The sequence below is a fragment of the Lemur catta genome, chromosome 1 (assembly GCF_020740605.2).
Source record: "Lemur catta isolate mLemCat1 chromosome 1, mLemCat1.pri, whole genome shotgun sequence".
Classification (NCBI taxonomy): Eukaryota; Metazoa; Chordata; class Mammalia; order Primates; family Lemuridae; genus Lemur; species Lemur catta.
Window position 1 is genome coordinate 182,452,510 of NC_059128.1, and position 288,358 is coordinate 182,740,867.

At 34.4% G+C, this 288,358-nt stretch overlaps 1 protein-coding gene and 1 non-coding gene across 22 annotated transcripts; both read left to right on the forward strand.

Moving 5' to 3' along the window:
- The first annotated feature begins 34,839 nt into the window (after positions 1-34,839).
- On the forward strand, positions 34,840-227,156 carry MBNL1 (muscleblind like splicing regulator 1). 21 transcript variants are annotated; one of them, XM_045539487.1, is made up of 11 exons: positions 34,840-34,922; positions 84,734-85,712; positions 188,515-188,685; positions 198,141-198,341; positions 207,639-207,896; positions 209,064-209,117; positions 209,967-210,120; positions 217,353-217,388; positions 218,072-218,166; positions 221,083-221,157; positions 223,760-227,156. In XM_045539487.1, the coding sequence occupies exons 2-10, from the start codon at positions 85,539-85,541 to the stop codon at positions 221,137-221,139; spliced, it is 1,200 nt and encodes a 399-aa protein (XP_045395443.1). In that variant the 5' UTR covers positions 34,840-34,922; positions 84,734-85,538; the 3' UTR covers positions 221,140-221,157; positions 223,760-227,156. The 21 variants fall into 21 exon arrangements, with proteins under 21 accessions (XP_045395443.1, XP_045395462.1, XP_045395455.1 ...); XM_045539499.1 differs by lacking the exon at positions 84,734-85,712 and adding an exon at positions 118,028-118,147 and having other exon boundaries at positions 34,871-34,922; XM_045539486.1 differs by lacking the exon at positions 34,840-34,922 and adding an exon at positions 56,619-57,100.
- A 4,383-nt stretch (positions 227,157-231,539) lies between these two features.
- Positions 231,540-231,643, forward strand: LOC123630943. The gene has a single exon (XR_006732871.1). It is a non-coding gene; the product is annotated as a small nucleolar RNA U13 (small nucleolar RNA).
- Positions 231,644-288,358: the final 56,715 nt, after the last annotated feature.

Sequence of the window (288,358 nt, forward strand, 5' to 3'; positions counted from 1 at the left end):
ATTTTCCATATTTTCAACAGAAGATATAAATCTTAATTTTTATGTGAATTCTCTCAAATTGTAAATGTTTATTTAAATGAGGCCGTCTAAAGAAAATATAGCTTTCAGCCAGTTCAGCCCAATAGCTACTGTTTTACAACTTCTGTCTTGGACTTTAAATGCTATAAGGGCACTTGTTGTCTGGCTGCTTCTGCTTTCTGCCCTGCATGAAGGCACGGGGTCATCCCGGATATCTGCTAACTTTTCAGGGCCAAGGGGCTCAGTGGAGATGCTCACTTAGCCTCCACTCTAACATTCAGTGATTATCATTTATTATGGGGTATTTTGTGCTTCAGCATTTCTCTGATTCTAAAGGTTGTTCACACAAGCACGATAACAAATTAGTTATAGTGAATAGTAGTCATTACATGGGTTCCTATCAGGTGAAACTGGAAGAAGTGTTTGGTATATTGGTTATTTTTTAAAAGATTCCATGATTCCAACACTATGGGGGAATATATTAGCAAAAGGAGAGACACTGGAGCCTGGGCCCCCCAATACATAATGGGCTTCAAAAGTCCAAGAAAGAGCTAAAAAGTGAGGTTTGAATCTGAGTATGGAGGATGAGAAGAATGAAAAACAAAATTGCAAGAGATGATGTAGAGTGAAGGATAGAATTTGGTACCAAAGATACAGAGAGTGGTTGGCAGGAGGGAAGAGTAGACATAGATGTCTAAGTTTGAAGGACTCTATGGTTAAGACGATAAATTGTCCCTTAAACAAAATGTTGATTAATGAAAAGTTAGTTTCAGATGATCTATAATCTGTTCTATTTTAGACAGATCATGACACTCTGCATCTTAAAACTCTCCATCAGCTCTCTAGTACCAGTGGGACAAATTTAACTTCTACTTGGTCTAAAAAGTCCTGCAATATATGACCTCAAACTGCCTCTCTGGTCCTTATGTACTCTGAATGCTCAATTTTCTATATCTACTCAAAGACAGTAAATTTTTTCCTATTTCCAAAACATATCAGGAAAATGCAGCATGCATGTTTTCTCTGTCTGCAATGCCTGCCTTCCTCTTCTCTACCTAGCAAACATCTCCTGATCCTTCTGGCACCAGCACTGAAGATGCTGCCTTGGGAAAGCTGTTCCAAGCTCTCCCTGGCAGAGATGGTCATTTTCCTCTTCCCAATAATAGCTTGTGCTTTATGGTAGATAACTTTTGGATGCTGAAAATTTCATAAATTTTCTTTAACATATAATATAAAATTTTAATTTATGATAATTCATAGTAGTTCACTAAATTTAGTAGTTTACTAAATTTTACTGAGTATATAATGTATGCCAGGTGCCATGTTATAGTGCTGTCATGGATCCTTAGAGGATATTTCTCTTTTTAGGAATGCTGAGGTTTTAAATTATTTTTAATGTGGTGTAAATATGTAAATAATTGAACATAATCAGAAAATTGGGTGGCATTTAAAAAATAGATTCTTTTTAACTTTAACTTTATTGTTAAGAGATAATATATTTAAATGGCTCAAACATAGAAATGATATTTAAAAAGTTATAATATTATTTTAGAACATTAAAATATAGTGAAACTAGTTTATTAATTCTTACACTTGAATCTAAAGCACCTTATTTTGAATGTAAATATTTATGCTCTGAGAAGATTTGGAAAAGATGGATTTTCTTGTCACATTTATAATTATTAGTGTTTTATAAATAATAGATATTCAGAAATTAGTTCCTTTGCATAGAAGTAGAGCATACCTCTGTGTTATATGAAATTTCTGAAAGTTTTTGTGGTTTTCATATTATCCGTGAAATGTATTTTCAGTGTCTAGGATATTGTAAGTTAAAAAAAACAAAGTCATTGAATCATCAAACAAAAAACAGTTTGAAACATAATCCTTTATTGTGGTGAATATGGGAAGTAATCTTTTGCTTACCGTGTAATTTTCCTATTGGGCAAAAACGGGAAAACTATTTCATGATTAAACAATGACCAAACAGCCCATTTACTCTTTTTTTGCCTTTTTGGAAACACATAGGTAAATGGTTGCCAAATCACAAAGAGCCACAAAAAGGTGTAGGGCAGGACCAGTGCTGAAGGACAATGAAGACTGTTAAAGAAGCTGTTTTCATTATTATGCTGGTCATTGGCTCTGTTAACTGGGTCACTTTAAATTAAATCCACCATGTTTACAAATTCTATTGCATAAAGAAATATTTCCCCACATATTAAAAGAATATTTCTAAATGAAAAGTGCTAATTTTTACTTTCTATGACTATTTTACCACCAAATCTCCTTTAATTCCAGGTATTCACTATTAAATTGGCATAATGAGTCTTTTCAAGTCAGTTTGTGTCTAGAACAGCTCTCATTTTTAATTCTCGTCTATCCTTCCTCTACCCGAGACCTTAAAAAACAACTTGAGATAGTGTACAGATTTATAGTCATTCAATAGATTTTTATTTTCTTAAAAATGATGATTTAGTTCCAGGAAAATAAAAATCTCTACCATTTTTACCAGTTGAATCCTTTGAACAAGTAGCTAAACCTCTTTATTTTTTAAGATTGGGATCCTTATTGTGAACATTAAATAAGACCATGTTTGTACAGTAGATAGTCAACAAATATAAGATTCCAATTAACTGAGCAACAATTTGGCCTAAAGCAAATTGAGGCCACAAAATTACAAGGAATGGGAAAGGGAAGTGAAAGGCAGAAATTTAAAAAAAAAAGAAAGTACAGATAGTTGGAAGCCACCAACAAAGTTTCTATAGATACTATTCACTGGTAGAGTTAAATAGGCTCTTCCCAGAACATTTAAACTATTTAAAATATGTGTTAATTTATCAAGTGCTAGAAGTACATATTTACTTAATAAAATACTACTTCAATGAAAGAATTTGGACAGCTTTATGAATACATTATAATAAGACTTGATTCTCATTATCTACTGTATTGCAAATCTTTAAAATAGGTATCATCTTTGTCAAAACCATGCCTAATGCCATATTTTGACATAAAATAGACTTCTCATTCCTGACAACAGATGGAGGGCAATAAATATGATTAGGAAAAAAACTTGATATTGCTATGCTTCCCAGAAGACTTCTCAAAGGTAAACTATGAATGAGAACTATTTTTCCAGTGAACTGGATTTTGAGAGAACTGGCAGGAATAAACTTGGCTGGGAGAATGTGCCCTGTACTTCTGACACCACTGGCTGTTCTCAGCTGCCATCAGTTACAAGAGTTTAGGCAGGTCTTTCTGATGCCTATCTTGAGAAACAAAAATAATGAAAAGAAAAGAAACAAGGGAGAAAGGAAGGAAGAAGAAAGGAAGCAAAGAAGGGAGGGGGAGAGGGAAGAAAGGAGGGAGGAAGATAGGCTGTAATTTCCTTTGTCAGGGTTTTCAGCTGCAATTCCAGCCTTTTATTTGCTAACCACCTGTTTCATTCTTCTGCTGACCTGACCACTTAGTGCTAAATGCATCTTGGTTCTCACATCTCTGACTTTGAATTGGACCATAACCTGCCCTACTCTATTCTTTTTCCCCCAAGGATAGTATGTTCTTACTTTCAGCAAATGACTATCTTGTGCCCAAGGTATTCCACCACTTGCTCACTTCAACTCTGTCAAAAGAATTAGATTCACAAATCCTCCCATTTATATCTTTACCACTATGGTATAACCTCTAATTCTATTCATAAAACTGGCTACTCATAAGAAGAATATCTTTAGGAAAGATTGTTGATGGCTGTGGAAAACTCAGAGATATCCTTCTGCCTCAAAGCAGGAGTAAATTTAAATACTCCCAAACAAATCAGCAAGAAAACATCAAACAACCACATTAAAAAGTGGGCAAAAGATATGAACAGAACCTTTTCAAAAGACGGTAGACTAATGGGCAATACACATAGGAAAAAATGCTCAACATCACTAATCATCAGAGAAATGCAACTCAAAACCACAATGAGATATCACCTAACCCCAGTGAGAATGGCTTTTATCAAAAAGTCCCAAAGCTATAGATGCTGGCATGGATGTGGAGAGAAAGAAACACTTACACACTGTTGGTGGGACTGCAAACAAGTGCAACCTCTATGGAAAATAGTATGGAGATTCCTCAAAGAACTAAAAGTAGATCTACCATTTGATCCAGCAATCCTACTACTGGGTATATACCCAGAGGGAATAAAGTCATTTTATCAAAAAGACACTTGCACTAGAATGTTTATTGCAGCACAACTCACAATTGCAAAGATGTGGAATCAACCCAAGTGCCCATCAGTTCATGAGTGGATTAATAACATGTGGTATATGTACACATGGAGTACTACTCATCCATAAAAAATGAATTAATACCTTTTGCAAAAATCAATATGGAACTGGAGACCATTCTCCTAAGTGAAGTATTGCAAGAATGGAAAAACAAACACTACACGTACTCACTATTAAATTGGAACTAACCGATCACCACTTAGGTGCACAGTTGGAAGTAAAACTCAACAGATATCAAGCAGGTAGGTGGAAGTGGAGAGCTGGGGATGGATGAAATCATACCTAAGGGGTACAATGTACTTTATTTGGGTGTTGGGCACACAACTTTGACTCAAGCAGTACAAAAGTAATCCATGTAACCAAAACATTTGCACCCCTGTAATATTCTGAAATAAAAAAAATAAAAAAATAAAAATAAAAAATCATCCCAAACAGATTACATATCTTTTTTTCCCTGTCTCTCTCTCTCCTAAACCCATTTTCTATGATTGGAAAATAACGTCTAAAAATGATTTGTGATTCAGCTCTTGCTGCAAGGTAGGTATTTGCAGTCACAAGTTAGAGGGCTTAATCAATTAAGTCTTTGTGCAAAAAACCTTGGGATGAAGAGGTGCTTACACTGACAAACAAATCAAGATAAAGCTCTTCATAGAGTCTGTCAGGAGGAGGCACCTACAGTGGAGACTGTTAATGAGGGCAGCTAATTTGTTCCTGCCCTTCTCCTGTCCTTCCACTTCTCAAAAAGGTTCAGAGAAAAAAAGGCACACAGCTTCCATTGTAATTCATTCCAGTGACTCTCCTAATTTTGTGGCTGGGAAGTTTAGCTCTGTTAAAGGTCCATCTCCTTTCTTCCTATAGCCATTTAGGTCCATTTACCTTTCTGCTGAATTCATGGCAGCTGTTCCGTCCTCTAGTGTTCTATCTAATAGTCTCTAACAGTGTTTGGTTTGTCTAGTTTATATCAACCCCTTCCTTCTGAATCACTTTCTTAGGTATAGTCTCAAAATTTTCATAAGTGCTCAGTTTTCAAGATCTTCATTGTAGTTATCTATGTCCTTGTCTGTATCAATTAAGGATTTAGTTTGCATACATTAGTAGAGATTTAGAAAAGAATATATCTTTTTTCTTTGTTTCTTTTTTAGAGATGAGATCTCGCTCCACTGTCACCCAGGCTGGATTGCAGTTGTACAATCATTGCTCACTTTGGCCTCGAAATTCTGGGTTTAAGTGATTCTCCCACTTCAGTCTCCCATGTAGCTGGGACACAGGTGGCACCACAACACCCACCTAATTTTTAAATATTTTTAGAGACAGGCATCTCACTATGCTGCCCAGGCTGATCTTGAACTCCTTTTCCCAAACAATCCTCCTGCCTCAGCCTCCTGAGTAGCTGGGATTACAGGTGTGAGCTACCATGCCCAGCTACTTTTTCTCCTTCTAATGTAACAAAAAATCTAGAAATATTTACTGCTGCTGGTTTATTAGCTCAAAAATGTCAAGACTTAGATTTCCCTGATCCCCTTGACATTTGTGACCACAAGATATCTGCTCTGGCCTTAGTCATCAAGTCCAAATTCTAGGCAAGACAAAGAAGGGCAGGAAAGGGCCAAGGGGCCATATACCAGCTGAATCGGCTTGCCCCTTTAAGGAGCTTTTCCAAAACTGCACGCTGTAGTTTCTACTTACATTTCACTGGCCAAGAATAACTCTAAGGAAGACAAGAAAATCTAGTATTTTAGGTAGGCTCATTGGCCTTCACACAAAAATGTAATGTTTTGGTTGGAAGGTAGAAGGGGAGAATCAATATTTCGTAAACAATGAGCAGCCTATACTACAATGTCCTTTCTCTTCTATTAGATCATAAACCCTGATTAATAACAGAAAAAGCATAGGATTTTGGATTATGAACCCTGGATGTGATGGTTAATTTTATGTGTCAACCTGGCTAGGCCACGAGACCCAGACACTTGTTCAAACATTAGTCTAGATGTCATTGTGAAGGTACTTTTCAGATGTGATTTAAATCAGTAGACTTTGAATAAAGCAGATAATCCTCCATGATGTGGGTGTGCCTAATCCAATCAGTTGAAGGCCTTAACAGAAAAAGACTGATGTTCCCAAAGGAAGAGGAAATTCTGCCTTCAGACTCAAACTGCAACATCAGCTCTTCTTTCTATATTTATGTATATATGTATTTATATATCTCTGTGTATATATGTGTGTACATGTGTGTAAAAATAGATACAAGTATACATACAACATACGTGCACACATATGCATCCTTCTTTGAAGAACCCTAATATACTGAGATTGAGTTTTGAGTCCCAGACTTACTAATTGGGTGATTTTGTATAGGAACCTAAGACACAGAATCAGTTGGGGAAAAAAAAACAGGTATGCTAAGGTTGCACTCTAAGACCTTGAATAGGCACGTGGATGGTAGATGGGGGCTGGTGGACAAGAATCTTGAATCTTCTCATTTCATGACTGTACTCTTGTTTCAAATGCAAGTCAGTTCAGCTGGGATATGGCCCATTGGCCCTTTCCTGCCCTTCTCCGTCTTGCCTAGAATTTGGACCTGATGAATAAAGCCAGAGCAGATATCTTGTGATCGCAAATGTCAAGGGGATCAGAGAGATCTAAGTCCTAGTTGTTTTTTTTTTAATTGAGCTTCTCCATCAAATTCTATTTGAAGAAGTCAATCTGATTAAAATAATACACCAACAGATATTTGTTTCATTCCAGCTCTGACAAATAAGTGTTGCAATTATAGATTCAGCTGAAGACATGCTGGATCTCCAACTGGTGGGGCCAATTGGGACTGTGAGTGAAGGAAACTATCCAAAGTAGATGGGCTTCCCCAAATTTACCTAATGCCCCAAATGACAGTGTCCTAAGAGACGATGTAACTTAGACTCAATTAGTATAAATATATGGGGGATTTGACCTAGTGAGTTTCCAGCAGCAGGAGTTTCCAAACAGCGGTGATAGTTGAAGTCATATGGCTTGTGGTGTCATGGGTTTAAGTCATTGTTTAGTTTGGTGTAAAGTAATTCCTGACCCCTATACCTGGGGCAGGAGAGCTGCTCCTGATATACTCACTGCCGATCAGATTCCCTCAGGAGCAGACAGGTTAATCTTGACACCTAAGTTGTTATCATAGTAAGTCTGGCTAGAACAAAGATCTGACACTAAGACCACACAAGCTTTTTATTGCCTAAGTCTCTCTGCCCACAAGAGGTACTCAATAAAAATATATTAAATAAATAAATCCACTTTAACACTACAACTCAAAAATTGAGTCTAAAGGTCAGCACAGTATTGAATGTAAAAATATCATATGAATGTTCTTAAGGAGATGTTCTCAATAGATATGGGCTTGTCAAAGTTTAGCAGATTATTTCTTCTCGGAAGCAAAGCCTTATTTTTCAAACTCTAAGAACAGCTCTGGAGAAAGACATTATATTAACAGGAGAATCAGTACATGGTGTTTTAGACTATCTTAGCGCATAACTTTCTCTTTTTTATTGTGCTACATGAATATAAAAACATCCTTACAAGGAGAACAAAAGCCATCATAACTGGAGTTTATTATTGGAACTGACTCTTTTATTGACCCAAATTAGTTCTCTGTGAAATTTAACCAATCTATTCTTTGCATATCAATCAGTTTATTCTATAATACCTTTAGGAGAGCTGGTTTTCACCAAATAAGTGTCAAGATATAGCTTAAAGTTCATAATTTAGTCTGTAGCAGTATAAGTGATTAAAAGGTTTTGGGGGGTTTTTTTCTGTTTTGTTTTTGTTTTTGTTTTTATTTCTAGTAGGATCTACTTTCTGAGGAGTCTGAATACATGTACTAGCTGTGTGACCTTGAACAAATTGCTTAATTTCTGTGAGTTTCAACAACTACTAATATCACCCATTAAATAAGGGTAATAATCATAGTACCTATTCCTTGATAGATACTGATTTTGAATATTATATGAAAAAGTGCATGTAAAATGATTAGCCAAGTGCCTGACACATAATAAGAGTTTGAAAGTTCAATAAGTATTAGCTATAATTTTAGCATTTTAAAACAAATTGATAACTAGGTTTAATAGATATAAATTGCTTTTCAGTTTTAAATATAAGTGAAATCTTGTAAGTGGATAATGATTACAATCATCTCCTATGTGTGGAATTTCTTGTTCCTATATACAAAATATTATCTTGATAGTATTATAGTCTAAAATGGCGCTTCTCACTCTGCCTTAGGGGAAATGTTCTCATGAAATGAAGAAGTCATACTTCAGATCAATGAATGTAAGATCAGAGAGGCAATGAGGTCAGGAAAATCAGTATTAAGGATGAAGAGTGGGGAGGGAGGGAAGAGAAAAAAAACTACTATCTGGCTATGTAAACAATTTAGGACAATCGGCTTCTGGATAACTGGAACTGAGCTCTGTGCACTGGGGCTGATTAACAATGATAACTCTGCTTTTCTCTCCCCAGAGACCAGCCCGCTGGGCATTGTTGTTATTCAGGCTCTTCTTTTTAGACTAGTACCCTCAGAGTTGTCTCGGGGTGATATTTATTTGAGATGCTTTCAAAGTACCAGGGGGGTTAATAAATTGCAACTACTCTTATTTTACAACTTATAATTTAGGAATTCAAACTCTATAGGATCTCAGTTAAGGAGGAAATAGGGACAGTGAAAGTTACGAAAGACCCTAAGCTTACAAACCACCAAAGGGAAAATGTAGCTCAGTGGCCTAGGGATAAGTTTCGAATTGCTAAATATCATGGGATGAGGCAACTGGTTTTCAGCCAGAGTCAAAGGGCTTAAAGCTGGGACTGAAAGCAGAGAGACTGCTAATAGGCAGAAATTAGAAACAGGACTGGTTTATAGAACCGAGAATAGCTCCTTGTATTACTGCAGAAGCAGTAGTTCTCTCAAGGAAACTGGTATTGTTGGCTTTTACTCAAAGTGAAAAGCAAGCCAAGGCCTAAGCTGAAAATCTGAAACTCTCATATACTTGATCAATACCTCTTATCCATTCTGCTATGATAGGAAGTCTGTCTCTGTCTGATAATTTAGCTTTAATCACTATTCAATTAGCAATACAAGAATTGCTCACAATCTATATTTAGCTGACATTTGCTATGTATTTTTTCTTCATTCTTATTCTATTATAGTCTTATTTTACCATCAGAAGCAGCACAAGTTTTAAGTTCATATCTGTAACTAAGAACATAAAATTTCTATTTTTCAATTTTTTCCTCTTTGTTGTCACTTGTTCTGGTGGAACCTCTTCATCTCAAGAAGAATGAAAGGCTCAGTAACTGAGAAAGGCAGCTTTCAGTCCAAGTGGGTGTTTTACCTTGGGAAATCCTCAAGCAAGGATTTTGTGACATACATGAATAAGTCTTAAACTTGGCTTTTTAAATGTATTGAATAATAACATTCAGACCTTCTTCCATGAATACACATGCAATTGTTATTTCCATTCTGAGTGATACTGTGATAAACTGAAAAGAACAAAAACTCTTGGGCCACACAGACCCATGTTTGAATCCCGACTCTCCCACTTTTACTCTCATTGTAAACTTAAGCAAATAATTTGAACTCTGGAATATCAACTTTCTCTTCTATAAAAGTGAGATGCTTCCCATTTTGAAGAACTGTTAGGCTGAGGTAAAAAATATATGGAGAGATCTATTAATAGCATTGATAAACATGCAATAAATTATTGCTTCCATTATTCTTATCACTAATTATATTTTCCAAAATTGTCAAATCACTCTAAAATATTGATAATTTTACATATGTTATTATAAATCGTTATACTTTACATACTTTACTAATTAGAGAGCATCTGTCATTAGATAAAATGTAGAGCTCTTAAAGCATAGAATTTATGTAATGGTGGTGTTTATTTCCACTTTCAGGAATAATGATGCTCAATTCCTTTCTTTAAAATTCTAATAGTTAAGTAAGTGCGAAGTAAGACACATTTTGTGCCCTTAGGAAAAATAAAACTGGTATGTAATATAGAGAAAAACATAGAGAAGAAAAATCAATGGATGCTGTAAACATGAAACAAAATTAAGAGAAGGATAGATGGATGAATCAGCAAAGGCTTTGATGACTTCAAAAAGATTGAATATGGAGACATGGGGAATGAGGAGAAGAAATTTTGGGTAGTAACCAGGATGATAGTAGATACAGGAAACTGTGGCAAGTTTGGTAATAAAACTATAGGCATGTTGTGAACCAACTTTTTTCAAAATCTTTCAGTAGATCAACCTTCCCACACAAAATGTTATGCAGAACCCTAATGTAAAAGATTCAAAGTATTAATAATAATTAGTTAGAATAAAGTTAAACGTTCAAATTTAGCAAAATTACTCCTACAATGTTCTGTTCTAAAGACATCTAGACATTTGAACCCCACAGTCATAGACAGCAGTTGCAGTCTCAGCATCCATTGCACTTGAAACAAAACTTCATGGAATTCCTAATGAACTTTCATCATTAGGTTTCCAGAGAATTCCCTTGAAAAACCACTCAGGTAGAGAATTTGAAGTACAGACTGATGGGTTTGTCTTTAACTCAATTAAATATAGGAGTCTTTGAAAATTTCTAGTGTGGGAATGATATAGGATAGCATTGCTCTAGAAAGGTTAATCTTATAAAATGAGCAGGATGAACTAGAAGAAATAAAGTTAGAGACAAGGAGAATTCTTCATTAGCAGTCTATAGAAATCGTACAAAAGAGGTTGAACCAGAGCCCAAAATTAGGGTGGAGTAAGATGAGGTATTCATTAACATTCTAGTTTAAATTGGAGCATTATTTTCTAGTAAGAACTCTATTTTAATTTCATTCTCAATAGTACTGTAACTATTATTACTTCTACATTTAATACATATAATTTTGTTGGTTTTATTCAAACTTCAGTACTCTGGAAATTAACTGTTACATAAGAAATGGAACCTTTTGTAATTACTGTAAAAGGTTAACATTTAGAATTATATTTGGTTGAGAATGCTGATCTGAAAATGATTCTGTTTTTCTTTTTTTTTTTCTTTAGGGTTTTACTTCTTTAGATTTTGGTTTATTTTGTTTGTTTGTTTTTTCCATTCAAATTATAATTTGCAAATTGGCATTAAATTTCTATAAAAAGAAATTTTAATTTTAAATATTACACATGATTATATTTTTAAATATGGGTAACTCATAGAACAGCATAGAAAAAATGCAAATAGCCATTATATCACCACCTTGATAGAACCACTGCTAATATTTTGGAATAGCTTTTTACTTTTTCCTATGAAATCACGAATGTGTTTATACATGTGTATGTATGACTAATATATTTTACTTTTACATAGCCTACATTTTTACTTATTATATCAAAGCTATTTGGCGTGTAATTAAAAACTTCATGGCAATAACCTTAATGGCTACCTAACATATCATACTGTTTGTCTTTTTCTAAAACATGGAACATTAGAACACACACTTTTTGGTGGCTACCCAAATGGTCATTTCTGACCCCTTCTCCCTTGCCTGCCTCTCATTATAAACAGTGAACAAACCATTCACTCAATTTTCCAGAACTTGTAGGGTGGCCAAGGGATCAACCTTTTGTCATAAGGGTAACTACTAGGAAAATTACTTTAAAGGAATTTGTTTTTCTTAAAAAAAAGAATAGATGGGGTTTATAGTTTTCAGTAAACAGATCACTATCTTAGTTAAATTTATTCCTAAGCATTTTATTTTATTTTATTTTTTTGTTCTTCTGTCACCCAGGCTGGAGTCCAGTGGACCATTCATAGCTCACTGTAGCCTTAAACTCCTGGGCTCAAGCAATCCTTCCACCTTGGCCTCCCAAAGTGCTAGAATTATAGGTATGAGCCACCATACCCAGTCTATTTTTGATGCTATACTAAATGAGATTGTTTTCTTAATTTTTTTTCAGATAATGCCTTGTTAGTGATTTTGTATCCTGCAATTATACTGAACTTGTCTATTAATTTTGAGTTTTTTCTGTGGCCCCTTTAGGGTTTTTTTATATATAAAAATTATAGTTCTTTAGCTTTTGACCCATACTCTTAGATCACTCTTTCAAGCATGAAATATGTTAGATGTAAATCATATGCCACTCTTTAAATGTATGAAAATTTTAATAACTTGGTTTACGTTGGTTCAGACCCTTCAATTTCAATTTTTATTTTTGTTACATGAACTTAATATAAAACAAGATTGTATTTTTCCTTAAAAATCTCCCCTCAAGAATAGACTTTTTATCTGACACTGGAACAAGAGTTTGGAGAGAAGCGTTTATACTAGATTCATTGCAAGGCTGTAAAAATTTTCAGAGGCAAATATTCTGAAGACACAAATAGCTATGTCTAAAGGTTTTACAACACTTTATTTATCAATCATCACTAAGAAAGGTGATATTCCATATAAGTGAAAATTCCAGAATAGTGGATGCTTACCACTGTAGATGACTTATTTCTCTATTTCAATCATTTTGTAGGAAATCTAAAATGCATTCCACATTGCCTTATTGTTTCAAAAAACAGTGTTAACATTTGCTCAATACTCTTTTTCAAAATTCATATATTTTTTGGTTCTTACACGGCCACTTCTATTTCCAAAGCACCTGATTTCTTCAGATCTCTCATTTGCAACCACTAGTCAGCCTTCATGAAACGTCAACACAAAAACAAAGAAGAAAGGTTGTTATAATTGCATATAAACTAAAAGCCAAAAGTAATGATGGCTAGTCCCAGTGGCTCATACCTATAATCCAAGTGACTTGGGAGGCTGAGGTGGGAGGATCGTTTAAGCCCAAGTGTTGAAAGCTACAGTGAGCTATGACCACACCACGGCACTCCAGCCTGGAAAACAGAGAGAGACCCTGTCTCTTAGAAAATAAAAAATAAGATGGTCTTAAAGACCACTTTGTGACAGCCAAGTAGCAAGCAGAGGTATTTTATTGGTGTCCTTCATATTGACTCCAAATGGTTAAAGTTATTGAATAAATGATTTCTGACTAGGTGGGATATTACTGTGGCAGTTGTAATTTAAATACTTAAATTTGATTCTAGATTATTTATGTTAAAACACATGATAGCGAGGACATAGGGAAAGTATCCTACTAAATTAAATAAATTAACCATTGTTTTGAGAGCATGGTTGCATGGAAAGACATTTGCTCAGTGTTGGATATTTTATTATACTGGAAATTTATTTTCTTTTTTTCTTTTTTAAAATTCTTTTTTAATTTTTTTTATTTCAGCATATTATCGGGGTACAAATGTTTACGTTACGTATATTGTCCTTGCCCCACCCAAGTCAGAGCTTTAAGTGTGTCCATACCCCAGACAGTGTGCACCACACCCATTAGGTGTGTATATACCCATCCCGTCCTCCCCTGTCCCATCTGCCAGACACCGAATGAATGTTATTACTATATATGCACTTAAGTGTTGATCAGTTAAAACTAATTTGATGGTGAGTACATGTGGTGCTTGTTTTTCCATTCTTGGGATACTTCACTTAGTAGAATGGGTTCCAGCTGGAAGTTTATTTTCTGACCAGACATCCCTGTGCTCCCATTGTATCCTAAACTACTCATGTCATGATTCTTGGCTTGTTTTCTTACAAATATTTTGCTTAATATCTTTTTGTCCCTCTAGACTAAAAAAAAAAAACCCTAAGGGACATTCCTGTTTTATAGACACAAAGTAGGTACCCAATATACACTTATTTTCTGCTTGCAGTTGAAAAGTAAATTTAAGGTCAGTTTAAAACTAGGCAGATGAAGGAACCTAAAAGACAATGAGCAATAACTCATCCTCTCTAGTTCTATTCTTCGAGGGAATCTGCTAGATTTCTCTCTCTCTCCCTGTCTCCCTCTCTCTCACACACACACAGTTAAAACACGACTTCTGCTAAACCTTATGTTCTATCTTTACATTTCTATTCTAACTTTCCAGTCTCCTTCCCAACACTTCAGGATAGTGGTTCTCTGCTCCAGATAAGTCAACTCTTTGTTGTCCTCACACTCACGACGGAAGCTATCTTCTGTACCACCTTCTTTCAAACCTTCTGGAGTCAGTCCCTGGTCTGACCATCCAACTATCAAGTCTTGGAGCAGAGAGAAAAGGACACAGAATGTATTCATTTTGATTTTGAAACTAAAGCTTTATTAAAAGTGACAAAGAGGCAGAGGGAATCCCAATAAGAGCTCCCTTTCATCATTTCCCAGTGGGTTTCTGGTACAAAGCTAGGCCTTTTGTATGTATCATTTATTCTCCTGATAAGAAGTTACTTTTAGGCTCATTTTAAGGGCAGAAAACTGAGGTCCAGAGAGGTTAAGTAGTGCAGTTGTCCCTCGGTATCCATGGGTGATTGGTTCCAGGATCCCCCACAGATACCTAAATCCACAGAAGCTCAAGTCCGTTATATAAAATGGCATAGTATTTGCATAAAACCTATGCACATCCTCCTTTATACTTTAAATCATCTTTAGATCACTTAACTACCTAACACAATACCTACATATCACTTCATTCATTTGGATTCAATGTAGTACTCAGTGCATGGTAAATTTAAGTTTTACCGTTTGGTACTTTGTGAAATTTTTTCCCATAGATTTTTGATCCATGATTGTTTAAATTCATAATACAGAACCTGTGGATACAGAGGGTGGACTGTTTGTCCAAAGGCACAAAAGAGAACATTATAGATCCAGAATCAAATTCAGGTTTGCTCCATCTATGGTGCTGTGTCTTAGAGCAAACAGCATCCTCATGTTTCCTGATCTCATCTTTCACTGCAAGGAAGTTACCATTTTCACAAGCAACCCGGCATTTTCATGAGAGCTCCCCCTGACAAACTCTGCCCTCACTAGTTGCCAAAGCCCTTTTTCTTCCAGGTTCTGTAAGCCTAGAAGCATTTACCTAGTAAGTCACAAATAGCTACAAATGGGAACCAGATTGATACACAGCAGCATTTTAGTAATGAACTTGGGAAAACACACAAATTTTCAGGAACGTGGTGGAATTTCAGGCACTACGACAAGACTCTTGGAAGGTATTTTGGGGCAAGGATATTTACTGGAGACCCATCAAAGACAGAAAGCTGCTTTTTGAAATTTGTATAATCCAATCTTTTCTAGTCACAGAATGACAATTACAGCCAATGTTTTTGGTAGTAGAAGGATTGCTTTATTTAGCAGGAAACAGGGATATGGATGATAATGGTTGATGTCTCTGTGTTTAATGTACAGATTGAACAGAAGAGATGAGCCATCAGAAGCATAAGGCAGATAGGAGGACATGACAATTGCATGAAATGTCAGAAGAAAAATAAATGCACTAGATTTTCTTGTCACAAAGTAACATTTCCATGACAAGAGACAGAGGGATTTCATGAGTATAAATGACAAAGAAATTTCCTTCAATTTACCACATTTCTTTAGCTCAGTGCTGCCTGATAGAATCCCTGTAATAATGGATTTTTTAAAATATTTCAGCTGTCTAATAAAGTACCCACTAGCTACATATCACTACTGAGTACTTGAAATTTGGCAAGGTCCACTAAGGAACTAATTCTTTTAAATTTTGGTTAATTTAAATTTAAATAGCCCTATGTGGGTAGTGGCTACTATATTGGACAGCTGAGCAGGCAAAATAGAAATTCAAACAATTTCTCCACATTTCCTGCCAAATTTAATATGTTTTGGTAAAGTTTTAATTTTTTCTAAGTATTATCAAGGATTTGAGGTTATAATGCTAGCAGTACAACTTAGCTTATACCTGTGAAAAGTGTAAAATAAGTGATGGGGATCAGCTATCACAAATGTTGTTAAAATAAAAATAATTCCACAATTATGCATTAATAATGTCTGCCCAAAGACACAGAATGAAACTTGTTTATATAAAATAGCATACAATATGAATCAGTTAAAGCAAAATTGACGGTTCCCTTTGTGCCATGGAAGAATGTGCTATCTGGAAAAGCATCAGCTAAGGACAGGAACCTCCTTCCTTAGTGGTTGCACATTGTGAGGTAAAGAGAATGAGTAAAAAGAAAGGTGAGAATGTAATTCAGGCTTTTCAAACTCAAATGTGTGCAGGACCTGGACAAATAATGTTAATATGTGACTTGCAAATCCGTGGTAAGCATGGAGCAGAAAGTGCCCCCCACCTCGTGTACTGTACTGCTCTGGTTACACCAGGGGCCCCCTTCAGTCAGTCTCCCCTCACCGCTGCGCTGCTCCAACCCACCTGGGGCAGCCACCTGGCCTCTGGCAAGAATGTTTGAATAACACTGTACTAAATGAGTATTCTAAAGTCTCCTTCGGTTCTGTCACCCTTTGATGCTAACATTATATAGTCAGTATCTTCAGTGGGGGAAATAAAGGGTCTTGTTTGGATCAAAAAGCTAAGTCTTAGAGTTTTGATGTATAAGAATAACTTTATAATTGCCACAGGTATTTATGGGGAGATTTTGAGAGTACTATGTGTAAAAAAAAAATTTCCTAAGTACTGTTCACCAGCTAAGAGTCTCTAAATTAGGAAGCTGACATGAGCATAACCTAATTGGTAGTATGTTCATCTTGTATATTTTGCATAATACCATCATATATACCAACAAGTCTAGGAACATAATCGGTGCTCAATAAATGTTTAATGAATGAATGGTACAGAGAGTCCTATAATGGACACAATCCAACCTATTTCTGTTTGCACAGTAAAAGTTATTACCCAACATCTTCATGCTGAAAAACTTTTAAATCTTTCAATTGGACAGTGTCTCACAGCATAGCATTCATTTCATTTTGTGCTTTTGTTCACTTTTAATGTCAGGAAAAACAACTTATGGCAATAATTGAAGTCAATAAGAATGTGCACCTGCCCATTATGAACCCTCAGAGTGGCCATGGAATGCTTCAGTTATCTGGGGCTTATCTCAATCTTAGCCCTAACTCCATCTCTTTCCCTGTCTTCTTATCCATTACCATTCTCAAAACTCAGCGATTTTCAACAATTAGCTTATGTGCTGAAACAGATTTCTTTGTATTTATTCTGCTTAAGGACTGTGAGCTTTGTGCATCTGTAGGTTCATAGTTTTCAACAAATATGGGAACTTTGTCCATTATTTCTGTCCTCTGCTCTCCCTCCTTTTATTCTGGGTCTCCAATTACTGGTAAACTAGACCACTTGATATTGTCCCTCAGATCATTGAAGGTTTGTTTATGGGTTTTTTTAGTCATTATTTCCTCTGGGCTTCATTTTGGATAGCTTCTATTGTTCTGTCTTTATATTTACTGATCTTTTCTTTTAAAATAAATTAATTACTGCTGTTGATTTAATCCAGTGAATTTCTCATTTCAGATATTTAATTTTCTTCTCTAGAAGTTCCATTTGTCTCTCTTTTATAAACCTTCTATTTATGTGCTCATAATGTTCATATTTTCTTTTATATCCTTGAGGATATGGAACATATTTATAATAGATATTTTAAAGTCTTTATCACCAATTTGATCATCTCTTTCATTTCTGAGATTGATTGTTTCTATTGAGTGATTTTTCTCTGAGTTACAAATTTTTAGCCTTTGTGAATTTTAGGTTTCTGAGTGCCAGATTTTGATGTATCCATTTAAAGATTGTTAGACTTTGGCCACATTTTAGAACTTTGATCTTTTGAGGCCTAACTCATTTTAGGGAAAGTCTAGAATAAAATTTACTGTGGGCTGCTTTAGCTCCATTTCTAATATGTGAACTCTACTGAATGTTATGTGTATTCAATAAGTTGTCCCTGCTCTGGCTGATAGGAATTCAAAAAACTCCCAGTTCTATGTGAATTCTGTGACTTGTTCATCTTATAGCTCCTATATAATTTTTATTTCCCTGGAGGATATTGCCAATTTGGACTTGTGGGGCTTCACAGGCCTCATGTACATTTGGTATTCAGTCAAAGAGTCATAGGGATCCCTACTCAGATTTTGGAGGTCTTTCTCTATATAGTTCCTTTATCTTAGGTACTTTGCTCTACAAATTCTGATTACTGCAGCCTCATCAAATAGGGATGTCTATCTCCCCAGTTCAATGAGATTGCCAGGCTCATTTTGGTTTCCCCATTCCTTTGCTGCAGCTCAGAAATTACCTCCAACAAGCTCAATCCATTCACTTCTCTTCTCAGAGACCAATACATGTACTACCTATGGTCCAGTTTCTGAAAATAAATATTTTCTATATTTTACCAAGTTTTCTAGGTGTTTATGGATGAAGGTTAATTCTAGACTCTGCTACTCCCTCATGGCCAAAAGCAGAAGCCTCCTGGTTTTCAAGCATGACTTCCTATTGTGCTTGGGATTTCATTTCAGTTGCTTTTAACACACAGGGTCCTCTCTTACCCCTGTGCTTATATGTAGACAAAATAAAAACATTCCTGAATATGTGATTGTTTTTTCTTAGGTTGTTGCTTTTCTCTATGCTCAAGAGAATCTAAAATACTTTTTGATCTAGATTTTTGACTGAATATAAGAAACCCCTCTTGAGATGAGGCTCTTGTACTTGAGATGGAGAATCAGGTGGAGATAAATGGGAAGACAGAACTAGATCCTGTCCATTCACAGCTCCAATTATCAGTGAAGGTACATGAAGTTTAAAATTCATTCTCAGGCTGCCATGAGAATGAATTTTAAACATCAGTGAAAATAAAAGTATGACATTATATAGATTTTTCTTATAATTAATCAATTATAAGATAATTAAGAGAGAAAATTGTCCCTTATTGGTTGACTTTTGCTTTCTCTTCTAGGTGTTATATGCTTCAGTACATCTCAGAATGATGTGACAGAAAGTTTTTCTATAAAAACTTCTTGAAACCTGGTTTTAAATGTAACTGTGAAATTAGGCAGTTACTACTCATTCCAAATCAGGAAGAGGATGTAACTGCACATCTATTTAGGTATAAATTATCATATTTTTTACCCTAGAAAATGAGAGATCTAGAACTATTACCAAAATTGATCTTAATATAATCATCATGATGAAGCATTAGTGAACATACAACTTAATAACCTTGTTCCATCTGAGTCAGAAAATTCACAGATTTTTATGGAATGCAAATGGTACAAAAATTATATTACATCAGTGTTTTATATTGTTATTCATATCTTCATAATATAATTTAACTAAAAATGATTTTTAGGTGAAGAATTAAGATATACTACACATCCTAGAGGGTGAAGAATATCCAAATGATTTTTGCTATTGACCTAAACCTTTATTCAAGGGCATTCATAGTTTAATAATAATATTTTGTAGTATAAATCTTGCAAGTACATAAAACCACATTTAAAAAAATTACTCAGGCCAGGCACAGTGACTCATGCCTGTAATCCTAGCACTTTGGGAGTCCAAGGTGAGAGGATTGCTTGAGGCCAGGAGTTCAAGACTAGCCTGGGCAACACAGCAAGACCTTGTCTCTACAAAAAAGGAAAAAAAAAAGTTAGCAGGGCTTGGTGGCTTTGGTGGCACATGCATGTAGGAGTTTGAGGCCAGCCTAGTCAATAGTGAAACCCCATCTCTACAAAAATTTTTTTTCTAAATTAGCCAGACGTGGTGGCCCATGCCTGTAGTCCCTACTCAGGAGGCTGAGGCAGGAGGATACTTAAGTCCATGAGCTGGAGGTTGCAGTGAGCTATGATGACACCACTGCACTCTAGCTCAGGCAACAGGGTGAGATCCTGTCTCAATAATAAAATAAATATGTAAAAAAATTAAAAATTTAAAAATACTCATCTATATCTTAAATTCATCCTAAATAAAATCACTAATTTATTCAGGTAAGCAGCAAAGACCTTTTGGAACTTATTTCAGAGTGAAATACCCCATGATTTTTAACTTCAAACATTCAGCAGCATAAACAGTGGTAAGTTAGCTTAGATAATTTGGAATATTGCCTGGAAAGAGTTAGGGTGTTATAAATTATTTTGCTTCAACATCAGATCTATGAATCAGAGAGCTATAAAGCACTAGGCACATAGGTACCACCACTTTCCTATCTTCTTTATAGTCAGTTGTAGGACTTCCTTGTAACAATATCCCTTTCAAAAATAGCTATTACAATGGATGATAGTACATTGATTCAGTCACATTTCTAGTCTTTTGTAGTACAGTTAAAAATTTTATTGTTTTCTTGACCAAGCTAAAATAAAACAGATGCAAGTAAATCAGACAAAGATGTGAATTTGGCATATGAGTAAACAGAGGGTAGAATTAATATTTCTTGCTTATTGTTTGGTTAAACAATATAAAACATTCTGTTATTGTGAACAAACGGTAATGTTTTAGTAGCAAAAACTGCTAAGTTTTGCCAATTTTGAAATTTGTAATAAATTAAGCCTTAGAAAAAGAAATGGTCAGAAACATGATACTAAATTCTGGGAAATCTACTAAAAAATAGAATAGTTCATTTATTGACTCACTCATTCAACAAATATCTATTGAATGTTGTGTGTGTGTGTGTGTGTGTGTGTGTGTGTGTACTTGTAAATAATGTGCTAAATGATATGAAGAAAGTAAATTATATTAGGGCAAAATGCAGTCATTGCCATCATAATGTTCACTGTGAGATGAAAGTGAGGCTCTATTGGTACATAACAAAGCAGAATTCATTTATTTTTAACTCAATAAATTTACATTAGTGCTTTATGAGTAAAAGAATAATTTCAAAATACACCAACATGATTAAATTTACAAAGTTAATGTATCTATAAGTTTGGATGCTGTATTAGTCAGAGTTCAGAAAAAGAACCGAAGGATAAACATACACATGTACAAGGAGATTTGCTGTGGAAATTGGCTGATGTAATTATGGAGGCTGTAAAATTCCATGATATGCCATCTGCAAGCTGGAGACACAGGAAAGCCAGTGGTGCAGCTCTGATGTCCAAGAGCAGAGAAGCTGGATGTCCCAGCTTGAGAAATGAGAGAATTCACCCTTCCTCGATTTTTTATTCTTTTGGAGCGAGCCCTCAACGGATTGGATGATACCTACCCACATTGGTGAGGGAGGCTACTCTTTATTCAATTTACTAATTCAGATGCTAATCTCTTCTGGAAACAGCCTCACAGACATACCCAGAAATAATGTTTTACCAGCTATCTGGGCCCACTCAAATTGACACATAAAATTATCTATCACTGATGTTTTTAAGGGAGATAAAATTAAGTTTTAGCTGAACAAAGATAAAATAGCCAATTGGTACCTAGGTCCATGGACAGCGATGGTCTTGCTTTGAAAAAAAACCTGGATGTAGTATGAGAGCATATTGAAACATGCTTGCTTTAGTTATCAAGAATCTAAGAGAGTTTAAATAGGAAGAAAAAAATCACTTTCATTCTAAGAAGGAATTTGTTTTTTCTGTTTTTAAAAATATATTCTGGACGAATTTTTCAATGTTGATGCTATATCCAAAATTTTACCAGAATATATCATTTCCTATTATGTCAATTGTGCTTTTATTCTTAACTAGACATTACTTTCTATGTAGTAAAATGGATAGTAAAACATCTGAACTGTAGATAATTTTCATCATCTTTTTCTTTTCAATAAATTTTAAACATAAAATTATAATAGATTTGCATACATGATAATGTTTAATAAAATGCCCCAATATAAATAAACCAATAAAGGAAAAACAGGATGTCAAAATTATTTATTCATAAGATAATTGATTAATATTTATAATACAGGAAGGAAATGATTTAAGAAATATGCCTTGATTTATTTTCAGTTTACTCTCTAAGCTTCTTCCTTCTTATCTTCCCAAACAATATATTATGACACCATGGAGAAAGAATATGATTCATCAACAATTCAGTAAGTTTTATTCTGGCTATCTGTGTAAAATTTTTGGAATTTTCAATTAAAATAGCTTAAATTCATCCCCTCTCCCACTGGCTTGATTTCCACAGTGTTTTACTTCCCTCTGTGTGTGTTCTCATCAGTTAGTTCCAATTTAATAGTAAGTATATGTGGTTTGTTTTTCCATTCTTTAGATACTTCACTTAGAAAAATGGTCTCCAGTTCCGTCCAAATTGTTACAAAAAGCCTTAAGCAATCCTTCTTTGTGGCTGCATAGTATTCCATAATATACACATACCACATTTTGTTAATCCGCTCATCTATTGATAGGCACTTGAGTTGATTCTACATCTTTGCAATTGTGAATTGTGTTGCAGTAAATATTAACATGCAGATGTCTTTTTGATAAAATGATTTCTTTTCTTTTGGGTAAATATCTGTCAGTGGGATTGCTGGATCAAATGGTAGGTCTGCTTTTGGTTCTTTGCAGAATCTCCATACTGTTTTCTATAGAGGTTGTACTAATTTGCAGTCTCACCAAGAGTGTATAAGCATTCGTTTTTCTCTGCATCCATGCCTCATATACAAATAAACTTTTGGACCACAAACCAATAAAACTTGGAGTCTGTATTTCTGAAATTAATTAATTGAAGAGGTGTAATCAAATGACTGTGGAAACCAAATTACTTAGAACACGTTAAAGCATGTCGTAGTTGTTGTAGTTAACTTCCCTTCTTTGATGAGTCTCTGCAATTTTAAATAATTCCAATGAGTCATTTATTCCAAAAGTTTGTTGAGTATGTGTCATTCGCATAACATATTGCTTACTTCTCACAAAGGTACTTTTCCCTTTACACTCTCTTTTATCATATCCCCAACACTTGCCTTAACCACCCTTTGTACTTCAAGATTTGGTTATCTAAATGGTATATATAAAGAATAAAATACCAAATGAAGAGGTACTCAAGAGTTAATGATTTTTCATTCTGATAGTGAAGTACACAGATGATAGTCATATTATTTTCTGAACTTAACTCTTTAAAATTTTGTTTTTAAATTCAAAAGAAATTGTCATTTTCTAAATATTATTTCTTCTGCTTCTGACATAAATTCCTTTGTGAATTTTGATCTCTTGATCATTTTTAGTACAATGTTCACTGGTTATACTTCTCCCTGAAATCTTCATTTTCCCAGCTAACTTCCTTAAGTACTACAGCTCCTTCTTTAAAGACCTCCCCCAGATCTTATTGCTTTTTAGAAGCTTTCCCAGGTTTTGTGGAAATAATTGTTGATGCTTGTCACTCACTTTTAGCATAAGAACCACTAATACTTAATTCCTGAAGTCCCATAATTACTAATTTCCAAGACCACCTCTTAAAAGTTGTGACCTAACCTGGTTTGGAGCAAATATTTTGTGTTTTTTTGTTGATAACAACAGAAGCTATATTAGTTTAAATTGGTTTGAACATAGAGCAATCCACATAGCTACACAAGCTTGGTTTATTGTTAAAAGATTTAAATCAGTAGTTCAAATTTGCAGGTCATAGTTTTATAAAAGGTCTTCAAATCATACAGCCAAATCATTCAGTACCCTTGATATATATGTTCTGTAAGAATATATGCCACTGTTATTCAAACATATGCAAGTGATGCTGTGAATATGAATTTTTATGTTATTGAATTTATGATACCTTTGTCATTAGGTATTTTCCTAGTCTGTGAATAATAAAAATAGAAAGCAGTTATATTTTCTGCTATATAACTAGCTATATAGTTATATTTGCTATATTTTTATATAATCCTATTTTTGAAAAAATAATCTCTCTATATGTCATGTGTCACTTAAGAAATGTGTTGTTAGGCAATTTTGTCATTGTGCAAACATCACAGTGCGTACTTATACAGACCTAGGTTATATAATTTTCTACACACCTAGGCTACATTGTATAGCCTATTTCTTTTAGGGTAAAAATCTGTACAGTATGTTACTGTACTGAATACTTCAGGCAATTGTAACATAAGCTAAGTATTTGTGTATCTAAACACATGTAAACATAGAAAAGATATAGTAAAATTATGGTATTTTAATCTTATGGGCCCACTGTCATATATGTGCTCTGTCATTGACCGAAACATTGTCCTGTTTCGGACACTCACACATTAACATGAATCTGGAAGGATGTAAATAAAAATTGAATAGTAATAATCCCCAGCGGATTGTAATAAAGAATGATCTTTATTGCCCATCTTATAGTCATTTTTTGTATTTTCCAAACTTTCATGATGGCCACATAGCGCTACCAAAGAATTATATAAATATGTGTATATATATATATATATACATATATATATATACACACACATATTTTTGTATGTGTGTATTATATATTTTTATTTGTGTTTGTGTGTGTATATATCCCCAAAATAATATTTCCAGGAAGCAAAAGTTCATACCATGTTTTGTCACTCAAGAAACCTTTTAAACCACTGGTTTAGTTGACAACACAGAAGAAGGGCTTAGTTTCCCTCGTGTATGCCAAGGAATTGAGCTTTGATATTTTTGTAAATTGTCAGTTACTATGAAACATAAGTCACTTCATTTGAAGCCCTCTAAAAGCTGTGTCACTACTGATAATTGGCTATTGAAAAGAATAGAATACATTAAGGCCCAATTTATAAATGTTTTTCAATAAAATAGTACATTGTAAAGCTATTCAATATGACTACCAAGGGCTCAGTCTGTGGTGGCCAAATGAGTATGTATACTTGCCACCAACTGTCAGAATTGGTCTTCAGATGTCAAAAATAGTTAACTCTACTGACAAGCACAGTTTCTCCCAAAACCAGAGATTAAATCCCCGCAAGAAATACCACTTCTCTTTTTGATGTTTTTTAGTTCCACAAACTGTGAATTTCACACTTCCAAATATGAATCTCATCATAACTCCAAACAAACAAAGAAAAAGCAAATAAATGAAGCTAATGTATCATTTTATGAGATCTTGCAACACTAATAGCACCTTTGCTTCCTGGGACTCTTGTTATAACAGCAGCCACAGCTATCTCACAGGGACCATGACTTGCTATGGCTATCATCCATGTCCGCTGCATTGCCTTCTCTAGGCTAAATGTGACCAGTCCCCAGCAACTTCCCTCTGGGGACGTTTTTCCTGACTTGACCCCTATTTTGAAACATGTTCCTCTGTTGTAGCGGTTGTGTGCTATTGAAGGAGAATATATCCCTTCCTTGTTTCACTGTAGAAATAACAAACATAACCCTCATCCAACTGGTAGAAACAAAAAGTGTTTCATTAGTTATATAAAATGCATGCTTCTGCTCAGGAATTTGAAATGTTCTTATAGAAGATATTTCTTATAAGAAAAGGTTTTCTGTTAACATAATTCCTTTGCTAGGACATGAAGACTCTTAGAATTCATAAAACCATTCGATTAAAATTATAATGAATGTTTCTGGTAAAAAGTATTATATCTTAAAATCATTTTACATTTATGAGAAAATAGAAATAAAATGGAGTGTTGATCAGAAAAATTTAATCAAAAAGTTATTCAAATATGTTAAATATATTAAAAATTAAAACTATTTCAAAGAGTTCTATTTTATTTTATATTACTTATCTAAGGAGATTACAAAGACTATTATTTGTATTTTATAATTCACTGGTTCCATTAAACAAATATTTTTTTGAGAATCTACTATGACAAGGAGGTGGGATGGGGCAAGAACAAAACAAAGTATATTTTTCCCCATTTGAAGTTGATAGTAGACAGTATATTTTCTTTTTCTTTCTTTTTTTTTTGAGACAGAGTCTCACTCTGTTGCCTGGGCTAGAGTGCCGTGGCATCAGCCTAGCTCACAGCAACCTCAAACTCCTGGGCTCAAGCAATCCTCCTGCCTCAGCCTCCCAAGTAGCTGGGACTACAGGCATGCACTACCATGCCCGGCTAATTTTTTCCGTATATATTTTTAGTTGTTTGGCTAATTTCTTTCTATCTTTAGTAGAGACGGGCTCTCACTCTTACTCAGGCTGGTCTCGAACTCCTGTGCTCAAATGATCCTCCCGCCTTGGCCTCCCAGAGTGCTAGGATTAAAGGCATGAGCCACCACGCCTGGCCAATATATTTTCTTGACTCTAAGATTCTTTTGTTTTCCTATTTTAATATATCTCAAATTAGGATTAGTCTTTTAATGTATGCATTAGAAAAAAATGATGTTAATCATTTGCACATCTTACATTTGACTCTATCCTTCCACTCTCCCCAATGGTCTGGAAGCCAATCAGAAAGGCAGTATCACATAATGCCATGGGGATGTTCCAAATCTCATTAGGGGCAAAAGAATGCATGCGCAAGGTCTTGAGAGAAACTTACTCAACATGAGATTATTTCTCTGGCTGCCATATTCTAAATGAATAAATGTTTATGCCCCTAAAGAACCTGACATGTGTCTTTATAACTCCAGGCAAGAGGATTATGGAAAAAGGCATTGTTAATTTGACTAGGAAATCAGGAAAGCTTTAAAGATGCTGTAGCTGACAGATTATTTTTATTCATGCCTTGTTTCAATTACATCATTTCCTTGTTCAAAAATATCAAATATTTCCTCACTCTAAGGCTCTAACATTTGACTACAGTCTCAGTTTCAACTGGACTGCTGTCTACTCATCTTGTACTCTGGGGTCTACAATCTAGAGCTGTGTTGTCCAATGCTATTGGGCTCTTGAAATGTGTCTACCATATTTGAGGAGTGAATTTTTAATTGTATTTAATTTTAAATAACTAAATTTAAATATAAAAATAGAAACAGAATATGATTTTCCATATTGGAATAGTAACTTTTTTATATATTGGGTTGAATAAAATACTTTATTAAAATTCATTTCACCTGTTTCTCTTTAATGTAGTGACTAGAAATTTTTAAATGATATATATGGCTTACATTATATTTCTATTGGACAGCACTAGTCTAGGAACAATAGAAAAGCTTGCTTTTCTTGATATTCTATGTTGCAAATAAAACAGGCTCCCTCCTCCAGTTTTTTTTCCTGATCTAAAAGATTTTTGGTTGCAAGTGACAGAAGTGTAATTCAAATTGGTTTAAGGAGAAAATAAGAATGTATTGGCTCAGGAGGCTGGGAGTTCAGGAGAACATAGTGAGACCCCAGCTCTAGAAAAAATTTTAAAAATTAGCCAGGCATGCTGACATGCACCTGTAGCCCCAGCTACTGGGGAGGCTGAGGCAGTAGGATCGCTGGAGCCCAGGAGTTTGAGGCTTCATTGATTGCATCACTGCTCTCCAGCCTGGGTGACAGAGAGAGACCCTGTCTCTAAAAACAAACCAGAAGAATAAGAAGGAGGAGGAGGAGGAAGAAGAAGAAGGAAGGAAGGAAGGAAGGAAGAAATTAATTAATTATTGGGTCAGTTAATGAAAACAAGAGAGATAGCATACTTGGAGTCAGGGACTCTGATGATGTCATCAAAACTCAGTCTCTTTCTTCCTCCTCCCTTCACTCTCCCTAAGATCTGCTTTCCTCTCCGTTGGCTTCATTCTTTTGCTGGTTTTCTCCTCACAGTGGTCCCTAGTAATTTCAGTCTTGCATAATCCTTACAACTAGCCAATCCCAGTAAAAGCAGAGCTTAAAATTTCCAGAAATAAGTCTTACTGGCTGGCTTAAATCCCGTGCCCCTCTTTGAACTAATCACTATAGCAAAGGAAAAGAATTAAACTTATTTCCTAGACATTGGTCACGTGCTTACACCAATGTTGATATAGGAGGGGAATCAATGTCACTCCCCTCATGTGGGCTGCTGATACCAAGGAAGGGCCTGCTCCTCAGAGAAAAATCATGGCACTTGTTACCAGAAGAAAGAAAATCAGTAATGGGTAGGAGAAAGCACAGATACCCGTAAGTGCTGATTGCTTATACTAAAAGATTTTCTTCACAAGACATATTTCAAGACTCCATTCTTTATAACACCCTTCATCATCTCCTGATGCCTCTTTCTCTCTGGCTTCCTCTGTCATGCTCCTTCACCACCCCTTTCCCCACCCTCCCAGTTTATGCCTCCCAAATAGGAGACCACATGCAGCTGCATGAATATGATACTCTCTCTCTCTGTGATTTCCATGCCTTTTCTATGCCTTTTCCAATTGCTCACTCCTCTTCCAAATACCCATGAAGTCCCACTTACCCTTCAAGTCTCAGTTCAGTTATCACGTTTTCTAAGCCAATTCTTGATTTTCCTAGTTTAGGACATTGTCTATAACACTGCTCCTTTGTGTTTTATCTGAAACTACATACCTTCTAATATATCAGGTTCAAACTAAAATGAATAATTTGATTGTATGCAGGACTAATGCAGATCTTTTTTTTTCAATTTTTTTTTTTTTTTTCATTTTTTTAGAGACAGGGTCCCTCTGTGTTGCCTAGGCTGGTCTTAAACTCCTGGGTTCAAAGGATCCTCCCACCTCAGCCACCTGGGTAGCTAAGTCTACAGATGCATGCCACTGTGCATGGCTAGCACTAATACAGATCTTGAGTAATGTCAACTTTAGATGGTAGATCTAAAATTATCAATTTCAGGTAATTTAATGAAGGGATTATTATTTAGAGGTGTTGGCATGATTAGGAATAAATGAGGTATGCTAGAACACACAAAGGTTAGCAATAGTGAGAAGTTATTACCCCCCTAGACCTGAAAGGCAAGGATGAACCATATTACTGGAACTTAGTCATAGCTATAGCTGAGGAATAGGAAGGCAGAGATGAGCTGTGGCTATAGGCACGGAGACGCCACCCCAAAACTATGCCCTGACAGGATGAAGGGGATGTAAATACATATACCAAATTCTCTCTTCTCTATTTCGTGCTAGTCCCTCCAGTAGCCAAAGTTAGCCAGAAGAAAGAAGGCAAGGGAGCAGGGTGATCTAGTGTGTAGAGGTCAGCTTTGAGGCAAAGAAGTAGGGCAGGGAAGGATAGGACAGAGAAACAGAGAATAACCTGCAGAGTCCATTTATTCATGTTGTATTCCCAGCCTCTACCATAACTCCTTACATACAAGAGATAGAAAATATTGAATTAATGAATGACTCTCCCCAAATCTCCTATATTCCTGATTCTTTAAAATTCATTTTTCTTAATAAACACAATTGATGTAATATAAATGTGGAACTAGGTGTGATTTAATTTGTAAACCTTTACAATGTTTACAAATAAATATATTCATGAATTAGAAGACTATTTTTTTCCAACTATGTGTTCTCAAATTAGATTGAAAATTTTCAGCACCATCCTTATCAGGAAACATATTCTTCTTGGCCATGTACCTATGATATTCAATTAATTAATCCTCACTGCACCCCAGTGAAGTCGGTAGTTTCATCCCCTTTTATAGATAAGTAAACTAAGGGCCACAGATATTTGTGAATGATCAGATAAAGCTTTCCTTTTCAATTCTCTAACTGCACAAAAACAAAACTGAAAAATTATATGAATTTAAAATATTAAAGCCATTTCCTTAATAAATTAAAATTAAAATCAGTGAACCAGAAGTATTTCTCTCACCACTGAGCTATGAAAATAGCATATGAAATATTGCTACTTCAGCAACTTAAAGTGGTTATGAAAATATGCCTTGGGAAAGAAATGGTGGCTAAAACTATGAATATATTCATTTTATTTTACTTGAAATCTGTTTCCAGGGATATCTATACCAATGTTTGTTTACTTTTAAGTGATAAATGCATAATAGCAAAAGGAAAAAATGAGGAAGCTGAGAGATTGATAATGAAAACAGTAAATGTGGATGAAAATAATGGAAAATATGAAAACTGTAATATTTTTTCAATCTTCCTGATTTTTGAAACTTCTTTGGAAAGGTATTTTGAAAGTTCTAAATGCAAAATATGATAATTACTAAGTTATTGCCTTTCTTTATCAAACTATTCTTTCCTAAGAAAATAGTGCCAGTGCCCAATTTTTAATTTAAAAGTGTTTTCTTACATCAGATGTATTAATCTTAAATTATTTTAAATGCAATATATGATGTGATGTTCATATATGTTATAAAACTCCTGATAAATGTGTTTAAATATATTTTTTCTTGCAAGTATGTACTGCTTGGCAACATAGAAGAAATTAAGTTTATTGACTGAGTTTATTCCTAAAGCTAATGATAACCCAGTAGCAATGAGCACCACTAAGGTTTAGTCCCACTAAATTGAACCATGGCCCTTTAGAAAAATGGCTGATTTCAGGTCTGGGGCAAGAAATACACAAAATGAGCCTGGCTACCTTGGGCCAGAAGTCAAGGACAATATCAAAGAATATTAGAGGGCCATCACAGAAGGTTACCATACCCATCATGAAAAGCCCTAAAATGAGGGATGGGGATAATGAAGCATCATCCAAAAACAATGATTGCAATGCAAACACTACAAATCAATAAGATGCTAACAATCATATAATAAACAAATGGCTAGAGTGAAGGAACAGGCAATTCACAATACGGAGATTATAAAAAGGATACAACATTGAAAATATGTTCAATCTCCATGGTTATCAGGGAAATGCAAATTAGAAATATTAAGACTCCATTTTCTTGTCCATTGGATTAGCAAAATCTTTAAAAGTTTAATTATATCAAACACTAGCAATAATAGCATCGGAAAACAGGAAATGGAGGTTCAAACTGGTGAAACATTTTTTGACTGGGCAATTTGACAGCAACAATTAACATTTTAAACGTATATGCCCTCTGGCCCAACAACTCTTCTACTTTCCTGTATCTACCTTAGAGAAAGACTTGCACATACTTTTAAAGAGACAGTTATGATGGTGCTGACTACATCATTTTTAATTGTAAAAAAGTAAAACAGATTTAATCAATATGAGAATTAGATATATATGAATCAGTTCAAAAGAATGTCTTTGAAATATCTTCAATTTATATTAAGTTTAAAAAAGTCACAGTAAAAAACATACAGTGTGATGTTATCTAGATGTTCTTTATTTTAAAACTTCACAAAATTATCTAATTCCACATGTGTTGTATATGTATATATGTAATTACATAGGAAATAAGTCTGCAAAGATACACATCAAACTGATAGCACTGCCTATCTCTAGGGAGGAGAATCATGTTAGCGGAAATTAGAATAGACGTTTGCTTTATCTGTATTTTTGCACCATAAGCACAGTAAAGTATTTGAGTATTTGTTTTATAATCTTGCAATAACTTTCTTAGGTGTTCATTTAAGGCCCCATTTATAGGTGAGGAAATGGGGCTCAGAAATTATGGCTGACTTACCCACAGTTAAACAATAGTAGAGTTGAAAAATTAATTCAGCCTGATCTTAGGGCCTCTATGCAGACTCTTGTCTCTAAATCACAAGTAAAAATAATCTTGTAATTTGCACTAGTCTAAACTTCTCTAGGGAGAGATCTGGGTTGAGAATAGAGATTTGGGAGCAATCAGTATTTGCCAATTGAAACCATGGGGTTTGTGAGATTGTGCAGTAAGAAGAGGAGCAGCCCCAGAAAAGAATCTGAAGAAGTGACAACGTTTAATAGACAGACACATTGACTTTTGTAAGATTTGTAAGACTTTGTTGAGATTGTGGGGTAAGAAGAGCAGCAGCCCCAGGAAAGAATCTGAAGAAGTGACAACGTTTAATAGACAGACACACTGACTTTTGTAAGAAAGTCAAAAAAGTTGCTACAGAATCAGAAGGTAGTGAAGGTGAAGGCAAGAACTCAAGTACAGAGAAGAAACACTTCCAGGAGAAGGAAGTAGTCAAGAGTGGCATGTGCTAAAAAGAGGTCAAGTAAGAGGGCTTTGGATTTGGTAACAAGATCACTTGGTGACTTTGGCAAGAGAGTCATGGTGAACAGGAGGAGACAGAAAGCCAAATGCAGAAGGAAGAAGCATGAGGAAGAGAGGTAGACTTAGGGTGGTAGTTCCTCAAAAAATTAAACAAAGAATTACCCTACAATCCAATTCCACTTCTGGATATATACCCAAAATAATTGAAAGCAGAGATTCAAATATTTGTACATTCATGTTTGTAGCAGCATTAGTCACAACAGCCAAAGGTAGAAACAACCCAAGTGTTCATGAACCGATAAATGGATAAATAAGTGCAGTATATACATATCATGGAATATTATTCAGCCTTTAAAATGTAAGGAAATTCTGATGAACCTATGTGAAATAAGGCAGACACAAAAGGACAAATATCATATGATTCCACTTACATAAGGTACCTAGAGGAGTCAAATTCATACAGACAGAAAATTAGAATTGTGGTTTCCAGGGGCTGTGGGGAGGAAGGAATGGCAAGTTATTGTTTAATAGGTACAGAGTTTCAGTTTAGGAGACTGAGAAAGTTGTGGGATGGATGGTGGTGATGGTTACACAACAATATGAATGTACTTAATGCCTCTGAACTGTACACTTAAAATTGGTTAAAATGGTAACATTTGTTACATATATTCTACCATACACGCACACACAAAGATATAAGGACTCAAATAAGTCAATGTTGACAATTTTCTCAAAAAGTTCTGATGAAAGAAAAGAAAGTAATAGAGCAAGTCAATCATAGGGGAATTTTTTAACATGGAGGAACATTGAGTATATTTATCAGCCTGGAAGGTATCATTAGAGAAGCAGAGATTTACATTCATCATTCAGATAAAAGGAACACAAATATTGAGCTAGCACATTAAAATCACCATCAGATATTGAGGACTATGCTTCTGTAAGTGAGACAAAGTCTTTGGGGACTGATGAGCCTAGTGTTTTATAATGATACTGAAGTACAATGATATTTAAAATTTATCCAAACATATAGAATCTAAGCACTCTAAAACGTATCAGTAACTTTTTCTGGCTGGGTGCAGTGGCCCATCCCTGTAATCCCAGTACTTTGGGAGGCTAAAGCAGAAGGATGTCTAGAGGCGAGGAGTTCAAGACCAGCCTGGGAAACAAGCAAGACCAGATCTCTACAGAAATAAATATTAGCTGGACATGGTAGCATGCACTTGTAGTCCTAGGTACTCAGGAGGCAGAGGTGGAAGGATCACTTGAGCCCAGGAATTTGAGGTTACAGTGAGCTATGATCATGCCACTATACTCCAGGCTGTTTCTAAAAAAATAAATAAATACAATTTTTAAAAATAAATAAAATAAACACTTTTTTCTTCAAGGATTTTTCTACAGGTATCTCACTAAAGGATTCTAATAAAATTTGTTATTGATGACACTCTGGTGTTTTGTTCTTTTTGTTTGCTTTTTGGATATTTTTTATTATTTGTTTTGTGTGAAGTTTTTGCTGTTGTTGTTGTTTTTTGGTGGGGGCAGCCGTCTTGGTTTGTTTTGTTTATTTGTTTTACTTCCTCCAAATTCACATTAAGTATGAGTTTAGGTGAAATGTTTCCAATTATCTCTTAATTACTCTTTATTGCCCCTTTGGATACATAATTAAATAACAAGCAAGGAGTGTGATACCTTCAGAGCATGATAGCTACTAAAGTTCAGAAAGCGTTTCTTGCAATGTGTGGAAGTTTGCATAATTACTATGTTATTCTTGCAATCCACTCCTTCTACTTCCCCAATAAGCAAGGGAGGGTGTGAGGAACTGCCACACAGAAATTGAAACCACCCATTGGCTTCTATTATCTGGCAACTTGAACCTCTGAGAAATACATATAAACACACACACAAACACATACACATAAAAAATATATCATATATTACGCATAATAACACATACCGTATAATATATAAATATACACATTCATATATACACACATAAAGATATGTACACATATATGCATACATACATATATCCTTTTATTTGAAGTTGGCAGCAGTATTTGCTTTGATCAAATGTTTTATGTTTTTTTCAGCCATTGTTCCTACTGTCCTTTAAATATTTTTATTTACTTCTCCATCCTGTAAGAAACTTAACCAGTTAAATGTTCAGCATTGCAAGATCTGCACCTGTTTTTTATTCTTGTGGGTGAAGTTGTAAGAGACCATAGCTCAAGTATAAGTAACAGTTTCAGTTTTGCAATGCTTTATCTATATGTAACAGGCAACTATTCATGAGAAAGGAAGTTTAAGACTTGTAGGTAAAAAACCACTACCCAAATTCCAGGAAAATGTTCGTTTGCTGAAGGTTTTTTTTTTTTTTTCTTCTTCTTCTTTTTACAAGATGCTTGTAGTCCGATTAGCATTTAGGTCATACTCCAAAGACTTTAAATTAATTATACTTAACAAAAGCAAGCTTATTCCCCATATACTACCTTGATAGTTTTCTTCCTCATAGAACAGTATTTTCTACTTTTCTATGATTATCATTTAGCCACATAAGACATATTTCCTTATGTAAATGAGCACTACTTAATCAAGTGTAGGTTTCAATAACTTTTCTAAAATTTGCTTACACATATAAATATGTGTATACTTTAATTATGTATGTATATATAGCAGGCACAAATTATGGTCTCTTACAATGATTTCAAGAGTAACTTTTGTGAATAACTTTTCATTCTCCATAGAATCTATAAAGCATAATAACTCTGTTGTTTCACAACTTCCTCTTTTGGTGGTCTATCCTTTTTCAGAGGAAAAAAAATTATATAACTAGAGAACAGAGCTTTTTGAGGTGCTGGTAGTTTATCTCAACCAATGAAGCAGCTTAAAGAACAACTATAACTAAGGGATAGAGGTAAGAAAGTGTTATTTGCTATTTTTCATTTTCTTATCTGGATTGCTATTTATATACCAACAATTTACTCGCTGGCCAGATTACAAAGTAGATTAGATAAACTTGATACTTCTCTCAAGTTTTCAATATTTTAAATGAAAAAGTTTGATAAATTTACAAAGGTTCAACTTCACATACAACCTTTTAGAAACTTGGAAAAACTTAAAGTTCTCATTGATCTCCAAATTATTTTACCTGCAAAATAAAACATTCTCTTTCTTGTGTATGTATAATTTTGGACACAATTTAGTGCCAAAATAATTTATTAATAAATTTGAGAATTTTTCTTCTTCCTCTAGCTCCAGGTTACTCCCAATATTTGTAAAATCTTTCACAAATGTTCATTTTGCATATTAGTTGGGAACTTTCCAGAAAAAGAATTCTTACATTTATTTTTACCCACTTTAAAAATATGTTAAATGTGACATTTCAATATTATTTTTCATATCATCACATTATGATATTTACATTTAGATAAAGTAACTTGTAGTGTAGATAGCATGATTTAAAAATTTAAATAAGTAAATCTAATTTTTAAAACTCACTGTTTTCTTAACAAGATTAATTTATATTTATAATGCTTAAAAATGGAACAAGAGCAGAACTAAACCAAAGTCAGATTATTTGGAGTAGTAATTGGAAATAAAGTTAAACTGAAACTGGTCTTATTAGTGAAATTCTAAAATAATCTAGATCCAATAGAAACTGTTTTTCTTGTTTATCCCAATCTAGAGTAATGCCTAAACATACAATTGTATTCATAATGTAATAATTTTATACAGTTGCGTTCATAATATAGTTTTTAAAATCTTCTTTTTAAAGGCTGTTAGTCCCTTTATGCTTTGGTAAAAACATAACAGTGTTTAACACAGCTTTAAAAATAAAAATAGAGCATAAGTGATCTACTCTGGTTTTATATATATATAAATTAAAAAATATATATAAGAATAGTTTGCCTCTAAGCATTTTTATAACTTAACCATATTGAAAAAGTGACAGACATCACACATTTGCCATGTGAGATTTGGTAAAGTAAATACTCCAAGTAATATATTTGAATGTTTGCTTAATTTAGTTGTTTTTAAATTAGACTAATCTCATAGCTCCAGAAAAGAAAGTCCACATTATCCCATCAGTTAATGGATTTAATTTTTTATAAATCTTGGTAAACAGTGGTGTTCTTTCTATTACATTGCCTGGTACCTACTTGTTTCTTTTAAAACTATTTTCATGCAATATGTTATAACACTAGTTGCTGTCTTTTGATTTAGGGAGAAGGAAAGCAGATTGTTAGTGTTATAAATTCAGGAAATCAGATGTTGACTCAAGTTTGACATCCTCAACTAGATCAAAATTTTAAAATTAAGTTGATAGTTGTGAGAAATCCATTAAAATTGTGCATCTTCATCCTATGTATCGCACACTAATTAAACATAACTACTTCCATCAGAACTTGGTTATGTTATTTGAAATACCACCACTTTTAATGCCTCTCTGTCTCCTTTTATTTTCAAATGATAAGAGTATTTTTAAATGTCCAAAATTTTAAGTATGAAACATTTTGATATCATGGACTATTAAATGTCATGGGTATGTTATACACAGCGTGGTATTACACTAAATAATGGATAACAACCCTTAAAAAACATAGCCCAAGGAAATTACAATCTAAGTTGGTCACCACTGTAACTCAGAATAGCAAATGAAGGCCAAAGCAATAGAGAAAATGCTATCTTGCTGGCAAGCAGATTCACTGCTGTTTTTGAGAATTAATGAAATTTGAACGAGCAGCCTAGTTTTAGATTATGAAAAATAAGAATTTGCTCTCTCTTTGAGAATATTATCTTAACAGAAGAAAAAATGAGTGCTTATCTGGCTGAGTTTCCATGAAACACACAGATTGTTGAGGGGGGCATTCTTGTCATTATTAGGAGAACAGCAGGATGCATTGCAAATATTTTTTATTTCACATACTGTCATTTTAAAAAAGCATGTAGAGCCTCCCCTCAAATCCAAACTTTAAAAGTGAATTTAGATATAATGTAAATAACTTATTGCTAGAAAACATAAGTTTTGACTGTTGAACTACAGGTATATATTTTACTATGTTTCATTAGATTATATCCATGTGACACAACTAAGATAGAATTTTCATTGAATCTAATAAAAGCTGAAAGAAGATGACCGCTGTATATAGCGTTGTGGTCTCTGTTGTAACAAGACTAGATTGACTTTGTGACATGTGGGAGATACGTTGGGGCTCTGTCAGACTGTTGGTATCCAGGGTTCATGTCGATAATCTCACACTTATTGCATGTCTCCCTCCTTTTCTGACCTTCCCAAAGCTGCCCATCTGTAGAAGAGACTGACCTGCTTATAGAGGGCTCTATCCCACCCCAACAAATAGACAAATATGTTATTTTTCAAATAATAATTTCACTTGGGTATAACAATGCTATTTGTTTTTGACATAAGTGACTTGACTTTCAAATGAATATTGAAACATTGAAACCTTTATAATTTGGAGGAGGGTTGTTTGGTTTTCCCTTCTTTCCGCCATTTTTCCCATTTGCAAAACTAAAGAGAAGAAAATCTGTAGCCTGAAAGAAAGATTAGGGTTTGGGTGCAAACTAAGAAAGATGGCATGTTTTGAATTAAAAAACAAAAATCCTCTAAATTCAGATAATGAGGGTCTTCCAGCCTTTTAAAAGCAAATTTGTGTCTTTCTACATCTGTGGACTTTCTATTTATTTTTAATGACTGTGACTTCCAAATAAGTGCCGCAAGTAGCATACTTATTATAGTAACAAAAATATGTGCTAAATAAATGGGAAAGTGATTGTGTTGGCAAAATATGAACTATGACAGTACATGTGCTCTGTAAGACAGAACATGTATCCGTTTTATACAGGAAATAATTTGTGCAGGTATAAAGGATAAAGGCAAGGCATTTTACATTTCTGAATATTTCTATTTAAAAAGATAAATGAAATGCAACTTAATTTATACATCAACATTGCAGAAAATAAAATACTGCTTGATTTTTCTATCTTTAAAATGTAAATTATTTGCTATTTGGGAATTATTATTATATTTCCATCACTTGCCTGACATCATTAATTTTTGTCATTATTTTATATTAACTAAAATTAGGTACTTAGATTTAATGTTTTTAAAATTCTTTCCAGTTTTATTTTTCATCATTCTATACATGTACTGAAAATAGGTTTTATTTTTGTTTAGTATTTTTGTTACTTCTAATAATATTTGAGAAAAATACCATATTTGTATTTTTGAATCCAAACTTAAAATGGCATTGGAATCATTAATATTGGAACCACAGAAAGTAGATCAGGAGTGAAATTAGCCTATTGATGTTGCTTTATGAACTGGTATAAAATTTCATACCTCATTATTATTTTATTATTCTACTTTACAGATATTTCAGTGTGAGCCTTTCTTTTTTTTTTTTTTTAACATGTAATGGTTATCATATTCTCAAAATTTTTCTCACCATGGAAAAAAATAAATAGCAATATGATTTTGAAAAAAAATCATCACAGTTTGTTCTGATTCTGGGAAAAAATTAGTAGAATTTTTTTAAGTATACCTTAAGTCAATTTATTTTCACTTTGCACAAGAGAAAATTTTTAAGCAGGTTGCTTTCATTCTTGTCTTGTGTTAGGGAACAGATCTGAATTAGAGGCGCGGCAAAAACATTCTCTGTGCAATTAGGCTGCCTTCTGAGTAAAATAAAATCATATATCTGATGGCAATGGATTTTCTTAAATGCTCACGGGAAACTCTTGTTACACTTTTCCTACTTTAAAACATATTTTTATTCAGAAATAATTTGAAGCTCAAAAAATTTGTAAAAATAAAAATATTATAATGAATATACTTATAGCCTTACCTAGATTTACTTAATATTTTATTCAATTTGCTTTGTAATTTGCCCTCATTCTTTTTTCTTGATATTTTTCTCTCTATATTCATAATTTATTTTCTAAACCACTTGAGAGTAAGTTACATAGAACAAGGCCCTTTATTTCAGTGTGTGATTCCTAAGAATAATCTCTTACATAACAGTTACATATAATTACTTCATACATTTTCATTGATATACTACTTTTATCTAATGTTTGTCCATAGTCCAATTTTGCTATTTATCTAATAATACCTTTTATAATATTTTTCTCTCCAGTAAATTATCCAGTCTAGAGTCAATTATCATCCATATTTGTCCTCTCTTTTTTTAAAATGTACTATTTTTAAATGACAAAAATTGTATATATTTATTGTGCACATGTTTTGAAATATATATGTATGTGGAATGGCTATATTGAGCTAAATAATATATGCATTACCTCACATACTTATTTTTTGTGGTGAGAACACTTAAAGTTTACTTTCAGTAATTATCAAGAATACAATATATTGTTATTAACTATGGGCACCATGTTGTACAATAGATCTCTTGAATGTTATGTCTCTTTAGTCTTCTTTAATCTAGAACACTTCTATCTCATTTATTCGTCTTTTATGAAATGGAGGATTTTAAAGAATATAGTCTATAGGCCAATTCTCTCTTTTTCTTTTTCATTTTAATAGTGTGTTCCTCATTTTGTATTTGTCTGACATTTCCTCAGGATTAGATTGTGGTCATGCATTTTCTGCTAGAATACTACATAGACGTTTTGTTTTCTCTCATGCTATCACATTGAGAGGCATGTGATATTCATTTTTCCCACATTTGTGATGTTAATTTTTGTTGCCTAGTCAAGGTGTTACCTGATTTCTTTATTGTATCATGATGGCTCCTTATCAAAAATTTCCCTTTGGATTTAGCATTCATTGATGTTCTCAGCTAATGCCAATCTCTACTATAATGGTTAGAAAATGATGATTTTCCAACTTCAGCACTCCCTCCACATTTACATTAGACTTTCCCATTTTATTATAAGCAAAAGAGCTCTCTTCTCCCACAGCTATTTAATTATTATTTTATGTGTCTATCTATTTGTTACTGGTATGGACTCAAGCTCAAGAACTTCTTTTTCAATGACTTAATTATTTTAATGCTCAAATTGTCTACATTTGATCAATGGGGCCCCATCATTCTGGATTTTCCCCTCATTCCCTTCCTTTCTTCCTTCTTCCCTCTTTCTTACTTTTCCTTCAGACTGATCACAGGATCCACTAGAAATACAATTAAGTTCATTGTTTCCAGTTTTAGGGTTCCTCTCTTTTACACTCTTATGGTTTAGTTTTACTTTTGCAGTTAATTTATTGTAATTTGTTTTTAAGCTGTGGAGATCAAGTGCTACTTGCCCTAGACAGTTCTATAAAGCAAACCTGATACCTACTAATTCAAATACTATTGACACAATTCAGAAATACCTGCTTGAGTTATTGGTTGAACTTTTATCTTTGTATTTCAATTCTCTTCAATCTGCATCTAGTCTGAAGTCAAATTATCCTCTTTGGCATTCTCAAAAGTGACAATTACCAAAAAGAAAGTAGATATCTATGGCCATACTGGCACTTGATTAACCTTACGGATTTGTTATTTCAGAGGTTTTTTGTTTTTTTTTTTTTAAGTTAACTGTGTATATGTCATCACATTTACAAAAAATAATTATGTAAGGAAAAAACAAAAGAAGCAATTGTGAATTTGTGTAGGCCATAAGCACTGGAAAAAGTTGTCACCATTTTATATGTGATTCTTGAATGTTCCTGTCCCCAAAACTTCCCCATATTCTACTCCAGTACTCATAACTATAAATATACCCTAATATTTGTGGTAGGAAGAGAAAGTAGGTCAGTGTCAAAAGATTCATTTTCAAGTTCCATTCTGTCATTTACGGACTATGGATCTTGGATAAGTTACTTCTCTGTCCAAGTGAATAGCCCTGTAACTTTAAAAATCAAATTCATACCACCTTAACTTTCTGCCAGCTTCTGAACTCAAACCTCAAATTGACTACTAAAGATGTTCACTCAGCTGCTAACAGGCATCTCAAATTCAGCATGCACAAAATGAAGCTCATTTTCTACCCCTCTCTCTGCTCCATTCCCAATCTCACTTGGTGAGTAAATGGCACCACCTTATCCCCAGCTATCTAGGCCAAAAGCATCCTTAATTTCTTTCTTTCTTTTCCTCACCTACGCTCCATCTACCAGCAAGCCTGTCTGTTTTACTTCCAAATTATATCCCAAACACTAATCTGACTCCCTTCTTCCACATCTTGAGCACAGCGTTTAAGACATTATCATCTTTATTCTGGATATCTCTGTTCTTATTGTAGCCTCCTAAGAAACTCTCTTTTCCTACTCTTGCATCCCTGCCAGTATGACCTTTTAAAATAGAAATCGAAACGTTATTTTATGATCAAAATTCTTCAGTTGCTTCCTATTTTAATTAGGATAAAATCCAAATTTCTCACTAAGGCTTATATGCCTTGGTCTCTGCCTACATGTCCTTTCTCATATCCTATCTCTCATCTCTTCATTCATTGCAATCTGGCTCCACTCCTCATTTTCCTCCAGCGTATGCTGAGCTCAATTCTGAGTCAGGAACTTTGCACATGGCCTTCCCTCTCTTTTCCTGGCATGCTCTTCCCACACAACTTATTGTGACATAATCCTTTCTTTATTCAGGTCTCTGCTCAAACATTACCTCTAAGAGATGTCTCCCATGACCGGCTACATATTTAATTGTAGCATCCCTATCCCAGTAAATTTCTATTATTTTACCCCATTTTAATTTTCTTGATAGCACTTGATACTATACAAAATTTTAATTTTTATTTCATTATCCAATTGTTTATTATTTATTCCTCCCACTAGAATGTAAGTTCCCTGAGGGCAGAAACTTGGTCTGTGTTGTTCACACTACCTCTTCATTTTCTAATAGAATACATGGAGCATAGTAGGTGCTCAATAAATAAATAATCACTAAACAAAAGATCTCAACATTTATGAGCCTCATACAAATAAAATCAACATAATAAAAATAACTACCTCCCAAGTCTGTCTTGGTGAGACCATGGTTATGGTAGTGCTCTCAACTGCCATGCAATCGTCAGGTGTGAGTTCTTTTGTCCATGTTGAGTCAAAGGAAGTGAAACCAAAAAGTGGTCCCTGGAGACAACAAATAGACCGAGAAGTTCTCTTTTTTTATGTGTTTGCTGTTTTTCACTGAGCTAAAAAGAGACAAACTTACATTGGCTGCCACCAAACTTTTAGAATCCTGGGGTGGGAGGCAATAGGTCTGCACTGCTTGCCCCATTGCTTTTGCACTTGTTCTGTCCTGCCCTCAGCACCAAGAACAACATGTGCCCACTCTTCTTGACAGCTAGGGTTCATTGCTTGCCTTGAACCAGATGGAAGGGCAATCTCCTTCCAGAATCCTTTCCTGATTAACCATCTGCCTATCCTGGCCTCACATCTATGCATATTGTTCACATATTGTTTTGTAATTACTTCCTTGTTCTATTTTTGCTCTTAAAGAGGATTATAAAGCTACTCCAGGAAAACTGCTTTTCTTGTGTATTCAAAATGTCAAACTCGAGGATGTAAATATGTGACTTAGTTCTTGACATTATTAGGCTTTAAATAATGATGATGATGATGATGATAATTGTAATGTTAATAATAATAATAGCTTTACTATTACATGCTGTGCATTTCTTGTGTCATTGTATGTCAAGTGCTTCACATGATTAATACCTTCATCAATCCCGTGGAATTACTACTTTTATTCCTATTTACAGACTTAAGGACAAAAAAGTAGAAGTTCAGAGAGGTCGGTAGCTTTATAAAGGTCACAAAATTGATCCTGGCGTGTCTGTCTCTAAACTGGATCTTCATGATGTTTTTATACTGCCTGTTACTTATTTATTGAGAAGCAAAGTAGGCAAATCTGTAGTTTAAATATAGTTAAGAATTTATAGATTATACGGTCCAGCCCTGACGCAGAAATCTTACAAACTAATAGAGAAAATATTGAAATAAGTGGATTTTCAGCCACAACATTAAAAACATAAGATGTCACACGAAAGATCAAAATAATTAAGAATTGTACTACCAGGTGCAGTGATGGTGCCAGACTCCCTGAAAGAGGCAGCTTTAAAGTTGAACTATTGAAATTGTTTCATTTGGTGAAAAGAAGTTGGGATAATAATTTTTGAGAAAATTTCAGAAAAATTTTAAAGAAATAAAAAATATATTAATATTACATTAATTTAATATTGAGCCATTTTTTCCCCTATTCTGTAGTCCTACCATAGGAGCTATTTGGTGACCCTAAATGTATGTTTCTTCTCAGGAAGTGGTTACAGGAAGAGAAGATTTTAGCTCTTGTGAGAAGCCTCCGTTTTCATTTCGAAGTGAGTTAGTGAGTTTATTCATGAATTCATATATCAAGCACTATGCATTGGGCACTATGCTGGAGAAATAGTGATGGATAAGGCCAAGTTTCTACCCTCAAGGAAGCTTCAGTCGAATGGGGAGAGAATTGAGGAAACTAGCAAGCAAATTTTAAAAAGGGGCTTTCAGATGGTGATAGAGACCAGAAGAAAAGCCAGCAGAGATGGGAGGGCCTCTTTGAAAGGGTAATATTTAAGCTAAGACCTGAAAAGGTCGAGAGCACCATGCAGAGGACTCTGGGAACAGCTGTCCAGGAAGAGTGAATTAGCACGTGCAGGGGCAGGACCGAGCTTGGCATGTTTGAGAAGCAGAAAGGAGCCTAGGTCCTAGAGGGTGGTGGGAGATGAAGCTCAGGAGCTGGAGTTGAGAAAGGGCCAGGTCACATAGACTGTAGTCCAAGCAATGGATTTGTACATTGTGAGCAAACATTTGCAAGGACATGCACATGTGTGAGTTGGAGATAGGAACGCAATGAATGACCATTATCCACAGGTAACACAGGCCAGGACTAACTGTTGTTTGAAGAGAAGCAGGGATTACTACACAGGTCAAAAGCTTTCTTATAAGATAAATTATTATATTTAGTTAAATTACAGATAAGCCAAGTTTACCTTTAGAGGATAACTACATTTTCTTGCCTTTTCCTTTCCATAATAGGTACAGATTTGGTAAAAGTGAAAAGGGCTCAAATATTATTTAAATTTGTCAATTTAAGATCTTCAGCAAAATCACCACGGAATAATTGATCCTAATCATAGCCATTTGAAAATATGTACACTGACTTCTGGCAATGGCCTCATCATAATACTTAGTTTCTGCATGGATATGAAATAGAAAAGATTAAAGAAATGGCTGTTTTCCAGCCTCGAGAGACCACAATGTTCCCTTGTTTATTCTTCCCAAATCCCAGTACCAATGACTATCCAGCCCTAGGCAACATCAGCCTACTCCTCTTATAAGTAGCAGTAAGTAACTTACTCTGTCATTTTCCATAATAATTATAAATTTGGTCTGATTTACTTTTATTATTCTAAGAGATCTAAATGACCCAAATGTTGTCTCTTAAATCTCAGTTTGCTGGACAATACTTCTTTTGGAATAATAGGAGGTTGAGGGATGTGATTTGGGGAAGGAATATAGAACAGCTTATTGAAAAGGATGTATTTTTTATTAAGTAAACAACATACTCGCTCAATATTTATTAGTTAGGGACCATGAGAACAAATGCCCTTCCTTCATACTTAAAAAGTTAATAGTATCAAATACTGATTTTTCTATTTCTGGTTTGGGTTAAAAGCTGGCAATTAAAAAACTACCAGCTAGCCTTGGACTGAATGTGGACTAGAAGGATAGCAATTGTGATGTCCCCAAGGCAGGAAGATGTGATGTTGTAGCAGCCAGAAGTTCACTTTCAAGTGCTCCTGACAACCTCCAAATAGAGGACCATTGTGCTACTGGTGTTATAGGTGTGGAGGGATACAGACAATTATGTGCTATTTAAGCAATGCGTCTATCCTATCTTGTTAATATGTGGGTATGATGACCCACCATATTACCAGATTATTGCAGAGTGTGAAGCAGTGTGTGGTTTCTAAGTGTATGCCTATAAGAGAATAAACACATGATTATCTGCAATGTGCATTAGGGAGCACTCCTAAAACATAAGCCACTTCCTGATCTGGGCAGATTAACTAAGAAGCAAACTTATTAAAAGTATGAGGACACTGGGTTTGCTGCACTAAGCGTAGTAAACATTTGTTGATGTGAACACTAGATTCAGGAAGAGAATGTAGAAAGCGTACATGGACTTGGGGCCTGACTCTTTATTTAGCTACTTTAGGGCTATGACCGCCCTTCAGAAGTGGATGCTAAGGACGCCTGCTCTGGAGCCAAGAGGCCTTTCCTCCTGCCTTTATTTGGCTTTGCTCCTCTCATTGGTGACCCATCATGTTAGGAAAAAAAATCTCTTTCAAAAGTGTAAATGTTACTCTTTCTGTGGGTGATGTCACCATTCCTGTGGCCCAAGCGTTTGTTACTAAATAGAACTTAGCAACACATAATCATTATTTTCTCCTCTTTGAGTTCTGAACGTGGTTGTTCTGATGTAGTCAGGAGAGATATTTTTCAGAGAGGGAAGAGTAAGAGCCGAAAAAAAGGAAGTAATGCCTGGAACGATCTCTTGATTTGTGTTACTTAAAAGAAGCGAGAAGACAACTAAATTTTCTTTTCTGTGGCAACAGCTCTGACTAGGTAAAAAAATAATTTTGAAATACAGCTCAAAAGGAAGTGGTTTCCATGCAACTGTACACCATATTCTTTGTTTTAAAATGGTTGATGCCATTTTCTTGGCTTGGTTTGACTTGTATTTTTCATGTTTTTCCTAGGAAAGTGGTGAGGAAAGTTGAATAAAAGAAAGCTGTGCACTGGCCAAGTAATTGTGATGTTTCTCAAGTTCATGTTTATCATTTCAGGGAAGAGCTTGGGTTCCCTTTTGATTACATTCTACTTATGTAATTTAAAAACCGTAAGGGTCTCTCTGTTTAGCCATACTCTCCTGTAAGAAATAGCTGTATATTTCTTAATATTTGTAATTTAATTTGAATCCTCACATTTTGAAAAGACAAAGTTTAATAGGAGCTTGTTATTTTTTAAAAATTCTATATCAAAAATTCATAATTACTATTTTAAATAATAACAAGAGCTGTAATTTATCAAAGACCTAACCTATGTTAGAATAATTCTCATGAAGTCATTTATTATCACAGTTCCATGAGGTAGACATTTTAAGTTCACAGGAAACTAAGACTTGGAGAGATTGCTTGAATCTTTTGCCTAATAACAGACCCTAAAGCTTGTCTTTATTTCACAGGAGCCAAGGCCACGGGCAGAACAGCAGTCTTTGAAATAACATTCCGTTTTTTTTTCTGTCCTGACTCTTCTGCAAAGTGTGTTTCATACTCACACCATTGCACCAACTTAGTGGGGGGAAGGTGGGTATGCCCTGTCCCCAAGAGTAGTGGACAACAAAGGCAGAAGGGCAAGGTTGCAATAGCAGTGACTCTTGCCATTGTAAACTGGCCCATGTGCCATATTTGGCATGTGCATACCTGTTGCCAATAGTCCTAAAGTAGACAGTGTTTTCCTTTCAGTCATCTGGTAATCCACTCATAAACAAAATAGATTTACTTCAGTTAGCTGCTTCCTCCATCATGGTAAGGAAAATATCCAGCGTTATGCCACATATCATCCATGTGTACCTTCTTCCTAATAATTTTGTCTGTCTGCCTTCTATGAATTGGATATTGGTGCCAAACATGCCCTTTCCCACAAGTTCAAGACTAATCGAGCAAAGTTAACACTTTCCAGTGCCCACGTGGAGTTCTTGGTATTTAGGGACCCTGACAAACTATTTACAGCTTGTTCCACACAGACCTTCTAGAACCTTGGAAGAATAAACAAACTTCAAAGGCCTCCCAAGAGGAAAAACCATCCTCAGTAGGTCTATAATTTAAACTATCTTTAGAGAAATACAACTTCATAAAGAGAGAGGCCAAGAGTGGCCAGCCTGTTTGATATAGTTAACTTTTTCTTTACTTAATTGTAAAAACAAAATGACAAGTAGGGAGGTGCTTTTGCAGCAGTGTGGGAGTCTTGAAGCTGCAGAAGGAAGTTCCACTGTACATGGGAGTAAGTTTGCGGGTGGGAGTTAGAGACTACTGCTCTATTGCTAGTCTGGAATAGCCATGCATAAACATCTTTACTTTGGTATCTTGAAGAGAATCAATAAACCCCTATGAGAGGCACTTGATACATTATTTAAAATAAGCACACATTACCTTATATCCAGGAACAGAAAAAATAATTTTACATTCAGGAAAAAATATTTTTAAAAAGCCTTTAATTTTGACAAAACAAAAGATAATACAACTGAATTTTCATTGTATTTTCAAATATTAGTTCAAAAGCTGACATGCTGTACTCCTTGAAAGTATCAAAGCGAGATCTGGCTTTGTCTGTAGATGTCATAACCTTCAAAGATTAAGCCCAGGAAGTGAATGAAAGTAACTTCAAGAACACAGCAAGGGCATAATAGTAAAGATCAGTCACAAATTTCTTCAGACTTTGCCCTCGAGGTCTGTGTGATGGACACCCTGCCACTTAACAGAAATAAAGTCATTACTTCATGCAACTAGTAATAGAATTCTGTCCTTATAAATGAAGAGGAATTCAGGCAGCCTACGTGTGTGGTACAAGTACTGTAATGACTCTTTTATGACTATAATTTTAGACTTTTGAATTTAATAAAACAGGAGGAGATCATAAAAATAACAATTGTCTATCTGTTGAATTTAGATTCACTAGTTACACACTCTCATTCTTCTCTTTCACTCCATTTTATATATTTATATTATTTACTTAATTGATGATAAGTACTTACTATTTAATATTCATTGTCCTTGCTAGATTGTACATTTAAGAGGCTTCAGGTCTAGTTTTGCTCACCACGTAGCCTCAGAACTCCAGTAAAGGCCAGAATTATGTCAAGTGCTCAGTAACTGTTTGTGGACTGAATAGGAAAGTCTACAGCAATAAGGCTTAGAATGAATACGCAATAGTAACTGGTGAGCTGGTGACCTATGGCCAGAAAAGTTAAAAAGAAAAAAATGCTTCACATTGTCTAAAATCACATTCATTACCAAGAGCTAAACAGAACCAACCAGGCCCTGTCAGCAGTTACTCATTGCTAAGCCCATTGCAGCAATATGGGCATTCAGACTCATCCAGGTGGGGCAGGGGGCCATTGGACTGACAGCACATTCACAAAGGCCATAAATTAAGACTTCTAAATTACCTTCAAATAAGATTCAAATGAGGTATGCCCTGTTAATTTGTGTGTGTGTGTGTGTATATATATATATATATATAAAATCTTTGAAAGGAAGTTGCCAAGGACATACTTTATCTTTCAGAGACTCTGATGTCATTCTCAAGGGATGTTCATGATCACAATTTCTTAGCAAGAGACAGGGCATGGAATTTTAAGCAAACAGCAACCTAAGTATTTTAGAATAAGTGGGATTATCCTCTATGTGATCTTGACTGTTTGTCTAGTTTGTTTTTAATCCCACACGCCACTAATGCTTACCTGGTATAAAGTGCAACATATTTTGATTGCCTAAGAAGCACTTCCAACCAGGTGCATGACAAAATGTGTTCTTACACCACCAATTTAGCTCCTCTCAACTAGTCCCAAGTCCCATATTTATAGATGCATTTGGGCAACAGTTTACTCAAACCTAGCTCTATTTGAGACGGAGTTTCCTGCAGATAACTGTTTCTGTTGAGCTGAATAAACTATCCTTGCCAAAGAAAGAAACAGAGTAGGTTAATGGATTGCCACTAATTTTGGGTAATTTCCATTTTCTAAACTTTAGCTCAGCAATAAGCAACCTTGGCTGCACATTGGAATCACCTAAGAGGCGTTAAAAAATACGGATGCTTGGGTGCCACTCCCAGTAATTCTGATTTAATTGGTCTGGATTGCAGTCTGCTGATCGAAAAGGCAGTTGGAGTTAAGAATCATAGCCCTAGTTTCAGGCTCCACATTTCTAGCATGGGCTCACAATTACCACCTCATCTTTATAACTCTTGTGAGGGTTCAAAAAAAATGTGTGACGTTAGAGTCCCTAATATTTCTGAACTGACCAATTTCCATTCTTTACTCAGGAGAAGGAAATCGGAAAGGGCGGGGGTGGGAAGGTGAGAAGGAGGAATCCTTCCACAGAGCCCTCCAAGTTCTTCCAATTAGCGGTTCATTAGGGTTAACAAGTTATCCTTTGTCAAAGCAAACCCTCTTGATGGATTAAGCCTCATTCACTCCTTAGTGTGAATGACTTTAATCAGATAATCTCCTATCACCTAGTTGAGGATTTGTTACTGAAGGTCTAGGGGAGGCAGAGAGGGAGTTGCAAGCCCAGTGTGGGATTCACCCAGGCAGGGCAGGGAAGCCTGCTGTCTGGGAGCAGAAGGCTCTAGGAAAGACATTGGACATGCAGTAGGCTTTCCATAATGACAGAATGAAAAATCTGGAAAACAAACTTTCTTCTCACGTCGCTAGGTCAATGATTGTTAAAAGTGTTCAGCTGATCAAGTCTTTTGTCTGTCTAAGGGCCTTTTATGACTTTTCTCTGACTTTCTTTCTGTCATGTGCTGGGTAATTTTACCATTTGCCAGCTGCTTGGGAGTCTGTGAGGAGCAAGGCCTTGCCCAGCCCTGTGCTCCTTGCCATCTGCTTGGCACATGGTAAGCATGCAGGTTTGTTGAATTTTACTGAATTGTTTCATTTGCTACACTCTTTTCCGACTGCGTTTTCCCCCCATGTCTGTCCCCACTGCTAGACTAGACTGTGAACACCTTGAAGAAGACTTAATAATTTCTGAATCACCAGTGCCAGGCACAGCTCTTGGCACATAGTCAATGAATATTTGTTAAATGAATGAAGGAGCAGTGCACTGAATTAAGGATGCCAGTGCACTGATGCCCCAAGTTAAGATATTAAAATTAATTTATGACTCTACTCCTCAGTTCCCACACCACTGGACTAGGCAAAGAGGGAAGAGAAAAAGATGTGTATATGAAACTCTTACAATTTATTAATATGACAAAAGTTATTCTTATTCAAAAATCTCTTTACAACATCTCTTCAGACATAGTTTGAAGGCAATTTAAAGAAACTCAGAGAGATAAGAAGGAATAGGAAGAGCCAATAAAAGATCCAGAGAGAGAATTCACACAATGGAATGAAAAGAGAGGGTCTAGGATACCATAGAAGCCAAAAGAAAGGAACCTAAAGAATGAAAAGAATAGACAAATACAGCAGACATTTAGGAAAATCAACAGTGCTAATGGCATTTTCAAAAATTGGTTTGCCTTTGGAAATAAATAACATAGTGACCATATTTTTGTATGGTTTTCCCTACATGGAACAGAATTAATATGTAGAAATGTTTGGATTATAGTACATAAAACAGTTATACTGTAACATTTATACTATATAAGACCTATTAGATACTATTTTTTTAAAGGTTATAAGGTAATTCTGGGCTAACCTACAATATACAATTTTATGAAATGGTGGAAAGTGTTTCATAATATTACATGTAATTATATAAGCATAAATAGATAATATGTCCATATTGACCTTCCGGCTACTTGTTTCATATTTATTTCTGTGTTTGTTTTATTGACTGGAAGATCACTATTGCATATTTTATTTTCCTTAATGACAGTCCAGTGGAAACATCCCAGGTAAAGTGTTTAGAAATATATTATGCATTAAATAAATTAATTCAGTATCTTGGGATGCAGGCTGTGAAACAGGAGGCTTGATCTCTTATTAGCTGCAAGGCTTTGGTCAAGGGTCAACTCTCCAGCACTCATTACCTCATGAAAAATGAAGATTATAATAAATGACACAGGAGATGTCATTTGTTTGATAAAGTCGTGTTAAAACATTAAATAAAAAAGCAGAACACAAAATTACATGTGTAGCATAATATCAACTATGTTTTTAAAAATGCATTAGGAAAGCCTAGAAGGAAACACCGTAATACTAGCAGTGACTATCTCTGAGAACTGAGAAAACCACTGATTACTACAAAAATAGTCTCTTGCTATAAAAATACTGAAGTAATTTTGAGTTTTCTATATTGTGTTGACCCTAAATAAGAAACAAGTTACACATACACCAGCATACCACATATCTTACTTTTCCCAAGGCATAGATCTTGAGGATCATGGATCTCACAGATTCTCTTCAACTCTAGATTCTAACATTTGCTCTACCCCATTGCTAAGGGTCTTTAACCAAATCCCTTTCTGTTGTTGGGCCTCCAGCCATTTGCTGCTCTGTGCACTCCTGGACTGGGCCCACTCTTGGTTCACTCTCATCTCCGCAGTGGTATACTTCCTGCGTTCTGTTCTAATGACCATCAGCCTCCACACAGAAATCAAGAGTTACTTAGTTATCTTGGTGAAAAGCATCATCGCTCTATCCTCACCTCCCCCTTTTAATATAACCAAACACTTCAATGGTTCCCACTGACCAAAAATATGATTGTAGCTTTGCATTTTGAGTATGATTAATTTGATTAAGATCCATTTTTTTCTCTTTCTGGACTCTAAGCTCCTTGAGGTTAAATAGTTTTTATTTACCAGGGGCTCTCTAGCCCTACAGTGAGCTCAGGCCTCAGGGGTCTTGACCTGCAGTTCCCACTGCTTTGAAGGTTTTTTTCCCTGGACATTCCTCACGTCACAGAACTCTGCCTACATAGAACCACCTCAGTCCTTGTCCATTCTGTTTAACTTCTCCTCCCCAACCTTCCACCTGCCCTACTTTGCTTCATCTGAAATTACCTCATATGTGTATCTTTTTATTTCTGTTCATTTTGTACTTGTTTATTGCTTGTCCTCCCTCGTAGAACGTAATCCCCTCAAAGGAAGTGATTTGTCTGCGGTGTTCATTTTGTGCCACAGTACCTAAAATAGGACTTAGCCATGGTTTATGCTCAATAAACATTTGTAAAATGAATAAAGTTATTGCGTGAAAAAGTGTTTTCTGTATGGTAGGAGGAAAGGAAGGATAAAAAACAGAAAAAATGAAATAAGGCAAAAAGGAAAGAAGGAAGAAATAGAAGAAGGAGGAACCATACTCTTAGAAATCTAAAGTGGTTCCTTCTCACATTAAACTTGGGGAACTGTCAGGCCTACCCTAGAGCTTCTTTTTGTCCCCATGATCTTTAAGAAAAAAAGACAATGAAAATAAATGGCCTGAAAGAGTCAGAAGACATTGATGCCAGTTCTGCTCTGCCACGGTGCCAAGTTCCTTATACAATGCTCTCCTCTGGTCTAACCAGGGAACAGGGCCAGATGGTCTCTAACATTCCATTCACTACTAAAATTCTATGGTTCTAAACTTTTAATTATGAAATGTATTTGCTTTCTATCTCTCTATTGCCAGATCCTAAAATAATTATATGGAAGATATAGATTCAACTTTTAGGTAAAATAGCTTAATTGAGAAATGCATAATAGAGTTAATATTTTGTTTTAAGTTTTATAAACTTTTTAAGAAAAATATATTGATTTATATAATATTTTCACATTCATGTTATTTGTACAAGTGGCATATATATCATATATAATATATAATATACAAAATATTTACATGATATATAATAGAATAAATATTTATAAATAATGGGCATAATTTAAAGAACTTTGTGAATATAGAAAGGCCCTTGAAGATAAACTGCATTCATGTAATTCTTTCTATCAAGTATATTTATTCAGATATTTGAACAAGTTTGAATTCAGGCTATAGAAGAGGCTCCCTCCCCCACTCTGTTGTAAAATTTAATGTAGATACGTTTAATGCATCTACTTAAAATTGATTCTCCACACAAGACTGTTTGCATCTTTTTGTTGCCTTTTAGAAGTTTCTTCTCTTAACCATCTATGTTTAAGCATGGATTAAAAAAAAAGCAAGGGAACTGAGACTAGGTCCCAGTTTTAACACTATCTTTTAAATTGATTATTTTTATCCTGGTATGATAAAAACAGTATTCCTAGATCAGTGATTCAAGACCTTTTCATATTCCCACTTTTAAAAAGTAGAACTTCTTGGGATATTTTGATTTATATGATTTTTTCTTGTGTCAGAAAAGGCAAATTATATTTGGGAGGCAATGAGAGCTTATTGAGCTGTGAATATGTTACGTAGAACATGAAAGATAGTAACAACTCACAGACTCACACACTTACACAGGTGTCTGAAAGACTTCCATTGGACTGAAAAAGATAAATGCTACCATTACCTTTATCTTTATTATTGGTAAACAGGGAGTTGATACTATCTCTTAAAACCGTATTCCTTAACTTTATTTCTATTGGAATTCATTGGTATAATTAAAATCTGAATGGACTGAAATATTTCAGGAACCTGAAGTGAATAGTCTTTCCTTTATCTGGAAATGTAGTTTTATTTCATCTGAAATTGTTTTCTATAATTTCCATCTCCACTCACAAATGACCTTCTTTTTATACTTATGGATATACTCACACATGAACCTGTGGACTATAACTACACTTCATAAAAATAAGAGAACACATAATGTCCTCCTGTCACTGAGGGAATATTAACAATATTCTAAATGAGGAACTATTGATTTTTTAGTAATTTCTACAATTTGAAATGTAGTTAGGATGCTGTTGGTAGTTGAAAGCTGACAGCACGATTTATTAATATTATTAACATATGATCTGGTATTTGTTATAGTGCCTCAAATTTTTAAATGTCATTATTCATGTTATAATGTTATCAATAATAAAAAATTAGGCTAAAGCAGGGGCAGTGTGGTTTTATATCACAATTTATTTTGACTCAGTTTTGAATTCTAGATTAACCACTATTTTAAGTCTTCTTAGCCATTCCTTTTCTCTTTTTCTAATGTAAAATAACATTTTTTTCTTTTCCTTGTCATTTACTAGGATGGTTATTCTACTCTTTCTAATGTTAAAGGATCCTTTCTTATATTTCTTTGTATTCTGTTCAATGGAGCAGAAAATTTGTCTCAGTTTCAATTTCTCTTTTGTTCCCAGAAGTTTTCCCTCCTCCAGTGCTGAAGTAGAAAAATAATTTTCCCTTTTGCATGATAAACAGGTCAAAGTCCTGTTTTTCACCATGTTGCTCCAAATAGCAAATTTTCTAACCCACATGAAAAATGAAAACCAAAGCTCTAACTTGGAAGTTGACAAGGGTCTGAGAACAATTGAAAATAAATTTCTACCTCAGGATTAGCTCTTAGTGGTTCATTGGTCATTCTGAGGAGAGGGGCACGGAAGCCAGCTAGGGGCACCAACCTAGCAGCCGATGCAAAGGTGGCTCAGCTCAGAAGTCAGGCCTCCATTGTCATAGAGAATGGGAGGCAAACTGAAGAAATTAAAAGGCAAGTAGCAAACAATTCAGTAGGATTTGGGAGGCTCCTCCCTTCCTCATTCCCTGCATGAGTCATTTTTCCAGTCTGTCCACACCCATCACCCTTCCACTGGACACCACCTCACACTCTCATTCACCCTAAGTTGCTGCCACAGGAACTTACTGCCAGTACAAGTCCAGACTCCGTCTACCCTTGCTGTGTACACTTTTCTAGTTTATCACAGTTTTCAGAGTAAAGTTGAGACTCGTTGGATTAACACAGACCTACTTTTAGCCTCATCTCCCGCCACTCCCCTGCATTCCCCTTCCCTTACTTCTCACAGAAAGGCTGGCAGGTCTCTTGTACATGCCCTTTTCTTTTCTCCACTCCACCTGGACTCAACTCCCTTTTTTATCTTGCTAACTTCTACTCACTTTTCAAGGCACCAGTTAAATATAATTCCTCCAGGAAGCCTTCCCTGACCCTTCTCAGGGCTCTCATGGGATTGCCTCCACCATTCTGCTACTCATCCCTCAGGCCGAATTAATTGGTTTATGTGTTTTTTCCCTAGCAGATGTATTATCCTTGAGTACAGGGACTCTGTCTTACCCATTCTTGCCTTGCTGGCATAGTAGTAGGCACTAGATGTAGTTGCTGAAATGAATGCTGAATAAGAAGAAAGGAAGTCCTCACTGCTTCGGTAATTAGTAATTGGCAGATAGAAAGTACCCATCCCTTGGTCGGGGCATGGTGGCTCACACCTGCAATCTTAGCACTTTGGGAGGCCAAGAAGGGAAGATTGCTTGAGGCAGGGAGTTGGAGACTAGCCTGAGCAACATAGCGAGATTCTGTCTCTACCAAAAAAAAAAGGACTCATCCCTGTTCTCTGAGAAAGTGTCAGTGTCCTTTTAATTTGCTTCAGCTGTCTGGGTACTTGGGTACTTTTTAGTGATTAACACTGAGAAGTAGTGCCATTTAGTTAATTAATTAATTAGTTCTGGAAAGGATCAGTGAACAATATTAACTCAGTATTTTGTAGATCTAGCCAAAAGTCAAGAACTCAAGTCTGTTATTAGTGCCTCTGGAAGGTATTTTTGTAGTTTAGTACCTTTTTGATGTTTTTCCTTCTCAAGCCAGCTCCACCCTAACACAATCTAACAAATCTGCAGAAAGACCATTATACCGTCTTGTCCCAAATTAGGTCAAAAACATGGAACAAACGTTTTTTAATTAGAATCATCCTTGAACAAGTTATCAAAATTCCTTAAATGCAAAGGAAATCCTGCACCCAAACCTCCAAAACTTTATTACATCACAGAAGCTCAGGATTCTTTCCATCCAAGGTGAAGCCAAATAACATCTTATAGCACCCAGGGAATTATGATTTGGGACTGTGGCTTATTTGTTCCTGCGATCAAACGGCTTATATGCCCAGGAATATTCCAGTAGTTCAGAAAATAATATTTTATTGTAAAGAAGGAACTTTGCTCTCTATAATCACATAATGCAGAACTGGGAACACAGGGTTTTTAAAATTCCAAATATTATTTTCAAACTAGAAAGGAAGCTGGTATGTGTTTGCTTGTATGGCAATCAGTTTCATCAGGGAATTCCAAAACAGTAGACACCCTGTTACTTGAGAAATGTACACACTGTGGCAGTCTTGCAGATGGTTTTCCCGCCCGTTAGCCCTCCAGGTTCAAAAACTGTGTGGCGCATTTTAAGGCGGCAGCCGCATCAGACCCTAGGGTTTTAGTCTAATCTGATTCTAACCTTCAGTCTAACCTTGCCGGTTTCCTCGCAAAGTTCCATCCCAGGGCCTCTTTCAAAACCAACCTACTGGGGCGCCGACAGTCCGGAGGAGCAGTAGGTAGCGGGCTGCGTCCCATCTGCACTGTAGCTGCGAGGTTATAACGTTGGACGCATAAGATGGAAGATACCAACGGGAGCTCGAGGGGATACCCGGCGCCAGCGCCCGCTCTGGCTCCCGTTTGCTCTGGGCGCCGCCGGGCGAGCGGCGATGACCGGCCCTTGCAGACTCTGTTCGGCTGAGGGGCGGCCGCGCCGCCGGGGCAGGAGCGGGAGGGCGCCGGCGGCAAGTTGAGGAGCGTTTTTCCTTCGCCGCGTGCGTTCCGGAGCTCGACGGGTCCGCCCCGGGCTTCCTGGTGGGGCTGGGCGGGCGGGGGAGGGGCCGCGCAGCAGCAGCGGAAACCAGACCTCGGCGATAAGAGGCTGCACAGCGACATGCAACAGTCTTTTCACTGCAGCTGAATGAGTTGTGGCGCTCACGATGCTCCCGTGACGAGGAGCTGACAAATTCCATTTTGCATCGCGGGCCTCTTGGAATCATGACTCCCACAATGCCTTGGGCCCTCGGTCGACAGTCGGGCCGCCTCTGAAAAAAAAAATGTGAGAGGTAAGTTTGCGTTTTCACAGTTTGCTGCGGCTGCTCCGCCGCTCCTCATTGTTCGGACTCTTTCGGGGCTGCCCGTGGCTGGCGGAGGGAGCGACGGGAGGGGCTCGCCGGCCGCCGCGCCGGGCGGGGGAGGCTCCGCGCGGCCCAGGGCGGCTCTCGCTCCCCCTCGCGCTCCGGGGGGCGAGGCTGCGGCTGCGGCGCGGCTCCGGCGGCCCGTCCCCGCCTCGGGCGCTGCGGACACCGTCGGGCTCGGCCGGCGCACGGCTCGGCAGCCTGGGGAGACCGAGAAAGGAGGAGGGGGGAGAGAAGAGAAACAGGTGCGTGGAAGTGTACTCACAACTTAATGACCTTCGTCGGGGGAGGGTGCGAGCCCAGCCCGAGCGGGCGGCGCGCGGCTCCCCCGAGCGGCTCCCGCATCCCTCTCCCCGGGGCTGCTCTCCTGCCCGGGTCTCATCGGGGACGACTATGTGCACGCAAAGGTTAATGCTCTGTCTGCTACCCATAAATTACGCATGACATGTTTAGCTGGGCTGCCTTATATGGAGAGTGCTGTATTTCAGTCCAGTTTGCCTTTTGCCAAGTTTACAGGGCGGAAGACGCCCTGCAGGAGAGGGTTTCTTCTTCTTCTTCTTGGTTTTTTTTTTTTTCTTCATCGTTTTGTAGTGCGTCACTCAAAAACTGTAAGAAAAGTAAGTATAGAAGCTCTCTGGGTGGAGCCGCAGTTGGTTGATTGAATTGCTTTCATGAAAGGTTGAAAAGAATGAAAAGTAGTTTAGTGCTTGGGTTCTGGTTTTTAGACAAAAGCAGGACAAATATGTAGCTCCCCCCCTTACACGCCACTTTTTTTTTTTTTTAAACGGAGCCGGAATCTGTTATTGGTAGTAATGTGTCATGTGAGAATACTTTGATTCCAGAGCCTGTAACACGAGCAGGTATATGGTGGAGCTTATGCCTTCACCTCTCACAGCACTTTACAACTACAGGGGTGTTGCTGCAAGAGTGATTGTGTTCTTAAGTCTCTCTGGGGCCCGGAGAATATGTAGCTGCTGGGATTCTGTGGTGTACTTCCGTGCAGTCTACCTCCCCAGGATTAAAATTGAGTTAAGAAGCTGCCAGAAAGGTCATGGCCACTGTCTTTACCCTGTTTGCCCACCAGCCCAGGCACAAGCAATAGTAAATGGATGGTGAACTGCCCTACTCCGAGAAATTTCTTAAGCAAATTAATACACCAAGAGAGAGGTCATAATTAATGCTTTTAGATTTGTGGGCCCTCTGCAACATGCCTTGAAATGCTACACCAGTGGACGCTGTGTTTCTGCCTCCTGGGTTTGAACACAGCGTTTGTTTATACATACAGGGCATTTAGGAGATAACTATTCTATACCAGCGTAAGTGATCTACTCCATAGTTATCTCTCTATGTGGGCTCCTAAGAGCGTTGGTGTTTCTCCTTGTCTTGCTGTTTAGATAAAATATTATCACCCAGACGAAAAAATGAAAGTTGAACGACTGTAAAATTCATGCGAAGAATATTTAGTTCGATACTTAGAAAGTCTTCGATGTAGAATTATAGATAGAGACACTGAATAAGTTATTTTGTAGCCTGAGAAAGAACATTGCTGTCACTTGTATCTTTGCTTTCTTAAAGTTGATGACAACTACTGCTCAAAACTGTTTTTTAGGAAACCTACAGTGTTCCAGTTTTCATCTGTTTTGTGTATTTGCATGGGGGTTACATTTCTTTTTTTTTTTTTTTTTGATTACTGTGTTGTTAGGTTTTCTTTCAAAATGTAGGCGTAGTTTTTAGTTTTATTTGTTTAATAGGGGGTTTCTTCACTGAAGACTACAAAAATTGCCTTTTGTGTTTTAAAGAACAGGTTGGGTCAGCACCAGAAAACCTGTTCATCCCTCTATAATTATAGTGTCACTTAAGACATAATAATGAGGTTTTATTATTACTGAGAGACTCAGAAAAACCTCACATGTACCTAGTTTAATTTTTTCCTCATGCAGCTAAGAACAAATTTGTGTGTAGATACATATCAAGTATATTCTATGCAGTCATGCCAAAAGAGAAACCAAAGTGTTACATGATTTGAGATATTATTGCCTATGTTTACTTTTCCACATTTGAGGCAAAGTTAGACTCCAAGTTGAATTCATTAAATTTTGATCCCAACATTCTGTTCTTCCTCTGGGCACAGAATTCCTATGAAATGAAACACTGGGTTTTGTTCCAGAACAAGAACAGGCTATTCCAAAATTTCTCCTAGGGGAAAAAAAGGGTAAAATCATATTTCTCATTGAGGAAGGGTGTGTTACTTTATTATATAAAATTTTCTGTCTTCATTGTAAGTAAAAAAAAAAAGAAAGAAAGAAAGAACGAAAAAGAATGTCCTTGCATTTGTCACTGTTCCTATACATTAGGTCTGTATTTGATATTGCTATTTATGGAAACAGAGAATAAATAGCCTTGCTACACCTTCTGGCTTTCTGCTTGGCGATAGAAGATGCACAGATTAGAGAGCATCTCAGCTCTTGCTTAAAAGAAGCTGAAAAGAATAGGTGATTGGATTTTTTTTATTCTCCAAGAAAAAAGGCATCAGGGTGGGCGGTAGATATGAGGGTCACAGGAGTAAAGGATAGAAGTGAAATATGTTCACTAAATGATTGGCTTAATATAAAATCACAACAGCAATATAGATCATAGAGAATGATTCATAGGAAGATTTTAAAGTGTCTGACCTTTTAGGCCTAAAAGCTTAATGTTTTTGGAAATCTAGAATGTGCTGTCCAGTACGGTAGCTACCAGCCACATGTGGCTATTGAGCACTTAAAATGTGACTAGTCCAGATTGAGATTTGCTCCATGTGTAAAATACTATTGAATTTTGAAAACTTTATATGAGGGAAAGAATGTAAAATATCTTATTAATATTTTTTACATTGATTATATGTTTTAGTGATAATATTTTGGATAAATGGGTTTCAATAGACTATCTTGTTAGATTAACCTCACGTGTTTCTTTTTACTTTTTTACTGTGGCTATTAGAAAACTTAATATAACAAATGTGGCTAACATCATATTTGTATTGGGCATATTTATATTGTTCTAGAATAAAGCAGGAAAAGGGTATTCTAGGAGAAAGCTTAAAGAGTTTTCTGGTCAAAACAATAAAATTGACTTTTATTTATGCAAGATAAAGTTGTTATTATATATAGAAATACCTTGTCTTTCTTATCCATTGTAACCAAAATTTGAGAAAACATACCACCTAACATCTATTTTTATTTCCTCAAAACTACTATTTAGTTTAGAGATTTAATGGTGAGGTAGTAATAGCAGAGAAAAGGCTTATAATTAAAGGATGAGTCTTAACACCTCTCAAAGGCCAGAATAGAGTATGATTGTTACTTAGAAGCATTTTAGAGACACTATACTTATCATTGTCCTGAAGTTACCAAACACAAACGAGTCACTAAAATTTATTTTAAAATAGAGTTTTTAGTAAATAACAATTATCTTCAAATGCTTAATATGTGTTTTCTTTTGTGGTAACTTTCCTTCCTTAGAAAATAAGACACCAAGTAAACCCAAACAAACTCCTGACCAAATGTTAATAAAAGATTAATGAATTCATGAGAAAAAAAGATTTTTTTTTACCAGCAGAGAGTAGGCATTGTTTTGAATGTTAGGAAAGGTAAAATGCATTTCTGTGATAATGTTATGGGCTTTGAAGAATTTATATATGCAGAGACATCGTCTTTATAATTTGAACACATTCTTGAGAAAGCATCTGACTGGTAAACAAAGCACAATGGCATAGGTCCTAGAAACATTCCTTCTAGATATTTTCATAACTGAAGTACATTTTGCCGTGCACAGTGAGTGTTAAGCCGAAAAAATGTGGTTCTTTTCTAACCATATAAAGTATGGTTACTATTATTATCTTGAAAGATGCCAAAGATATAAGATGGATGAAGTGGGTTCTTTGGGGGGAGGTGGACAGATTGTATATAAAGCCTTAAGAAGAGTTGCCTCTCGGCTTGGTGCCATCTTGAATCTGTCTTCCACTGCGTGAGGCATAGCTTCCATTAGTGTCAACCTGTGTGTGGAGGGTGAGGGGAAGAGTGATCCCTATTAACTTTGTATATTGTTTCTGATGAGTCATGGAGCATATTCACTAATGGTTGGAGAATTATTGATTGCAAAGCAGAGGATTCATGAAGAACTATTGACATATTGACATATGGCATTAAATGTCTCTAGACATTTTATATTTTTAAGTTTGAGGTAGGGAAATTGGTTGTTATGTAGTGTTTTTCATGTTGTAAAAATGTACATTTATATAAGCATTGCAGATATATCCTTGAGAAAAAAACAGCAAGTTTATGTTTACAGTTTTCTACATATTATTAGTATTTTGTTTTTAATGTATCCAGTACATCTCTTTCAGATAATAGTTCATGTTCTTAGAGAGGCATCTGATTACATGTGCCTTTGACATCTGTAAAAATAAAGAATCTTTGAAAGATTTGTGTTGGAGCATTCAGCATTCTGTGTTCACTGCATTTCCCACTATTTTTGAGGTCTTACTCTAGGTTTGTATGATTATCCTTTGTTGAAACAATTCAGTATATATCAATCTCCAAATGAAATGTAGCCATATCGGACAGAGTAGAGAATTACTTTTTCCCTGAGTTCAGTTATTCCAAAAAAGTGAAGATGTTTCTGAAATAATATACTTTAAGTAGTATGTATGCTCCAACTCCTAACCCTAACCCTAAAAGAGTGTGTCATCTCTTTTGAAATTCTTTTAAGAAATTGAGAGATATATTTTTTATATATCCTAAAAGTTGAATAATAGTTGATAAAGGTACACAAAATACATGCTTCTATGAAGTGTGAAAACAGTTTGTATGCAGATACATACATGAAGATATACTTTTCCCAAGACAATGTCAATTTATTCATATCACCTGGGTGTTAAATAACATCATATTATTTAAAATAACTGTGGTAGATATGAAGTCCAAAGGCCACTGCCGATGTCCATTCTGATGGACTCTAAAGAGGGACTCTAGTTCAGTCCCTCTTTAGCTAAAGTTACAAAATGAAGAGATTTCTTTCTCTGAAGTAGTTTTTAAAAAATTTATATTTGACATTGGATTTTCTCTACATTTTCATTTTTAAAAGTTTAGAAGCTATTAACTAAAAATAACCTTATTTTAAAGAGCTAGCAAGATTCTAGGATTATGGGAACAGGTTTAATCCTGTGAAATAAACATTACATTGCTGATTTGAAATATTATTTTATCATGTAAAGTCGATTTATAAGTGAATACATATTGTGGCAAAAATACCACACTAGGCTCAGTGAACTCCACCCAATTTAATCAAGATATACCTTGTCTTCAAACAAATGACAATAAGATAGGGAAAAGAAGAGCTTTGAAAGTAACTGTAAAGTACAAAGTGATATTTCTTAAGCAATGGCTAGGTAACATGGTATGCAAGTTCAAATAAAGGAAAGGCAAGTCTTAATGTAGCTCTAACCCATATACATGTAATAAAGGGAACAGTCCTAACATGAATTATAATAGGAAGCAAAAGGTCTTCTTTATTCTTTCAACCATACCAAAATATTATTATGTTAAAGTGGCATTAATCATCTCTATTTATTAAATGGTTCCATATTTTCCATGTGTATATTTAACATTCAGATACATGATTTTTGTACATGTTCTAGTTCATTTATTTAGTTCTAGGAGAAATATATTTGTTTCCAAATGTCCTTTTACTATAACAGTAATAGATTTTTATTATTAGTTTTATTGTTGGATACCATAAAATAACAGCTTTTGCAGACACTAAATAGTTACAAATGTATTGGAAAAACAAAGTAGGTAACTGAGGTGAATACTGGTTGTAGAGAATTTGCCCGAGAGAAAGCTAGATTGAAAGCAGAGTGACAGTTATGCTAGGTTATAATTACAACTTTAGTACAACTTTAATATATGCTAAAAATGTATATATTAAAGTTAAGCAGTGGAAAAATACTAAAACATACAAAAACAGTGATTTCATTTTGGGAGAAGAGATGTATAATACATAATTAATAGCAATGAGAGAAATATATATTAGAAAGGAGATTTAATGAGAAACAGCCAGAGTATCTTATTTAATATGACTCTGAATAAAAGAAAAATGAACAAAAACCCCTAGAAGATATAGCTGATGGTTTTCGGCACTGGTAGAGGTGTTATAATTATGAATATGATTTTGTGGGTTTCAAAAAAAAATGTATACTATTTTAAGGACCTAGTCTGCAAAGTATAGTAACATCTGTCTATAATATCCATACTTAAAAATCCCTGCATGTTGACACCTGGGTCAAATGATTGTGGCTGAATAGATTCTTACAGAAAATTCTAAAAAGTATGGTAACAATACTATATGCAGTGTGCGAGAAAATATAAACAGTAAAAGACTACAGTTTAGTAGTCAATGGGTACCATAAGCTTGTACTATGTTAAATAGCAAGGATGCCAAAATAAGGCTATAAGCAGTTCATATTCATATTTAGAATATTATCAAAGATATTTTCTGAACTTGGCTCAGTATTACAGGCTACAAACCTTTCACAGCTTATTGTATCCAAAAATTTCAATCATATATCCAATAATCTATCAGCATGTTGCTGATAGAAAAATGATACAATAGCATTTTGTTTCTGTCTTGTCTAGGAGCAAGTAAAGAATTACCTTTACAATGGCGTTTTATTAATAGCACCCCATGTGGGTGGATGGAGAGGAAAAGAGGAGAGGATAGTTACGCTGGATGACAGATAAAAAGGATAGGAGGGCATAGGCCATGCTATGGGGGAAAAGTTGGTGGGAATAGCTCTGAGCCATTGGCTAGACTTGCAATTCAGTATTCCTTTACCAAAGGCCCACTTATTAATATTTCTATTTACTAAATTTTGGTTTCAAAAAGCCAAGTTATGAAAACATACAACACCAGTTCCTGAAAACATCATGTCTAAATTTGTTTTGGAAGTCTAATGTTTCTTCCAGTGCATGTAGAATAACAAAAGCAGACCTCATTGGGGGATAATATGTTTTGAAAAAGAGCAACTGCTTTGTAAATGAGATAGGTGATATTGATATTTTGATCGTTTTAAATATATTTATTGCATTTTTTGTCTTGAAAGGAATTGACAGATTTTGGGAAAAACCATTTACTCTTTTTATGCCTTATTTTTTAACTCTGTAAAATTACAAACATGTAAATAATAAGTATTAAAATAATGGAAGTTGCTACTTGTTTTACATTTTTTAAATAAAATATCTCATTTAATCTTTTCTAGAACTGTAAAATAGGCCTTATGACCTTTGTCCTAAAGGTTAAATAGCATGACTAGAACTTTTTTTGTCATTTTCAGAGCTATGAGGCTTATTTTCTTTATTCCAATGTTCATGTTTTTAACCAAGTTTTTGTCTTGCCTCCAATGATGTATAAAGAATAGTGATGAGAATAATAGCTACCAGAATGATTACTAACGTTTTTGAACAGTATGTGCTGGGCTAAGGTTTGTGAATTGATTATTGTATTTCTCAGCACAACTCTGTGAGATAGGTACTATTAATATCCCTGTTTCACAGATGGGGAAACTAAGCCACAGATAATTGTGCAAGAGTACTTAACTAGTAAGTAGCAGAACAAGGAGTTGAACCAAGGTAGTCCAGTTTTATAACCCATGCTCTTGAGTAAAAGAATAAAAACAGATTTAAAAAATATTTGTATTGAGTGCTGATAGGAGATTGAGACCATAAACATTTGTAATAATTTAGAAGAGTTGCACTTTCTACCACATTTGAGAAGACTCTAGAAGGATGGGCAGAAAGTAAATGAGGATAAAGAGAGAAAACATTGGGGGAGCTGTTAATAGGATAGGAAGAAATGAGGAATCAGTTGGGAAAGGGAGATTGGTGCTACACTTTGGAGGTCATCGAGGAGTGGGTAGTAAGTTTAATACATGGTGGGGCACATAAAAACACAGTTGGTAGTTAGGGAAGTACCTTTGTAGGAGTTGTGTTTTGGTGAGATTTTATAGGGGAAAAATAGGACACATACCGAATGAAGATGAGATTGTGGTTGTGCAAAATGGAGATGATGGACTGAATGAGGGGAATGACCCAAGAATGAAAAGGAAGACATGTATACTAGGGGAAATGTGACAAGTTTAGGGTCTGTAGGATGTAGCAACTGATTGGATGTGGACATTAAAGGCAATAGGGATAGTAATAATGATTTTAAAAATACAATATGAATTTTAAAAACTTTTGATCAGTCAAAGATTCCTTATTTAAAACTTTAATGTTGTCTCTGTTCATCATATTGCTACTTGTGAGCTATGGTGGCATAAAGTTTTGTGTTTTAAAATATCAGGAAGATAAAAACACTTAAAATTATGTCTTATGAGGACTTATAACTTGATTAAATAGAAGATACGTTCTTAAAATATTTCATTTGTGTGCCAGACTCTTTTAAAACACAGGATCGGATGACCTATAGAAGGTCACCAAATTCTTTATCCCAAATTGGTAATTCTGAAGGAAACATAACTTCACCTTTAGGAGTGTTTTGTTATTGGCTGGGAAATGTCTCAGCGTCCATCAGGCAGGTCTGGTCCCTTATTAAAGTCCATGCAGAATGCCTGTGTAACCTATCCTCAGTGGTAAACAAGGTGGCAGATAGATACATGATAAAACAAGTTTGCAATGTGCTCAATGTGGCTGACATTTATACTTCTCAGACCTTGCTATTTTAGGGAAGGTATCAGTATAACCGTGGCACTTTTCTCTGGAAATAAAAATCCTTAATAATCAGTCACTCTTATAAACAGAATGATTTACATATGAGAATAAATAAGCAGTTGAATTTGGTTAATGGTTATCTGGAGTTAAGAGGATAGTAATATTTCAAATAGAAGAGAAATCTTTATTATAGTACTTGTAGGCCTTTTTACTTAAAAGTCTTTACATGCTTTTTGCAAATAAATGGTTTAACATAGTTTAGGCAGAAAATGCCAGGGCAATGATAGATTATATTGTATCTTAATATATAGAGAGAAATTCCCATCATATCAAGATAGTTTTCAAGGAAAAGATTCTATTTGTAAATATTTACCACTTATTATTTATTTAGGTTATCTATATCCATGAAAAATAATATATAAGTTGAACTATTTATATGTTTTTAAATATAGTATGTTTATGTAAAGCTAGAGAATAATGGTGACAATATTTTATTTTACCTTTTTTTCCTGGGTGTGTTAGTATTATACAAAAGCCACACTTAGTTCAGGCCTTTTTCTATTATTAGACCTTTTTTTCTTATCTAATTTTTGCTTCTATAAAGATACAGTATGGTGAAAGTCTGTTTTGTTATATTACTAAGAAATAAGTAACTTATTTTCTTAGTTACTTAGAAAATGCTTATTTTTAAGTAATTAAGATTAAGCAATATTAAAATTAGAAATTCTTCTTTGCCTTCTCTATTATTCTATCCTTGGGCTAATTTTAACTAGACAAATTTACTCCAAATTATTTTGAGCCATTATTTGGGTTTCACTGCCGTAACATTCAGGAAAAACTGCATTGTCAACTTAATGGCATTCAAATAAGGCCACTAGGCTTTATTTGGTCTTATTTACCTCATCTAAAAGACTTTAAGAGATTTGATGAACATAGCAAAAGTGAACAACAAGGAATACAAGAAAATCTTTGGTAGAGTCTCTCTGAGGCATTGCATGACCTTTCCAAAAAAATAATTTGAAAGGTGCAGGAACAGTAATTGACACTAGAAAAATACACACCTCAAATAGAATTCTGCATAATGCCTTCTAGAGGACCACACCTGTTGAAAATTACATATGATAAATGACTGTCTCAGAGAAATACAGTTTTGAGGACAGAGATTTTTACAAGTAAATATTTTATTGGGAGAGGAAGAATAGTATTATGCTTATTTCTCAGTAATGGATTGAAGTTTACTAAGTGCTGAGGTCTTTTCCCCTCCCTAAAAGGTTACTTTACCATGTTAACAATGAGAGCATAGAGAAATTAATTCATCCCTTGTATTCTGGTAAATAATCAATTAACAAATATATTTTGAGTACCTTTTAGAGTCAAAGTATTGTAGTAAGTCAGTAGAGGAGGATCCAAAGTATAATTACATAGTTTCTATTCTTGACATACACTTGAGTCTGGGAGAAAGACATGAGAAGTTAACAATACAAGGCACTACACAATTGAGTGCCAAAGGAAGAAACTCAAAGAAGGAAGGAAATTCAAAGAAGGAAGTCTTTGTGGATCTGAATGGCCAGGGCATGCTGTATAGATTTGGTGGCACCTGACGTAGGCCTGAAGGTTAAGCATTCTTTTCAAAATATGGAGGGACATAGTAAGAACAAAGCAGAAGTAATGCAGATAGCTGCTGTATTTGAGCATCTATGTTAGGCACTGCCAGCTTACAGTCTTTTTGGACAAAGGCTGGACAAAGTAAATAACCTAGTAATGATAATAAACAATTAGTGAATGGGCCTCTGAAGCAGGAATCATCATCCTCTTGATATTGATGAGGACACTAAGACTCAGAGAGGTTAACCTGCTCTCGTAAATTCACACAGCTTGTGAGCAGCTGAACTGAATCAAAGCCAAGTCTTTTCTTGCTTCAAAACAAGCGTTCTTTTTTCCTCCTTTATGATTCTGCTGGGAACGAATGTGGCATGTTTATGATAGAGTAATTTAAAAACTGCATGCATACAACTGACAGAAGTCAAGAAAGTATAAATTTTATTTAAAAGGCTGTCAAATGTATTTTCATCTTTGTGCTTTGACGTTGGATTACAAAGGAAGTATAGTTTGAAAAATACTTATAATCTTTGTTTCTTGGATTCGTATAAACAAAAACAGAAACAAAACCAACTAGGCCTCCTGTCTTCAGCCGATATGGTAAGGGCTTGCAGTATTGTGATGTGTTATAACCTTGCATTTGGCAGTAGGTAGATCCATGTGGGGTCTCCTCAGAGGAAGCTTTGTGAAGTTTGAAGACAATGTACTTTCTTACCAGTAATATGATGTTGTAAAACTTTCACCAAGAAATGATAGGGGTAACTCCAGAGCATATCCTGAGTTTATAGATCATCCTTGTGTGGTTATTTTATGCTTTCACGTTACATCATTTTCATAGATCAGTCTGTGCTCTGTGATTATGTTTATAACATAGCCTGTGACTTTAAAAGACAAACTATTAATTGAAGACTTGTTCTATTGGGGACATGTCACTGTGCTAACAGATTCCTCTCTTCAAAGAGCTATTTAGAACATATGCCAAATAAAATTATATATTGTTTAGAGAAAAAATTATTTATATAGAAAGGAAGAGTCTTTGCTTTGCTTTTGGCTTCAAAAGAGAGTTTTCTTATTTAGCAATTATTTATTGAGTGCAGTGCCCATGTGCTAGATATTGTGTCATGCCCTTTGGAGGATGAAGAGGTGAGTGAGATGTGCCTGTTCTGAAAGTAGTTTTCAGTGTAGTGATAGAAATATTCACAAATAATGTATGGGCAAAACAAAGTGGGCACAGAGGAGCCGAGAATAGGCTGTTTGTGGGCAGAGTGTGGAATTTGCCTAAAATCATTCAGTAGACATGTTAACTCTTTAGCCACCAAAGAGTCTTTGTATATATAGTGGAGAAAAGACAAAATCAACTCATAATTTATTAAAATGATGTAACTCAATATGTAAACAATTTATTTTTCTGTTTTAAAGTATTTGATAAATAAGGATGACCCAACCATAGGATCCTCCTGGAGTACACAGAAGAGATTAATTTATGTCTGAGGTTGCCACTTTTGGAGACAGGTGGGGAGACCTACAATTCATCTGTATCGTTCTCATATTAACTTGCTGATTGGGAGCAGATTAAAACACTCAGTATTGACATTCAAGTTTCAGAGCCTACAACTTTTGTGTTAACAAAAAAAAAAATACACAAGAGAAAGGTGAGCTGTATTTAACTTTAATGACAAAGGGTTTTAGATGTGCACACGATGCTCTTTTTCCTCCAGCTTTTCTTTGTGTGCTGGAAATAAAGCTGCATTTTGTAGGCTAGCTTCCAAACTTTCACGTGGTGAAAGTGCAACTGTGCATATTCTATAAGACCCCACACAGCTGGGAAGTGTTTGTTCCTGTTTCCAGGATTTAATCTACATACTAGGTTAGAAAACTCAGAGTTTTATTTTATTTTTTCCCATTCATTTTTAGTCATAAATATTTGTTTAAAGCCCACTGCACAGTTTCACTATATGATCTTGATTAAAATTTTTAAGAAAATTGACTAGATGGTTTCTGACTGCGTGACGTTTATGGCCTGGAGAAGAAGGTCCATTCATAAGTGAAGTAATAAAAGCAAAAAAATAAAAGACTTGACCATTAGCAATTGTGATGAGTATAAAAATAGCTACTTACTTGGTAAGCACTTACTCTTTTACATGTGTAATCATAGACAGTTCTTACACAATGCTCTGAGATTTATGCATTGCCATCTCTCTGGCTTATAAGGGAGATCAAGGCTTGAGAAGATTAAGGTTAGGTAATTTGCTCAAGGGTCATACAGTAAGATACTGTGAGAGCTGAGATCTCAACCCAGGGGTTTTGCTGTTTATTTGCCTGTTTGTTTCTATCAGTATGGTATGAATTAAGTACACAAATATTCATAGCAATGTAGATTTAAGACCTACTCCAAGTTAATTCTGGAAATACTTAATGAAAGAGATAAGATGTGAAGAGGTTTTCTTGAAGCATTGTAGACATAAAACAGTAGAGACTATGGAAGAGCCTTTTAAGTTTCACTGGCTTTGAAAAGAGGGATATATCAAATGGCCTAATCTGCCTGTGTGGTTTGCTTAGTATTAGTTCTACTCACACCTAATACCCTCTGCCCCAGCACTTGCCAAGATCAGCAAAATCTACTTTTAGACTCAAAATCATTACCACCTGTGAAGTTTCTGATGTCACTTCTGAGTGACATAGCACTGTGTCAATTGCTCTGTGAGATGGCTTGCTAAGTGGCACATTTTAAGAAGTATACAGCCTAAAAAGTGTTGGAAATGCTTTTATAATCTGTTCAACTGTATTGTTGAAGGTATTAGGGTAATTAAACTTATTTTTCTCATTAAAAAATAAAAATCTATTGCTAACATTAAAATAAGAAAACATGTCATTGAAAATGGAATAGTTCTACATTCACTTGGAGATTTCTGATTGACTTTTTTCACTTCCCTCCATATCCCTACCAGAGTAATTGGAGCATGTCTGTATGTGAGTGTATGTACATACATATTTTTGTTATATACATATGTCCGTGTATATTCATTCTATAAAGGATTATGAAGTATATAAGTTATATACTGTGAGAGCTGAGATCTCAACCTAGGGGTTTTGCTGTTTATTTGCTTGTTTGTTTCTATCAGTATGGTATGAATTAAGTACACAAATGTAATAGAATAAATGTATGAAGCTAAGGGATTCATTCACCAACTAATGAGTTAGTTTATAAATTTGCTCTGAAATATTGTATTTAATATCATTTCATGGTTCTCTGCTTGATTACAAGTAGGCACTTGTTTATACATAGTATGCCACAAATCCAAAGGAGAAACAAAGATTCTGATATACATATGCAAATTTAAATATATTACCACTCTCTAATGATTGCTAAGGCTTGAGATCAGTTGATAGATTCTATTATTCAGAATCTTAATCTTTGTCTTAATATAATAAATTGACTTCAGTTTCCTTTATCTTTCACTGATGTTAAATTTTAACCTAATCACTCAGTAACAGTTTTCTGTTTGTGAATGATCTGACATTATTGGATTTGAAAAATACTTTAACAACGCTCAAATTTTAAATTAGCCAGGGCAGAAATAATGACATTTTATTAGGTCTTGTTGCCACAAAGTTAAGTAATCTTTTCAGTAATTAAAAAAAATATTTATAGGTACCAGTAAATATTTATGTTAAAGCATCTGCCAATGTTAGGTTTACTATGAATGAGGTAAGTAGTTTATTTTCATGTAAAGAAAAATACCATTCTATGCTTAGAATTAATGCTTTACAATTAAGCTAGAGAAACTGCATCACAAAATAATGCAGAAAGAGAAAACTTAATTTTGAGTGGCTGCAAAAGTGAGTTTAAAAGGTCAAGCTAGTACAGGAGGCTCTAGATTTGTCACTCAATATCATGCAGAATGCTGTGACAGCCAGGGTTGATACAGCTGAAAATATCTGCAGCCTTGGAAGCCTCGTAAGTTTCAGAAGGTCATTTCGGCGTCATAGTAGGAGCAGTGATTCCCAGAGAAGGTCACACTCGACAGCCAGGCAAGAAGATAGGTTGCCGAACCCGGTGCTTGTAGATTTTAGAGCAGTTATCAACGGCAGTAACTGGGTATTCTAATTTGATGTAGCCGTCTTTCATTGAAATATTTATAAACGAATGAGCTGTACTTGGTGGGTGAATTCTAAGAATTCTAAATTCTTTTTTCTCTTCTGAAACTTTGTATTTCATCTACAGCCTTACCTGGTAGTAAGACAAATGTTACTTTTATTTATGTGTGATGTATACCCCATCAAAAAAGGATGTGTCAGCTTACAACAGGAAAGTGCACATCAAATAGGACAGTAAAAAAGAAATATAACAAATCAATTAGAAGGCAGAGAAATGAAATAAGTACTTGAGGTGAAATTCAGCACTAAATTTCTCTTTTAGCTTTCTGATAAGTGAACAAAAGCTTTAGGAAGTAGAAAAATCCAGAGTTTATTAAGATTTTTTTCATATCCCATATACTGTTTTATTCTTAGCCATTACAGTGTTTAGTTAAATATTCTAACTCTGCCCTTGAGTGAAATCCTGGAATGGATGAATTCCAATTACTTCAGAAGTGAAGGCTGAATTCTTTAGGCTGGCCTTTAAGGCCCTTGCTGATTTGGTTTCAGCCTCATCTCCTGCCAGCCCTGTTTGCATATGGGTGCTCCATACAGATCAGTTTCACCAGTGTTCATGTCCCACATCCCTACCTTTACCGTCTTGCCATCTATATTTCTGCACTCTAGATTGCCATCTCTTTTTGTCTCTGTCTAACCAAATAAAACTCATACTTTCAGGCCAACCTTAGATGTCTTATTTATCTTGAAATCACCTCTGACTTCTCTCACCTTTAACTTACCAAGCTGTATTATTATCTCAACTGTGTACTTCTTAGTTTGTTTTTTTATATACAATTATTTGTGTTTTGGTTTTATGTCTCTAATTAAGCAAGATATTCTTCAAAGTCTGGATCCATATACTCCTGCTATATCTAGGCTACATATTGAAGGTGATCAAGAAACAGTTAATAATCAGTGTACATATATTTTACCTGTGTTTCATTGTTGATGAATATGTTTATTTAATAAGGTTGCTGTATGTGTTGAATGTATTTGGACTTCTTTAAGGGAAACCTTTCATTTTTAGGATAGTACGGAACAAAGAAAGAGAACTTTGGGGGAAAAAAAGCAGCACAATTAGAGGACCAACACCTGCAATTTTTGTCAAAGGAGATATTTGGGGGAAGTGGAACCAGAATTCTAATTTTTTTTTATTGTTTTGACTTTGGGGTTTTCATTTTATAAAACAACTTAATATTTACCAGTTTTCTATGCAGAAAAGTAACTGATATTAATAGAGAACAGGTTTAGTACACGTAAAAGAAAAAAATCGTTTATGCCATTTCAAATCCTCAGTACTTTCTCTTTGGTAAACTTTTCTATAGTTTTATCAGCTGTCAAAAAATGAGTCTGACTCTACATGGCTTCTAAGTGTTTCAGACAGTTATTCCACCTCCTTCACTGCTCTTCAAATACTGTTTTAATGGTTGATATAGATCAGCCTTACTGTGTGCATACTCACTTAGCATATATCAGTTTTATACTTTTAAAGCAGCATTCCATTTTACCTATATGGAAGTTTTCTGCTGACACATTGTTTAACTCATCTTACAAAAGCTCTGAAGAAAATGTAGCCTTCTGTTGCTTAGAGGGCAGACAAAACAAATCATGCTCAAGGACCCTGTCCTCAACTATTAATCTTTCAATCAGCTACTAAGTATTTAGAACTCTGTAATCTATTCAGAACTGATTAACAATCTTAATTGAGAAGAAACTGATAGCTGTAGGGTAGAATTTTCACATCTGTAGGTGTATATTATTAACTATTAACGTTCAGTGTCTACCCAATGGGCATACAAAAATGATAGCGTCCATCCCTCAGCTCTGTAAAGGCGGCCATCTTATCTCCCTCAGAATCAGCACTCAAGGCTTTCTCCTTCACTTACTCACATCCCACTCAGAGCAAACCACAAGTGATGCTGTAGTGGTACCTGCAATACGTTCCACTTCATTCCGTATCTCTCTCTGCTTTTTGCTTTGTGTTTTATTTATTGTTGTTGTCATGGCCACAAAGTTTGATATTAAATTGACAGCCTATGATGTGAATGAAATTTTACATTTGAAATCTGATTGGGACCTGATTTTGGGTCCTGGTTCTTCCATTTAGTTAGCTTAGGGGACTTTGGTAAGTCAGTCAACCATGAAAGGCTCAATTTATTTGTTCACAAATGAATGAGATAATATAACCATCTCTTAGAGTTGTGAGGAACAAATGACAAAAATTAGGATGAAAATAAATTGTATACCAATACATAAAATATTATTTGTTGTTGTTAAACAATAACAGAATGTATAAGCTGTGAGGAAAAACATAAATTTCTGTACTTGGCTACTCCAGTAGAAACTTTTTTATATTAAAGAACCAGTGAACACCTTGCAGATTTTATATATAAACCAAAAAGAAATCTCAGCACATGTCTAGAATGTAGCGCAGCCAACTTTTCAAAAGTTAATTTCTTCAAGGGGTGTTACTTAATAAAGGAGCATAAGTTTTTAGTTTTATCCAAAATAAAATGGTTATTATTGCAAGAAGATTAAAGCATTATTTAAGTCTTTTTCCCCCATTACCTTTAACACAGAGGTTTTACTTGACTTTAAATAAAGGACTAGGTTTTTGTTATATGTAAAGAAAATTATTTGACTAGTTCCAATGTAAACATTTTTCCTTATTCTTTAGATACACACTCACACATACATATACATACACATATACATACTAATCCTTATCTCACATTTTATCTATCATACTAACAGTTGATTCAGTCATATTTTAGTGGTTGGATAGGTATCTTGTTTTTTATTTTTTTGCAAAATAATTTTACTATTATAAATTATTATTATTATAAACAAGAAATAATGAGCCTAAATACCAGTCTCTAAAGCATTTCCTGTGTGTGTGTATGTGTGTGAGAGAGATTATATATAATAGTTAATTTGACATTAAAATGATAGGAAAATGTGGAAAGGTTTTTTTTTAATTTATTGTACCATTTTCTTTCAATTTATTTGTATGTTTGAAAATTTTATTAATAAAAATGCAGAGACTATTAAAAAAACTAATGGGACATGAAACAATAATGATCAAGATGAGTAAGGAAATTGAACTGATAGTTTTCTGATGCTGAGAAGCAAATTATAACAAAAACAAACATTACCAAAGGAAATAATTCCTTAAGTGAAAAAGATAACTTTCCCATAACAATAATGGATAGGCTCTTGGATTGTTTGATAATCTAATTAATGGGTGGAGTGCTACATAAAAATATTGGAAAATTCAAAGATATGAAAGTTGTGATTGCTACATCATTGCTCTTTTAATTGGTTCAGGGTATTCCTTTAGATGCTCTGGGGGACTTTTTACAAACTAAATAGCTTTTGCTGCTAAATTGTGAACTGTTGGGTAGGGCTAAACATAAATGATTTGAGATATGGTGAGTGGCAGTATATGGTGAGTAGTCTCTTAGAGTGATGTGGAGGGGCATGCATGATTTAAAATAATATTATTAATAATGAATATCAGGAGTTCAAGACCATCCTGACCAAGAGCAAGACCCTGTTTCTACAACAAATAGAAAAATTAGCCAGCCATAGTGGTGTGTGCCTGTAGACCCAGCTACTTGGGAGGATGAGACAGGAGGGTCACTTGAGCCCATGAGTTTGAGGTTGCAGTGAGCTATGATGGTGCCACTGCACTCTAGCTAGGGCAACAGAGTGAGATTCTGTCTCAAATAAACATACAAAATGAAAAATAACGGAACTTTTAATAACATTTTGCAAGCATGCTAGTTTTCTGAAGTAGTTGATAGAATATTATCAAAGAGCATGTCTCTGAATCTTTAAACAAGCCATCTTTTTGGAGAAGATATTCTGAGTTTTTAGGGAATTATTGAGTAAAAGCGCAGTAAAAAATCTCTGGTGGGAGTGGTATTTTAGCTTTGGTTGATTATGATTGCCAAAATTTAATGGAATTAAAAATAACTTGGGAAGTTTGGTAAAAACATAGATTCCTGGTCTCTATCCTCAGTAGGTCTAGGGTTGGTCCCTGGAATAGTATATATTTTTAACAGTCACTCTTACGTGACTGATTCATGTGGTCCAAGAATCTTTCTGGAATATCAATATCCGAGAGCAATAACTGTTGCTGTTAATAAACTATCTGTAGTTTTTTGAGATTATTAGCTAGCTCCCATTGCATTCTGATTTGCCTTAAAAAGCTGGACATTGCTATTTAGGAGCATATGATGTTCATGGAAACACATAGAGCATTAATCCCTGTCTCATTCAAAGGGTGTAATCTGTTCTTTGTGTTTCTTCATGTGTTACAGCTTTTCCAGAATGGACAGAACTGTATGTGCAATTAAAATAATTAAGAAAAGGGCGTTTTTTTCTACTTAGCAAGAAAACCCAAATCTCAAACTCTTCCCATATTATTAGTTCAGTATGTATACTCCTTTGGAAAGTATGAAATCCTAAGAATAAAGTCTTTGATCTCCTCTGAGAAGTGTGACTTTATTTATACTCTGACAATATGGTAAAATCCCATTGTGAAAATGAGAATAAAAAGCATTGGAAATGCTCACAGTCTGAAACATTCTACCAACTATTTTAAGTCTTTTAAAAATCCATTCTTAGTTACTTTATTCTGTGAACTGTTATTTAATAACTGAGAGAGTTTGAGGAGGGCAAAGTGAGGGGACAATAATTTTATTTTCTAACAAGACGTATGTGCATAGGCAAAATTATACAAGAATGTATACCTGTATTTGTTATTTTAATTGGAAGTGCATGCTGCTTCAGGAACCCTCCCTACTCTGGACTCAGAAATGACTGCAAGTGAAGCTCTAGCCTCACGGGAAATTACCACATGGGAAAATACATTTGGGCCTACAAGAGTTTTCCAGAGTTCTATTGTGCCTTAGCTAGTTTGATAACGCCTTGCATTATTTATAGCAGTTGTCAGAAACCATTTCCTTTAGTCAATTAACATCTAAAAAAGGAGGGGGGTAGCAGGATATTTTCTGACAGTTGTAGAAATAGTGTGTAAAAAAAGCATTCCCTTAATCATATGACATAGTGCTGTCAGAGATTTTCCAAATATAACATGCCCTGAAGACACTTTTAACGACACATTTTCTTTTTATTAATAAGAAAATAATGGTAAGCTATATATTGTTCATTTAGATAATCTGTCAATTAAAGCATTTTTTTTAAACTTCCAGACCCCATTTTTGGGCAAAGAATGAGAAAATGCAAATATTGTAATTGTTTTAGCAGTGAAATGCTTTGTTTTGAAGTAACAGGTGTTGAAAAACTGATTTTACAAATGTTTCTATTGATTAGCTGCCATATAAGGGTGAATGGTTGAAAGTAATTTTCAAAATGCAGAGACAGGTTTTAAGTTCTTTCCATTTATAGAAAAAAGCCATATCATACTTTTTTGTGTGTGTTCTCGCAAGAGAAATTTAAAATGTAGATTTAGGGCTAGTATCTTTTCAAGGTATAGCGAATATAGAAAAGCATGTTATTCCTTGTTGTTGGAAATACATATTGGTAAATGTTTTCTTGAAAGAAGTTTGTTATTATAGTTCAAAATTAATACATATATGAATACTCTTTATGTTTAATATTCAATAGAAATAAGCTAGTTAAATTTTCCTGATTGGAGTTACTAGACTATGTTTTAAATCAGAGATTTGAAAATTCAAGATCTATTTATTAAGATCAACCTTTGACGTTTAGATTTAGTGGATAGTATTGAGGGCAATTGCCACATTAAATTTTAAGGAATTCTGGAAAGTGTGGCAACTGTTATTGAGTGTGATCCTAATAGGGGTATGCTTTATATTTTGGGCACTTTTTAAAATTATATCAGTCCTTTCTTCACATGTTGATTTTATAGTTTATCCTAATTGAGTCAGCCAAAATAGACAATAGGTATAGGTTAATTATGGAGAAAATCTTATGACTTCTGGTTGTGAGAATGATTTCTGGCTTAGTGGGGCAAAGAAGTACAAATGCAACAAATTTCCCTGATGCATGGGGTGCTGTGGGAATATTTTCTTAGTTCTCTTGTTGATCAGCTTGATACTTTATGAGTTGTGCAATAATGTCATTAGGGAAGCATAGATGAATTTGCTACCATTCTTTAAGCAGTGAAGATCGTATTTTACAATGTTTTAGGCAGAGGGGCACAAACCTCAGTAAGAAGCTAGGTGATACTGTTCAGAAGATACAGAGGTTGAATATTAAAACTAAGATTTTGGCCCTTAGTTACTATGTCAAATAAACTAAAAGTCATTAAAGTAAGCTTTGGAATCAAAGTCCATAATCAAGGCATTGCCACAGGAATAACAATATCACAGTATATTACATTCCATTTAGCATTCAGTTTTGTCATGCTAGTTTTACATTGATAGATTCTGGTTGGGTCAGTGTACCATTTTTTCCTGAAAATTGCCAGAATGGTGAGACTTGATTTTTCTATCATTTAGCTCTTGAGCACATAACAACATTGTCAACTTTGTTGTAGTCGGTGTTCTGATTTCCTGTTTATTACTTTGAAATATTAAATGATATGGACAGATTAGATATGACTACCTGAGGCTAACAAGGTAACATCTTTGTGTAATATATGAGTAAATAAAACACTAAATAGGATTAGTGTTTTCTTCTGAAGAATGATAAAGTAGCATTTACATTTTTACCTTATTATACCTTCTTGTAGAACAGAGGAAAATGTTAAAACACTATCTGTTTGAATATCATCAGAAAAAAATGCAGTGTTCTATCTGTTGCCAAAACTGAAGACTGGTTCTGTCAGAAATTCAGATAATTATTTAAATGTTTTAAATTTGCAAAGCCACATAAAGTTGTTTTGAATTATTCTGTGGCTAAAAAAAATCTTCCCTCAGTTTCACAATCAAGGAGGTATTTAAATATGGTTTTATTTTAACTTCGTTGCCTCATGCTCTCCTTCTAATGTGCAATGTTTGTTGCTGCTTCATTCAGTTATAAAGGTGACATCTCCAATATATTAAACTGTATACCTATAACTCAGGCATTGTAAACTTGCAGAAAATACTTATATACTAGTATTCAGATATACTAAGAAAATTATTCAATCATGCCACAAATATTAATTGTTTGCTTCCTCTGGGCCAGGCACTGTTTGGTGCTGATTTAGTGGATAACTGGCTTAACAACTGCCTGCTTTCCTAGAGACAGATGATAAGGAGACAGTGAGATGAGTGTATAATATTACTCTGCTTTTTTTCTACATACTACTAGGTAGTATTAGGTCTAATATTATGTATTTTTCTCACATCGAGTCGGGTGCTGTTGGGAGGAAGAGAAGGTTGGATACTTTCAACAATGGTCTGGAAAACCTCTAAGAAGATAACTGCATTAGGGACTGGATGAAGGCCTATTTAGGTACAAAGCACGACGATTCATTGTGGTAATTACCTTCTAGTAGTCTTACCATCTTTTAAGTTTTAAATTTTGCTTGATACAGTAATCAAAAATTTACTTTTAAATCATTATCTATATAGGAGCTTTATATCTTTTTTTGTCTTAAATATAAATGCTTAAGGTATAATAATTTTCTAATTTGAATGCAGTTAGTTGCTTCTGGAATTCTAATCATGAGCAATAGTGCATCACCTAACCAACACTCCTTCATCATCCTTCCAACAATAGACCATCTGATGATTTAGGGAAGCAAACCTATGAAGGGATCACAATTTTAAAAGACTGCTTCCACAGACCTTAGATTACTTATTTGAATTAGTAAACACAACCCTCCTTTTCTTGGCAGGAGCTTGTCTGGAATGTGTCAGACCAGCAGGGTACATTGGCAGTCTTTATGCCATTTCAGAGGATGTGCGATTGAAAGTTATCTTTTTTCTTAGCAGTATTTCTAAAACTTCAGTCATTTGCATATCTCCTTCATGATTTTTGCCAATAAATTTGCTTAGTCTTACTCTTTAAATTATTTCTATTAAACTTTAGCTTCTTCCTAAGAGATGTTATCAGTGTAATCATAAACTTCATGAGCTAGTTTTAGCATTCTGATGCATCTATTAAAATTATGTTTGTGTATCACCTAAAATCGCCATGGGTACTACTCATGCTTATTCCTCATTGAGAAACACTGATCTCAGCTTTTTGCTATATGGAGTTGAATACTGCTGAAGGCTGCATTAACCCATTCCCCATACAATAAATAACAGCTTTGCTACTCCATTTAGTGCCTCCGTGAGTAGGGAAATGGCTGTACAGCCTCCAGAAATGCTTGGTTCATTATTTGTATACTAAAATCTCTGTTCATATTTGGGACAAGCCCTGGGAAAAATTGTCACGTGAGCAAACTTAGTTTGTTGAAGTACTGCGTTGCTAATTATGGACTTGTTGACATCAGTGAGCCAGGGGAAGAAGTTATGGTTTTGGGCAAGGAGCCCCTTCTTCTTACCTCCAAACTGAGAGGGTGAAGTTAACCACTCTTTCAGTTAGGTTAATACTGTCTTAGTAAATAAAAATCCTAATAAAAGACCTCAAATAATTATTAACTTCCTAAACATAACCTATCTCAACATCAAAATCATATTTTAAAAAGTCTCCAAAATTTCCAGCCAACTACTCTGGTATGTAACTGGATCAACTGCCTATATTTGGTTTAGAACTGAAATGATCAGTAAACATATGTAACTAGGAAATTTAACCTTGCTCATGGAAGCCATCCAGTTCTCCAAAACAGGATTTCATTTTCATACCTTGTAAGCGTCTATTTATCTTCTAGTGCAGTATGTATGTGACTCTTAAATATATATTTATATAAAGCCATCCAGTGTGTCAGTTCAATGCCATTCAACTAATATACGTCAATGGCCATAAGAATAATTGTTTGTAATTTCCCATGATTTCGTTTTCTTTTTTTTCTTTATCTTTCATCCTTTTCTTGGTTTTCATTATTTCTGTCATTTCACATTTTCTTCATTCTCCTCTTTTCTATTTTCCCTGTTATATCTATCTTGAAGTAGAATATATACATGATTTCTGATATCACTGAAGGAGAAATTGGTTCTTGTAGCAGAATATGCTTGTAGAAGATGTCATATAAGGCAAGAGACTATCATGTTTGGAATTTGATCAATGTGGTAAAGAGAGCTTGCTATTAAGCAAGTTTCAAAAAGTTTGATTCTTATAAATAGTATTTTTGTTGTTCATAAAAGTTCATTATAATATACTGAAATTTAAAGATATACTTCAAAAACAATTTACCTGTTAGTAAATATTGGAAAGTAGAACTATTTCTTTCAATAATTATTTACAAACAAAACTTATTTTTAGGCCAAATATGTTTGCAAGAATTCTCACAATCTGGACATTACCCACACGTGTTTAAACATTGTCTTGATCTATAGAACAAAAACCCATTACTAGTTGAAGTAATGTTATGAGAATTGTATACTGATCCAAATTCTATAAAATCTTAATTTACTAAAATAATTATAGAGATTCCCATTTATCCTTGAAATTCTTCTTTTTAAATAAAGAGAGAGAATTCAACACAATCATCTGATGTCAGCAATTTAGTCAAATTAATTTATAGGATGTGATCAGTTCATTACCCACAGTGCCCTGTATCAAGGAATGGTACACATATTACCAGGTCCAGCTAGACTAATCATGGATATAAAGGTCAGTGTCCATTCTGGTTGCTCAGGATCCATGCCTGGCTAATTGAAGATACTGTGATTATCATCCTTGTCTATATCCTTTACAATTAAATAGTATAGTCAACTTACAAATATGTTTATAACTATTTTAATAACACTTGAAGTAAATAGAATTTCTCTGCTACAGAAAATAAAAATAACCAGAACACTAATTGCAAGCATTTTAGTAATTATATTTTGTACTTGAGTGGGACTAAGCCTGTAGCATGGCAGAAAGGTAAAATTATCAATGCTAGAAATTAATCTTGTGGTTGTATTTAGACATAACCACGAAGCAATGCAGATATTTCTTATGGTATCATTCTCCTCACTCTTATTGTTTTAACCCCATAGATGATAATTAAACATTTCCTCTGAGTTGGGAACACATCCTCATATGTGTTTATTCCTATTAGTATGAATAAAGTTTATTCTTTATCAAACATTTAAAAAATGTCTGTGTCCCTAGAATTGGGGAATGCGGGACATTGGGGATATACCCTGTTGTCAGGGAATTTATAACCTTGGTGAGGGGAACAAGAAGTACTGAAAATACTGTACTGAGATACAAAGTACTGAAAACATTCTAAGATGCAGTCATGTTTAGTATAGTTGGTCCATCCATATGGAGAAGGTGATTTTTGAATAGCAACTTAAATGAGGAGAAAGGATTTGCCAAGTTGCAAGGGTGAGGAAGTATGTGTCAAACCAAACAAAGGTTAGCATGTAACAAATCCCAGGAGCTCACAACATCCTGACCTATGCCAATAACCCTCAGGAACTCCTCTCTACAAGAATTCAAGAGGTACAGCACGGGGAGAAGCAAAATGATAAAATGTCCCAGTTCATACAAGGGGAAAGGTTCAAGAAAGAGGGAGCTGTAAATCGTCTTAGAGTTCAAGTAAATACAAGGACTAAACATAGTCTTTGAATTTGGCTTTTATGACAGCATTGACGATCTTTGCTGAGCAGTGAAGTAATGGGTATGGAAATCAGACTGATAGGGATTCAGAAGTGAATGGGAGAGGAAGAAGCAGAAAAACAGCACATGTAGATAGATGACTCTTTAGTTGTTTGTCTGGGAATGATGGATTAAGAGCATTGGGGAGAGGAGGCGTAGCCAGGGCAAGGTCCCCTTCCTTTTACCATGCTACCCAGTTTGGAGTTACTTCAGCACATTGGAAAGCTAAGAGAAAGAAGTGGTGGGAAGGCAGTGTATGCATGTACAGAGGGCAAGTGAAGGGAAAGAGGGCTTGAGAAGGAATGAGGCAAGGTGGAAGCTTGTGGAAGCCTCACTGTGGGCAGGAGGAGGGAGAACTGGGAGAATGAGAAGAAAGATACAGAAAGATAGTATAAAGAAGGATGGCCAGGAAGGAAAGGAATAGTTCATGCCCAAGGGCTACTGTTCCAGCTATGAAATTTTTGTGACATACAAGATCATCTGCTGTGAGTAGTTAGAGGAACATGGAGGTGGAGGGACTTGAGAGGGATGAAATTTTAGAAAATTCATTGTGTGGAATGAGAGAGGGAGCTGTCCAAAGCTAGGGGGAGATTCTGAGTTGGTAGGAGGGCATATGTGACTGTGGAACGTAGTAATTTATACAGGCAGTGATCTGTGTGTGTTTTCGAGTGTGTGTTTGAGTGTGTTCATATTTTGTATTCATGTGGTTATATGAGTATGTTCCTGTGTGTTTATATATTTTGTACCCTAGAGGCAATCCAAGTCCTGATGTAGTAATTGATAATTTACCAATGTTTATGAAACTCCATCTATTTTTCATCACTGTACTAAGCACTGGGCTGAGATAAATAATAATTTCTATACTTGGGAACATACGTCATCTAGTGGGTCAGACATATAAGAAAATAAAACACTATGCAAGGAATAGGTGCAGAGGTAATTCAGAGAAGGTAGTATTAATATATGGGTGGGTAGAGATATAGGAAATGACATCTTTGTAGCTTTTTGGAGGATGTGACACCTTAGCTGGCTTTAAAGAAGGTAAATGGCTGCAGGTGAGGCATTTGAAGATTCTGGAGGGAAGGGCTAAAGATGTGGTCCATTCTCAAGAAATGAAGTCACAGAGAAATTCTGAATACAGAACAAATATTCAGGAAGACACACAGAGTTTAGAGTTTATGACTGGATCTGACTGTGTTTTTATGGAACCAGGCATTAGGACCTGAAAACTTTTTGAAAACAAAAATATTTCTTGAATACCGAGATACGTTTTTTAATCTCTATCAAAAGTTGTAGTCTTACTACAGTATTTTCCAAATAGTTTAAGAAAGTAGCTTAAAAAATTAGTGTTAAAATGACAGTATTAATCTTAAAATAAAAATTTAAATTTTACTAGATATTCCTGTTTTTTAATGTATACTCATATTCTATATTCTAATTTCCAAAATTATAAGTATACTGTATGCCAGTAGACCATTTTTGGCCAAGAAAGAAGTAAGTATAATCAAACACTGTTACGTAAAGCTTTGCATCCTTCACTGACAACATTCAGAAGAAAAAATGTCTGCTTTTGTTTCTGTAACTAGTAAAAATTTTTTGAAAGTTCTTCAGTCTGATTGAAAGAGAAAGTAAGTTGTTAAAAGCAAAAATGCTCTGCTCTAAGGAGTAGTCTTATAATGCCGAGTTGATAGATCATTAGGCAATAGGGAATCCCTCACCCCCAACCCTCTGGCTTCATTTGGAATTGTACTTCTGAAGTGCATCACACTGCCCAAATCAAATTGCTCACTTAATATTTAATGTTTCTGCAATGGAATCACTTTCTCCCTTGAGGTTGACTTCAGATTTACCAGACACGCTGACAACACTGCATTCCTTATTTTCTCCACATGACCTCAGCTTCTGTTTTTAAAATATTGAAATAAAGGATGCTTTTGTTCATATCTCGCCTGCCTGTGATATATTGACAAAGCGTCTGCCGGCTCAATGGAATAGTTTTACAGTATGAGTGCAGCTTGCAGTGGAGGGGCAGGACTTGGGCTTTAGAAGGAAGTGAATTGGATAGGTCAGGAGAATGTACCATTTGTAAACACCCCTTTCCTTTTTTATTCACGTGTCAGGACAGCAGGAGCAGGCTGTTCAGTGCCCGTCCCTGCGCAGAGCGGGAGGGAAAGCAGCTTAGAAGTCAGCTGCAGTTTTTAAACCTTGCCTTTTATTCCCCCGTAGTGATCTTCAAGTGCTTGGACTTGTCTTAGAAGCTGTTTTGAAACTAACATGGTTTAGCCCACTAACTGCATGTTGGGTAAATTCAAAACCCACATGCTCGTCCTCTTGCAGTGGAATAAGTCACATCTGATGGACATTTTTTGTGCTTATAGCATAGTAATGAACGTCTGACAGGCGCGACCTTTCATAAGACAGCCCACACTATTGGCTTTCTGCCCAGAATATTGCTGCAACACTATCTGTGATTGGTTATCTCTCTATCATGCATTGCTTCACAAGGGGAAACGGCCCCTTTTTTTAATAAATCTACGATGGCTGGCTGCAATATGCCTCACTGTAAGTATTTTGTGTCTGTGAGAGAGAGTGAGAGGGGGAGAGAGAGGGGCTGACTTGAATATTACTTAGTCTAGTATCACATGGCAAGGTTGTGATACTATAGGACATCAGTGAAGTGCTACTTAGTAAATCTTAACCTATCTCTTTTTTCTACAGGTTGGTACTAAGAAGTGCCTTTCCTGACGTCTCTGCTGCTTGGAACCGCTTCTAGAGCAGTCTCTGCTTTTGCCTTGCTTGCTGCCAGCTAGACTGTGACGACAGCACATCCACCCTCCACCTCTAGCCCAGACACCCCCATTTCTACTTATAATCAAGAGAAAAGCTCTAAGTATCTGGCATTGCCCTAGGCTGCTTTAGTGTTTAAAGAAAAGTTTGCTGGAAAAGTAAGATATCTTCTGCCAGGAAATCAAGGAGGAAAAAAAATCATTTTCTCGATTTTGCTCTAAACTGCTGCATCTGTCTATGCCAAACTAATCAATACCGATTGCACCACAAACTCCATTGCAAATTCAGCTGTGAGGAGATTCCCTTTCAGACAACTTTGCTGAAAGCAGCTTGGAAATTCGGTGTCAAAGGGTCTGCCACGTTTTCATGCTTGCATTTTGGGCTCCAAATTGGCACTGGGAAGGGTTTACTGAGAGCACAAGGCTGATTCCAGGCCCTACTTTTAAACGTTCATCTACTTACAATCCTACTATTTGTCTAAAAACCAAAACATCTTTGAATTAACAGTTTCATGCTGTGAATTTCTAGTGGGAGATCTTTTCCTTAATATTGACAACACAATTTTCCATGTACTATTAAAGCAGGGAGTGGGGGAAAAGTATTTTGGAGGGGACATTTTCATCATCATTTTACAGTTTTATCAGTTCAGCTTTTTTTTTTTTTGGTTACTCTTTTTTTGGGGGGGGTTGGGTTTGTTGGTTTCACTGAAAAATTTAACTACCTGTAAAATCTAAACATGGCTGTTAGTGTCACACCAATTCGGGACACAAAATGGCTAACACTGGAAGTATGTAGAGAGTTCCAAAGGGGGACTTGCTCACGGCCAGACACGGAATGTAAATTTGCACATCCTTCGAAAAGCTGCCAAGTTGAAAATGGACGAGTAATCGCCTGCTTTGATTCATTGAAAGTGAGTAAATATTATATTCTTTTAAGGATATACAATAATTGGAAAAGGGGATATGGGCATACAGTCTTCTGAGTTTGGAATTATGGATTGCTTTGTTAATAGTTTAGTTGTACAGCGTGTTCTTATTGATGATGTTGGGCTGGGGAACTTTATGAGAAGCAATAGAACCAAGTCTGGCCAAACTTTATTGTGAATAACTTTATGAGTCCTTTAACTCAATGACTTTTTGTTAGGACAGAAAGTGTTGACATACTTTTTAGTTTGTAATAGCACAGTCAGTATCTGTCTCTGGGAATGATAAATGTAGATACATGTATGTGTTTAGCATATACATTATTATATATAAGACCATGGGAATAGCTGAATGAAAATGATTTGTTTTTGTTTGTTGGTAAAAGTGCTGTACCATTGTAAAAGAACAGCAGATTTTAAATCAGTTCAACTTGGATAAACTTTTTATCGTTATTTTGAGATTTTATTTTGCGGGCATGTTTATTTAAGGCCAGAGCCATGGATTTTGTAAAAAATATAACTAGAAGTAAGGTTCTGAACTGCTGTTACAGTACCTTACCGGAGGCACAAACTTTGTTGAATGTGAGTTTTATAAATAAATAGAAACTCGTAAGTACTGTTATTCGTTGGATATTTTCAGCTTCAAAAATTCTATTGTGAATTAACTTAGCGGTTTATTTTCTGTTAGATCCTGATTATTTTTTATTTGTAAGAGTCTCAACCAGAAATGTTAAAAGTTAGCTTTTGTGGGCACAATAATACTGAAAGATTTACTTCAGTATTTCTCGACATTCAAAGATATCATTAGGTTTGTAATTCAGATATCAAGTTTGAAAACTGGTCTTTTAAAAGATAGCATAGATGTCTTTATGTTGACATGCAAGGTCAAGACTAGAAATGTGTTCCTGAATACTCTCAACCTACTTGGTTTAATCAAATTGCTTTTGAATACTAATACCCCAGGTTCGTTCTTTGAACCTTTTAGGAGGGGATCACTATCAGTTCTACATAAATAGAGAAGTAAAAGTCTCATAAATCCATGTTGTCTTTTGGAAAAAAAAAAAAAGAGTGCTATAATGTTGCTTTCCTTAATAACATCAGGGTGACTTACAAGTTAACTGTTTCAGTTAATTGCCTCTTGGTCCAGTTTGTGCTTCTCACTCTGCTAAAGTTTTTGCCAAAGATTCTAAAGATTTCATCTTTAGAGTCAGATAAAATGAAGGTATTGACAATAATAAAAATATCTTAAAATGTTAGATTATTCTTCATGTCTTAATCCTAAAAATCAATAAGCAAAAGTTATAAACTACCCCGGGCCTTTTTTCACCCTTTCGTTTGAAAGGCATTGATGAAGGGCACAGTGGTTGTACCTTTGTGAATGTGTGTTCCTAAATTCATGCTGACTGAATCCAGGTATAATTACAGACTGGGACCCATAAAATGAGGGGCAAAGAGCTAATTACCCTTGTCGGTAACCAGCTGTGTCCATAAGTAACCCTGTTTTGACCCAATTAATAGTAAATCCAATTTTTAATCCTACAGACAGTTGATGGTGCACTTGTATCTGCAAAATGAAGGACATTAAATTTGGCTGTGACATTGAGTGGTTTCACAGAAGACCTGCCTCTACAGCATTTGGAAATATTGTGAAACATTAATATTCAGTTGCTATTTTTCTATCTCAAAATATTTTTTTAGTTGCTGCTCACTTGTGGCTATAGAACAGTCCCTTTTTGAGTAAAGCAGCGACATTGCTTAATGACATGCTTTGTGGTTTACGAGATTCAACTACCACATGAAGGACTTTTTTTTAAACTAACGTAATTTAAAGGTTTTAAATTTATGTAGTGAACTCGTTATAGCAGCTAATCAATGCAAACTTTTTCCTTTTTTTTGTCTTTCTAAGAGAAATTGAATTAAGTTTATAGTGTCTAAAACTTGGCAAAATATTTTAGATTTGAGTAAGAGGAAAAAATAAATTTATTTATAGTAGATCTTCATACCTAGGAGAATAGCTCCTTAAATGTTAGTGAAACAACTATGTTAAAAATTAATTAAAACAACTTTGAATATACAATTAAGTATTCATGTTTAAAAAAACATGTTTCTTGTGTGTGTGTGCATATGTATATATATTTATAACTGACCACATTATATGATTCTTAATACAGTATTTAGAATCCTACCTTTTAGGTAGCAGTCTTCCTGTATTCAATTTTGTGGCTAAAATAGATCAAAAACATATTTCAAAACTGTTAAAGTAACTGTATGATTCATGCTTGAAGTTCTGATATTTGGGAGCATTATGAGGTTTCCATGCCAGTAACTGCTAGATCATTTGCATTGTCTCAGAAAGTAAACAGAAAACATTTAGAAAACTTGTAATATCCTGACTTCTTTAATAAAATGTGTTCTATGTTTTGCTGAAATCCATAGTCCAGCCTTTTCTAAGTTCTTGAACCATGAGATGGAGGTAGCCTGTGTAATCCACTATTTTTAGAAAGTTAGGAAAGCAAACCAAATACTCTCTGAGAGGACCCTGTGAAATGGCTGTACCCTTCAGCTGTGCTGTTTCAGACTTTGGCCAGGCTCCCAGGTGACTTACGTTTATAGCAGACTTCTGGTTAGAAGAAGGGAATTTGTTTCATTTAAAAAACAGAAGTCAAATAGTTCAAGAAAGTATTTATTTATGTAAAAGGAAGCAATGGGCATATTACTAAAGATAAAAAGAAAAGTAGATGATAGTATTTTAGTTGCAGACTGGTGATTTTAAGGTTTAAATAATTAACTTTGATTAAATATGGCCCATAAAAACGCAGAATTCTGTATTACAATGTGTTGCTAAGTAAAATAGGAATATATGATAGTAAGGAATCTATGTATAATAAGAATGATGATAAAGAATAAAAGCCGTAATAATGTGTACTAGTATATGTTATGAATTAAAAACATTTTAAGCACTTAATTTCTCTCATGTAATTTTGCTTTTACAATTGCAGTTTTAATTTGTAACACTCTTAAGAGTATATGCAATTTGAGGCTTGAATTGCTTGCAAACTATAGATTTGGGTGTCTTAGCTACTTCAGAAATCCAGAACATTTGAAAAAGTTCATTATTTTATACTAAAGAGGATTTTTTTTTTCTTGTGGCTTGTGAAAGGGATACAAAAAAAGAGAAAAATGTCAACACTGCAAGCCACCATTACAATGATATTATATTTCATAAATGATCTTCAAATAATAGCTAATAATAAGTTGCCTATTTTTTTCAGTCAGGAGCTCTGAACTAAAATTTAGAGTCAATGTAAAGAAAGATTACAGAATGTATTTTAATGTATACTAAATTATATTTCCAAAAAAACCCTTTCAATATATGATCAACAGAAATAGACTTACTGCTTGTTGAATTATTTTTCAAATATCCATTCATTTTTCAGGGAGCAGGGGAGGGGGAGTATAACCTTTATGTTTACTGTCTATTTTCAAAAATCTTAGCAAAACTCTTACCTTTGAAAACTCTAGTCACTTGTTCTGCTATCAAATTAAGCAATTTTGTTTAAGATAATTTAAACTTTCATTTCACTATATATAGGGCTGTCTATCTATCCATATATAAATAGCACCACTGATCAAATTTATCATAGACACATCCGGGATCAGATTATACTGCAAAATGGCATGGAATCAAGGGCACTGAGTGAACACTTTTAGTGTCTCCGCAGACTTAGCAGAATATATGAAATATAGAAATCAGGTATTAGAGGGCACACAAATATGTACACATACAGGTAATTGAGCAATGAAAAACTCAAAATCAGTAGGGCAGAACAAATCTCCAGATGGTCACATATGGATCAGATAGCATAACTAGACATTATAAAGTAGCCCCAAATGTGTTGACAGTTAAATTTTAGAAGATCCTCCATTGTTATTGTTAGCACAGTGTATCTTCAACCCAGAAATTGCCTGTGTTCTTGCTGTTCTTTCTGAGCCCCCAGCATAGACTTTTCATCATATTTTTTAAACCAGTTTAACTGATAATCCTGACCTAGAATGATATCTGCAAGTTTTGGACTAAACATGCAATTTTGAATTGAAATTTTGATCTAGTAGGGTCTTACATTGAAATAACTTCTACCAAGAGTTTTGTTTTTGTTTGACTTTTTCCTAATTATATCTTTCATATGATATTAAAACTCTGACAGATTTTTATAGCATATATATGTGTAATTCTTTTGGCATGTATATTTATTGTGCCTTTCAGTGACAGGTTGACACTGCACTCCCTTGTTTTCCTCTAATGACTTAGTAGATGAACTAACTGTAAGGCATACTTGTGCAGCAGGGTGTTTCATGTAAAAGTTCAGATTGTATTCCCTAAGTAGAAACTTCACAAGAATACCCTGTGAATATGCTGTGACACCATCAACTCTTACATGAACCTTTTTTAAATGAAATTCTCAACAGCTTCAACTGCTTTGGTAAAACTAATAGCTGTATGAATTTGCCTGTTTATATTCTTATAGTTAGAATTTTTTTTAGAAAACAACTGTTTAAATGAGTAAAGATAGTTTAGACTGTTGGACAAATTTCAAGCTATGTTTTGAGTCAATCTACATACAACACTAATTCTAGAACTAGTTATTTTGTGTCATATTGTAAGATTTTGGTATACTGCTTCTATTTTTATTTTTCTCCTTAAACCTTGCTTCAGTACATGTGTGAGACAAACTAAAAACAATTTAAACATAAAGCAATGTGGCATTTACAATTGAGTTCAAAGTTTACTTATAACTCAGATTTCTAATATTACTTAAAATACTGATTTCATTGATTAGCCTCAAAACAATTCCAGTAATGGGATTCCATTAACAGTAATGGGCTATTACTAACTTAAAAGAGTCAATGCAATGTGGGGTAAATTTCTGTTGAGGGATGTGTGACATATGCCTAGGTCAGGGGAAAGACGAGAAATCGACTGTTTCTCAAACCCAGCTCAGACATCTAGGGACCTAGTTTGGGAGGCTTATCATGTCATTTTCCTTGCCAAGGATAAGTAGAGGATTTCAGCTATCAACATTGCTCATCTGTTACCTTTCATGCTGAGCAATGTCTCTGCCTTCCCACAGACTTAGACAAAGCTTCTTATTTTCTTACAAAGAGATCCTATTGAGGAAATTTTGAATATTTTTTTAATTTTAGCAGAACCACATTCTGTGCTTTTAGATAGAGGAGCAGTTTTCTATGTCACCAGGCCAAAAATCATAACTGTCAATAGAAGTGAGTAATTAAATATTAGGTTATTAAATATGAAATGTCCAATGTCAAATAAAAAGTTTAGTTTATTATATCTCAAACAAGAAGCAGTATAGTCAATCAAAGTATGCACCTAAATCTTTGACACAGTTTTGCCATCTTAATGGTAGCTTGTTTATGCTAGCAGCGAAGAAGCCTGGAGAGCGAGTGGCAATGAAATCACGAAAGGCATTTTCCACAGCTTGTTGAGAATTGGATATTTTTCCTTATAAGAAGTGGCCCAAAGCCTGGAAGAAGTGGTAGTCGTTGGTGCAAGGTCTGGTGAATACAGTGGATGACAAGAGAGTTTGCAAATCCAGCTTCTGTAGGTTGAGCCGCGTTGTTTGTATGACATGTGGTTGAGCATTGTCTTGCTAGAGAATTGGCCTGTCTCTATTGACCAGTCTTGGCTGCTTAATCTCAAGCATTCTCATGGTTTCATCCAATTGGGTGCAGTAGACATCCACTTTAATCAGTTGACCAGGTTTCATGAAGCTGTGGTGGCTAATACTGGTGCTGGACCACCAAACAGACACACGTTAGCTTTTTTTGATGAATATTCAGTTTTAGACTGTGTTTTGGCACTTTATCCAACCATTGTGCTGAATGCTTGTGATTGTCAAAAAGAACCTATTTTTCATCACATATAATAATACGGTGTAGAAATGGTTCACCTTTATGTCGTGACAGCAAAGAAAGGCAAGCTTTGAGATGATTTCTCTCCTGACGCTTGTTTAATTCATGGGGAACCCATCCATCCAGCTTCTTTACCTTGCCCATTTGTTTCAAATGGTCCAATATTGTTGGACTAGTAATGTCAAACCTTGCTGTTAATTCACACATAGGTTGAGATGGATTCACTTCCACTACAGCTTTCAGCTCATCATTATCCACCTTGGTCTCAGGTTGCTCACGTGGCTCATGTTCAAGATTAAAAATCACCAGAACAGATCTTCTCAAACCATCGAGGTACTGTGCATTCATTAGCCACATCCTTCCTAAACACTTCAGTGATATTTCCACCTGTCTGCACTGCATTGGTTCCACGACAGGACTCGTATTCAAAAATAACAGGATTTTTTGACTTATCCATGGTTTCACAAAAGTTGCTCTAAAAATTTTTTTGAAAGATAATCACAAGCCAAAATATGCATTTGCAAGACTGAGGACATACCTTCACAATAAAAATAAAACAAGAAGTGTTAAAGTGAAATGTCAGAGATATCAACTGCCAAACTTAGTACTTAAGGAAATCAGACATTTCATACTTAATAACCTAATAGATGGCCTTTGATGTAGCACTAATGATAGTTACGAACATGCAGAAACTTAAGTAAAAGCATCTAGAAAGGATTGCTGGAATTACTTAGTTGTTTTAAGTATAATAGATTATTAGAATAGTAATTTCTCTGAATTTCACTATAAATCAGATTAATTCTAGTGAGGAATTCTTACTCAAACTCATTTATAATATACTATACAACTATAGAGTTTTTATTTAATACTATATTTCTTACACAAATATCAAATGCAGTTCTACTTATAGCATCATCCCTATTCTTTTGGCACATTTTTGAAAAATTTTTACTTTGAGATAAAGTTTAATTTCTTGCTAAAGATAAAACTTTCTATTTGTATTTTGAAAATTACTGATTGTTACCAAAGTATATAACCCCTTGTACATTATATAATTTGATTGACATAGCATCTTCTGGATAACTTTGGGCCTTGGGCATCTCTAATTTCTATTCTTTTTTTGTTGTTGCTGTCTCTGAGTTCTTTCTAGCTGTCTAATTGTTTAGCTTCAGAACTGTTGGATCTAATCCCTCTTTATATTTCTCTCCATTGTCACATAGAAGTGATTTAGACATTTTGTCTGTAAAGAATTAGATTCAGCATTGTGTAACCTAGACAATATTCCCCTCCCCAGAATTTGGGATAAACAAATTAGGAGTTTATATTTGAGTCACTTGTCTAGGAGTGTTTAGAACTCTGGTTTCTTCATCTTTCGTTTTGAGTATAACATGTCTTCCGACCTTAGGATTATTTCAAAATTGCAAGATGGCCTCTACCATGCCAGTCATCATATCTTTATTCTAGGAAGCAGGAAGAAGCAAGGGCAAAGGAGACATAGTCTAGCCCTGTGATGCTTCTTTTAGCAAAGATCATCTAAGCTTCACTCACTGATTTATCTTCATCTCTAATTGGCTGATTTCGGCAGTAGAGATTGCTAGGAAGTGTAGTGTTTTTTTTCTGTTGTTGTTGTTTTTGATTAACTGTTTCCCTGATTACAATTAGGCCTCTGGTAGGTAAGATAGAAGGGGAGAATTGATATTTGAGAGGGCAGTTACTGAAATAAGAGTTAGAGATTTTATTTCCCCATAAAACTTCCAGAATCAAGTAAATCTCCCTGAAAAACATATGGATGGGGTGGTAGTTGAGAGAAGACCACTTCTGAAGAGAAACTTAAGTTTTCTCTTATTGAAAAACGTGTCATCACTTCTCCTTTCTCAGCTATTTAGTCAATAAAATCTGGCATACGACAAATAGGTTTATTTTTACATATATAGTAAAATAAAATAGCTACAGTTTTTATTTTCCTATTATAGGACGTATTTTATACACAGTTACATATTTATAACGGGAATATAATACGAATGCATGTCATAAAAACAGGTCCCAAATGATTTTATATGACAAAAGAATCTGTAGTTACTCTGATTTTTATTTCCACTTCTTCCACAAATACACTTTCTTATTTCCTCTGTATGGAGTATAATAATAAAATGAGTTAATATTTATTGAAAATTACTATATTTTGGTCAGTGTTTTCAGTGCTTTTTATTTTTTCATATTCAGTCCCTATGAAAATTCTTTGAGATAGTTACTGGTATTATTACTTCCATTCACAAATGGGCACATTGAAATACAGAGAAGTTAGGTGATATGCCCAAGGCCAGTTAACCAGCAAAATGTGGACTTGAAAGCCTGGTAACCTGATTTCACAGGCTGCACTCTTGACTACTTTGCTATAAAACATTGTTGCTTAACATATCCACATTCTAAGGATTCCACAGAGAAAATATACTAATAGTAGTGGTTAAGAATAAAAATGAATATTTAAGGAAAATTTACAACGCAGAATGTAAAACAGTAAGTACTCAGAAATAATTATATTTTAAGTCAACAAATGAGTAAACTGAGTGAACATGAGAGCAGCAACAACACTGCCACCAACTTTCAAAGAGTATGTATCTGTTCTAAAATATATGGCCATATAGGAAAAAGATTATAAATTAATCAGATAAGTAGTCACTATATAAACTATATAGCTGCCACCCCAATATATAAAGTTATGTTCCAAAGTTTTAATTGTTTAGAAAGCATTTTCCCACAGAAGCAATGTGGTTAAGTCATCAGGCCCACCCTGAGAAGCCAAAGGAACCCATAGGATGCTTGAGTTATAACCCAGTGCAAATAGTACCCTGGCAACTCTGGTTATTAATTAAACCCAAGAGGCTCCACAGAAGCATTATGAGTCCTAATCTTATCATAAATCTTAAGTACTACTAGTGTCATGGACCCCGACTGCTTTTGTCAAGCTGTTTCTATGGGAAAGATGTATTTTAAGTTTCAGTTGGAGTTCCAGAAATTCATCTTGGCCTACTGCAGGGGAGGTGGCCTTTTCCAAACTCCTGGGACTCTTTCTGTGAGCCAGGGCAGACGTTTTCCCCAGCGTCAACTTCGTGCTGCCCCTGTTTCGTGCAGCTATCCTTCAGCAAGGTAGCAGCTCAGAGTAAGCAGGGACTAAAGACAGGGTGTGGTGTGAGGGGCAACAGTCCAAAGCTTCCTCTGAGTTGCAGCCCCAAGGCTGTGAAGACTTTGTTGTCAATATGTCTTCCAAGTGACCTCCCTTCTATTTTCCTAAGGCTCAATCAGCTTCGTTTTTGAATGTACTGCTTGTTGATCCTGAGCCTGGTCCACTGTGGAACTTAATATAAATGAACAGCTTTTTCCCATTCTCTTTCCTTTCTGAAATTTTCACACGTGTGGTGGTTGCTGTTATTTTCTAATTACTAGTAGCAATGGGGAAATAGGCGGACTGTGAAAATAACAAAATTTTGATTTATTTTCTGGCCATTTTATCACAGGATAGAGTCAAGAGATCCATAATAAAGACTCAGATATGAGGAAGAATGACATTTAGGATGTGACAGGGGAGGAGGATTCAATAATTTAATTGCTGTGGCAAACTTTGGGGAGGCAAATTTTAAAAACAGTTCTCAAGGAGTTCATCGCTAACAGGGAGAACAATAGGTTAGATGGTGGTAGCCAAGGAGGTTAGGAGCGGGAAGTTCCTCAGTGGCGATTGGAGGGTCAGTGGAAGAGGAACTTGAGGAAGGGAGAGAAAAGTGGCTCCGGTGGTTTATCTTTCCTTTTATCCATCCCTTTCCTCTCACACTATTAATTCTGAGACCACAGTGGGCATAAAAGAACTAGAGGGAATTCCCAATAAGAGAGTTCCCATAGTCGCAGGCCACCTTGGAAATCACCTACATTGTAACCGCAGATCACAATTTTAGGCCCAGCAGAATTCTTCTGAAGTTATCTGGGTTTATTAAACAATATTTATATTTTAATTTATATTAATATTAGGTTGAAATCCAAGACCATGTTTTCTCCAGATCCCCCATATAATTCTGATATCTTAAGTTAGAATTTTTCTCTCTGCATAAAATTCAGACTTATTGTGCAGGCTTCTACAGTTAAGTATCATTTATACTTAAGTCCAGGCTGTTCTCAAATAAGGCAAGATGAATCTGCTGCTAATAGTTGACAGTAAATTACACAAAATAAAACATGGAAAATTAAAGTTAGAAAAGCTGGGAAGCTTTTCTATCATTTTCAATTTTCTGCAAAAATACAGACATAATCAGTGTTTAGGATCTGCTTATGATGGATAAATTACATCTGTAATTCATTCTTTTCCATGTTACTGCATTCAGACGATAATTTGCTTTCAGATATCTTTGCTCATCTAATATTCTAAAATCGTTCATAGACTGAAAATAAGTCTAGTAACATCTCCCAATCTCAGGAAGCTTTTATAACTAAATAGTGTTGGCTCACCAAATGGGCTAAATTAAAAATAAAAGGTTTTAGAGAAAAATAGAGCCAAATTTGTCAAGTCTGAAATAAGATTCCTCTTTGGTAGACAGCATTGCTTTTCATAAAACAATTGTCCTTAAATAAGGGGAGGCAAATGAGAAATGAACCATGAAGAAAGAAATAACTAAATAATTCATTATTTATGTGAAGAATCCTGTTGAGAAAGATCTGTGTTCTGAATGAACTATCTTTCTTTATATTATCTCATATCTCTTCATGGCTAGGTTGAGACTAATGAAATCTTAATCTAGTCTTGAGAAAAGATTGTCATCATGATTTTGTTTATTGAATTTTTTTCATTATGAACTTTTATGGCCAGACATTGTCTTCCATGAATCATAGCAGAATAATAAATTGAAAACCCAATATACTAAAAAAAGAAACAAACCTCAAACTCTGATGAACTGGAGTCTTTATCCACATTAAAGAAGAGTCTTCTATATTGCAAGTGTTTTCATGGTGATGGGATCTGTTTACGTAACTTCTCCAAAACCTTTAAAGTATAATTAATGTGTAATAGCTTAATGTGTACCATAAAGTATGGTGAGTTGAGTATGCAGAGAAATACAAAATACAAAATGAAGTTTTTTTAAAAAGAATATTTGTTAGCCACTCTTGGCTTCTGTATTTCCCACAAGGATGAATAGTGCTAGAGGAGAGATTTTCACTAGAAATACACATTTTTCTACTATATGTTTAATAAAGAATTTAAAGAAATTACAGACCTACATATATGCCACCTCTTCATCTCAATTAATAGAAAATGATGCATTCTTCTTGCCCTTTTCACCACTTATTACCTGCTGTGTACTGGACATTTTAATAGGCAATCCTAATGTAAGGGTGACTAGCACACAGAGTCCCTGCCTTTTTGAGTGTTGATAGACTAGTGGTTATTATAAGCTTTCAAGCTTTTGAGATGTTCAGTGAAGATTAAAATGGTCAAATAATAAAATACTAGTTTTAACTCTTCTACTCTGTAATTTTAAAATGTCCCAGTTGAATATAAATTTTCCCACATAAAACACAAGTACACATTAAATGTTCACATATGTGTCTGAGAGATTGGTTATGAAATACATTGGAAGCTGTTACATATGTAGTCGGTATAGGAAAAGTAGATGAATTTCAGCTATGGTAATGTGTGCTACAAAAGAAACTACTGTGCTTGTGTTAGAATGGCTATACCACAGGTTTTTATATGGTAAGAGATTTATAGCAAGCCCATCATCAAATTCTATAATTCAGTGAGATAAAACTGAATCAGATTGATTTTTAGGTAACACATGTAGAAATGGTTAATTTTACTCCCCTGATTTGTACATAATTTATTAATTGTATAAAATGATGATGCTATACAAGGTTACATAGTCAGAAGTAGCTGAACTGGGATTCAACACAGGCAGTCTGTCTTCAGAGCCTATGCTTTCAGCCTTTATGCTAAGTTTAACTTAAGTTAGCAAGATTACGAAGCACTATACAACAATCTTGTGCATACAAAAATATAGTGTACTATTAGTGAATCTACATATTAGAGTGCTGGACATACATGGGCAAGTATCTGTTGAGTCATGGCAGTTGCCTGAACTTAAGACAACTGTACTTTAAAAACATGCTCATTCACCTTTTTTCTCAGTGTAGAAAACCATCCTTGAGTAAGGGTAAATTTACATTAAGTTTTTAAGTAGTGGTCTGACTACGTAGAGTCTACACCTCAGGTCAAGAAGAATTTTAAGTCATGCCACAGACAGGATATGAACAGTATAGAAAATCAAAATAGGCTGTTCTGGGGAAAATACACTGTGAGAGTTTCAGGATTCTAACTAAGATAAAACTTGGAAGTGAAGTAAAGGTGAGGAGGTTTTCTACTTCATAACTATTCTTATTTTTTCCTGCTTAAAATAGAACATTTTTTCTTATTGAAAGAAATAATATAGTTGATAGTTTTCTAAAGCGTAGAACCATGAGATATTGTGTAAGAAGCTGAGATTTCATTCTTGTTCTTGTCTTTTATTGGGCATTTATAATAATATTGGAAACAAAAAAATGTGCTTAAAAACTTTTGTAAGTCTTTGTTAGTTGTACTGTATGAAGTTAAAATCTAGATGAGATTATTCACATACCTCTTTGACAATGATCAGTGATTCACATTGTCTTCCTATATTATGTCATACTAGGTATTTATGTTTTATAATATTACATTTCAAAAATTATAATAAAATTTTACTAGTTAATTTTTAATTCTTTGTATATCTGTAATATTTACTTACTATGTAAATAATGCTGAAATATTTAGATTCAGTAAGTAGAAAAATTTTTCTCATGAATACATTAATTTTAATAATGTATTAATATTTAAAACTGGCTTACATCATTTTTAAGACTGTTGTATTATATGTAATTGGAATAAAATCAACTATCTAAATGTAAGAATCATTGATTGTATTTTGTTCATGATATGGCATAAAGAGCATGTTTACTCTCAAAAAAACATGGGTTTGAGATGAAATTCTTGGGCTTACTGGGTATTTAGTAAATATTAAATTGCAATCCTGGACTCTTAAGAGATATATCTCAAATATTAGTGTTTATTATGTGATTTCAAACGCTCTGTAGGAAATACATAATTATTCTCACAAAGCAATTCCTTTGCATGAATGGTAGCTTGAACAGAAAAGAACAGAAAAACTTTAACACCAATAGCTGGTATTATAAAGATCCTTTCCTAAAAGGATTAGCAACTTATTGCCTTTTGGCCATTTTCTTGAATGTATCAATTTAGTCAATCAGTCTATTAAGAGTATTCTTTACAAAATTGATTGTTATGTAGATTCAAAGTTGGTGTATAAGTCAAACTTACTTTGTGTCTAGGACCAGTTGATCACTGGGAAAATTGAGTGGTTTTCCTTGTCCTTTGATTTCATTTCTCTGAGTTTTCTTCATTAGTTTGCTTTAGCTTTAGTTTTGCTTTTCGTTGTATTGTTGGTGTTTTCCGAGTGTCTAGATAGGGCTTTATGCTCTTGTCCTTGGGATAAAATTTACAATAAATTTTTTAATAGCAAATAAATATTGCTGTCAGGAATAATGATAATGTGGCCATTAGTGGTTTTCATTTTGTCCCAAAAGCCACCTTTGGAATTTTAATTAAAGTAGGATCTTCAGAATAATTGCAAAAAGCCATAGGAGAAGATGTATGAGTAAAAAAACTTTTTTATGGCAAAGAGTCAAGACATTGTTGAAAGCCCAAATCATGGTTTTGACAGGATCTGGGTTTGATTCCATACTGAATTCCTAGTGACTTTGTTTCAGTCATGTTACCTCCCCAAGTTGGTTTCCTCTTGTATAAAGTGAGTCTGATAATACCTGCTTTGAAGGTTTGTGATTTAGTGAGATCAGTTATATTATTTACATCACTTAATCCAGTGTCTTGCTTGATATAAATACTTTATAAATGGTAGCCATTACTATTTTCTTGTCTGAATGCTACAATTCAGTCTAAGTTATTTTTCTGCTTATGAGAGGAACTTTGCCTTAGGTCAAAATAAATGCCACTTGTCATTTTGCATATTGCACTATAGGTATCTGTGTGTTATTTGATTGAAAAAATTAAAATGGCTTATCTGGAATGTGTATAAATGTACACTATCATATACAGCTTATTTACTTACCTGTCATAAAGAGAGCACCCCTTAACCTCTTAGATGTATATCATTTGACTTCAAGCTAGTTGGGATAGTATTAATAGAATAATTCAGTATTATTGTTTATGCCTGAAAATCCATTTCATAAATATAGTTATCTGAATGGGAAAGCTGTAACCATCTCGTCCAAATTTAATATCATTTAAAACTAATGCCTTTTTAGATTTATACGGTTCTACAATAAATAATTCACATTTAATATTTTAAATTCTATATTATTTATGTAAATACCTTCCTAAAAGCCTCACCTAATATTTTTTTCAAAAATAAATTGGTGTTGATTCATTGAAGTACCTGTACGGAGTAGGAGGTTAAATATTAAAAGTTTATTTTTTCATGATTTGCACTATTCGTCTTTTGTTCTTTTTATAACTATATAAACTTGGTAAAATATCTACCACTCACTTCCTCAAAAGTATAAATAAGCATCCAAATTCATCATATTCTATTTATCACAGCTTTTTCCCCCCTTTCACTATCACTCAATTGATAGAGATCCAATTCTAGCCTGTTGAAATGGTCCCTTTTGCTCCAAGATACTTAAAACATTTGCCCAATTTATAAGTTTTAGACTTTTGAGTTGGTTAGAAATGGGAGAGCATATAATTTTTTTTCAGCAAGTGGAAGGAAAAATCCCCAGCCCCCTTATTTTATTGGTTCTTCAGAAATAATATAGCCTAGTTGTTGTCTATAGCCAGTTCTGGGTTTTCCTTCACAGCTTGTGTAAATGTTTTTATACCCTAAATCTGAGTATGAGTTGTACATTTACTATTTGATTTACTGAGCCATGCCACTGCCTTCTTGTTAAGGCTATTGATTATTGCCCATTCTATTCTGCTGTGTATTGATTTAGTGTGTGACAATGAGTTAATTGTATTTCTTGGTGTTGAAGAAGGATCAAATATGTGTTCAAAGGGGAGATGCTTGTAGCCTGCTTAATTGAGTTGGCTATTTTAGGCTTTTAACATGTTGTGAAACAATTAGGAGAAAGTACAGAAGGACCTCTGAGGGCAGGGAACATAAAATATGTTTTCAGCTTTTGGCAGTTGCCAAAAATGGTACAGTAAGGCCTTCCTGGAATTAGTCAGTTGTTTTTTAGTTAGCAGATGCTTGGTAAGACCTAGGATTTCCCTCCTGTATTTCTTATAAAAATCAAGGGAGGTAGCACTTTTAGATGCTCATGTTTTATTGAGAAAAATAAACTTATCCTTAAGAATGGTTTCATATTGAAGCTACCTAATATTGAATATTAGTATAAATAACAAACAAGGTATATATATTGGTGCTCACATATTGGGGAGACTGCAGAGACAGAAAATTAAGCTAAATGATTTGAAGTAAAAAAAATGAGTTCTTTTCACTACCGTTTTATGTTTCATTGTTTAAAATTTTTTTTTCATGTAAATAATAACATTTAAGGTAAAGCTGATATTCACTTACTTTTTGGCATCAATATGTAGTTGATGAATTTTCCAAACTTTAGACAGTTCACACTTAATATAAAAAAAATTAAGCTTCAGAATGAGATCATGGTGCCATTCATCTAATGAATGTTACCTTTTGTTTTAGCAGCTCAGTTGGCTCTAATCCATGGAAAAGTTTTTATTTCCCATCAGCTCCAAGGTAGGAGCCAAAGCAAAGTTAAAGAAACATTTTCCAGCAGGCAAGTTTCTACAGATAATATCAACAGTCAAAGCATACACTTGTACTTGCTCTCTATCTGTCTCTGTCTCTCACTCTCTCCGCCTCCCTCTGTCTCACTCACTCACACACACACACATACACACACACACACTTCTTATGGAAGTATTAGATCAGGAAAATGTATTGAAATACTGATAATAAAAATAACTAGTGTTAATAAAGCACTACTTATCATTTCTTTCTAGTCACATTTTGGCCCCAAGGTTTGCTTGATTTTTCAAGATGTATTTGCTTTGGGATAAATTGAAGGAGTACCACCACTCTGTCTGTATACTAATACCTTCCAGGGCTTTTTGATCTGAAACCTTTTGCCACTTCTGGTTTATTTGGCTAGCATATGAATCTTGAAGAATTAGGGAGTGTAAACAGTTATGGCCGATTTTTTAAAAATACCTGTTAAAACCCTGCCCTCAAAATACCTGTCAGTTCTGAACTTCAACAGAACTGTGAAAGCTGAACATTGAAAGTAGTGTGTAAGAGATGGCGCAAATTGGACCACTCTGCTGTAAATACCTACTAGACCCAAACCTTTCCCTTGCCTGGTGATCAGCTATGCTAATAGCAGGATCCACTTAATTCCATGTGAGTCAGCAGCTTACATGGCATGCCTACTGCGTGTAAACAGCTTCTTAGGTACTTTTCCAGGCTTCCTGCCTGCACAAAGCAAAAGAGACTTGGAAAAGTATATTTATTCCCCCACCCTACTGCTTGCCCTACCATCTAGACTGACTTAATTGGAATCTCTAAACCAATAGAAATGGCCAGATATATTTTTTAAAAGCGATGTGCTTTTGATTAACAACCATTCCTTTAATAACTGCCAAGAGGTTCGGAGAACCTAGTATTTTGCTGTGACTTCTCAAATCTATAAAGAAGATGTGTTTATCTCCTAAGGATAAAACCATCTGGAAACTTTCACATTCTCCAGACTATCATATAGAGCTGGCTTTGCTTGCTTGCTTTTTTTCCTCCTCCTCCTCCTCCTCCTCCTCATCCTCTTCTTCCTCATTCTCCCTTTTCTTCTTTTTGCTTTGCTTTCTTATTAGTACTGTTGATGAATTTTAAAAAACATGATTAAAAATGAAATAAACTTTTCCCTTACTTTGTAATTTCTTATTCATAGTGAGAAGGTAGAATAACTGTTTCATTAAGGTCCCCCTTAAGTTTCTGACTCAAAAAAATTTTTTTTATTTCTAAATATACCATTTCCTATGACTCCTGGTCCCTAAAAAAATGCTACTTGATATACATTGATTGTAATTAGAAGGTCTTCATTTATTACAAATCTTCCATTTTGCTATATTTTCTAGCCAGTTAGTAAAATAATGTGTTAACTTTTAAAAGTTTCTTAAAACATTTATCAACAAAAGTGGAGTTACAGCTTACTTGGTGTGACTCCATAAATATTTTATTTTTATAAATAACTTCATATTTTGTATATTTTAATATTATTATCTCTAACTCCACATGGAGTTACCTCCAAATAATTCTAATATCTTCTCTTTGAATTTCTATTTGATCTTTATTCGTAGCACTGAAGTTCAAAAAGATGATAAAGGGTTTATTACTAATATAACTTAAGGATATTATTTTGTTCATTTTATCTTTTACCTTTGAATTATAATGGATTTAAATATATACAACTTTTCTTGCATAAGAAGCAGTAGTCCTCAGATATGACAAATGAATAGACTAGCCTGTGTGGATACAGCTTTATAAAATATCAGCTTGTGAAAGTAGTCCTAAAATTCCATGTGCTTTTACTTTAGAACTTCATGCATAAGTTGGGTGTGTTGTTCTAGGAAAGAGAAAATTGATGGTCAGCCTTAGCCTGTAGTATATTTTGACAGCATGAATGACTCAAGCAAGCAATTTTCCAGACTGTTTAATGGTACAAAGGAAAGGGCTGCTAAGGAAGTCATTCTTATGACTAGCTGAAAAATATTTTTCTTAGTAACTGTTCTAGAGAAAAACAGGTCACTTTTGGAAGAAAAAAGAAATCTCAAGTTACAAACATTCTGAAAGTGGTTTGGTCATTAAAATATGTTTATCTTATGAAAAAACTTTTTAAAAAGATACAAGAAGTTATGTATCACCATTACAAGTTTTAATTTGACTATCATGGTAGTTTTCAAGATTACATGTCTTGAACTGTTTTTTATTCTAGAGTACAAATAAAACTGCATTATCATAAACATAAAAGTAAAATGTTTTAGGTTTATAAAATTACTGCCAATTTATTCCACTGTGTGGTTCTAAACTGCATTTGAATTAAAATAGGACTTGATTAATGGAAAATCATTTGTTTGTGGGTTTACAGATTTTATTCTAGGTAGTTTGAGAAGATTCGTTGTCCAGCAGCAAGTATTCACCCAGAGACATAGTGTTTAGCATGAGTTTGATGGATTCAAATCACTGGGTTTATCATTACTGCATAGATCTTTGAAAGGACAGGCTGCAAATCTCATTTCTAAGGCATGCCTACCTATTATTATGTCAATTTGAAGAACAGAAATAAAATCAATCCAGATTAAAAAAAAAAAAAAAGACACTACAGTCATTTACAGACTGCATCCAGCTTTCAAATTGCAATATCCTGGCTACTTAAATTCCCCTGATTATTATGATTTTTCAATATCAGCTTAATATTTAAAACTTGAACTAGAACCTACTAACCTTATTTTTATTTGGACTGTTGAAAGTGCCTCTGGCATTTTTGAAGTATCCTGAAAGAAAATCAATATTCAGCTGTGGTTCTACTTAAGTTTTTACTAGAATATTAACTGTTACAGAGGCAAATTACCAAGTAGTTAAGATTTCATACAATTTAAGCTTTTCAAAAGTATTAAGAATGAAAACTTTAGGTGCTATATTTAGTTTCATGAGAAATCTGAGGTTTTTTTTGTCTAAATTTAAGAGTTGTTTATTCTTTACATTTTAAAAGATGATTCATGCAATGGTCAAGGGTTTTGTTTAGTATTTAGAGATTTTTTTTCTTTTATCACTTTCTACATTGAACTCTAGTGATCTGTAAAGTGTTAAAATTGTAGTTAAAAGAATCTTTATAAATGATGTCGTGCAGTCTATTAGTTTTACAGATTAGGTACCCAGGATTGGTGAGGTTAGGCTTTAGTCATATTCATAAGATCTAGAGATCACTAGGACTCTTTAAATATGACTAGTGATAAGTCACAGCAAAACTGGGAATATGCTGTCTTCATTTCATGAAAATGGCGTCACTGACACACCTGACAGATGAAAACTGCTATTAAGATTGAGTCCCGGTGAAAAACTTTCCTGATGCCTTGATTACTGGTGACATAAAAGGTTTACACTATGTTTTGTTCTTTAACAACAGACTCTCCTAAAAAATTATGCATATATGTATATATATACACACACATTATAAGCTTATTATAAAATTCACTCATAAAAGGATGTGTAGGACACAATTTAAAATTATGATAAAACATACAATGCCCAACATTTAAAATTCTATATGGCCAATTGATTCTTACAGAATGCTTTTTTGATTTTTGCCAAACTCTTGCATCTGTTGCCAACCTATGGTTGAAGTCGACAGAAGAGTTTAGTTCTCTGTGCTCTTACTCCCAAGAGTCCCTTGTACAATGGTTATCAAATGAAACATCCTTCATGAAGTGAATAGCTTTTCTTTTCTACATTTCCTTACCTTGCATGTACCATAGAATAAATCACATTATACCTGATTTTTACAGTTAATTTGAATTTGGTTCTTTTCCCCACTAGTTTTTAAGCTCCTTGAGAATGGGAAGCTTGCATTAATCACCTCTGTATGTTTGGTGTTTTGAGTGTCCCTGGCACTCATTAAGTGTTTAGCAAATTAAAAATACTGCTCCTTCCTGGCCATGACCAACAATTGTGAGCAGATTTTATGTGCTTTTCAATTCAACTTTAGAGAATTTCTTTTTATGTAATAATGGGACATTTGTTGGATAGCCACATATAACTATTCATAAAATTTTTCTCTAAGTAATCCAACATCCTTCATTTATGGTAGAACTCATCCATTTAAATTGCTCTTTCACTTTAATGGATTATTTATGTTCTGTTGATGTAAATTTCTGGAACAGGCCTTTATCTGGACTCATGCCATGTTTTGTATGTTATCTTGTTCAGGCAGCACATGGGGACCAAGTCAGGCTTCCTGATATGATGGCCTTGTGTACAGCCCATGTCTCAGAGGGGAGTAATAAATTGGCCCATGAAGTGGCATGATACATAGTTATTTTGATAACAATATTAACTCCCTGTTCATAAGAGTGCTTTTTTGGAAAAGTATTTGGCTTTCACACAGAATAATATTAACCCTTCAAAGGTTGCATAGGGAAAACTGATACTACCAGAATAGCAATATTATCAGTGTTTTGTGGTTTTTTTGATGCTACTGAGAATATTGAGAAGAGCCTTGATTAGTATTGATGTTTATTATGAGAGGAACATTCTGGGAACCAGAATTCTACTGTAATTATTACTGTTTTTATTATATTAATAGAAGTAATAAAAGTAACAAAGATATATATGGAGAGAGAGAGAGAGAAAGATTCCTGTATTTCTGTTACATTTAAATTTCTCCATACTCTAATTGTAGAAAAAAATTTAAGTTTTGTCTTCAAGTGTGAATACTTTTTAGTGTTGCAAATCTTCAACCTGGAGTAGAAAGAATTCAAGCTTACCGAAAGCATAAATCCCTAGGCCCTGCTACTTGTTAACTTGCTCGTTATTTTTTCCCTCCCACAAGTATTTTAGAAGCTGTGTGATATAAGCTATTTTTAAAAGAACTGAAAAATTCTAGAGAGTAAAATATGTTCCAGATTATGTGTTGGTGTCAGTAGTACTAGCAATTAAATATTTGATTGAAGAGGAACCTACATTTATCCACTTTGAAGAGGATCATCAGGAGGGATTAAAAATTTAGTGCTTCAAGCTCATTAAGAGTTAGAATAGAGTAATTATGTAGCTGGTAACAAATGCTGCAATCACTACTTGAGCATTAAGATATGTTACTCATTGAGACTTACTGGCCCTGTTTAAGGAACTTCACATTTTGCAAAAGTCATCTTACTTGGAGAATAAGTTCTGTTGATCCATTATTTTAGATTTATAATGCTTTTCTGCAAATAGGGTGAGTTCTCAGAGAAGATAAGACCTTGATAATAATCTTAAAAAGGTATGGATTTATAGAATACCACCCCTTGGCATGAAGACATTGTCCAATGTCTTGAACAGTGAGCCTCTTGTTCATACAGCACTCAAAAGAGATGAGTGTAGAGGCCTTCATAGTACATTCATTTTGGTTATTGGTAACTATGAGACTAGTCTAATTTTCTAATCTTGCAAATTGGGAAATAATTATAATGCTCAAGAGATAGCAGATTGAGCCTGGTGTGCCATTCTTCATCAAATTTTAAGGGGTTTTATATCAGAACTCTGCTTTTGTATATTTTAAATCTTGTTTCCTTTTTGCAGTATACACAGTGGCATGTCAGTTTTAAAAGAAAATGTAGTCAGATCTACTTTCAAACTAACCTAAAGAGATAGTGCTATTTGTTTCATCCTGAGGGTTTTTGTTGTTGTTGTCTTTGTTTTTTTAATCTAGGTTTATCAGTTATCTCCTGAACATACCTTAATCTCTAACCCAGAACCTATTTATTCTTGTTTTGGATACCAAGCAATATTACTATAGCATAGAAATTCTTAAAAATAATGAAAACACATACATTATTTACCACATTATTATACTGCACAAAAATGTAATGCCAGGAGAAACACATTAGAACTCTGTCATACTCATACTATAGACCATTGTTGTTAGGTTTTTAACTCCATGTCCCCTGTCTAGAATAAAAGCAAAAGCTGTGCCTTACTCATCATAGGTCTAACACACGCCAGGCGTCCAATAAATACTGTTTTATTTGTATTAAATTTAAAATGGGATAGATTATGAAATATCACCAGATATAGTAGCTCTTGACCCATGCCATAACTTTCCTTGCTCCATCCCCAAAATTAAAAAAAAAAACACTTTTAAGCTAATTGTCGTCATTACAGTTGTAAATTAGGCATATATTTCACTAAAAATTGACTAGTCACCTTTTTTGAAAGATGTGTCAAGGAAATGCAAACTACCCTTGCATATAGAACACTAAAATTATTTAACTTGAATTTTAACTTGTAACTAACTGTGATATCACAAAGATAAAAAAAAAACATTTGTATTCTCATCTCAATCTAATAATTGGGCTGGGAAAAAACTGTCAATTTAGTTAAGTAACAAAATAGTTTGAGTTATTTTATGTACTAGACAACAGTGTTATTGATTGATTTTTCTTTTTAATTTTTAGTTTTTAATTCTGTAAATTTTTCTCCCCTAAGGCAGTGGATTAAAAACATAACACTTTTCTGGCATTTATAAACACTAAGAGTAGAAATCAATAGTTACATTGATACAATAAAAGATTCCTGCACCCTATTGTTGAGACAAGAACATCATCAGAAAGCAACATATAGACTCTAACAAGGCTCAAAAGCATCTTTTGCATTTGTTTTGCATATGAATTTAATAAGCATTGAACAGTGCTAATGAATTGCATTTATTTTATGGAGTCCATTTAAGCCAGAATACTATTAAGTAATAAGCTGTGGGTTCTTGAGAATCAAATTCAGTAACAAGTCAGCAACAGACTTGCCACGTGCCAAAAATGGAGAAATACTGGTTTTAGTTTACTAAACATCTAAGCAAATTTGTGTAGAATTTGTCTTATTTGCTTTGCTAATCACCACTTGCTTCCGTTTAACATTATATTTGCATTCCATGTGAAAATTAGATTTTATATTTTAATTTAAAATTTATCTAAATTTACTTATCCACTAGACACTGTTTTTAAATGATAAACTTTATAAAGTGATAGGATCAATATACTAATAAATCTCTCTTTTATACACCTATAAAATTTATTTGACTATATTTATTCATTCAATGCTATTGTTGAATAACCTAAAGGAGCATCTTAAAAGAAATAGTGTAAATATACCAGTATTAATTTGAACTCCCTTTTACATATATATATCTGTATGTATATTCACTAAGTAGAAATAAGTTAAAAAAAATTTATACAATCATGCTTCGCTTAACGATAAGGATAAGTTCTGAGAAATGGTTCTTTAGGTGATTTCATCATTGTGCGAACATCACAGGGTACTTACACAAGCCTAGATAGTATAGTCTACTGCACACCTAGGTTATATCGTGTAGCTTATTGTTCACAGGCTACAAACCTGCACAGCATTACTGAAATCTTTAGGCAATTGCAACACGGTGTAAGTTTGTATTAAAACATACCCCAACCTAGAAAAGATAATGCATTGTGCTACAGACCTTATGACCACTACAGTGTAACTAGATGATAGGAATTTTTCCGCTCCATTATAATCTTATGGGACTACGATCTTACATGTAGTCCATTGTTGACCGAAATGTTATATGGCACATAATTGTGTATAGTAAAAAAAATCTAGTTCTATGATTGTCTTTGTTCTCTCCTCCCTTCTGATCAATATTCATTCAGCACTTTTTGTATGACATGTAGTTTGAAAACACAGGATATGCAAAAATTTATCCCCTTGTTTTTGGTTGCAATATCTGTTACCGAACCAGATCAAATTGTTTCCTTCTGCTGTTTCGTTTTCAACTTCCCTAGTTAGAAATACATTCTCATGTGTGCTCCCTGAGGGATAAATAGTTTAGCAGGAAATCACTAATCACAGTTTGTTAATTACATAAAAAAATACTTTTTGATGTCAACCGTCATTCACAGAAAATGTATATTACCTTGTGAGGAATCTCTATGAATTATTTGTTCATCCTCACTGCCTTTCATGTATTACGTTATACTCCTTAGAATTTTGTTAATTTCAAATATAAGTGGACTGTTACTTGTATAGAAACCTCTGTAAACAACAGATATAGTCATTGCAGCTTTTCTTTAGTTTACTTGTTATCCTCCTGGTCATAAAATTAGCCTGTTAATGTCACTCTCTATCTATATGGCTTTTGTTGGAGGCTGCAGGCAGTGGAGTGCTGGAACTGACTCACATAAGATCTCTTCCCAATTTCATGTCCAGTGATGTCCTATTGGTAGGTTAAAATTGGCTATCATGAGAGTATTTACACTATGGAAACTGGCAAATTCTGCAACCCAGGGTCCTTTCCTCTCCCAGACAGACACTTATTAAACACTTAGCAGACTCACTGTCTACAGTGTTATTCTCTCTCTCTCTCTTTTTTAACTTAAATACTTCTATTATGTGGAATAGCCATGTAGAATTTTATTTCCAGATATTTTCATTCTACACTGTTTGAAACACTCACATTACTTATTATACCACTTGTCAAGTGAGTAACTGGGCAAACTACCTATCCTTTCTATGCCCCAGTGTTCTTATCTGTAAGATAGGGATAGTACTAGTACCTCCCTTGGGGTTGATGTGAGGGTGAATTAAGATATACACTTATTTCAGTGTACTGGCATAATGGCCTGGTACTCAGTGAGCACTTGAATAATGCTACTCATTTTTCTGTACTTTAAGTAATATTGATGGATATTTATTGATCCCTTACTAAGCATCTAAATACAGTTTGTGCATTCCAATTGGGTGGTATATATTTTAAGATTCTTTTAATCTGTAGCAATTCCTGCTCCCTTCCCCCTCCCCCATGCCTCTGTTTAGACATTCCTGGAGAATGTCTGAAATTCTGAATTTAGTGCATTGCTTTCCTGTGTTGTCATTTAGCTCGTTCTTTAATCACATTTACTTTCTGGTAAACTAGAAATTAAAGTTGAGTTCAACTTTAATGTTATATATTATTATTTGGTGAGGACACTTCCTAGAAAGTTTGTGTACTTTCTGTTGGCTTATACCAAGAGGGCATAATTTCAGTTATTCCAGTTCTAATGATGCTGAAATCTGTTAGTGAGTTCATGTCAGCCCAGGCCAACCCCTGTAAAGTTCTCCATCACGCTTGGACCCAGTGATTTCACGTCATTGTTGATCATTTTATAACTCTGTTGTTAAGGATTACAGAATGGTGATTTGTATCACCCTTGCTGCATTTATTATCAAGAATTCTTTTACAAAGAATTTTTAATAGTAACTAATTGTCAACTCCAAAATGTAGTTTATATCAAAAAAGTGGGAAAAATGCATGAATGATTTTTATCAAATTTGAGAATCAGATATAATAATATGAAATCTAGATAAAGTGATACATATATTCAAAGTTTTCTAACACATTTTTTAAAAAAACTTTTTAACAGAGAAATTCTTTGAATTGCTTCTCCTAATTTTTTTTTGATTAATATATTTTGATAAAATTACATCCCATGATTCTAAGAAGTTCCCTTTTTTCTTTTTTGTTTACTATAATATGCCTCTATATGATTGAATTTATTTACTCAGAAGATATTTATTGGTCATCTGTATTTTTTGTCAAGCACTGTGGTGGTAACTGGGGATGTAGTTATGAACCCTGCTTTTTAAAAATTAATTAATTTATTATTTATTTATTTTTAATTTTTATTTCAGCATATTACGGGGTATAAATGTTTAGGTTACATATGGTTTGGGTTTATTTTCTACTCGTGTTGTGATTTTTTAAAAAAGGACCTGCTGTATACAAATCTGGTTTTGCTTACTATACTAGATAAGTGGTATCATATACCACACATTTTAACTAATAATATTTTAGCTGACTTTAGAGTCTTTGGCCTTAGTGTTTAAAATAGTGACCTAAAGGGATTTGGAAGTTAAATTGTTCTTGCTGAGGCAAAGAAAGATCTGATGTTTCTGTTTAGGGCACTGTATGTGACAAACCAGGAAGTTTTTATTAATTTATTTTTTTGAAGAAATAAGAATTGAAGAGAGAATAATAGGAATTCTCCAAGACTAAAAGTAAATAAGATTCTGTGCTATTTTAGCATAAGTAAACATTTGAACTTAATTTGACTGACTTTCGATTTTTAGGAAGTGAGGATGAAATTTTAGAATTATCTTTATCTCATAATGTGTGTTTTGTCAGTATTTTTAAAAGGTTTTTTTGGATTTTAGAAAATGCACAATTTCTAAAGGTTTCTTGTATGGACAGAAAGTGTAATTAGGACAAGTAACACTCTTTTCCTCAGGAGATCCTGTGATTATGAGATAATAAATACGATATAATATTTAATACAACAAAAGATGCACTATATAAAACTGGAGTTATGATTTATGTTGTTGTTCTATTAGGCATGGGACACTATGCTATGAAATTTAGACTATATTACTTAAATAATTATTGTAATTCTGTAAATCTTCTCAGATGTTTTTCCGCAAAAAGAAACTCGGCTCTTTTACTCATGTTCAGATATTGTGATATAGCTGTTATAATTATTTGAGATTAGGATAGAAGACAAATTCTTGGCATATAATTAAAATATATTTTACAATTGAAAATTAGAAAAATAGGAAACTTTATATTATGTTTGTAAGACTATGCTGACATGTTTTATGACATTACAGTGAAGTGCTGGGAAGAAAGAGATCTTTAAAAGGAGTGGTATTCTGTTTGCTTGCTAGAGCACCTTATCAGGAAGTTTGAAAGGAGACAAAAAGCTAAGCCCTTTAATTGTGGTATCTGGTAATTCCAAGGGTTAGACCGAACTTAACTTTGAAGATCAACAAATGGATATTTATTTATGTCTGTTGAAAGAGTAGTTGCTTTTTTACTTGAGGAAATAGCTTAATCTGAATACCACAGAAGTTGAGAAAAAAAGCTTGCTAATATATAAATATTGACTATTTAAATCTGTTGAAAAAGGAAGGATAGTACCAAGGAGACAGTAGTAAAATTATAAAAAGAGCTGGGGAAAAGTAAACGTTACGCAACATGAAAAGAATACCAGGGGAAAAACTGACAGAGTAGAATAACAGGAAGATTAGTCACTTCTGGAAGGGAAAAGAAAAGGTGGGGGGCGGGGGAAGAAGTATTTTAAACAGGAATGTGGAACTGGAAGTACCAACACTAAAAGACAGATATGAGCTCATTTGGGAACTAAAGTGGGCCTTAAAAAAGGAATAATACTGGTAGCATTTTAATATCAAAATATGAAGTATGTATTAACAATAAACAAAAAGAAAAATGGAGAAAATTTTCTGATAGGGATTGAGACAAGCCTATAATAATAACATGATGTTTACTCCTTAGAGGAGCTGACTTGGCTTAGCTCAGACAGCAATGTCAAATGTGAATAAAGAAAATATATTTCTTTCAAAACAAGCCATGCTTCTTTTATTTTCAAGTGTTGGATAAAATAAAAGCATTCTGGACGTTTTGGGATATGTATGCTATTTGGTTTATTATTTTCACTTAATATATTTATCTGACAACTAAAGGAGTTGCTATTTCCAAATATTCTTTATAAATTATTTCTATAAATTCTCAAAATTATAAATTGTAACTCTCTCTATAAAAAATATTTAACAATTCCTATAACAGAGAACAAGAAAGTAAATATATTGTGTGTGTGTGTGTTGGTGGCATCTCATTAATCCCTAGTTTCTAAGCAAGGTATTAGGGACATTCATAGAACAGATTTTCCTGGACACATTTTCAACTTCTCTGAGTATTCTTATCTTTCAAACGGGAATAAGAATATACCTGCCCCAAAGTTGTGTAATGGGAATTAACCAAACTAGTAGACATAGTCCTATACCTATCATAGAGGTGGATTTTGTCTCCTTAATTTATAATCCTGTCCCCAAGTATGGAGCACAGGCTTGATTGATGCATTTCCAACTAACCCATGGGAAGATGGACAATTTCAGTGGTAGCTCTTACTGATGCCTTGGTAATTCTAGATGTCATTTGGTGGATTACGTATGTATACATACTTAACAAATATGAGACTTATTTCTCTTGGCCATCCCTTAGTAACTCCAGTAAGTAACAAATTACATAATATATTTTAAATAAAGTAGGTAGATAACTCTAGGGTTATTATTAGCATGACACTAGGACAAAATCTGCTCATTATATCAGGAAAAAAATATGCTACTTTCATTTAGATGCAGAAAAATGACTTAAGCATAATAAAGATATCAAATTAATCTAATTTAGAAACCCAAGATTTCTATTATTTGACACAACTATATGGAATACATCATTCTGTATCATTGAATTCATGGAAATGCAGTACAGTAGTCCCCCCTTATCTGCAGTTTCACTTCCTATAATTTCAGTCACCCATGGCACAGTACAATAAGATATTTTGAGAGAGAGAGAAAGCCACATTCATCACATTCACATAACTTTGACAGTGTATTGTCATAATTTGTGACTTATTTATATATAACTTCATCATAGGTATGTATGTATATGAAAAAACATAGTATATATATGGTTTAGTGTTATCTGTGGTTTCAGGCCTCCACTGGGGGGTCTTAGAACATATCTCCTGCAGATAAGGGGTGACTACTGTATGCAGTCAGGTGAGCCTTTTTTGTTGATTTTATGATAAATTGTAAGGTTTTCATAGCTCACATGCACATAATTTGCTGAGGTAAATTCTAACTCCTGCACAAAGTAACCAGTTCACATGAACATCAAATACTGTGAAAAAAAAAAACAAAAAAACCTCTTTTTCTCCTTTTCTTTCTCTCTCCTCCCTTTTTCTCTTTCATTTTCCCTCTCCCTCCCTCCCTCCCTCCCATCCCCTTTCCTTACCCAAACACAGACACTCTTTCCTCTGCTCACGGGAGTGTACACACACACACACACACACACACACACACACACACACACACACACACACACACACACACACACACCCCTGCCCTCGGGCATAACTGAATAGGAAATGTTTATTTTCCAAACTACAGAAAACAAACCTTATCTCAAATACTGAAAGTCCTTCCTTTTCCTGGTTTGGAAACACTAAGTCATACTGAGTCACTTGTAGATTTTCTTCAGCCAGTTTTATTTAAAGCATAAAGTTGTGAAGACAAAATGACTCAGGAATTTGTAACGCACAATTAGAGCTTTTCACTTTTAGGTCACTAGTTTATGTCTATCTGGATGGCTTAGTATTAGTTAAGGATTGTGGATTGTTTAGCTTCCAGAAGAAGCTGGGGAGCTTACTGTAACTTCACCTGCTCTGACCAAAGTATGGCCTAGAGTTTATGCTTATTAATTAACTTCCAGATAAAGCCATGTTCAAGGAATTAAATAAAAGGAAATAGACCCAGTAAGAGCTAATGAGCAAGAAGATGTTACCTTATTCATCTACAAATATTACTTCTACTGAAATAATTTTAAAAGTAAATTTTATTAAAATAATCAGAAAGTTATATTTGCATGTTGTTGATTGCATTGCATATCAATGAAAATAACTGTAACTGCAGTGGTTAAATTGAGCAGTCAGAATCTATATGTCTATGTCTGTATCTCTATATGTTTACATGACTGCGTGAATGAGTCATGATTCTTCCTAGTCTATCACTTAGTAATGCCAAGGTCATAAAAATCATTTCTTATGATCCATCTTATGTAAAAGCTTATGGGGTTACTTTGTTTTTCTCACTCAAAAGATGTCAAAATGTGCTTTTTAGAATTCTTGAATAATTTTTGTTTAAATTCAGTGTTAAGATTAGAGACTGAGACAAATTTAAATCTGTTCCCAGCCAAAGAGTAAATCAAGCTTAAGCAGATGCAGTATATAACGCTACTACCCAAGGCATTCTGCAAAGAAGGTAGTTGTCTAGAAATTGGGTACAGAATTGTCATCTTCCTCCTATGGTGATTGAAAGTAAATTCCAAATAACACATCACCTCAAGCTGTGCCACATGGGCACCTAAATAAGTTCTTCTTGCTAAATGCCACCAAATGGCTGTATTTCTTATAGCTTATGGCTAAATTCTGACAGGGCAGGTGTCTTCACTATAACTATTTTCTCTCTGAAGTTTTCATGGTTTTTTTTAGGTGTTAATTTATATTAGGTTAGGGCTTAAAAAAGCTGAAGATAGTGAAAATTAGTCCAGAGAGTTAGGATGGTTGCCATATTAAAGAAATAGGTTGCTTTTAGTATTCTTCATTGGCTTTGCAGTCTCACATGTGAGGCCCTAGCTGCTTGGTTTGAGGTATCTGAAATTACCCAGATGGCTTTGGGTCCTCAAGAGCTAAATCAAGGAAGGTTGTTTTAGCTGCTGAATATTCAAGGAAGTACCTTCTTCCAACATTGGTTTCAGCCCATATCACACAGATGATCTTTGGATTTCTGAAGCTCTCTAAACTCATAATTATTGTCTGGGCCCTGTACATAATTAAATTTATTTGTGAAGGATGGGAATGAAATATAAGTATAGACTGGTAGCCATGGTAATCCCAAAAAACAGAATGCCAGACCCCGTGATGATAATAATGTTACTTTCCTGTTAATGCCTCTGAAGATATGATATACTTGAGAAAAAGGTGAAATTCTAATTTGTCCTTGACTTTAAAATCTGGGAATCACATAAACATTTGCTAATTCCTTAAGCTGGTAAATATCATTAAGTGAAATGGATGCATGTAATATAAGCTTGAGGACGTATTTATGCATACTACGTTTTTTAAAGAGACAGAGATGTCATATTCTCTTCCTAACAGGGTTTTGGCTAGAGATGACATTTCTTATTCCTTTTCTTTAAGAGTCTAACACTCCATCAGTTTTCAAGAGGTGGTAGAGGTTGGGCATGAAACCGCAACTTCAGGAGCTGCATTCCCTGGATCCAAATTTTACCTTTGCTACTTATTATTTTTATGACCTCTGGCAACTTAACACTCTGTGCCTCAATTCATCAGATATACCCTATTAAATGGAAGCATATCTACCTTGTTGGGTTGTTGCAAATCTTAAGTAAGTTAATACATGTAAAGGGCCTATGGAATTTCAGGGTATGCAATAAATATCTTATACATATTAGTTATTAAATCTTAATTTCATGTAAACATATTCTAATATCTATCTTGTTAAAGATAAACTTGCAGTATACCAATAAATGAAAACAAAAATAATGTTGCAGTTTTAATGAAATGATTTAGAGCTCCAGCTCTAGAACTATACAACCTGGGTTCAAATTACTGTGGCCTTGAAGAACTTATGTAACCTAACTGAGCCTCAGTTCCCTCTTTTCCAACATGGGGGCATTACTAATATCTGATCCTTGGGGTTGTTGTGAAGGTTAAATCGGATAATGCATGTAAAGCACTGAGAACAGTGCCTGGCATTTAATGAATACACAGTGTGTATTAGCTGTTTTTCTTATTGTTATAATACTTTGATGATGAAGTGAATACTGTGAAGTACTTACACATGAGAAACATTATACTCAGAATCGGTGTATATAGGGTTTTCAATTTTGGTAACAAGGATTGTTATTCTATGCTGTGCAGAAAACACATCCATGCCTGAGTGCTTATAATTCTTCTCTAATAAGTAAATAATTAAGAAAATAATAACTTGTTTTTTACTTACCCTTTTTTGAGCTATTTAAATTACAAAAAAAAAAAAAACCTGTAGATGCTTTTTATATCTGTTAATTTTCACCCTGGATAAATCAGTTAAGAAAATACTTTATTAATGTTGTTACTTGCTTAACTCTGTTGCCCAGCCACATTCTAGCCACTTGTTAAGTTGAACATTGTTGGAATGAAAAGTAATCAATAACGTCAAAATGGAAATGAAATGTGCATGCAAAGAAGACATTGCTCCCTTTGTACAATAAAGACCATAAGAGCTGATATTTCCCCATCTCTTTGGAATATTGTAAAGATTACGAAAACTTTAGCATTTGCAAAAAAAAAAAAAAATAGTGATTCTATGTCAGGGAGGCAGATAGAATATTATGAAAGAAATGACCAAAATTGCATGGTGGCATTTATTTTAGAAGCTAACATCCTTTCTTTCGTTAACAGGAAATTTTAGGGCAATCTACTTGCTTATTGGAAGTGGAGAAGTTAAATGAAAAATTTGAAAAGGATTCATTAAGACTTTCTTATAATAAAGTAAACTTTTAAGAGCATGTTTTTCCATAGAATTAGAAACTTAGAATTTCATAGTAATAGTATATTCATCACCTTGTTTGGGGAACAGATTTTAAATATGATAACAGGAAAACACCTGTTTTGACACTGTGGAAAAGGTGCAAACATACAGGCAAAGTCTGTGTAGGTGTAGAGTAAACAAGAATGCTTTGGCTCGCATCCTGCAAGGAGGTGGGTCTAAACGGTCTGCTCCAGCTTCTGCTGCTGCTGCTGCTGCTAATATTGCTGGGAAGGAGACATGGCTGACCTGGCATATCCTTTACTCTTGGTGCTGCAGCAGTCACTCAGGAAATGTTGTTTAAGGGGAACCTTCTGGATCCTTTTCATGGCACCATGGCAAGAAGAAGCCGTATCTTATCTGTTGAAGATAAAGCGTGGAGTTGGCTAATGGATGCTGGTGAGTGAATAAGGCGAATGGGGAGCCAGTTTACTAAGATATAATTTGGGTAGGGCTGCTCTCTCAAGGACTGAGATGGCATCCATAGGGAAATGGCCTCTGATATTCTGTGCATTAGACACTTTGTTTTAGAGATGAATCCTGGTTTTCATAGTAGTGACTGGATCTGTGATCCTGTATATGTTCCGTAAATAAAGTTCACATTTACTCACAGCTCCACTATTTGAAGATACTAACCCTGATGGACCATAGTTTTCCATATAATTTCTTGGTCACCATTTAATCTGTACTCTTGTTTTTTACTTGTCCACAATGATTTTAAAAAAATGACTTTCTAGTGCAGGAAAGCAGTTATTCCTCCTTTCAATTCTAAATAAGTGCCTTTTTCCACAACAGTAGATTATAGATTTTAAGTTAAATTCTTTTATATGTTTGATTCTTGCCAGGAATGTTCTTTTCAGTTCACAATAATTATGTAAACAAATTAGTAAAATATTGGTTATATTAGATAGTTGCACAGGATATATCTGGCATTAGCAGTAAGGAGACTTAACTGCTAATACGTACATATTTGAGCCTATACAAAGTAGTTTCCTTCATTGGTAAAATGAATACTTAGAATAGAGATCTCATATATATATATAAAATTTCCCTTTTATGATTTATATCAAACACAAATATGTGCCACTTAATAGTTTACCTACATCTTTCATTAAACTGTAACACTCATGTTTGGGAACTTACAGTGGCATGATAAACGTTCTGACAAGTCATGCAGGAAGAGACTTGTTTAACTTTATTTTAACTTCTAACAAATTTATTTGACCAGCCCTCTCAACACCAGCCCCGCCACACACACACTTTTTGAAGAATGCCTTTTCACATGGGGCACCACCACCCAATAAGTATTTATTGAGCACCAATAAGTATTTATTGAGCACCTACTATATTGCTAGGCAAACTAGGTGCTAGGGATATAATTGTGAGCACATTTCTCAAAAATTTCTCCCCTTGTGATGCTTAATAAGCAAGTTTGAACAACCTTTGTTTAGATGATCTGATCTTATGTAAGATACTTTAGTAACAATATGATTTTTATTCAAGAATATTATCTAAAAAGCTTTACAAATGAATGAATTTCTGCCATTTCAGATTGTCAGCGTTTATTTACTTCCTTGTCTTCTCTTCCACATTTTAAAAATTTGTTTCAGTTTTGTTATTTAGATTGTTAAAAATAGTTTTCATGAGTGAAATTGAGAACACAGGTGCAGAAGTACAAATTGGAATTGATTTTTTTATTTAAAATAAAATTATTACCTTAAAAAGGTCAGATTCCATTTGATTTCTGCCATAGGGGCTCACTCAGTCTTTCTATGTCCAAACCTGTCGCACTGACATGATTATATTTTTAAAAATTAAGTTTTAGTTCAAGCCAACATCTAAACTTAGACACTGCCTATATGATGAAAAAGTATTTTTAAAGAGAAATTCAGATTCCTCATCCTCTGCCCTTATACAATTCCAATTCTTTCTAATTTAAAATGCTGTCTGCTTAGGCAGTACTCACTATGTTGTAGGGCAGGGGTTATTTCATTTTATAACAATGTCTGACTCTTAGGGACCATCAGACATAAGTGAGCTTTGCCTAAGCAAGAGCAGCTTTTATTACATGTGTTATTAACAGTATATATTTTGTAGATGGGTGAGGAGGAATCAATTTTTCCCAACACAAGGTTATTTGAGCTATTTGACACCAGGTAAAATAGAATATTATTACTATTTTGGTTACCTTAGAATAGAAAAAAATACAAGTGATACTCAAAGTCAAAAATTACACTCATAACTGCTGTTGGGCAATAGGATTCTAAAACTAGTTCTAAAACAAGTATGAAATGTTAATACTATGCATGGTTAATTTATTTCTAGTATTGAAAAAGTGAGAGTTCCTAAATGATCCTGATCATTTTCATTTGATACATGTTAAGGATTATTAAAGTCCTGTCAGAGTTTATACTGAGTCTCTAACTTGATTTTATCCAGCTGATCAAAGCAAAATTGTCTTAGGGTTTGTCTCTTGTCACTGTTTCACATTTAATATTCAGTGGGCTCCTCAAGATGAGTTCCTGAAGGCTTGTGAGCAGTTGAAGAGCTGTGAATAGAGGTTAACAAGATATTAGCGTCTCCATGGAAAATATACCATTTTGAAGTACAGATTCAGGAGACTGTTAGTGAGTAGTTTATCTGACAAAGCATCAAAACTAAGTTAATTACATTTTCTTTTCTTACTCCTCTTTTCTTTTTCCCTTTCTTTCTTTCATCTTTTGTTCTTCTCATCTCTGTGTACTCCTTGTCCACTTGTCTCTTTTTCTTCATATTCTCCTTCTCTTATCTCATTGAATTCCTTCAGTCTCCATCATCTAATCATAACAGAAAGTAAAGAATTTGATAAAATGTGTTGTACTTATTAAAACAATTTAATTATTTCTCAATTTAAAAATCAGTTGAGTTTAACCTTCTCTCCATCTTTCCATTTTCTCCTCTATTTCCTAACAACTTTGCCTTTTAATCTCTGTTGCCTTGTGAATCAGCACCCTGTGATTATTTATATCTGTAAATTTCTTGGATGTAAAGGTTGTAAAGACAAGATTTAGTAACTTTATGTCACTTGTTTGATTTTTAACCTCAAATGTAGTAGGCTTACTATAATATGTGTTCCTTACTTTTCTTTCTAGAACTAGATCTCCATACCCCTCCTCATCCGTGTTTTTGGCTTTCTCATGGGATGCTAGAATGGCCTATTTCCATGTATTTTGTTGCATTTCTCCATTGCTTCTTGTGTTCTGGCGGGGGATTTTGGTGATTCTTTTCAAGCGCTACCTGAGCTCTGTGCTAGTTGTTCCCCTTCTCCCAGGGTTTTATGCTATGTGGCCATGTTTTTGCTCCCTCAGCCTTGTCCATTGACAGAATCTTGGGTTCTGTGATGGCTGCCTCTAAACCCTTGTGAGGGCGGGGAATATTCCTCCCTCTGCTGCTACAATTGAGCCCCGTGCTGGGTACCATGTTGCCCTCTACACTTGCTTTCAATTGTTAAAGCTTCCCAAGCTTTGGCTATGGCTCAGTGATCCTGCTGTCAAAACCCCGAAACTTTCCTAGCTTCGACACTCAGTGGTAGCAGCAGGTGTTGGGATTTCTCCAAGCCCCTAAGGCCCTGGGAGGAAGAGAATGGCTGTTTGACATAGACCTCAGGAGCTTTCAAAGCACCAAGAAACCTCTCCAGAAGATATGTAAAGGTAAGATTCTGATTTCTCTAGGAAGCAGTTCTAGAAGCTAAAAAAAAATCCTATAGCCATAGATTTAATGCAAACCAGTAGTTAGAGTGTCCTTGGGGAACTCTGTTTGAAGATAGAACCAAAATCTGAGTCTTAGATTAGGGAATTACTCATTAAAAACACTTCTTTTAGGAATTTTGTGTGATACTCACATTTCTATTCTTTATTATTTATATCAAACTTAACATTGAATTGATTTTTTAATATTTTATTCTGTTCTTTGAATTGGAACCCTTGAAGCTCTTTTTTCTTTTTACAATCTGCATTGTATATCTAGTAGGAGAAATCCTGTTGAGAATTAAAATGGTAAAAAATGAAATAGAATTATTTATTTTACCGAATGCCTGTGTTTTATTTACCTCCGTATTAATATTTAAAACCAAAAACATTAAATGAACATGTCCTTAAATTCTTTAAACTCAAATTCCCAAATCCACAATTAATTCAAAAAGAATTAGAAGAACAGCCCAGATCTTGGTAGTGGTAGGATGGATTATTTTGTCCTTTGTCAAAAGTTACTGTTGAGCATTCTAAATGTAGTGGTCTCTTTCCTTTTAGGGCTTTGTTTTCAGTTTTTTAAAGGGGCTTATTCCCCTTGCCCTTACGTATTTTTACGTGCCTCTATTTGTATCCAACTTTTTGGGAAAAAATTCGTTCCATGTGGGTTTAAATTACCTGGGTGAAGGATATATGTGGGGTGGTGGTGGTTGAGTGTGCGTATGAGGGGTGGGGTAGAGAGATCAACAGCATCAGGTGAACAACTCAAATCTTCTCTTCAGTGTTATACCTTTTGTGGTAGCTGCTACTTATTTATAAGCCTTTATTTATTTATTTATTTTTACCTTGCCTTCACTCACAGGCATTCATCTGTGAGGCGATATTAAGCTCTTCTAATATGAGATCATTATTGGCCCTGCTATCAGTTAATGTCTTCTTTTTTCAAGCATTTCTTTTATTTTCAATATGAACTTAATCCCTTAATTGACTCCCTATAATTGGAATAAAGGCTGTTAGCTTAATGCCACAATGAAACCTTTTAATTTCAATAGACAAAAATGCAACTTAATTTTTAAAAATGAAAAATAAAAATATTTATTAATAGCTGTATAAAATGAAAGATACATATTTTTGATAGAGTTTTTTAAGGATGCTTTTCTATTTATAGTAAATTTTATTCTCATTGATATTTCATTTAACAAATACAAAGTAGATCTGTGCTCTAAGATGAGCAAAAGAACAGATATCCTAAATCTCATAAGAGATGTTTTTTCATACTCTTCCTCTGAGTAGTGCATGAAGATTCAGGGCCCCTAATGTTGACAGCTAATATTTTAACGCTTGAAATTTTACCTATAGATACAAAAAGAAGAGATAACATCAGTGTATAAGAATTGAACGAACTGTATGAGGATAATCTAATAATCTCTTTTGTTATATACGTGCTACCTCTGTAGAGTTGTAATGGTAATGTGAAAATGCTGGACTTATTTCTCTTATACATTAAAAATAGTAAAAGTTTGGAGATTTTTAATTCTTCTCGAGTCCAAACTGAGACATGACTACAAGCGATGGGGTCTAGTCAACATACATAATTCCACATTTGGCAACTACAAATAAACAGGCACCTGTAATTAAATCCACAGGCATAAATTTTCAGAGTGGTAGAATCTTATTCCCATAATGCCTGCCAAGCTCCCAGATGTAGATAGGAAAACTCAAATGTTCCTTGGATCCTGTGACTGCTGCTAAGCACCCAGGCCTGCTAATCCACGGAAGAAGAGCCCAGCAGCCAGGGATGGGGCACTACTTGCTTTTGCACAGCCAGTGATCCCACCAAAAGCAACCAGTGCTGTGTAGCCAAAGCCAAACCAATGTAATGGCACTAGTGGTTCAGTGTCCTCCTGCCTTATTCTCTTCTCACTCTGTCCAGACAGGAGACTACACCAGACCTGCATCCAATCACTTTCCCAAAGGTCTGGGCTGGTTGATGAGGGTAAACAAGATATAAGATGCTTATTTTTAAAAACTAAATGATGTTCAACAAAGTATTTTATTATGGTTGAGAGTATTTAAGTTTATTCCCTCTAGACCTCAAAGTATAACTAAATGGAATGTTTTGAAGTCTTTATAGTACATTAAAGTGGGTAATCAATTTCATATGTAAAAACAGAAAAGTGAAATTTTAATGCTTTTATTCTTAACATTTATAATGAGTTTACAATTTTTAAAAATGTATAGCACAGACTCAAACTAGTATTTAGCATTTTTTGTAAGGTTGCCTATAGAGTATATTTTTCCTTTTGTATTTCTCTAGAACTCTTATAATCCCTTGGGTCAAGAAATGAAACTAATATAATATGTAAACTCTGAATTCTCTTTTTAGGAAGTTAAATTTGAAATACAGTTTAAGTACTTTTGGAGTGGGACTTTATAACACTTATTTCAGAAAGAATATGACATACTTATTCACTGAAAGTCTTAGAAGTGAGTGCTAATTCTTAAAATAAGGTCTCAATCCCAGTCATGGTAATTCCTAAGATTACTGCCATCACTCAATTCATAAACTCATACTTTGCCATTCCCATTGTTTCCTCTCTTCTGCCATCACTCAACTCATAAACTCATACTTTGCCATTCCCGTTGTTTCCTCTCTTCTATTCTGTTCTCTTCTTGAAGAGCATAAGAGCTGTTCATACCAGGGGACTATGAGCAGAATATTTACAGTAGATATTGGGAAATGTCAAATGTAAGCCTTTTATGATATATTTCCTTTGTGGTGATAAATAAATCAAAATTTCCCAGCCTCATTAGGCATAGCCATGTAGAAAAGAAATAAAAGAACAGATCTGAACTTGGTCAGAACATCTAAAAGGGAGGACAGATATAGGGGTGAGGACAGATACTAACATTTTTAATACTTTAGGGGAGTTTGGCCCTTCAAAAACAAAATATATTCATTTTTTATGTGGAAATAAAAGCTTGCTGAATCAAAATTATTCAAAATTAAAATAATATTTTTAGTGAATTATAATAATTTACTGATTACCTACTACCCATAGTCCCATTACAATCACTATCTTATTTATTCTTCAGAAAAACACCTTGAGGTAGTTAGTGTTACTATTTTACCTTTATAAATGAGGAGACTGATACCAAGAGAACTCGAATAACCTGCTCAAGGTCTCACTGCTGAACACAAGGATTCAAACCCAGGAAGCATGGCTGCAGAGTCCATCCTCAGAAGTCCTTATTAGTTGTAATCCCTGGAAGTGAGCCCTAGTTCCCAAATTCAGTCCTAACCTTTTCATAGCATTGTGCCTTCAAAGGGCTTCTGTCTAAACACCCTCCCAACTCAGTTTTGGGCTGCCATTCACTTGCTGGCTGTTTGACCTTGGAAAGGTTACTTACCTTCTCTCAGCCATAGTCCCATTCTCTCTAAAATATTAAAAATATTATCTCCTTGTGAGAGTTTTTATGAAGATTTAATTTAATTTAATGAGACAGTACATGCCAAGCACTCAGCACAATAGCTAGCATATAGAAAATAGCCAGTAAATTGTTGATGTTATTATGTAATTTTCCCAAGGTCAGACAAACTAGAAAGTGATTGAGTCAGAATTCAGGCCTGCGTCTGACTGGAAAACTAAACAAAACTAGAACACATACACACACATTTCCCACATACAATAACAGGAACTAGAAAGCAAAAATGCTTGCTCTTTCTCGACTGTAACACTATGTTTTAACTCTAACCAAATCTTTTATGTGGAATAAATAAGGATGACAAGTATGCTGAAGGGAGAAGTAGCATAGTTTCATGGTTTAGGGCAAACTCTTGAAGGGAGGCTTCCAGGATTGGAATTCCACCTTAATCACTTACTAGCTATGTGACATTAGGCAAGTTACTTAACCCCTCTAAGTTTATCTATTAAGCTAATAATAGTATCTATTGTATTGCATTATCGTGGACATCAAATGATGTAACTACAAATAAAGAGTTCCGTTAAATCGTGGCTTTTATTAATGTTGACAGAGATATAAATATTTCTTTAAAAAATACAAACTTGAAACGCATGTTTAGTGAAAAGCATAAACCTATAGAGTTTTAGAGATGGATAAGATCTTAGTGATTACATGATCTTCCATTTTCCAAGAATCTATATGTGCTTTCCCTATGAAAACTATTTAAGCTCTGGGACAGGCCATTAGAGAAAGAGAAAAAAGGCATCAAAGATCAGAACTGACCTAAATATGGGGTGGTTGTGTTAAATACCATTGAAGAGGTGGGGAAACTTCTCTCAATCTTGGCTGATGTCACTGACTGCCATTGGGGTCACCAGATGATAGGAATGATCCTGGTTAAGCCAATGGTAGGGTTATCAATCTTGTGTTCTTTCTTTTTTGAACCAGAACCCAAACCAGCAATTGGGACTTAAGATGAGAGAGTTACCTGGACTGAGTTGAATGTCAGGGTTTAGCCTTGAATGCTAGTCACGGTGGGGACTTCTTGGTGCTTAAGTGTCTGGCCTCCCTTACTGGATTTGGAACTCTGTGAAGCTGGGGATGTGTATATATTTATTTGCAATCCCAGCACAGTGTCTGGAAAATAGTGGACACTCAATGCATGTTTGACAACATTAAATGTTTGACGACATTAAATAAAGGAGAATAAGATTCAGAAATGGGGCAGAAGAATTGCTCTAAGGATCTCATGCCTCCAAAGCGATTGGAAAGCAAGGCTTCAGTGTAGGAAGTATAGGATGCCCTGGGGTCTCCCTCAGGGACAGAGGGACCAATTATGGCAAATCTAGGAGGGATGCCATGGAGCTGAGTATACATAATTTTTGTAATGACTGGTTTAGGAACTTGGAGGAGCTAAAACTGTCAATGTAGCCTGTTCAGTGACTATAGAAATCTTTATAAGAGTCTTTATTCTAAGTTGTTTGTAAAATTTTGTAAGCAGATGACATTTTTAAAGAATTGAAAGATAGTTTTTTTGCACAGTGAAAAATAATATTTCTGTCACTAGAAACTCAATTTTGATGCCAGAGACTTGAACAAAAATGTGTATTTAAATGTCTTTGTTATATACCCTCATATAAAGAAGTTATAAAAATATGGTTTTAAATTTATGATATTATAAAATTGTAATTTATAATGTATGAAAATAAAGTGAAGAATGTTGCATGGGTGACGTGGAAAGTCAAAGAAGTCTGAAAGCGGAATCATTTGTGGGGGATGATTGGTATAACTTTGAGGTTTGTTTTTTAGTGTAAATTTTACTACTCTTTTGAAGTATTTCCCCAGAAATAGTAAGGTGAAAGCATTTTTCAATCAAAATCTATATTAAAAACATGCTAAAAAGAACAAAGAAAAGTAGGCTTAGCGTTAAATCAGTTTTTGTTGGCAGAACAAAAGGAACGACAAAACAAAATGCTCTTTTTGGACTATAACACTACCTCTCCACTCTAACCATACCTTTTATGATGAATAAATCAGTATGGTATGTATACTACAGGGAGAAATAGCATAGTTTAGTGGTTGCCACAAGGTGATTTTATGTAGTCCTAACAGATATTCCAGTGATTTGGCATGGCATATTTAAGCCAGACACATTAGCACTTTGTATTCAAAGTGTGAAGGTGAACAAAAGGTTGAGTCTGAAAAGAAGAAATTATCACTGACAACTAAGTAGAGTCCATCTTTGCTTTTATTATTTTAAAATGTGCCTGTAAACTTACCTCTCCTGCTCTCTCCCTCTCCTCCTGCTCTCTCTGGACACACAAAAATGCACACAGATGGAAAGGCACACAGAGACACGCACACTTTTGCTATTACTGTAAAAATTACACTAGAACAGGAATTACATGATATTAACTCCCTATAATTCTCTTTAATCTTTTGCTTTCATGGATATGCATGCCTGAATTACATCTGGGTCTGGCATACAGTTTGGGCATGGAAACATTGTTTTACTTCACTTACCCTGGAAGTACCTTTTTTTTATGTTTCTTATTTCCTAGTACCTGCCTTCAGTTTATTTTGGCAGTTCATCCTGGGAGTTTGAATTAGGTAGTAATTTTGGGATATTATTGAAGCAGTATGTATTAACTAACAAAAGTAAAACTCATCATAAAATCCTTTACAGGTGAAATAACTTAGATACTTGAGTACTAACTTTTCTCCTCCCAACCCTTATCCTGGATATGTTCTTGGCAATTTAATGTTTTATTTTACCCTTTTAAAAATGTAAGATGGAGTGGTACAAATAAAATCAGTAAGATCTCTCCCTGAGGAGGATTTTGTCATCAGAAATAAAAGTGTCAATGCTAAGAGAGAAAATGTTATAAATAAAGTGAGTGGTGTTTGGTAATCGTCATCACTTTTGATTTCCTATATGGCAGTTAGCATTTGGTGTATGAATTTTTTAAAAGAATATTGCAGTTAAAAAAATTGAATATGGAGCAAGCCAAACAAATCTTTTAAAATACTACTTTTATCTAGGACAGTCACATAGTTATATTGCTCTGTGTACAAAACATTTATAATACACTAAACAGAATTTGCAGAAACTACTAACTCTCACACCATTTCTGAGTAGAATTGCAGATGTACAAAAGGTTAGCTTTGGGGTTAATAACATCGGCTCTGAAGCTGGGTAAGATGGACTCAAACCCCAGCTCTACTATTTACTGGTTGTATTATCTTGGGTAAGTTATTTGACTTCTCTGTGCTCCAGATTTCTAATCTTTATAATGCGTTTAAAAATAGAACCATAGGACTGTTTTAAGAATTAAATAAATTAATAAATTTAAACCACTTAGAACAGTGCCTGGTATACACTAGATATTCAATAAGCTGTTACAATTTTTTGCTATTCTTTTTGTTTTATGCCATATTTCCAACAGAAGTGGTTATTTAGCTTCCTGTTTTATGAGGTAGGGCTGATGGAAACTGACAGTCTTAGGGAAAGGTAAAACTGTTAGTCAGTGGGAATTTTTTCTAGTCAAGAAGTAAAATGCCATGGGCCAAATTCATGTGGTAGGATGGGGTCCAAAACTTATAAAAGCTTATGGATGAATGGAGGGAGGGAACTAAGCTTAAGACAAAAATAATGTGAAGTTATGTCCTTGAACAGTGGGTGTTTGCAGTAGCACCCCTTTGGAAAACTTGGGGAACCATCCTCAGTTGTATCTACCCAAGATCAGTTCTGTATCTCAATGTCATATAGTCAGAAATTTCTGCCAATACCTATTTAAACCATTGTTTCTTTATATTCCTTAAATATTTGTATCTTTCACAAAATGAGTCATTATTTAATGATTAACACAAGAGCTGCTATTTTTTAGGATAAACCTGATGACTATCAGGCTGACTAGAATAAGATAACTACATATTTTTTTCCTGGAATAACTCAATTCCAATTTAAATTATTTATTTAGGCCTTGTGTAACTATTTTGAGGTTAGCAAAATATGGTCCTGCAGTTGTTTTAGAAATTTGCCCAGGCTATTTGAAGCCACCATTTTCATCTACAGCAAAAAGTAAAGGTTGCTCATTGCCCAAGAGGAAAGTACAGAGCTTCTTCAATCAAAAACAATAAAATAAAAATTTTTAAAACCCATTGAAACAGCAAACTTTGGAGGCTATTTCTGTGATTTCTGACCCTGGGTTGGAAAGCTCTCATGTCCCAATTACCTCAAGGGGTTTGGTGAAGTGGTCCTAGGCTCTACACCAAATTTTGTTTAAAATCACTGTAGTTTAAGAAAATAAGTAATCTATGTTGTATTTTTAGTCTGGGATTGAGAGATTGAGCTCATGCTTTTTTATGTAATTATAATTTTGCTGATATATTTGCAAACATTTAGTAAAGTCATATAACAAAGGAGTACCTAACTACTATATTAAGACTGCTACATGGAAGGAGATCCTTTTACAAAGGAAATCTCAACTCATGAAAGTTTGCTTTAGGTTCATTATATAAACCAAAATTATTTTAAAATATTTTACATGGGCTGAAAAGTAACATTTAAAAATCAGATTATTTTGAAAGCACTAATTGACACTTTTTTAAAAAATATTATTACAGAACCTCAAATTGAGTTAAAATTATCCTTTTAATTATTTTTAAGTTTTAATATTCCATTTTAAAGATATTTTAAACTTAGGTTTCATGTTTCTTAAGTCTTCAGATAGGCCATTTTCTGCCTCTAGCTCAAATGTGCCAACCCTTATAAAGTCAGGTCAGTTTCCACTTAAGACTTTTAATGTATTTCACATTTTTTATGGAAGTCAGGAGCTTTACGACAAAGACTAAAAATCATGTAAGGAGACAGTGGACAAAGCACTGGACTGGGAGTCAGTTATTGGTTTCCTGTGACAAATCCCCGTTTAATCACCATATTACCTTGTGTGTGTCATGTTTTCCCTGGAGCACACCCACCATCTTGCCTCCCTGGGCTGGAAGAATCTAATAAAGATAATGCACAGGACAGCACTTTTGGTAAACCATTTTTCTTCTTTGTGAAGTACGTTTATCCAAAAAGGAATATAAATGCAAATTTAATGGGATACTGTGAAAAATCAATCTTTTCCTGAATTCTGGTCATGAATCCCTCTGTTGTGTGTTGCTCTCATGACCATTAAAATTGAAAGTGTAATTGTTTTTATAAGTATAATTGGTAATATAAATTTTAATCAAGTTAGAAGAATAGCAGGGTAGGAGAAAGAGTACCGACTCTTTTTTCCTTCAGGATAAGTCATAGATTTTAAAAATTAAGATGATATTTAATATTTCACCTACAATTTTGAGACTGATTCCTGTTGCCCAAGAGAGTTTCACACATACTTTCTAAGAGAGAAGGTGAATGTAATGGGAGGAAAGGGAGGATACAGGAAACAAAGAATGATCTGCCCCTTATGGAGAAAATATATTTTGAACAAACACTAGAGAATATAGAATTTGCTATATTGACAAAAAATTTTTATTTCCTAAGACAGCTGGATAAGCCAATGTGTGCTGAATAAATGAGTGTGTGTTAGTGAAAATCAATGAGTGAGTTAGTGAACAAATATTGATAAATGGATAAACTTAGTAGGTACCACTTTCTTCTTCCTGATTCTTATTTTTAGGAAACAATACTTTAAAGTACTACAATGAATTAATTGAAAGAACTTGGGTAAAACTCCTCATTTTTGCTTGTGGTAATAGGCAGTTGTTACAGTAGTATCAGAAATTTTTTGGTTATAAGATATTTATATCAGTTTAATTACCCTATATTTATAGAGCTTGTGAGAATCAGGAGATGAGAAAACATAAATCGTAAGCAAAAGGGCAATTATTAATAGTACTATTCTAAAAATAAGCCTTGGTCCATGTAATCGCATCCTAAACAAAATAAGTGGAAGTGGATTAAGAAAATTACAGTGGTTTAGAAGAAACTTACTTTTTCTATTCCCATTTTCATTGGTTTTGATGGTAATTGTTATTAAAGAAACACCAAACACTACATATTTTTAACATTTAACCAGCAGTAGCAATGGCAGAAAGACCCAAAGTGTACTGGGTATCTTTGGTGTAGAAAAAAACTATTGGACTTGACACTATCATTGCGGGTTTTTAACTGCTTGAGGAAAAGGTTGAGGAAACAAGTTAAATATCATTATGAGATTAGGGTTTGTTGGAGGTCTTAGGACATTATGGAAAGCATAATAAACCTTACTACAACCTGAGAACAGAAAGCATGGTTGCAGAAGTAAACAGAGGTGGCAATTTGAAGAGAAAGGAAAAGCCTTTGTTGAATCAAAATCACGTTTAGCCTAAGCACTGGCTATTATGCTGTCTTCTGGGGCTCATTCCCTAGGAATGTATCCCATGTGCTTAATAGAGTATGTATATAAAGTCAGGTTATAGACATTTCAAGTATTTTAATAACAATTCTTCAGGGGTTACCATGTAATTATTTCTAGCTATTGCATTTATTTATCTTAGTACTGATTTATGGAACTAGTTTTTGACTTGTTACCTAGTGTCTTGTTTCATCATATGAGAAAGTACATAAACAACATTGAAGAAAAATGCAAACATCAGTGGCTTTATGTAGTGAATAAAACAGCTAACATTTACTTCTTATTTTTAAATGAATAGCTGGATGTAACATAGCCATGGCATTTTTAAAAATGGAAAAAAAAAAAAAGAAAGAGAATGGGAACTTGGACTATTAATTCAATGACTTATCAAAACACCAGCTTATGATTTTATCTGAGCTTCACAGTAGAAAGTTTTTACTCTTCCTACAAAGCCTAGAGGAAATCACTGAACTAGAAAAGCTGGATATCATTTCTGACTAAACTATTAGTCATCCTAATAATGGGAAATTTATTTAGTTCTTATTTTTCATAGTAGTCCATCTTGAACAATAAAATCACATAGCCCACTCAAAGATATTTCAGGAAAATTGAGGTGATACTTTAAAAAAATTATACTTAAAAAATGGGCACAGTAAATGTTTTGCATTATGCTACTGTTTTATCATTCATTTCTCTACGTGTAGGTAGAAAGCGTAGCAGAAAATGACCTTCAGATTTATAGTTTGGATGATTAGGGCTGGAGCATTGCCCTTTGCTAAGATAAGAAATATAGGTGTTAGAATTGATGTTTTCTCCTTTTTGGGGGGAGGGGGGAGAATAAGCATGGAAAATATAACTGGTTTGTTTTGGAAGAGTTGAATTTATAGAAAAACATCTGAAAGTCATTCACATAGAACTGATAGTGCTGTGTTATAGGAAGAAAATACCCAGACAGAATGTACAGTAGAGCTCTGAAGACAAACCTTAGTTTGTCTCTCTATAACCAGCAATCAGAAAGGAGAAAAATGAAAAGAAAGTGGCAGAGAATAAGGAGGTTAATAAACAGAAGGAAAAGGAGGATGAAGCATTACCAAGAAAGGCAAAAGAGAAAACATGCAGGAAGGAAGTAGTTAATGGTGCCAAATGCTACAGAGAGGACAAGAAATGAAAAAAGGACGCTGATTCTGGCAGTTAAAAGGACACTAGTAATTTTGAAAGCAGTTTGAGTAGAATTGGGAGGGAGGAGGTAGAATCCAGATTGCAAGCCAGATTCCAAGAACATGAGTCACAAGTAAGTTGGAAGATAATACATGAGGACTCAACAAGTTTAGACAAATCTATAAAGAAATTCAGTAATAAAAAGAAGAGAGGTGGGTGTCAGCTGGAGAATTTAGCACAGAAGAGAAGATTATTGTAGAACAGAGGAGGTTATTCCACTGTAGAACAGTGATGGAAACATGTTTTTTCCACTAAGGGAAGGTCAGTAGAGAGGGAAAGAATAACGAATTATTAAGGTAGGGATACTGGATGGCACTATATGTCAGAGAAATTGGGAAGGGGCAAAAAAGTGACCTAGAGAGATTGGCATTCAAAGGAAGATGAAGCAAACACTTCCTGAGATACAGAAGTAAAGGAGAAAGTGTTTAGCCAGTGAGCACCCTTACCTTCCCGTCGTCTTTGTTGCCTAGGTGGTTCACTGCCTTGGGTTCATACTCCTTATGTATTGCTTTTTAAATCCTTTAGTTTAACATTTTTGCTTGCCTTATAGTCCCACCTTGGCTGAATTTTGTAAGGGCAGGGATTATGTTTTATCTAGTATATATTGCTTAGATGCTTTCTGTTCATGTGTTCTACTGTGTTTCAGTAACGCCCAAAGTCAGTACTATTAGGGGCAGGGTTTTGCAGCCCTGCCTATCCGTCATACGCAAGGCTGAAAGCTAATTAGCTACCTAGGTAAACTTGAAAAGCTGTTTCCAAAACAAATCCTCAATTTCAGATGAATGAGGCAGGTTATTATTAATAGATATCACACTTTTTTTTTTCTTTTTCTGGTTAAGAATGTTATAACAAAACATAACTTAGAGTTCAGAAGTGTATACTTCCAAAGCCAGATAAAAATTTTAACCATAATTCATTGTAATAAGTAGTAACATTTGACTGAAAAAAATTATGAAAAGACAGAAATTCACAAAGCACATAGTTGCTAAATGCTATGGTTTATACCTCTGTTTATATAAAACAAATAAGATTAGATTGTCATTATCTTTTGCCTGATCCACACTGTAGGCACAAATCCCTTGATTAGAATAGTAGAATTATATTTTTCTGATTCTTATATAGCAAAAATAACTCTAAACAAAAGCTAACTAAATATCTTTACATCTTATTTAGAAAACACGTAGTATGCTACTAATTGTTTTATGATTGCTATTTATTTCTCCTGTAAGTTTTAAGTTCAAGTTTTATTTAAAGTGTAATTTCCCAGTTGGGATATATTTGTCAAATCTTGACTTTTCCACTTGTACACACATGGTATAACATTTTAAAAGCTCATTTTTGTGTTTCAACTCTTGTAAGAGGGGTTTTAAGGTAGTGCGCTTGAAATGTTAGACTTCTGGCACTGAATTTTGGCTTTAGGAATCATTAGCTGTGTGATCAGATACAAGCTACTATAAACTATAGTTGTCTCACATGTAAAACTAGGTTACTTAAAATACTTCCCAGAAGTGACTTTTGAGAGATTTAAATGTGGTGAAGCATATAAAGCATGCAGCGTCTAGCACATGACAAAGCCTCATTAAATGTTAGCTATTGTTACTGTATTTTCAGATTATACTTTGGAGATAAAAGTACATAATAAATGTCTAGCACTGCTCCAAGTATATACTTGATCCCTGCTAATCCAATTCGTTTACTTTTTACATAAATGATCATTAATCTTTTTTTAAAAAAGTAGAGTTCCATGGATGTGGAAAGATTATGAACTGTTTACTATTTTTATGGTTTTAGACTCAATATTTTATTTAATGTGAAAAATTATAGCTATTTTAATTCCAAAATTATGTAAAGTTATAAGGTTTGTAATGTTAGCCACTTGATTTTACTACTCCTGAAAATACTGGGTATTATTTCTCTTCAAAATAGGTAGAGAAGGAAAAATAGATAGGTGAGACAATACACTTAGGACAAGCAAAATATGGCAGTGGCTGCTTGCATGTATTCATTTTTTCATGTTTTTGATTATTAATATTCCTAATCACTAAAAACACTGATTTATGATGACCATTGTACAGTTGCACGGACATCTTATTTTTTTCTAGAAGGGAAGCACAGCAATGTCATTTAACTACATTGGAATTACAAATTTAAACAATTTTGCTCTGGCCTACATCTGTAGGGCCACCTTGAACCACTCTTTAGTGTGGGCTCTCCTCTCCAGCCCTGCTGGAGTTTTTAGAAAAACATCTTCCTAACATTGCTGCCTTCATACAATTTCATCTTCTCATGAAAACCTTCCCACCCTTGTTTTCTTAATGACTACGCATCCTTTTAGAATCAATACCAGAGACAGCTCATGCAGGGAGCCTCCCTTGGCTTTTCCATTCCCTATGCTGTGGGAAACGTCCGCATGGCACCTCGCACTGGTTTCTACTGTAATCATTTACTGACCCTAGTCCTTTGGGATGCAGGAGGAACTGTGACCCTTAGCTCTGCATCTGCAAGTGGCTAACACCATTGTGTCACTGCTCACTTAGTATTGCTTGAATGAGTGCATGCAAAAATAGCTGTTTGATTTTGGACATTAAGCTAGGCTTTATCCTTATTTGTTATTCATAGACATAAACTTCTTGAATTATGTCATATATTATTAAATGAACTTGTTTGTCTACTTTACGATGAATATTTTACAAAAATATAGACATAATGCTTACAGTAAACACTATTTGTAAATTAAAGCACAAATTTAAACTGTGTGTCAGGTATAATACCATTTTTTTAAATATGAGAGTGTTAGAGTAAAATGCGATACATTAACAAAAAACACCCCAAGCTCGGTGGCTTTTCCTAGGAAAGGTTTCTTTTTCTCACCTGTAAAGTCAGTGGTGCACTCTTTATCCTGTGGCTTGGGGATCTAAGCTTACTCTGTCTACCGTAGCTGACATGTAACTTCCAAAGTGGCTGAGGCTGTGACAGAGAGAGGTGGGAAAAAACATGGGCTTCTAATCATCTCTTTTAAGAAGTCAAACTACCGTTGATGCTTAACGTCCCTTGGCTAGAATTATATGGCACCAGAGGCTGAAACGTAGCCAGCCTTTTGGAGTAGTCAGTCAGGCAGAGGAAACAGTGCATAGAAATTGAACCAGCCACTATGTGATTTGTTTTCTTTTTTGTATTCCTGTTTTTTTTTTTTTGATACATAAGGGGATGAATAAAGGTATAAGGTAGATGCCACTGGGTAAGTTCAAGTATAAAACATTGATTCTACAACTGTTTATTGAGTCCTCGCTATATCTCAGGCATATTATTCCTGAAGAAGAGTTTATCCCAATAGATCCTAATCTTTTTTCACTTATGGCTCATTTTGAGAATCTGATGTTACAAAACATAGTGCACATCAGCATGTAACTCCAAAATCTGGCTTGCAAATTCAGAGGTTCACAAATTTTTTGCAGCCTGCTCATCATAGCCCTCCTAGAGTTAAGAGCACCTGGTGTATGCAACATAGATGGGTGAAGTATTGGAAAGATGACAGAAATCAGTACGAGCATATGAGCATAAATTTTACCTGCTTTAGGGTGAGCACTAGGAGCATTTAAAGAAAATTAGAATGTAGTCCCTCAATTTAAGCGGAGGAGGTAATTTGGTTGCTACGAAGATACAGATTTTTTTTTTGTTTTTGAGACAGGGTCTCCCTCTGTTGCCTAGGCTAGAGTGCAGTGGCATCATCATAGCTCACTGCAACCTCAAACTCCACTGCTCAAGTGATCCTCCTGCCTCAGCCTCCCAAGTAGCTGAGAATACAGGTGCATGCCACCACGCTCAGCAAAGTTTTTATTTTTATTTATTTTTTATAGGGATGGGGTCTTGCTATTGTTTAGGCTGGTCTCGAACTCTTGGGCTCAAGTGATGCCCTCTCACCCCTGCTGCCCCGTGCCTTAGCCTCCCAAAGTGCTAGGATTATAGGCATCAGCCACTACGCCTGGCCCAGTATAGATTCATTGAAGGAGAAAAATGTAGACAATAGACAAAATTATTGATGAAACTATAATCGAGAGTCAGGCATCTGATTGAGGACTGAACAATAGCTTTTATTCATAGTCTCTTGCCAGTCTTCCCTGTATGAGGCTTTAATGATAAATGGATTAAATTCTTCATGTTTTTTATGACTACATTTCAGAGAAGTGAGTGATTTTCTATTAAGATATTATGTACTGGAGTTAGTGCATGATACAGATTAATGAAAGGACTGCAAAATACTGAAGATTTTTACAGCTAAATTCTACATTCAGGGTCTCTTCATTTTTTAAACTATAAAGCAAATATCTAAATTAGAATTTTATATTTCCAGTGATTTCTAATTTTATATATTTTACCATATTAAAAAAATCTTTCCCTAAACCTTTGTTTTTTACAGAATAAAACAGGGCACATGTTGCTGTGTAAGAAAATTTAATACTAATTTGACATGTTTATCATGGTTTTAGAATTATTTCTTTTCAGAAGTCAATACTTGTTGTATGCCTGTTTTATAGATGAGGAAATTGAGATTCAGAGTGCTTAAATGATTCTCTCAAGTCTTTGCTTCTACAGAAATGTTTACCTGTTATTTTTCTCCATGGATTGTAATTATTTCTTCAAAAGTCTAATCTCCTCACAAGACTTGGGCACTACTGAAAGGCAGAAATTCTGTTATTCATCATTATTCCTCCTTATTGGCACTTTTTTGCATGCTCAGTACGTGTTTACTAAGTGAAGGAATGAGCAAACAATTAAATGAAGGTGTGAAAAAATCAAATGAGACCCAATTTCTGCCCAAGTACCTGAGAGGCAAAGTAGCATCATGGTTTGATGCTGGGGCTCCAGACCCAGGCTTCCGTGGTTCACATACCAGCTCAACCTCATATTGCCTCATTGAACTTGGCAATAACATTATCTATCTTATAGTGTTGTTATGAAGGTTAAATGAGGTAGCATATGCAAATACCTGGAGCAGTGCCTGTGTCCAGTTTAATTTTGCTTTACAAATTTAAGTCCCAAGGATTATACAATTAGGACATAAGTATTTAAAATTTAAGGCAAATAAAAATTGGAGGGTGAATATAATTTGAGTGAATAAAGTAAAGCAAAATATATTAAACTTTGGTTTAATACTATGTATTTGATAATCCTGGATATTGACATTAAATTTGCATTTTAGTTTTAGGATAAAATATTTAAGTGTACATTATTTGACTTTAAAAATGCTTAAGTTTTTTAAGATTATAGAATTCTCCATTTCTTCTGTATTTTTTTTCATTGTCAAATGAGCATCCAATTAGGAAAATGCAATTTTTAATTAGTATGCATCAGATATGTTGCTGCTAGTCTAAACCATGTTATTAGATATAGTCCAAAATTTAGATTAATGTACTGAATATCAGTATTCTACCTGTTGTGCTATTAAAGAGTAAACATTTCTAAACAAATTAATTATAAAAATTATCCACTGTGGCTTTTTTCCCCCCATGAATTATTTAATCTGCTTTCAGCACAACTTCAGTATTCTAATAGATATAAGTCAAAATCACAGAGGGGAGAAGGAGTACAAGAGATCATGTATTTTTGTCATTTGTTGGCTTGAGTCTTCTCAGAAGACAAGTTACTCATGGTGGGTGGAGCTTGTTCCTTTGGTTCAATACCTGTTGTGTCAAGGGAATCAATAAACAGCAATAATAGGAGGGGTCAATATGGCCCTGTAACCCACCAGAGCACAGAGAAGAAAAGAGCATGCTTTTTTAAAAAAAGATACACAAAATTGCTTCTGTCCTCAATTTCACAACACTTTTGTTTCTCAAGGGAAGAAGCAATAATTCCAGAATGGTGTAAAGTAGAAAGCCTTTTGCTTTCATTTGAATTATGTGTTTAGTAATCTAGCACAGCAGAACAGCAGGAGTTGGTGATAATCGTGAGGCAACCCTTAGTTTTTTATAGTTTTATGAAACCATTTTCTGATTCATTAAAATGTATGCTAAGGAAAAAAAACTCAGTCTCCGTGACTTATTTTTTATGCTCAGATGCAGTTTTTATAGTTTCAAAGTAAAATAAACAGATATCCCAACACACTTTTGAAGTAAGAAGACTGCCTAAATAACTTACTACTTTGTTCTTTTCTGAGACTTATTAGACTTAATGCCCTTCACAGTTTTTATATATGTGCCAATAGCACTAAACTGTTTTGAATTAAGACTATTGACCCTTTATAAAATATCTTGACCAGTGTTTGTTCCCTGTAAGAAACAACTGAGTTCTGGAATATGTTATATAAGTGAGGAAGCTTCCTAGTAATCCAGGTTTACCTGACAAAGTACATCCTTAAAAATGTCCTGATTTTAGGTATATATATTTCCCTCCTCACCCTACCCCTTTTCTCTGTAATTCTTAAGGCTAAGAAGTTCAACTGCTCATGCTATCTTATTGAGGAGAAATGGAGCCCTCTGACAGGGCATATGTCTTGAAGTGTACACCACCTGGCAAATTGATATTATATGGAATAAAATAATGTAACTGTATCTTCACATCTTTAACTTTGTTGTAGAAATGATTTTATTTTTTAAAATCATAAAAATACAATTACTTTTGTTCTCTATTACAGGGTGTGTGTGTATGTGTGTATTGTATGTGTACAAGTGTGTATATGCTCTTATAGTTCCCTAGGTATATGTTAATGCAAAGTCATACATTTCCCTTGTGGTATTAATCAAATGTTGTGGGTCTTATGGTAGGGAGGCAGTCTGGGAATGAGCAGACCTGATTATAAACCCCCAATTCACTATTTACAATTGATGAGAACTTTGGGCTTCACTTTATTCCTTTTCCTAACAGAGATCATGCAATCCTGAATTACAAAACATGCCTTGCCCATCTCTCCAGACTGCTGGTAGAATGTGATTGTAGAGAGCCCAGCACAGTGCTTAGCCCATAGAGAACTTCAGGAATGGTAGCTGTGGTTAGTGATATTATCTACAATTCTTATAAGTGACACATGGAAGGAGGCTGGATTCAATTTTCAGAAGCCCATGATTGTAGTCAAGACCATTGCTACTCATTAATTATATGATCTTTGCCCAGACATTTTACATCTCAGAGTCAGATTTCTTACTTTTGAAATAAGGTAGAAGCATCTGCCTTGATTACTTCAAATGACTATTGTCAGGTATATGGAAAATAATAATGTGTTATGTAAACATAAATAGTGGTGGTAGTTTTCTCATGCTTTCATGGTACTAAGTTCCCATCCCTGAGGGAGTCTTGTAGGAGCAGGAACCTGAGCCAGAGACTGTAGGAAGGAATGGTTAAGTACTACTTTTGTTTCAGTAATATGATAATTGGGCTTCTGAGGGTAGGTGTGTGTGTATTTTGGGGGAATGGAGTGGAGCAAAAGAAAAGTTATGTAGACAACTGTGTCAGAGAAATTGAATCCCAGGTGGTGGGTCTTTCTTTTTCCCACCTGATTTTTGCTACCTTAAGTTACTGCTCCCATAGGATACTGGCTACAAACTGACATATGAGAGAACAATGTTACTGATTAGGGATATAAATCTACACTTCAATGAGATGACATAATATGATCAAAGCAGAGAGCTATGTGTTAGAAATGAGGTGGCTCATGGCACCCGTCATCAGCATATCAATATGTGGATGGCGAGAGAGGAAGGAAGAGAATTCATATTGAAATGAGAAATGTGAGCATCTGAGGGGTCCATGGAGCAGAATGCACTTGAGAAGCTCAACATGAAGATAGAAAGGGGTGTGTGTGTATACATATTGAGGAATGAATGTACTTATAGGCTGTATTTAAGAAAAAAAAAGGATTTTTAAACTTTAGAATGCTAAATTTCTTTTCTTTTTTCTTTTTTTACCAAAAGCCCTGACTTAAACATTGTAGAATACTAAATTTCATAAACTGCATCAATGAGGATAGCTTCTAGCTTCCTGTGAAGAGTCAAATGTATATAAAGGAAGAATTATTAGGCTTAAAAGACAAATTGTGATTTAAGAAGCTTTGAAGTCATATAAAAGTTTATTCACTACTTATAAATATGTCATTATCTTGGATTACTAATATATTTTATTAAAGATACTTTTCATTTATTCATATTTAAACAGAAATATATTGATGAGGATAGTGATAGTAATGTTAAATCAGTGGCTTCTTAAAAATTATATAACTCTTGATTCGTGAAAGAAAATAAAACAAAAGAAAACACAGAATAAATGATTAAAGAGGGAACAAGTAGAATAGAAAATTACCTTTGGGGATTTAAATGACTCATTAGGATAAAGGGTAGAAAAGAGGGCAAAAAAATTTTGAAAAAAATATGTGTTTTCATTCACTTTTAAATGTCTAATTTCTATTAGTTTTCTTCTTAAATAGTTCTATTTTCCTTTGCTCTTAAGGGGAATGAATTGAAATATCCAAGTACTAGTATTTTTTTTTCATTTTTCCTTTTTATTCATACTGATAAAACATATTTTGCATCTTTTCTGATTATGGATTGCCTAAGAAAGCACTAATATAGCTGTCTTTACCACCAAAGGAACTGGATGATCCACATCAGTTAATCTCTGAATTACAAAATATATCATCTAGTTTTTAAACTAATTAAATACACATTATGGAAATATACCAGTTGCTTAAAAGTACATTAACAAATATATTTGGTTAATTTCCCTTGAAGGGAAAACAGTTTGACTCGTTCAAAAACTAGAGTTACTACTTATGAACAATGACTAATTATTCCCCTGGAGATTAAAACCTTATATCCCCAGAATAACACAATTTAAGCTTGTACACCTGTTCTATCATTTGACTTCAACTACATGTATAAGCAAGTGGCTTTTTCTTTCTTCTTCGCTGACATTAGCAGGAACTATATATATTTTGACCTAGTCCGTTGGGCAGGACAGATTACATTGTAAGGTTGAAAGCATTTGATTTAAAAGAGAAATGCAGTCTGCTTTGCTTACCAGAAGATTACTGAACTAAATTTCAAAAAATAATATATTATCTCCATTTCTCACATAATTTTTGTTTAAAATATTATTCAAGTCAAAAATTTCAGTTATTATCTATCATGAGATGCTAGTTTGTTTCTGACTGTCTATAGATGGGACGGATCCATCCGGTGGTATGCTGGTAAATGTTTAACAGCCTGCTCTCTGCTGGGTAAGGAGGAGGCACCTTGATTTATCAGGTTTGCTGATTTCTGTGTTGCAGATACTAACATTGTCACTGATTTCAAGCCACCGAGGTGAGCTCACTGAATGTGGAATTCAGAGGAGATGCCCACAATCAGCTATTGTCAGCCAGTGTGAGCTGGCTCTGGCACAGCCCTGGAGAGGCTGGGATTACAGAATGCCAAGATTTTCATTCTGGGACTTGAGGGAGGAGCCTACTGAAAGATAAGGGATGGCTCTAGATATCTCTAGTGGTATTAGTGAATGTGATTGCTACATGTGAGGGTAGGAGCTGCAGGTCCCTTCTATTCAAATGGAAAATTCCTCAGTGATTCATAGTGATTTAAAAAGCTAGATGAGTGTTCAGACATTAAGAAAATCATCCCTGTTTTACCATGCTACCTTGGCTTCATCTGCATTCTGACCAGCCTCACCCTATAAAACTCAAAACAGAAAAATACACAGAACATAATCCCAAGAGAGATTTAGACAATTATAATCTTATCACCTCTTGAAAATACTGGCCTTTTCCCTCTTTGTTCAGCTTCTCCCAGGATACCTGCTTGTCAAGTCTGCAGTATATTCTTCTGGCTTTGTCACAGCAGGCAAGTACCTTGGCCAAGGCCATGGTGATTTTGAAGATTTCCAAATGTTTAATCTTCCCCCGCCTGCCCCCCGCATTTTTGGTATCTTTGACCAGTCACGTTTTTTGTATCTTTACCGTACGTAACATGTCTTGAAGAGGTCTTGGTCTACACTTGTAATCCGATTAGTGGTCCTGTTGTTCTCCCCTCCCCCAATATATCTTTCGCATTTATTTGAAGCAAAGGCAGCTCCCCTGTTACATAAATCATAACAAAAGGCCCACACTCATATCCCAAACCCTGGTGATTAAGATTAGTGATAGTTGAAAATTCTACACCCATCCAAAATTATATCTGATAATATTAGTATAAATTTTAATTTTTTTAATTGAAGGAATCCAATATGAAAAAAATTCCTCCCTGCCTATGCCATTTAGGTCATTTACTCATCCTGGAATCCCCTTCTCTTCTTTCTGTCCCTATCTCTATCTGTCCTTTAAGACCCATCTCAGGACTCATTTTTCCTATGAAGTCTTCCCTATATTAGCTTCCTCCGCTCCCCTCCTTGGGGCTCCCGTAGCACTCTGTTGTTCCTTCATTAAGTACTTCCACATTCATTATATCTGCTATCATTTTCTCCCCAAACTTTATTTTGAAAAATTTCAAACCCAGCAAAAATTGCAATACTAGTATAATAAATACCTACATGCCATCTGGCCAATTTTTAACATTTTGCTACCTCTCTTTCTCCCTCCTGCCTCCCAGGTAGATAGATAAATAGATTCCTGCATTTTTTTCTGAATCTTTGAAGGAAATAAGTTGTACATACTCACTTCTTTTGTTAGTGAACTTTATCCAGATTTTGCTATCTTTAGATTAATCAAATTAATTATACTTAATTTGGGGGAATTTATTTCTTGATTTATTCATTCATCAAGTATTTATTAAACAGCTATTTTGTAATAGACCCTGAAGCTGAGCCTTGATGATTTCAGTGTGTAGACAGCTTGACTACAGAATATTTTATATGTGACATAATTATGACTAGATCATAAAAGGAATAAAATGTTACCATTGTAAGTGGAGAAAGGAAGCCATACACCCAGATCTGTGAAAGTACCGTCATCCATCCATTCATTGATTCATTCATTCAGCCACCAGCATTTATTGTCCACTCGGTTAGGCATTGCCAGAGACTCTGGGCGTACACAGTTGAAGCTTCTTACCTTTGAAGAATCCAGTCTCACATAGGAGACAGAGAAGATTATCCAAGAAAGCAGTGGAGTATGATCCTTGATGAAGATTCCCAGAGTACTATAGAAACAGAGGAGAGGGAGGCAGGGAAATCTTCCTGAGTAGTTCCAGTGATGCATGGGTAGTAATTTGAATGATAAGGAGAACAAGTAAACTAGACAGATAAAGAGAGAGAAAGCATATTTGAGACTGAGGCATCATTGTATTTCAAGTCAAAGAAGCATGAAAAAAAATACAAGATGTTTCAGGAACTGGTAGCAGTTTAATATAATGAGAGTGACAAAAGCTAAGGGGTAGTTATGAGCAAAGGGAAGACACAAGGCCGGAGGCTTAGACCCAGATTATGAGGTACTTTGTGAGTTCAGCTGAAAAATTTAAAAGCTATGGAAAATCTTTGAATGATTTTGGTGGGATAGTGATAGATACCAGATTTGTGTTTTAATAGGCTTACCCTGAAAAAGATTGTGGAAAAGATTGATATTGATATTTTTAATTTGGGGAGATAAAATCTTCCTTTAATAGTAACTAACTCAAATATTACAAGTGATTCAAAGGCAAATCTAGGTAATTATTGTGCATTTAGTAAATTAACCAAATTACTGATGCCTCAACCAATTTCTCTTACCTAAGAATTTTATTTTCTTTTACATATTTTCTCCTAAGCAAACTGACATCTAAAAATTAAAAAAGAAAAAGATATTGCTTTTAGCAAGGAATTAGTAGTCTCTGCAGCTAATATTGGTGAGAGAGAGAGAGGGAGGGAGGGAGGAAAAGGAGTTGCTATAATTAGACATCTCACTTTGTAGGGTACTGGATGTCACTTAAAACATTTTATTTCTTGCAGCAAAATTCTTTCTGTTGAGTAAATGACTAGGAATTAATCAATGAAAACATGAGAGTAATTCTGCAGATTTTATAATTGATGTAGTGTTTTTGTTTATTGGATCCGTTAAGCCTGATTGACTTGCAGATTGCACCAGCTCTGACAGAGCACCCATTGCTCATAAACGTTCCAGTTCTCTCTGCTGACTGCAGTGCAGATCCACTGGCAGAATCAATGGGCTGCAGGGATCCTATCAGAGGTAGGACTAATAGCGGTCACTTGTGTAGATGTTTAAAGTCATATGATATAGACTCCAAAAAGTAACCTAGCTGTATGAATTTAACATATTATATTTGTTTTACACTCCTACAATCAGATAGCATCGTTCACACTTTAAGATTAATACTCCACATGTTTTGGTTACATAATTTGCTTTTGTACAGTTTGAGTCAAAATTATAAATGTGCCCTTTACCCAGGTAGTGTGCATGTACCCCCATAATATTCTGAAAAAAATATTAATGCTCCAAAAGAGCATATCAATTTGATTTCTGAAGGATATAAAGTAATTAAATTTCCAGGTAGTCCAGGATTTCTTAGCTTCAGCACTATTGGCATTTTGGTCTCAGTAAATATTTGTTATAGGGGGCTGGCTGTCCTGTGCCTTGTAAGATGCTTAGCAGCATCCCTGGCTTCCACCCACTACATGCCAGTAGCAGTTCTCTCCCAACCTCCATCTGTGACAAGCAAACATGTCACTGCTTTAGAACCATAGTTGTGGACATTTAATGGTTATAGTATAACAACAAAAAAGTAGTTCATTATGTTAAGTAAAATAAGCCAAGCACAGAAGGACAAACCTCACATGTTCTCACTCATATGTGGTAGCTAAATATTGAAACAATTGATCTCCTGGAGAGAGACAGTAGAATGATGGTTGCCAGAGGCTGGGAAGGGTAGTGGGGAAGGGAGGATAAAAAGGGGATGGCTAATAGGTACAAAAATATAGTTAGATAGAATGAACAATATTTGATAGCACAACAAAGTAACTATAATCAATAATGTTAGAGTATACTTTAAAATAAGTAATAGAGTGGAATTGGAATGTTCCTAACACAAAGAAATAATAAAGGGTTTGAAGTGATGGATGCCCCAGTTACCTTGATTTGATTAATACACATTATATACCTGTACCCTATAAAGATATATACATGTACATACATCTATACCTGTACCCTATAAAGATACATAACTATTGTGTACCCATAATAATTAAAAATTAAAAAGTAGTTCAGTTAACCGTCCCATGACCTAATTGCATTTATTCATTTCTAAATTTATATTGATATTTATATTATATCATATTTCTATCAATAGAGATATGTTTTGGTACTTTTCTAAGTGCTAAAAGTTAGGGAACATTTCATAGAATTAACAAATCTGAAACCTCTGTGTTTCTAAATTAATATATGTGTGTCTAAATTAATATATGTGTGAAGTTTACATATGTTTAAAATTAAGGTAAAGGGACAGAAAACTGAATCACAGAAATGGGTATCAAATAAAATAGATGAAGTTCCATAAACATTCTATGTTTTTACATAAGAATAGCAGATATAGAATTGGATCTGTAAGAACGTGGTCAAAAGGTCATCCTTTTTAGTCATGGTTTACAATATTGAAATTATACATTTGTTTTAGAATTTTATTTTTATCTACAAATTTAATATTCTTAATTTGTTCACTTTTCAGATGTCATTACTAGCATGTGAAAATAGCACTGAGGGACACACATAGATGCTGTTATGGAACTTTATACAGATCTTGCACACCAAGAACCTAACCTTTGTTCTAAAATGTTGTTAACTGAGTAATAAAGTTATTGATTGAACCACAAAACATCAGGGTAAAGGGTGTTGTGGTAAGGATTTAGCAGGGGCTATATGCTATGATCATTAAGTTGACTAGAGGTATATGATTCCTTCTAGCTATTATAGAATACCAAGTTATGGAAGACCCTCTTAGTCTCTCAGAAGAGGAAGATGAAGGTAGTAGATAAATGAATAAACCCAATGAAACTAATTTCTGTCTCAGCCCAATGTTAAAGCATTTCTAGCCATTTTTTTTGGTAAGCACTTATCAAGTGCTCACTGTATGCCAGACATTGTGGTGCAAAGCTAGGGGCTTTCACTTACATCGTTCATTTATTCTATAAAAGAGCCTCCTAAAGCAGGTATTGATAGTTCCATTTTAGAGATGAGAAAACTAAGAACTGAATGTCTCAATATAGGTCATATTGTCAGTTCATATTGACAGTGGGAGATGGAGCCTCAATGCTACAACCGTTTCCTTATTTGATATATTCAACAAGCTCCTTTACATACCAGGTAGTTTTTCTGATGAAAAAATATCAGTTCCTTCTCATTTGTAGATGTTAGTGTTTTTCAGTTCTCTTTCACATTCCACTCTTTTTCATACTGTTTCTGAACCAAATTAAGAATGAGATTGATCATTCATACAGCTGTTGGCCCCAGACATCATAACCTGTATTGATATAGTAGTTGTATTCCACCAAAACCATTTCCATAAGAAGAATATTGGTCAGGTGGATTTTTTTATTCCTACAGCATATTGTAAATTCAAGATACCATTATTCTTTATGCATAACTCCTGGAATAGAGTTCCTTCTTTCTTTAATTTGATCACTTAAGCTATAAAATAGAGACTGTAATAACAGTCCCTATCTGTTTCATAACTCAAGTGATAACATCATTGTTTAGCAGTGTCTACAGCTTTTATGTTTAAAATTCCTTAAGACAAGACATCTGTACACAGTGTAGCTATGGTATGACTTACAATAACTTTGTATTTTCATGATCTCAGCAAGAGATCACTTGCAAGGAGACAATGCACCCATTGTAATTGCTAGCAAAACACTGCATAATTTTACATGTCTAGCATATGTATGGCATGGTGGAGGTCATGAGGGATAAATTCACTGCATGCCTGCCATCACTTCAGAAATCCACCTCAATCGGAGGTGTGTGGAAGTTGAAATGAATCTGCCACTCCAAATGATATCAATCAAATATGTCCTTTGAGTTGCACAACAAAAACTGTAATTGCACTACAAATTTATGGCCCAAGTGGACTCATTAGTGGACAGATTTGATTTAGAGATGAAAACCTAAATATCTTCAAAATATTTTATTTGGAACATACTTACAACTTCAGACTATTTTCTAAACCCAGTCCTGCTAACATGATTTAGCTTAACATCAAGTTGTGAGAAAAGCCTGTAACCTGAGGTGGAAAAAATTGGTCAGATACAGTGAGGGAGATTGCAAAGGAATAGAGAGTAAATTTGTTATTACAACCGTGAAAAGGAATCCAATTTGTTATTTTGTGACTTTTCCTGCCTTTTTCTTGTCATAACCACTTTTGGAGTTTTAAGTAAAGACCCGGGGCAGTCCATATTAAGACTTTGGTGAGAAGTGCTAACATCACCAGGGAAAGGACTGCTTCTTGTGAATGCTGATCTGTCTTCCATCACACTGAGTTCAGTCTTTTGCAATTGACTTCTCCTTTGGGAAACTCTTCAGATAATTCTGATTACTTTATACCTCTAAACAGTTTCAGGTGGCATATTTAGAAAGCATTTAACTATGCCAGAGATTTGAAATAGATACAGGTCTGATCTTTATTGAACTTAACACCTGTAATGTATATATTGAGCTAAATTTCCTGGAGAGTAATCCAAAGACTGCATTATCAGTTCATGCATTTTGAAAGTAAAATAGGTTATGTGGCCTAAACAATTTTCTGATGATTTTTATGATCTTGTAATTCCTCTTATCACTTAACTAAGTGACAAGTTATCAAATGACTTAACTGTTCTATTCAAGTTTCAGCAAAGAGACAAAATGGTTGAATGTTTGCTACTGCCATGTTGCTTCACTACAAGGGAGAGCAATTCACCGTTAATGTCATTATTTCTTTTCTGTCTAAAGTCTTAAATCTTCATTTTCAAATTCTGATACCTCAAATTGGATGAGTATAATTGAGCCTTTAAGCTTGGTTTATCTTCACTAAGACAGAGTTTGCTAAAAGGATGTATCAGAGGTTAAGTTGATGATATTAAGCAGTTAATTTTCCTCTTTAAACTATGGCTTCTGAAAATGAAATCAAGAAGCCCTTGTTTAATTTTAGTTTTTGTCTTAAAAACAGTTTGTGAACGACTGATAGTCTTGAGGTTGGTATAAACAGAACTACATTATTTTAATCATACACTTCTGTTCAACATCTTTTAAAAGGCTGAAAGGCTGAAGGTTTATGAAATATCTTTTTCAGAAATTCCAAGATAGTTTAAGAGACTTTTTCTTTTCCGAGATATTCCATTAGCATTAAAGGGAAAGATAACATATCTACGTATATATTATATGTATAAATGATAGAAATAAATTTAAATTTTTTGACTCAGAGATATAAAGGAACTTTTCAAAAGCATAAACAATGCAGCCTTTGTCAGGGCAAACGTAAAAGAGTTCTAAATTTGCTACACCCTAGGAAAAAGGCAAGACAGACATTCCATGAGCCTTCATTTCTTGATCTACAAAATGAGGTGGTTGGCTTACGCATTTCTAAATTCTATTTCAACTCTAACATTCTACAGTTTATTAACTGCAAAATTAAAATGAAAAAAAGTAGTTTCATAGATCACAATGTAGTAAAATGTTGTTTAACTAGGGTGGTAATCATAGCCAGAAGGTTTGTTGCTGTTAAGATATTAACAGCTTTTTAACCTTGAATTTAATTCCCATCAGAAGTTAAAGACCAATGTATCTCTGATCTCAAGGTATAATTTTTAGAGAAAGAACACATCTTTCATTACATGTCATTTTTACCAGTTGATTTTTATAGCACTTAATTTTATTCCATTTCAATCCATTTTTCTTCTTGTTTTGCTATGTGAGTCATCTTGCTGAACTCTGTAGAATAAAATGCAATATCCTCAGCACCTAATAAGCTGGCAGATACATTTCCATTTTAATGTAGATGCTTTGGAAAAATTTAACTGAATTAGGCTATAATGCTTCACTTACTTTTAAGTGGTTCATGTTGGAAGATTAATGAAGGAATCTTTCAGCTCATTGTTATATTTTGGAAATGTAGCAATCTGATACTTTGGGAGGATAGGTTATAACAGATGCAAAACTGCAATTTAAATATGTAGGCATAATGAAGAAACAAATAATGCAGCCAGTTAGGAAGGTGAGCAAGCTTTTGAATGTCATAGTCATTCTTTGCTGTTTTGCTATTAGTTATGAAAATGAAGGGCATCAAATTAATTGCTTACTAATGTCAGTTATTTTGGATTTTCTCTAGATACCGTCTCATTTATTAGCCATTAATTAAGAGTGAAGGGATAGTTTGCAGAATATTAGACATTGATAGTTTGATGTAGTAAACATAGAATAAAATGATACAGTGTTCATAATTCTGTAATTGAGGATATATTATATATATATTTACATAAAATTAAATTCTAAAGGGAAAATTTGCTAGCATAGTTCATATTTGACTTTTATTTTAAGTGATTTGATTGATAAGAGGAAAAAGTGATTTCATGCAAAACTTCTTCATGTTTATATATTTCCAAATTGGTTTTTTAAATGATTTTCAATTATATATGTAAGTGGAGAGAATAGTGCAATATACCATAATCCAGTGTCAACAATTTTCAGTATGTGTTAATCTTTTTGCTTCTATCCTCCCACTTTTTTTTTGGTGTGTGGGGAGTGGGAATAGGTTAGAGCATTTTAAAGCAAGTCCTAAATGGCGTATCATTTCTTGTGTAAATGCTTTAATATGCATCTTTTACATCATAAAGACTATTTTAAAAATGAGGCTCTGCTTGTCTTTTCTTCTTTAGAAACATTTAAGCTTAAAGATAACTATAAATTAGAAGAGGGAAATAGTGTAGCCATAGAAAGAGCACTTTTAAATTGACTATGTACAGTGCTTATTATTTGCAAATTAATATTTAAAAGTCCAGTGAAAGATGTGATTTTGGGGGGAGGATGGAGTTGGATGGAGAAGGGCCATTTTCATATTTTGAAGTGGACAACCGCAATGACCTGATGAAAACAAAATACTCGGAGGCATCTTCAACTAGAAAACATCTGTACCACTTTCTGTAATCAGTGTCAGTCACCTGCGTCCCCAGCAGCATTGCAAGTAGTCATTCCCCAGCTCTATTATAAATCGTTAAGTAATCATACTTCAGTGGCCTAAATTTCTAGAGCTGACAGATACATCCTGGTGTTTCCAATATATGCCTTGACCATTCAAACCAGGGTGTCAACTTGGAATCAAAGGAACCTGACTGAAAAATGGGCAGGATGTGATTTCAAGGAAAGTGAAATTGGTGTCTTACTCCTTGAATAATCTAGATAAAATTTACCAAACAAGTGAATGTGTTCAGTGTGGATCTGAGCACATACAAATACTTGGAAAAGAGAGGAAGGCTTTAGGGATGTTTGAACTATTAACAAGGCAAATATAAATTGCCACATCCGACATCTCCTGCCCACCACCCACCCATCCTTTGTGTTCTCAAAGGTCAAAGGTGACTTGTGAAGTGGAGTAATTATTTTTCCCACGAACAAAAAAGAGTTGATATTGTTATATTATTTCTTAGAACTTGTCTCTTATTCTTATATTTTATTTATATGGCAGAGAAGATATCTTCTAAGACATGTATGTTATAAGGAGTTGAGGTTATTAAGCTCCTTTTGAGAATAGTTGTATTCTGCAGGAAAGAAAGACGAATTTGCCCAAAAGAAATTTTCTCTTCCTCAAGTAAGGCATCAATACTAAAAGGCTCCTCTTGACAACCTGTTTATAGCTATTGTCACAAAGTGTAGAGAATTGAATATTAATTCCATTGAAATCATAAATGCACTGTAATCTGTAGATTATCAGTTAGTCAAGATAAACACCACTGATTACTGTTGAATTATGCATATAAATATTTACAGCATCCTGTGTAATGAATTCATAAAAATAAATAATAATTATAATAATAGAGACCTAGTACTTAAATTTTCACATATTTTTCCATCCTGAAAGGAATATTTTCCAACTGGTTAGCACCAGTATATAACTTGATAAAGATAAGAAATATTTGAGATGCAATGTTAGCCACATTTATTTCCCTTTAAGCTTCAGAAAATCTAAGTTTAGATATCAATCCTTTGCTTCCTGGATGAATATCTACATATTTTTATACTATATTTCTGCTCAAAACTCAAACTGTCAGGCTCGTATTTCCCATGGTATTATTCAAGCTATAGAATGCATCAATATATTCATAAATTAATAGTTTGAAATATAATATGAAATCATATTTTACAAATGTAGTTAAATTTCAGATACAGTTTTAAATTAATGATTGACTAAACTTTGAAAGTTAGGTTTTTATCTTGAGAAAAGACTGTATTCTGTTAAATTTTTCAGGTTTATGTCTCAGAAAAGATTGTTATATTGTCTTCAGGGAATGTAAATTAAATTATGCTTTAATTTTTTTTATCTCTATTAATTTAATGTTTTATCTAATATAATGGTACAATTTTGGCTTCATAGTTGGACTCTCTTAAATAAGAAATTCTTTGAAAATACTATTGTTATTTATGGTACACACCTAAAATGTGAAGCTGTTTTATAAGCAGAATGAGATGTATATAGTGGATGACACTTGGTGACATTATAATAGTTGTTGGAAACTTTCCATTTGTCAGATTGTTATGTAAAGGATCATATATTAGATCTAGCTATTAATAAAAAGAGACCTAAAGCCCAAGGAATCAAAAAGAACAGTTTATTGGCTAATAGTGGGTTTTTAGGAATAAGAACTCCTGGAAAGAATGCAGAGCATCATGTCATTTGCCCCCTAATCTGTCTCCTCGCAGACGAGCTTAAAGGTGCAGCACTGTGTATCTTCTTGGAGGACTGTGGTTCTGTTGCTTCACCTTGAGGTCTGCATGCTTTTTGTTCTGCATGTGTTTCTCTTTTCCTCACTTTTTCTTTTCCCTTATCTTCCCTTTTCCTCTCTCTTTCCCCTAGACTCAAAATGTGATATGGAGAAGGGTTTGTGGTTAGTGATTCACATGCCAACTTTCTGTTATTTTAATGCAAAACCCAAGAACCATGGCAGTGAGGATAATATAGTAATAACAGGGAGGCTATTCTAAGAAGATGAAAGATTTTCATTGTGGGTATGAAGCTGTTAATGATGGTTGTAGTTGTTCCTTTCTTCAAAGGTATCTTCATTTTTTATAAGATGAAAATTCTATTAAATTTTATATTTAATATAATTATGCCTAGATAAGATGCTTTTTTCATTGGATTGGCTTGGTCCTTCTTTTTTGTAAGCCTTTGAATCTGGGTTGACTTGAACTACCTACTGCTCTCCTTCCATATCATCTGCGGAGACCTGAACCTGTACATAGTCTGGAAGAAGCAGTGTAGCTAGGACCCATAGAGTGGTTATAGAACACAAGTTAAGTTCAAACCCTGACACCTCTACTCATCATTCATAGACCATTAGTAAATTAATCTGTTTATGTTTCAGTGTCATCATTTATTATTTGGGGATAATAATAGTGCTTACTGAATAGAATTGTAAGGTCTTAAATGAGCTAATATATGTGAAGTACTTAGAACAGTGCCTAGCACACATTATATGGAAATGAATGTTGGTTGTCATTAATTGTGTTCAAAGACAAATTATTGATGGTTTTGAAACCTATATTGTGACACATATCAATATATTTGGAGGCCACATTCATGTTTTATAACATTTGGCATTTACTTGTTTAAAATTATTTAACATTGAGTAAATTAACTTCTGTAGTGCCCTAAATTTCTTCTATGATCAGATCTATCATGTTAGCTAATCTGTTATTTGATAACATATTGAAAGGTCAAATGATAGGCACAAGGACAAAGTACAGTAAGTCCTCACTTAAGGTCTTTGATAGGTTCTTGGAAACTGTGACTTTAAGTGAAACCTGTATAATAAAACCAGTTTTTTCCTCATAAATGTTATAATGATATGACTTTGAAGGATACCACATTATTCAAGTACCTGCAGTAAGTTGTTTTGTTTAAAGTCACAGTTCCCAAGAACTTATTGATGATGTTAAGTGAGGACTTAACTATATTAAGAATATTTTATTTATTTTCTAGCTATCCAAATAACATTTTGTTTTATGATAGCTAAATTCACATTTTACTACCATGAAATAGGTGCAATATAGTGCAAACATTTTTTTGAGACAAAGTTTCAGTCTGTTGCCTGGGCTAGAGTGCAGTGGCATAATCATAGCTCACCGCAACCTCAAATTCCTGGGCTCAAGGGATCCTCCTACCTCAGCCTCCCATGTAATTGGAACTGCAGATGCACACCACCGTGCCTGGCTAATCTCTTAATTTTTTGTAGAGATGAGGTCTCACTGTATTGCTCAGGCTGGTCTCAAACTCCTGGCCTCAAGGAATCCTCCTGCCTTAGCCTCAGGTAGCATTACAGGTGTGAGCCACCGCACCCGACCCCAAACATGTTTCTGATGCTACTTCTTTGAATTTATTTAGATGTTTAATAGTCTATTCCTACATGATATTTATATAATACCTACACAGCCTTTTGCAAAATTATTTTTAAAATGTGCTTATATTATTGCTTTTTTTTCTGTGAAATATTTCCTCTTTAAAATCTTTCAAGGCTTTTTACAATTCCAGTAATATCAAGAAATGATACCACATACACTATGTTACATCATTATTGGAATAGGAGTTTTAAAAATGTATGTTTGTTGTAGGCTGAATATTCTATCAACTATATTTTGATTTGTAATATACTTATCATATATGTACTGGATAACTTAAAACGAGGTTGGAAACAATGACAATTAAAAATATATAAGAATTTATTATATAAGGTCACCCACTGACATTTATGATAATTAACCTTGGGTTTGTGTATTGAAGGCTGTGGCAAATTGATAGAATCTACACTGAAGCAGAAATTTCCATACATGTAGCTCCCTGCTAACTTTTAATATGGTTATTTCTGAAAAATGTTATCAAACTATTTTGCCAACCAATGATAATTAATATTGGATACTTCACAGCATTTTCCCTTGCAGTAGAAACCACTGGTAGATGAACAGCAGCTTTTCTTGGAGGTTTACATATTAAAAGCATCTTAGCTTTTTCTTCAAACTATTGTTTTCCTTATACTTTATGTTTTTGGCAAGATGTAGTTTCCTTTCCTGGGACCTTTCCAAATTGCTCAGGGTTGTCTTTATTAAATTTATTGGAACACAGATTTTCTAAATGACATTTACATTTAATAATTGCTACAAATAAGCATTGAAGAACCATGAGATTGCAGTAGGATTTTGTTTTGTTTTTTGGGAGGTTTTAAAATTTGTTTTATTTTGAATTTTTTTCCTTTTGTCAAAGATTCAGATGAAGACTGAATCAAAAGATGGGTTAAACTTTCCTGCCTCCACCCCATTGGAATGGGATGAGGGACTCCAATTTCCTTAAGATAGACTGAGCCTCCTTAGGAGGATGCTTACCATATAAGGTAATGAAAGACCTTCTAAATAGGTATAATTTCTAAAAGTGAAATGGAGCCTAGAATCACAAGATTGCTATTCTTAGGCCAAATTTGTTAATATTAATTCTAAACCACAAAGATCTCTTAAAAATTTTTAAATGTGAAGATTTTTATGCCGTTGTTCAATAGTACATTGGTATAACCTTGTGATCGAGAAATTTTTCTTCACTATTCATTACTTATTATTATGTTCTTTGTGTTTGGGAAATCTCTTTTTGGTACAGATTTAAGTTTAAAAGATGTATCATAAAGTACAAAAATAGGAAATGCCCACAAAATCCAACATTAACAGTTATAGAGCCTACTGGTCCTTGAATGCCTAAAATATAGTGCCTGAAATGATTAGAGGAAAAAAGAAAGTGGGATAATTTGAGAATTTGACACTCTCCTTATCGTACAAATTACTTAAACCTGAATTTTCCTTGTTATCTCAAAGTTTATGGTCAGCTCTGACTGGCACAGAGCCAGATAGAATTGAGGGAAAGAAAAGATACAGGGAATGAACAGGAAAACAAAGTGTGGATGGAAAAACATTCAGATTATTAATTAATTACTAGGTACAAGCCTCTAAAGAGATATTGAGAGAGAGATTTTACAGCTTTTATTTCAACATCCTTGCCCCCAAAGCCTTGGCTAAAACGTATCTAGATATCACAATAGTGAGCTCAAATGAATAAGGTTTTAAATACCTTAACACATTATCTTAAGCTCTTCATATGGGAGTTACTACATTTTCACATGGTATATTTTGATACAGGTTTCACACATTTTCTTGTATTAAGTTTATTTTTTAATCATTTCTGTTTATGCACTTCAAATTTGTGTGTATCCCGCTATACATTTTTCTAAGCATTGAGTTACTCTTTTTTCCTTCTGAATGTTGGTATGTTTTTGTTTTGCATTACACAGGCAGACTTGTTGAATAATAAAAATATTCACAAGCCAATTCCAAATTAAGACATTTTTGTATTTTGCTGTTGTTAATAGCAAGTTCTTACACCATAGTATTTGAGAAGTACACAGTGAATAAAACAGGAAGGAAAGGTGCTGATAAGATAAATTGGCTTTGCTTCAGAAAATCACGCATCATTTCTCAAACTAGGATTTTATTATAAATGTTTTCATTATAACAAGTTTTATATCTATGTTACATTTATATAAAAGCCAGCTCTAAACTCTGACCACATTTAGAGTTACTTTTAACAGATCCTAAACAGAAAGGTGAATACATCTGGATTTGGGAAAAAATTGTACAAGTATGGCTATCTTATAAGTATATATTGCACAGAAGTTTATAACCTTCCTTGCTGGAAGTATGTCCATGTACTTTAGGCAGGAGTAGAAAAACCTCAGGGCATATTGAACTGATGTGTCCTTGATAGAAACTAAAAGTAAAACTAAACTCTACCCGTAAGTGTACGCTGTTCTGTAAAGAAAAATTCCTATTTATAGTTGAAATATTTTAAATTATTATACAATATAAAAATATGAATACATTTTCATTGGTTACTTATTGGAACATTATACCAGAACAGGTAGATGTGTCTGTGTTGTTTCTTGGGAAATCACTTGTTGGAAAACTCATTTTGGTGATAATCTGATATATTATATAGTTAGCAAAATTTAATTTTGCTTGTCTATGTTCATATTTCTATGAAAATTGGTCTTAATTTAATATGCAAATAATTGTTCTTTTCATTCACATATGTTAATATCCACGTCTGTTTCTGCAAAAAGATTTGTTTTTATCATTGTGAGTGAAAAATGTTATCTAGTTTTAGCTCTGTAACTTAGTAGGGTGAAAAAAGGGTAAAGTTTGTGTTTTTCTGAAATGCTTAACTTCTTTTCAAAATGATCAACTCAGTCAAAGAATGTGAAGAGGTTTAGCTATTTGATGTCAAATAATGGTTTCATCAACTTATTACTTCACTTTTCAACTGTTCTTTTGACATCTTAACCTGCTTTAGGCCAGGCATCAAACTTTTTGAGGCTGGGGACATATTAGATATTTGATGTATTTGTCAATTGATTTAGGAACAACCTTAGTGTAACTAAGTATTCATAACATACTCTTTAGTAACCCCAAGAAAGGTATATTTAGACTTGTTTAGTAAGCAGAGGTGGTAATGTTTAACCAAGTAAGCAAATATAAGTATGAAATAGTTTGCCTTTAAACCCACTTGGCAAGAGAAAGAGCCAAATGGAAAACTAGCTGACCACTCTGACCCTGTTTATCTTACACAGTGGTGAAGCTGAATGCCACTCAGACAATGATTTATTTATTAAGGCAGAGGATATGTTTTTCTCTCCTAAAGCAATAATGTAAAATGATAAATACGAGAGTACATTTTGAATCTGTGATAGAATCGTTCCTTGCCATGATATGTTAGGTCACATAACATTTTAAAAAAGGGACAAAAGCTAGAGAAATCATAGATTGTGTTAGCAGAAAAACTAGAGAGATAGTGGAAATAGGACTTCCCCACCTCCTCCCTAAAGCTTCAAGTAATTTGAAGTGTGAAAGAGAAAACAAAACTTTAGAAATCTAAAAATCATGAGAACAATGTGCTCTCTAGAGGCTTTTTTCGTTTTAATAGTACTTCTGTCTTGAGTGCTGCTGCATATGTATCCCAGGCAATAACACAGAGTACTTTTCCATTTTGAAAATATTTGTCCTCAATGGCAGAATATAAAAGTAGGAGTTGAATAGAATTCTTTCTGTTTAATTACCTGTTCTTACTACATTGGTTGCCCTAACAGGGGCCATCTCTTCCTTTTTTTCTCATCTTTTAAATCCAGTTTTCTTTTTATCTTTAGCATTTTATCCAACTTCATTTTATTTTATTTTTTTAGCATTCTAGTTCGTAATGCTATTTTGTTTTGTATTATCACTCCAGACTTATCAGGGTGTTTCTACCTGTCTCCCAGCCACATCTCTTTTGAGGAGTGGTTCTCATCTGCTTCACAACCAGAAGGGAAGAGCTACGTGATCCCATCTCTGTACTCAAAGAGCCCATGAGTCAAAGGCTGTCCTGTAAGATAGCAACAGGCTTTTGTTTTGATACAAGTTTACCATGTATTCTCTAAAATCTCCTGCCATTACCCATGAAAAGCCTCTCTATCAGATTGCTTACAGAGAATGGTTTTGTGCAAACTGCCTTGCTCTTGGATGCTCAGACAAGCCTGATTTTCTGTAATCTCTAACAACTACCAAAATGGGTGGAACTTAGAATTTTACCTTAAACTTGGGATTCTTAGAAAGTCCAACACCCCCCTGAGAAGTCATATACAACTATTATGTATTCACAGTTGAGTTTTAAGGGTATTTAAAAGCCCTGAAATTTTATGTAATTTGACATGTACAATTTTCTGGAGAGTAAGTACATAGCGTACAGAGGTCTGTGCCATGACTCTCCACGGCTTAAGAGCTGTTTATGTTTATATGCACTGTACAGAGCCAGAGTGTATTCTGAAGATAGCAAAGATGTGAAAACTTTGGTTATAGAGAATTACTGTTTCAAGACAGTATACATTATATTGGACTAGATGAGCTGGTCTAAAGGATCCATTGTAACAAGGTCAACAAAGGTTTGTTATACCTGTGGAATAGCTGCCAGGGAGCTAATTCCCAAGTGATCCCTCTAGAGTTGTTTTGTAGGAATCCTTTGGGCAGTTCTGCATTGTATTAATGCTGAGGTGAGAGATGAATGCGTTTCAGAATGTGGACATGTTGTGATATATTTCGAGATCGTTTTTACCTTTAAAACGATGTTGCTGCCATGTTGAGAAAAATAACACCTGAAAAAAATGAATTTGGAGAGTGTGTCTTTAATCTGTGCTGAAGAGAATTTGTGATTCTACCTTCACTCAACTCAAATTCCATTTCTGTGTAATGTACTCATAGCACCTAAATAAATTCATACTATTAAAGGGAGATTTAGATTGATTACTTATTAGATTTATTATTTATATTAAATAAGAATTTGACTTTGCAACTTGTGTTGTTTGGGTAATAAAGTGACAAATGTTCTCATGTTACTTTTCAAAATGTAAAATTTAAATAGTTTGTATTTGAATTATTACAGACTCCATATGCTTAGTGTACAAGTTTGTAATGTTTCATTTTTGAGAAAAGTTATTTGAGAAGGGTGGTAGATGAAGGTAGAATGTAAAAGTGCTTCTTAGTGGAGTAGCTACTAAACATTATACTTTTTGTCCACATATCAGAGTATTAAAAATTTTTAAGTGTTGTTTGCCTATAGAATAACCCTGTGTCTCCAAAGGATGTTGCTCCTGGGATTTTTCCTTGCTAGAGAATTACAGAAAAATAATTGAAAATGAAACGTATTCAGTTTGAAAAGAATCCAGACTAAATTCAAAGTGATTTTTGGAAGTTACATTTTTTAAAAAATCACACATGATTATCAATTAGAATTAAAAACCATACAACTTCAGGTGTGGGTTTAATTGCACTACTATAGCACAAGGTATCTTGGAAAAAGCAACTAAATAACAAATAGATTGCAGTCAGCATGTTTAACATGCTTTTTGGCAGCCTGACACAGTGCTGGTTGGTGACTAAGTCAGACCAGCACTGAAGCAGGTCATTTCCAACGTACATTGGCAGGTGCAGGTTTTATATAATGTTTGTTTTCTAGCCTTTGATTTTAAAACCTCGAAATCTAAATTTGAAGAGGACATTCTTGCTTGATAAAACAGACATTCGTTTGTGTTGCTTTAGAAAGATCCAATTTTATAAATGTATGCTGTCAGGGGTTTATGTTTCCAAACTTTGTACCATTAGATAGGCTATGGTCCTGAGTTGACCAGTTGTTTATGTTAGTATTGCTTGCAGATTTGATTCCTTAATGGACATGTTCTTGTAAAGCTTATTTAGAAAATTATTATTTACTCTTGAAGCCTGAAAAGAAGATCAAATAACCAAGGTATAATTTTCAGAATTATTTATACCTTTTATGTAATACAAGAACACACGTCTAGTAGAAATCTCGGAAAGAGAACTCTTTCTATTGGGTAGCAATACTTAGTTTTGAGGTGTGATCTACATCTTTACTGCAATTTGAAATGGCTTATGGTATGTGTTTTAAAATGAATTTGTGAATTTTTTAAAAAATCTGCCATTTTAAAAGCTTATTTCTTCTTGTCTTTAGGACTTTCTTAGGTGAAGTCTTTTGAGAGCTATTGTTGTCTTAAGTAAGGTGCTCCTTTAATCCTCTTTGAAGGTGGGGAAAGTGCCCACAGGGTATAGAGAGAGGAAGAAGACTAATATTATATACTTTGTAATATTTTACTTATTTGGTTAAAAAAATCACTCTTCTCTTTCCTAATAACTACTTTCTTTCATCAAAACTAGACTTTAGATGTTAAAACTTTCATAGATTTTAATTATGTCAAATTATACTATTTCTGGATAACTAATGATAGACAATATTAATGGATTAATTAAAATATTCTATTCAGCACCTTTTCCACATGATGGGTAATTCTACCCTCAACTGATGAAGAAATAAAAAAAATTTAATTTTCATCAGTTATAGCATAATTTCATCTTATATATAATGAATCAAGTCATATCATAATAGATTGGTCCTTTCAAAAATCAAATTTTAAATGTGTCACTTTTTAGAATGATACTGAAGTGAGTACAATCTGAGAAACTGCATGATAGAATTTCTACAAAACATTAATATTTATCTTCTGGATCACCACCTGAAGACTAATAGCACTAAGTCTAGAATTCCTGTCATGGACTGTGTTACTAAAACAGTAATAAAAGTGATAGAGTAGTTCACTATTTTATATCCTGTGGCTGGTTATGGTCATCTGGCTAAAGTCTATCCCATATTAATCCCTTGAGTCAACAGTCAGGAACATTCAATGATGTACTTGAAATATTTTTAACATGTGGTATTTAGAATGTTTAGAATGTCAAAGGATCCTTTGTAATGATCTTCCCCTTGGGTAGTTCAAAAGATATTTTTAAAGTTATTTTTCAAAGAGCACAGTGTTTGAAGACTTTAATAATATATAAATCTAGTAGAGTACTTTGGGAAAACAAAAGCTCAGTTCTAGAAAAAGAAATCACATCATACACTACAGTGATATATCAGCCAAATAATCTGTGAAAAATTTAAGAAAATGCAATTTTGTTTATTTTTGGTTGAAAAAAGGAACTTTTGGTTTTTTATGAACAAGAGAATCCATTTGATGTTCCCTTGGGAAGTTACACCCTTCTCCATAATTGTTTTTCACATTTTATGTTCAAATGTAAATGACTGAAGAGATAGCATAACCTGTTCATATTTTTCGTAGAATGTATTAAAGCCTGTTTCTATGGCAATGATTTTAATTGGCAAATCCTATTCTGTCAGTACTCAAGCTGATTTTTCTTGTTTATATTGAATTGTTAGAAATGATTCACAAAGTAAAAGTTAGATTTGGCATTATTCTTTGACGTGAAAGATGTTTACGGTCAAGAATTTATTTTATGAAATAATTTAGCTATAGTATGTTTGTGTAGTAGGTTACTGTAGAGATGATACATCTGTCTCAACACCTTGTGTGTCAAGAAACGTGCTAAGAATTGGTAAAGACACTTCAGGCTTGCAAACTGAGAATAGCAACCTGTGTTATTTCACACAAATAAAGTGGGCAAATGGCCTTACCTGGCAGAAAAAAATAAAGATTGAAAATAAATCCTTTGGGGCAACATTTTAGACTTTTAAAACAGTGTTTGTGTAGTTTTTAGTTCCTTATGGCTCCAACTTTAATAGTATAGAGTAGATTGATTTATTAGAAACAAACATAGTTTGCAGCTTTCTTTCTCAGAAATTTTATTTCTTGAATCAGTGTGGTGCAGAATGTTGAAGCAGGTATTTGGTAAGTTGGTTCTGGCTACTGCAGTGTTATAAAAATAGATTAAGTAAACAGACACAGCAGGCCAATGCAGCTTGAATTTTGAACCCTTCTGAGACCCAGTGTATCTTTAATAGTCTATAGTTCTAGGGAGAAAGACATACGAATCCCCCTAAGGTAATTTTAATATTATATAATGAAGGAAGAACTATTGTATAGCAAAGAATCAGGTATTGTATCTTTTATAATTATTTCAGAGAGCTTTATCTGAAAGCTTCAATTTTTAAGCTATTCCAGTCTGCTGTGTAATTTTTTTTTGCCTTTGCTATTTTTATATCACTGCAGTAGCATAACCCTGCATCAAGAACAAGACAGCATTGCAGTTGGTGTTGAATGTAAAACTGTTATTAAACGAAAGCTAATAAAGCAAATCCTTGGAAAGAAGGAAATTGTCTACAATGAAAACTTAAAATATTAAAATCAAATTTATCTTCTAAAAATTAAGATGTGAAAGGAATAAATGAAACTATTATTAAATATTTCCTCCTTCAAAAGTCGTGACTTCGTTTAGTCAAGGACCAAAATATGATTAGTCATTCATTTTAATTATTCTCCACTGTGCCAGATATTCTGTGAAAGTCTTCCTTTCTCATATGTCATCTTTGTCTCTTGTTACTGTCCTCATTGTGTTTTTGGATTTTATTCTTTTCATTAGAAGTCACAGAAAGCTTTTATGGCTGACTAGTTCAACCTTACCCAGGTATAGTGCCATTGTACCTTTCTAATCTATTTCCTGAGCAATTGTTACTCTCATAATTTTATAATTATATAAAAAGGGAATAAATTATGTATATTTATTTATATTTATAAATATGTATACACACACACACCACACAAACACACACACATGCATGCTCTGTGGGTAGAATTGATTGTATCAATTTATTTCCAGTAGTCTAAGAAAAGGATGAGAGGGTATTGGTAACTTAGATAAAGAATGGTGAATCAGCTTACCAAGGCTATTCCATAAATGAGTGAGGAAAGTTAAAAGTAAAAATAAAGATTAGGTGGCCTACAGCTCTCTGTATACTAATCCATTCTCAGAGCCACAGACTCTGTACATTGTTTTATGGGCCAACAGGATTTCATTAGACCCTTTACTGCCTTGTAGTTTAGATTTCTGGTTTTGAATTTTCAGGAACAATCCCAAAGATTCACGGTATGTAATCTATTGTTTTGATGCCTGGGAAGAAATTTAAATCAGTGCTCTGAGTTGGCTTGCAGACTCAGCTGGAGAAGGCACCTGGTTGGCCACCCTCTTCAACATGTCTTTGTTGACTATTAACATAAGCAGTAACTCTGATGAAATAGATGGAATATTTGTCCATTTGAGAATTTATAAAGGTCTGGGGGACATCTAGCATTAAAATATCGAGGCTCTTTTCATACCAGTGCTGTACAAATAGGACTTGAAAAATGAAGAGTCTAACAAAGGTTATTAGTTATAAATTTTAGATCTTCAGCTTTTATAGTCCTGGCAGGCCAGTCCCACAGCAGAGTGCAAAAATATATGTCAGTCTCGTCTTTGCTTTCAATTTCTGTGCGGGAGTAGCTATCTCTGTCCTCAGTGCTTCAGATTTCTAGTTTTTAGATCGACCTACCTAGATCCATCTGGACTTTTTGACTTTGATAACGTAGGACTAGATACATTATGAGAAAAGGGTAGGACAGAAAGGGACACAGAGTTTCTGGGAAATGGTTGATGATTTTGGTTCAGAGACCTAGCAGTTGAAAGCTAGAGCTAGAAATCTAGAAATTTCATTAATGGTATTCAGTAGGTGTCCATAAAGCACACCTGGTAGCCCACATGTACATTATATGCAGGTATTCAGGTAAATGAACTGAATAACTGAAATAAAGAAGTATCTTTATGATACGCAATGAATCATGCTCTAAAATAAGGGCAAAGAAGGAAGGTGAGATGGTGGAGGAATAGTTTCTGACTTACAGGAAAATATGAGTGTGGCTATTACTAATAAAGATTAATAATAAACCTTTTCTGGTTTAGAGCCTAATTCACTTTCTTTAATCTGTGTCCAAGTTCACATGAAATATTTTGTAGACCTTGAATGGAGATCAATCTCCATATATACCCTTTTATACAAACCTCTTAACAATAAGTTCTGAGAGATGCACTGTTAGGTGATTTTATCATTGTGTGAACATCATAGAGTGCACTTACACAAACCTGGATGGTAGGGCCTACTGCACACCTAGGCTATATGGTGTAGTCTGTTGCTCCTAGGCTACAAACCTGTGCAATATGTTTCTGTACTGAATACTGTAGGTAATTGTGACACAATGGTAAGTATTTGGGTAGCTAAACATAGAAAAGGAATAGTAAAATATGGTGTGAAAGATAAAAATATGATGCACCTATAAAGGGCACTCACCATAATAGAGCTTTCAGGACTGGAACGGAGTCAGTGAGTGAGTGGTGAGTGAACATGACAACCTGGGTCTAGGACATTCCCGTACAATGCTATAGACTTTATAAACAATGTACACTTAGGCTAGACAAAATTTATAACAAATATTTTCTTTAATAATAAATTAACCTGAGCTTACTGGAACTTTAAAATTTATAAACATTAATTTTAAAACTTTTAAACTCTTGTATTAGTAATTAGCGTCAAATGCAAAGATACTATACATTTGTACAAAAATATTTTTTTCTTTATATCCTTATTCTGTAAGCTTCTTTTCTATTTAAATTTTTTTTTAACTTTTAATTTTTTTTTTTTGTTAAGAACGAAGACACAAACACACACATTAGCCTCTGCCTATACAGGGTCAGGATCGTCACTATCACTGTCTTCCACCTCCACATCTTGTCCCACTGGATGGGGCAGTGACACACATGGAGGTGTCAGCTCCTCTGACAACGATACCTTCAGCTGGAATACTTCCTGACGGACCCGCCTGAAGCTGTTTTAACAGTTACCTTTCTTTTTATACAAATAGGAGTCCTCTCTAAAATGATAGAAAGTATAGTGTAATAAATACATAAACCAATAATAATCACTTATTATCATTATCAAGTACTGTGATACACTATACATAACTGTATGTGCTATACTTTTATATGACTGGCAGTGCATGGGTTTGTTTATACCAGCATCACCACAAACACGTGAGTACGGTGTTGTAGTATAATGTTACAATGGCTACAAGGTCACTAGGTATTAGGAATTTTTCAGCTCCATTATAATCTTATGGAACCACTGTCATCCGTGCAGTCGGTTTTTGACTGAAACATCATTGTGCAATGCCTGACTGTGTATGTATGTATATTTATTGATCTCTCTCTCTCTGTGACACACACACACACACACACACACACACACACGGGTATAAATGTGTGGTAGTTCTCTGGTGACTTAGGCTGAGATAGTTTTTAGAAATGAGATGCTATGCCTTCTTGTAACGGGGAAGCACAGCTTAGTAAAACTGTCAGTGGATTGGAGTACTTGATGCAGGGAGCGGGTCACAGGGCACAGTCAAGTATGCCCTTGCCCCACAGACTGCGGAGTAGCCGAGCAGGAGCCAGCACTTTGTGGAAAGGCTCAGCTTAACCAGAACAATACACAAAGGCCTTTGAAATGCACCGATGTGAGAGTAAGACTGGAAAACTTTCATCTAAAGAGTCCATATAAACTTATAATAAGAACAATAACTATACTCTGCCAGTGTTCTCTAGGTGCTAGGGATTGGCTTTGTACAAATTTTCATTTAAATCCTATTATATCTTCTTATCAAGTGAACAGTACAGTTATTCCCATTTTATTGTTGAGGAAACTGAGGTCCAGAAAATTAAATGATATACACAAGGCCACAGGGCTGGTAAGTGGCAGAACTGGGATTTGAACCTGAATGCATCTTTCTGCTTTTTGAGTCCTTACTATTAAGCACTGTCTCCTTTATCTGTTTTAAAGGAACTTTGCAATGTAATGTTACACGTAAAGGTGATCTTTTCTGGAGAAATCAAAAGCTTATCTAAAATGAATAATTGTGATCCCAATATTGAAACATGAAATCTTCATAGCAAGGAGATACATTACGTAACTGCTTAAGCTTCTGTTCACAGATTTTTGACACTACGATTCAAATTCCTGACCTCCTTCCTACATTTCCGTTTCTTCTTCCAGTTGCTCATACCTGTAAACCTTCCTCCTTTTGACCTTGTCATTGGCATTTGAAAACTTGGTTCATACAACTTTTTCTGAAATCACATGGGAAGCAACAATGGTTCTTATAGCTCTAGAAGACTTTTGGGAGGAAGGCTGACAGTGTTTGGGGGCTTAATTCTGCATGTTTTCTTATTCTCTGCATTTAGCTCCTGCCTGATATGGTTTTGTTTGTGCAGAATACTACTAAACATGTGCGGGGCATTACTGCAGTGACATTTCCTATAGAACACACCTTGGTGTAATTCAAGATGAAAAACAGAGTATACATGAGAGGTGAAAAAGCAAATTTGATCAGCAGAGTGCTGACATCCTAATTGGAAGCAATGAGAAGTAGCATACAATTGCCTCTGGCTTGCTGAATCTGTTTGTCTATCCCCTCCCCACCCCCATCTCACAGAGATAACAGGGAAGCACATTTTGAAAATTCTGATGAATGCATTCCAATTCTATTTTGGTGGGAAAGGCTGAGTTTGCAGGGAATTGGTAATTAAGTAGTGGTACTCTCTCTGCTTCTATCATCTCAATAAATTGCAAACTGTTTTTAAGTTTCTTCTACAGAACATGAGTTACAAATACAGGGGTCATCATTAAGTCCTGACATTTTTGTGTAAAAAATGTATGCTTATATTATGAAGAAGCAGTTGAGATTTATAAATGGCAAGTAGTGTGGCATTAAGACTTCTTTTCTCTTTGCATAGTGCAATATAAATAGGAATCTCAGCAAGAGATACCTGAAGATGGGCCTTATTATTTTTTTAAATACAATCCCCTGCCTAGGTAATACTATACCTGTGTTAATATGTATTTCACTTCCTATTTCTATGTAATGCTTTTATTAAAAGTTTCAGAGCCTTTTTCTGAGACAAATTTAGAGCTGAAATTGATATGAGACCCCTTGGACTGCTGTTAATGGGGGAGGGAGTTCAACAGATTGAGCCTTTTGTACATATTTACATTTCATGTGCTTTTACAAAACTCAAAAAATGACTGGAATGCTTTTGAAAATTGGCACACTTATCCTACTTCTGCCTCTTTGAATAAACAGCTACCCCAGAATTTCTACTTATTTAAGCAGCAACAAGAAGTACAAAACATTCAAAGTGTTAACTAAAGTTTTTGAATAATATATGTCTGCTTTAACATTTCTTCTTAACTAACCCCTTTCTATTTTTGTCCTCTTTGGCAAAATTATGTAATAACCTTAATTGGGTGAGCCATAATCTCAGGGTGAGAAAGATATACACAAAGAAGGAACATATATTACAAAAGCAGCCTTTGAGAATATTTCAGTGTTCTGCCAATACCATCACGTTCTTCTGAGAGGTAGCTACTCCCACTTTTTTGCAGAAATGTCAGGGAAACTTCATATAAGATGCGAAAATATTCCTGAGAATTTATCTGAGTAGAAACTCCCAAAAGCCCCCTTTTTGTTTTTAACAGCAAATGTGCCTATCCAGAGGGCCTGTTGAATTTTCCAGGATTTTAATGCAGAATACAATTTGTTGCCTCAGCTCCTAAGTTTCTAGAGTGGTGCTTCAAGGTACTGACTCAAGGTACTCCTAAAAGCAGCCCAATCTCTTGCCTAGATGCCTGCCATAAGAAGGTAACAGGCTTCTTTACATAAACATCTCTGTCTTCCCACTCAACTCTTACTGGTCTTTCTCCCTGGCTTCTGTCATTCTTCCCTCAAGTCCTTTCCCCTTGTGTGTCTGTCTTTTAGATAGTTTTGAGCTGCTGGCAAACAGAGATACTGTGTTCCCAGTAAACTGTGCAGGAGGCGCCCACAGTCATTGAATGGCTTTTATATCTGTAATATGGGTTAGAACCACCTATTAGCTTGCAGCTGGAATCTATCTTAGAGAATTTTTTGAAATCCAAGATGGATCCCATGTTTCAGAATCCTTTTTAATGGGCATGCTAATTCTAGGCCTTTCACTTTTTGAGATTTGGGCCCAATCACAAAATGGCAGCAAAGACTTAGACGTCTCTGGAACCATACTGAACCACTAGGCGAGAAAGCTATTGACTGGCCTTCTTAAGAGAGTGAATGGTAGGGTGAAAGATGAATCCTCTCAGGTCTGAGAGAATATCCTTTGACCACTCCATCCCAGCTTTATTTACACTTCTTGAAGGTGTATCTAATGAAGTCACTTTCCACTGATGTCTTCTATATCTAACTATCTTTACCAACTGGAATTGCATTTTGTATTTCTTGTTCTATCCTGTATTATCCAGCATAATGATAAGCAAAAAGACACCCAATATATATTAATATTCATTGATAGATAGAGGTAAAGAATAGAGTGTTAACAAATGTGTGGGTATAGGTTCCCCTTTCCTATATATGAGCAATGGTTGGCACAGTGAATTTGAATATTATATATTAATAGTTCACCAGTTCTTTGTAGAAATTGTTTTCTCATAAGAGTCATTTCTTTCTCAGAGTCCTCACATATTATTTTTAGTAAGAGGTGTGAAATTATTTTAAATAATTTTTTTCTAAGAAAACTACTGAAAAATAGTGTCTAAATTATAGAGCTTTTTTAGCAGTTCTTGAGAGTAACCAATTTAGTTATGAATCTATTTTTATCACTGACATTCAGTTCATCCTACATGGTTTTTCCAGATGAACCTACTGTTTTTGAAACCAAGATTATCAGATAGATTTTTTTCTTTACAGTTTCATCCAAAGTGAGAACCACTGAAACCTGCTACTATCTTTGTAGTAACAGCACTAATGCTTTGGGGCAAAACAAAGTTTTCCCAAAGGGTAACAGACAATTTGTTTATGATTTGCAAAAAAATAATTGTCAATTAGTGTGAAATACATAGTTTAACTAAATGTGTACTATGGTGAAAGCTGTAAGATGTCTCCCTGAATGTATTTATATACTATGAAAAGAGTCTTCTGCAGATTGTTTTTTCAGTTGCTACATTTTAAACATCACTAGCTTTTTTTTTTTTTACCACTAGCTATTTGAATTTCAACTTGATATTGTTTTAGTTCTGAATATAGCCTGCCAAATTTGTTTATACAGTACATTTGAATCCAGCAGATGTCTCCATCACTTTAATTGTTCGGTGACCTTGTGCAAATTATTTAATTTCACACAATCTCTGAATCCTTGTCAGCCAAGTGGAGAGTAACAGTACTCGCTTTATAGAACTGTTGGCAGAATTAGGGGAGACTTATTTTTTCCTTTATTCAACATTCTGAGCTAAGTGAAACAAGGCCAGTGCCCTCATGGATCTTATATCCTTAGTGGAGGAATCAGTCAATAAGTATAAACATTTATAAGCAACAAAGTACAGGTATTACAAGTGCTATAAAGAAAATAAACAGGGGCAAGTGTCAGATGGACCCTGACTCTAGGAGAATTTGAGATTAGTAGATGATGTCCATTGCTCTTTTGGAAGAGTATAGACAATAAATGATAATGTTTTTTCCCTCTTCATCCACAGTTTTCTTACCTTGTATTTAACTATTATGTTCATAATTTATAAAATTATATTTTATAAATAAGTATAAATTTATAAAAAAGTATTTTTACATAATTTGTAAAAAAAATACGTTGTTGCTTCAAGATTAATGGAGTGATGAGTACATTTTCATTTCTTCATAGGGTAATAGAATTGCTTTAAACTTTTTGTTTTGTTCAGATACAGGCCAACTGTTGTACTATTTATCAAATCATAGTCCTAATTATTAAATCTATTTTTTCTTCTTGACCATTTTGGTGTATAATACATTTCACAGAGGACATTTGTGTGCTAGCTCACCTTCTAACCCACTTAAACAGTTTAGGCAGCTGTTTTGTCTTGGGTTGGTAGGTCCTACGTAGCCAGACAGTCATTACTCTTGAATTCCCTTAATGAGTTCAGTCTTTGTATATCTTTAGGCCATCTTCACTATGAAATATCTTCCTGAAATTTAAGTAGGCCTCAGCATAGACATTCAATGAATGGATTATCTTTGCTTATATTTTAGATTTCTTAACCTGTCATTTATGTTATTTTCACTTAACCATTCCCTTAACTTTCTGAACTTTAGATTGCTTTAGCCACTGTCTGTTGACTGACTAGTCTGAATGTTCCCACCTATGTGGCTTTAGTTACTGCCATTTTACCTATTAGGGCCTCCTGGTTTTTTGGATTCCTGGAAACGCAGCCATTTTATAGAGGACATAATCCCCAGACTTAGTATCAGATCTGATTTGAGAATTAGCCTTTATTTGCTATCCTGTGATCTTGGGCGAGCCATTTAACCTCTCAAAGCTTTAATTTCCTCACTGGCTTAAAGTAATTACTACCAATAAGGAATTATTATGTAGTCCTTGTGGGTTAATTGAATGTGCTTGTGAAAGTGCTCCAGTCTCAGTCTGTCTTTCCTATGCAGTTTTCCCTCCTCGGTATCACAGTGCATTTCCTGTTATTGATTATCTATTTGCTATAATATACCCTATGTTATGCTTTATCATCTGCTCCACCACTCTGACCCCTCGTTACCTTTTCTTCTGTTTTGTTTTTGTTTTTATTTTTGTTTTGGTAGGTCATCAAATAAGAAATATAGATTAAAATTCTCAAAAAGAAAGTTGGGGATTACCTGTTTATTTTAATGAACCATCTATTCATTTGTATGAGCAAAGTGTTTTATTTATGAAAAATAAGGTACAAGAAATGGTCTATGTGAACTAACTAGTGTTTTTACATGGAGGACCCACAGAAATATATTAAAAGAAAAACTCATGAGGTATAGAATATTTTTAAGTATATCACTGGGAGGACCACAAAAGGGAAATAACAAGAAATATACTCATAATAAATAGTGAGCTGTCTGGACAACACAGAGAAAATATATGTCGGTGCTGTTAAAACCCATGTAACAGGATGTGATGTACTCCAAAATGTATGATCTAATCTGAAAGTTTCTTCAGCTTTAAATAATCTTAGAGATAAGAACATTGTCATTTTAAGACCTGCTCTGTCTGAAATGATTGATAATATGCTTTAAGCATAAATAATACAGCTGCTGATAATTTGTAAATTTCTACTTGAATCTATTTAAAGTATTTCTTGGTGCTTTCATAATAATCTTATTTAATCTTTCCTTAAAATAACCCTATTGACTAACACAGTATAAATCTTTTCCTGCTCTATGTTATGTGGGCTCCAGTGCTTTCACCAATTTATGTGTGTGGGGAGGCACCTACCGCCTCTCTCTCTCCCCCCAACTGTAAGCCAGTACATTTTAGCAAAACCCTGGCAGTGTATAATGTAAAATGCTGGTTTGAGAAGAAATATTTTGTTTGCATGATCAGTGTATTTGGTTTTCAGCCAGTTTTCTACTTTTCCAGAGATTAGTATTAAAAACAGATTTCCTTACTAAATGATCTTTTTCAGACCACAGTTTATTTCAAAAAGCCAAAACAGGGCCAAGCATTGCGGCTCATGCCTGTAATCCCAGCACTTTGGGAGGCCAAGGCAGGAGGGTGGCTTGAGGCCAGGAGTTCAAGATCAGCCTGGGCAACATATAGAGACCCCATCTGTATATAAAAAGAAAAAAAAAATTAGGTGAGTGTGCTGGTGCATGCCTATGGTCCCAACTACTTGGGAGGCTGAGGCAGGAAGATCACTTGTGTCCAGGATTTGGAGGCTGCAGTCTATGATCACACCCCTGCACTGCAGCCTGGGCAACAGAGTGAGACCCCGTCTCAAAGAGAAAACAAACAAACTAACCAAAAACAGTTGCTCCAACTATAGTACAAAAGAAATTTATCGTAAATTAGGAACCGCAACTTTTTAAATGAAATTTGAAATTATTTTGACATAAGTAAGTGCTAACTATAAACAAAACAAGCATAATTTCAGAAATAACTAAAAATAGTTGCATTTAGAGACTCAGCCCTATTTTGGATAACTTAGAACTTAACTGCACAATTAAGATTCATTGAAACTGTTTCAGAGGAATAGTTTAAAAGGCAGGCATATCTACTCATTCTTACTTTTTTATGTTAGCACATTTAAATATACCAGTGTAGCACAATTTCTTTTCAGTTAAAAAAAGGCCTTTCATATTTCATTTTATGATATGGTAGGATTCTTTTAGGATGGGTAGTAAATTGTTATTTTCAAAGATTATAGCTGAATACATCACATTGAGAAAAGATACATTAAAATTATATATTAATATATCAGCTAGCAGTAGAATAAAATGAGGCAAAATGAACTTTGTTTTTTAATGTTTTTGGCTTTTGTGGAATCAGGAAAAATTTAAAGTTAACCAGAAATATTACAACAGAAAAAAAACTCATTTTAGTTTTATTTTATTGGTATACTTTTTGAGCAATACTTTAGAACTTTTGCCAAGCTACCCGCCATATATAATGATAACTTCTAAGTAATATTTTCCAATTTGTGTCATCCAGATTATAGTTAGTGTTTATTCTTTTCTGATGTAATTATAATGTGGCGTCCAGTTTTTATCTTGGTATAAAGGAAACAATGAAACACAGAATAACATACTGATGGTGGAACCAGAAATTTGCTATAAAGTTGCAAGAAATTGAAAAATCATAAAGCTTATTTTGGCAGTTAATCAGCAAACACATTTTGAAAACATTACTATTAGATTTTGAAAAACCACTGTTGTAGGTGTGTTTGCCACTTAGACATATAATTAATGTATGTTATATGTATGTATATTATATATGTTTTATATGTCTATTATGTAATGTATATTCTCCTTTATAAGACACCTTTATTTATTCACCCATTCAGTGAGTTAGCATTTATTATGAGCCCATCACTATTCGATATGTTCTCAGTTTTGGGGGTTACAGATGGAAAGTAAGGCGTCGTGGTTCTTACCCTCATGGAGTCTGGTGTAGTGATGGCAATAGGCATCTGACAAGCAGTTATGATAAAACATAATGAATGCTCTGGAACCAGCATTCAACTAAGCATTTGACTAAGACTTGAAAGCTTAAAGAAAACTTCCTGGAGGAGGTGACATTTACCTGGTGACCCTAACTCTGACTAGAAGTTGGCCAGGAAGCAAAAAACAAACAAACAAACAAACAAAAAAAACAAAAAACATAAAAAAGGAAAGAAAAGAAAAGGAGAGAACAGAGTATTTTAGTAGCCAGATCTACATGAACAAAGTTATATCTTGTGCAAGGGATTACACTGTTCAGTTTTGTGTAGCCAGAATATGGAATGTGTGTGTGTATGTGTGTTGTTATATGCCTTAGATAAGGAGTAGGATGGGAGATTATGAAGAGATGGGTCTGGGCTTATTATCTGGAGAATGGTAAAGTCTGTGTTACCTCTTCTCTGGACTATTAACGTAAGTGCTTAATTGATCTCCCTATCTAGGCTCATGGCCATTTCAGGCCCTCTTACACTCCTGTCTGATGAATTCATGAAGTACAACTTTGCTAATGTCATTTCTAGCCCATTCAGTAGCTCTTCCTGCCCTACAAAAGGAAGTGGACAGTCTTTAACATAGCATTTAAAACCTTTCACAAGCTAGGCTTAGCTAGTTTTAAAACTTATTTCCCACTGCTCTTCTTACAAATTTATTACTTGTTATTGACGTCTCAATTTATGCTATTTCCTCTACCTAGATATCTTTTCCAACTCTTCATGTATAAATTCCATTTCTTCCTTGAAGCTATCATCTGATAGCTAAATGGAAATATTCCCTTTTTCTTTAACATTACAAGAACTCTTTATCTGAATGTCTCTTATGACACTCTTTGCCCTCTAGCCTTACATTCTAGTTATTTATGTGCATGCCTTTTTTCCCTTCCTAGGGTATGTATCTAATTTATTTTGTATCTCCACTGTCCCATAGCACAGGGCACATGAGGGGTCTCACCAAGTAGTAGGTGAATAAATATATAAATGAGTTATTCTAGACAATACTAAGATTTGGTGTAAAATATATTCAAGGCAAGACACCTCCCTCTCTCTCCCTCCCTCCCTCCCTCCCTCCCTTCCTCCCTTCCTTCCTTCCTTCCTTCCTTCCTTCCTTCCTTCCTTCCTTCCTTCCTTCCTTCCTTCCTTCCTTCCTTCTCCATTTATCTCCTTTTTCCTTCTAGCTTAGAAGACAATGAATTAATTGTTCTGTTCTGCTTTCTCTTGTGTCTGTGTATGCACATACTATATTTCTGATCTAAATAAAAATCTAGCTCTTCTAGAACAATTTCATAGAGTCAGTATGCTCTGTTATTCTAAGAAAAACAAAAGAGACTTATTTAATTTTTGATGACTTCTAATGGGGAAAACACATTATCAGTTTTCATTTTCTGTTTCTGTATTGTAGTGAAATCATTTATTTTATCTGAACACAAACAGAAACACCAAGCTAAAGTTGCCTTCATTCCCTAGATTATTTCGCTCTCTTCATCAGGCCACCCCTTGGTGGGATGCCTGCCGACCCTGACATTACCAGGACTTCCCAGCTTCATGTCTTAACATGGCTGAGAGGTTTCATGGGATGTTTACCCTGCGGAAACCTCAGTTTCCTCATTTGTAATAGCAGGCTAATAAGAATATCCTCCTGGGATTGCCATGAGGATAAATCATAGATACTACTGTGAGGGTTAACAACAGACATTGTAATTACCCTTGCGCAGGAGTCTGAGGAGAGGATTCTAGCCATAGTAATTGTTGTCCAAAGCAAATGGCGGCAGTCCCACTGAGACCTCTTATCTCCTTACTTGAAAATTTATAATACCGACAGTTTACTTTTATAAACATTTACTGCAGCTATGAAAATTTTAAGTTGAGCTTAGAGAACTTATAATTCAGTTATGTTACAAGTCAACATAGGAACTGCCTAAGACTTCTGGCGCTCAGATAAGGAAACTGAATTGTTCAGGACCTATATTATTGCTTATCTAATATGCTATAACTATCATTGATACACTCATTAAGTGTACCATCTATGTTGAGTATATTAAAAAAAGAATACTTAAGGGCATTCTCGGGTACATTGATGATATGGCTCCCTCATCTCTCTCTTTATCTTGAAATCTTTTGCTTCCTATGAACAAGTTTAGAAATAACCCGTTAGTCACAAAGGTGTTGTTAGTCTTGACACCTTATCCAGGATGATGTGCCCAAGGGAACAAAAGACAGTAGCTCTGTTTATGCAGTCCCTTACCCTTGAGTGTCCTTTCTCCAACTGTATATGAAAGGAGCTGTTTAGAAAGTGGACAATTTAAAAACAAGTATCAGTTAACTGACAGTCAGATAACATTAGTAATTATCCTGAAGCCACTGGCAAAACTGGGTTTAAAAGAACTCTGGAAAAGGTTGTGATTGATGTGCAAATGAAATGTGTGTCAGTGTAAATAGATTAACCAGAGGCCTTTAGAGTAGCAGTCATTAGAATCATCTGGGGGAACCTTTAAAATACTTCTGTGCCTGGGCCACAGCCAAAACTAAATAAATCAGAATTTCGGGGGGTGGAGGTTGAGTATAGGAATTTTTTATTTATGATGTACAGTCATGATTGAGGACCAGTGACTTAGGCCTTACAGCGTTGTCAAGTGATGTGGTAGTTGGGACACCCAGAAATGCCCTTCTGTCTCCTAACGTCTCTTATTCGTTCTACAAATATTTGCTAAAAATGCATTAGGTTGCTAAAATCCTGTCTTTAACAAATTCTTAATGAAGAAGTGTAGACAGCTTTGTAGAAATTACCTGTAATACAGTTGGACAGGTGCTGAATTCACTACTGTGAGTTTATTCTACCTGGCAAGAAAGGAAAGAGGAGGAAATGAAGGGAAGTGAAAGAGAAAATTGCCACAGAAAGTAACATTTGAAAAGAGTCATTTCTCATAATCAAATTTAACCTATGGAAATGATTACTTTTAATTATCAACCCCTTTTAAAATACAGATGCTCAGTTACTTAATGGTAAGAAAAATAAACATGAGTTGATTCTTATTTTGGGCACTGGGCAAGGTTTCTCCAGCCACCGTAGGAGTTACTGTTACTTGGACAAATTTCATAAGCAAAGGCACTGTTTGGGCAAGAAGTTTGAGTACCTGCGTGAGGTCACATAGCTGCTAGGTGAGAGAGCCACAGTGAACCCAGGTCTTCCTGACTCCTGGCTATGTTCTTGCCACTGGACTGTAGAAGTGGACGTAGAGAACATGCTAGGAGAGTGAGAGCAGCCCAGTCATTTCCGTTTACTGAGTACCAAACCGTAATTTAGTACCTTGTATACATTCCCTCATTGGTATTCTTACCTTCATTTTTATAGAAGAGGAAATTGCAGTTCAGTAAGGTTGAATAATTAACCCAAAGTCTCACTCCTAGTAAATATCAAAGTTGGGATTTGAACAAACAACTTTCTGATTCAGTTCATGTGATTTTAACAATTGAGCGGGGGCTGTGTTGCTTTTTGTATGTCAAGTCCTGGGACTGTTTCTCTGTGCATGTCTCTAAGGCTTGTGTGTCTGATAAGCTTACAAGCTTAGGCTACAGATATATCCCATAAGTGACCATATTTCTTAGTTGGGTGGGCGCAGAGCCACAAAGTCATGCTTGGATAGCAGTAGTGGGAAATTACCTGGAAAAAAGGAGAAAATGGAAGGAGGCTAGAGAAGAAGGAAAGTGTATCTGAATGAAGATAAAATGGGGTTATAGTATGTAAGTTGATGGAGACCCTGAGGAAGATGCAGAAGAAATGTTTGAGAATTGCTTTATTGGACATATTAATAATGTCCTATATTCTGAAATATGCTCAGGACTCATTCATTTAGCAAACACTTACTGGGCTTATTTGGCTCTACCTAGGTGGTGGGCACAAGAAGGTTGAGGCATGAGCCTCCTTCTGGAGGGAATCACTGGGGGAGGAAGACGTGTAAACAGTGCTCAGCGTTGGGTGAAAGGCATGTGCACAGTGCTATGGAAGATGAAACAACTGTTTCTAATAACAGTCACCTGCTTTAAGCAGAGGTACAGAATGTGAAAATCACAGATATGTTCCTTTACTCACTTAATGCACCCAAGCAGAGTGTTTAGCAGATCCCGGCTTTCAGCCTAAATGTTGTTGATATGATAGCAAGAAAAAAACATCATGTGACAGCCGTCTGTGCTTATCCCTCTCACATTCACATTCTGGCTTGTTAAAAAACAGTGTTGCCATGGCTGACGTTCCTGTGAGGCCCAACATCTCCATACTTTTCATCTTAACTGAGCAGTTAAGAATATGCTCTGCAGCTTCCGATTGCCATTTAGGACATAGCACCTTGTGATGACTAAGCTTTTTCAAGTGCCTGTGCATGCTTATGTGATGACTTCAAGCCTTTCTGACTTAGAAACTCATCTGTAGGTATTTTGTGGAAATTGCATAATTTAGAGTTACCTATTTTTATTTATTTGTGTGATTATTGTTAATATGGATCCTTTCCTGAAAAACCAAAGATACTAGACACATACTGTATATGAAATGGATCTAAAAATTCAGAGACTTTCCTGTTTTATTCCCTTTGACAATTTTTAGGTAAAGTGTACTGAGTGTTGTTTCTTTAGATATTTGGGGAACTGCCCTAGAAAGTAGTGGAAGTCTCTGGGGGTAGGGGTAGAGTGCAGAGAAGACAATCTCAGAAAACCTGTGTTGTGATACTGCTTCTTTGCTTCAAGAGATTTTTTCCACCCTTCCTGCTTATGCTGCTATAGTAAGCATTCAAAAGAGACATTTTTTTGGTTGTCTTTCTCCTCATTGCAGCTTCAATTCTGACAGAGAGCTGATGGCTGTGCACAATTTTAGCAAATTGCCATGGGGAGGGGAGGAAAGAAGTGCTTTCCCCACAGGGACAGAGCCAGTGTCATTGAGCACATTTTGTTCAAGTACACAGTTGATCTGTGTGAAGGAGACAGTGGTCAGCAGTGGTGAGGACCTTTATCGTTTCACCTTTTCATCCTGCTCTGTCATTGTTGATAATGTAAAGCAGTCGCATTTAATGGCTGGACTTGAGGCAGAATTTGTGAGGCCAGAAAATGCAGCATGTTTTCAGTTAGGGAATCCCACAGGTTTACAAAAGAGTGCCAATCAAAAGTTGGGGAAAAGGAAGGGTCTCTGATATTTGGCAAAGACAATGATATGTCAAAAAGATTGGAGAGCAATTGTATAATGTAGTAATTTCTGCATATAAATGGCAGCCAAAATTTTAGACATATGTTATAGTTTTGAAAATTATTTAAACACTAATTATGTGCTTAATATATACTATCCCATCTAGTAGACTTTGATGGAAGATTTATAATGGAAATATTGACATATAATATTATTAGAAACATATTACATAATATTATTGACTAATAAATATCACTTTAGAGATGTAAAAATAGTGTTTACTTTTCTATATTTGTAAGCATATGTGGGATCTAGCAGGTACAAATATAGCCGATGTTTTATATAAATACAAGGTAATGGTATTATTATTCTCAAGCTGACCTCACCAAAATGTTTTACCTCTCTGGTTTCCTTTGGTTTCTTTTATATTTCTGAATAAAAGCTTTGTCCCTTAAAACCTACCATGTTATATTACTGTCTAACCTTCTGTCTTTAATTATATATATGACATAACTTTTTCATTATTCATGATATAGCCAAATAACAGAGGCCAGGTCAGTGGAATACACATATAATCCAAGGCCTAACTAGGTCTCATACTGAAATAGATAATCTGAAGCAATATTTTAACTTGTTTGGTGTTAATTTTTTTTTTTTACTGTTGATCCTATAATACAGTTCCCTCTCAGGAAAAAAAGGAATGACAGATAAACTGAAATTTACAAGAGCATCTAATTTTTTTCCATTACACTTTAGAAATGCTATATGAATTAGTCTTTAATTGCTACATTGTGAAAAATCTTTTCCTTTGCATAATTGCATAATGAAGCCTCCATTTGCTTCTCACCTAGAATCATCTGTTTCTAGTATGAGCAAAGGTTAGGGAAAAAAACATACACTTAAATATGATTAAGGGAGGTACATTTGGTACAAATACATATTTCTATCATAGTGATTAGCAGCACCAACTCTGTAGTTAGACTCCTTGGGTTCAGTTTTGTGTCCTTGAGCAAGTCACTTATCCTGTCTGTACCTCAGTAAAGTGTTATAAAAACTGTAAATTGTTACAAATGCTGCTTCATAGTGATGTTGAAAGGATTAAGGGATTTAACATTGGTAAAATAAAACAGTGCCTGGAACATAGGAAGCACTGGGTAGGTTTTATTATTCCTCTGTTATAATAAAAATATATCTTTTGGTTTTTAATCAATACTTCATGGAGGGGGGAGATATTTAAAGATGCTGAATTTTTGTTCTGTAAACATACTAGGAACTGGCATAGGTCTGTAAAGAACTGCTTATACAAGTCTTCCAAGAGATTATTAGAAGAAAAATTGTATGCATTTGACTTAGGAGGTTTACCTCTTTTTTATCCTCAGGAAAGCCATAGAAATGTAATAGAGAAAGTCATGCTGTAATCCACCTAATAATGGTACGATGATGAATTGGGTACTATTTGTAAAACATTTTGTATTTCTCAATTGAAAGGCATGCTCTACAAATAGAGCACTAAATTGTATTATGTAAATGTTAAGGCTTTTAATTATTAGCCAAGATTGAAGAGTGTCTGATCTGGATGTCATAAAACTTCAGAAGTGTTTCAGCTACAAACAGCTTAGAAGTCTGACAGTTGCTGTACCAAAAAAATAATGAAACAATTGAAAAAAATAACAAAAACATAGTGATCTGGCATTTCCAATTTTATGATGCTATAAAAAAGCAGCCAACAAATGTTGGACTGTTTAGTGATGCTGGCACCTACCAAATGTCACTGGGCTTTCACAAGGTCATGGAGACTCTGGTTTGGCTCAGGGATGTTGGTCAAATCCATCTTTGGAGCCCATGAAGACTGTGGAATAGTGGCAGACAATAGGTGCAGTTAAACCCCTCCGAGCATTAGCCTCTATAATGGTTGTACACTTCTGTAGGATTCTGTGGGGTAGAGGAGGCCATAGGTATGAGGAAAAAAGCAAGAGTGTTTCTTTTTACAATATCCCATCACAAGCAACTCTAAATAGATTTTTGTAGGCTCTCTCTGAGGAGGTTAAGATTTCTTCAGATGACTATCAGCTAAAATTGTGTGCTGATATAACTATTGCTGTAACAGTTGTATGTATAGCTCACACACGAAAGCTTCTGGAGAAAGGAATGTTATTTCTGTCACAAGAATGTGTGTGTGATTTGTTGCCTTTTTCACTTTCTCTGTCTCTTCAGAGGCAGCTATCTGGACTCTAATACATTACGTAATACTTATCTAGAGGTGTAGAGTTTCCGTTATGCCATTTTCAAGATGATTAATGGGAGTTGTGCAAGTAAAGCTCCTAAGTTCTCTGGGAAAAAAAAAAAAAGTCATAGTATCCTGATGTTTGAGTAAGAGTGTGTTGATATTGCGTCAGCAGTTAGGATATTTTTGGATATTGTAAATGTCGCTATTGGTTTTAATATCCATGAAACTTCATCATCAGACTTAGGAATGTTCTACAAAATAGTGCCTAGAACAGCTATTGAATACTGGAGAGAGCTCTTTAAGTAACCTAAAATCCTGTTTGAGATCAGATTAGACGCTGATGGAAAAATGTTTAATGCCTATTAAATGGAATCTGTTACATTCTCTTACATTCTTTCAGGCCATGGTAAAAGTACAAATTTAAACTCAGTAGGCTGTGTGTGTGTTTGCATTTTTCTTTCTTTTACTGACAGTCTCAATAATTGTTAAGCCACAGTGTGTGTATGAATGTGAATTTTTTATTGTGTCAGGAAAGGGAAAAAAATCTACATTTGCCTTATATTGTGTTTCATTTGAAAATATATTTTATATCTGTGGTAAAGTGATTGAAAAAAATTAGGACTATTTCAATGAAAATATGTTCATAAATTTCTACTTCTTTTTTCTTTGGTAGAAGAAAATTCTCTCAGCTCTGGTTGAATTGAGCTCCATGTGTTTGGTGTTATGCTGATTGGATGAAGAAATAGCAATTTACATTTAGAAAGTTAAGCTTTAAATATTGATTAGGATTGCTCTGTTTACTTTATGTTAAATTCAGAAGATTAGAGATTACTTGCCTAGCAGAATAAGAGAAGAATTACCTCCTTTCTTCACCTTTTATAGGGATGTTAAGTATTTGTTTCTGTGATCACCTGAAAAGACCAATGGGAAAATTTAAACAGAACTTGTGTTTGGTTTAAAGAATACCTTCTTGCCTTTCAAGATGATAAAACTATGAAACAAGCACAAGAGTGGTATGATATTAAACATAGGAAATTATGTAAAAAAAAATCCTATTTATGTATCTGGGTTGGAGTCATGAATATTTGAGAATAAAAAAATGGAGAGAAAAATTACTGTTAATAATATGTATAAACTTTATATTTGTTCTATAGTTTACCACAACTTTTAAATATAATAAATATATAGTATTTACTTATTACAAGTATATATACTGTTTGGTATGGTATACTATTTGTAAAATAAAATAAAAACAAACAATAGCATCAAAACAGTAAACGCTCCATAGAAACTTTCTAAGAAAAAAGGGAATATATATGTTTTAACTACTTTAAAAATTTCTTCCAAATGATAGTTCAGTGTCCCTTTAGGTTTTATTTTATAGTGCTCTACAAGTCCTTAAGTGTTTTTCCAAATAAAACATGAAATATAAATTTTAAGTCATATATCCTGTCTCTTGAATTTGCAACACAGCAAAATCTTTTTGTAATACATACACTGCTATTAGAAATAGGAACTAAATTGGGTGAATATATAAGTGTATTATATGCATAATTATACACACATGTAGACATTTGCATATAATTAAAGCAACATTATGCAGTGGTTCTACTAGAATTCTAGTTGATGATCAGAAATCTCTGATTATTTCTCTGGCTACTTAATTTATCTTTCTTTCCTTCTTTTTGAAACGAGAGGTAGTATGTATCTTACTTTTAATTATCCTTAAAAAACCTACTGTAGGAAAATGCAAGCCAAGAAAATATTGCTTTCCTTTAAAAGAAAGTTAGCAGTCCAGTATTCTAGTTAACAAGTGAATGGAGCTATTGATATGATTTTGGAATTCAGGTATTTACTGTGATATACCAGGGTCTTTATTTGTTTTTATTTTAAAACAAGAAAAGTAAGTAAACATTGAAATTCACATACTCATACCTTTAATATTTTTAAAAGTTGCAGCTATTAGAATTTGGCAAAATTAGAAGGAATAACTGGTCAGCCACCCACTCCTTTTGATTCAGGTTTTGTAGTACAAATCTATTATATTATGTTTGAGGAAAGTCTTAGAATAAAAGATCCTACCATTTAAAAGTAAATATGAAAATATTTAAAGCTACATGCAAATAACTTTGAATTATCAGCTGTTTTTAATTATGTGTGTCCCTGCAAAATTCATACGTTGAAGCCCTAACCCCCATGTGTATCCCAGTGTGTACTTGGAGATGGGGCCTCTAAGGAAGCAAATAAGGTTACATGAGGTCATAAGGGTGGAGTCCTAAACTCATAGGATTAGTGTCTTTACAGGAAGAGACACCAGAGAGCTTGTGAGCTCTTTCTCTGGCTCTCACCCCTACCACCATGCACACACTGAGGAAAGCCCATGTAAGGACGTAATAAGAACATGGCATTTGTATGCCAGAAAGAGGTTCCTAACCAGAAACTGAATTGGCTGGAATTTTGATATTGGACCTCTAGCCCCCAGAATTGTAAGAAAATAAGTTTCTGTTATTTAAGGATGTTTGTGTGTGCATAAAGTATAATTTTTTGTTAATTCCCTAATAGACTGCCATAAATTTCCCACCACTAGATGCTTGTAATTTTTAAATGTTATATATATGTGTGTGTGTGTGCCCAAGCATTAGAATTGATAACTAAAAAGCATGGCAGAGCCATTAAAAGCATTTTTTTTGGAAGTGTAAAATGATGTCTTGACTGCCAATGTTTGTTAGTATTTTTTGCAAACATTTTCTGAGATATTTCTATCTAAGAAGATAGAAAAAAAAGAAAAAACTGGTAAGAATTTCCAATAGATAACTGACCAAATTTTTTAGCTAGAGTTTCTGGCCAATGTCTGAACAATGAATATCTCCAGAAAGTGCTTCAAAAACATTTGCATATCTCAGCTGTCCCAAAAGAAATACTGGTTTTGTTTTAACAATTGAAATAAAGGGTTCCAGTTTGAACAGTCTTACCAGAAAACCAATATTACCAATGAAAGTTGGAAAAGACTTATGAATATAAACTGGCACTCCTATAATGTTTTCGTCGCCCCTTTATTTCCAGACTTTATGTGAATATGACTTGGTAATTTTAATGCTACCACATAGTTACCATTTGGCAGCTTAATAACATGTGTCTTTAAACTCTGACATCATAAATTTCAATATTCCTTTTAGTTTACATGGGAGAAGTATAATTAAAAATGGCTATTTTCCTGGTTTTCAGATAGAATTTTGATTTTTTTTTTATTAAGTCCATCCGACTTCTAAGTAACATGTAGTTTTGTTTCCAATTGTTAGCTAGTTCTTAAATAAATATTAAAAATAGCTAGGAAATAGCTGTCTTGTATCTCTAAATTGCCATCTCTAGTTTCATTCATTTTTGTCCTTATTCTGGCTTGCTGTTAATTACCTAACTTCCATTATATTCTAAAATCTAATCCTTATAAATTTATTTATAGATATCACATACACATAGTTTATATATATGTACGATATGTATACTGTATATGTACATGTATAATTATTAAAAGTATACCATATTAAACTGTAATGTTTAAAAATGAACCAGGAATTTATTTTGAGGATTAAACAATCTAAACATATATTGTCCTTTGTCATAGTCACAAAATTTGTGGCAATTTGAAAACCAATGAGAAAATTTCTAAATTCATAATTTAAATTCCGAAATTGTTGAGGACTTGATGAATTGATTTCTTGTATGACTGTTGTCAGTCTCTTACTGATTTTTAAGACTACAAGGGGGAAAGTTTTGCTTTTTTGGACAGGTTACTTTAAAAGCATAGAAAAATTATTAGAAAAAATGATCTCAGTGTAGACTAATTTTTTTATTGAATTTCCTCCTTTCCCTTAAAATATGTAGTATATGTATTACAGTGATATCTTGGGAATCTGTGTTGAGTTAATCCTATAAAAAAGCCTGCTTGAATGGAGCCTACAGAATCTACTGTATAGGCTTTATAGAGTGGCCTGCTAGTCAGCTAGACAGCTCTCCGAAAGTAAGATTTCAGTGTAATCAACCAAAGCAAAGCACAGAAAAATAATACTATAAGCAATGTGTCAGAATGGCATTTTTTCTTGGTGTTTGTGGCAAATACAGAATGATGATTAAGGGCCAAGTTTGCGTTACATTATTGATGATTGACATGCATTATGACTGGGTTTTGCTATCTGTATTATTTTTAGTATTTTTAAAAGATAGGCTGCTAAAATTGAGCAACTGCTGCTTTTTATTAATTTGAGAACTTAAGAGAGGAAAATAATTAACATTTATTGACTGCCTATTATGCCTGGTACTATGTATGAGGTTGGCCTGTAGTCTTTCTAATCCTCATATTTCACCAGTGAGATAGATGTTATCATTCCTATTCTACAGAAAAGATATGGCCACTCAGAGAATTTCACTTACTTCCACAAGTTCACACAGCAAGTAGGTACCAATGCTGCTACTTGAACCAAGCTATGTTTGATGAAATTGTACAGTTAACGGCAATAGGTGGATCTATATATATTATCAAAACTGAATAAAAACATCTTTTATATTTGTATTTTTGCATTAATCCTAGGAGCCCAACTTAATATATGTTGAGATAAACACTCTAAATGGTTTAGAATAGTATTAACAGTTCCTATATAAAAATCAGTATATGTGAGCCCTAGGTACTGATGAATTTCCGTTTTTAGACTTATAGAATGTATTGTCATTGTGTAGATTTTAGGATGCTAAATACATTGACTTTATGAATCTCCTTACCTCCCTGGTGAAACTTACAAATCTGGTTCTCTTTCTTACCTTTACTTTTACTGTGCTAGCTCTATCATGTATTTAAATTACTGGCCTCTGAATAAAAGCATCATTAGGTCAGTACAACTCAGAACTAAGATTTGGTATTACATTTAGTTTTTATTCTATTATCTTTATTGTCTCTGGAATGGAGTTAGAGTAGAACTCATCTTGAAGCATTTAGTAAGAAATGAGCATTCATTCTGCAAATGCTTATTGAGGTGTGGTGTTAAGGACTCAGAGATGGAAGAAGCTGGCAATGTACCAATGTCGTATTTACCTGAACTCTCAAAGGAAGGTATGCTCCTGGTGGTTTTAGGCACTTCTAACAGAAGGATGTTAATTTATTCTTGACCTTTTTATATGTCAGACCACAATTATTCAGCAGTACAGTCAGCATTAAACAAATTTTGAACTTCCTAAGAAACAAACTTTAATATCACTTGTAGATGTTACGGGTATTTTTCCTTGTGTCAATAAAAATTCACCTGGCTTTGCACAATTGTATCTTGTAGTGTTTTCTGCTATATAAGAGTCAAGTAGAATGCTTGTGAAAATGCAGATCCGTGGGCCCCGAAACCTATGGCTACTGACTCCCTGTGGGAGAGGCTTAGTAGTCAGTGTACTTTTTTGCAAAATATCAGTTTATTCTTAGGAACACAGGTTTTTGAAAGTGAGAGCCCAGTGCAATCAAATCAAGCTGGGCATAGAAAAATAATACAGTTAAAAAATGTAGAAGAATGCCATTTTTCCTGAGTAAATGTAGTAAATACAGAATGAAGACCAAAGGTCTGAGCTTCTATTAAAAGTTAAGAGATGCACTGATATATCTCAGAATATATAGCAAACACATAAGATTTCTCTCCATTATTTCAATCTGAGCTATGTTCATAGGTAGGAGGGATTAGGTGGTACATGTTCAAGGAAGATACTGGACTGAAGTGTTTACGAAGACCAGAGTTAGTGTTGGGAAGGCCCAATTCAAGGCCCAGGGCTATCTCTGTACTATTTATGGAACTATAGAAGCTGACCTGAGTGAATTGACAGTAACTGTAACCTCAGGGTAGATATGACCCCACTTATCTACACTTAAATAAATCCAGTTTTAGTAAGAAATATGATGTGGAGATGTTGAGAACAAGTCTTCTCTTACAGTTAAATTGTTCTTTGTACAGAAAAAGCAGGGTTTCTCTAGAAGACCTCAGCCAGATATCCAACCGGTTAAATCAGACCATGTGTCATCTGGGAGCTTATTTATTTTGACCAGTCATACTCCATGGTTTATCTTTTGATTCTGACTCTTGTTTTTGTGGTTGTTTTGCATCAGGATGCTTTTAAGCTAATAATGTTCTCAGGATCCCAACATATATCAAGCATGGTGATTTTATATGGAACAAGTCATGTGTGTGTGTGTATGTACGTAAATGTTACTTTGCAAATGGACCAATAGCCATAATGAAGAAATATTTTAAAAATTATCTGCATACCAATATTTTGTTTTTCTTTTGTTTTGATATGCAGTTTAAATTATAGTGGGGCTAATGTAGGTTTTATAGCAATTCTGTACTGGATAAAGAGCCCGAGGCTTAAGAAGTTAGTTTCTTATGCAGTTCCTACAGCTCACGAATGAGGGAGGTAGGCCTCTATTCCAGGTCTTGAGACCTGTGAGGTCCTTGCTATCAGTCACTATCTTCTGCTGATTTCACTGTCCACTCCTGATTTCGGCAAGGCCAGGCACAGTGGCTCATCCCTGTAATTGCAGCATTATGGGAGGCTGAGGTGGGAGGATGGCCTGAGGCCAGGAGTTCTAGATCAGCCTGGCTGGGCAACATAACAAGTCCCTGTCTCTACAAAAAATTAAAAAAAATTACCTGGGTGTGATGGTACACACCTATAGTCCCAGCTACGCAGGAGGCTGAGGTGGGAGGATCACTTGAATTTAGGAGTTCAAGGCTGCTTTGAGCTATAATTGTGTCATTGCATTCTATCTAGCCTCATGAAAGAGTGGTAGCCCATCTCAAAAAAAAAAAAAAAAAAAAAAAAAGACAGGCAATATCATGTGATACTAGCCCAAAGAGCCAAAATAGATTATTTAAATTAGGATCATTACAGATTTTATAATAAACATTAGTTTTCTGAGTCACTTTACAGTAGAAAGTCAAATTATTCTAAATTGATTTTTAAAGATGACTTCAGTTAATATTTCTTTTACAAACAGTTTTACTTAGATTTACTGGTGAAAGAAGTTGTCAAGGCAGTCAATGAGATTTGTTACTATGAATAGAACTTGACAATATATTGAAATAATAGGGGTAGAGTCCCTCATACAATATTGTGTATTACAGACTTTAACAAATATTTTTGATGAAAGGAATTATCCCAAAGGAAGGTATATCCTTACTTACTATTTTGAATGATTTTGTTTCTCCATTTTATACTATAAATTTTTAGAGGATAAATATGTCTATTTCTTACTATTTTATAGTTTTTAGGAAATGACTAGATTTAGCTTTGAAAGTTTAAAGGCTACATTTTTCACTAATGTGTCATACTTACTAATCTCTATGTACAGTGGGAACACATGGGAATTTTCTTCTTTTCAACTGTAAATGTCTAATGCATGGGCTTATAGAGCTTAGTAGTAATTTTAATTTTATTTGTTATATTGTAAGATACTTGTAAAGGTATTTTACTGAAGATACAATGTGCCTTGAGTCCTCTAAGTTTGTTTCCTAAGAACTCAATACAAGTAAAAATAGATGATAAAACTTTATGTCTTTTGGATTCATTAAAGTTAACTGGGAAGATATGCTATAAGCCTGATATTCTTTATTTGACATTCTATGTTTTAGTATTACCCTGGCAGTTTGTATATTTTTAAACTTAAATCTAGAAATATTAATGCTAAGGTTATTAAAATAAGTGAACATCTTTAAGCTTTTAAACTTTTTCAAATGTCTTAATCCCTCATTTTGATAATTCACTTGAGTGAATTTATTACTTGTTCTATCTAAGTGTGTGATAAAATAACTCGGACGATGCATTGTATGAAAAACCTCTGATAGATTCAAGTGGTTGGTTTGTATTATTATTTTTTTTTACAATTTGCTGATTTTATTCTTTTTTAAAATGATGTTTGCTGCTTTTGTTTTTCTTTAGGGTCGTTGCTCCAGGGAGAACTGCAAATATCTTCATCCACCCCCACACTTAAAAACGCAATTGGAGATAAATGGACGCAATAACTTGATTCAGCAGAAGAACATGGCCATGCTGGCCCAGCAAATGCAACTAGCCAATGCCATGATGCCCGGTGCCCCATTACAACCCGTGGTAAGTATATTTTCAATACTCATTCATTAAGTTTGTAACAGTATCAGTTGCTCTATCATTTCCTAGCAAAATTAAGTATCAATCAAACCCTGGAACAATTTTCACATTGCATAGTTACAGATGCTAGGAAAATTCTGACAGTAGTAAATCAATATTGTAGACTTGGAAATCTCATCAAAGGAGAACTAATTTAGGGGAGGCAGAAAATTCAAGGGCTTTTTAGAAAAAGCTAAATTTGATAAACTGTGGGTGGTCATAGATATTTAATGTTTGCTAAGCAGTGAATGTGGGTAACTTGCTTCAGAACATACATATCTATTTAACTGTTTGGGTTTTTTTGGTGTGTATGTGTCATAAATGACTTTAATAATCTTTACTCACATTTATTCATAAAAGTGTAAAAGAGTTATAATAATTTGTGTTAGGTTCAAAAAAATGTTGTGTTAATTATGATACTATAATTCTATATTTAAATTTAAATGCTCATTAAAATTTGTGATGATCAGAATATATCAGTCAAAAATTTATATCACTAACTTATATGCAATATTATGGATTTGTGGGGATATGAAGACCCACATTTTTCTGGTTTGCTAGCTGTAGCATGTGGTAACTAATTTTTTTCTAATACATTTTAACACTTGAACTCAATATAATTATTATTCTCTCTTAAAACTTAATACAACAATCATTCCAAAAAAGAGAAAGGGATTGCATTTCAAGGTGGGAGGGATCTCCACATTAATTGATAGAGATACCAATTACTAATTCTATACAGTTGAGAGAATATTATTATTATAATCTACTAATTTCACATGTCTGTGTTGGGTTAGTCTGAAGATTTCCATTTGGTTAAAAACTTTAGATATAATCATTCTCTGTAACACATAATATATAGGACAAAGTCTTTTTACACTTGGCCCTCACATAGTTTCAAAGATTTAATAAATCCTTGGGGTGGCTACTCCCTTAGTTGATATAAGATCTCTCCTGGATGTGAGGATACTTTGTTCCATTTAAACATTTAAAGCATGCAGTACTGCCAGGCTGTACCCTTTCTGTGACCCAGAGCACCTTTGAGATCAGCAAGTGTGGTTCCCAGATGGAAGAGGGTAGTACTGGGCAGGACAGTGTGTTCCTCACTGTGAGGTCTTGGCATGTCTCCTGACCTAGTCCTTGTGTCAGTCTGAGTTTCAGGGCCATTCTAGCATGGCATATGTGCAATCCTGGGAAACACTGTAAACAATACTTATGCTTTTTGAAATACTAGTAACAAATTTTTTATTTATGAAATCACTAAATCACTGATTTCTCAAACCATCAGAACAATTTTTGATGCTATTAGAAAATTCTCTGTTTACATAAAGTAATTATTTTTATTAGTTGTGAGCATATTCAGGCTTTATGTTAATTTTTCCTCATATGACTAGATTTGAATGTGGAAATTACCCTTCTCCTAAAGGCATCCTGAGATCCTAGTCTAAAAATATGCTCTATTCAGAGTGATGACTTTGTAGTGAGTATAGAAATCATTTTAATTATTCAATTTTAAAGCATTTGAGATTTTAATGACTGTAGAGAAGGCTTTAATCCAGGAAATTTGCCTTCAAAACCCCACCTGAGAATTTTTGATCCTTTTTGTAGTCAGCCCTGTTTTGATGAGGATAATGACATGGAGATTTAGAAGTAAATGGAGTGGTCATAATCAGCTGATTATGGGGACATGAATGTGGACCTACAAATAGGGATTATAACAGGGCTAGAAGCAGCCAGGTGACTAATATGGAACAGGGTTGCCACTCAGCGTGGTCTCAAGTACAGATGAGAGCATTTGAAGACACGGCATTAACTTGGATCCCACTCAGGTAGTGGTGATATCAAAGGAGGTAATACTGTGAGCAGAGCCATAGCATCAGGACCATCTGAGCAGTGACAACACTGTTCATGGAGGTGTCAGCATCCTACTTCTCCAGAGCCAACCAGTTTGGCCCCCAAACCCTAGTTGGAGGACAGGAGGGGTAGAAGGGGATAGCAAGGTCTAAGTAAATTTGGAAGCATCTAGTGTTATGCTGGCATATAGCAGAGATCAATAATTGTTTGATGAGTGAAAGAACAAATAAATAAAGGAGTTTTCTAAACACCAGAAAAATAGGCAGAGGTTCATGGTAGTTAACCTGCCCCAGAGTCCAAAGGAATCATAACCAGGAACCAGAGCACAAGTCCAGTTACAGAGGCTGCAGCCATTGAATGGGGCACAGAGGTGGACACACATTTGCATACTATTAGCAAAGGCAGTCAAGGGCTTGATGAGAGTACTGCTGACAATAAGAAATATGCCACTCAGTTTGGGTTACTATGCAACCGAGTTTGGATTGTCATCTTCTCGTAAATTGTGAGAGGCTAGGTCTAGAAATTTAAGATCCTCAGAACATGACACTGGGCTAATTTGGGGAATGTAGGATTTATAGGAGAGTTTTTGTTGTCATAGACTTTGTTAGCTTATATTAAAATATACCAAGCCAAGAATCAAAAAGAGGACTTGACATTTTTGAGACAAATACAATAGTTTAGGGGCATTTACTGCACTCAGTACTTTTTGTATATTGAATCTCATAACCATCCTATAAAGTAGGTAATATTATTCTAAATTTAGACATAAAAACGCAGAGGTTCAGAGGTGTTAAATAAGTTGCTCAGATTACACAGCTGAGCACCAAGGTTAAGATTTTAATCCAGCCTGTTCAGGATCCAATATTCATGCTGTGGAAAGGCTAATTGTAGACACACTACCAACCAACTCTGGGTCCTTGGTTGATTCATTTAAGATCTCTGACTTCTTCAGCATATAGTGAAACATTTAAAATATATCATCCATAAGGTCCTAACAATATTATAACATAAACATAGTCGTTCTTATTTCAAAAGATGAGAAAATTAGTAGAAAATAATTTGTGTTTACTTTCTACAAATTAATATAATAAATTATAGAATAATTGACATTAATTCTATTATTTCTGACCCACTAACAAAAATGTTAAAAAATCACTTTTTCTTTATCATATGTTCTTTGAAGATAAATGGAAGACCTATAGTATTTAATTATTCAAATTAAAAAAATAAAACTTTTGGATTCTTTAAATACTACTTTATTATCATTATTATTATTATCATCATCATTATCATGATTACTTTACCACATACTGTCTAGTGCAAAGGTAACCTAATGAGAAATTATGACATAATTTAACCAAAGGTACACTGCATCTTGTGGTAGCTCACAACCTGGAGGCATCTGGTGAATTTCTTCAATCCATCCCAGAAAAGTATCCTTCAGAAATTCCGTTGATTCCAGGCTCTTTGCATTGCCCTCAAAGAGCTCTGCATAAGCAGTCATTATGAAATGCTGTATATGAGCTCTGGAGTTTCATTAGTAATAGCCTTTACCTGTGATCATATGCCTTTACCTGTGATCCCAAAGCTTATCGTCGGTTATCCATAATTTCTGATGGCGTCTACCCTTCAGGTACACACACCTAGCTGCCACAAGGCACATCACTTGTGTAGAAATCCCTACACATTTCATGAATTTGAAATAGCCTAGGGATCAAGAAGTTCTGAGTTAATGATTTTAGCTAAAGTCTTGGGAGCTTCTTTGCTGCTTCTGTCACCTCAACTTTGCTGTCGTGTCATGTTCCAAGCATTTGTTGGCAGTCAGATGCAGAATGCTTTGAAGTCATCATTTGTCACACTTCCAGGAACACCTAGAATTCTTAAACTATTTTGTAGTGCTTTACTTTCCAGTTTATCCAACTAGTAATGAAACAAGGCCACTTCATTCCCAGAGTGTTTCTGGTAAAACATTTGCATGTCAGTCCCCCTCAGTCTTGCTGTCCTTACTGCCTGTTCCCATCGAGCAGCAGCCTGAGGTGACGGGCCCTGGATTTTAGGAACTAGGCCATGTTTGGTTGATACCTTTCTCCTAGGAGGGCTGGAAGCGAGTCTTCTTTATTTAAATGTTTATTACTTCCACAAAACTAGAGTGAAGGATGAAGTGACACTAAGAATAAAGGAGCTACTCATTTGATTTTTCCAGTCACAAGTCAGTCTAGGAGCAGAGTTTATAACAGCATTTGTTATTTTATTCCAGTTGTGCTTTCTTAGAAAAATAGCTTTGTAATATAAATTTGCTGATAACTCCTGTTAGCTTTTGGCACTGTTTATATTCAGAATAGTTTACTGAGATTAGTTACAGCTCTGGGTACAAGGTTATGTCTACCCAGAAACATGGTGCCATATACCTTGATTGTGTGCTGTTAATTTCTTTTAAAAAGCTTTATTTTTTACTGCTTCACATGCCCATAATATCTAGAAAAATATGACTTTTAAAATTTATATTCTATGAATTCCAGCTGGTACTGATTACATATTATTTTGTTATATATACTCCCTCTATTTTATTAAAAATCTCAAACTTTTTTGCAAAAGTAACACTGTTTCATATAGTGTTTTAAAATAAGTAACAGCCTCTATGATATTTGCACTATTACAACATGGAAACTACATTGCTAAAACTTAGAAAGTTTAATATAAAAAAATCACAAAACAAGAAGAAATTAAAATTTTGGACATGTATACTAGAGACGGTAACTATTAAATTTTCAGGTAAAAAGAGAAAATAACATTAATCACTTTTATTTAACATTCAGATATCCTAGAAAATATTTAATGCATTTGCTGGTTAGTGTCTGTGGCAAATCCATTTATGTATGTGTTAAGCAAATGTTTACAGAGGACCTGTATAAATGCCAATTGCAGGATAAAAAATGAACAAGATTGACCTCTGGGAGCCTGCAGTCGAGTCAGAGTAGAGGACATATTGAAGTAAACACAAGTGGTCATAAATGGGACATTCGAGTGATGAGGAGTTCTGTGGGAACAGAGGGTAGGAAATCCCCTTCATAGTTGGAGATATGGATGGATCAGGGGAAATTTCAAGAAGAAGAATCCTAATTCTTGAAGCACGATTAAGAATTAAACAGGCTGGGCAGGGATAGCATTCAATGTGGAAGAAAAACCATGTCCAAAAGAAGAGAGCCATACGAGAACATGTGTCCTTAGAGACCTTACATAGAATTAGAAAAGTGTACCTGTATCTGTAGAAGATTACATAGTGTATGGAACTGGAATCACCCAGGAACTTTAAAAAAATACAGCCACCTGGGCGTCTTTCCCCAGAGATTATGATGAGTGAGGGCATGGCCAGGGCATTCACGGTTTAAAAGTCGTCCAGGTGATTTTAATGGATACCTGGTCCATTTTGTGAGAACCACTGGTTTCAGAACCACTAGGAATCAAGCACGCCTGTGTTCAAGTCCTAGGCCTTCTATTCACTCATTTGTGACTGTGGGCATATAATCTTTGTGAGCCTTTTTCTTTTTTTAATTTATTTGGTTTTTTAAAATTTTTATTTCAAAATGTTAAGGGGGTACAAATGTTTTTGATTACATGGATTGCTTTTATTATAATACTTGGGTCACAGCTGTAGTTACCCAAATAGTGTTCATTGTACCCATTAGGTAGGTTTTTTGACCCTGCCTTCTCCCCCTCGCCCACCTGCTTGATTTCTACTGAGTTTTACTTCTCTTTGTGCACATATGTGCTCATCGGTTAGTTCCAATTTAAAATCAGTACATGTGGTGTTCTTTATCTGCAAAATGGAGGTAATACCCACCTGACCAGCCTGTAATTCCCTCATGCATTCATTCAACAAATATTTATTGAGTCCCTACTGTATGCCAGGCATTGTTCTAAGTTCTGGAAGTTTAGCAGGGGACTAAAAAGATCTCCCCCAACCCCCATCCCTCAAAACATACAAAAGTAAAAAAAAAAACATCTCTCAGGGAACTTATGCTTTTTCTCTTATGAGGATTAAATACAATACCACAGATAAAGCACTTAGCACAATGCTGGCACACAATAAATAAGGAATTACTAGTAATGATCATGTTTGCACAGTTAACTGGTGTCATAATATGAATTGAATAACACTTTAATTTATAATGAAGCCTGATTACCTTAATGGAATCAGAACGTCTCATTTAAAACAAACAAGTGATTAACCCATAAATGGCACCAGAGTTAGTTAACTAAGTTGTAATTTGTTTTTCTCTTCTGAGGATGTTCAGTGGCAAAAGGTGATTAAAAAACAAACTTCTTTATGCCTTCCAGGAACAAAGATACCCATAAAACATTATCACAAGGATGTAGTCAGTATCAAATACACCAATTACGTAGTTTGTGTGTTATCCTGTGGGTACTTCAGAGAAAATGGGATGCCACTTGATAATGTGATTGCATTAATATCCGTCTTTGAGATTCTGCTGAGCCCTCCGCAGGATATTTTGCAACAGAGAACTGCCGGTAGAGCAGGTCAAGTGATTTCCTAATCTGATCAGGGCACTCTCTGATGGGGCTGGCGTGACCTAACTACAACAAGGTGCTCTTTGAAAAAGCAATAAAACAAAAGCAATGTAACAAATTTACAAAACTTTAAAAGAAATGAAGGAATGCTGCACTTTTTTATTTTCTTTTGGAATCAAGTTACAAAGTATTATAGACCTATTGTTATCGATTGTCTGCCTGTTCAGCAAATGGCTCTACTTATCTAAAGAGGAACAATTTGAGATAATGCTTTCAGAATAGTTGATGTCTCAGATTTTTAAAAGCTACTACAGGCTTTATTTGGGGAGAGTGCCCAAAAATTCTTCGGATTTAAATTTGCTCTGCCAAATTAAGATGAAAAATCAATTCTCCTGAAGACTCTATAGAAACAATTCATAGGGAAGGTTGTTGCCAGTTAATATGATCAATATTCTTATAAAATAAAATTATTATTTTATCTGTAATATACAACAGCTGTATTATATACATTTGTAGATTTTCAATGTATATTATTTTATAAGACTTAACAAAGCTAAATTTTATTGACCACTGGTCTTATTTTACTAAAATAAGAATGCTTTTCTTCCTTCCAAATAAGTTTATAAATTTGAGTGTCGCATTTAAGTAATTATAGTAGATTGTGTACAGTTATATAAACATCCTAATAACTTTCTGAAGTGTACATTACAAATGCATTATCTGGATATGCATTGTTAATTCATAAAAAAATTCATTAAAAAATGCAAAGAGGAATGATATTGACTGGCTTCTGCTGTCCACATGCTGAACTAGTCTTTTAGTCTTCTATGCTAAATGTCTTATAATTCATGAATATATAATATATAAATTAGAGTGCTGATCTGGCTGGATTTTTATATACTATCAGATAATGCATTACAAAGTACAACTTTAATCTGAATATTCTTGAATAGAAATTGGAGTTCATATATTCATTCACTATACAATCAACCCTTGTCCTCTGCCACCTCAGCTGCCAGTGGACAGTGGAGCAGTATTAAATCAGCTGCTGGTCAAGGAACTGTTGGTGGACAGAGACTGCCCTGAGCCCTAGGTTTGGATAGGTTATTGATTATTAATATTTGGAATGCACAGTTTCTTGTATGTGGGTAGCTGCTTTCAGCTGGGATGGGGTTGGGGATTGAAGGTATTAATTTAGTCCACTTCATCAGGCAAGGCCAATGACCTGGCAGAGCAGCTAACTATGGCATTCAAACCAACATGCTAGAGACATAGTTATTTTAACTTGAAAATAGTGTAATCAATGGTATATTGTTTCTTCTTCCCAGTGAATCAAAATATGTATTAAATATTCTATTTTTCACATTTTCTTAGTAAAAATGTGTATGCTAAGTGCAAAGATTTTGTCCCAACACAATTCGTGAGGTCAAGAGAAGAGTGCATTTCCTAGGACAAGTATTCTCAGCATTGGCACTATTGACTTTTGAAGTTGGATAATTCTTTGTTATGAGGAGCTGTCTTGTATGTTGTAGGACACTTAGCAGCATCCATTAGATGCAGTGGCTGTAGCAACCAAAAATGTCTCCAAACATTGCCAAATGTACCCTGAGACTAAATCACTCATAAATGAAAAGCATTGCTGCCCTAGGAAAAGGGAAATACTTGAAATACATTTTATTCTTCTAAATATAGGACGAATCAGGGCCAGAGTAGATGTATATTCATTTTTAACACATTTATTTTATGCTATGAGAATTACTTTTGAAATATATACCTTATATTGCAGAAGGCTTTCCTTCAAAGCTCTCTTGAATACTTTGTATACTCTGGGATCATCTAACTTCTTATTCCAATCAGAAGGAAGGATTAGCCACATTCTGTTGTCTCTTTCATTCTGAAAAATGTTCTATGATTCTATTCCTTACTGCTGGTTAAAGAAAATAAATTGTTAAAAATTACCTGAAAGAACAGCATCTATTTGGTCCACAAGTTTTTGTTTCAGGGATAAACATTATTACACAAAGCATTAAACTTCAAGAATTGAACTTATATTGAATTAGGAATATAAAAATGTCCCATTGATAAGTGGGAAATTGTTGTGTTCTGTTATAATTTAAAAACGGGAAAAGCAAATTGTTAAAGTAGATTTCAGGTAAATTTTTTAATTCTATTCAAGAACAGATATATTGTATGACATGCAAATTTACATACAAACAAATAGAAACAATCCTTACATATCTATTAAAGCATTTATGGCAGAAATTCTTTGTTGTAGCAGTTTATTTGACACTGCCCATATGTATTTCCTTGAACAACCATGTAGCATTTCTTTAATAGTATTCTGTTTCAGACTTTACAATTCACACTTGTTTCTCACTGGTATGATGAATTTGTTGTTGAATATCTCAGAAGGGTGTGATAGGCTGGTAGAACATTTATAATTTCCCCATCAAGTGAATATGCCAAACACTTTATCTTACATGCTCAAAAGGACTGGTGTCATCATCACCTTTCACATACCCCATGAGATTTATTTACAATTTACATTGACTATGAAACTCTGTTATCCCCTGAGAGTTCTACTTTATTTATTCCAGATAATAGGACACTTGCAACCTATTAACAGTTGTAAACATCTTTCAGGTACATCTGACATAGCAATTATGAAATCCATTTCTTAGACAAGTTTCCGGGATTAAATCAGGACAAAGATGGAGAATAGATGATCACGAGAAGTTCCTATGTAGAAGTTTATCTGTTATCAAAAAGAAATTGCAAGTATTATAGAACCCCAAGCTTCAAAATCCCAGTGGAGGATTTAATAGATATTTTACATATTATATTTGAGAAAAACATTGATTTAATGAATGCTTATTTAATTAAAAATTCTTATCCTGAGGGTAAATAAAGAATTAAAGAGAGGGAAGGAGAGAAGAATGGATTATGGATGGATGGATAGGCGGAGGACATGTATAATGTAGGATATCAACTTTGAATGGAGACCTGCATATTAAATTTTGCTTTTTATTTTTCAGCCAATGTTTTCAGTTGCACCAAGCTTAGCCACCAATGCATCAGCAGCCTTTAATCCCTACCTGGGACCTGTTTCTCCAAGCCTGGTTCCAGCAGAGATCTTGCCGACTGCACCAATGTTGGTTACAGGGAATCCTGGCGTCCCTGTACCTGCAGCTGCTGCAGCAGCTGCACAGAAATTAATGCGGACAGACAGACTTGAGGTAGGGATGATTAGTTGGTTTCTTTATGAACTCCATTTTAATTCTCAAAGTGTGTTTTCTGTTTGTGTCTTACCATGGCAAAAATGTTTTTCAAAATTCAAAGCAGAGATTTTGGTTTTGTGTTTGGAGAATTTCATTAGAATATAGGTTTGCTGTATTTGATGAATGTAATGTTTATAAAAGCCACAACATCCATGTGTAGAGTAGTGGATAAGGGCTTGGACTCTGGGTTCACATTGCATGTTACTTCACTATGCCTCAGTTTCCTGGTCTTTAAAATGGAGATAATTACACTTACAGCAAAGAGTTAGGTGAATGTCTAACACAAAATAAGTGCTTCCTAAATGTTTGTTGTTGTTTTGCTGCTGCTATCAAGAGTAACAAACTCTGTCAATCCCCTAACAATTGTTCTGATAAAGATATAACAAATATTATAATAGTTATTGTCTATAAAACATTAAAAAATTATTAATACAAGTTTCCTCATAAGATGTACGATATTTTGATTAAAATAGCAAGGCAGGTTTGGTTGTGTGGTGTGGTTTCATAAAAGTGTTTTAATAGGCATTTGCATGATGTTCTAAGTCCTAAAGTCAGGGATAGTCAGATGCATGTGCTTTGCTGTTGCTACATGAAAAAGAAATTAAAATTATAAATCTTATTTTGAAGTGGTTGTTCAGAGTTTCAGCATGGCTGTAAATTAATGAATTTGGTGGACTATAGATATAAGAAAAAATAGCAACATTAAATGTACATTGAAGTTATAAATCTGGATTAAACCCACCTAAAGAACAAAATGATATTTTCCTCTTTTCCCTGGTTAGGATGAGGCAATACTAAGTTCTGAGAAGTTCTACATGTATTAATTACTGAGAAAGTGGAAAAAAATAAGACTTTGTATGAACATAATTGACTCTAATAATTGCTAGTCAGTTTAGCAGGAGTTTAGTTAATAAACACCAATTTCTTATTTATTAATTTTTGTTGTATACATTAAAATGGACCTCAGATTTCAGCATATTTACAACCATATACCAGACATAAGCATAACACGTTTAATCCTCAAAACAATCTTATGAGGAAGATGCTATCTTTAATTCCATTTTACAGAGAAATCAGTTCAGGGAAGAGATATGAAATAACTTGTTCTTGCTAGAGAAATATACCTAATACACCTGGATTTTAGAGTGGTTTGTTGTTACGAAATTATACTTGCTCATTAATTAACTAATGCTGTTTGCAGATGAATTTGGAGAAAATTTAAGAAATTTTAAATATTCTAAATTATTGGATGCTTAGGATGTAAAGCAGTTTTATTCTCCCTGACTTTTCTAAAGCAACCCTGGGTTTTTGATGCATAATTGTTGATTGATTAAAGGGAACCAAATAGGCAGTCTTAACTCTAATGAACTCTAATGAATTAATTATTAATAGGAAGTGATATTCAGAAAACCGGTCAAAACTTTTCTAAACTACTCCTCCCACAATTTTAGGTAGTCTATCGTTAATTATATTTTGTAGTGCTTAATTGAAATGAAGACTTCTGTCTTCTGGTTTTGTTTTTCTTTTTGTGAGGAGCTACCTCTCGTGTATTTTGTCTGTATTATTTTGCTGTGGTCTGAACAAATGGCTTCTATTGGATCAACTGTCATTTCTGTTTGACCTGAATTCTGCTTACTTAAATGCCTGATGATAGTGCAGCTTCCTATCTTATTCTTGTTAACAGGATCTGATCCAATGTCACAGTTACAACAACCTGTTAGGATATTGCAGTGTGAAGCCAAGAAGCAAATGTTTCTGCTCTGTGCTTGCAATTTTAGACAATCCTATCTTCAGGTTATTTCTTCACATGCTAATTGTACCATATATTGAAGTCTAAAAGACATGGCAATAAATGCACACACTCATTTACAAATTGGCCAAATGTTTGATTACTTGGAGTTTAAATCTATACTCTATTTTTTCCTCATGGAATTCTGAAGTATATCTTTGAATTTTGATTTTCTTCTGAAGTGCAAATTTTCTGAGTCAGTTAAAATATTGGCCAATTCTTCTTGCCACTTCTTTCTCTCTTTTTACTACACCTTGCTAGACAATAAGACAATTTAAAATACTATAGATTTTCGGCTTTCTGGTTCTTATATAATTGCTTAGAAGAGCTGAGATATTTACAGCACCCAATGTGAAACTACAAAAAAAATGTTAAATTGGAAAACAGGAATCCAAGAATTAGTGCTTGTGATGTTACTAATTAGATGAGAAAACTCAGGTCAGTATTCTCATATTCTCTAGGTTTCATACTCTTCACATATAAAATTAGGAGGTTTCTCAAGACAATCTCTAAGATTAGAACATTTGAAGGACCATTACATCATTTTCTTGCTCTTAATGTCAGCCACTAGCTATTGAAACATTTATTTTAAAAATTATGTATAAAAGTATATTATATGTATGTATATGTATCACATACACACACACGAGCTTTATATCAGTATTCATATTATTATTTTTTATTGGGTATCTTTTACAAGACTTTGTAGCCAAGTATTTTCTGTACTCTAAAATTGAGACCTCATGATTTTCTCTAAAAAGGAGCAAATCTCTTAAATATCATTCACTGAAGTGTGGCTTTTAAAATTCCATTTTGGGACCTTGGGATGCCTTTCTGCAATTTCCAAGCAGGAATTTGCTTTCAGTGATGATTTTAAGAAATTATTAAAATGTATATAGAACTAGAAATGTATTAAAATTAATTATTAAAATGTATATAGAACTTGAGTGTTATAGTCATACCCCTGCTTCATTACAAAGAATTAGTAATTAGGGAAATAATTATTTGACTTATTTGTAAGATCCCCAGTAATTTTTTATGGTGCAAAAAGGATCTATGAATGCATTCATTCTCTCATTTACTCAACAATTCTAATGGTGAACTTGAACATCTTTCAAGTAGAAGACATTGTGAGGAATGTCTTTGAAACCTTTTAATTGCTGTCTTATCAATCACAAGAAAAGATCCACATGAGAAGCCCCAAACTCATAATTGATACCCAATACTTGTTAAATAGATGAAAAATAGACCGACCAGTTAATGAATTAATCACAGAAAGATACATGCCCTTATTCAGGGCTTAGAGTAATCCCATAGAAGTAATAAAAGATGAAAAATTTTTAACTTCAGGAGAAATTCTAGCATTTGTTAACATTCTCTTTGGGAACATGTTTCCATTTTGAGCATTCTAACTATAAAATATGGCATCTTCATTATACTTCTAGACCAAGAGCAATGGTTTTCAAGCTTTAATGAGATTAGAATCACTTGGGGTGACTGTTAAATTGCAGGGCCTCATTGCCAAAGACTAATTCAGTAGGTCTGCAGTGGGGATCAGGCATTTTGTTTTTCACAGATGTACCAGGTAATTCTAAATGTAAATGGTTTACAAAACACTTGCCCTGGAGAATGACAGCACCTGTTCTTTAAGCCTCAACTTTTCATCATTTACTGAAAATCTAGTTATTTTGGACTCCATTGAAAATCTTCCTCCTCCAATACACATAACATTCTACATATTATTAAGTTGCTGAGAACACTGTGCACAGCATAATCAAATATTTTAGGTAAACAATGATTATTATTAAGGTAATTTCTATTACATAGCAGTGATCAAACAAAAACCAGAAGCCACGTATTTCAGCCACTGATTAAGACATTAGATTGCCATTTGGTTAACTGCATCATTTTTATATCAACAGTCTATATGAGAAAAACATATGAAATATTCCAGAAAATGTGAGCAAACCAATTGGTTTCTGATATTTTCAGTTGAAATCTACTTGTTTTACAATAAATTATTATTCTGCTGAAAGTTTTAGTCTAATGAGATAATCATAACATGAGTTTCTAATTTAGTCCACTGGTTGCTGTATGCTTTCGTTACTTATTGACACAGCAGAGCTTAGTAATCCTTCTTATATAGGCAGAAAAAAATATGATACCTATTAACTACACAATAAAGAGTATGTGAAGTTAAATGAAGATTAAAATAACAATGAATGGCTGGCCTAGGTTGGGATTTTTACAGGAGTTTAATGGATTTAACATGATTGCATACTAAAGACATTCTATTCAAAAAAGATTAGAAAAGAAGATGCTTTTAATAATGTGGGAAAGGCTTATTGGTAGGATTATTTTAATTTTGTATTTCTGTAGAGGATGTTTGGCTACTGCTTATGTGATATTTTAATATCTCTAGAAAATTAACAAATCTTGAGTTTTGTACACAGAGGTCTATGTAGTTTATTTTTTTAAAAATCCTATAATAAGCTTTAGAATGGCTCTTAACAATATAGTCACATCCTTATTCAAACAATCTAATGTACTGTTTTTCTGTCAATTATTAATCTCTGTGATTAGTTTGAGTTTTGTTGTAGAGATTATAGAGTTGTAAATTATTTAAAATAAGGTAATTGCTAATCTTGGCTAGGCCACTGATTTTTCTGCTGTTCTTCCACCAATTTCTTCATCTAAATTAAAGCCAAAATTTCCCTATTTTTGCACTTACTTAGAAAAGGTAATAAAAGTAGAGTTGAGCATTTGGCATATTGATGAGCTTATTTCAAAGTTGTATGTTTTTCTGTCTTGCTGGGTTTGCACACTTGTTCATAGGAAGGAATAAATGACAACCTGGAAGTGAATTTAGTGGTTCTTTTGTTGATCATTCCTATTTATTCAGATTTTATTATTTTTTTACATGAGGGTCAAGTGGCAAATTCTTAGTTACATTACTTATAGAAGTATGCTTGTGTTCTCTAGCCTAAATGATAATGATGGGATCTGCCTTTTAGATTTCAAAGAAAATTTCCATTTGGTCTTAGCAGAGATCCTGTTAGGTAGCTGAAGTAGATGTACTTTTCTTCATTTTTTTAGAGAAGGAGAAGTGTATCAAATTTTTATAACTATTGGATAACTGAAACTAGAAATCACATCATCAGATATTTATCTTGGGACTTGTACAATAAATTGACTATGATCATTTCCCCTAATCTTCAGAATTTTAAAATATAGGTATTTTAATCCTTTTTGAATGGAAAATGCAGATAATTTCTTTGCTGTAGATTATAAACTGATGGCCAACATGAGGATAAAGTGCTAAGGACACTTTGATAAAATCATTGATTATCCAGTATTACCTTTTTGAAGTGTTAGGTTAGCTCAAACATAATAGCAAATGAAGCCTACAGTGCTTATTATTAAACAACATATACATATGTCTTCGAATAAGTTTCTTAGTATTGGTCATTAAATATTAAACTGACTTCCCAAAATACTAAAGTAGATAGAGTCCCTGTTCCTTGTTTTAATTAGCTGTGTTCCTGCTTTTGGATGTTATTCTCCAAAGATGGCTGAATTAATTATACAAATATGGTGAACAAAAAACATATTACTACAAAGGGATGTCTCCTTTAAAAATATGCAAATGACTCTCCAGTTTTGAATACGTTCAAACATTGACATTAATATCCTTAGAATCCCAAAGCTTTAACTTGCAGAGTGTTGCTAGATTTAGTACTACTTATAAAAGCCGTTATTATTTTGACCATTTTGAAATATGTCTGTCATGTTTTAAGAAATTAGAGGTCAAATAACACAACTGCTTGTTTTAACCAGATTTATATCATGTGTTATAAGCTGTGTTAATAGTGCTTTTGTTTTGAAGATTCCATGGCTAGTAAAGTGATAGGAACTGGAACCCACAATTTCTGCCTCCAAGCGTTATCCCCTTTCCGCTGTATCACTGCTATTTAGTTAACAAAAGGTTTATTTAGAATTAATTCACATTTCTTTGGGAAGTTTTTCTAATTTTTTTGTTATATAAAGTTTATAATTATTCCATAGCTGTAGTTCTGAAAATAAAATTTGGAGCTTAAATGTTTTCAGTGAGTATCTTCACTGAAATGATAATTTTTACTATAAAAACAACCTTTTATCCATTTTATATGAAAGTTTATAAAATTTACCTGATACAAAACAAATTCTGCTTTAATACTTGTAGTGTAAAAGACTCAACATTCTTCGTGATTAAATCACCTTATATGTTTAGCTAAACAGATCTGATTATTTTATAATAATTCAGGTTTGAAAACCAGTTATCAAACTATAGAAAGTACTTTCTATTTGTTGACCCATTAATGCCATCTCTGCACCTTTATCCTTAAAAATGATATGCCTATAGTCATGAATATATTCTTTGTAATATTATTTATAATATGTGAACATCAGAAATAATCTAGATATCCTCTGAGTTACCTCTATTATGTAAACTATTTGATGAAATTTCAGCAGCCATCAAAAATGGATCACTCTGGACACCATTTAGAAACATGAGAAAATGCTTATGCTATGTCGTTGAGCAAAAAAGGTCACCAAGTAGTGGCTATTTAAAAAAATGTATGCGTGTGGAAGACTGGATGAGAAGAGAAAAAAGAACCATAATATTGTTAGGATTTTCCAATTTAATTTTACCTTCTGTGTTCTGAATTCTCTGTATGGCAAATCTTTTCGATTTCTCATCCTGATTTTAATTATGAGATTAAATTCACTGGAATTTTGTTTGTCAGTTATAATTTGCTAATGTAATACTGTGTCTGAGAGATTTCTTTTGGGGATCAGCATAGTCTAAAATTTTCTTGAGTTTAGCAGAGAAACCAGGCCAAACCTATATTCAGCAGTCAAGGAATAGATCCCATTTGATTTATGGTGATTATTAGGAAAAATATGTTTTAGAAGCTTTGGGAAGTTTATTCTGTTCAGATCGGTACCCAACAACTCAGATACACATCTAATACTTTGCAGACTTTTCTAGCCCTTCTGCACTGTGTCTTTCACCAGTACAGGTTTTCACAAGAGATTTTTCTCTTTCTTCTTTATTTTTTCAAAGGCAAGAATAATGTGAGAATAGCTATTTCAGTATATTTTTTCTGTCTCACTTCTCAACGTCAGGAGAAACGTTAAGCTAGAAAAAAATGAGTATATAAAACTGTCAAAAACACATCTTATACAAAAGCAGTTGACTAAATTCTTTGAAACCTCAGAAAAAACTGGTTTTAGGACAGATTTTAAGCTGATTCTTAGTTATCAACTATGCTTAAATATTTTTAGGATTCTTCTCAAATGCATCCCACAAGCAAGTAAAGAGTATAAAATTGGAGTAACTTCAGATCTTCTTTCTTGTCAATGTGGCAAATAGTAAGCTAAAGTAAAAAACAGAGTGTTAGTTCCCCTGTTGCCAGTTTACTTTCGATCAAGTTCAAGAATGCCGGAATTATTGAGGAGCTAACAGTAGTTGTGAGAGATCATATATAGACCTACTGCAAGTTTTACATTGGATAAAGCTACTTAACATAGATTTGCTTAAACAGAAAAATAGCCTTTGTTTATGACGTCGCATATGTTTAGCATAAATTTCATATATATGTAAAACTTTTAATTTTCATATAATATAGGTGTGTCTGTCTTCCTGGGTATGGTGATGAGTCTCATATAGTATGTTTTGGTTAGGTACTGGGAATCTGTGTTTTAGATAGCTCCACAACTGGTTTGGATTCTCAGCCAAAGAGGGGGATAATTGTTCTAAATGACAGCTTGGTCCTTTTTGCTTTTTAAATTATAAACTCCTAGTTATACATTTCTTCTTCTGTTCAGTAAGATAAATGCAGTAATAAAAATAGAATCTTGGATAACGCCTAAGTCATCTTTGTATTCTCACTATCCTGGTGTCTGGCATATAATAGTGTTTCAATAAATTTTTTAAATTAGATAAATTGAATGAGGTGATGGAGTTGGCTCATTGTATGTATGTGGAATACAAAGCTTTGGCTACCTTGAGGTTTCCAAATAGTATAAGATGTCATTTATAATGTTCTTTTTAAGATGGAGCATGATATAGATTATAGAGTCCTTCTTTAAGAAGCACTTCCCTCAAAATAGAGGTGAACATAAAGGAAGAAAGACACCTGGATTTAAATGCAATCGTTTTATACAAATCCAAGCAAACTTTTGATCTTTAAGTCATAGCAGTGTTATAGTTTCTCTTTCTTTCCTAACTACAAAATAAAGTGCTTAGTATCTGCATTGGCTCAGATTGTGAAAAGATACTTGAAAAATAAAAACTGTTTCTTTGAAGCTTGAAGTAGGAAGAAAATATTAAAAGGACATTCTGTGTTTTAGATGGCCCTCTTGTGGTAAAAAGGTCAAACTATCCTAAATGAAGAGTGCTGGAGACTTTAACAAGATAGTCAAAATTGAGCAGACAAATGAGATATAATACATTTTTATCTATTCCCTGGGATCCCCATGGCAAAATTAACAGATATAAAACAAACAGTAACAAAAACTAATCTTGTTTATCTGCTTTATATAGCTACCAAGTGAATCTCTAATGATTAAAAACAAAACAAAACAAAAAAACTCCTGGAAACATTTTAGTAAAAAGCTGTCAAATTTTATTTTTTATACTTTTCACTTGGAAATAATTTCAAATTTACACAAAAGTCACAAAAATAGAACTAAGAGTTCTTGCCTACCCTTCCCTGAGCTAAATATTAACATCTTATATCTTTGTATAACTATACTATCTCTTATAAAACCATAAAATTAGCATTGCTGTACTGCTGTTTCCCAATCTACAGACCTTAATCAAATTTCATCAATTGTCCTACCAATATCCTTCCTCTGACTCCAGGATCGTCCAGTCTGTGAGTGTCTCCATCTTTTTTTGTCTTTTGTGACCTTGACACTTTGGAAGAGTACTGGTCAGTTATTTTGTAAAACGTCCTTCCATTCAGTTTGTCTGATCTTTTCTTATGAGTAAATTCAGGCAATTGCAATATGAAGTGATTTTATGCCCTTTTTATTGCATCATATTAATAGGTACATGATGTCATTATGTCTCATTAGTGGTGATGTTAACATTGATCACTGGTTTAAGTGGTGTCCGCCAGGTTTCTTCACTATTTTTCCCTTTGGTAATTAGTAAGTATATCAAAATAGTTTTAGATTAGATGTTTTACCATAATTAGTATCATAAATGCTTTTCCTTTCTTATGGACATTTTACTGAAATGGGATAATAATTTGTATACTAAACTAGGAATTGCTGAAGTTATTTTGTTGCATTGTTTGCAGATTATCTTTTCCCCTTTCATCTATAGCCACCGATCTTGAACTTTAAGTTAAAATCTTCAGAAAGATTCTGTTCATTCATGCTGACTAAACCTCGTGCACTTAATGACCTTGTAGGTTTGTCGAGAGTACCAGCGTGGCAACTGCAACAGAGGAGAAAATGATTGTCGGTTTGCTCATCCTGCTGACAGCACAATGATTGACACCAATGACAACACAGTTACTGTGTGTATGGATTACATCAAAGGGAGATGCTCTCGGGAAAAGTGCAAATACTTTCATCCACCTGCACATTTGCAAGCCAAGATCAAGGCTGCCCAATACCAGGTCAACCAGGCTGCAGCAGCACAGGCTGCAGCCACCGCAGCTGCCATGGTGAGTAGAAACATCAGCTCTCTCCTTGTTAGCAGTCAAAAAAGCAAAGTGAGCAACTATATCTGACTACAAGCTATTCATTTATTAACATTTTTTTTAAATTTTTGCTGAAGATATGTTTGTTCAGGTATCCCAGACAATACATAAAGAAGTTACAGTTCACAGAAGTGAGGGTAACTCCTCCAATGGTTCAGATTGCTCCTACTCTTGGCCTAACTTTTAATAATCTGTCTTATTCTGGATGTAGGGTTTCTGAAACTTCTGCTTTGTAAAGAACCACCTGTCTCCTTTTCAATTTAACGATATTGCCATTTCGGTCTTCTTATTTCTGTGTGCCATCTAATCAGCCATTGTTTTCCTTTGGTGTGTTCTTTTGCACATCAAGGCTCTTTACATATCTCTTGCTTTTAACAATAACATAATCTGGAGCTATTTAGGAGAACTGCTTCACCAAATTGTTTTTAGAATTAGCTACAGGATTTCGAATAGTATGAAATCTAGATTGTCTGAAATAATATTGTGGCATAAACGTAATAGTAAAACTAGAGAAGCTTGACTATGCCATTTATATAGAAATTTCAGAGAAAGCAGTCTTAAAGGAGTTAGAAATTGAATCATTTAGAATAGATACTGAACTATATTCTCAAGGTAAATTTTAATGTGATCTAATAGCTGATTTTAATGAGTCCATTCTTTATTCTTTGCTTAGCTGTTTTAATGTTGTCCTTTTTTACATAAATATATGACTTAGTCATTAAAATATTCATTAAAACATCACTGTGTGGTATTTCATAGCACAGTGAAATAATGATGAGAGAGGTCTTTTCTGTGTTTGTTTATGGATACTTGAGCAAAAATACAGAAGGCAGACTCTCTCCTCCTCTCTTCCTTTCACTCTTTTTTTTTCTGTTAGAATATCTTGTTTGTAATTAACTACAAAGAGGAGTTATCCTCCCAATAACAACTCAGTAGTGCCTTTATTGTGCATGCTTAGTCTTGTTATTCGTTGTATATGGCATTCCGATGATTTGTTTTTTTATTTGTTTTTTCTCACCTACCCAAAAATGCACTGCTGCCCCCATGATGCACCTCTGCTTGCTGTTTATGTTAATGCGCTTGAACCCCACTGGCCCATTGCCATCATGTGCTCGCTGCCTGCTAATTAAGACTCAGTCGGCTGTCAAATCACTGAAGCGACCCCTCGAGGCAACCTTTGACCTGGTACTATGACCTTTCACCTTTTAGCTTGGCATGTAGCTTTATTGTAGATACAAGGTTTTTTTTTTATCAATTTTAAAATATATATTCCTTTTTCTGTTGTAAAGTTGTAAAGTACAATGAAAAACTGAGTGTGGTTTCCTGACAAAATTAGTGGAAAGATATGCATACGTAGATGGATATCGTACAATGAAAGATTCTAAAAGCCCAGCAGCCCACATTCAGTTTGACTACATTGTAGAATGTTCTAAAGAAATAGTTGGAGGACATTGAAAGTGTATTTTTGACTGTATACTTATGTACCTGTTTGGTTAGCATGGCTTTAGTGGTAGAATTATTTACTTTTTAATATTTATAGTTCAGTATTTAAGAAAAAAAAAACTTGCATGCTCTGGGACATTTGCATGTCTAGGTAGACCTGTGGGGAGGAGCAGAGTGGGGTTAGTTTTTATTTATCTATTTCAGTCACTCTGTACAATTAACTATTAACATTGCTTATACTTGTTGATCCTCATGGAGCTCGCAGTGCAGCTTTTCTTCTTTTCCCAAATCAATGGCTTCTCACAGAAAGCCTGAAGCATTATGGGACATAAAACACTTTAACGCATTGTAACATGTGCTCTCGTACTAGTGGGGTTTTGTTTTGGACAAAAATAATGCTTCCTTTAAAGCTTTTATCTTGCTTTTTTTTTTCTTAATTTTTTGTTCATTGGATTTTTTCCCCCTTGGGTAGTTAAGTGCTCTGCTGCTTGCTTGCTCATGCTTCCTAACAATTTTAGCCTTCAACTGATTTTTCTTTTTTCTTTTTCTCTTTTTACTGGTATTTGTTTTTTATACTCATTCACTAAACAGGGAATTCCTCAAGCTGTACTTCCCCCATTACCAAAGAGGCCTGCTCTTGAAAAAACCAACGGTGCCACCGCAGTCTTTAACACTGGTATTTTCCAATACCAACAGGCTCTAGCCAACATGCAGTTACAACAGCATACAGCATTTCTCCCACCAGGTAAGGGGCTGGGTTTGTTAATCAATGGATGTGATGATCCACGTAGAGTTCTGTTAGAGCAGTTAAACCACACCCCAAGTTTGTTTTTAGTCATAGATAAGAGGTAAGGTAAGGTGGTCCACAATGGAAATTATCTGAGGGTATCTCGTGGTTTTCCTTAAAAACCTAAGAATTTTAGCTTAATTAAATAAGGATTAAAGATCAGTAGTGTTTTATATATTTATTTGTGTTTATATAATTTGGAATTGAAATATAGTTCTCTTCTCTTCCTTTTCTCTTTCCTCAATACCGTTATATGTCTGTCAAGCTATTTTATGATACTTTCCTGCTGTAAGACCCCTTTGCCTTCATGATTCCATAGAGTTAACGTGAATTATATGAAATGACTCCTGCAGTTTTGATTTTTATTATCCAGTCTTTTTGTTTTCAAAGTCAGGAATGAAAAACTGACTGTGTTCTAGAGCTCTTAAAAAATGCTCCTACTGGTACCAATCAGTACATTGCTTAAAATTACGATTGTTCCTAAGTTAATATAAAAATAGCCCCAAGTACCCAGTGATGTTTATATTGATTATTGGGTTATACATACTTAATTTCAGTTTATTTTCAATTTGGTCACACATACATAATCTAGAATTATTCACACAGATTTAAAAGTTAAAAACACAGACTATTCGTTTAGTTGCCTAGAAATTTATATTTTTATTCATTCTGAATTTATTTTAGAAAATACATATTAAACTCCTTATAATCTGGAATTTAACTAACCAGAAACTCTAATCTCACTTTCTTCTTTACCTCTTAACCTTTATTTTAAAAAATAAGTTCAGAGATTTATTTAATAAAATAACTTTATTTTATTAATTAAATTAATAAATTAATAACTAGGTACGTACATCAAAGACCCAATTTCTAATATTGTATTATACTGTATTGACAGAGTTTATAGTACAGTAGGTTCATAATGCTATGAGAGAATGTGGTAATTTATTTTTGATTCATGAACAAAAGGGTAGATTATATTTACACTAGTTTTTACTGCTAAACACAACTTTTTATACAGTGCATCTTTGAAAACCTGAAAACCATCCATCTATGTGCAGAATTTATATGTAATAATATTCAATTAACTAGAATATTCTACTAGTTGAAAGCATCTATGCCCCAGAGACCGTGGATAAAATGACATCTGTACTTGAAATACTATCAAGCTGAAGTTTGTCCATATTAGAATAAAAATTGACCATTTTAGTCTGTAGTGTGTTCACTGCATTCTGAGAGAAAATTTACATTTTTCTTACGTTTTATAATGTTATAACTTTCTTCTCCACATCTATAGTTTTTTGGAGATTTCCGGAATACATTAATCTTTTTGCCGTGTACAAGTTGCCATGTCCCTAGATATTTACTGTCTCCAACAAAAAAAATCCATCAATTTTTCTATAGTCAGATCAATAAACAAAATTGCAAGGGATTGCAGGTAACTACCATAATCTCTTTGAAAAAATTAAAAATTATTTTTGTCAGTTTATTTCACTGTTTAAAACATTGCCATTAGAAATGACAGTTTCCCTACTTAAAATCTAAAAATAAAAACAAATCTATCTTCTTCCATATGTTATTTAAAGAAAGCTGAAATAATCTAGCTTATCAGATGGGTTTTGCATTAATTTCTCCAACAACATTCAGATGACTATAGTCTTTTCCTAATGAATATAACAATCAATTGTATGATATGTACGACCCTTATTTGTGACACTAATATCTCCCTAGAATAGTTTTTAGTCTGTAGATAGACAGAACAAAAGATGCTAAGAAAGGATCAAATTAGAGAAAACAAACACATTCATAAATCAGAATCACACCTGTCCCTCTATTCTAGAAGATTAAACATTGCTATTTTAAATAAAATGTGCATCACTATATTGAAATATGCTGAAAATTGTAAGATGTATTTGCATTTTTATGATGCATTTTACATCAGAGATAATCTGTTCTTGGTCAATATTTCTCAAATATCAATATATTATAAAACTATTATAGTAGCAATATAAAATAACATTTATTTGCAACTCAGTTTTAAGGGGATTAAAGCTGCAGTTTGACCTTTATTAGTCACATAACCAGAAGTAGGTACTGCCTCCGAAATTCTTTAAAAACATTTTAATCATTGTATAATATGTACCTGTGTGCACGAAAATTGACCCTATGACATGAAAAGGTTAAAGTGGATAACTCTTCTTTATTTCTGCTGAACCACTTCATCAGACAGTCAGAAAGGAAAGAAGTCTAATGCAGGGAATGTGAACTCAAACACCTCAGGGGCCAGGCAAAAAACACAAGTGAAGAAAGGAATAAATTGGGAGCTGTGGGGTCTGGGAGGCACTGGGAGCACAGGCCCAGTCTTGAGGGGATAGTCAGTGTTCAACTTAGCCTTTTGTTGCCTCGGGAATATCTGCCTGGCAGGTAACATCTGCCTGCTGTGCACTGCAGACCCTTTGTGGCTCCATTTACATTATAATCTATGTGAAGAAGTGTTGATTATGTCTGTGTCTCCTAGGGTTGGTTGTACAAACCTGTATAACCTAACACTGTAGCCCTGAGGTACAGTGTTGCTAGGTCTTATGACTTTTCCCCAGATATCTGGACATTTATATGTTTATATGTGAAATCTTCCGATTTTTAAGTTTTGGCAATTAAATTTTTAAAAACACCTTTTGAGAGCTAAAGGAACTCCATCCTACTACAAATATGTATGTAATCTCGTGGGAGATTTTCTCTGGGGGAAAAAGAATTTCATTTTCCAAAGTCTAGATTATTCTGCAGATGAATAATACAGAAGAATTATATGATCCAAGCATCCCATATAACCACAATATAATAATTTGGAAGATATACTCTGAAGGTTTTATTGGGACTTAGAAGATAATGGAATTCGTTTATTTATTTGTTTTGCAACTCAGAGTTTTAAAGCTCTGTAGTCTGTTACTTCAGTAACAACTGCAGATATGTAGATCTGTTGTATTCAAGTTACAGTGAAGCATGGTTGGCTAAAGTCTTAGAGCAAGTGACTGTGTATACAGACGAGGTTGCTGGTAAAAGATCAAGGTTCAGTGAACAGCCAGCCAGCTAGCCAAAAAAAAATTGCTATAGCTTTTAAGAACAGAATTGAACTTATGTGGCATCTACCCATCTACCCATCAGCCATGCATGCGTGCATCCATCCATGTATCCATCCGCCCTTTCAACCATCTATCTTTCCATTCATTCAGTCATGGTACACCAGTTTTTACACTAGGGATTGAAATCTTGTAGCCCAAGGGCAAAATCTATTATCCAGAAATATTTTGTCTGTCTAGGAGTGTTTAAATAAAAACTAAATGTAAATCCTTTAGACAGGGCACATACTGTAGACTCCAGTTCTAAGCCTTACAACTCCTTATTGCCTAGGCCAAGTTGTTTCACACATTTTGTTCAAAAGAACTACATTTTATTGAGTGTTTACTCTGTGCCATACTGTGCTAGGTGCTTTACGTACAGTATGTCATTTTTTTTCTCACAATAACCCCCAAAAGTTGGCATTAATATTTCCATTTTGCCAAAGAGTAATTTGGGGCCTAGTGAGGTCCAGTGGTTTTTCCCAGGTTAAATGGCTTGTGAGGTTTAGATAGAACTTGAACTTGGATCAGGTGGACTTGGGTTAGTCTCTCAATATCTATGAGCGTATTACAGGAAGACCTAAAAAACTATTTGGGAGCGGAACTAGCCATTATTGATCATCTAACTCCCTGCCTGATGTTTTATACCCTCCATCTCATTTAAAGATGATAAATACAAGTACTAGATTAAGTTTACATTGAAGTTTTAAAAAAAATTTTAGATGTATAATTTTTTTAACCTTCTCCCTTAAGTACTTCATTGATTATTTATACAGACTATGCATAATCTAAGGTCTACTTAAGTTGTAGGTATGAATTTATGTCACTTTTATTTACATCTTTTTTTCTTGAATTTAAATTAAGTCTAGCTGTAAACTCTAATCTCACGGGCTTGGACAGAAATTCAGGCATTATTAGAATCCAAGACCCCATCTTCCCATCTCCTTTTTCCTCCGGACCCTACTCTCAAAGTGAGGTCCTGTGCAGTCCAGTATTCTCAAGTAGGCTACCAATTCTTCATTCTTCAGTCACCACTGCTCACTGCTGATATCATCACTGTCCATGCTTGCAAGAGCTCTTGAAGACAGGTACTTCAGGGGTTCTGTGCCTGCCGTGGGTACAAGCATCCTTGCCTAAGTCCTCCAGGCTCACATGCAGCCGCCCCCGCCCCAGGGTTTGCTGTCTACAGGGCTGTTGTGAAAGAACAGGCTACAGGCTCAACTACTCAGTGCACTTTTCAGACTGCCCACCACTTCAGTCTTGAGGAATTTTTCTCTGTGTCCCCTATTAGGGTTTTTGCCTAACTGCAAAAATCTTTTTAGATCAAAAGATCTAAAAATAAGTTTGTTTTAAACAACTTCTACTTTGGCTTGCATTACAACTCTACCAGGAATAAAGAAACAAAAGCCCAGGAAACTTTCTTAGGTGGGGGTGGGGATGTAAGGGTGGGGCAGGGTAATGAGGTTGTTTTTATAGAAACAAGAGAAAACAAATATTTCCAGCTTGTCACTTTTATTATCATTAATAAATATAAATATCATTTATAATTATATGTTAATAAATTATTGACAATAAAAATAAAGAAGATGCTGCTTGTTTGGATATTGATTTTGAGAATAATTCAATTGATTGTGAACTTTCAGTCCTAAAGTATTATATATTCTTTTTAGAACACCTTAAATCAGCTTTATACTTCTTCTCATAATAAATCTAAATAGGCCTGAATTAATACCTCGAAATTCCAAGTTCCAACCAAATCTCCATTGTAATTCTTTTTCTCTCTTCTGCTTCTTTCCCTTTTCCTTGAAGTAATTTTAGCTATGCATACATGTCATTTGTGAATTACCATTCTAGTTGTTTTCTGCATTTTCATACATATCAATCAAAATTTTTAATTTAAAAAGTCATATAATTAAAATAACACATTTCTCAGAAACACAGCATTCTGCTCTGCAAATATCTTTGTATGGGAAATTGGAAATTGACAAATACATTCTCTTAGATTTTGCTTTGTGCTGAAAATTGAGAAAAAAATTTAAATTGGCTATTTGTGTGTCATTATTAGTAAATCAACCCATTTGAAGTAAAAGATGAATATTATGATCATTTCAAAAGTGATTTTTGTTTTTGGTAAGTGGGTCCTACAGCATTATGTCTTCATATTTGTGAGTTATTGCACCCTGGCTAGTATTTTCATTGCTGCCTTATATTTATTTGCTGCAAATCCCTCTGAAAACTGTGTGCATTGGTTATAATGGTAATGAGGAATATAACTCTAACTAAAATTCATATCATTAAAAACTTTAGGGTTTTAGAGAGATAGTATAAGGTTAACTCATTTTCAGCATGTGCAGGCTTAATTATGCATGGGATGAAATACAATAGGCAAATTGCAGCATAATAATAAATAATAAATTTAAAATATATAACCTGTATAATATTTAAACTGGCTTTAATATTTTTTAAATATCATATTTTTCTTTTACATTCATCTTTTCTTTTCCAATCCTCTCACCCTCACCATTAAGAGGGTAATGGTTTCAGAAGATCTAAATCCCAATATTAAATTTTGCTTGTTCTAATGTCTCAAATTAACTTATTTGTTCTTACTGGTTTGTTTCTGTTGTTGTCTTTCACAAGTCTTTGACTCAGCAGTAGTAGCAAAGACAGAGATCTTTAAATGCCTTAAATAATGCCTGTCAGTGTAATATTACTCCACCTGAGAGGATGCTTCCTTAGATCTATTACAAGTTTAATCACTGATCCTTGTGCCCACAGTCTAATTGTGATAACAGACTAATTGCAGCTATTACAGAGATGCCAGTTAAGTAATCTGTGTTTCAGTCAGGTTTCTCAATGGCAGCTTTGTTTTGTAGGGCCATCTCTGACAAGACTCATTTGGCAGATATTTTTCTAACAAATGTTCATCCCAGATGCTACTAGTATTTAAACAGGATATGCCAAGATTTAGATAGAAATATAAAATCACTTGATATTTTAAAACCTAGAATTCTAAAATAATCCCATGGAAAGAACAGTAGTTCTGCATATGGGAAAGTGCCCTGTACTTGGTAAAATAAATTAAATTTTCAATATTTACATGTCAAAGAGAACAAGGACTATATATATATAACGTTTATTTTTACTTATCATGGTTGGACAATTGTGAACATCAGTGCTAACACCCCATATGTAGTGTATGTATCTTCATTATCTCCCATTCAGGGTTTTTATTAAAGTCTAATTAGCAATTTCTTGTATGTGAAATTTTGTAGAACATTTGCTACTCCACGTAGTCTTGAGGGTCTAAACTAGTAATGAAAACCAGTCTGTTTTCCTAGATACTCACCAAGTAAACCAATTTGAGAGTTATAAGAAATTATTTTCCCTCTTAATACTTTTCCTAAACTTTAATTTGAAACTAAGGGAATGTAGAAATTTTCCTTTCATTTTATATATAATTTATTGCTTGCTATCTCTCCAATAAAGTTCCTGTGTGGATGATCACAACCCCTTCCGTGTCTGTATGGTTGTTGCTACCATGAACAGGGAAATAAAACCAAAGGAATGAAAATTAATGTTTGAGTTTCATTATATTGTTAAGTCAGTTTTGTTCATTGAATTAGTTAGCACTTTAATAATAAATAATATCTCTAATGATTTAACATGTGCTAATCTAAAGATAACGTTAATACATCCATAAATTAAAGTCAGAAATAGCAAAACAACCAGATGGTTAGTAACCAGATTAAAACAAAAAACAAATTACAATATTATTTTAAAAAGAATTAAGTGGGTTTAAATTCTTTCCAAAATATTTATAGATAGCAATTAAGAGAAACAAAGTGTACCAGCACACAGTTAAACTGGCTTTTATTCTTCACTTGAGACTAGTTCTAATTGATCACTGTGCTATTGTATGATTTGATTGTGCTGACAGTTACATGCCACTGTTCCCATAATAACAATTTTTCTTCTTTGTTCAAATGAATTTCCTAATTACACGTGTGATGGGATGTTTTAATTCTTTTCCCTTTTCAAATCCACCTTCCTGTTGCAATGCATGATGGGCAGGCTCAATATTGTGCATGACACCCGCTACAAGTGTTGGTAGGTGCCAGCTTTGTTTCTTGATTATCTTAAACCTATGGTGCACCTCACAGCCCCTCAAAATCCACTGCTAAGTTTAACTTATATCTATTGGGCAAGTCCATTCCCCTTTTACTAACACCTGTCAATTAAATGCCATTTTCTATTTAATTGACACGGACTCACATAAATGTTTTCTTTACACACAACAGTTTCCTTTAGTCACCTTTGGTGGATTTTGATTGGACTATGAGTTCTGGTGTGTAAAAAAAAAAATCTATCTCATAAAAGTAATATACTGTATATTTCTATAATAGTAAATAAAAATATTTCATTCAAACAGCTGTATATATTAAATAAATACTTGTATTTTAACTTAGATTTTGAATGTCTATGAACACTATATAAAATTCTTGTTTTTGACTTAGCAAATTAAGCCTGTTTGTGTCAATTTTCTTGATTTGATGGTAACAAGCTTTTTTTCCCCCTTTTTTTTCTCTTTCATCCCCCCTCCCTCCCCTTCTCTTCTTGGAATGTTGTCCTGCTTTGCGCTGTGATTGCATGTCACTCGCTGGTGATGATGTCCTGTCACATGGCTTATTGCTGTGATAAATACCATGCCCAATTATCTCCTCCATGTTGCCATGGTTTCCATATTGCTACACTCTTCTGTATGTTTGCTTATATGATTTTCCCTCCGAAAGTTCCCATGGTGCACGGTGCTACGCCAGCCACTGTGTCCGCAGCAACAACATCTGCCACAAGTGTTCCCTTCGCTGCAACAGCCACAGCCAACCAGGTTTGCTAATTTACAGCTTTGTTTCTTAAAAACCAACTCTAATAGGGCTCAATCCAACAGCCCTTACGCACGTGGATTTCCCATTGAGGTCAGTGGGAACTGTGTGTACGTGAGGACTGTCGAGGGTGCTTTAATAAGCATGGGGTTTCAAAGATACCTCTTGTTGGCCTACACATTCTCTCTATGATGAGCAGCAGAATGCTTTTATGCCATTTATAAGTGCTCCAAAGTTGTCGCAGCTCCATTTCTGAAGCTACTAAAATGATATTTACACAAGCAATTCTCATTTAGTCTCAACCGATCATCCAAGTATTTTGACCAATCAAAAATGGAAGTAATTTTAATGTTTTTATTAAAAACATTTGATATATACAATATCTCATGTCTTCTCTAAATTCTTAATAAAATAAAAATATTTAAATGTATTATATATGCCACAAATGACCACTCTTGTAAATAGTTTGTTATAAATTCATTATAATTTGATTAATTTGAAAAGCAAATTGTATATTCAAAATAAATTATTTTTGTTGTTTTATTGTCAGTGCTTTAAGTAAAAAATAAACAAGTGCTTTTATTTTATAAATACCCTGCATAAATGTTGGAAGTTTATGAAGGGGAAAAAAAAGAAATCAAGTATGGTTATTGACAGTTATTCTGTGTTCCATACAAGTTTATAGGGTAACAATTGTGCAGGATACTTTTAAGTAAAAGGGGTCTGTTTCGAAGACTTAAATTTCATGATATACAAGAGTAACTATTTAAAACTAAATGATTATTTAAACTATTTAAAATTTAAAAATTGACGTTGATTCAACCAGCATTTTCTGATCACATTTAAAATTATTTTCCAGAAAATATTGATTGGGTTTGAATATATAGATATATTTGTTATGAAAGCAAAGTTCAATAGAGTAGATAGTGTACAAAAAAATTTAGAGCCAAACCACATTTCAGATAACCCACAGGCTGAGGTTAAATGTAGCCAAATGAATCACAAAAGAACCAGTATCAGATGGGAATCACCACGTTGCCCCATGGGAAGAGAAGACCAATTAGGAGACATCTGAATTTGTAGTTATTGCTGTGAAGAATAGCCACATTTGTTTCTATAATACATCATGTACTATTGATGAAGAACTTTCATCTATTAGTATAGCCATTAAAAACTTTCAAAATCAGAATGCCAAAATGGATTTATTTTAAAGCTTCAACATTTCTTGGCAAAGAGTCATTAGTTTTTAAGAAGCTTGTCAAAATAGCCCTTGATTTATGCTAACACATCAGACTCATTTACAAGAATACTAGATTGTGCATATGTGGCATGTTAGTAAGTGATCTTTGGTAGAAATATCATAATGGATTCAATGCAGTCCATTTATGTGCAGATCAATGATGCTGAACTTTCCAGTGTGTACCATGTATGACTGTAGAATTGCTGGTGTAAGCAGAACTATAGCAAAGCAAATTTCAACATGTCCTTGGCCACCTGGGTTGTAGGGGACACTTTACTTTTTGCATTGTGCTGTGACCATTTCATGCATAATCTTGGGTCTTCATACTATTTTACAACCAAAAGAAAGAAAAGGGAATGGATATATATATACACACATATATTATATCTACATATACATACATATGTATATGCCTACAGTACATTAGCAATGCTGGAAATAGCTGATGCCACAAAATGCAGCCTGCATGCATGCAGAAGTTTATAGCTGGCCCTTCATCTGCATCGATTGGTGTTGAAGGTCCTTGGTATGTTTCGACAGCCCCATCCTTGATGCTTCTACACTGTTGGGTGCAACATCCTGTCCTGCAGCAGCAGGAAAAATGGTATGAGAAGCTTCATTATGCTTGGAGCACATTTTCGTGCCATTTGCCAATGCTGTAAAATTGTATAAAAATGTCAGCTGAGAACTGCAAATAAAATAGGGACATATTAATATACACGTCAGACTGTGGATTGTAATATGTTGAATTAGTCCAGGATTTCTAAATTGAAACAACAAAAAAATGCCTTCCTGTATGTGATTTCATTATTCTCCCATAAACCTTACTGAAATGGGATTAGTGTCATTTTGCAGAAGGAACTTAAGTGTGGAGTAATTAGTTGCTTTCTGAAGGTCACACAACCAGGAAATGGATCACTAGTTGTAGAACCTGTGCTCTCAGTCCTCTGATGGTCTCAATGTTTGGTGCTACCCCTCTCAGGTTAGCAGCCATTAATTTGGGGGTGGAAAAGAATTAAACTATAAATTTAAAGTTCTTGACTTTCGGGACTATGGAAATAATTCACTTCTATTGGTTTGTTATTGTATTTTTTCTCAAGTTCTCTAATTCTATTGCCCATTGAAATACAATAAAAGGAGCCATCAGGATTCAGAAATATGTTCTGATGTAAACTTATACTCTTAATAGTTCTTTTGAATTACTGCTTTATAATTCGTACTTGGTATTTTTAATTTGGAAAAAAGTGTTAGACACCCTAATTTGAATGTAAATGTTAGAAATATGGTTGTACAAAAATAGCCAAGACATTTCCTACTCTGATTTCTGGATTATTACTAAGTAACTGAAACCACAAGGGTGTGTGTGTGTGCGTGTGTAGGCCAACAAAAAGGGCTTCTTTCGATTACTGCTCTGCATGAATTTTTGGTAGTTTTACTTCTCTTACTTCCTAAAAACCGGTAGCATTTATAGAATAGTATTTAACATGAAGATTTTTTAAAAATTAGTTGCTAATTTGGCATTTAAGTTTATATTAACTTACTGTTACGTTGACCAGATAAGGACTATCACCTCACAGCTGAATTTCACTTTTCTTTAAAATTTTAATATTAAGATGTTTTCATCTCTTGGTTGTTGGCTTGCTTGCATGGATCATTCATTAAATAATTTTTTATTTGCTAGATACCCATAATATCTGCCGAACATCTGACTAGCCACAAGTATGTTACCCAGATGTAGAATTTTCATCACTAAACAGTAAGTTCATTATGTAATATATAGTTTTATATTCATGGTGTTATTTTTTAAGATAACAGTTGTGTAGTACACTTAAAATTTTACAAAATCTCTGAGAAAATATTTATATACCGCTCACTTTTTTATCTTAAATGGTTATGAGGAAAGTCAGGCAAATTTGTAATAAATATGTTAATATCACTTGAATATACAAAATACTGAGGGAAAAATAATGTTTTTTATTTCATATTAGAAATAAACACAAGCATGAGGAAAAAATATGCCTGAAGAGTCATTAGAAGGTGTAGATCGGGGATTAGTAAACTTTTTCTTATAAGGTCAAATATTTTTGGCTGTGTGGGCCATATGGTTTCTGAGCAACTACTCAACTCTGCCATTGTAGCATGAAAGCAGTCAGAGATAATATGTAAACAAATGAGTGTGGCTGTGTTCTAATAAAACTTTATTTACAAAAATAAACAGTAGATGAGATTTGACTCATAGGCAATAGTTTGGCTGACCCCTTTCATAGATCGTCATTTATTTTATTTTTTTATTCTTTGACTGAATCTCAAATGAGAATATGTACTCACCTCATTCCATGTATCACCATACACAGGGTCATTAGAATGTAATGAGTCTGACTTTACATAAATACCCACATATATGCACTTACACCTGTGTGCACACATAAATCTGCATATCCAAATGAATATTAGGTACTTCAAAATAGTTACCTTTGGGATCATAGAATTCTGAAAATGTTGCCATTGCTCAAAAAATAGTTTAAAAGTCTTATGTTTTGCCTTCAGAAACATTGTCTTAAAAACTTGCAAAAGTGCCCACTTTTCATCTTTGGGGAATATGTTTTATCCAATATGCATGCATTCAAGTTATAACATGCGCTCAGATGCATGTTGGATACTTTTACATATATATTTAGAAAGAACCATGACATTTAAAACTGAAACTGGTAAATAAGATGATTGATCTTTTTTTGTTGCTCTGTTTTCATTCGTCTATGTGTTTATTAACATATTTACAAATGAGTTTTTGGTGCTATTTTATGTTATTTACCATGTCAGATAAAAATAGACAATAAGATAAAACTGTAAGTGTAAAATATATTCAGGATAGTATATTAAGAGAGGTCTAAAGAAGTTTCTCTTGGTGCAAAGATGAAGAAGCAATTCTTCCCAACAGAGTCAGAAAAAAAGTAAATTTGGACAATGAAGGTGTCGTTCTATAGAGAAGGGTGGAGTAAGGGCCTTACAGAAGAAAGAACAGTGTGCCAAGTCAGGAGACATTGGTGGCAGAGAGCAAGTTCAGAGACCCTTGTGATAGTAATCCATGTCAAGAGCCGGACAATGGCAGAGCCTATGGAAGAGAGGAGGATGGGCAGAATCTGAGAGCCATGTAAGAAAGAAATGATAGACTCAATTTGAAAAGTACTACCAAAGTCATGCTGTGATCATGAATTAAATTGTTGAAATTGATTTTTGTCTATTTTATAAGCTCTCTCAAAGCAGTTCTGATACAAAGGTTCATGATTTGGAACAGCCGCCACATTTCTAGAATAAGCACATTACTTTGTAGTGTGCAGGTTTGGGAAAGGAGTTTTCCTTTTCATATGTTAAAAAAAATCTGTTTCAAGCTCTTATCATGAATTGGGTGTGTTTGGTATGTATATATGTAACTATTTTCTATTTCTTAGCAAAAATCCAGCTTGAAAAAAATAATATCAAATGACCATAAGTTCATCAATAATTAGCAAACCAATGTGTTTGACTGTTTTGAAGCTCAAGGTCTTAATGTTCTTTTTATTTAACAAGTGAGTGTTCATTTTCTTTAGAAGTTGTAACATTTAAACTGGTTTTTGCATCAGCAAAATGGTGATTTCTTTTATTTTCAAAGTTGTATTCTAAAGCATACTTTTAATATGTAAAGATTCCTTGATGAGAACAAATTTCATGTAAAAACTGTAACTATTCACAAGTACTTCATAATATCTATTAAAATTTAATTCGTGAGGAATTGTTTCTTAATTCATAAAGAATGATTTTTTTAACTTTTCTTGGCTTTAGGAGAAAAAATACCCCCACAAACTTTGAATTATCCAAAACAGTCACTCAAAGCATCACTCTTTTTTTTTTAAACATATGCTATGCTAGTCAAGCACCCAAATAGACCAAATCTTCTTTAATAAAACTTATGCATGGATTTGTAGGCCAAATCTTTACTCCTGAAACCTATTAAACTTTAAAAAAGAAGTAAAGTAAGTTTAAATTCTGCCCCACAACAATGGTGTTAAAAAAGAGCTCAACTATATTGTGCCCCTTGATTCTGCAAATGTATTTTACATGTTTAGCTTAGCATTAGGAAATTTTTCAACAGAGTCTACAATTTTATTAAACTATATATGTCATTTCATTCACTTAGAGATGGTAGACAAATTTAGATCCATTTGCACTTGTGAAGTGGTTTTTGTTTCTACAGGAAGATACAATAACATGCCTGTAAATACACTGTTTAATCAAGAAAGACAAATTTCATATTAAATATATGTTGGAAACTGCGTTTAGATATTATGTTTTAACAAAGATTATCTCTTTTTCCTTTGTAGATCATACTAAAGAGGAAAGGACAGTGTGCTTGGTTAGAGTAAAGGACAAGGTCATTAGCCATATTGTATATACCGTCAAGCAACACACACAAAAATCCCTCAGCCACAAGACATCCACATATTGCATGTTAACCAGAAGAAAAGAAAACATGGAAATCCACTGCACACTGTTGCCTATACACTTTGTACATTTAATTGATATTTGTGCTGAGGTGATATTCCTGTCTAAAAGAACAACATCGTCTTTCTTTTCTAGCACAGAGTTATGCATTAAAATGTGCATACCTAATTAGTTTCCTATATATTCATGCCATCTTGAAAAGACAGACTATGGTGTAACCATGATTCTATTATGTATTGGTACGTCTGTAGACCAAGATATAATTTTTTTTAAATAAGTTTATTTCTTTCAAGGTTTACAAATAACAAAGGTGCACCTTGTATTTAAAATTGCCATTATAGATGAGAGCGTGCATGCACAGTCATTTTTGTTTAAGAGTAATATTTTTAATGTAATAGATTGTAAGATGTGGTGAGGGAGGGATCTGACAGAGATGAATGTGCCAAGCAAAACCACAACTGTGTATATTTTAAAGCACATCATGGCTTTAAGTACCATGTTGCTAAGGATTCTCATGAAGTGCCATAGACTGTACATCAAATTAGAGTATTATTTCTTCAGTGTTATTGTTTTCAGAGCCACATTTTGTTGCTTATTTGCTAGTACTAATCAGTCAAAGGGCACCATTCTTTTTTTTGTTTTGAAACCAAAGCTGTCTCAGAAATGGCCAATTTAACTCTACAGTAACAATAGACAGCACAACACAAACTCTCTCAATACAGATAAACTCACACATACTGGAGATATATAAAATAGATATATATAAAATTATTTTAATGCATTGTAGTGTAATATTTATGCATACTATACTGTATAACATGTTATTCAAAAGGGATATGCCATTTCTGAGACACGATAACAAAATGTTTGAGGAAATTATTTTGCTTCTATTTATAGCCTCTGTCAAAAGTCAAAAGACTATAAATGCTTTGCAAAAATGGTTTCACGTTTGCTTAAATGCTTCATCATAGTCACATTCAAAATAGTGACTCTAAACAAAGAAGAAAGCAGCACTGTCATCAGATGCATGATAAACCAAAATATGAAAATGGGAAATGTTTAATTAACCTAGTAATTGGGTGGGTTAAGTACATGGGTGACTTTTATATGTGATTTTTTTTGTTTTGTTTTGTTCAGATTAACTGCTTATAGCCTTAGAAAGCCTTTTACAAAATTTAAAAAAAAAATAGATGTGCATTCAGTTTTTAAGAATGGATTCATCCAAAGGAATTCCTTTTTTTGAGGTTTGGATGTTGCAGCTAGTAAAGGATATTTTTGCTCTATTCAGCAGTTCTAAAAATTGCTGAAGTAGGGGCCAGGTCACTGGTAGATATAGTATGGAATGGGAGAAGTGAAAGTTCAGTTATAGAACTTTCCATACTTCCAAGTTTACTGCAAGTTTTTATGCTTGAGAGAGATGCTTTCTAATATAAGACTGATGTGTTGATTTTACTGATTGTACTGTACATCTATTAAAGCCTTAGATTATTACATTACGGGTTGGAACCCATACCAATGTAATTTCAATCGTGTTAAGAAAGTAATGGTGACTTCACATGTTATTGTAGTTAGTTACATTATAGAATATTACTTATTTTTCTTGTTAAAATGTAGTTTTTCATTTCCTACATTTATTAGATTTTCATTTTCTATTAACAATTGAATACCATTTCAGTTTATAGACTATTGTTTTATTAGATTTTACTGATGAATTTTTCAAAATACAAAAAAAAATTAAAGTAGTTTTTCCTTCATAACATAATCAGTTTTGAATTACATGTAGTGTCATATGAATATTCGTATTGTTAACTAAATGATTTATATTTTACTGATTTAATATTACAGTGTAAGAATGTCAGTCATTGTTAGTTCTTGTCTAGTTTTCATTAAAAGAACAAAGATCTTTTATATGGATATCTTATAAATATATAATCATTGCTAAGTAAGAAGTTAAGTTGTTGCTATCGCAACAATCCTGGCAGACAATTGAGTAATATTTTGATGATTTATTTTGTTTGTAATTAGTTATTATAAGAAGATCTAGATCCTAGATATTAGAATAAAATTTATTTTCTACTGTATCCATTTCAAATGTTAAAGTATTGTTTAATATTTTTGAAATCCCTGAATATCAGGCCTTGTTATAAATAAGCTGCATAATCAATAAATAGAACAAGGGACTTTTTGTTGATAATCCAAATACTCAAAGTTTACGTAATGAGAATTATAGCGTGTGTGCAAACTCTTGAGGGTTGATTATGCTGCAATTTAGCATGTTGGGACGTCTAGAGAGAAGGTTGACTTTTTGCACTTCTGTATATAGTCAAAAGAGAGAAACCTGTATAATAGTAAGATCTTATTTTGAATAAAAACGTCTATAATTACAAGGAGTTTTGTTAAGGCTAATAAAATGACAGACTGAGCAAAATTGCTTGCAAAAGTGGCACAGAGTTAGCACTCCATACCCTTTCAAACATGTTGCTTTGCTTTTTTGTGGACAGCTTGTAGTTTGCCAGGATTTTTTCAGCTGGAAAGATATGCCATCCTTTCAAAATCTCATGACTGACAAAAACTCCATTGGGCCAAATCTGCCTGAAGATCATTACCAAAAATAGCAGGTACTTCGACCATTAAGGTGAAATCATGGATCAAATATTCCTTACATTTTTCAAAACTACTGCATGTTAAAAACTTCAACAACAAAAAGAGAGAAAGAACTATACTAAGGACATATATTATTCAAATCAGTTTCTGCCAATTTCAGTGGTTTATTGTTCACAAAAAAAAATCTTCAAAACAAGTATTGACTTTCACAAAATTTAAACCATAAACAGGCAAACCAAACAGCACACCGTAGCTATAGTTGTTATGTGATTGTTTTTTAATTGCTGTAGGATCCCGTTCTTTCAGCAGGTGAAAAAAAACACAGTTCAAATTTCACAGTTTTAATTTTCAACTCAGAAGCACTCAAAAAAGCAAAATGTGATCATGGGCACTTGTTTAATGAATTAATGTATCCAGCCTTCACTCCAGCTGGTTAATAATGTTGCACTTATCAGCAACCCTACCACTTTCATCTGCTGAAAGGACAAATGTGCTTGGTTTTACTATTATGTAATCACAACTTACTTTTTGCTTGTAGTTGCTTAAAATTATGTATTTTTGTCTTGGGCTGCAATTTGTTTTATGCTTATTTTATTATTACTGCAGTAGTTGACTTTGCTGTATGGAAAAATAAAGTGAAATTGCCCTAATAAAACTTCTCTTTCTTAAGTATATTTGTGTATCTGAGATTGAATAGTAAATTCTTTTTGCGCGTTTCATGTATTCATGCATGTATATCTTTACAAACATTGAGTTGTAAATTTGTTATTTGGTTTTAACTGATTCCAAAGAAGCCATTTACTGTCTTTCTCACTGATTATTTTTTGATACTGAGGGTGAGAATCTGAATCAGGATGTATTGCCATCCTATGTCTAATGTTTTCTGAAAAATCTTGCCCTCCCTTGCTCTGACACTGGAAGTGTTGATTAAAATGGTTTTAGGTGTAGGGGTAAAAAACTAAGGAGAAAAACAACTTCTCTTATCAATTCTAGATCACTGTCTTTCTATTAAAGAAATGTTATTTCCCTGACTGCTCCAGCTGACTAGCACTGGAAATCATTTCAATAACGAAATAGATAATAGTGTTTGTTACAGAGGGATAAAAGGGTTCACGCATATACTCCGCAAAGCCAAGCCATGATGTTACTCCTGAGTGTGTGTGTATGTGTCTCTGTGTGTGTCTCTGTGTGAATTAGTTTTTTAAGCAGTAAATTAAAGTTTTGGTTGGAGTGAGGCCTGGTATTCTATACAGGCTTTGCAGTTTCTACAAATAGCCAGTGAAGACCAAAGTTCCAATGTTAAAAAATTTGCACATTTGATCATTTAGTAATACTTTATGTAGTTTGTGCCACTGAGTATTTGGTCAAAGGCTGCAAATTCTCCTTTGTAGGTTGATGACTTTTCTTCTAAAACATATTGCAATAAATGTATTCATAAGTGCTTTATTTGTAGTTAAGACAGTTCTGTTACTGGTTGAGTTCTATAGGACATTTCTGTTATTTTCAGTAGGTCCAGCTATTCTAGGTGCTGCTTGTCAAAAAGAGAATGGCCGCCCTGGAGATGACTTTCTAAAGCAGAGGTTCACAACCTTAATTTTGAGTCACATCAAGACATCTGGCTGTCTCCAGTTAGTGATATTATTTTGAGGATTTTGTAATTGAAAACAAAATACAATAACAAAAAGCCGTTGTAACTTTTAAAGTATTTTAAATGAAACTGTATTTTATTAATCACAACAGCATATACATGCATCGGAGAAATGGTGTATGAGATGTTATTTATTCTCCAGACAACACTTACTGTTCAGAAGTGGTTGTTGCAGGGCCCACAAGGGGTCCTCAGCTCACACAATGGGACTCGGAAGTCATTAGTTTCTTCTTTCTCATTTGGAGAACAACATTGCTTGCTAGAGCTCTCACTTCATCACAGCCTCTTGATACGGAGTTTGCATTTGAAATGACACAGAAGGTCAGTGACGTGAGGGTCTGTAAGTGTACTGAGGCACACTTGAATAGTAGCGTCCTTCATGCAGGAAGTAGTCACTTAACATGTAAGTGAATCTGCAAGACACAGCAACAAGATTTCGTTATTTTTCTGTTTGTTATTACTCTACTCTCTAAAGAGTCTGAGGCAGTCACTTTAAAATTGAGGTTGTCCACTATATGTTCTGGAGAAAATATTGTTATAGTATTGTTCAAAAATTTGGAAGCTTTTGGGAAAGCCTAGAATATATGCATGTTAAATGTTCAAAACCTATTGTAATGACATTATGGAGAGGTCCAAAAATGTGAAAGTTAGAGATTCAAATGTCAAAGGATTTGCTTTGAGCTTTCTTGATCTGTCAAAAACAATACTGAAATGCCTCCCTGAAATGATTTTAAAGTGGCCACTGTGCCAAAGCTATCCTTGGCCCACTCTCTGGTATGCATTCCTGCAACGGTAGGCTCCAGCCGTCCCTGAAAGGGACCTTGGCACCAGGAGCTCCTAGGGTGGGTGCTGAATCTGAAGCTACCCTCAGATCATGACTGTCCAAGGCCACAGTGGGACACAGCTTCTCCCTCTAAGCTTCTCAAGAGCTGGACTCTAGGTTCTCACAAAGCCCTGTACACTCTGAGCTCCTGGAAAGCAGCATCCAGGCGTGTCCTGGGGCTGACCTGGTCTTGGGGCCTTGGGAACTCTCTTTCCAAAAAGTCCGATTGCCGAGCTTCCTTGGCATTGTCTTAGACAACATCATTTCACCCTGTTCTACCCACCCCCAGGGGGCCTATGCGACTGATGTGCCAGGGCCTACTTCTTTTTGTCTTCTGCCTCTTCTAAGGAATTTGACTCTGTCCTGTAGTCCCAGACCTCCAAGCCTCTCCCTCTTTGTTGCATAAACTTTTTATTTGTTAATGTAATATTTTTCTTTTCCTAATGAAATGTTGGGGAATGGTAAAGATAGCTGTTGAATTTATCATTTCAGGAAAAAATTAACAGTGGCAGGTTAGAACCCAGAAAGATAAAATCTGTTACTATTAGTAACAGTTAACCACTACATCTTTCAGAAATGATTTACTGAAGCAAGGATGCTCAGTTACTTTCTTTCCCCCAGCTGGGTTTCATAATAACAAAACCTAGAATTTCCTTTTTAACAGATAGAAAATAAACCTGAAGGTTTACTTATGGTGGTTGGGAGCCACCAGGTTGTTATGTAAATGGTAACTGCCACTCTCAGTCGAATTTGAGTTTGCCTCTCTGTGGAGCCCTGGAAGCCCAGGGATGTTGAATAACCAAACTTGGAACTTAGAAATGGAGAGCTCACCGGTGGGGTTAAACTGGAGTTTGGGGTTGGCTTGTATGGTCCACTGCAATGGACATAATTTCACTTGAGGGAAATTTTAACTATTGCAGCTACTGCCTATGCAATGGTCATGAGTACTTCTGGAAAATAAAGAGGCAGCCACAGAAGAAATAGGAGGGTCCCACGTCTATGTGACTTCTCAGGCCCAAGTGCCTATTAAATACGTTCTTGCGCTAGATACTCAGTCGCCATGGGGGAATTAAATATTGAGTTAAGCCCCTGAAGTTACAGCTGAAAGGCAAATTGCCTGCACCAGGACAGCTGTGACCAAGATTGTCCATGCAGACAGGATATGTTCTCAGGAGAAAGACAACTTCATGGTGGCTCTCAAAGTCTGAAAATAGGTGAGCAGTCTGACGTAGAAGTATATACTTGAATTTAGAGCAATGAAGTGACAAGGAACCAAAAATTTAGCCAAAGATGTCCAAAGTCCATTGAGTCTGGCACACAGTACATTAGTCTAGAAGAGATTATAAACTTCTTAACTAAAGTCATATAGTGAGAAAGTGGCAAAGGTAAGCAGAAAACCTAGACCTGAGGTCCCATAATGTAACATAAATTCAGGTTTAGGATGAAAGTGCAAAGAGTTATGTGGAACCAGAAGCCTGCAGCAGACGTTGAGCGAATGGAACCTTAATAATTCACATCTGTCAAAATCTGAACACTGCCGAGGGGCCTTCACTAACAGAAGGAAACCCAATGTTACTTTGCTTTGCCACCAGGTCCCTTCCTCTCTCAGGTGCAACCGATTCCCAGGTGTGGGGTTGTGTGGGCTCTGAAGATAAATGTCAGTAGTAACATCTGGGGTGTTGAGACCCGGAACAGAGAGAAGGGCTGATTTCTACAACCTTGTGTTTGGTGAGGATAAGTACTTCCCGGAGAGGCCGATACCACAGATGGTGGTAGGAAACTGAAACCACACAGGAATACCAAAACCGAAAATGATTGTTGTTAAGATGTGCATCAAAAATTCCTTAAACTCACAAAAATCAAAGCTACTCATTAGATGGCACTAAAACACTGGGAAACATGACAATGGTTAAGATCCAGGGCTCTGGAATTGGAACACCTGGATTTGTGCCTCAACTTTTCAGCTCTTTGACCTTGGCAAGTCTTTGTAACTCAGCGTCCACTTTAATAGAATAGAAACAAGAATATCTATGTTGCAGGATTGTTGAGTCGTTTCCAGACTTTGCTGCAGATTGGAATTATCTGGGATATTTTTTTAAATGTAGTGATACTTGGTTCCTACTCACAGACATTCTGATTTAATACAGAGGAAACTACTGGGTTAATGCATATAAAGTGTCTGGAAAGATGCCTGGCATACAGCAAGTAATTGATACATGTTACCTATGATTTCTATTTTATTTTCTCCATTTTGAAAAAGCACATAATCTTTAACTTTTCATACTAGTTCTTGGATTACACATCCCTTTCAAAGTAGGCCCGAACACACTATCTCCATCCATTTGTGTTATCTGTAGTTCTTTCTTTCCTGTTCAGCAGTGAAACTATCTTCCCATAATTCACCACCAGAACAGGTCTTGCTGTTGCTTCATTGGTGGTATTTCAGTAATAGAATCAAGTACTTTTTTACTGACTCTGAAAATTTTGATTTCTTTGTATAGTTCCTATTCCAGCTTGTTATGATCACAGACCATACCAAACCACGTCAGGTTAGCAGTATCCATTTAGAAATATCTAAGCTTAGATCCTTTTGTAGTTCATAAGTGTCATGATTGGGTTTTCATGTGCATGTGTGAGACGTGTCTCCCTCAAACCTTGCTACAACATTGACACATTACTTGTCTATCATGGAGAAAAAAAAGAAATATCTAAGCTTAACTATTTGAATCTTTGTTTAAATATTTAAACTGTGTTCAAAATCCAATGATAGAATGCATGTATTAATTATGAAAATTGTGCCATTAAATAATACTTAAAATATTTTTATTATAATCAATGAAATAATGTTTGTAATAATATTTGAGTGACACTAATTTATTTCCATATCATACTTTGGTATAGGTTTATTTTAGATGCATAAATTACCACTGCCAACTCAACATACATATATTAAGAATCTAGCTATGTGCCATACACCATGCTAGGCTCTGAGATACAAGGATGAATGGCAACAACCTCACAGTGTAATGAGTAAAACAAGATACATAGACTATGTAATTTCATCTGAATAGACACTTATGTGGTATTCCCATCTCCCTCACTAGTCCCAATCTCTTTAATGGTATTACAAAGTAATTCAGAATAACAATAAGTGAAAACTAACTTTTCTTCTGGAATACAATGGCATGACTACCCTACTCATTGTCTAACTCATTTTATCCTTAAAAAGTAATTCAAATATTGAAAAAGTATTTATGAATAGATGTTTTGATTGCAGCATTTTTTATAATAGCAAAAACCAGGAATAGTCTATGTTTCAAGTTAGGAAATGATTTAATAAATTATTATATGGTGTTATATATTTAAGAAGCACTTTTTCAAAAATTAATATCATGGGAAAATAATTTTAGTGGCAAGATTATAGGAGACTTTAATTTTCTGTGTTTTCAGAAATTTCTAATTTTTTGGTAAATATTCATTGCTTTTCATTTAAATCCCTTCATATCTTATTTCTTTTTATTTTTTAATTTGAATTACATTTTTCCATAGACCATTTCCCCATTTAGGTGAGTCAGTTTGTCAAATTCAGATTATTAAAATGTCTTATAAAATATGTACTTTATCCATCACTGTTAGTTGAAAAATTACAGAAAATATCTTGCCAAATCAGTAAAATATGTATGTTCTTTTAGGGAAAAATAGCAAAAGGATATTAATAAAGCCCCTTCTAATCTTAATCTTTGATCTTAATTCTGTAAAATTGTAATAGTTTCCATGTGATGAAACTATCCCTCAGTTTACATTTTCTTTATAGCAAAAAATTTCTATTTTAAATTAATCAATTAAATGATTTATTTATTTAGATGGTTATCTCCTTACCCTCCCAAACCTCCAAACAATACTCTGAGTCATCAGAATTGGTTAATATCTATTAATTATAATTTTATCAAAAAAAGACAACTGTGTGCAAAATACCTTAGGAAAAATTGCAACCTACTAACCAGGGAGATGAGAGCAAGGTGCTCTTCAAGAAGATGACATTTGAACAGAGATCTCAAAAAAGTAAAGGTGGTATAACATTACTTTGTTGGCATACTCTTCCCAGACATCTTTGCTGTTGAATGCTGACTCACCCTTCTTGCCAAATTAAATGCCGCTGCACCCAGAAGCATTCTTCTTTTCCCTCTGGACACCTTGAAGCAGACATTACTTCTTGCTCTGTTTTCTCATAGTGTAATGCTTTTACCTCTATTCCAGTATGCATTTTGTTTTGTCTGATATTACAGGTTTGTTGTTTATAATTTGGAATCTCTCCAAAGATGGGTACTTTCCTGCCAGGAGGAACTAGTCTTACTCATCTCTGTGTGGCATTCAGTGCCTAGCACCAGGTTTTATATTTGGTAGACGCTGGTTGCTTGTTTACTTGAATTTTAATTAAATCTATCTCCTAGTCTTGATTGAAAATGCAGATTAGAAACATTCTATCGAACTGTACGTTTCAGGCTATGAAAACAATGCAACCAGGGAGCATCCCAGAAGGGTTGGTAGGATTATAGTGCCTTCCGTTCTTTGAAAAATAGTCTGCAAAAATGAACTGATATTTCCCAGCCCACACCGCACCCCAACCCCGCTTAACCGTACCACCAAATAGAGTAATTTACAATGTGTTTAAGTAAAATGTCCTCTTTTCTTGAATACAAAAATGTAATTACCTAACTCACTGTGTAGGGAGAGAAGAATGTGGGAAGAAATAGTCTGGTAAGTGTGGTATACATTGTGAACATTTTCTTATAAAGAATCTGTGGTGAAAAAGAGAACATACCTGTACAATCTTTCTACATCCTTTAAAATATTTCTGAGTCTCAACTTCAGAATCTGTTGCCTTGCATCCAAATGCCTTTCCTTGCCATCTGCTAAACTGTTTTTATTTATGTTTTTGTTTCTTTTCCCTGGCACCTAGAGCCTCTATTAATTAACATCAACAGCAGAGCATAGGAGGAACATAAGCCATTTACTTGTGAACAAATTATAAGAATTGCAGTGGACGTGATTTGTACAGAAAATATACCTACAGCTTGGCTTGAATGATTTTTAACATATCTATCTTGCTTTGATTAGTTAGGTTTTTTTCCCCTCCCTGTTCTCTTTATATTATCTCACAAGGCTCTGAGCTCCGATCACTATTTTAGGCTGTCTTGGCTATCAGGAGAACCCTTGTTATGAAAAAGTATATTGAACAATTACTTCATTTGATAGATTACTTTCATTTGAAGATTTAAAGGGGTCTGGGAAGACACTCTGTTTCCCTCCAAATAATGTTCCCACTTGTTCACTGCCAATGCCCCCGATTAAGAAATGAATTTTTAAATTCCATAGTTAATGAGATTAAAATACTTTAAGGAGACTTTGCAAAACAATAACTTAAATCCACATTAGTTTATTTCCTTCTTTTTTCCCATCACTCCTCTCTTCTACCCTTCCTTCATCCTTTTTTTTTTCTGTTCCTTCTGTAAGAATTTATAGAATGCAAATCTGTCAGGAACTGTGATAGACATTGAAGACAATATGATTAATCCAAGTAAGTCTCTATACTCAAAGAACCAAAGAAGAGTGGGCAAAATGTATGTGTCAATAACTAGTTAAAATACAAACTGTATTTTATTTTAGTATAATCGATATACTGAAAGAGTATGCAGAGTGTTATGGAAAAGGAGAGAGAAAGGTCATTTATTCTTAAGGAGCAATGGAGGAAAAGGAGCCCAGAAGATGGATCTATGGTTGCTGGAGCACAGACTTCCCCAACTTCACAGTTTCTCCTCCCGTTTTCAGTGTAATGCAACTTTAAAAAAACATTATCATGTTCATAAGGATAAGAAGAATACTACTGTATGCATTCTATAATTGTATAATACCCAAATCTTAAGTTAATTAAATCTAAATGTGATAATTACCTGCATTTTGGTGCCACAAATTCTGATGATACTGTTTCTTTAACTTGAATTGATTGGATGTGTTGGCACAATGTGGCTATATCTTTCAAAATTCTTTCATTTGCTAATATCAAGTGCCTATTTACCACATGCATGTGTATATGGTTAAAATATACAAAATATTTGAAAAATATATAAAGGAAATTATTAAAATACTTGCCTCATTGAGTTTTTTCAAAACTCCAGAACATAAGACCAATTTATTAGTATATTTATTAGTCTTATTTCAACTATGAATAGATAAAGATGAAGGTACATGGATTCCCAATGGGCCTAATAATTATCATTATCCTTAGCTATACATGCAGATGCCTATAAGGTGAAGTTATTGCTTTTTCAGAACCTCAGATTTGAGAAACAGGCAGCCTGAAAATCATCTTAATAAACTTAACTGTGCTAAAATTAAGTAAATTCGATTGAACAAAAGACAACATTAAGAAACTGAAAAAACAAGCCACAGAGTAGAAAAGGCACAACAACAAAGGACAAATAAACAGAATTTATGAAGAATTTCTGGAAATTTGTTTTAAAAAAGCCTGACAACCCATTAGGAAGATGGGCAAGGAACTTGCATACGTACCTTATAAAAGAGGATATTCAATGCAAGTTAAAAACAAAATGAGATACTACTACTTACTCCACTCCAATTGCTAAGTGAAAAAGTCTAAGTCTATCAGGTATTGGCAAAGAAGTGAAGTAAATGAAACACTACATACTGCTAGATAGAGCACAAATTGGTACAACCACTTCATAAAATGGTTTTTGTTACTTACTGAAGTTGAACACCCACATAACCTATAAGCCAGCAAATCCACTCTTAGGTTTATATTCAACAGAAATGCCTATGTATACACCAAAAGACTTGTACTGGAATGCTCTTATGAAAGCATTAGAATTAGAAACAGCTCCAAATCAGAAGCAACCCCAAAGTCTGTCAACAATAGACTGGATCAAAAAAGGGTGATATTCCATTTACAAAATGGAATAATACCAATTAGGGAAGGTGAACAAATCACAGCAACATGCAACAACATGGATGAAACTCACAGAATGTTGACTGAATAAAGCTAAACACGAAAAGAAAACATGCACTCTTGCCCCATTTATAGAAAATTTAAATCGCAGCAAAGTTAAACTACAGTATTTAGAAATGTATGCTTAGGGTTTAAAAGGTAAAGAGCAAGAATGTGGATTGCAATAGAAAAGGGGCAATGGGAGCTTTCATAGCATATTGGCGATGTTCTGTTTCTTTATGTGAGTGGGAGTTACATACATGAGTGCTCATTTTTCCGTGACATATTAAGCTACACATTTGTATTTTATGTACTTTTCCTGTGTAGTTGTTATATTTTACAATATGAATATGAAAAAACAAAAACCATAAAGGGACAATATAAATTCTTAATTTTCACAAAAGGAAAACTTGTAAGGTAAATTCAGAAGAAAATATTAACACCTCTTGACACGGAAGACTCATGCTAGGAAGGCAGGAGTTAATTTTTACAGATAACAGTTGAAAATATACAGACGTTTTTTCTGAAAAGTAAACAAAAATAATTTTCTTAAGTCAGAATTTTTTCTCTTACAGAAAAGTTTCAGTAAATGAAAAATTAAGTGTAGAAAGAAATATTTTGCCTCAGATTATACTTAAAATTTGCACATATTTCCTTGATGCAAAGGTCTACAAAAAAAATTATATATAAACAAGTGGAAGAAAGTATATTCTTCAGTTTGACTATTCCCCAAATACCTAATTAGTATCACAAGTAAGGCAGCAGAAAGGAAACTTGGGCGAATGGGCAGAATAATATAAACCACAGCAACAAACACCATTTGTCAAAACTGTGTTCTCCATGTCCAAATTGAGGCTTCAAAATGATTTAAATTGTTTCTGATTCAGTAACCATGCTATTTATGAAACATGAGATGAAAATTAAATCCTTTATGCAGAGATATGTATCAATATTTTGCTTTTAAAAATATCAAATGCACTTGTTTGGATCACGCTAAGGGTTACTTGTATTAAGAATTTATGATTCAGAGACATAAATCAATGGCCATGTTTATCTCTGAAAATTTGTTTGACAAAATTATATTCTCAGTGAAACAAATGTCCAAGATTGTTTACATTCCCATTTTCTTGATATATTGGTTCTTTGTTTGGGTTTCAATTTTGAGGTAGTTTCTTATTATCTTATTTCTGTGCATTTTTTTCTCTTTTTAACCAACTACAGGAACTGTGGGCAATGTGCATTTCCAGCAGATGTCAGTGTTGGCGTTTGATGCAATTTAGGAAGGTCTCCAAACTTGAGGCCTTACCTTAAGATGAGCAAAGTACTGTGCAGATCCTCAATGCTTGTCAAGGGTGGAAAGGCATTCTGGGGAATTCTGTTCTTTCGAGAGACAGTTGCTTCAAAAGTATATTGTTTTAGGGTAGGAAACAGATATGGCTTTGGCAGTGTTCTTCTCTGTCTTTGAAATTTAATGTGTTCTGGTTACATATTAATTACCTGCATTTATTCTTCCTCTTGCTTTAAAAAGTATGTGAACTACCTATTCCTCTCTCTGAATGTTTTTCCTGAATAATTTTTTTGGCTTGAAGAATTTCAGTGTGTTTATGCAAGAAAAATATATTAATACTTACCAGGTATCAAAGAAATAGAATACGCTAGCTGCTATAAAAAAAAAGACTTGTAATTATAGAGTTAACTTATATCACAAGGTATAAACAAGGTACTAAGAATGCACAGATAAAATGCATGTAAAGCACATAGTACAGGGTGTGGCACATAATAAGTACTCAAAATGTTGGCTGTTATTAGTAGCTAAAATTTGATGATGAGTAGAGGTACTCAGATCTTTATTGGGAAAATAAGTGAACCAATCTTTTTTTTTCACCAGTAGCTCCCCCAATGTTTGATATTTGTACAGAAACTTCTCTATCCCTTAGGAAAGGGAACATGTCAAAGAAGGCATTTCAAACAGTTTTCTGTTCTGTGTTTCTTGCTGTTTGATTTTGGATCATGTTCATATGTTATCAATGAACAATCAACTCAGGTTCAAGGGCACATGAAAAGAAAGACAGGCTTGAAAAGCAAACTGTGAGAAATATCTTCAACTCAACAACAGGTAGGGTAGCTCCTTATTATCTTGTTTCTGTGCACCATTTTTTTTCCTTTTTCACCAACTGCAGGAACTGTGGGCAATGTGCATTTGCAACAACAATATGCATGTTTCCAACAGCAGCGCTCAAGCAGAGAAAATCAGGGTTATTGCAGATTTTGTCAACATGAGCCTAGAAGCCAACATCCTACTTGAAAAGGCTGATCACCCAGCAGTCCTACTTTCTCCTCTTGCTTGTGAAGGATAGTGACTCCTTTCTTAAGTCAGAACTAAGAATAAAATGCATTGCTTGATGGAAAGAATGGGAATCATATCCTTAGCTCTCAAGTTTACTGGCTAAGAGGTCTCCATTATTGTTAAGCAGATGAATGAGAGGGCTTGTTAAAGTTGGGTTCACTGCATAGTTCATGTTAATATTTATTTCACTGAAGTGATGTGATTCAGAAAAATAAATGACATAAAAGACGACAAATAAGACTTAAAGAAGAAAATAAAATTACAGTGATTGGGCAGCTATACCTACATTGATTTTCCAGGCAACCAAAGTGAAAAAATTGATTGAGTTCAATTATTCACACAAAAAGAGAAATATATCACTCTCTCAAAGAAAGTCAGGTTTAGGCAAGAAAAAAAAGTTTTGTCATATAAGATATTGTATCAGGATGTAATTAAGTATATTCTTATCTGCCATTTCACAATACTTTATTTAATGTACATTTGGATATGTAAGGAGCACCACAAAGTTTTAAACACAACTATAAATTCTTCTTTTCTTAGATTCAAATTTCTATTATTCATAATGACAGCAATCTGCCCTCTTTACTTCCTCTCTTTCTGACTATGTACCATCTCTTAGCAATATGAATTTGAATGAGTTACTATCTATGCACCTCACATGTTCTCTCACATGCAAAATGGGGGCTAGTATAAGCGACTTTGTGGTTGGAATTTTAGTAATTTTCCAGAAGGAAATCATCTCACCTTTTTCATGATAACACTAAAGATATTAACACAAATAATAAGTTTCATTGACCCTGGAAGGATAAATCGACTCAAGGTGATGAGAATTACTGACAATGCCCCTTGGGTTAAAATTGGAAACACTTATTAATTATTAATCAACACAAGCAACTTGATTGGCAGATGTAATCATTCACATAGGATATGAAATAACACAAGATAAATTATCGAGAGTCTAAGTTCTGAAAATTGGTATGTTTCTGGGGTGGAGAATATGGGATTTACCTTGATTCCTGCCGTTGGCTCTGAAAGAAAAGGTCTGAGTAAGAATCCTAGCTTCTCTAAGCCTGACCTCAATCTCCCAGGTATAGCATGGGTGCAAAAATTAACCTCTATTTTTTCCTACAACTAATTTTTTTTCAAAAACCCTCATTGTCCTTGATGTAAAAAACCAAAAGATGAACATGAAACCCACCTGGTTCTAATCATTCCCAGGTAAATAAACTCAAATTTAGTGACTGAGTCAGTGACTGAGCTTTCCCTGTCAAGTCCACACTGGCATTCTTCTGTGATATCCACATCCTAAAACAGTCCCTGGGTAGGACAATTTTACACAGAGCCCCTCATCATAGCTAAAGGAACAAACTCCTGGCTTCCAGTAGTCACTCTCTCTCTCATTCAACTTCTGTACCCTTTCTATCAGGCACTGAGAAGTCTTGGCTCCTCTTGTGCTCCCCTCTAGGATACCCAGAAACCGTATATTTTTACCACCCTTCACAGATTTTTTGATTCTAGTTTTCACCCCATTTGGTAGGAAAGAAAAAGGGACTGACAATTCACAGGTTTTCTCAACTCTTGAACCATCCACTGGTGGTTCTGAGCAGTCCTATTGCTACTCCAAAGTCCACCCCAGACACATCTGGGGTTAAGGTGGGAAACAAGGCACAGAGAACAACCACTGTCCCAATGCTCTCAATTCTCCTTCTCACTTTATGGGAGTTTTATCTGGTCTGGTATGGATGGAAGCAGGAGCACTAGTTCTGGCTGATCACTGTCACTTCCTAACTTACCCTTTCTTAAACCTTGATAGGAGGTTAAATCGGAAAACTATAAAGTTTCCATCTTTGATCTCTCTTCCTTTTTGATGCCTCTTTTCTAGGAAAGACAACATGTATCTCTTAGCCCAAAAGAACAATTCAAATTATCATCCTACCACATTAGTTTCTTACAATTCACCCAGAATCTGGTGAAGTTGCAAAAATAGTATCAGTCACATTCACAAATTAAACATCTGCAGAGGCTTTTGTAAGAGGAAAACTTTCTCAAACTCAATTGTATTTGGCATATACTTTAGGATAAAAGCTTCACAACTTATGTATAACATAAATTCTCCATAAAATATTGTATTCCATTAAAAAACCCATTCACAGAACAGGAAGAAGAGATATTATTTCCTTTGTTTTTTGATGGCAGCTTCTTTGTATCATGTACATCTGAGCATTAAAAAAGAGAGAGAAAAACACTGTAAATATAAAGGATATAGTTGAAATATGTACAAACTAAACAGGCTTAAAAGTCATCTTGCCACCAAGATAATATATTTGATCAAAAGAATATATATTTTTAAAGTAGAGAAAAAATATCCTGTATTTTTAATACCAGCTGAAAAATATAATTGTATCATAATGATAATTACACACGAGGTGCTACTATGAACTAAAACCTGTACTTTGTTTCATTTCATTTAAATTAATTCTCACAACTAACATACTGAGGTAGGTATTTTTATCTCCACTTGGGAAATAAGGAAACTGAGGAACAGAGAGAACATGTACCTTGCCATGTTATTACACCATTAGTAACTAAGCAAGAATTCAAATGAGGTATTTCTGACTCTAGAGGCTTTGAGAAAATCTTGGATTCTCAAAAAAATATATCATTAGTCTTGATCAGTTTTAAATTCTGGTTAACCTGATTTATAACTGATCTATTTTATTTTTATATAAATTTGATCATAATTATTTAAAGCCACACAAATATTTAAAGAAATTATGCATCTGGTTTTCTCACTCAGCATGAATTTAGATTAAAGGATATATAAGGCTATATCAAATGTTTTGTTATCAATTTTAAAGAGCAAAGGAAATGCTTAGTTATAAAGATCCATTGGTTTGATTTTATCCCTGAACACATTTTTCAAGAAACCACTTCTAGTCATTTTAAATTGTATCAATTGGAAAGTTACTTATAAAGCATAATTAATGAAGAAAAAGTCATCAAAGATATATAATATTTTATATTCAAGGTAATACTTTTGACCTTTATATTTAATGTGTGTAAAACTGATCTTTATAACTATTTTTCTATAAAATTACGTCTTAATATTTTAGCAAATTAGGATGAGTCAGGTTCATTTTAATCTTGAATATTTTCTAGTGTTAAGTAGTTCTATAAAGCAAAACACTTATTTGATTCCATAAAATACTTATTTGCAAAATACTTATTTGCAACATACTTATTTGATTATGCAAAATATTTCATTATGCAAAATATTTACTTGATTCCAGGAGAGGCTGACAAACTGTCTCTAAAACTGTATGTCCTAGAATCTGAGGGGGGAAACTTGAAATTTATATTTGAATTATCAAATTATTTGTAACATAACTAAGACAAAGCTCAAGAAAGTCAATGTACAAGATTGTCTTTTTTAGTGGAAATCTTGTTTAGAGTTAGATTAGGGAAAGAAACAACATACTGAACAACTTCACTGTTGGTAAATGCTCAGCCATGAAACCATTACCAGTGGGGATCAGAGGCTTACAGAGAAATTCAATTAATGGGGCCAAGTAGACACAATAGTTAAAGTAATTTACCTCTCAGTCCTGTATTTCATTAAGGAAATCTAGATGTGAATATATATCTTAGCAGAAAAAACATATGAATATATATCTTAGTGGAACAAACAAAAATGGTTATGGTTTTGTTCCGAGATATATTTTGAGTGTAAAGAAGGTTATAGAAAAAAGAAAAATTTGAATACTTTTCAAAATTTTAAGAACTCCACTTTATGAGTTCTACACAAATGATAAAATTTAATTGACAGAAATCTTCTATGATCTTTATCTTCATTTTCCAGGGTGACTATCTGCATTTCTGAGTCTCCTGAGTCTGAGACAAGATCATGTGAAGTTTCCTTATTTAGCACCAAGTAAGCCAACAAGGAAGCCAACAAATGCATGTGTCAGCATTTGTCTGCATGCATCTATGTGCATGTGTGTATGTGTGTGCTTACTAAATTATTTACACTTATAATGTCATATAATCAAAGGGAGACAAATCATTTTGTTTACGTCACAGAAGAAAACTATTTGTTATGTAAAGCCCAAATTTATATAGGCACTTCTGCCTACTAAGAGGTGTGGCAAATTTTTATTAACACAAGTAATAATCTCCCTATTGCTCCATTCTCCTGAATTATCAAACTTTTAGAATAGTATGCCATAAATGCAAATGTCTTATGTAAGTGGGACATTTTTGTTTTAGTCTCTGTTTCAGTCAAGAAGAATAAGTGAATTCTGCATTTTGATCAACCCAAGTACAAATACATGCACAGTCTTGGGAAAGGAGATACAAGTGAGAACCACAGAGGAGCAGAAATTATGGGCCTGGGGTGATCACAGGAGCCTAAGTCCTTCCAATGCACAGAAATTTTATGGGTCTACATGGTATAAGGGGCAACATGTGAAAGTAGGTGTATTCAAATGTGCGCTACATGTTTAGGCAGGTTGTAATAGGAGTCTGACTCCGTATCTTGGTGTTTGTTGACAGCTTTTAAACCTCTCCCTTCCCTTTTCCTCTTTTGCCCCACCTTTGGGCAAGCTGATTAGCAAGCCTGGTACTCCCTCCCTTGGCACCTGCAGAAAGTTCAAGCCACACACAGGAATCCCCACCTCAGCCCCACTACCTAACACCATAAAAATCCCCCAGCTAGTTTCCTTTCCCTGCTATTTAAGTCATTTTTGGACCTACTTGGCAGCCACCTCCCCAGAAAACCTCATTGTGTGAGTAATAAATGCTTTCATACCCTCTTGGTTTATCAGCCTCAACATTCAAGCCAAATTTTGAGGGTGGGTCCATCTTCTGTGGTGCAACCAAAACAAGTATGTAAGTACATTGCAGTATAGGTCACAGTTAGGTTGGAGATCTAGGTTACATTTACACGGAGAACACTACTACCAGAAAGAGATCTTAAAAACTCACATGAAAGGAAAGAAGAGGTCTGAGTAGTGTAAATATTTGTCTAAAGTTCGTGTTTAAGATACACATTGAGTGACATTAAGTGGAAGCAAAATAAACAAAACTAAGGTTAAAAAAAGACACATATTGAACAGTGAATAGTCAAGTATCTAAAAACACATTTTGAAAATTAAGGAGCTTCTGAGAAGTGAGATAGTCACTTTTAAAATAACGCCTAGTACATAAACTTTTCTCCCTCTTTTAAATGTCAGCGAGGTTCTGAAATTCCAACCATAGTTTCAGAGTACTAAGTGGAGTCTTAGATGACTGTGGCAGACATAGATATAGATTAACATAAGTTCTTCCATGTGCATGGCTCTAGTCAGAATCAAATCAAGAACAGAAATAGACAGATGAGATGCAATCAAATGTTGATGAAGTCTATATAGGACCCTGGCACTGTTAGAGATGGAAAGCCCAAGGATTACCCCTGCCAAAATCTGGTGCAAGGGAACAAGATTGGTAAGAGCAAAGGGTATGATCAGATACACGGGGTGACATTTAATCACATGCTGATCAAGAAAAGAGGAGTGTGAGTTTTGTAAGTTGATAAGTGAGGAAATCCAGAGACGTTATATGTTTAACATATGTCATTCAAGGAACATTCAAATCATTTTTATGTCATAAGCATCAATGCAGTTGTTTTAGAACAAATGAAATTTCAAAAGTCTACCCAATGTGGCTTTTCCAGATCATTCTACTTTTAGAGAGGGTTCTGAGGTTGAGGTCCTTGAATAGACTATCCAAATTAAATCTTGATCTCTCAGAGAAATAATTGTTCCATCTAAAATATAATAAAACCCAGCCAACTCCCTTAGGAGTCATTAACATCTCATTGCTGTATAAATGTTCAGCAGAGGCAGAAGGAAGAAGTGTATTCAAGAAACAATTCTGAAAGATGATAAGTTTGAGGTCTTGTTAAAGGTTATTAAGGGTTATGTCCTCCAAATGATTTGTCCATCTCAGGAGGCATAGATACACCAAACAACTTGAGTAAGGATGAGCTCTGCTATTTTAATTAGGTGAGCACTGGATTATTAAAACCCAAAGAGACAACAGTTATAATCAGTATTCAATGAAGGCACTGCAAGGCATTTTTAAAAAATAAAATCTTTGTGACATTAAAAATAATAATAGCTAGACATAAATATTTCTAGTTAACACATTTTTTTCTCTACTTATCTTAAATCTTTCCACCAACTCTAAGTGAATGAAAGAAAGCAGATAAAGTACTTCCAGTATGGAACATTTTAGAAATTATACTGTTCTTGAAGTTAAGAAATGCAGTAACCTTAGTTTACTGAGAGAGAAGTTATGATTATATGAGAAAGACCAAATGGCTTACACTCCATCTGCAGAAGCCAATAGAATATGAGCGAACATAGTTCAGAAGAATAGAAAGGTGTTTCGCTGGGCATCTCCTTAAACAAAATCAAGAAGTAAGGAACAATTCATATTATAAAGGATCCTACAAAACAAATTACGTTCAAAGAAGAAGTATTAATTCTACATAATTGTGCCTCTCACAGTATTGGATTGAAAGGTGATAATCCACTATCCATACTCACCTTGAAGATAGAACCTATAGATAATGAGCAGAAACAAAAATCAAGACTGTACCTAATTGTTCTAAGATACAAGAGCTAAAGAGTAGAGTGCTTTGCAAGGAGGTAATTAGGCTTGAGGGAGTCAGAATCCAATCTTGTTAACGATATGAGGTTTTTATTCTTTTCCTCAATCAATTATTTAAGCCTATTTCAGGAATTTACACAATGAATGCAGTCAAGGTACAGAGATTTTGGAGGCCATGAAATTGTCTAGAGATGCACTAAGAGTAATTTAGTCTACACTGGAAAGTTTCCAATGTATGAGTACTTGTTACAAGTTCTAAAATGGATTATTTTCTTCCAATTAAAGTCTTGGAAAGACTTACATACTTTAGTGACTCTCAGGACTGACAGAGCCTGAGCAAATCATCTGGAGACATTTGATACACTATATACCCATCAAGTCTTGGAAACCAAAATCAAAAATAGCAATTATCTATTGAGCCCCTGTTACATACCAGGCATTCCGTTAGGTCTATTACATGCACAATTTCTTTTAATTCAAGGGAAGTTTTATAAACTTTTTTTTAAAGATGGGAGCATTGTGACTCTGAGAGCTTAAATAACTTCCTGAGTTCTAATTCTCACTGAATTAATGGAAAGCTTAAAATTAATAGAAGGCCCAGCTTTCACTCCATCAATCTCCCCTGTGTAGATTTGCATGCATAATAATGAAACTATCTCTAGTAATTCCAGTTCTTCAGTGATGTTGGGAGGTACTTGGATTCCCTGGGATTTTTCTGGTCACCAGGGGCTATAACTGAATGTTAGTGTACCCCACCCTCAAATTCATATGTTGAGGCTCTAATGCCCAGTGTTGTGGTATTTGGAGATGGGAGTTTTGGGAAGTAATTAGGTTTAGATGAGGTCATGATGGTGAAGCCCCTTTGATGAGTTTAGCAACTTATTAAGGGAGGATGAGACTGGAGCTCTCTTCCCCAAGTGAAGATACAGCCGGAAGACAGCTATCTCCAAACCAAGAAGAGGGCCCTCACCAGAAATTTAATTGGCCAATACTTGGATATGAACTTCCCAGCCTTCAGAACTGTGAGGAATAAATTTCTGTTGTTTGGGCCACCCAATCTATGGTATCTTTGCTATAGCAACTGAACTAATTAAGACACAAGGCTAAAGCTAAAGCTTGGAAATTTTACAATATGAATTAGGCCATTCTCCTACAGCTTCCATGTGACAGATTGTTTTAATAAACACTTCCTGTATTTGGTACCTTGGTTTGTAGTGATTAAGGTGTGTCATAACTGTGGTCTAGTTTTGATTTCATCAAGAGCCAGCTCTATGACCTTTGGTAATTAGCCTTCTCTAAACTCTTCAGTCACCTGTAAACTGGTAATAATAAAAAAAAAATAATAATAATAATAGTACCTACTTCACAGGACTGACAACAAAAATTAAATGAGATAGTATATGTAAAGTGCCTGGTCCCCACTGCTCAATTTATGTTTGGCAACTAGACTTATAAAAAGCTGGTTTCTATGAGCAAAAAGCAGTATTGCTGAAAATAAGATTCCAAAAACTTTAAAAAGTTGTTCACTTGATTTTTAAAAAATGATTACAAATATTTCTTGCTTAGCATCAGAGAGATCTATAAAGAGCTCATTCCTATGGACAAAAAGCATAAAAAGAAAATTTTCAAAAGACTAAATACCATTAAAAACATGAAAACATTTAAGCCTAATTAATTGAAGAAATGTATAATGCAACAACACTGAGATGCCCTTTATTATTTATTAAATTGATTGTCCCCCAAAAGATACTATTCAATAATTAAAACAGTATAGTAAAGAAAGTAACTTTATATGTTGCTGATAAAAGGCAACATTTGGGGATAGTAATTAAATAATATTTTTCAAAAAATATGAAAATAATGTTAATTTTAAAATATTAGTTCTACTGAGAACACCCACTAAGAAAATAATCAAAAACTGAGAAATCATCATAGATTTTTATTATAGTGTTATTTGAGTAAAAACCGACAGCAATCGTATTACCCAATAAGAAAATCATTTGCAATAACCATGGTACCATCTCTTCTTGGCATTTTAGATACTGATTAAAATTAAGGTTATGAGGACAACGTGGCATCATGCTAAGGCTTAGGAAAAAAAGTCTGATATAAATTGTATGTAGAATGATAAAGGTTAAATGAGAAAGAGATGACCAAGAAAAAACAGCTGCAAGAAAATACAGTGTGTCTAACCTGAGCAACATATGGAGACCCTATCTCCACAAAAAATGAAAAAATTAGCCAGGCACCATGGCATGTGCCTGTAGCCCCAGCTACTTGGGAGGCTGAGGCAGGAGGATCGCTTGAGCCCTGTACTTTGAAGTTGCAGTGAGCTATGATGCCACTGCACCCCAGCCTGGACAACAGAGAGACACTGTCTCAAAAAAAAAAAAAAAAGAAAGAAAATACAACATGTTAATAGTTGTGTTAGGGTTATGGAATTTGGGATCATTATTCTTTTTAAAATATTTATAATCTCCATATTAATTGTATAATATTAGAAACAATTTCATTAAAACAGTGTGAGTGATTGTGGTAAAATGGTGGTTGTCTTCAGTTCTACATAATACTGGCAAATCTTAGGACTAATTCAATTTTCTTTTCTTTTTATTTAAGAGACAGGGTCATGCTCTGTCATGCAGGCCTGAGTACAGTGACTCAATTATAGCTTACTGCAGCCTCAAACTCCTGAGCCCAAAGGATCCTCCTGCCTTAGCCTCCTGAGTATCTAGGACTATAGGCATGCACCACCACACCTGGCTAATTTTTTTTAAAAAATTTTGTAGAGATGGGATCATGTTATGTTGCCCAAGGTGGTCTTGAACTCTGATTTTTCTGACATTAGAACATAATTTATAAATTGCTATTTTTTAAATATGAATTAAACAAACAAACAAAAGGAACCAAATAGTAAAATTCATCCTACCAGACATTTATGCTCATTATTTTTAGAAGTATTTTCAATCAAATAATTTCTCAAATGAGTCAAATATATGATGTAGGACAAATTACATGCTGGTATCATTGCATCATTCATTTAATATGTAAAAACTTATCCCAATTGATCAATATCTTTACTTTCATATATCTATGGACATTGATAATTTATGTTCTCAAAGTATGGACATAATCTCTTGCCTTTGGGAAGGTTCTGTAGGAGGATCAGTCACAATATGAATATTGCTGTATTCTTGTCCAAAAGCTTTTATAAAGAGTGCAGAAAAAGTACATGGTCAATGATTGTAGCAGATAGACAGAGAGGGCTTTGCTTCATGGACAGAGGTCCTTTCTGGTAATAAAGGAAGTTCTGAGACTATCATAACAGCAGAGAAAACCATTTACCCAGTGAAATTTAACATTCACTATGGGTTATTTGCAGCACTAAACATGGTGGACAGAAGCAAGGATGAGTAAGGCATGCTTTCTGGTGTCAACCTAAATCACAGAGAGAGGCTCTTGAAAAGAAAATGATGTTTATTTGGGAATAGAGCATTGCAATGGGAGGAGAAATGCTATAGTAAACTATGTGTGTTTTCAGGAAGATAAAAGAAGACAAAGATTTTTCAAGGAAAAAATGAGGATTACACAATTGTTTTGAAATAATTATCCTTGGATACAAAGATCAATAATAAGGGTGATGCCAGTCCAAGGATGGACAGGCAGTTGCTGGACAGATGTCCTTGCAAAAGTATTGTTTATTTCTAAGATTGTGATGGATTTGTGCAAGGTTGTTTTTGTAAGAGTCTTTTTCTTTATCAGGCATACAAGCATGAGAACCCTCTCCCTGGCCTGCCCCAGCTCTATTCGTCAGCATTTTAACATTAGTGGCTCCTTTTTGATTCTGACAACTTTAACACTAAGGCAATAAGTATTTTAATAAGGAGGAGAATACATATGAATAACAATCACAAATACACACAAGTCACTGAATTACATTTCTTTCAATAATACTGGGCTGAAATTCTATAAAGGTTTTTTTTTTTTTTTTTTTTGCTAAACGATTTTAGAAAATGTAAAGCTTAAGCTACTTTTTATCATTTTAAATTCATTCTGAAATATATAAATAATGATCATAAAAATTTGGAAAAAGGGGCAGATAATGGAAGAAATCACCCACAGACACTGGTGGTGATCAGAATGGAGTAAGCCCACAACAGCTAACTATCCCGCTGATTACAAACACACACTCTGGATGAAATATCCAAAACAACAAACAAACAACTACTAGAGGACTCTGAAAATCAAAAATTAAGTAAATTGGGAAAGGAAGACCAAACTTGAAAGCCAATCTTTGTTGGGTGAGTTGTCTGATTATTTCTCCCTCTTTCATCTTTGTTCTTTCACTCAAGGGCTGCTCCAGAGTGAAGCCGTGCACTTGGTTCAGGCAGCAAATTTCAGAGAGAAACTCTCTTTCTGGCCAGATGAATAGGAAAAGGAGTTCCTGTTTGCTTCAATGGCAACCCCAATTATGCATAACTGTGCAGCAGCAAAAGTGGCTAAAACTCCAAAAAATAAAACAAAACAAAAACCATCTTTCAGGTCAGAGGACTAGGAAAAGGGACCCCTGAGAGTCAGAGAATATGTGAAAAATTGCAGAGAGGAGAGAATTGAAAATAGGAATGCCCTGATTCTGTGTATGAATTGACACAAGTTCTGGTCTCAGCCCTGAGCTGTGCATATGTGGGACAGACCAAAAGCAATATAGCAAAGGCTTTGAAAACTCACCTAACACTGAAAAGCTACCCATGGTAGCTAAGACAGAACTTCCAGTTGAGCCTAACTAGGTTAAATGCCTGCTGAAACAACAGCAATAGTAGCAAACGTGTCAACATTATCCAGTTGATTGCTATAGGACTCAAGAGTCTCATACCATGCTATCAAAATGCACAGGATACAATCCAAAATACTCGCCATACAAAGAACCAGGACACTACAAGAAATTGTCAAGGAAAAAACAATCAACAGATCAACAGATGGAAGCTCCAAGATAAACCAGATTTTGGACTTAAAGACTTAAAGCAACTATTATAAAAAATATTCCTTCTTTCCTTTCTTCCTTCCTTTCTTTCATCTTTCAACTTAATTGTGAGTTAATTTGTTCTTCATTTATCTCCCTAAGGTAGACATTTAATTTTGGGGGTATTAGACCTTTCTTCTTTTTGTAATAGAAACTCATAAAGCTATCATTTTTCCTGTCTTACCTAAATTCCACAAATTATGTTTTGCCATGTTTTCAATATCATTCAGTTCAAATTAGTTTCCAATTTCCCTTGTAATTTCTTCCTTAAGCTACAGGTCTTACAGAAGTGACTTAATTTACATATTTTTGGGCTTCGCTAGATATCATATTGTCATTTATTTGTATTTTTTTTAGAGGCAGGGTCTCACTTTGTTGCTGAGGCTAGAGTGCAGTGGCTCAATCATAGCTCACTGCAGCCTTGAACTCTTAAACTCCTGGGCTCAAGCAATCCTTCTGCCTCTGCCTCCCAAGTAGCTGGGACGAGAGACATGCACCACAATATCTGGCTAATTTTTAAATTTTTTGTAGAGATGGGGTCTCGCTATGTTGCTCAGGCTGGTCTCGAACTACTGAGCTCAAGCAATCTTCCTGCCTTGGCCTCCCAAAGTGTGTAATTTTATTTTCTTACAGTCAAAGGACAACTCTGTAAAATTTCAATCATTTCAAATTTAGTAAGACTTGGCCACAGCCCAGCACGTAATTTATGTTGGTCATTGTTCCAAGTGTACTTGAAAAAAAAAGTATATTTTTTAATTGTTGATTGTAGTGTTCTGTTAATGTAAGTTCCCACTGACTGCCATTTTTCCAGATTATAGATCACACTTTCTTCTTTCTATGCATACTTGGTAATATTTGGTGAAAACCGGACATTGCAAATAATATATTGCAGCAACTCTGAATTCTCTTTTGCTCCTCTGGGGATATTTCTTTATAATATTAATAATTTTCCAGTTAATTTTCCTGGATTTAAACTGTAACTTCACTCTTTCCTATGGAACGCAGCAGCTGATAACTACTTACAGCATCTAGCTACTGTTTCTCTTAGCCTTGTCCCCTGAGGGTCTCCACTGAGACTGCATGGCAATTGGCTGAAAACCCAGGCAAAATGTACTTTCACATTTTTAGGCTCACACATCATCGTTACTCTGCCTCTGGAGATGTCTCCTTAAATTTCCAGATGCTCTACCAGCTTCAGGCTCTTTTCTGTGCTATTTCAAAGTAGTTAAGCTTTAGGTTTCTCTTGCCTGATTGGTGTGTGAGTTAGGGAATGCCCTTGGTTAAAAAGGCAGCAAACTCACAATCTTACCTGGTGACTCTGTCTTTCAAGACTATATTCCTTTTGTTCTTTTCCTGCTTTATTTGCCAGACACATAGGGCTCTGCTTTGCACATTTGTAATGTAGTGGTCAGCTGGGGATTTCTGCAGAACTTAACATGCAGATTTTGGTTCTGAGCTCTTTTGTAATTCTCTCGCTTACAGGATTTCCCTCTCAAATGCTCAGCTGCTCTGGTACTGAGTTCTTTCCTCTGTACCCTTGACCTGGTTAGACTACAGGTTTTTCTGTTTGCTATATATAAAGGCGGTCTTCAGAAAAAGTCACTTCCTACCCTTTGTAAATACAATTTTTTTAAGAATAATATTTCCCCTGGCTTTTGTTTACACTTAAATACTTTCCATTACCTTTAAATAGTTGCTTTTCTTAAAAAAATTATGTCTAAGTTTCATAAGTCTTATCTGTGAGAAGATTCCTATTATATCCCTTTGCCACCATTACCTGAAATCCACCCAACGCCCATCCCAGCCCATTGATCTGAGCTCCTTTCATGGGCAAGTCTCCATAGCTGCCTTTGCCTTTGCCTACTATAATGGTGCTGAAGCTTTAACTCTAAATCATTTTGTAAAGGATTCACCATCAAGTCTTGGAAAGGCCATCTCACTAGAAGAATCAGCAGACATTGGTGTAGTTTCATTTAATTTGAGCAAGTTACTCGACTGCCCTATATCATTGCTTTCTCTTCTAACACATAAGGAATTGGATGAGCTATTCAATAACTTCTGATGATGAAATTTTCCCCCATGGTTAAATCAGTAAATAAGACCTCTACTAATTCATAGGCATACTGATTTTTTAAAGCTAAGTTTTCCTCGTGTTTATTTTTTCACAGAAGAGAAGGTACTGATCAACTGAGATGTTCCCAGGAGTTAAATAAAGCATTTTATCTATTGTCTCTGTGGCTTTCTACATCCTGTTTTCAATTTCAATACCAAAATGGTCAATAGGCACATTACTCTCAAGGCGAATTTTGCAATGTTCTCTAATTTCCCAACCAGAGTATCTCATTTTTCTTTCCTCGATTTGTGGTCAATTTTCTCTGTTTCTTAGTATCTCTGCTATCACTCCACTATACTTTCCAATTTTTTCTCAGGATTTTTATATCAGTTTGCATTGTTCCTAAATAAAAGAAAAACTACCATTGTCTGTCTTGGACCAGAGTATTTTTATTCTCTGTACAATTCAAAAGATGGATGGCTGGGCTGTATTTTCTCTGCTGAATGAAAAAAGTCAACAAAATGAGAAACAAGGCAAGAAAAAGTCAGATGTTAGCAATGGATGGAAAATAACAAGTTGAACAAAGTGTAGGAAAAATTCTGCCACAAATGAACTCCTCACAAGCTGTGAATAACAGTTTTTGTTACCTTCGTTTTTATGTCACATATATGAAAGAAGCAATATTCATCTTAAGTCTAGCATGTTTATTTACTACATTTGCTATCTCTTCAGTCAGTTATTTATTTATCAAAAAATTTTAAAATTACTACTATATGCCATGGAGCAGTGAATAAAAGAAAAGTCGCTCCCACTCATCATTGCCACCAAAAGTCATAGGAAGATAAAAAGCTCTCCAGAGAGTTGACAGTGATTATGGATTCAGAAGCTAGGTAAGGCTTCTGGACAAGAGGACAGAAATTAGTAACTTAGGGCTAAACTTCTTTGCAAGATGACAGTATGAGTGATGAGATAGAAAAGGAAAGATCAAAGAATATCAAATAATTTGTTTTGCTATTTTTTCCACTGGATTAACTAAATTATTTCTAATTATTTTTATTAAACTCCTATTACATTTCAAAAGAAATACCTGCTCATTGTGACAACTCAAAGTTTGAAATCAGCTTTCACAGTTATATTAAAAAACCAATTGCTTTGATGTTGCATTACCAGGGAGTCAACATCATATTATAATACATTTTCCTTTTATTTATGAAATATACAGCCAGAATATATTAATCTAATTAATATAAAATTGATTTACCAAATATTTTGACACTTGCTCACTTGCATTTCTTTGTAGTAGAAAGTGAAATTGATATGTAGAAATTTTACACATACACAATTACAATTTTGTGTGAATTTATAAACAATTTTGAAAGAGTTAAAAATATTTATTTGGAAATCTTGGTATATGTGTCATAAAACAAATGATGTCTTCCAAAATAGCTCGTTGGAAACTTTTTAAAAATTGATTTGCTGTTAGCACTTGTTCTGTAATATTTTGATTTTGGAGATACTAAATTTCTGAAGCTGGAATAAAAAAAAACACTAAGTCTCTCATGTAAGATTTTATAAATATGTCTTGAATCATGGATATTAATATGGTACTTTGATTTAATATGAAATATGAGAATGTTAGAATTTTTTAAAAGATGAATTTACTTGCTAATTTATGAGTATTAGGATAGGTATAAGCAGAATCTAAGACTATCTTTCAAAATCCCTTATTATTCAATCCTTTTATTCTGGTAGTGAGGATGAAAAGGAGAGATGAGAATTTCTCAGTGGCAGGATAAAACAGAAAATGAGGAAAGAAGATGTATGTTTTGCGTAAGACAGTGTAGCTTTTTTTTTTTCAACAGATCATTGATATGTAGTCTACATTAAGATGTTCATATTTTGGTTAAGTAAACTGTTATATTTCTAAACTATTATTATCAATAATATATAAGCTGAAGTATATTACTATTGGTTATATAGACATTAAACAGCTATAACTATGTTGCTACAGTTTGAAGCTATTGTACTTCTAGAAAATTTACATAATTGTAAATAATTTTAATAAAATGCTTAATGGAAATTCTTTTTTAAAAAACATATATTTATCTTCAATGTTTACATCCTAACATCTTCTGAACAAAGATAAAAAGTCTTCCTGTTAAAAATGGCAGACCAAGAACATGCATTTATCCACTATACCTGTTAAGACCTTGCTAAAAAAAAAAAAAGTAAGATGTGTGAATAAGAATAAACTCATAATAGAAAGAAAAAAGAGATTGTGGAGGTTAGGATAGGGAAGAATGTCGTCATGAATGAGAAATTTCATTAAACTCCTGCAAAACAAGAAAAGGATAAGAAACCACAAAGAAAACAAACTGAACAAATAGAAACTTGAGGTGGCTTTTGTGCATAGTGAACTGGTTACCAAAATTTACCTTCATAAAATAAACTCAAGACATTTCTCTAAAGAAGTTGTGGAGAGCTTTGGAGGAAAGCTAATCTCTATGCAGGTCTTACTGTGTCATTTGGCAAGGCTTGAGCCAGGAAGACAGTGCCATACCAATGCAGCTTGCTGGCTCCCAACCACCCTTGCTCCATGTAGAGTAAACAGTCAGAATTTCCACTCTAGAAAGGTCCGCATAGGAGAACAGTTTAATGTACATAAACCCACACCACTGAGCAAAATTTTTAAGAGAGTAGCTCTTTGACAAATTTATTCTATGGTTATTAGACTGTTTTATTTTACTATAGATGTCAGTTTTAGTAAAGCATATCTTCCTAAAAAAGTAATCACTTCATCCATGTTTTAAAACGTATTTTGATGAAGTTTAATCAAGTAGTCAATTTTGATTATATAACTTTTCTCTGTATCTGTGGTTATTTCCTCATCTTTATTTCTTATTTATATATTTGTTCTTTTTCTTCTCTTCTTTTGATTAGGCTAAAGTTTTAGCTTTTTTCATTTATATATTTGTTCTTTTTCTTCTCTTCTTTTGATTAGGCTAAAGTTTTAGCTTTTTTCATTTAAATAGTTATTTAATTTAGTTTTACTTCTAGTCTCTTTCAGCCTTCTAATTATTTCTCTGTATTTATTATTCCCTTGTTTTTTTCCCTTATGTTTGAATTTTTAATTTTTCAAAATCCTTGAATTTCTACTAAATGTATTTATTTTGATTCTTTCCTCTTGATTTATTTTAGTATTTAAAACTACAAAATGTTCTCTGAGTGCAACTCCAGACATTTTCCCATAATAATCAATTATATTTTCTAGGTATTCTAAAACTAAAGGTTTTATTTCCAATTTGTTCCAAGAATTTAAGAGAGATTTTTTAAAAATCTGCTTATTTTTCATCCATTTGACGTTTCATAGTTAAAAGAGGCAAATTAAAGCCTTTCTATCATGCTTGGGTTTTGTATATTTTTTCTTTACAAATTCTGATCATGCATTTGATTTGTAGAAAATAAACAAAAAGGTAATACATAAAAATATTTCTTTTCACAGCTCAGTTATTTGCAAAGATGTAGCCAATACCATTGTTTATTATAAACATTGCATAATACAAATTAGAGGCAGCAATGTCTATTGAATCAATAGTGATGACCCCTTTCATTTTTGACATTGGTAATTTGTGTCTCTTTTTTTTCTTGATATGTGCTTCTTTGTCTATATATTAAATAAGATAATGCATTTAAAATATAAGCACATTAAAATTATTGCTTCTGGGCCTTTTAGCTAAGATCAAGAGAAGCATATTAAAACTAGCTTTTATTTTTAAAAGACATATCAATGTCAAACGTGGTAGTTAGCTCAAATAAGAACACTAAACCATGGGATAATATTTGGCAAGGCAATGTGTGTGTTTATGTTGGATATGGTAATAATGGTGATATGTTTTCATGTCCAAATTCATAGCTACATAATATATATTCTTGGATACATGTGGTTTCATGGTTAGTGTCCAAGGTATCCAGGCGAAGAACCTATATTCTAAAAGAGATTTCTATTCCAGTCTTTGAGATTACATGCCTGTAAAACAGAGGTTCACCCAAGAAATGTCATTTTCATTGGTAATGTTTCAGAATCTTTACTTATTTCCTATTCTTGCTTCCTTCTTTTCAGTCCTTCCTTCCAGAAGCAAATTGAAGGGCTACTATGCTTCATATATTTGTGTTGGAACTAGAATTAGATTTAAAAAATCACTCCTTGCTCTGTAAGAGCAAATTGTCTTGTGTGAGATATGGGATGTTTAAAAGGCGAGATATACCCTGTGAGAGAATAATGTCGAAATGTAATTGAAAAGCATACACAAATGAATCTGTAAATTGTCACAGAAGATATCACAGAGGAGGGAACATTTGGGGTGGTCTTTGAAAGGTGAGTGTCACATGCTCAAGAAGTCCAATACGTAAAGATATTCTAGCACAATGGGTGAGCAAAAGCCTGTGAATGGGTGAGCAAAAGCCTGTGAATGTGTGAGCGTGTGTTTGTTTAGAAAATTAAAAGTAATTTAGTTCCAGGATATTTAGGTAGTGCGGGCCTCAGTCATAAATGACAGCATATGGCACTTTAAGGATGTGAGATTTTATGTCATTGGTGAAGAGCAATTGGCATTTTGAGAAGTATAGTGGCATGAATAGATTTGTACATCAGAAAGATTCCTTTGATACAGCAATAAAAATGTACAAAATATTCCAATTGGAACTATTGGCCTAGACATCCATGTGTACTTTGTAGTTCTATCTACTACTAATATTGCTGAATAAATGATTTTTTTCATAGTATTATCAAAGTAATTGTTAATGTTAATAATTATATCCAACATTTACAGCAATGTATCAATTTTATGTGCAAGACACTATTGTATGTTCAAGGTTTGCACTAACTCATTTAATCATTCCCATTTTGCAGATTAGAAATAAGAAAACTGAGACTTGGGAGGTTATGTAAATTATGCTAAGTCATTCAACTAGTAAATTAGAATATGTAGAATCAGGCTGACGCCACGGCACACACTCTAGCCCGGGCAACACAGCGAGACTCTGTCTCAAAAAAAAAAAAAAACAAAGAATATGTAGAATCTAACCTAGGTCTCTCACTCCAAAGCTAATGCTCTGACATCAGAGCCTCACACTCTGATGAATATGTTGTAGGGGAAAAAGCATAGAAACTGGAGTCAGTTGACTTATATTCTAGCCCCATCTCTACTTAAGTAAGACCTGGTATAGGTTAATCAAGCTCAATGGTGCTAAGTTGGAGTTATATGAGTTCAAAAGTCTACTAAGGAGTGGGGATAGATTTATGGATTCCAAATACTGCTGGTGGTCAGTGGCATCACCCATGATATGGCCAGCTTTGACTAAGGGTACATTCTGGAGTCATAAAAAAGAAAAGCTACCTGCCTTCATTACATTGATCCCATTAAAACTGTACTGTCACCAATTACTGGAACTAATAGTGGTGTATGATTTCATGCAGGCCTAGAACCAATGCTAAATTCTCAGAAGTTCTCAGGATCAGCTGATGTCAGAACAGTGCAAGTCCATGTGACAAGTTCAGTGGACATAAGCTTCAAGTTAGTCAAACCCAATTATGCTGGGTTTGACTAACCCACTGTTGGACTAACTTGGGTCATGTGTTCAGTATAATTTTGAATATAAAAACTACTTCTGTAAGTAAGGATTCTCATATCTAGTTGTCTGAATCAAAGGACAATTTCTTTAAGATGATGGAAAAGAATCAACTCCAAAGTCTTTTCATCATTTTGTCACTGAAGGCCCAAAATTAGGGCATATGGAATCTCATTGGTCAAGGTTGGCTCATGTGCCCACCTCTTGCTCAGGGGAGGGGACATCTTGTTTCATAATCTCACTAAGAGAAACTTCGTGCCTCCATGAAAGCTGAGATAATCTTACAGAAAAAGAGGAGTAGATGCTGTAGAAAAGGATGACCAATAACAGGTACCTCCTATACTCACTACATTTTTTTCCTCCATTGTGCTCCACAGGGTAATTTCATTGGGCTTAATATAGTATCATTCATCAGGGTATTATATTCAATATGGCTACACGTATCTGAAAACTCAAACAACAGTGGCTTAAATAAGATTAAAGTTTATTTCTCTCTCACATAAAAGAGATAGGTGTATAAGGCCATTTGGCAGTTAGCTGGCCTCCCTCTTCAAAGTCACCTTCAAGATGGCTTCTGAAACTTCATCTATCAAATCTGATTTTCAGAAAGGAGAAAGGAAAAAGGGAGAAGGCAAAAGAACACATCTTCCAGCTGAGTCAGCTCCTGATAAACAGCATCCTCAGAAGTTCCCAGAGCACTGGGAATTACATCCCATTGCCCAGAACTTTGTCACCTTGCTGCCAGGGGAGCTGGCTTTGAATCTAGTCCCCTACAAGAGTGCATTGTATCCCCACTGTGATCAAAGTCTTATTATTAAGGAAGGAAAGAAACAATACTGTCTCTACTTAGCAATTACTCTTCAAATCTTCATAGTACAAGATCAATTCAGGGTAGTTATAACAATCTGAGAGTTTTAAACAACTCAATTTTTAGTAATCAATGAAGTCATTATGTCTAAGACTTAAAGTTTTTTTCCCCTCTTGCCAATCATTTGTACTTTTTTTCTTAATTGGCTGCTATTTTCAATCAAGTACAATTGCCCTAAAGTAAAGTTAGAGTCACATTCCACTGATTAGAGTTGTCTTCTAATGATTAATGAGCCAGTCTGAAAATCACACTGTGCCTATTTGGAACATGATAACATAGCTCAGTAATGAACTTTTAAGAGATTATTTATTTCCCACCACCATATTTCTAATCAAGTGCTCATATGCATAATGAGTCCTTTAAGAGAAATCTGTTTTTTGCCCTGTTTACAAGGAGAGCCACCTTAATAGCAAACCATGAGCAATTGAGATGGATTGTCTAGTCAAATCTGAACATGAATTAAAATATTTCAAGAATTCCTAAGCCTGCAAAATACAATTGTCTTTAAAATTCTAATAAAATCACATGAACCCAGATATGTAAGAGACCTTGGTATTTATTTAGTCTAACCCCCAATCCAATGTCATGAATACAACCACCAGCAGGTGGTTCTCTAGCATCTTGTGGATGGCCTCTGGAAGCTGAAACTGCATTACTGCTTGTCGGTCCCTTCCAGGTGACACTAATTGTTAGAACATCCCTTTACTGAGCAAAGCCACAAAATTTACTTCCCCCATCATCATATTTAATTTTTGCTCTTCTTTTGTCATGTCAGATGTACAGTGTTAGGTATTTATTTTAGACAAAGTAAGCTGTCATCAATATCAACAGGTATATTAGAACAAAGTTTAATTTTGGAATAGCAAAAGTGGTGAAAAGATCCCCAAAGAACTAAATAAGTCAGGAAAATGGGATAAAGGGTGATGAATTTGGGAAGGCAGGCAAAAATTTGACAGAGACTTGAGGAAGTGTGGGACCTGTCCGGGCAGATATTTAACTTTATGCCCAGAGTTCCAAGAAGGGAAAACAGAAAGTGAAAAGGCCCCGAGTTAAGTGACTTTGGTGGGTGTGTTCTGTGACTAGCAGGAAGACTAGAGTAGCAGAGCAGAGTGAGTGAGGGGAAAAGGCATGTGATTAGATAGAGAGATAGTGAGGGAGGCCATGAAAGGGATGTGAAGTGTCTGACGGTTTTGAACAAAGGAGTGACATAATCTTTCTTAGATTTAAAAGAACCATTCTGTCTGCTGCATGAAAAATAGATTGAAAGGCAAGGGGAAGCAGTAAGACCACTTAGGAGGCTGCTAAGTGGAGATGGTGACTTAGGCCAAGGTAGTAATAGTGCGTAAGTGCTCTGACTGTAGCTATATTTTGAAGAAAGAGCCTATATGATGCACTAATGGATTGTATGTGCAGAAAGGAACAAAATATAGTCAATCAGATGATTTTAACTTGAGTACCTGGAAGAATGACTATAATGCTTAATGAAGTCAGGAATATTGGGGGAGAGGGACACTTATGCAGGAGAACATCAAATACCTGATTTTGATTTTAATATGCTATTTAGACATTCAAATGGAGATACTGAGTAGGCAGGTAGCTATACAAATTGAAATTCATCTGAACGGCATTAGTCCAATGTCTTTTAAAGTAGTTTGATTTGTAGGATATCATCTGTCTTGTTTCCTCCTCAGTGCTTTGAGAGAGTTGGGCTTGATGATGACAGATGTTCATGTCGGTTCTCAATTTCACTATTAATGATATTATAGTCATAATGCCAATAGTATGCTGGAAGATTTTTCTTTGAGTTTCAAAATTGTATCAGATACTGTAGTGTATCCCCCACCTTCGGGATGAAGGTACCCACTTGCTCAGTTGCTAGTGGTGTTGAGTGATGACAGATCACAGGTGTGTCCCATTTGGGGAACTGACTTTCCTTTGATGGGGGCTGCCTTTCAGATCCCTTCCCCTGGGTGTAGTTCATATCCAATGACTGATCAATGTGGGAAGGATAAGAAGGCCTTGACCCTTTGCCTCAATTTGAGAACATTCTTTTACAAACTGCGTCACAGTTTACCTTCTTCTGTGGCTTAATTCTTTTCCCTTACTTCTTGGAGGAGTTCCTGAGAGAACTACGTAACAAACCTCTGACACTCAAGTCTCCATGTCAGAATCTCATTTTCAGGAAACCCAACTTAGGCCAAAAATGTTCTACAAAAGTGAATATTTATAAATAAAATGTTGTAAGTTAAGAAGTGTAATATAAATACTAGTGATACAATTGGATTTTGTGTTATTTATATTACTTATAATAACTATCCAAGAATCCTGGTTAAAGAAGAGCATTCAATTAAACTAAATCCTGTTAAGAATTATTTCACCTAATGTAGATTCGCCCAGGCAGAATCAGAGTCTTATGGCAAATATGGATTTCATCTGCGTGTATTTTGTTTAACGTTTAATTTTAGATTAAACCATAGACTACACAATGAAAGAACATTTTAACAGGAATTATATTTAACAAAAGAAAAAAAATTGAACCAAATAACACTTCAATTGCAAAAATACCTTAGAACAACATGGCAGGTTCATTATTTTTATAATTCAAAAACTTCACAAAAGACGCCAAGATTGAATTCTCAAGGCTTTTGTGAAGATTCTCATCTGTCAATCAAATGCTCCCGTCCTGAACATGTTGCTTTTCATCATTTCAAATAGTTGACATTTCTATGATTAAGATTATCCCTTCATTTAAAAATCTCTCCCCCTAACTTCCTGTGTTTTTCAATATTATTTTTTAAAACACTAATGAAAGGTCTTTTGATGGATTCAGTTTGTTTACCTGACTAGTTATAAGCCGGCAAACTTTAAGAGACAGAAAGAACATTTCTTCTTTCTTAATTCTCAAAACATTCAAACTTGTTGAGTGAATTTTCTCAACTTTTATTATATATTTACTAATATTGATTTAAAATTTGTTACAAATGTGAGAAAAAAATACCCATAAAATGAGATACATACTAGAAAGGTCATTACTTAATGCTTTTTAAAAACTATACCTCTAAATATAGAAACATCATTTACCAGCTGCCTAGAAATTTCTTACCCTCATCTTTTCTTGAAAGTCCTTTAGAATTTCAAACTTCTTTTTTTCTGTTGTTGATAGAGTAAAACTATATCTACATAGAGAAATATGCAATGTAATTTAGATGACTTCAAAGTGAAATAGTCTAATTTCAAATTATATTTCACTAAAAGAAAATGGAAGATTATTTTTCTAACTTTAGTATTGATGACTGAGGTGATTTTTAGTGTATTGGGGATAAATTTCAAGTTTAAACTGTCTGGCTAAAAGTCCATTGTGGAAGATCTTTTTATTTTTGCTTTTATTTGTAACAAATCCAAATAAGGAAATTCTAACATAGATTAAAAGTAATTTAGTAGATCTATTATGTTACACATCTCTCAAATATTCTTACAAGTGATTCCTTTTTGCATAAGCTAAATTCTTTTTTGTTTTCTTGATTCAAATTGTAAAATAAGAAAACTTTGCCAGTTTCTTTAGTGCATTCAGTGGCCCAGAATGACCAGTTAACAAGTAGACACTGAATTAGATTTTCACTTGTGTGGTTCTAAAAGGGAGAACTGAGAGCCATATGTGAAGAAAACAGATGGGCACATTTCAGCATAGTGGCAGGAAGAACCTTCAAACAATTACAACTGTACAAAATTCAAATGAGCAGTGAATTACCATCCCTTGCTATGTTTAGCTATAATTGGTCCGAAACATTGTTGAGGGGACTATAGCATTGGGCAGTAAAGTTGATGTCTCATTCCAATTTTGTGATCCTTGGATTTAAGTTGATGGCTTTGATGGCTTGTTTGAATGTATCCCACTCCCCTTTAAATCAGGAATGTTTCAAATTTATATTGGAAAATTTTCATGTTGAAGCAGCAAAGCTAGTTTGTCTAATTTTATTCCTCCCAGTGCTATGAAATCTACTGACAGCTGGACTCTACTGACAGGTTTGAATTGTCCTTGGATTTATTTACCTTAGGGTCACTTTGAGAATGAAGCCGTACTAGTCTTTCTCCACAGTGACTTTCCTGGTTTCTCCATGGGCATTGTGGTAGGCAGAATAAGGCCCTCAGAGGTGTCCCTGTCCTGATCTGTAGAACCCGTGACTATGTTCCTTTGAATGACAAAAAGGGACTTTTGCTGATGTGATTAATGTTAACCACTTTGAGATAGGGAGATTGTCTGGGTGGGCTTAATCTAATCACATAAGATTATAAGCTGAGTCCTTATAAACTGAGAACATTTTTCAACTGTTGTCAGGACAGAAGAAAGGTCAGAGAGATGCAATGTTGTAATCTTTGAAGATGGCGGGTAGGGGTGAGGGTGAGCCAAAAAATGTCGGCAGCTCTAGAAGCTAGAAAAAACTGGGAAATGGATGCCCCCCTAGAGCCTCTAGCAGAGAAAGCAGCCCTGCTGATACCTTGATTTTAGCTCAGTGAGACCTGTTCTGACCTAAAGAACCATGTGATTACAAATCTTTGTTGCTTAAAGCCACTGCACTTGTGGTAATTTGTGAAGGAGGCAATAGGAAACTAATACAGCATCCATAAGGCCACTTGGCTTTACCTCTGCTAAAAGAAGCCATGAGAACAGCTGCCCGTGTGCATAGAGGATGGAGCAGCCCTCTCCTGTTGAAAGCATGCAGTTCAATGGCTTCGCTGTCCTGTTGCATGGATTTGAGTATCTCCAAACAATTAAAATGGCTTATATAACCAGAATAATTATAATGGATTTCTGAATGGTGACTCTGGGATATAAAAAGGTCCGAGAGGGTTTTTTGAATCATCAACTTAAATGTCTTCAGCATTGTTTTTAGTATCTGTAGTATTGTTATTACATTGTAATTATTTTAACACTTTCTATTGACTGGGGCTCAGAACAGATACTATTAATCTATTGCTGAGAAGCCTGATGTGACAGTTAGTAGCCTGTGGATCTGTTTTATCCAAAAGGGACTTAGGCACATGTAGAAAGTAAAATAAATATACTTTTAATGCCTTCTCACTTTCTCTTCTGTGTCCCTCGTTGCCTGTGGACTATCTTACAGCTCCGAATGGGGCCTGCGATTGCATACAGTTGACATTACTCTAAAGTTATTTCATTCCACACTCACTTTCTTCCTTTCCTTAAGATTAAAATAGCTAGTACCTCAAAGTGCTTATCTTTAGCATGTAGGAAAACATCAGATTAAAGTAATTCACACTAGGGGTTGAAGGTCTTAACCAGTGCAGTGTGAGGCTGGATAAACTAAGTGCACCTGTACTCAATGGCTGAGTGGGGACTTATTTCTAAAGGAGAGGATTTCAAAGGGCACGTGTTTATTGCAGGCCTACAGCTGCATTGTGCAATCTTCAAACATGCATTGAATACCTACTAATGTTCACAATATGGCACTGAAGTTTAAGTTCAAAGACTTTGGAGTCACACAATGCTGATTGAGTTCAGACTCTGCTATTTAGGGCTGTGACCGTTGTTGTGATCAAGTTTCTATTTCCTCATCTGTGAAATAAGGAGAAAAGCAATGATCACATCTTGGGTTTATTGTGAGATTGACGCGAAATCCCCCGTGTCAAGTGCCTAGCACAGTGCCTGACATACAGTACAGACTCAGTAAACGTGAACTGTCAGTTATTCTTTCTCAGGCTCTGGATGAGACATTATGTGAAGGCACAGAAAACTAAATGATGTAGCTTAGACCCCACTGAGCTCTTTCCTACCCTCCACACTTTTTCTACCTATGAACAGGCACTAAAAAAGCAATAGCTCTCACTTTAAAAAAGTACTTAACTCATACAAACCTGGAATTGTCAGACAAATTTTTATCAACAGCAACAAAACCCATTACTTAAATCCATGTGTATACATGGGTATTTACTTATTGCTTTAGAATTCTCAGAGTTCAATGACAGAGAAATACAAACGAGAAAATTCATAATTAATTCATAAAATTATTTTTCCTTTAACTGTAACACTCTGAGTAAATGAATGAAGGTAATTTAGAAAAAATTATCTTTAAAAAACATTTCATGGTAGAGTGGAAAAAAAGGAGTTTAAATCATAGAATATGAGTCTACAACTTCCTCTGAAATTCTAAATTTGTTCAGGATACTTTTGTTACTGCTATAAAATAGAGGGACAGTCTGAGCAAAGGTGAAGACATCAAGACTAATTTGGTGAAGGTTGTTAGGTGACAGTAACTATTAATGATTCCATTCTGTGGACTCAAAAGACCAAACCAAACAAACAAACGAACAAAAAAACCCTCAATTTTAACTTCAGAATTAAAAAAAAAACAAACTATAGCATGACTAGTAAGACAAGGTAAAATAACCCAAAAATAGCCCTCTTAGTATTTCAGAAAAGAAGAATAGAGATGCAAAAAGAGTTAAATTTTGGGAAAAGTCTGATTATAGTAAGAGCTGGTTTTTTCCCTAAGAGATACCACTCAGAATTGATTACCTTCTTTCACAGGATAAAACAATAGATATGATTGACAAGCATGCCTAAGTCTTCATTCTTCTAGCTGATTATCAACCGTTCCTTCTGGGAGCCAATTTCCATGAGTTGTTATATTTTGAGGTGCTGTCACAGACTCATTGGAAAGAACTAGAAATGTTAGTTCCTCATGTCTGCAGTTCCAGCAGGGATTTCATGTCTGAGTACTGTAAGTTTAATAATAATATAATTTTAAAGAAATTTTTAGAACTGTATAGAGAAATGAGTGGAGTTACAATTAAATATTTATAGGAAAACTATAGAGTATCAGAATAATGCTTCCTATATTCAATTATATGTAACTCCTTGTTATTGTGAATTGATAATTATTATTGCAAACATTGACATGAGTACTTGGCTAGCATGTAGAAGTCAAATGTATTAATAATGCAGTTATTTACATTGTTAATACTTCTTTGAGAAGAAATTGAGTAAGTACCCCTTGTAGCATGAAAGGCTAAATCTAACTCTTAGAATACCTATTTCCTGCTGAAGAGAAGCTATGAACATTTATAAACTTAATCAATCCTTCCTGGGACAAAGGAGTCTATAAAAATCACAAACTAAGTATGTCTAATCTGCACAGAATAATGTTATCTTTCTAGGAGTAGCACTAACAAATTACTTAGGATAGTGTCTGGCACATAGTAGACACTCAATAAATGTTAACTATATTATCATTTAGAAGTGGTATTTGGTTGTGAGTTACTAAGATCTAGAAACAAATGGTTTAAAAATACATTAACTTGTTGCTCACATCCAGAGATAGGTTGTTCAAGGCTGGTATATTGACATGATATTGTCAACATCTCAGAACACTTCTATTTTCTGCTTTGCCATTCTGTTTAGAAGTTTTCATCCTCGGTACCACTTCACGCTCACAGGATGGCTACCATGACTCTACCTGCCATGTCTAGGTACAAAGAAGGTACAAACATGGTTCTGCAAAAGGATAAATGCCAACTGGATCCATGCCATTAAAAAAAAAAAAAAAAAGCTTTCCAGAGTCCCACTCAACAACTTTTGCTCAAATATCATTGGCCTAAACTCAGTCACAAGCTTTCCCTTCTCTTTAAGATGGGAAATACTGTTTTTTAGCTAGATACATTGCTAAACCTAACAAAATAAAATTTCTGTTGTTAATAAAGGGAAAATTGGATTTGGGGAATGGACTAGGAGTCTTTCCCAGTGTTATTTTTGTGATTATGATTATTTGGAGGTTCACAAATAAACTAGTCCTTTTCCATGGGTTTGCTTTTCTGTGTGACTGAAATATCTCCCTTTCATGTGCTGGAGCCAGCTTATACCAACTTTGGAATTAAGTAAATTATATTAGCAGCAAAGATAGTAAATACCTAAAACAGATGGCTTCCTATTTTTTCACTATAATTTACTATTATCTGTGTTGTTGAAATTACACATATCTATTGTATCTGTATGACGTAAGTATTATATAATGGAATTCTATATAATAGTGTTTACTACATGTCTCTTCCCAACTCTGTATTCAGTAACATCACTTTAGTATCTTAAAACTGGCCATGGAGGGAATATTTACATCATGGAAGTTGACAAACACTAAAATAAGGGCCCTTTCCCCTGGAGAATAGGTTGTAAATATTTACCAGCACACTTCTCCCTTCTAATATTTAGAAATAGATTTTTAATGGTTTGCTGTGTTAATAACAGAAAGTATAAAAATCAGAGTGGGGCCAATTCAATGTTTCACTAACATGATCACATACAGAAGGTTAACCAATGACCACATTAGGAAAGAGATGAATTTGTTTTTCTTCTATTCAAGCCTGGCAACAACACTCATGGGACTACCAACACCACCAGCCAGATATTTCAGCTCTGAGCTAGAGAAATGAATTTTTTGTGACTAGTTCCTTGGGGAGATAGGAAAGAAGAAGAACTGCTTCATGTTCTCCCCTAAGGACTAATAAGTTTGTTTATGTCCCTTTGAGCTTGGAGCACTCATCAAAAAAGAAAAAGAAATTTTCCCTCACTGCCTCTTTGATTGTCACTCTTTGGAGGGTAAAAAAATGAGGCATTTTGAGGGAATAAAGATGCAATATTAAGCAGAAAATAAATGAGACAATGTAGCAAGAATCATTTAAAAAGGTGATTTATAACTCCTTTTCTGTATCTAGTATTTAAATTGAGACTATTCAATTAAAGCTAATTTTGTTTTTTCACCTTGAGTGCTTTTCCTTTGCTATCAACAATTGTGTGGAAACCTGCTCTACTCTCTGGAGTTGGAGATGGTACCAGAGAAATTCACAGGAGAAAGCAGTGTAACAACACACTCGTTTTGCAAGGCTGTGGAGAAGCAAGCACTCTTCATTGAGAAGAATGGGAGTGTGAATTAGTATGACCTCTATGAAGGAAATTTTGGCAATATTTATCAAAATTGTAAATGCATATAGCCCTTGACCCAGTAATTCTACTTTTGGGAATATATTCTACAGATATACTTGTACATAAGCTATTTGTTATAGGTTCAATCGTATTCTTTGTAACGTTTTTGCATAACAGTAAATGGTTAGAATCAACTCAAAATCCGTCAATAGGAGTGGAAATTATGACTTATTTTTACAGTAGAGTGCTATATAGCTGTAAAAAGTCCTAGAAACTATATAGTGAAATAAAAATACGTATCAGAACAGTATGTATAATGTACCTTGTGAGTTAGAGAAAATAAAAATCTATAGTTGTATCTTCTTGAATATGCATTACTCTGAAAGGATCCATATAATCTAAGAATAGAGATTTCTATGTGGAAGGAAGTGACGTTCTGGCTAGATGAGGGACAAGATTGGAAGGGAAGCAACATTTTTTTTTAACTTTTATAATTATTCATTTCTTTAGCCATGTGATTGTATTAGCTACTTAAAAAATATCTTAAATGCATATACATAGCTTGCAATACTGAAAGAGAAAGGAACTTGCCCTCCATCACCGGAGACATTATTTAGTGTGATTTAATAATGAGTTCTAGCTGTGAGATGGCTCCCTCACTCACTGACATAAGAGAGGAGAGTTTAATGAAGGGACCATGTGCAGAGGTTGCAGATTTAAGGGAATCAACATGAAAGAGTGGGCCACTGAGGTACTAACAAGAGCAGGAAGCCAGAACCACCGCTAGCTCGGAGGGCTGTAGAGGTGGAGCTGTCATGGAGGTGCTGCACAGACAGCAGTTCTTAACAGCAGAAGCAGCTATTGCCAGAAACAGTGGGACAGTGAGGAGCAGAAGGAATCAACATACCAACCTTTCTGTCCTCTACCCCTGATCTCTAGCTAGTGACAAACAGAAGCCAGAGGGCAATGAATACTGTTGCATACTCTCCATAGTGGTCATCTTCCTGGGGGACCAAGGAGGACAGAGAAGGTGGCGAAGAGATCTAGGTGACAAATGAAAAACAACCAGTGCAGGATATTAGAGTGGCAATTTGTGTCCTGGATGTGCATGTACGTCCATACATGTGGGTATGTGTTATATCGATGGGTTAAAAATGGCCCTTATATATTGGTACCTATGTTTACTTCTTCACATCAGACTTGGACCATTAACTCAAATTCTACCAGCACCAAATTTAGTTTTACATATCCAATTGCTTTAAATATAGCCCAAGAAAGTATACTTTTTAGCTTTTTAAAGACAGCCTTCTTTGTGTACCCCGTGAAACTACACCCAGTGTCTATAGGCCATGGGTACGACAAACCCCTGCTGCTCCTTGCAACTCTTACCCAGAGACTTTCCTCCCTGCTGCTGAGCGACATTACCAAGACATGTAAGTTTCCGCTCTGATTCTCCTCCTGCCCCGGTTCCCGTGCTCTTTTGCCCTCTTCCCTTCTGAGTGGTAGCCCCATCCTGTTGTTTCTGGCAGGTCTACCTCTGTGAAAAACATCCCTTCTCTTGCAACCTGTCAAAGCACCACTCAGTAATGGTCCTTATGTACTACTGCCACCTCGTGGTCATGTTTTTTTCTTGCTTGGTCCCCAAATCTTCTAACCCATAACTACCTAATTCAATTAATGTAAGTAAGTAGCTGGTATTCAGATAATTTTTAAAATAAATTATTCCACTTAGCTATTAAAACAAGCCTTTGGATCGAGTTATATTAAACCTGCCCAAAGTTAAACGGCTTCTCCAAGGTCTGAAGGCCACGGTGAAACGAGGATTCAAACTCAAGCAGGCCTCTGACTTCAAATCCTAACCTGTCCTCCATACCACACATAGGACTCTTCAGTCCCCTGAAATCTTTCATTTCCACTATCCCGTCATTGTTGCCTAGTACACAACATTTATTATATTCTGCTTTTCCTTTCAAGGGGAGCAATAAGATGATATGCTCAGAGGTTCATCTGATGGAGAGGTTAGCAGATTAGCAAAATAGTATCCTGAAGACTTTCTGGATCTTCTGTTTTTAGCCAAGTTATGTAACTATTTAACTTAAAAAAATCTCCCACTTTAAAACTCCTTACATATGTTATGTAAAATATAATAAACTTTTTGAATGCAAAGCTTGGCTCATAAGATGGAGGACATCTCCAGGGAATGAGCAACAAAGGATATCATAGTACCTGAAATTATACCTGCTCCGTATATCTTTAAATATGTATGTCCCAAAGTATTGGCTTTTTGAAGCTCCACATAGGACAGGACATGAGGTCTTGGGCACTCAGAACAAGGACTTGGAATTGAAGCTCCCTATAAACCTGAGAGCCATCAAAGGCTACATTCCTAAAGAATGATAGACTTATAAAATTTGTTCTCCAGAAAAGAAAAACAGTATGGAAATTAATCAGTCTTGGTGTAGGCTCTGGTTTGAAAGTAATCTTGAGGGTTGGGATTCATTTTTCACTTACCTGCAAGGTCCAGTGAACCCCAAATTAGACAAATAAATTTATGTGGTTCCAGATTGGTAGTAACACAGAACACCTGGTAGAAGCAAAAGCAAATACTCTCTGGAGACATGCCCAGTCATCAGAGACTTCATTGAACTCCTGCTTACTAAGTGTAGTCATTCAACTTAAGTTCACGATACAAAATTACAAAGCATCTGAGGAATAGGTCAGAGGAACAAAAGCCAGTAAACCCAAGAAAAAGCCAAAGTTGATCCTTAAGGGCCTTGGTTATTCAAATTATTGTGTATAGAATTACACATGCATGCACACACATGCACTTATTGCATAGAAAATAATATAACGTGGTTTTAAGTTTTCCCAAGGAGTTTTGCTGAGCATGGCATTGCCATTCTTGATTTGATGAAGAAAGGATACGGAGAAGATTTTGTCATTTACTCTTCAATTGGAATTTGCCTTTTTAAACACATAAGTAGGTGGTAAAAATGAAAATTTATAAAATAAATGGAAGTCTTCTTTGAAACTGAAAATTATAATACTAATCCTTAGAGATAATTTTAGTAGTTTGAGAAATAGCAGCCTGCCACCTGGTCTCATGGTTTGCCTGGCCTTATTTCCTGTCTGTAAAATGAACATTTTAAACCAGATTGTGGATGAAAAAGAAAATGCTTTTTCTCCTTTCTCTCTCTTTTTTTCTTTGGAAGTCTTGAAAAAGAAGATAACTGCCACTTCTCAGAATTCTGCAGTTTTTCATGGTGGTAAGTTGATAAGTTTCCAGGTAAGACCAGATAAACCTAGATCTATCATGTTACTATGGAATCATTTCCTAGATACATTGTTAGGTGAGAAACCTGAAGATGCAGAGCAGTGCGTAAATGCCCCACTTCTTGAAAAATATACATCTCGTACTTATTTATGTGTGAATAGATTATTCTTGCAGGAATATGCAAAAAAACTTACAATGATATTTGTTTCGGGGAAGATGCTAATGAATTTGTAGACCTGGGATGGAGTAAAACTGACAATTTTAAACCTCATATATGTGTTATTTCAAGTTTAGGAACGAGGTTAATTGAAAAAAATAGACAAATTCCCTCATTAACCAATGGATACCATCTTTAGTTAATGGTTATGCATTATTTGCCATAAATCTAGGCAATATATCTACCATATATAGTGCATTATACAGCTAGAGTATATTTGCTTAGGTTTGAATCCTGGCTCCACAATTTTTTAGCTTTATGAATTTAGGCAAGTTTTTAATCTGTCTATGCCTCAATTTCTTCTTCTATTTAATGGTCAAAATAATAAAGTTGTTTTGAAAATTAAATAAGCTAATCCATATAAAATTCTTTGTATAGTACCCAACACGTGGAAAAGACTTAGTGAATGTTAGCTCCTATTGAGATTTTAACCTCACTAATCGTTTTTCAGTTCCTATATTTCAAACACATTTATGTACTTGAAATCTCAAAAAAAAAACACTAATTAAAGAGGGTAGAAAGTTTTAATATACCATAGGACACTATTATTTGACAATTATTATAGATTCACTTTCAAAACTTTTACTGGCCAGGTATATTTTGAAGATAATGGCAAAACCATGCTGAAATATCCGAATAAGATCAATGCTGTTACCTTACGTAAATGTTTGGTCCTCAGGCTGTATATCATCTGATGAACACCTGAACAGGAAAATTGTATTTCACAGTTTACCAAATATTTTATATGATTGTTGAGAAGTGCATCCTGTGGACAAGAAAATAAAATATGCACTTTGTTTATGAAATCATATTGCTACTCCATTTGATATTACAAGTCAATAAAATCCTCCAGTAATACCAGCTGAGAGAAAGAGTGGCTTCCAGAGAATTCCAATTTGTTCTTTTACAATAAGAAATGTGATTAATTATCAAACAGACAAAAATACCAGACTTTATTGATGACCATAATTTCTTCCCAGAAGACTAATTTACATCTGAAGACAAAACCTAACAATACTGAGTTTACAAAGCACATCTTCTGAACCTAGGGAGTTGGGAGTGATTTTTAGCCACATGATAACCCTCTCCATGGAGGAAAATAGACTTTGATTTTCCTTAACTATTCAGCACAGCTGGGGATCTATGGATCAAATTTAATTCTAGGGTTTTTCCTGTTGTTGTTTTACCATTTGGTTCTAGGTAAAAATTGTTTCTTTTGCAAATGTTAATGATATTTACTTTGCCCCAGGTTAGATGTGCTCATATCCTCATACTTCCTATCATTACCCTGAATATATAGATGACTATTTTAATAAACCATGTTAGATACCTGTACCAGCTTGCTATTGCTGCATAACAAATTCCCACAAACTTAGTGTCTGAAAACAACACAAATTTATTATCTGACAGTTTTTATGCTATTGGAATTGAGGCATGATGGGATAGTAGGATCTTCAGCTCAGGGTTTCACCAGGTTGAAATCAAGGTGTCAGTTGGACCTGTGATCTCATCTGAGACTCAGGGAAATTGTCTTCCAAGCTCACTGGTTGTTGGCAGAATTCAGTTGCTTATGGTGGTAGGACTGAGGCCCTCAGCTCCTAAAGGCTCACTATTCCCAGCCATGAAACTCTCCACTGGATGGTAGTTTGTTTCTTCAGGGTCAACAGAAGAACATCTGCTGCTACCTGGAATATTTCTCTCCAGTCTGTTGAACAAAGTTTTATGTAACTTAATCTAAACAAAGGACCGGCCACCCTTCATATTCCTAGCTGCCACCCACACAAAGTGGAGAGGATTATACAAGGCTTACACCAGGAAGAATCTCAGAGGCCATCTTAGAATTCTGCCCTCCACACTGTCTATTTTTACTGGTTATTATGAGGGTGGGAGGGAAAGAAGGGAGTATTTGACTTGACCTGTGGATGCACTGAAGCAAAATATCAGTTTAAGTTGTGGTGTGTCTAGCTCTTGTTGCCCCCAAGTTTTTCCTATCAAAGTTTGGTCTTTCCATGTGGATAAAACCTGACTTTTTACATACGTGGATTTGCAGAATCAGAATTGAAGGATGTTAAGAATTTACATGAGAGAGAAGATAATGCCAGGCCGGGCGTGGTGGCTCGCACCTGTAATCTTAACACTCTGGGAGGCTGAGGTGGGAGGATTGCTTGAGGTCAGGAGTTTGAGACCAGCCTGAGCAAGAGCAAGACCTCATCTCTACTGAAAGCAGAAAAAATTAGCCAGTCAACAAAAATCAGAAAAAAATTAGCCAGGTGTGGTGATCTGCGCCTATAGTCCCAGCTCCTTGGGAGGCTGAGGCAGGAGGATCGCTTGAGCCCAGCAGTTTGAGGTTGCTGTGAAGTAGGCTGGCACCACAGCACTCTAGCCCTGGCAATAGAGTGAGACTCTATCTCAAAAAAAAAAGAAGCTAATGCTGATGTGTTCTAGAATTATGCTGCTTTTTAGGATTAAAAAATAGCTTTTAGGATAAAAGATAGCTTGTCTACATAAATTCTTTTTATTGGGATTCAGATTTAAAATATGGTAATTGTGTGTAAGCAATTAAAAGAATTATCAGTTGAATGCTCATTATATCAGGTGCGCTACACACATTATTTCCTCAAATCTTCCCCATAAGAAAATTGAAGTTCAATTAATATTAATAATGAGTAACTTACAAAAATTAATAAATATCAAGTTATTGCTCAATACCAACAGCTAGTAGATCTCAGAGATAGGGGTTCAAATCTAGCTCCATTTGAGTTGAAGGAGTATTTCTCTAAATTTTACACTGTTATTGAAACTGGGAGCTCCAGAAATACCCATTCAGCTTGTCCACAAACATTTATTGAGGGTGTACTATTTGCCAGGCACTGTTCTAACCTGCAGGGATATAACGTTGAACAAGATAGACATGGTTTCTACCTTGCAGAATAAATGCTCAAGTTTCTTCCAGAGTCTAAGATATAAATTTTTCTTACGTTACACAGAAATTATGCCTGTTAGTATTAATGATACTAATTATTAATAGTAATATTAGTAATACTGTTTTCCACTGAATACAATAAATTTGCTTGGATTTCTGATGTAGCCACAATGAATCTAAATAGAATTCTTTTAAACCTTAATAAATACTATAACATTTTTATTTGCAGTTACTATAAAGAAGAGAGCAAGAAGCTCTGTGTGTGTGTTTATGTGTGCATGCGTGCTTTGGTTTGAGAAAAAATAACTTATTTTGAATCAACTATAACATCTTTGCTTCTCTTTTTGTAGGCTTCCGTTAAAACAAAAAGACTTTTGAAGTAAACTGATGTGCACCCTTCCACAGTACAGAAATGAAGATGTTAAACTTAACTTCCTCTGTGAATAACAGAGACAACTGTTGCCACCTAATGATGGCAATGCAAACAATGCAAAGTGCAGTAGATTTTTCCTTCAATAGGCACCTGAAATTTTTACAGCACATTGGACTATGTATTAGTAAAAATGGTATCAATTTAATATGCAAATGATATTAAAATAAAACAATTTGGCAATGATAAATATGGAAATGCTTATTAATGCCAGTAATGTATTATTATTAATATATGATAGGACTTTGAAAAACTTTATGCCTCATATTAATACCTGACATCAGTAACAGTCTGATGAACTTTTCTGTGGTGGTACTTCTGTTATAACAAATACATAATATAACATGAGAAAATTACTTTTTACAGTTTTTAAATTACGTTGGAAAAAATCTACTAAATATGCAAGGTTAATTGCTTTAAATTTACCATTAAATAAAATTAAATATTTGATCGTATCTTTGTAATTATTTTTTATTCATGTGTTTAAATGTTCCCTAAATTTCATTTTCTCTTGGGAGGTCTATTTGAAGTGTTTATTTAAGACTAATGTTTATTATATGATTTAAGATGAATTACTATAATGTCAAAGTTGGATCAATCAGCCAGTACAATGACTTAATGGGGGTGTGAAGATCATTAACATTCAGGAATGAAGAGACTGCACAGAAAGTTGCCTACCTAATGAGATTTGTAGGTTGCTCAAATTTTTGCACTGTCACACTCTTCACTGTTCTATGTATGAATGCCAAGTCATTGTTTCCCCAGTTAAAGTGAAAGTTTCTCTTTAAGATGACTGACTATATTATCCTTTCGTTCATGTATTTGTGTTTGCTGTGTCTTGTTGACATCATTGCTCTTTGGAAGGGGGACAAGGGACAGAAGATTCTGATGAGTATTCAGTGGAGAAAGCTAGTCCTGACTACAGGACCAGCAAGATAAGGCAAGTGTGAAAGTGCCCAGTGTGAGGCCCTTTTTCTCTGGCACTGAATTCCTAAGGGACTCTAGCGAAAGGAGAAAATTTGAGGGCAATGTAAAGGGCCTAGAGAGGTCATTTGCCCACTAAGCTATGTTAGTGGTAAAAGTCTGGGATTTGGAGTCAGAAGACCTCTGTGTATAGCCCTCGCTAGATCATCAATTAATCTTTTAAGCCTTGGTTTGTTTGTTTATTTATTTATTTATAAAATGGGTGTAAAAATACTTGTGTAAAGCATGCACAATTGCTAGCTCACATAATAGTCAATCCTTCCTCTTAGTTGCTACGAGTTAGTCTATAATTAGACTATATTTTGCTATAATGAATCTTAATGAATTATATCGCACCAGCTTAGGCTGGGCCATAATCGTAGGATTACATGGTGAGGAGAGAGAGATTTTAATATTTTCAAGGCAGAAACTTGCTCAAGCCAGGAAGATATTGTCATTTGCCTCACATGAGTCAACACTGACTTCTGAGGATAAATTTTCTGATATATAGAAAACTGTAAAGGCACTCAGTTCATAGTTTTTATCTTTTAAATCAATAATATATCTGTAGGAGAGAACACTAGTGTTCACCAAATACTCCCCATTATCTCATTAACATTTCCTACCTGCTCTTTCAGTTAGGGTGGGGCCATGTGACTAGCTCTTTAGTGAATGGACTGCACAAAGAAGTGACATGTGTTCTTCCAGATGAAAAAATAGTAAGAGCCAGTGCAGTTCCAGACTTTTCTCCTTCCCAGCCACAGGGATTTTGTGTGTCCCAGATGGTATCATAAGGCCATTATATTAATAATATAAGATGTAGTATAATATAATTTTATTATGTTATATAAAATTAAATATAATATAGTTAATAATATATCATGTATAATATATAATTGATAATTATTTATAATTTAAAACATATAATTTATGTAAGATATAATAATGTAATATAATAGCCAAAATGGGGAGAAAGACTGCCTGATTCACACTGAACCATATCTGAGATATAAGAAAGAAAGAAATCTTTATTGTAAGACCCTGAGAGCTTTAAATTTTTGTTGTTGTTGTTTTGGCAGTGTTAGTTACTCTGACTAGAGCAATATTTTAGAGTCAGAACAAAAAATTTGGCAAACATTTCATAATGTTTTCTGTTCCCTGATGAATAGAATAAGAGAAAGGACATTTTATTAGAATAAGTAAATAGGTAGGAGATATCCCATCCTTGATTAGAGAAAATGATATTCTAATGATGCCAGTGGCCAAAATGTGGTTAGATCATTTGTTCAGGAAGTCATGAACTTTCCATGTCTGAATGATATCTGGGTTAAAAATTCATTTTTGTTTTTCATAGATAATAGTTACAGTTTTGGTGAATATAAGTGTGGGCTGGTGGACAGGCCATCCAGGACTCTGTCACCTGGTCTGGGTGGGTGTGGGAGTCACTTGGGAAAAGGGACATTGTCATCAAGATTTTGAGTTCTCTGGCACCTACAGTCAGAATCTGTTACTTCACTTCTGATTTGGTTTGCTCCCAAGTTGAACAGGGTTTGTTTATGCACTTAGGTTCTGTCTACTAGGATCGTATTATCTATTTGGATCTGGATACATTTTGATAATTTTCTTCTACAAACAATGTTGTTAATGTTTGTGCACCTGAAAAACACAACTTCACATTTTAGATAGAGGTATTTGCTTTTCTGTGGGCAATTGTGCACCTATGGGAGAGTAATGTGCTAAATGAAGAAAATAATTGCCATGAATTTTATTTATACTTAGATTATTATGTTGGTGCCCAGGAAAGTTGGGTCTAATATATATTTGTAGTATAAGAGAATGCATGAATGAATGGATGGATGGATGGATGGACAGAAGAAAGAATGAATAAATCCTGAATGGAAACATGAAATAGATCAGCAAAATTTTCATGAATACATCATTATAAGGGGCACAATCATATATTACAATATGTTTAATCATGCCTTCGTTATTGGAATTATTAGGATAAATATAATTGACAAGATAGATTTTTATGTAAATCTTTTATATTTCTATGAAATTTATTTCTATGTCTTTAATTTGCTTTTTGCTGTTGTAAAGGAAAGCTTATCTTCTATTTTATCCTCTAACTTGTTGCTACTTGATTACAGGAAGACTATTTTACTTTCTTTTGATTTTCTAGCTACAAAATACAGGCATGCCTCAGAGATATTGTGGGTCTGTCTCCAGATCACCACAATAAAGCAAATTTCACTATAAAGTGAATCACATGAAATTTTTGGTTTTCCAGTGCATATAACACATATGTTTACACCCACCATAGTTTATTAAGTGTGTAGTAGCATTGTGTCTAAAAAATGTATATACCTTAATTTTAAAATACTTTATTGCTAAAAGTGAGTCATAATCTTTTTGCTAGTGGAGGGTCTTCCCTCTCTTTGATAGCAGGTGACAGATGAGGCTGGTTGCTGAAAGTTGGAGTGGCTGTGGCAATTCCTTAAAATAAAACAACAATGAAGTTTGCTGCATCTATTGACTCTCCTTTCATGAAACAGTTTTCTGTAGTATGCGATGCTGTTTGATAACATTTCACTAACAGTAAAACTTCTTTCAAAATTGGAGTCAATCTTCTCAAACTTGTTGCTGCTTTATCAGCTAAGTTTATGGAATATTCTAAATCCCTCTTGTCATTTTAACAATGTTCACAGCATCTTCACTAGTCGATTCCATTTCAAGAATCCTCTTTTCTTTGCTCATCCATTAGAAGCAACTCCTCATTTGTTAATTTGATCATGAGAATGCAGCAATTCAGTCACGTTTTCAAACTCCACTTTTAATTCTAGTTCTCCTGCTATTTTCACTATATCAGCAGTCACTTCCTCTGCTGAAGTCTTGAACCCCTGAAAGTCATTCATAAGGGTTGGAGTCAACCTCTTTCAAACTCCTGTCAATGTTGATGTTTTGACCTCATCCCTTAAATCACAAATGTTCTTAATGGCATCTAGAATGGTAAATTCTTTCCAGAAGGTTTTCATTTTACTTTGCCCAGATCAATAAGAGGAGTCACTATCTATGACAGCTAGAGCTTCACAAAATGCATATCTTAAATAATAACTTGAAAAATCAAAATTATTCTTTGATCCATGGGCTGCAGAGTGGATGTTGTGTTAGCAGGCATGAAAACAACATTAATCTCTTTGTATATCTCTAGCAGAATTCTTGGGTGACCAGGTGCATTGCCAATGAGCAATAATCTTTTGAAAGGAATTTTTTGTTTCTGAACAGTAGGTCTTAACAGTGGGCTTTAAATATTCAGTAAACCATGTAGTAAACAGATGTGCTGTCACTCAGGTTTTGTTGTTCCATTTATAGAGCACAGCCAGGGTGTATTTAGCATAATTCTTAAGGGTGCTAGGACTTTCAGCCAAATGAACACTGGCTTCAACTTAAGGGCACCAGCTTCATCAACCCCAAACAAGAAAGTCTGTCTTTTGAAGCTTTGGAAGCCAGGCATTGACTCCTCTCTAGCTATGAAAGTCCCAGATGGCATCTTTTTCCAATATAAACCTGTGTCATATACATTGAAAATCTCTTACATAGTGTAGTCACCTACAGCAATTACCTTAACTAGATCTTCTGGGTAATTTGGTACAGCTTCTACATTAGCACTTGCTGCTGCACTTTGCACTTGTATGTTATGGAGACGGCTGCTTTCTTTAAACCTCATGAACCAACCTCTATTAGCTTCAAACTTTTCTTCTGTAGCTTTCGCACCTTCCTCAGCCTTCATAGAATTGAAGACAGTTAGGGCCTTGCTCTGGATTAGGCTTGGGCTTCGGGGAATGTTATGGCTGGTTTGATCTTCTATCCAGACCACTCAAACTTTCTCCATAACAGCAATAAAGCTGTTTCACTTTCTTATTATTCCTGTGTTCACTGGAGTATCACTTGTAATTTCCTTCACGACCTTTTCCTTTGCTTTCACAGTGTGGCTGACTGTTTGGCTCAAGAGGCCTAGCTTTTGGCCTATCTTAGCTTTGAGATGTGCCTTGCTCACTAAACTTAATCATTTCTAGCTTTTGATTTAAAGTGAGACACGTGTGACTCTTCCTTTCACTTGAACATTTAGAGGGCATTGTAGGGTTGTTACAACATCATTGTGTTTCAGGGAATAGGGAGGCACAAGGAAAAGGAGAGAGATGAGGAACGGCCAGTTGGTGGAGAAGTCAGAACCACACAACACATCAATTAAGTTCGCTGCCTTATATGGGTGCCTTTCATGGCACCCAAAAACAATCAAAAGTTTGAAATTATGTGAGAATTACAAAAAATGTGACACAGAGACACAAAGAGAACACATGCCATTGGAAATATGGTGCTCACAGAATTGCTTGATGCAGGATTGCCACAGACCTTCAATTTATAAAGAACAAAATATCTGCAAAGTGCAAGAAAGTGAAGCACAATAAAATGAGGTACATCTGTAATTGTATATTTAGACAATTTCTATTATTTTTTAATTTTGTTATCTTGTATTCTTCAAGTACCAAATTAAATGTATTATGAAAATGAAAAATTAACCTCACAATTTCCATTTTTCCTGTCTCTCAATTATATATTTGTGTTGGTTGATATATCTAGGGAAAAAATTTAAAAATAGCAATGACGATGGGTATCTTTCCATTGTTCTTGACTTTAAAAGAAATGTTTTTAGTAGAGGCTGGGAAGGGTAGCAGGAGAGAGGATAAAGTGGGGATAGTTAATGGATACCAAATTACATTTAGATAGCAAGAATGAGCAATATTTGACAGCATAGCAAAGTGACTACAGTCAACAATAAGTTACGGCATACTTTAAAATAACTAAAACAGTGGAATTAGAATGTTTCTAACACAAAGATATAATAAATGCTCAAGGTGATGGATACCCCAATTACCTTGATTTGATTAATTTACATTGTATTCCTGTATCAAAACATCACACGTACCCTATAAATACATACAACTATTATGTACCCATAATAATTAAAAATAAAAATTTTTAAAGGAAATGTTTTTAGATTATAGCTCTTAAGTATGACCCTGGCATTTGGGTTGGCATATACTGTAACTCATTAGATAGATAGATGAACATGCTTATTCTTATTTATGTGTGTGTATATATATATATGTGTATATATACACACACATAAGTCAGAGATATATATTCACACTTATATATATTTATATTCCTATGAATATATGCATGGAGATATCTATATCTCCATACCTTATATGTAAACAATTTTCCTCAAAACACATTGAACTTTGCCAATATTCAATATCTTTGGATATGTTATCTTACTCTTTTTATCTAGCATGATGAGTTATAGTAACAAATTTCTTAGAAATGAATCATCTTCGCATTCCCAGAATGAACTCAACTTATGTAATGCAATTTATTTTAATAAGCTAATACACTATTTGTTATATTTTATTTTATATTTGAGATTGGTCTATACTTTTCTACTTTTTGTGTTATTTTTGTTAGGATTTGAAATAAATGTTCCTCTGGCTTTTTGTAATGAATCTAAAAGTTTTTATTTCTTTTTTGTGCTTGGAAACATTTAATAATAGTGAAGTTGAGCCTAAATTAATCTTATTCTTTCCTGATATATTATTTGGCTATAAATTTTTCTGTGAAATTTTTCACATAGATTCTAATTTTTTTTTTTTTAATTTCAGCTCTTCATGGGGGTACAAAAGCTCAGGTTATATACATTGTCCGTGTCCCGCCCATCCCCCTGAGTCAGAGCCTCAGGCGTGTCCATTCTCCAGACAGTGCGCCTGGCACTCACCATGTAGTCATTCCTCCATCCCCTCCCCCCCCACCTCCCCGAGTCAGCACCTTCAAGCATGACCATTCCCCAGACGGTGCACAACGCACTCATCGTGTAGGCATACATCCATCCCCTCCCCTCAACCCCGTCTCAGTCTGATATCCAATTGGTATCCTTCCCCGATGTGCATTTAGGTGATGATCAGGGAAACCAATTTTCTGGTGAGTACATGTGATGCTTGTTTTTCCATTCTTTGGATATTTCACTTAATATAATGGGTTCCAACTCTCTCCAGGAGAACCAAAGAGATGTCATATCATCGTTATTTATTATAGCTGAGTAATACTCCATGGTATACATATACCACAGTTTACTAATCCATTTGTGGATTGATGGGCACTTGGGTTGTTTCCACATCTTTGCAATTATGATTTTTGAATTTTTCATTATTTTATATATTTTATTTTCTGCCATAGATAGATATATGATAGATAGATCATAGATATGTTAAAGAAAGATTCATACATTTTTAAGTATTGTAAAACATTACTCTTGAAATAGATGTTAGGAACCCTAATCACACATTTGTCTGTGTATTAGTATGAACACAAAACTGTTTCTGGAAAAAAAATGAAAAGGAAGAAAAGAAAAAGGAAAAGAAAAGAAAAGAGAGCCATACTTTCCTTTTCTAAGGAATGTTTCTTGAGTAAGCATCTCAGTTTTTATTGACAGAACAAAACCTTTCCAATGTTTGTTTATCAGCCTCATAAATATGCCTTTAGAGTTTTTATGTTTAAAGCCTTGAATTTTCTTCCATTTGAATGTAGCAGAAACCCCATTATGAGAAACAATGACTTATTCTTCTAAGTAGTCCTAACTTTATCTTGGTTCAAATCATACTAACAAATGTGCCACAATGATGTCACACAAATATAATCAAAGCCACAACTCAGAGATATTTTTAGATAACTTTTGGTTAAAGGTTTACCACATGACATGGCAGTTGCCTTATAATTAGCTGTAGATAATTATAATTCCAGGTATAATTTATATTTATAATAATAATTTCCAGGTATTAGTAACTGGAAAACCTGAATTTTTTTCTGAGCAACCAATATGATTTTATGTTATGGTCACTAATATATCTTTATCTTATTTTCTTCTTTAGCATCTAGAAATATTCCAGCTAAATTTTGGACCATTCCCAGGAATTGTACATGACATCAAAGTATTAACTCTGTATACATAAACTATCTCTAACTTCATCTTATTTCTTGCTTTTATTTTTCTTTTGCTTCCTGTTTAAGTTTATAAGTTGTTAAAATCTTATTTGGTTCCAAGGGATATATATTCTACTTAAACTAATTTAATCAAAGAGGAGAATTTATTAGATGATGCTATTTTTTATAGAGCCCAAAGAAGAGAATTCCTCTGGACCTGAGGAATTAGCTAGAGCTATAGGTTGAAAAACCATTATGATTTTGTCTCCACTTTGTATCTCTGCTCATCTTTGCATAACTATTTAATACCTTACATTTCTTTTCACTTATGGTATTAACTTCCAGTACAAATGGTGGTACATGGCCTATATGAACACTGGGAAAGGGTATAATCAGAATTAAAGAATTAAAAGTACTCATTCGTATTCAGTAGGTGAATAAGATTATTGACTTAATTTAAAGCTTTTCAAGTCAAGCATGCATATTAAAAAAATTTAAAGAATAAAAATAGAATTAAGTACACTCATCAATCTAACAGAATGGAAGAAAAAACATAATGAGAAAAGGAAAAAACATTGTTAACAGCACTCAATAATATGATAGTAAAACATCTACTATAAAAATCCACAATAAATACAAACAGATGAAATGGCAGGATTAAAGACAGAAATTCTCAGTTTGGTTAAAACTATAAAATTCAGCTATATCTTGTTTATAAAAGACATACTAATAACATTAGAAAAGATTATCAAACAAAATAGATTTTAATTAGATACATTATTATGGACTAGAGGGCATTACATTGTCAAAGGAAGATACTATGATTTTGGTGATATACAACCCTAGCAACACATCTGTAATATACATGAAGCAAAAATTATAAATAGAAATTGGCAGATATGCATTCATAGAAAGAGCTTTGTATCTTTACTTAATATAATTTTAAAAAGTAGTTGTTTGAGCAAGCAAAGAGTTAGTGTTAATATAGAGGATTTGAACAATACAATTTATAAACTTGATATAGTAGCCATATATGAAGTGGGCATAAAACAATTAGAGAACACATTATTGCCAAACACAAAATCTTTTAACAACAGGGCTGGGTGAGGTGGCTCATGCCTGTAATCCCAGCACTTTAGGGACTGAGGCAGGAGGATAGCTTAAGGACAGAAGTTCGAGACCAGCCTGGGCAACATAGAAAGATCCTGTCACTATAAAAAAAAATAAAAAATTAGCCAGGCATGGTAGAGCACACCTGTAGTCCTAGCTACCTGGGTGTCTGGGACAGGAGAATCACTTGAGTCCAGGAGTTTGAGGGTTTGGTGAGCTATGATTGCATCACTCCAGCTGGAGGACAGAGCAAGACCCTATCTCTAAAACAAACAAACAAACAAACAAAATAACCAATAAAACCCCAAGCCACACATTGTCTACAAAGAAACTCAACAAAATTAGAAGTAAATAGCAATAAATTTAAAAATCAATAGCAAAAATATAGGCATTTGGAAATTTAAAAATGCATGTTTATGTAATTTATTGTTTAAAGAAGAAATAATCAAATATTCACATATCAAAATGGATGCCTGAGATATAATATCAAATGAAAAAGATCACCATTGTTTTTTTTGTGGCTGAGTAGAACTCCATGGTATACATGTACCACATTTTATTAATCCACTCATGCATTGATGGGCACTTGGGTTGTTTCTACATTCACAGCTATTGTGAAATATGCTGCTATAAACAGTCTAGTGCAAGTGTCTTTTTTATCAAATGTCTTTTTTTCTTTTGGGTAGATGCCCAGTAGTGGGATTGCTGGATCAAATGGTAGTTTTATACTTGTATCTCTTTGAGGTGTCTCCATATTGCTTTCCACAGGGGTTGTACTAGTTTGCAGTCCTTTGCAGTCTCACCAGTAGTGTATTAGTGTTCCTATCTCTCCGCATCCATGCCAACATTTATTGTTTTGGGATTGTGGGTTAAAGGCCATTCTCACTAGAGTTAAGTGATATCTCATTGTGGTTTTGATTTGCATTTCCCTGATGATTAGAGATGTTGAGCATTTTTTCATATGTTTGTTGGATTATTCTGGATAGAGCTGGAGCCCATTCTACTAAGTGAAGTAGAATGGAAGAATAGAAAAACAAGCACCACATGTACTCACCATAAAATTAGTATTAACTGATCAACACTCGTGCACATATAGTAGTAACATTCATTGGGTGTTGGGCAGGTGGGAGGGGGGAGGAGGGGATGGGTATATACACACCTAATGGGTGTGGTGTGCACTGTCTGGGGGATGGACATGCTTGAAGCTCTGACTTGGATGGGGCAAAGGCAATATATGTAACCTAAACATTTGTACCCCCGTAATATGCCGAAATAAAATTAATTAATTAATTTAAACAATTAAAAAATACCAAATGAAAAAGGAAGTTGCGGAGATGTAACATACCATTTGTGTAGATTCAAATACAAAAAACAGTATTACTACATTATATAGGCACTGACTATTTTAACATTCCTAGGAATGATTAAAAGTCTCTTCAGGGCATTGGATACTTCTAGGAAATCAAGAAGGGAAAAGAATGGAGTTAGAGCTATAGCTGGATCTATATAACATGTAATTTCTTTTTTAGAAAAAGATGTGAAGCAAATATGGTGCTGTTAACTTCTCTTAAATCTGGTTGTTGGATGACATGCTAATTTTGTTCTTTTCTGAATGGATAACATATTTTGTAATTAAAATAAAAGAACGTCTTTAAAGAAATAAGTCAGCAAAGTAGAAAACAAATGTCTCTACAGTCTGCAGGAGTTGTTTCCGTTCTGGCTCTCCACTAAGGAGAGTGTGGGGCTTTGCATGAATTACATAATTTTATTGGGCCCCAGTTTCTTATGTCATAGAATAATTCTGAGAATTACATAAGGTTTCTATATATATCATTTGCGTAATTTTGAACTGCCACGTGGTAGATACTCACCAAATATTTATTCCCACATTCGTTGAATAAATTAATGAATGAAGGCTCAGTCATGACTCTGTTGGTGTTCTAAGATTATGATGAGTGAGCAATGCATACTCCTCAATTTAGAATCCAGAAATATGTCTGATACAGTAAACAAGAGATAATTGTATCTGTGTCTGCCAAGAGGTGTTCAGTGAGTCTTGTTATTTTCTGACCATTATCTTTTGGCAGCAGCAAATAAAACATGACTTTCTGCCACATGAGAAAGCTGCACCTTTGGTTGTCATGTCCATTATTTGTCTTGATTTAAAGATTTTTTCCAGTGTATAGTTCAAAGAATAATTTCTAGGTGGTCTCCTCAGCAACATCTATCTTCTTTAGAAGTAAAATGCTGCCTAGATTTTGGATATGATTGTGTTTGTGAAAATGATGGACTATTTATTTAGCAATATTTAACCTCATAGTCATTCAAAGAAAGCTTCTCTCTACCTCCCAAAAAGGCAGGGCTCTGTCAAGTATCTGCATGCTCAATATTAGACTCTCATCATAGAACACGAAGCTTCTAGGCTACATGGTGCCAAAATAACCAGTTGAAAGGTGAATAATTCAGTCGAGATGATTTTGTGGAATTCTTTAGAAGAAAATATGCTTAGTTTAAAAAAATTAATTGACCATTTCCCTGAACTCAGCCTCTTTTCAAATGAATTTATCAAAGCCATCTGTATGTCTAGACGTGGCCAAAGATAAAGTATTCCCACCAGTACATTAAGTAATGAAAATGAACAAATTAGAAAATGAATAGTTCTTTAGGGAGTGTTAGTAATCTTGGTGAAAGAATTTAAGGAATAGTTTATGTTTGAAATCTATTTAAAGCCTATACTCTTAGTATTCCACGGCAAGTAATTTGTTAAAATATTAATTTCAAAAACAGTTAATTTGCCATCTGGAGGCAATATTTTATAAGAGATAACTACTTAAGACTTATCTAAAGCAGTTTTAAGAAATATACTGCATTTTTTTTCCTTTGAGGAACTAATAGGTGGGATAATTGACTTTAAAAATCTGACAGCAGTATATTTGCTGTGAATACAGTCATTCCTCAGTATTCATGGGGAATTGATTTCAGGACTCTCAAGGACACCAAAATCCACAGGTGCTTAAGTCCCTTATAGTATTTGTAGTATTTGCATGTAACCTATACACCTTTCCATATACTTTAAATCATGTCTACATTATTTGTGATACCTAATACAATGTAGACACTATGTAAATAGTTGTTATGCCATATTTTTACTTTTATTTTTATTGTTGTATTGTTATTTTTTATTGTTTTTTACAAATATTTTTGATCCAATGTTGATTGAATCACCAGGTGAGGAACCTGTGAATACAGAGGGCTGACTGTATTATGGAATCACTAAACGGTATTTGTGTAGATAATTTTGATCTGTAAAATGAGAAGACCATGTGCTTAGGATTTTTATTAAGGCATAGTAACATTCTGAGTTAGAACTCTTCACATTATTCACATGATCTAGACAAATATTCCCAATTAAAATTTACTAAAAAAGCAACTGTTCTCAGTTCCTTGTGTTTCATCATTGTTCTTGTATATAGAGGGTTGTGAAGTGAAAGAAAGAATGAATGAGGAAAAGAAGACTTTGACTTGATACTGAAGAAGGAGTCATGCTTGATCTGGGATCTCATGCAAAATGCACCACAGTGCCTAGACCATGACTCTATTTTTAAAATTATTTTCCTTTTCTTTTTTTTTTTACAGCTTTATTGAGATATAATTCATTTTGTCCCATTTTCTGGGTTGTCTTTTCACCATCTTGATGCTGTCTTGATGTGTTTCATTTGAAACACAAACATTTTTAATTATTTTTTATTTTTTTTTATTTTTTTTTATTTTTTTTATTTCAGCTCATCATGGGGGTACATAAGTTTAGGTTATATACATTTTCCATGTCCCACCCATCCCCCCGAGTCAGAGTCCCAAGCGCGTCCGTTCTCATTCTCCCGACAGTGCACCTGGCACTCATCATGTAGTCATACCTCCATCCCCTCCCCCCCCCACCTCCCCGGGTCTGCACCTTCAAGCATGACCATTCCCCAGAGGGTGTGCAACGCACTCATCATGTAGGCATACACCCATCCCCTCCCCCCTCCCCCCATCCCAGTCTGATATCCAATTGGTATCCTTCCCTGATGTACATTTAGGTGATGATCAGGGAAACCAGTTTTCTGGTGAGTACATGTGATGCTTGTTTTTCCATTCTTTGGATACTTCACTTAGTATAATGGGTTCCAGCTCTCTCCAGGAGAACCAAAGAGATGTCGTATCATTGTTATTTCTTATAGCTGAGTAGTACTCCATGGTATACATATACCACAGTTTACTAATCCATTCGTGGATTGATGGGCACTTGGGTTGTTTCCACATCCTTGCGATTGTAAATTGTGCTGCTATAAACATTCGGGTACAGGTGTTTTTGTTAAAGAATGACTTTTGTTCTTCTGGGTATATGCCCAATAATGGGATTGCTGGATCAAATGGTAGGTCTACTTGAATCTGTTTAAGGTATCTCCGTATTGCTTTCCATAGGGGTTGCACTAGTTTGCATTCCCACCAGCAGTGTATGAGTGTTCCTGTCTCTCCGCATCCACGCCAACATGTGTTGTTTTGGGATTTTTTGATAAAGGCCATTCTCACCGGAGTTAAGTGGTATCTCATTGTGGTTTTGATTTGCATTTCCCTGATGATTAGGGATGTTGAGCATTTTTTGATATGTTTTTTGGCCATTCTTATGTCTTCTTTTGAAAAATTTCTATTCATGTCCTTTGCCCATTTTTTGATAGGATTGTTTGATTTTTTCCTGCTGATTTTCCTGAGTTCTAAATAGATTCTTGTTATCAGTCTTTTATCTGATGTGTAGTATGCGAAAATTTTTTCCCATTCTGTAGGCTGTCTGTTTATTTTCATGACTATTTCTTTGGCTGTGCAGAAGCTTTTTAATTTAATCAGGTCCCAGTCGTTTATTTTTGTTGTTGCTGCGATTGCCTTAGGGGTTTTCTTCATAAATTCTT

Excerpts from the sequence above, each read along its gene's own strand:
- MBNL1 (XM_045539487.1), top strand. The coding sequence starts at position 85,539 with ATGGCTGTTAGTGTCACACCAATTCGGGACACAAAATGGCTAACACTG. Across the intron at positions 207,897-209,063 it reads CAGCCACCGCAGCTGCCATG|ACTCAGTCGGCTGTCAAATC; the intron begins GTGAGTAGAAAC and ends CTGCTAATTAAG. Across the intron at positions 217,389-218,071 it reads GACACCCGCTACAAGTGTTG|TTCCCATGGTGCACGGTGCT; the intron begins GTAGGTGCCAGC and ends TCCCTCCGAAAG.